Raw genomic sequence first — 207,538 nt, 5'->3', positions numbered from 1 at the left:
CAGACCTTCTGCATAACATATTTTTTGTTACAAAGAAGAAGATTGTGTTTGCAACAGAATGAGTAAAATATTTTTCATTCATTTAATGCAGTCCAAAACCGATCGAGTGGCTGACACACATTTCTCCACATTTATACACGAACATAATGTTCGACCTCATGCGGACAAACTGTTTACCTCGTTGATGCCTCTGACGTCATGACACACCCCTCGCGCGCGTGAGTGTATGTATGTGTGTGTGTGTGTGTGCGCGCGCAGTCTGTGCCTGTGAATGCAGTGGGGTTTTTGCGTGTGAGTGAGTGTGTTTTGCTTGTGGAATGTGGGAGTTGTCCCCACGCGCTTTACGAACAACCGACCTGTCCAAACAGTGCGCGCGTGGCAGAGGATGTCACACCAACCAAAACAGCGGACGAACGCTCACAGCACAGTCTTTGGAGGAAAATCCGCCGTACAGGGTAGAGTCGGGGCGGGGCGTAATTACACGGAGTCCCATCTATTTAGGGTCAAGTACAACATTTTTACAGTCCTAACCAGCGTGGGTTCAAAGTTTATTTTGTGCCTGGAAACTGCGAATCACCCACAGGGCGCGGAGACAGTACTTTAAGATTCGAAGGTTTTTTATTTATTTATTTGTCTTTAGTTAATCCATAGACTCGCGAGATGGGATGGATTGCAACTCTGCAATAGCCAGCGTAATTCGTTAGCATCTCATCGACTAGCTCCTCCAGAGGCTCAATCTCGAAAACGGGGCTGCGGTGCGACTGGACGCGGAGAGAGGCGACCCTCTGCGGGCTGCGCTGCCGAGGCGGTGGGCGTGTTTTCTCGGCGTGCTAGCATGTGAGCTGGCGCCAAGTTCTCGGTGTGAGAAAAAAAAAACAAAAAACAAGATTTACAAGTTACGGGCTAGAGTGAAGCACCAAAAGTCACAGCACGCTTGATCGGAAAAGTTGCACGCAGGTAACGTTACGAAGCGAGGTAACACACACTATTATCAAAGTGAACCTTGTGCTCACACTAATGCAATTCACAACAAAAGCTGCTAGTCTGCTAATGTTAGGTAACCTACTCAAGTGACTGTTTTTTAACATGGCACATGAGCTCTAGATAGAGCGAGAGAGAGTTTATCTGGGTAGTTGCTGAGCTAAAACACGTTTGTAACTATAATACCTGTTTGTTTATTTATTTAATCGTCATGTCTTCGATGCATCTTTCTCGTTGCACTGATTGAATGCAATTTAAACACCGATCTTGGCAAGTTATACAACGTGGAAAACTTTGCACATGCCTCCGAGAACAGATCGTTCTGAAGAATGACTTAAAGCAGAAAATCCCTGCTTATGAAAATTAATTCTATTCTAAGCAATACAACAAGCGTGTATTGACTTTAATTGTATAGCTGCGTATTAGCTCATCTGTTGCAGTAACGTAATTTGTAACTGCGACATCATACAACCACAGCGACAATATCGCTGGCTTCTATAGCTTTACCAGCACCTTTAAAGTTTCTGCTTTGGAGATTTAGCTCACTTTTCTAACCACATATAGTAACGTCAGTTCATAACACAAATGCAGGTTCTGGTGTACTGATTCACATCGGATAAATGTTTTTTTTTTTGATAGAGCGTGTTTGCGGTATCATTTTATAGTAACTTGCTTTGATAATATTTCCATACATTAATGCATTTATTAATGCTTTGTAGTTGATATCCATTAGAATGGTCACAGTATAATTACATTTTCATTCATATGCTTTCACATTTGGGCATATTTAAATGTACATCAAGACATGATATATGCACTTGCCCATTTGTATAATGTTTAATTTTAAGTGAAAATAATTCTTCCAATTGAATTTTTTTTTCAATTCTGCTTTCTTGTACTTTTGTCAGTTTTCTGCTTTCTTAATAATATACCTTTATTATCCTTTTTCACAATATTATTAGAAAAAAGTGCATAGCAATTTCCTGATGGAGGCCTATATGTTTTATAAGACCTTATACTAAAAGTGAAACACAAAATGTTTTATTAAAACCCTGCTATATAAATCATAATAACCTCAGCAGTATTGTTAAACATAATGCCCTTGTGGAGAGAGAGCGTGTGACTCACATGAAAGCACATTGTGCTGTTGGTATGTTGAGAATCTGTTGTAGTCCGCATAGTTTGTTTAACATGTCTGTTGAACTGGGCTTGGACCTTTTCAGCGTTGCTACATTGTAAAGAAATAAAATCGTAAAATGTACTGGTAATTTTTCTGCCAGGAACTTAAGCATTCATTTTATGGAAATTTCCGCTATCCTTAAAATACAATGCAATGCATAATTTAAAATGCAGGTAAAACACCTGTAAAAAAGAAATACGTAACATTTATATTTAAATAATTCAGATTTAATTCAGAGTACATTGTGCCCTATTTTTACAGACATTTTGATAGAGTAATGGACAACTAGGGCATGGTAAAAAGAAAATACCTGGCCATATGAATTCCTATATTTCATTTCTTTTGGTTTATGTCAGGTGGTAGACTTTCAAAATCAAAGTAATGGTTAACCTTGTCCCGTGCTTGGTTGGCTATTTGGACTACTTGTATCAGATAATGTGTTTGTGTTTTGTGTGGCTAGAATGCATTTGGTAAAAGTGGTTGCTTTTGTGAATGATGCTCCAATTGTGCTGCTATTTTCTAATTTGAGTGGAAATAGTTAGAAATATCCAACAATGTAACAAGATTAGACGTGATACCCTGGGAAGATTTCAAAACCCTCTTTCCGGTTCATTCAGTACCACTGTCTTTCGTACACCACCTTTTTAAAAATTAGGGGTCAGTAATTTTTTTTCAAAAGAAATTAATACTTTTTCAGCAGGAATACATAAATATTAAGCTGCACAACTGTTTTTATCATCAATGCTAAAAAATAAATATTTCTTGAGCACCAAATATGCCATTAGAATGATTTCTGAAGGATCATGTGACACTGAAGACTAAAGTAATGATGCTGCTGAAAATTCAGCTTTCCCATCACAGGAATAAATTACATTTTAAAATATAGTAATTTTGAATTGTAATAATATTTCATGTAATTTCTGTTTTTACTGCTTTTTTGGTCCAATTTTTTTGGTGAACATTTCTACTTTCTTGGTGAGAGAAAACCATAAAACTTTTGATCTGTAATGTATACACAAACTACATTTTTTAGTAGATTACCAGTGCAGGATAAGTTACTAAAAATACATGGATTTGTTTTGTGATGAGCTCCAGAGTGTACCGCAGTAGCAAAATCAAAATCTATACGAGTCTTTACAGGACGTTTACATGTTCAGCATGCTCCTGAGTTCCCATGCACCTGTGTATTATGTCCACAATCACGATAGCGTCTGAGCCTGTGCCGTTCTGGACTTTCATTTGTACATGTCTTGCTCAGTGTAGGTTGCAATGATGATATGTTTCTTTTGTTTAAAGGAACTGGATTGTGATGTTTAGGTTGTTATTGTGGTGGTGCTCATTTCAGAGGCTGGAATGTGTGGGCCTGTGTGTAGTTTCTGTAACTCTAGGCAGAAGCTGTGAGGCCTTGACTGTAGCCCTGTAGAGAGGCCCATTGAAGGGGAAGTTGGCTCTGTATGTGTGTGTGTGTGTGTGTATGCGTGTGTGTGCATGCAGACCACTGGGATTGGACACAGGGTAGAAAGACCCCCTGTACGGAAGGAGGGAAAAGGGAGGAAAGAGGAAGGAGGAGTCAGTTACACTTTTCTGGTCATGTGTGTGTTCTTGCCCCGTGTTTTGCCTGAGCAGAGTGAGTGGTCGCGTTATGGAAAGGGTAACCAAAGACGAATACGTGAAGAGACTATTCACAGCTGAGAAAGATTTCTCATTAGTAAACAGCCTAATTTCGACTTCAGGCCATTTAGTAATGGAACCTGAACAGTGTTGGCCTGATGCTTGTTTGTTGACTGTGGCTAATGTTTTACAGTGCTATCTTTGTCTTTACATTTTTGTATAAATAATATTTGTTTGCTTATGGTGAATTTAACAGTTCAGAAATAATTGATGTTCAGTGTGTGGAGGTTTTTCAGCATGATGGAATGATAAATAATTAATGTATGTCTTTGCGCAGCATATCTTCAGCTACTGTGCATTGGTACTATTTGCTCAGATGCTTGACATGGCTATATATGGCTTCACTAAACCTACATGGCTTGAGAATCAAATGGAATGAAATAACACCGATGTATGATAATCTTTTTAAATTTCTTTCCCTTGCATTGTTTTTTTTTTTGTGTGAGATCCTATTATTTTGCAGGCTCTATGTAAGGCTTAATATACACAGTCAGTCATTATCATGAAGCGGAGGGATTTTGTATCACCCTAATTATATATTTACCAAATAAATACATAAATTATAATTATAAAGTGTAGTGGTCATTACACAAAAATAAGGCCACAATCAGAAGTTGATGTTGAGGTTCTTCTTCACAATGTCTTGTTAAAGTTGTTTTCTCACTTGGTTTGAACTGCGATATGTCTACTTCATCATCATTTCGAGGTGCACATTTGCCCCTTATTTTAAGTTTTCTGATAAAGTAATGCAAACAACAAAATATATAAAATAAATCCTGATGTTAATCTAAAATAAAAGTGGAAATAAAAAGTGCTGCATTCTTCAATGTATTAAAGGTTGTTCCCCCCCTTGGTCATAATTTACTCTCCATGTTGATCCAAACCTGTGTGACTTTCGCTTATTCAGTGGAACGTAAAATATGACATTTTGAAGAACAGAACTGATTGTTTTGAGAAAAGGAAAAAACTCAAAAGAGCCAGACCGATATATCGGCAGGCCGATTTTATCGGCCGACATTAGGCATTTTCCAAACTATCGGTATCGGCAGTTATAATGGCCGATAAATGAATATTTCAAAAATAAAATAAAAAAACGGACGAAACACTCTTGAACCATGCTTGAGTGTTGGAGTTGTATAGTTTGTCCACCAGAGGGCACTCTACACCGTTCCTGTTGGCAACACTTGTTGAGTTCGTCACGAGACATACATTGCTTGAATAACAATTAAAAGAACATCCCCATCATTTCTCTTAACTCAAATAAGCATGACAAAATTTGGGACTATCATGTCCAGTTTTGCTGCTGTTAAATAAGCCGAGAGTGAAGCGGAATTGGATAGTAATAGTTACGTTACGTTGTTGCAGTGTAGTTGACTGACTGTCCTTTTAACTTTTGACAATGTGACTGAAGTATTTCTTTAATAGCGCGTGACAGTTATAGCAATGAGACGTATCATCTCTCCTTGGCCTGTTATATTGAAAATGTATGTTTTACAATTTGCAGTATGACGATCCATTGCTAAATGGGCTTTATGCCCAGCTGCACTACTTCCTGAACTTCAGCCAGCTCCTTGTTTCCTGTCTGCCATTATTGGCCAAATTGATTAAGTCAGGTGTGTCTGATTATTGTTGCCATGACTACTGAGGTCAGGTACACCTGAATTAATCAATTTGACCAATAATGGCAGACAGGAAACAAGGAGCTGGCTGAAGTTCAGGAAGTAGTGCAGCTGGGCATAAAGCCCATTATGGCTCATCGTAGACTAGCTAACCATAAAGCTAACTAATGCCACTATCATCAGTCTGTTCTGTTGTGACAATAAAAGAAACAAGTTTCTTTTTAAAATGCATTATCGTATTATTTTAGTTAAAGCTCATAAATAACTACAAATAACTAATATGTTTTTTGCGCGTTTCTGTAATAAAAAAAAATAAATAAAAAAATATCGGCCAATATATCGGATTTTAAAACCCAAAAATATTTGTATCGGTATCGGCCTTCAAAATCCTTTATCGGTCGGGCTCTAAAATATTTCCATTTATGATGACAGAATTTATATTTTTTTGGGGGGTGAACTATCCCTTTAAATTGTGTTTAAATGTTTGTCCTTTGAGGAAGTGATGTTTGCCTATATCAGGGTTCCTCAAAACCAGCCCTGGAGAGCCACTGACCTGCAGAGTTTAGCTCAAACCAAATTTAAACTCTCTTTCCTGCAATTTTCTAGTAACTCTGAAGACCTTGACTAGCTTGTTCAAGGCGTGTTTGATTAGGGTTGGAATAAACTCTGCCAGGCAGTGGCCCTCGAGGACCGGATTTTAGGAACCCTGGCCTACATGGATTGAATTTTTGTTTCTCCTCAAGTTTACCACATTTCATGAAGTGAAATCTAAACCAGCTTTCATTTCAAGGAATATATCGGCTGTTCCGGCTCCTGAGCGGTATGTTAATGTAAATGCTGTCTGTGGTTAAGCATCTACTTTAAACAATTACTTATGTTCACATAATGTGTATGTTTTTAGCTTAAGCAAATGGAAATTTCTGAAAGAATCTGACAGAAAAATTACTTTACCATGTCCTCATAGAGTGTTGCTTGGCACGAGACTAAGTTTGTATTTGTGTGGTGTGGTGTACTTGTGGAATTTTGTGTGTTGTGTATGTGAGAGAAAGACTTTGTGTGTGAGTGTGTGGCAGTGTTATAATCTGGCAGTGTGTTTCCAGTCAGGTTCGTTTGAGGACAACAGCAGTTTCTGTGTGTTCTGGACCCGAACTGACCCAACAGGCTCTGCGCATTACACATACGCACACATTTCCTTTGCGCGCACACGCGGAGGAAATGTGTAGGACAGTTTGTCTCAAAGTCTCTGTCTGTTATGAGTTTGCTGATCGTCCTTGCATTATGGCTGTCAGCGCCAGTTTGCGGGGTTGCTCCAAGTGTGAAAACATTTCTACGAAGCTGTAGTATATGTGCAGTTGCATGTGTTTCTGGGTTTTCCACATGGTCTCTATGCCAGGCCTGGCATTCCTGCCGTGTGAGTCTGTCTCTGTCTGTTGTCATAGCTAATGAAGGTTTATGAAACCCTGACAGCATCTCTGTCCTGTCCTGCATACAGGCGCCCCTCGACCTCTGCTTTAAGGGCTATAGCGCTTTTCTCTGTTTACTTAAATTTATGACCTAACTATGTCTAAATGTTGCACTCGTTACAAAGTCGAACCACATTATGCAGTTACAAGAAGTATTTATTGCGAAGGAACCATAGTTACGCATCACCCTAGTTACATATAGAGTTATAGAGTTACTGTACCATGAACACTGTATGTTACACAATTACCACTAGCAATACGTTATTTGAATATGGAATATGCTAATCTGTGTTTGTCCTCAATGACTTGGCTCTCTTTTTTTGTGTTGAGAAGTCAATTTTTAGTCAAAGCTTGTTTTCAATTTTGATTAAAAGATAATGGTCATGCATTTTATTTGATGCTGATCTTCTCTGGTGTACATCATGTTCTTTTATATAATAAACAGGCCATTAAACTCACAACCAGGTCATCCTTCTGAAGAGGGACAGTCTTTCTCGTACACCTTGGCCTACATACTTGTTAGTGCTATGTGATGCTTCAGTCCATTCAATCATTAACTCTGCACTACCTTAAAGGGCATCACGGTCATGCATATAGTGAGGCCACAGTCAAAGTGTCAGTCATGCCGTCTTCACATGTCCAGACCTAAAATATCCTAGGTGTTCCCGGAGTTCCTACGACGCTATGTGGCATAAGATGGAACATTAACCTGACTGCCCAGTTGAGACACATTTAACATTTTCTGAAAGTCTCTTATCTCCTTCATGCTATGTGTGGGTTGATAACAAGAGCCATATACTGAAGTGCGAATAGTGGAGATGTGGCATGTGCGTTGTGCACAGTCCAGAATCTCAAACAAACACCGTGCACACACACACACACACACACACACACACACACACACACACACACAGTTAATGATTTTGGAGACTTGGATTAGCATCCTTTTTTGAAAGGAAATTCTGTGAGACTTTCAGCATTATATTCTTGGATTGGGGGTTCTGTCACTTGCACTCTAGACTACATTTCCCAGCATCCCTCCTGGTTCTCACCTGCACTCATTCAGCCATCGTCCGCTCCTGACACCAGTCACTAGCCGTCTAGAGCACTATAAGAGTGCATACTTCATATTCAATGATGGTCTGGTTTACAACAAGGACTGCAGTAAAACAACACAGTAAAGACTGCTCTTATTATCCAGTTATTCTCCCCAAACTGCTATTTTCCTGTTTACTTACCTGTGTGCTCGCATCCTAATGTTGTTTTCACTGTCTATCTGCCTTTGAGTCTGGTAATTCCCTGACAGTAGACCTGTACTTCAAAGTTCACAAACTGTATTAATACAATTATTTATTTATTTATTTATTATTTATTCATTTTAATTTAATTTATTATTATATGATTTACTTCTATCCACCTTTTTGAAGACGTCTAAATATTGACAACCTAAAACAATCATTATCATTACTTGAAAAGTCAAGAAAAAACACACATTCATCTCCAGGTTACCTTCAAAAATATGCACATAAGTAGTGCCATGTTTATGGCTGACTGCCAACTAATCTTCAAAAACTGGGATTGCAAATGTTTCACACATTTTCAAAAGATGAATAAATGAACAGCCCAATTTAGATAAATGCATCATTATGTGCTGAAGTGTTTTGAAATGGTTTTATTAGTGTGAGTTTTCGGTGTGCATCAGAGTAATTTGAGAACTTTCTCTTGAAGAGGTCACGTCATGTGTGTGCGCGTGTGTATACTAGATCAGAACTGGTATTTCTGTCATGGAACTTGCACTACATGTAGCTTTCAGCCTATTTACCAGTTAAAAGATTTTATGTTTATACAGAAGAACTCACGAAAAGGAGGGGAAAAAGGGAAACTGTGACATCACTCTCTATCCAACTAAGTTGTGCTTATTCGGTTTGTACACAGAATCATGATGTCCCTGCGACCTTTTCACGTAGATCTCATCTTCATTGCTTGTTTCGTTTTCTGTTACAGTGAATGGGTTATTCACTTGCTGTTATCATGTACACATTTATTGTGACAATAGTCTTATCACCTGGTGCTTTTTAACCTGTTTGAGTTGGCGTGTCACTGTGACCTGGCTCATTTCAGCACGGCTGCTCTTTCTCATGGGTCGTTCCATCAAGTTACAATGATTTTATCATGTTTATGTGTTTGCTGACCTTGTTCTTTTTCTTTTTTGAAAAAAGCTTCCTATGGAGATCTTGAAGCTGACATCTGTTTGTTTTCATTTGCGTGGTCTCTTACAACCACTCCAATCCTCTGAGCGGTCCAACCCTTTCTCAGTGGTGTAGCACTGATAGCTAATTAATATTCCCCTCTATCTCGTACGCTGTTTAACAATGCGCATACGTTACTGATTCTTATATAAAGAACTCTGTCCCCCCCAACCCCCCCATTCAGTTTGTTATACTGGTCTCATGGCTTTGTGATAGATTGTTCTATTAAATGATTGTTAATTATTCAACACTTGCTAAAGAATGTCAGTTATGATTTGTGGTTTTGTTATGCTGTCGGTCAGTGCTGAAGAAATAGAGAATTTCTTTTTTTTCTACCGTACATACACTACCAGTCAAAACTTTGGAATAAGTAAGATTTCTAAATGGTTTTGAAAGACATGCCTACCAATGCTGTAAAAACAGTAATTTTGTGAAATCTTATTACAAGTTTATATATTTTAAAATGTAATTTATTTATCTGATGGCGAAGATGAATATTCAGCGATCAATACTCCAGCCTTCAGTGTCACATGATCCTTCAGAAATCATTCTAATATGCTGATTTGGTGCTCAGTGTTTATCAATTATCTTTCGCTGGCCCCTCCCCCAAAACGGACATTGTCCAATCACACAACATAACAACCGTTACTATGTGAGCACATGTGTCAAACTCCAAGAAAGATGGTAAATTGGTCACTAGGTACCCCGAGAAATTGTCTGGAGGAGTTGTGTTCTTTCCGTTTCCAAAGTCGAAAACACAACTTGAGCGGTGTCTACAACGGGTAAAACCGTATGGACGGCCCCCTCACAGTAATATGTTTTTTTTCTCACGCCGATGCCGATACCAATCTTTTGAAATCCGGGTCGGCCGATTAATGCTGCCGATTTATTTTGTCCGATATTTTCTCGGTTTTTAACCTCTATTTGAAAGATAAAATGTAAAAGAAATGATAAATACTCAACATAGACAAACTTTCTAAAAAAAAAAACATTTTATCCTCTCAAAAAATGTCCTGAAACATGTATTTTTGTTTTGTTTGTTGACAGACAAAGACAAATGGACAACCTAATTATCACAAAAAAGGAGAAAAAAAAACTTTAAATGATTAAATTTTTTATATATAAGATTTATTATATTTTATTTAATTTAACTTCTAACAATACCGTATTTCACTAGTAAATTGCTGTTGAACGACAAAAACAACCACCACATGGGAAAATGGGAATACAAACCATAGGCTGCCCACAGATGCGCCTGCTTGATATACTTGGATATTGGCCGATGCCGATTATGTTAAAAAATGCCAAAAATCGGCCGATTAATCGGCCGACCGATCGGTCTACCCCTAGTTAAATGTGTCGAACATGGTTAACTTGCGTGCAGCGTAAGTGCGTGAGACACTGATTAAGTTAGTCAAAGAAACATGGAGAAAGCAAGAGGGTCCACAAAGGAATTACGTTTTCTAAAGGGTTGTTGTTAAAGGAGACATATGTAATAAATTGATTTCAAATAATCATAAAATGGCGCTGATATGTCACTAGATATTAAGAAATCATGTTCATTTCAAATACTTATATCACTGACATTAGTAGTCCCTCAACTGATGTTAATGTTGTCATGTTGTGTTTTGGTCTGATGCTCCACCCTCCACCCATCTACCAATCACGAAGTCAGTAGTGTTGCAGCATCCGGGGGACATGAAATTTATGTTCTTTTAAATTGGAATAATTTTTTTTTACAATATAACTGTTTTACTATATCTTTGATAAATATCTTTGTTCTTAAATAAATGCAGCCTTGGTGAGTTGAAGAGACTTTAATAAAAACCTTAACTTTTGACCAGTAGTGTACATTACACAGTCAGTGTTCTTCTTCCCATCATGGGTCTGACTGTCTCTCCTCCTCCTTCGTCTCCTACAGTGATGGAGTCAGCCGTTAGTACATCCACTCAAGTGCCAGATGAGTTTGACCGTAATGTTCCACGGATCTGTGGTGTGTGTGGAGACAAAGCCACTGGCTTTCACTTCAATGCGATGACCTGCGAGGGATGCAAAGGCTTCTTCAGGTACACACGCACACAATTTCTCTCATCCAATTTGGTATTCGCACATTTACACCGGTGTTCATTTAGAAACACATTAACATGTATTATCTGGAACCAATGTGATACTGCCAGACTATTTATAGTTTATGTGTGTGTTCATTAGGCGCAGTATGAAGCGGAAGGCCAGTTTTACCTGTCCTTTTAATGGAAGCTGCACCATCACTAAAGATAACCGTCGCCACTGCCAGGCCTGCAGACTCAAGCGTTGCCTGGATATTGGCATGATGAAAGAGTGTGAGTTACTAGCCAACATGACACATCTTGGAACAGTGATCACGGGGAGCCAAGTCACTTTGTTAGATCGTGTTTTAATTATAGTTTCCATTTTATTTCACCTTGCGAGTCCCAACATGTCCCAACTGTCATTTTTACAGTTTTGAAGGGCTCTGCTGGAAGGGACAGTTATTGATAAGGTTTTTCCACACCGAAGCGAGTAAGGTGGTTCATTGATGAAAGGTCCCTTACACAAGGCTGTTAGCAAAGTGATACTTCATATAAGGAAGTAGTTTTGCCATTTGTGAGCACATGATCCTGAGTGGCAGTTCTTTGCAAATCATTTTGTAAGTGAAAGGTACTTCAGGGATTTCAAAATGCTCAATTGCTCTTGTGCTTTGAAGAACCAGTGGAAAGTGTAGCTTATATTTTGCCACTTTTTTTTAAACAAACACCACACACAGAACGATAAGATAAATTTGAAATAGACAAGTCATAAAGCAGCAATATTTGACGAAAAAATTTTATTGACCCAAACAAGCATAATAGCTATAAACCTGAATATTGCTCAAGGTCACAGTTTGACCCAAAATAAACTGGTAATAATGCATGTTTTCATATAGGACATCGCCCCATGGTTTCAAATTGTGTGATGCTCCAGAGTATATCAGGGAAGGCACAGAGAATAATGTTAAAGGGGTAGTTCACTTTAAAAAAAAAACTTTTGCTGATAATTTACACACCCCCATGTCATCTAAGATGTCCACGTCTTTCTTTCTTCAGTCGAAAAGAAATTAAGGTTTTTGATGAAAACATTCCAGGATTTTCTCCATATAATGGACTTCAATGGGAACCAAACAGTTCAAGGTCCAAATGAGAGTTTCAGTGCAGCGTCAAAGGGCTTTAAACGACACCAGACGATGAATAAGGGTCTTATCTAGGACCCTTTGAGTCATGACTCGAAAAAAGATTTGTTTATTTCGATGAACGAGTTCGAACAGGAGAATCACGAACGCGCATCACAGAACAGAGCATGGCAAGCATTTGTGCTTATAAAACTTAAACTTTTTTATTTTATTTTTTAAATGACAGATCGTTTTGCTAGATAAGACCCTTATTCATCGTCTGGTGTCGTTTAAAGCCCTTTGAAGCTGCACTGAAACTCTTATTTGGACCTTGAACCATTTGGTTCCAATTGAAGTCCATTATATGGAGAAAATCCTGGAATGTTTTCATCAAAAACCTTAATTTCTTTTCGACTGAAGAAAGAAAGACGTTGACATCTTGGATGACATGGGTGTGAGTAAATTATCAGCAAACGTTTTTTTAAAAGTGAACTAATCCTTTAAATTCAGTTAAACTTAAAAAAAAAAATTTTATTCAGAGAGATTGAAAATTAATAATAATAATTATTCTCAGCTTAGTGTAGAAAATAGAGAAAAATATGCAGAAGGGTGGGGCTCTTTCATGATATTGTGGTTCAGTTCTTTTTTTCTCTCATACATTTTTACAAATATGGAATTGTTCTCCCCCTCAATAGTGTCTGTGAGACTGAATTTAAAGCTATTGATTATCATCAGCAAACAACTAAATTATGATGCATAATGCATTATGCTCATAATAGAACACTGGGGAACAACATACAATATTTGATTTTAGTTTCTCATTTATTTTTTAGATGTATGTTACCTGTAATAAAACAATAGTACATGGGTATAGTGATGATACTCGTCTGTCGTTTCCTTCAGTTATCCTGACGGATGAAGAGGTTCAAAGGAAAAAGGATCTGATCCAGAGGAGAAAGGATGAGGAGGCACAGAGGGAGGCGCAGAAGCCCCGGCTCTCAGATGAACAGCGCAACATCATTGACACGCTGGTGGAAGCGCATCACAAAACCTATGACGATTCCTACTCTGACTTCTCACGTTTCAGAGTAAATCTTTTATGCTCTTTTCCTTTGCATATCTTTTTCTTTTATTTTTAACCAGTTTTAATATCTTCTTTTACGGTGGCCCCAATGTGTTTTTGTACTCTTGAGTGGCCTAAAAAAACAAATAATAGTAATACATATCAAATCAAGTGCCTTCTGCAAACAAATGATTGTTAAATAAATTCAGAACAAACTTTTCTCAACCAACTGGTGTTGAAGTGATTTTAAGTAAAATATTATAATTTTCAGCAGTCTTTCACACAATCCTCGGGAAATAATTCTGTGCTGATTTGCTGCTCAAGAAAATTTTCTGTTAAACAGTTTTGCTGCATAATATTTTTGTGCAAACTCTGCTACTTTTTTGTTAGGATTCTTTGATGAATAGTAGTTTTGTAACAATTTAAAAAGTCTTAAAGTCACTTTTGACTGTGTCCTTGCTGAATAAAAGTATTGATTTATTTCAAAAAACAAAAAAACAAACATCTTACTAACCCCAAACTGTGGTGTATATATGATACCACAGTTTAGTACGTTAACATTTTCCACTTTACATTTGACAACCTAGAAAGTGTCCAGATAAGTTTTCGAACATAAATTTCAAACAATATTTGTTATTTGAAACCTAACAAACCTTTTCTTTTTTTTCTGACCAAATGTTTATGTGTCAAATAAATGTAATAGGTTTGATATTTTGTTATATAATCTAGAGACATTCATACTTTTAAGTGTTCAAATACTTTTATGGTCCACCTTTGTGTTGATTAGGCATTCATACATTGCTAATGTTCAATGCTGTCATATGTGTATGTGTGTGTTGTGTGTTGCAGCCTCCAGTTAGAGAGGGTCCAGTTACACGTAGTGCCAGCCGAGCCGCGTCTCTTCATTCACTATCAGACGCCTCCTCAGACTCCTTCAGCCACTCTCCAGGTAACACACACACACACACACAAATGCGTATACATGCTACACAAATATATACACACAGTCGTTGGTGCATAAATCACCTGTAAAGTTCATTCTGAGAAATGTTTTTCAGCCCAGTGTGAGGCGCAGGCAGGCATGAGTGTTTGTGTGTTAGAGGTTTGTGTTTCTTATATGCACAGCAGGCTCCGTCCTTCTCACCATGCCTTACGTCACAGAAGAGCCACTCTAATGACAACCAGTCTATTCACATGTGCGCGCACACACACACACACATTTTCCAGGTTTTATGGGGACTTTTCATAGACATAATGATTTTTATACTATATAAACTGTATATTATATTCCTTAACCCTAAACCTTTCGGCATTTTAACATAAAAAAGCATAATTTATTATGATTTATGCTGATTTACTCATCGGGACATTAAGAATGACCCCACAAGTTCAAAAATACTCTGTGGGGACATTTTAGTCCCCATAACATAGGGTTTAACACACATACACGGCCTTTCCTGGATGCAGCAAGTTGTTTTTTAACATTTAAATAGGACTTTTGATTTGATATACAATTCACATTAATTTGTGCATGCTGCTGCTTTAATTCGTTGTGAAAAGTATCAATGACAGCATTACAATTATATCTATTTGTGTTGTATCAAAACGTTGTTTTTCAGCTGTTCGGATATATGTTGATATTGTTTGCTGACTGTATAGGGAAAATGTAAGAAAGAGATGTTATTTGGCTGTGTTGCCTGTTGACAGCTTTGTTTATTGTCATGAAGGCGTTTGCAAGAGTGCAGAACAGTACGCTGACAGTCAGTGAGCTTGTGTTGAGCTGCAGGCTCAACCAGTCACGTGTATCTCTGGAAACATGCAGGAAAGATGTCTTTAATGATTTTATTGCAAGCTTTGCATCATTTATTACGAATCTGAATAACAAAGAAATCCAAATTAATAAACAGTTACAATATCAAGGGTAAAAAGCAACATAATCGTGCAGTCATTATACATAATGGAATTTAATGACAGCAAATGAAATGTGCACAAATTTGCTGTAATGTTGATTTTTTTTTTTTCACATTATTTCCATACAATTGACTAAACATTTGCAACAGAAGTTGTTTGTTATCCGACTGTATTATATAAGGTGATGGCAGATTTTGGAACAGACACAAGGGGGAGATAACGCTTCTGTTATTCAGCAAAGTAGACATTGAAATAGTGTGCCTGTCCATTTGTTAGTTTTTTTCCTTGGGTCATTGATTCATATTTTTACATGCCCTAACAACATTTTCAATGTCACACCACAAGAATAATTAATAAAAAAATGAATCATTAATTTTATTTCATGCAAATTAACGTTAGACTGCAGTCAGTCTACCTATTGCATGAATTGTTGAAGGTTGCTGAGATGAAGCAAAGCATGAATTATTTTTTCTTCTCCCTCCCCCCATCTCTTTCTCCACATCTGTAGAGTCAGGAGATCATAAGATGAATCTGAGTAATCTGTTGATGAGGTATCATGAGCAGGGTTTGAGCTCCAGCCCGGACTCAAAGGAGGATGAGGGCTCCGGTCTTTCCATGCTTCCTCACCTGGCTGACCTGGTTTCCTACAGCATTCAAAAAGTCATCGGCTTTGCTAAGATGATTCCTGGATTCAGGTAAAGGAAATTCATGAGTTTGTTTTAAATTGAAATGGCTGGAGGAATTACTGAATTGCCATTTGAAGGAATTTATTAAATTATGTATTATTTGATTTATAATCTATACATAATTATGTTATTATATATTATTAAAAACTACATTGAAAGCTGCTATATTTCTTTAATTACATTCCACTCATTTAATTCTTATTTAAATTTGAATTGTTTGAATTCAGAATTGAATTGTCTTGCTCAATTCAACTGAATGGTGAACAGCCCTAATAACCCTTGGCTTATGGCAAGGGCTGTTTCTTAATTTCACAGGGCCTGGAACTAAAATCTTTTGTGGACCCTGAGCGAGGGTGTTCTATATTCATTTCATCCATTTAGTGGTGCTCGTTTGTGGAAAGTTCCAGCGTTTTCGCAACAGGTTATTGTTGACATGACTGTCGTCTCTTTGATTTCCTCAGGAACATAAAAATAGGTTTGACCTTCTAAACCGTCACTCTCAGTACATGTTTCTTGCCGCCTTCTGTGCACGTCCATGTACTGTATTTCCATGCTTCCTAAGAATGTGCGTACATACATATGCATTACAGAGCGCAGGTTGCTGTGGTAACCATAGGAGTGTCATGTTATCTGAACTGGATGGATTCACCCACTCCCTCTACATCTGCCATTCACAGAATCGAGCATGAGCCAACATTTGACGTGTATGTGTTTGTGTGTGTTCTTGTGTGTCTCAGAGAGCTGACAGCTGAAGATCAGATTGCTTTGCTGAAGTCCAGTGCTATAGAAGTGATCATGCTAAGGTCTAACCAGTCTTTCAGTCTAGAGGACATGAGTTGGAGCTGTGGAGGACCAGATTTTAAATACTGCGTCAATGATGTGACTAAAGGTACAAACTCAAGCTCACAGGGATAGACAGTTGCGTTGACATGCAACGGTTGCAGTGTTGTTATCGTTAAATGAAATAAAGTATATTGATGAAACAAAATATATTGATAATACATGGATAACTTAAACTTTAAAAATTGAAACGAAAATTAGAAATGTTGCCTTGGCAACTAACTAAAATAAAATAAATTTAAGTTGATGTAGTAAAATTGAAATGAAAAGAAGTAGAAATATAAATGTTAAAAATTATAATAAAAAATGAAAAGACCACATAACAAAATTACTAAAATGAAAACTGAAAAAAGTGCATACACACACACACACACACACACATATATATATATAGATTTTGAAGGGGAAGTTTTATTGTATTTTATTTCTCATTAGCAGTTGATCTTATGCATTGCAGGTTAAAGGTGAAATGTTTTATTTTTTTTTTAAATCAGTTTTATGCATGGAGAAAATTACACTGACTGCAAAAACTTACACCACATTTGAAAATGTATGCAAATCTTTGTATTGATGATTAATACCAAAATATGTCAATCTTTAAAAAAAAAGAAAGAAATATGGCATGTACACTTCACAAAAAGAAGTTTGAGTTTCTTTTACAATTCATTACCATTAGGTACCATGAACTAGCAATAAATTATTTTTTACAACGTTTTTTTTCTTTAATCTAGGTTTGTTAATTTATAAACATATTATTGAAAATGAATTCATATCAGTTCATAATACATTGCCTTGAAATGTATATGTACAAATTAAAGGGTTAGTTCACCCAAAAATGCAAATTCTGTCAGTATTTACTCAGATATTTGGAAGAATGTTTTAATCAAACAGATCTCATTCCCCATTGACTACCATTGTAGGAAAAAATACATACTGTGGTAGTCAATGGGGAATGAGATCTGTTTGATTAAAACATTCTTCCAAATATCTTCCTTTGTGTTCAGCAGAACAAATAAACACATAGAGGTTTGGAACAACATGAGGGTGAGTAAATACTGACAGAAGTTTTTGGGTGAACTAACCCTTTAATATTAGATTTTAGCATAAATGTTACCAATATATGCAATGAAACTATAAAAGTATTGTTTGTTTTATTTATGACATACTTAGGTTTTAAATTATTGATTCATATTAATACTCATTGTTATTATACTAATTATGGAATTAGAAATGATCATTAATGCTATGAAAGTATTGTTTATTGTATATTTGGATTCTCAAAAATAAGAATTATATTTTAACGGGTGCTGTTCATCACAAACTAAGGACATCTTTAAAAATATAATTATCATTTTTGAGAAACATATTTAAAACTTTTGGGTTAAGGGTTATGCCTTATGAAATCATCCTGATTTTGTGTATGTTTGGGGGCGCAGCTGGACACACTCTGGAGCTGTTGGAGCCTCTGGTGAAGTTTCAGGTGGGCTTAAAAAAGCTCAACCTACATGAGGAGGAACATGTGCTGCTGATGGGTATATGTCTGCTGTCTCCAGGTCAGAGTGTATTCCCAATACACTAAACATTGTACAGACTGAGACTTTTTTAAAAACAGGAATCTCATTTGCCTGTGTTTGTGTGCTCGTAGACCGTCCCGGGGTGAAGGACCACGTGCGAGTGGAAGCGTTGCAGGACAGGTTATCCGAGGTCCTGCAGGCGTACATCCTCGCGCATCACCCTGGGGGCCGTCTGCTCTATGCTAAGATGATCCAGAAGCTGGCGGACCTCCGTAGCCTGAACGAAGAGCACTCCAAGCAGTACCGCTCCCTTTCTTTCCAGCCCGAACACAGCATGCAGCTGACCCCTCTGGTGTTGGAAGTGTTCGGTGGACAGGTCACCTAGTTACTTTGCCCGAGTCCGATCCAAGATGTGCGGGTTGAACGGCGTGACCCGAAGAGGTGTGGAGCGAATGTACGGACAATCACCTTAAAATGCATACAGAGTTTCCAGGACGAAGTTTGTGAGTGATGTATGTGTTTGTGTGTGTGTATCCCATTTTCAGATCGGCTAAGGGAGTGCCATAGATGTTTCCTCTTGTTTGTTGTATGTAAGGAGTACATTCTTACAAGAATGTAATATGGTCATGGTGTTTTTCACTGTGGCAACTCAATACAGTAATATTTTACTGTATTACCAATAGCCAACAGTATTACACTGCATGTGTAGGATGAGTGCGTAGGTGTGCGGTCCTGTTCTAAACCTCTGCATGGTCCCCAAAGCGCTGTCCACTACTGCTGATGTCCTGTCTCTTTACCTCCTGCCTTTAAATGCACAGGGTTAAAAATACTAATGCAAGCACACAGCTCACCCAACTCACTCCTCGCCTAGCCACTTAACCAATTAAACGGCGGTGCCGCCCCCTTTCTCTGCCTCTAAAGCTCTGATAGGTTGCTACACAATGGCTGTCTTCTCTAATGTTTGCCTCTGCTGTGATTGGCCTATTATCTGACGCCTCTGCAAAGTGGTTAGGGCAGCATTAGCGCTTGCCACACAGCTAACCTGTAAATAGGACTTGGTATCTATATTCGTACCTTTTTTGATTAGTGTAAATAGAGTTTAATATAAGCGCTTCATGTGGCTTATGGTAGAATCTAGCAGAGAGAGACCCTGCAGCCCTGGCTGGCTATAATCAATATGTAAAGACTGCAATCTAACTGTGCGTTTATGCAAACACACAGGAATTGGAACCATGAATTATGTTTTTTTTTTTTTCAACTGAGAGCTTTACTTCTGTTCTTTACATCGTTGTGATAGGTTACTTATTTCTCAGCTCTTGCATTCCATCATTAATTTTTTCTTTTATTTTTTTTTCTCAGATTAATCCAACTAGTTGCATTTTTCCCTAACAAAGCTTTAACCTTCTTCATTAGTCAACACATTTGTTTTTCCACATGAAATCCTCAATATCCTGAATGCTTTTTATCATGATCCCACCCCCCCCACCCCTCCTTTTTAATTGATAGTACATTTCACAAGTTACAAAGCTATAATAAAAAAGTTCTAGGTTCTCATATTTCAAGCCAAAAGAAAAAAGTTCCCCCAAATGTAATTTGAAATACTGTAATATGAAAATTAATATATATATATATATATATATATATATATATACAATTATCTATACATGCTTAATATTTTAAATAATATTTCTTTTTTTTCTTTGTATTCTATTAATAACTTTTTTTCTCACATTACAGTGATGAAATATTATCAGAAAAAAAGTTAAAATAAATATAATTAATTGGAAATGTATTCACAATATTGCAAAAATATATATATGAAGAGTTCAGATGCAAAAGCCTCTAAATGCCATTTGAAATTTTCTTCTAAAATGACCATTTTTATCAAGCTTGTATATTTAAGTTCAGTAATTTCACTTAAATGACAATTAATAGGTAATCTTCATTGCCATTTAAGTGAAATTACTGAACTTAAATATACAAGCTTGATAAAAATGATCATTCTAGAAGAAAATTTCAAATGGCATTTAGAGGCTTTTGCATCTGAACTCTTCATATATTACTTTTTTATTTTGGGTTGAAATATGACACGGGTATCTTCTTGACAGATTTTTTTTTTGGTTTTGTGCATCAAACACACTAGGAATGACTTTACTGAGAAATAAGACTTGTTTGGTTCTCACTTTTTTAAGGGTAACTCTAATAGGAGCATGCTGGATAATTTATCAGTAACTCGGGTTGTACGCGCTACCTGGGTGTTTTTGATATTTGTTTGCACAGGCAGGTTCTTCAAAGCATAATCTAATTACAGCATAACTCAGCACATTCTTTTCTTATGCTTGGTTGGTATTATCTAAACAGTAATTACAGACACCTAATACCATGTCGGCCATGGTATAGACGTTTTTGCATGTGTTTGTGCGTCGTGTTAATATCTCTCTAGCCACTGCCTGCATTGTGTCCTCTAAACCAAACACAGCTGCCTTAGCTTGGCCTTAGTGGTTCACAGTTATTCATTTTAAATACGCTTTTTAAGTTCGTAAGAGTCCTTTTCTCCACTATGTATAATAGCTGAATGTGATATTTGCGAGACCGTAGACTCCCTGAGTCGCAATAGAGGGCTGATACTTACAGAGCACTATCTCTGTTGCTTTATATATCTTGTTCTCTCCACTTTCTCCACAATCTCTTTTTTAATCAAGTCTGATTTGTATGAATCTTCTACTTTTCTGTCAGGGCTCAGGGTCATTAGGAAAACCTTTTCTGTGGTATGAGAGTTAATCATCGTTAATGAAGATTGTCTGTAGGTGTGAGTTTGGTGTCGGAACTGGGTCGACGATTTAATGATCATGTAAGCTGAATTTAACTACCTGGAAACTGCGGTTCCTCGGCGAGCGCAGTGCGCGTGTGTGTCTGTGGAAGCGCGTGTTTTTTGAAGCGAGGGCAATGTATAGCATTTACCTATACGCCAAGTATACTCATATTTGATTGAGTGTCACATATTCGGCCCAGGATAGATGGGTAATTTGTGTGTGAGTGAAAAGGTTATTGTTTCCTTAGTAAATTACTAATAAATAACTTAGTCATGGCACTTAAGATTTAATGATATGGAAGGTTTGCTATATATATATATATATATATCTATATCCATGAGTATTACTTTGCAAATGTAAAAGATTAAAATATTTTCTTGTAGACTAGTTTTGATATTCTGTTATCTGTACAGGTGGAGGCACAGGGCAGATGGTTGTGTGTGGGTATGTGTGGGTATGTATGCAAATATAGGAACGTACGATTGCATGCTAACCTCCTGCCCAGTGCTGGTGAATATATATATATATATATATATATTCCCTATCTTACTGCTCTCTTTCGACAGTCTATTTTCTCGTCTTCATGCCTTCTCTCAATACTAAGCTGCTCAGTACTTTTTTTGTGGGATGAGGGTGTACACTCGATTTTAAACTGGAAAACAATCTTCCAGTTTTGAGCGATTTTGTAATCATTCACTTATTTGTTCTGATTTTGTGATGAACGAGTGAGAATATCCGTGCAGCACTTACCATAAAATAATATCAGACAAACCAGGACATGTCATGTTTAAACCATTGCAAGATATACATTATGCATGATGGTGATGATTGCGAGACATGAGAAAGACGGATATGAAATTGATGTTGGTCTCTTTTCCTAGTCCAAAATGTAACCATAACAAACTACCTCTCTGGGGAACAGACACATTTGATTTGTATTTTTTTTTTTTTTATGATTCATATTTGTATTTATTGCTGTGCAGTGGCTCACATGGACAACCCAGTACCTCATGTATGAATATCACTAAACAAAGACGCCTTAACAGCTGTTTTATCAGATTTTTTAAACTATTATTATCTGTGTGTACAGTATTTGTATCCGTAGCTTTCTCCAACACGTTCACAAACACGGACTGACAGACAACAAACGTACATGTTCACGAGAAAGCTGAGAGCTGTTAAGATGTGGTCACTTCCAAGATTGACAGTGTTCAGTTGCTGCTGGGATTGGTTGGCCATCCTCAGGCCCCTCCCCCTCTTTATTCTGACTGCTCAGTTGGATTTTGCTGCTCCGCAAAAACATATTCCACAAAACATGACAGAGCATGGCCTTCTCTCTTTTTCTCTTTTTAAACGGTGATCTGTCAAGTGGACATCATCTACCATGCCAATCACACATGGTCAAACATTACCTCGCATATATACGCCCTATGGTCAATACCTCATGCCAGGTCAATCCTAAAATGGAGTAGAAGATGGATTCGAATTGATGACAGAGTCAACTGACAAAGAGTTTATTGAAGAGAGACATGCTCTCTACCTCTCTTCTGTCTGGGCACCATAGGACAGGAGATCAATAGAAAGTTTGTGGCACTAAATGGCTCATAAGTGCTGAAGCACTTCTGTCTCTGAGTGAATGGGTACTATAAAGAAACTGTAATGCAAATGCTAGCTGTTTACAGGCTAACAAGTAGTATGCCTGCTCACCAGGACAAAACCAGTTGAATATGACCATTCATGAAACGGTTAAAAACGCCTGTTTTTTTTCTCTCTTCTTTTTCATCATAAAGTATTGTAAATTCATGTTCCTGATTTCATGTAATATTGGTCAAATGTTTTACAAATCAATAAAAGAATATAATAATAAACACTAGTTTCTTTGATCATTTTGACATATAGAGGAGGGTGGGGTATGCTTATTCTAACAAAATGATCTATTTTTGTTTTTAGAAAGGACTCATTTAAAATTCTCAAACCGGTTTTGACAAAGCAAATTTGCCCATGTAATATACATTACATATAACGTTTAAAGTTGTCCATTAGGTATGTTATGTTAAGGCCATATGAATTTATTTTTTGGGCACTAGATGGAGACAGTACACACACACTGAGGCAATATCGGCCTGTGGAACAGATTATGCTAATATGCTAACTGCTAAGCTGTCACTTTTACTTGTCACAACACTGAAACATTGAATGTTTCACAACATTACAGTTTTTTTACAATCACTTTGTTTTCTATTTTCAGAACATTGATGTAATTTTTCACAACTCTAGACACACAACTCACAACCAATGATAAAATGTACATTTTTCAAAACTTCAACCCATTTCTCAATTGCTTGGATACAATACACAACTTAGATCATTTGTTCGTTCAACATAAATCACCAGTTCAATGTGACACAACTTAACATTAAAGTACTACTATTTCAAAAGACAATTCACACATTGCATTTCAAATGAGTGTCTATTCATTTCCTTGCAAAGATCTAACTATAAATTGATACAACTGCTCAAAATGATAAGTAACTGTTGCAGTCCTCTTAATGCATAGTTGTATGGAAACAGACGCACAATCTTCCATGATTACAGTAAATCATGAAAGTTTCAAGATAAGAGATTCATTGTCACCAATTACCGTGGAGCATGAACCAATTCGACTACAATATCCATGGATGTAGCATAATATTGTATGTTTTTGCTTTGATTCCATTAAACCTCTGTTGTGATTGTACTGTAGTGTTTTGCATCAATATATCACACACTTTGTTCAATGATTCCACTATGTCTGTATTCTCTCTTCTACTGCAGTACTTTTACAGAGATGTATATTTACTGTAAATGTAGTACCATAATGAAACTTGTATCACCTATTTTGTTCTACAATATTTAATGATTGTACGAACAATGACACAGTGAAACTACCAGTTGCTTGCGTGTGGGTGATCTATAGTTATGTTTCAATGGTATTTCACAATAAATTTGTTTTTTGAACCAATGATTGTGCAAGTGCAAGATTTCTTTAAAGATGTGAATGCACAATGCGATGTTTTGAACATTAGACAGCCTGTGTTACAAGTGGTAACCGTTTTGAGTTTTGTGTCTATTTTGAAAAATGACATCAAGGTTCTGTAAATAGTAGTAGCAAGTGATTGTAAAAACTGTAAAACTATAACATCGACAGCAGCATTAACTCTGGCCCTGGTCGCCAATCTTAACACAGTGCTGCCAGTAAAGTTCTGCAGATCTTTTTGAATGGCAACAGAGAGGATCGAGGCCTCAGTACAATGTGCCTTATTAACCCAAATAATAAATTGATTGGCTGTGTGATAGTCTTCTAAATGTTTCCTTTTTTTTCTTTCTTTTTATTTGGAGAACTTTATTTGAGGTTTGCTAGAGATTTTTTTAAAACGTTAGTTCGCCCAAAAAATAAAAATTCTGTCATCATTTACTTGCCCTTGAGTTATTCCAAACCTGTATGGTTATAGGCCTATAGGAGTTTCATTCTTCTGTTGAACTAAAAAGAAGTTATTTTGAAGGATGTTGGTAGAAACTTATGCTGGGTTAGAAAAACATAGGGGTGAGTAAATGACAGAACTTGTATTTTTGGGTGAACTATCCCTTTAAGTCAAGACTAAGAGAAGTCATTAACATTTTGCAATAAGTAGGATTCTTTTACGGCGTTTTTTCAGGAAGGGAAGGAACGCCACACGAAGGTTAATTTGAAGCTAAGATTATGGGTTTGAATATACTGAGCAAATTATACAATGCACGATGTTTATATATGCTCTAATTTAGAAACAGTTTAAACAAATAGCTATGTGATGTGATTAAATATTTTTTGTGTTACTTTCTCTAATTCGTTGCTTTTATGAACTCTAGTTTTAATTACCTTAGTCACTAGCATTCTTTTTAATTTTGAGTTGTATGTTATCTGGAATAGGCCCTATGCCGAATTTATGGCAAACCAAACCTTATGAAAATCGTTTGGAAGAGACTCAATTTACTTTTCTGTGTTTAACGTAGGTGGCTTGTGACCTTTCCAGCATGGCAGACCTATATCATCAATATAATGTTATAACATCATCTGAATATGCATGCTACTCCAATATCGTAGGCAAACAAGGTAAGTGAAAGGTTTGTAGTATGTCAGAATTAACAGTATCTATAAAACAGTAGGAAAAAAGTACCCAGATGACCTGTTGCTTCTGAAGTGAGCATCCACTGAACACTTTACTATCCCATCAGGCCAAAGTGGAGGATCTGTGAATGGCAGTGAAATGAACATACTCTTTTAATGGTCACAAAGTAATTAATATACAAAAGAATTACCCCAGAGAGGGATTTTGGATGCAGCTTGTCATCCTGAAGACCAATTAGTTCAGGTTGCGGACTTGCGGTCCTTTTATAGGATTTTTTTTCCATCTACAGTTAATGATTTAAACACAATCGCTCTGTCTGAATATGCCTATTTTCTCCCCTGTCATCATGGCATAGTAAAGTGTCCTTCGAATGTGCACCAGCACCACCAAAAACTTGACAGAAGTAGTAGGTGATCCAGGTACTTTTTACCCACCTCAACTATTAATATCAATTTGTACACTACTGTTTTTGCCTACCATTTTCGAATTATATATATGGAAGTATTCATGCAAGAAGCATGCATGCCTACCCGGAAGTGCGAAAAGCTGCAATACATCTAAAATCTGCTAGAGAGAGGTCCCAAAAGGGAGCAAATATCCATAGATCCCATGTTAAAATGTCTGTTTTCACTGCATATGCTTTTACAGGTTGGCCCCATGGACTTTTATTGTATTTTTCGTTATGTTCCGAGTGCCTGACAACTGTGAGGGGGGTGATTTTTTTTTCTAACTCGTTAGTTTAGATCGTATTTAGATATATAATGTATGACAAATATGGGCGGTTAACTTTGATTAACAATTAACTTTGATTTGATTGATAACGGGCTGCACCGAGTGGAATTTGACGTCTCAGGCATGATCTGACACAACACATGATACCACCTCTTTATCCTTTCTGAACATTTGTATTTTGTATTTCTCAAGATATATTTCTAATATGGCGCTGCCCATACCCCCCCATAAAGAGCCTCAAAACTGTTCTTCAGAAAGTCTATGGGTGACATCACAGACGCTTTGGCCATATTTTTTACAGTCTATGGTTCAGACGCAGCGCAAGTCTTCTAGTTGCTTTCATTTTGAGGAAATGAGATCTATGAGAGCAGCTACTCAACCAATATTGGCTGGATTGGCACGTTTTTTGTGACTGTGAGTGGTAGATTTCATCTTTTGAGCATCTCTCATATATCTTATTCAAAGCAGACATGTTTTTTTTCCATCTGCCTGAGTACCTTCAACTCATTGTGGTGAGTATGGGTGTGGGTGTGAGAGAGAATAAGGAGAGAATAGAGTTTATCAGGGCGCACAGTCACAAGACGATAGTTAGCGGAACGTAGGTTGATTTTCGTTTCCATGCGGGGAACAGGAGATAAGAGGTGCCCATTTGTGCTCAGAGTAGATGGTCGGTCGTTACCCCGATCCCAGGAGGAGAAGGGAGGGAGGGAGTCTGAACCAATGTAGCTAAGTGATGAGTAGTGGATTTCAAACCGTCTCCAAAATTAGAGGAAGGCCTTTTCTATACACTCACCTAAAGGATTATTAGGGACACCGTACTAAATTAATACTTTGTTTGACCCCCTTTCGCCTTCAGAACTGCCTTAATTCTACGTGGCATTGATTCAACAAGATGCTAAAGCATTCTTTAGAATATTGATAGGATAGCATCTTGCAGTTGATGGAGATTTGTGGGATGCACATCCAGGGCACGAAGCTCCCATTCCACCACATCCCAAAGATGCTCTGTTGGGTTGAGATCTGGTGACTGTGGGGGCCATTTTAGTACAGTGAACTCATTGTCATGTTCAAGAAACCAATTTGAAATGATTCGAGCTTTGTGACATGGTGCATTATCCTGCTGGAAGTAGCCATCAGAGGATGGGTAAATGGTGGCCATAAAGGGATGGACCTGGTCAGAAACAATGCTCAGGTAGGCCGTAGCATTTAAACGATGCCCAATTGGCACTAAGGGGCCTAAAGTGGGCCAGGAAAACATCCCCCACACCATTACACCACCACTACCAGCCTGCACAGTGGTAACAAGGCATGATGGATCCATGTTCTCACTCTACCATCTGAATGTCTCAACAGAAATCGAGACTCATCAGACCAGGCAACGTTTTTCCAGGCTTCAACTGTCCAATTTTGGTAAGCTCTTGCCAATTGTAGTCTCTTTTTTCTATTTGCAGTAGAGATGAGTGGTACCTGGTGGGGTCTTCTGCTGTTGTAGCCCATCCGCCTCAAGGTTGTGCGTGTTGTGGCTTCACAAGTGCTTTGCTGCTTTGCTTATTTCAGTCAAAGTTGCTCTTCTATCAGCTTGAATCAGTCGGCCCATTCTCCTCTGACCTCTTGCATCAACAAGCCATGTTCGCCCACAGGACTGCCGCATACTGGATGTTTTTCCCTTTTCAAACCATTCTTTGTAAACCGTAGAAATTGTTGTGTATGAAAATCGCGGTAACTGAGCAGATTGTCAAATACTCAGACCGGCCTGTCTGGCACCAACAACCATGCCACGCTCAAAATTGCTTAAATCACCTTTCTTTCCCATTCTAACATTCAGTTTGGAGTTTAGGAGATTGTCTTGACCAGGGCCACACCCCTAAATGCATTGAAGCAACTGCCATGTGATTGGTTGATTAGATAATTGCATTAATGAGAAATTGAACAGGTGTACCTAATAATCTTTTAGTTGAGTGCGTCTCTCCAGGCCTTTCTTTAGTCCTTCACATGGGAGGCTTGAATCATCATCTGTTACATAGTCTGACAAAGCTGCTCCACCACAGCTCCCGGTCAGACCCTCACAAGGAATTTAGAAAGTAAACCACAGGTTTAGAAAGTAGAGCTCATGGTCGTCATGGTAAGTGTCATATCCTACTCCTGCTCTGAAACAAGAAAAACCCTCAGGTCAGGAGATATAATTAAAGGGAGGTTTTATTTAAACATAAAATGACTAGGAGACCAACAAAAAGCTTCAGGAGTGGGAAAAGCCAAAACAAAAATAAAAGTAGCCAGCTAAATAGTTTAACCTCTTACTTGCCCATTGAAAAGAAACAGGACAAAATAATCAACATAATCTTACCTCCCTGCGGCTAACCACAAAACAGGAGAAAAATAAATTGTGGGGAAAGTGTTTATACTTATAATGCATAACACCCAACACTGCGTCTCTGCTGAAATTCACAGAATGCAATGCTCTTTGGGCATGCTGACCTAAAAGAGTAGTGTGTGTGCGTGTGTCTGTTTAAGTGTGCAAACATGGGTCTAAATCAGGGTGTGGTGCTGTACGCCTTTTAGATAAAGTTCAGTAAAACCTGAAAATGAATGGCTGTCTCATCAACTTCTGTCCCCTCTCTATTTCTGTCTGGGTATTAATACTGTGGTTTCCTTGGAAGTGTGCCCTAGCTGATATGAGTTTCCTGGTGAACAAGATCAACTGCCTACTGAGAATTTGGTTAGCTTTACTGTAAGTGTTACAAACCAGGTGTTTGCCTAAAACACAGTCTACATTCTATTCACATCATTACATTTGGGACAGTGTTTTTGAACCAACTTAGTCTGTCTAGATCTGAAATATAATTCTGTCTAATATAATCATTTTAAAGTGTCATAAATCATAAATACTTTGGTAACACTTTACAATAAGGTTCATTAGTTAACATTAGTAAATGTATTAACTAACATGAACTAGCGATCAGCAATGCATTAGTTACAGTGTTTATTAATCTTTGTTAATGTTAGTTAATACAAATACAGCTGTTCATTGTGCGTTCATGTTAGTTCACAGTCCATTAACTAATGTTAACTAATACAACCTTTGATTTTAATAACGTATTAGTAAATGTTGGAATTAATATTAACTAAGATTAATAAATGCTGAAGAAGTATTGTTCACATATTGTACAATACATGTTAACTAATGTAGTTAACGAATGTTAACTAATGAACCTTATTGTAAAGCGTTACCAATACTTTTTATGCTACAAACTAGTGATGGGGGCGAGACCGACTATGCCGAGTCCGAGTAAAGAAGTGTCTTTGAGTCCGAGTCGAGACCTAGTCCATTGGTTTTCAAATACAGTCGAGTCTGAGTCAAGACCGAGTCTTTGAAGGGTCGAATCCGAGTCAAGGCCGAATCTTTGAGGAAGCAAGTCCGTGTCGAGATTTTGTCAAATCAGTTTTGATATTATCACCCCAGTTAATAATTAACAGTTAGGCCTACAGACTAAGCTAAGGAGTTGTTTAGAGCTGTCGTCTTAACGTCTTAAAGGGATAGTTCACTTTGAAATAAATTTTTGGTATGTTTTGGCTTACCTTTGTTTCCACAGTATTTTCAATTTTGATATTTTTAGGTCAAACCGTTCTTGTCTGTCAGTCATATAATGCAGGTGTATTGTCACCAACGTTTTGTGGTTCTGAAAGGCGAATTTGATGATGGCAGACTTGTTGCTGGTCTTTGCATTGCATTTTCAAATAATGCCCGTCAACATTGCATTTTATTATTATTGTTGTTATGTGTTGTGTGTTTTTTGTTTATATGAACAGAAAAAAAAAAATGCGCTGGAAAAAAAATCTTGAGGACTCGGTCTGAAAATTAGTCCTTCTCCTCCTGCATATGACTGACAGACAACAACGGTTTGACCAAAAAATGTCAAAATTGAAAATGCTGTGAAAACTAAGACACCTACATCTTGGATGCCCTTGAGGTAAACTAAAACATATCAAAAACTAATTTCAAAGTTAACTATCCCTTTAAACTCAATAGTCCCATTCATCATGTCGAAAACCCCCATTGGTTCGTGTCTCCTCAGTTTAGCTCATGCTCAGAATGTCAAAGAGTCAGTGAAATGTCATTCACACACAAACACAGACACGGATGCACAGATCTGGGCAAATGGAAAGGAATGTGGTGAGGTCAGCACAGGTATTTACTGAAACAACATACAAAATAGTTCAGTGTTTTTTACTTTCAAAACATGGAGGACACCCATGGGCTCGGCTCATTTTGAAACTGAGATTGGGGATGCATTTGCAGGTGGTTGTGCAAGTGGCCTGGGGTTGTTCTTATATGGGGCAGCCTTTTCGTGTATGTTTCTGAGTAAAACCACATTGTCCTCTCTGCTGTCTCAGCAAAGAGCCCAGGTATCTACATAGACAAACCTGGATAGAGCGCACAAACAGAAAGAATGAGAATGTCTCAGTGAAGGGGGGTGAGGTCAAAGCTTCCTGTAAAGCGGTAGAGCAGTGCAAAACCAAACACAGACACATACATTGACACTCACAGAAACACTATATGCAAGTTGAGCTCCGATGTACAAATTGGAGGGCCATTAAATATCGTCATGCAAAGTTGGTCACAAATAGTTTGATCAATTGGCACTAAGGGGCCTAAAGTGTGCCAAGAAAACATCCCCCACACCATTACACCACCACCACCAGCCTGCACAGTGGTAACAAGGCATGATGGATCCATGTTCTCATTCTGTTTACGCCAAATTCTGACTCTACCATCTGAATGTCTCAACAGAAATTGAGAAATTGATTTTTCCAGTCTTCAACTGTCCAATTTTGGTGAAGAATATGAAGCAAATCATTAATTTGATGCTTGTGCAAAAAGGTGACAATTGATCAAAAAGCCACAGAACCACAAACTTCTTCTAAATTACTTGCAATATTTAACTAGCCCAGAGAAAAAGTCAGTGATTAAAAATGTGAGAAAAATCAAGGATGAAATAAATAAAGAATTCTTCCTTTCTTGCATACAGAAAACCAAATTGGGGTTTCGTTTTTAAATATTAATTTTCCCACTATTTGTTTGCAGTATAAAGAATATTGTTTAGTAGAATTTAGTAGAATATAGCTTACATATCTCAGTATCTCTATTGAACACATTTTGCAATGTGTTTGATTTTAGCGGAGTCTTCGTTTCTCAAACGCATCATGAGCATCAGGAGCCAATGCTTCTACAATCTACTTAGGCTTATGATGCTTTTGAGAAATGCAGCCCAGAATGGTTGTAGAACTTTTTGTCTAATTGCAATTTGCAAATAATAATAACTGAAAATAAGTTTTGCCCTAAAATCTTTCAAATTTTGGGCAAATTTTGGAGTTCCAGATTTTTGAAAATGTCTTCATAAATAATATAAAACAAGACGTTTTGAGGACATTTTAAGTATTCCTCGTTATATGGGAAGTTCCTAAATTAGCCAAATCATGTTTTGCATTATATCAACAGGTTTGTGTGGGTTTGGGCTTGGCAAATATCAGCATTTTTATTACAGTATAGACACCATTGCGTCTATGAGATGTCCTCATTAATATATTAGAACCAACATGTTTGTGTTGATGCTTGACATGTAAACATGTTATGGTGTGTGATCTGAAATGCTAAATATATCGCTGGTCTCTCCTGTTCATTTACCGGATTCTATATATTTAGTGATTTGGTAAAACATGTATTCAAATGCATGCATTTGTATGTATTGTATGCATCGCTTTTATTTTTCTCACTTGAATGTCTTTTGACTTTCCATCCCAAAATAACCCTTTACCGTACATTAGTTGGTAAGGGTGGCACCAGATAATAGCGTGTGTCCTGCCTTCCTTATCTTTCAAATACAGTGTCTTCCTTTACGTGACTCTGGCAGCAAACCATTTTGCAAGCTAAATTGCAAGCTAAATCATTCGCATGCACAACTTGGATGCCAAATGAAATCATTGATAGATTTGTTCGTGGAGAGAATCAACCAACAGTTGATGTTGTGAGAAGAGAGGAAGCTCAACAGGAGGGGCTTCAGAGTTGACAGCGTGAACATAAATGTAGCTAGATGTCACTCAACAAAATCACACCTTTGGAGCTATCTGTTGTCTGCAGGTGGTTTGAATTTAGATTTCTGTAGTTCTGCTTTTCTTTTTTTGAAGTGGCCAGCCAGAAAGTGCAAATGCATGTTATGTGTCATTTTTAGATGAACACTTGGTGCCTGGAAACGTGTTAGAGGTGGAAAAGCTATGCTGATGTGACAGGTAAGAGACCTGCATGTGTTTAAACTTTATTTGCTATGTTCAGTTACCATATACACAACTGATATATCTGCCATCGCAGGCTTCATGTAATATTATTGTAACTTAACAGGTCAAGTATAATAAAATATATTCTATCAAAGGTGGAAGTGTAATATTTCATTTTCGATGAACTATTGGTCAGACTTTCGATTATTTGGTTTAATTAGTTTAGTATTGACATATATAGGCCTATATAAGCATGTCAATCACCTATTTGCTATGTGTGTGTATACCCTTAAAGTGTGAGATTTGCACTTTTTAGTCTTTCAGCTGCTTTTATTTATTCTTAAATCTTAAAGTTTAATAAATAAATAATTAAATAAAAATAAAAAGCTTTTAAGCTACAAAAAATGACCCTGAACTTTTGGAAGTTAGACTTGTTCTGCATTGCGATGATTTTGATTGAATTTTCATGATCTTGAATTGATTTTGATGATCTTGACTGAAACGTTTCCCAAGAGCCATTTAAGTCAAATATAGGTCAGGCAAATTCTAGTATGAGAATAGCATACCATACTTGCATAAATCCCCGCCTAAATCAGACAAACAATTCTAATTTTGGCTTCAGGAAGTGGATGGGTTTCTTCAATGTGCGTTTTAATAGAGCACTTCCTTGTCAGCTGGAGTGTTACCATAGTGATCCAGCCCAGATTGAGTGCAGCATGGTTTCTGTGGTAGCATACAACGAAATGGTGATGATGTTTTGGTATGTTGAGTTCATAAAAAAAAAAAAAAAACCAGATACGGGCACTACAGAAACTGAAAATCCATTTAATGTCTTCTCGCTCTAGGGGAACTGTTGTTGAGGGGGTAAAGTAAGTCCAGTTGCTGAACCTATTGGACTAAGGCCCTTTGGCTTAAAGGATAGCACACCCAACCCTCCCACATAGTGCCTTACATAGACCCTCACTGTTAAAACCCCTGGTTAGCATGCATACTGCAGTTTCATTTTGAAACAAGCCTGCTCTGGAACCATTGATATTCAATATTCCAGTTTCAGAACTGATATTCTGTCTCATCCTCATTATTCAGATGTCTCAACATCCGCACAGGAAGCTGGAGAGAGGAAGGGAGAGCGCACAAGTGGGAAAACAGCCATTTAATCACCCTTTGAATAAAAAGAAGAGTGAACAGAGTATACGCATGTTTTTCTTTTTTTTTTTCCACAAATATAAATTTTTGTATTGTATACTGGTGTCAGAAAGTGTTTTTTTTTTTGTTAAGGGTGGATATTTGGACCATTGGATGGATTTTTTAGGGGCAAATATTTGTTTCTGTATGTAAAAGAATGGCTTGTCCATTTATTTCTAAAACGAATTAAATCGCAACAAGAATGCTTGCAGTGTCCGAACCCATACAGGCCTCGAGTAGATTATTATGACATTTTTAAAATGTTAGATAAACATTTCTTTTGTGCTCTGACATTTTTCATCTGCATTTTTCTGACCCTGTTGTATACTGTAATTCCGTATGGTGTTTCTAAACATAATTTGTCTGTTGTGGTGTGATTTGATGATTGTTGTGATTGGCAGGTGCCGTTGCCAGTGACCAGGTGAAACGAATACTAAATCAACATATTCGCAAGAAGCTGATCAGGTTACAAACAATAAAAACCTGTCTCCTTACTCCTTACTGAGGTCAGAAATATTGATCCCCTTGGTAAAAGAATAAGAGCAAAGCAAGCTATGAAAATAAATCTGCATAGTTTATCCTTTTGATCTTATTTTTTTGAATCATAAAAATCGAACTTTTCATTGACAAAACATCTACTATTCCCTTTCTTCCTTGTAGGCATGAGACGAGAATTCAAGAGAATCTTCTACTTCTTGTTCAGTTCTCGCTCATGCGTTGTGGAAAGTCTCATCTCAGGCCTTCCAGGAAGAAAAGGAATAGTCGAATAAAGTCGTTATTTTTGTTTTATTTCCACACAAAAAGTATTCTCGTCACTTGATAAACTTATAGTTGAGCCACTAGGCACATGGAATATTTAAACATTTTCTTCAATGACTTTCTGGGCCGTCAAGTTTCAATCCAGGCAGCCTATGTAGCAGTGATCCACCTCTCAAATTGAATCAAAAATATCTTCATTTGTGTTCCGAAGACAAAGGAAGGTCTTACGGGGTTGGTACAGAATGGGGGTCAGTAATTAATTACTTAATTTTCATTTTTGGGTGAACTATCCCTTTAAGATTGCTTTTGTGGTCCAGGGTTACATTTAGGATATATACTCCTGTGAAACAGAAAGTCATGGCTGGACAAAGTTTCATGTTCCTAGTAAAAAAAAAGTAATATGCATGGGAATATACTTAAGAGATAATTTACTCATTAGAATTTCTAGGGGTTCTACTAACTCAGCCTAACATGTATTCGTAAAAACATCATAATGTAGTTTTCTCCCACTTTCAAATGTTTTGCCTCAATGACAGGTTCAATTTTTGGGATTTTTTTTTTTTTAAATGTAGGATCAAAAGGATAAACAATTCAGATTTATTTTCACAGCTGTATTTGGCCATATTTGCCATGGGGGGGCCAATACTTATAACCTCAACTGTGTACTACACATGTAGGTTGCATTTTAATTGTGAAATTGAGTTTTTTTTTTTTCTTCTTCTTTCTCAGGAAATCTGAAAGCCAGGATCCACAACAGCTGCGTGCATCCAACACACCCGACTCTTATTTTGAGGAGGACAATCCATTAAGAAGAACAGGTGACACATGTACACATTCAAATTAACATGTGAGCTTGAAATGAGCAAACATTGAAGAGCTTATTTAACAAATATAGTCTTCATGTATTTATACTGTAAAACATATGTGTGTGTGTGTGTGTGTTTGTGAGAAGTCTCAGAGCCTATTCTAAAGCTGCGACCAAAAAGAAGTGTAAACTCGAGAAAGAATCCACTGCAGTGTAAAACCAGTGCGCCCCCTGCTGTCAGATCATCTGAATTTTTGGGTGTGTGTCATATTTTTCATCTCTATCATAAAGAAAAAAAGCAAAGATCCTGTAGTGACCTGCTGTTTGCATTTTTGGCCAGATAAAAGGATGAGCCATCAAGAGCCACATACCTATCCTGCATCATCATACAAGGTCCGTTATTGCTTTTAAAATAATTAATATTTAATTGATGTAAAGCGTCATAACATTGTTTTTAAATTGAGAAAAAACTTTTATACAATTTTGTCAAATTTGCTCACCGATGCTTCAAATACAGTAATAATGTAATTTTATTACAAAATAAAATAACCTTTTCCTGTTTTAGTATGTTTTCAAATGTAATTCATTCCTGTGATGGCAAAGTTACATTTTCAGCATCAATACTCAATCTCGCATCACATGATCCTTCAGAAATTATTTTAATGTGCTGATTTGTTGATCATGAAACGTTTCTTATTATTGTCACAGTTGAAAACTGTGATATTTGTTTATTATTATTATCAATGTCCGAAAACGTTTATCATTTATTTGAAATAGAAATATTTTGTGACATTATAAATGTGTTTACTGTCATAAAGCAACCCTGCTAAAAAAAAGTATTAATTACTTACTTAAAAATAGAAAAAAAAATCATACTGACCCAATCTTTTGAATGGTAAGTTTAGTTGGTAATGCTATGATAAGCCTGCACTTTGCTCATTGCTGATTGCTGCTACTTTTCCCCAGGATGAATCTCCTCTACACATTGGCGTTCAGAACCCCATCCTCTTGTCTCCCGCTCATTTACAGCCACTGCGTCCACCGGTCTTTAACATTTATTCACATAATTTGCTTACAGGTAACACACACATTCACTGATCTTGAGAGTAAAAAACAAATCAGTGTAAAAAAATAATAATAATATAATTTGCACTTTCTCTCTCACAGTCCCACTCCCAGAACATTGTGTAGTGATGTCTCATAGGCCTTTGTGCAAAACCCACTCAGAACCTTCTTTTATTCAGCATTGTACGCACATACACACTCAGACTCTTATGGTTCCACACCCCATGTACCATCAGCGGTGGCCACAGGATAGGCCTACATTCCAACAACACGCTCCAAAAAAGGTAAGGCAAATGCAATTGTCTTTGCACGCAAACACACAGAGTTTTTTTTCCACAAGATTTATCTCTTTATAAGGTACCTGTTCGCCCATCGTGGCCTGTGTCTACTGGAAAGCTGGAAAGGGACAGCGAGAGAGCAAGAGAAGCAAGCGTTCCATCTCAAGTCACGCGTGATAACTGTTGCAGTAATACCCCTAGAGAACTGCACAGTAAAGATTATTGGGATTGGCAAAACAAAAAATACCACCGGAAAGTTGAACGTGTGCAATCCTCTCCAGACACCTTTGAAAGAAATCTGCCTTCACATCTAACCTCACCTCTTGTCCGGAATGTAAGGAGCAAACCAAAATACATCACAGGTAGGAGGAAAGAGGGTGTCACTATACTACAAAACATCCATTAAAATGACCTGTGGAAAATAGTGTGGGGTGTTTAAAAAATAACACTAAGAGATATTTAAATGTTTTTGTATCATTTATAATAAGTCACTAATTAAATGTGGAAATTGTACAAATAGGACAAAAACTTGAGATCAAGCATGTCGGTAGTTTATGTAAATGAACAAAGTTTAATCTTTATTTGTGTTACCTGGACCGAGAAAATACTGTTTATTTGACAGCTCCAGGTCTTTTGTGAAAACTACAGATTATATTTTTCATTTTTGCATCCCTGCCCACAGAGGGTTAACAAAACAGATATTGTGAGAGTAGGTTTATTATTGAAAATTGTATCGAACTTGTATCAAACCTAATCAAAGGGTTGCCCAATGGCCAATTAAAAACAGCCCAAAGACCATATCCCAAATTTCAAAACTCAAAATATGCCATTCCCATACGTAAAATACATTTTTCACAGTCATCCCAGCCAACAATTTTACGTTCTGGGAACGTTAGTTTTTTGGTTCCCATAACGTTCCCAAGAACGTTCCCTATTGGTGATCCAGGAAAGTATTCTTAACATAATAGAGCATTCCCTCAAGGTTAGGGGAACGTTCTGGAAACTTTATGGGAACGTTCCCTTTAGGTTATAAAAATAGAACCTATAAATAACCAACAGGGAACATTCCCAGAATACAACAGTTTAAATGTTGCCCAATTCACTGGGAAAACCCTAAACTTGGCAACCCGTTCTATCCAATAGGAGCAGATTAGGAGTGGCCTAGTGCCCAGTGCATTATGGGTGTAGAAGTTTTCCTACCTATTTGGCAAAAGGGTAGACAACAGCTCTTTTTTTCTAGTCAGGTAGCACTGGAAAGAAGGAAGAGAGAAGGAAAACAGGGTAATTGACAAAGAAATGTAAAATAGATTAGATAGAAAAGAAAAGTAATTTGTATCACTAAATGACAGACTGATTATCTGTCCGAAACACACAAACACGGATAAGCGGAGTGATAGGAAGATTGTAGTCCCAGTGTCGTTGGACTGAATGTCAGCACTCTTGTAAATATTGTATAAAATGCATGTATACTGTATGTATATAGTATGTATGTGTGTGTGTAGGTTTGGTGTATGACTCACATATGCTGAATAGCGTGCGTCACTGTGGAGATATCAGCTTTCACCGTGAACATGGTGACAGAATTAGACGTATCTGGTCAAGATTGCAGCAGTGTGGCCTCAGGGATCAGTGTGAGGTAAACAATGCTGAACAAATCACAGAGCTGTAACTATTATTGCAGTGGTGAGAAGTTGCATCCATGTGTGTGTGCTTGTGTTTTAGTGGGTTAAAGGCAGGCTGGCCACTTTTGAGGAACTACAGTCAGTTCATTCAGAGCAACATAGTTTTCTTTATTCTGGGCTCTTAAAAAACGAATCAAATAGTTCCTGCAGTACAGCAGCACTGAACATGGCATTCGGCAGTGTGATCGAGCTGGCTCTGCATGTGGCTAGAGGAGAGCTAAGGGTGAGATTCCTTTTGTCCACAATTCTTTCTCCTATAACCGCAAATATTCTCACTTCTTCTTTTTCTGACTCATCCTTAGAATGGATTTGCTTTGGTCACCCCTTCAGGACACCATGCATCACATTCTAAAACAAAGTGAGTTGCACTTTACAACATCAACATGAAATGGTGTTCACAGCCACTTTCACGTAAAGTAAAATGGGTAAAGTTAAAAACTGGGTAAAAAAAAAAACGTGTAGAATATTATTTATTAGCATTTTTGATAGAAACTTCAGTAGCAGTACTAACATACACTAGAACACATACACATTCAGAAATTTGGATTTAGTTCGACTTTTCAAGCTTCTAAGCTTCTAGAAGCTTCTTTTTAAACTTATATTCAGGAAGGAAACTAGCCTAGAAATCAAAAAATTAAAAAATTCTACAAATTATTTCGCAGTCAGTGTGGTCTAGCAACTCTCCATAGACGTTTTAGCTGTAAAAACCAAACTCTGGTCAGGCCAATCACATTGTGTATAGAGTCGGCGGACGGGCTTAACATAATGACGACAGAGTTGCGATGGTTCACTGCTACTTGAAAACAAAGAATGGCTTCTGCTGGCGAACAGCTGTCTTTCGATTCGGCGCTGACCGTGACTCTGGATGATTTGAACTTAAGCTTTTCTTTGAAACCAGAACAAAGAACGGCACTTGAGTCATTTAAAAAAAAAAAAAAGATGTGTTCAGAGTTTTGCCGACTGGATATGGTAAAAGTTTAATATATCAACTTGCTCCGCTGGTGGGAAAACGCATGGGACTCAGCCGTCACCTTCTTCGTTGCTCTGATTGGTTGTAGCGCTATCCAATTTCGTGCAGAGAGAATCCGAAAGACAACCGTTTATCCCGCCCCTCTGATTGAGCCCTGTCAATGATGAGTTCCCAGACCTAACATCTTGATTTAGGTCTGGCAGGCCAGGCTACAAGGACACATTAAAATAATCAAAATTAAATTTAAAGTGACTTTTACATTGTTGCCTTTGCCTTCACATGAGAAAATTACATTTTAAAATATATTAAAATAGAAAATGTATTATATATTATACTATATTACTGTTTTCCTGTATTTTCGATTAAATAAAAGCAGCCAAATGTGCAAAAGAGACTCCTTTCTTTTACCCAACCCCAAACCTTTGAACGGTAGCTTATGTACGTAAATATTGCTGTATATTACTGTTTTTTTTTTCTTTTTCTTTTTTTGATAATGTGCATCTCTGAAACTTTTATATGGAAGTTTCCACCACAGAATGAAAAAAAAAGGTAATTTCAACTTTTTATCTCACAATTCAGACTTTATTTCTCAGAATTGTGAGATGTAGAAGTCAGAATTGTGAGATATAAAGTCAGAATTGCGAGATGTAAAGTCAGAATTGCGTGATATAAAGTCAGAATTGCGTGATATAAAGTCAGAATTGCGTGATATAAAGTCAGAATTGCACGATATAAAGTCAGAATTGCGCGATGTAAAGTCAGAATTGCGAGATGTATAGTCAGAATTGCGAGATGTAAAGTCAGAATTGGTTGATATAAAGTCAGAATTATGACATATGAAGTCAGAATTGCATGATATAAAGTCGCAATTGCGTGTTATAAAGTAAGAATTGCGAGATATAAAGTAAGAATTGCTAGATATAAAGTCGCAATTGCGTGATATAAAGTCAGAATTACGATAAGACCAGGAGGGGTTTTTTTCACACTGACTGTAAGTTGCACTATAAAATACTGATTTCTCTCATTGTGTCTGTTACAGTGGCCCCTGTATGTTTAATTCTGTGGCCATAGCGGCTAAACAGCTTCAGGATCGAATAAAGGTTAAAAAGATCCTTATAGTCGACTGGGTAAGACACACAAAACAGTATTTGCCTTTGTGGATTTATTTCCCTTTCCCTTTTATTGCCTTTGTGGATTTACATATTTCCACTTACTGATAAAGGGTATTTGACCATGAGATTTTTCAACCCCATTTCCTGAAAAGTTGGGACATTTTGTAAAATGCAATAAATTTCACAATATGTGAATCTCTTGAACCTTTTTTTAACTGACAAAAGTACAAAGAAACATTTTCCAATGTTTTCACTGAACAACATAAATATTTTTCACTGAACAACAAATTTTGATATTGATGGCTGCAACACACTACAAGAAAATTGGGACAGAGGAAAATTAAAAGTGAATAAGATTATCCAAGTTATATTATTTAAATCTTTTGAAACAATCCACAATGAATGGGTGTTGGATTTGGGTGTAAAAGAGCTTTTTGGCTCACCACTTTGTGCCAAATGTCTTGAGAGAATTGTCAAACAATTAAATAATCACATTTCTCAATGCAAGATTGCAAAGAATTGTTGTCTTTCACCATCTCCCATTTATGATATTGTGAAAAGATGTAGATTTAGATACAGTAGATAGTGTACATTGTACTGTGCCTAGTCAGGATTTCTTAAGTTTAAACTTCACCTTATTTCTTATCTCCTTCTTGACTTCAACAATTTGCCAATTCTTGAGGTACAAAGGTTACACACTTCACCTTTATTGTGTATGAATCAATGAGGTTTCCAAAAGGTTTGTGTTTTTATTAATCATTGCTCTCCCCTGTGTTTTTCTCAGGGTCTTCGTCATGATAATGGAACTGAGAAGATATTCTACTCCGATCCTAATGTCCTCTGTATTTCCCTCCATCACTATGACAAAGGTTGTTCATTCTATGGTACTGGAGAACCATCCATGGTTTGTTTTGTGTATATTCATCTATGAAACTATAAATATCTTAAATGTTTGTAAATCTGTGCTTTCTTTAAGTGTCATACTGCTATGTCTGCATGTAAATGAGTAACAGAATGTATTGCAGATAGGATCTGCTGATGGGAAAGGCTATAATGTAAATGTGGCGTGGTCAGGAGGGCTGAGTCTTCCAATGGGAGATGCAGAATATCTAGCTGCATTCAGGTAATATTCTCCAGTCATTTTAGTGTGTTTAGTGTCATTCTAGTCTTATGTTAAAGAGATAGTTTGGCCAAAAATGGAAATTCTGTTATAATTTACTCAACCTTATGTTGTTCCAAACCTGCATGATTTTAAGTGCCACTATTAAGTCTACATGTACCAATTAATCAAATATTGTGTCTCTCTTTATAGAACCGTAGTTATGCCTATTGCTCATGAGTTTTCCCCAAATGTGGTGCTGGTTTCAGCTGGTTTTGAAGCTGCAAAGGGTCTCTCAGGATACATGGTCTCAGCAAGATGTATGTATTAAAAATAATACAAACTTTTGGAGAGAGTTTGTGCCTTTAATTTCCAAATGATAGTGATTTATATATATATATATATATATATATATATATATATATATATATATATATGAAGAGTTCAGATGCAAAAGCCTCTAAGTGCCATTTGAAATTTTCTTCTTGAAATTACTGAACTTAAATATACAAGTTTGATAAAAATCATCATTAAAGAAGAAAATTTCAAATGGCATTTAGAGGCTTTTGCATCTGAACTCTTCATATATATATATATACTTTGTATATATATAAACAGTATGTGTCACATGTGTATATATATATAAACAATATATATATATATATATATAAACATTATATGTTATGTTTAATTATATATTAAACATAATATGTAATGTTTTAATGTAATTAACATTAAACTTTATATATATATATATATATATATATATATATATATATACAGTATATCAAGTTTAATGTTAATTACATTATGAAATATTACTCCGTTTTATTCCTATTTAGTTTACTGTTAAGATGTTTACATAGTTCTGTAATAAGCATGAAGATACCTAGCACATAAATACTGGGTAAAATTATTATTTTATATTACCTTGCTGTATTTAATTTTTTTTTAAATAATTTAAATAGTTTTTATTGATAATTTTGCGTACTGAATAAAATATGTTTTTTTGCCTTATTAGCTCACTAGGTTTTGCAAGAGCATTGTATTATCTGAGCTTGAGAGTGTTTGTGCTTGTCTGCATTTTCTTGCTCTGTAGGATTTCCCCTAAGAATAAAAATAAGAATCCTTCAGATGGGAAGCAGAAGAACTTATAATGACTATGCATTTTTGTTAGGACTCAAAAGTTTTTGGCTAAAGCATGACTAATATGCCCATGTCAGCTCGTGAATGTGTCAAGTCATTAAGGCTCTCATATGACACATTAAGGCTCTCATGTGACCCATACTGTTATATCAAGAGATGTTTTTGTAACTAATGTCTAATGTGACTGATAGCTTTAGGGTGTGACATTTACCACTGACCGAATATGGTTTGGGGTTTTTATGTGATATGTTTCAGGTTTCGGGTTCTTGACACGAAAATTAATGGAGTTGGCTGAAGGTCGAGTGGTGTTGGTGTTAGAGGGAGGTTATGACCTCATATCCGTCTGCGATGCATCTCAAGCCTGTGTCAGTGCTCTCGTGGGAAATGAGGTGTGTGTGTTGCTAACAGATGCCAACATGAACATGTTTAACACCGTGGGTAGACAGAGACTATTTATATAGAGACATGCCACTTCCTCAATCCTCAATAGAAATGTATAAAAACCCGTAACACCAAAGATGGCGGTTGTATGCAAATGCCCCGCCCCTCCCGCTGGACAGCCAATCGTCTGCTTTTAACGGTCAAGCTGGGAAACATTTAAATAGTTACTGTTTGAAAAGGCGGCAGATTTGATATGCTGTGTATGTGTGCGTTGTGTAAATATCAGACATCCCAAGTCTCTCAGAAGTTCCGTGAGTCTCCCGCAGATTGATAGAGGCTCGCTGATGCCCGCAAATTAGTTCAAATCTCCCGGAATCTAAAGCGAGTGAGCAAGAGCGTGCACATACTACATATTCAAATTATATATATAATTTGGGATATTCAAATTAAATGACCCATCATACCATTGATCAGCTCTACCAAACTTCATTGTCTTTTTTTTCCCCATGAATAAACAAATACTGTTAAGTTGTCTTGATTGATACTGTGAAGCAGCTTTGATGCAATCTATATTGTGAAAAGCGCTATATAAATATATTTGACTTGACTTGACTTTACATACTGTGTTTCAAGCTGTGCAGCGCACTCGTGACAGAGAGCGAGAGAACCCTTGCGCATGCGCAGTAGAAGTGTAATCTGTGGGAAAACTGCGTTTTTTTAACCCTTATTTTGGGGCAAAGTCATTAAACTTTTTCAGCGATTTTTATTATATTTTACAGCTGTTTCTATGTATGCAGTTTTTATGTCCCCGGTGACCAGTGAAAGTGCAGTTCTGAGTCTCTGCCCATTCATTTAGATAGAGCCTGGTCTTGTTAAGTCCGAAATAGCTGCCCGGAGGCATTGCCAAGATGGCGGCCGAGTGGCATGACTTGCCTAAAAGGACTTTGGTATAGACCTTATGCACCAGAGAAATGTGTGCGCCGTCATCTTTAGAATATTGTCTTTGAACTTCTGGTTTCGCAGTCGCTCTGTATATTTCTATGGCATCGCTGTCGAGGAGTAATTAGCTGGTGAAGTGGATTTACTTATTGTAGAGTTAACAAAAGTTATCCTGAGCATTGCAATGTTTATCATTGTAATTGCAAGCATTGTAAAGCAGATGTCTTAACAAATGTCGACCGGGAAATTTTTTCATACCTATCATTATAGGTCATTCATACCTATGCAAGATCACTGTCAAAATACAGACCAGGAAGTCAAAAGACAACGAGCGCAGTACTGAAAAGGGGCGGGGCTACATAAGGTCTATAGAGCTGTTAAGTCCCGCCCATCCGTAAAACTCCAAGTGGACCTCTAGGTTGAAAAAGTGTCAATGCAAGTGAATGAGAGAAAATAATTATTTTATGATGCCGTTTGAATTGTGCCATGAATGTAACATATGTTGTCTGTGAATTTTTTATATAATTTCTCATGTAACAAGTTTGACAGTATATTGTATGATTCTTTGGCTAGCAGTTTTGGAATAGACATAACGAGAAAGACTACACGTCACATATGTGGCGTCGCCGCATAACACAGCGGGATCCGTGTGCTAGTGGGGGTGATGTATATCAAACACGTCGAAAGAGTTGTAATCCACAAAGTGCTCTCACACAAAGTCTAACCGTATGAAAATTCTACCCGCTAAATTGTAGCATTCTTTACATGAAACATTATATAAAAAATTCCCAGACAACATATGTTCGCATTCATTGCAATATTCAAACGGGATTAGAAAATAATTATTTTCTCTCATTCACTTAAATTAACGATTTTTCCACCTAGAGGTCCAGCGGGGTTAGCTGAAGGGGCGGGACTTACCAGCTCTATAGAGAGCCTAAGTCCCTCCCCTTCCGGTCGACCACGATGGGACCTTATTTCGGAAAAATATTGTATGGTAGTCAATGGCGAGAGACAACAAATATTTTGATCTCGTTTGAATTGTGCCCTGAATTACACATATGATGTTTGTCAATTTAAAAGATACATTTTAAAGTAAAGAAAGTCACCGTTTGATGTGAAACCATTGAGGTATAAGACTGTGAAAATGCATAATTACAAAGACTACAAACCCCAAAGGCGCACATTTTCTCTCAATGAATGAAGCTAACTTTACAGAGGCTACTGTCTATCATTGTTTCTATAGTCTTACGTTATAATCGTAACGTTACGCAGTCATGCCTGAGTGAGTTACTAGACTGCAGACAGCGGATCTCGCTCGTTGTTTCGCTTCCCGGGAGATGTAGTTCATTGAGCGATTTTCACATAAAACTAAAACTCTTACTCTTCTGTTTTATGACAAACTGCGACGTTTTTGACTTTCTTTTATCTTTTAAATTGACAATCATCATATGTGTAATTCAGGGCACCGTTCAGACGGAATAAAAAGATAAGTTATCTCTCGCCATGGACTACCACACATATTTTTTCCGAAATAAGGTCCCATGAGCCGGAAGCAGAGGGGCGGGACTTAAATAAAGGCTGACCCTTTACAGCCCACGTGATCAAATAGTTGCGCGCGCATTTTGGCAACGGAAGTGGTGTTGTTTCCCACTGGCTCTAAACGTGTTAGCAACTCCAAAAGTTTATTAAAACGGTTTCCCAGCTTCAAAATGTCTGGTTGTTGCGTTTACGGTTGCACTAACCAATATTCCACCAAGGGGCTTAAGTTTTATAGGATTTCGACAGAATCATGGCCATTTAAGAAGTACCGGCGGCGCCTGTGGCTGCAGGCGATTAAACGTGTTGATTGGAGCGAGGACATAATAAAAATCCGCTCGCGTAGCTTGACCGAGCTTGACACGCTGCTGATTCTCGCCATACTTCCGTTGCCAATCATTGTGTACAAAATACAAAAGGGTCTATTGCATGAAGTGAGTATTTTTTTTGTTTCTGCAGCCTGAGCCTTTAGCTGAGGAGGAATTACAGAGGATTCCCTGTGCCAACGCGATCGAATCTCTGGAGACAGTACTGCAGGCTCAGAGTGAGAATCGCTCAGTGCTGTTTATTTTCTGTGGTCTTGATCTTTTCTTTTCATACTTCCCTCTGTCTCTTTCTCAGGCAAGTACTGGCGTTCAGCGAGCTCCATGTTGGAAACTGTGTCTCTGTCTTATGTAAAAGGAGAGAGGACATACTCGGCAGGCACTGAAGCTGCTTCAGTCTTGGGTGCCAGAAGCCGGTAAGACAACAGTTAGAGTGCAACATTCAGGTTCCCTGTGTAAATGCCATTATGCCATTATAAATATCTCAGCTCTGGAAGGGTCTAGAGCCTCCATTTTTGCACTCAGATCTAAGTCTCTTGGCCCTCTATCGGAATCCTGAGTTTCAAGAAGATCAGAGAAACTCAAAATTTCGACCCCCTAAAAAAACGACAGACCCTGTCGTTTTTTTTTTCGGTGTGAAAAAATAAGTTTCTCCAATCTTCTCAAAACTCCGGATTCTGATAGAGGGCCATTAGACTTAGACCTGAGTGCAACAATGGAGGCTCTAGACCCTTCCAGAGCTGAGACATTGAGATCTCACGTAGCATTTATGCCACTATAAAAATCTCAATATCTCAGTTCTGGAAGGGTCTAGAGACTCAATTTTTGCACTCAGGTCTAAGTCTCTTGGCCCTATATCAGAATCCAGAGTTTCAAGAAGATCAGAGAAACTCAAAATTTCGACCCCCCCCCCCCAAAAAAAACCCCCCGACAGTGGTACCCCTGTCGTTTTTTTTTTTTCGGTGCGCAAAAATAAGTTTCTCCAATCTTCTCAAAACTCTGGATTCTGATAGAGGGCCATGAGACTTAGACCTGAGTGCAAAAATGGAGGCTCTAGACCCTTCCAAAGCTGAGATATTGAAACTCAAAATTTCGACCAGAAAAAAAAAACGACAGTGTTACCCCTTACATTTTTTTGGGGGGAAAAATTAAGTTTCCCCAATCTTCTCAAAACTCTGGATTCTGATAGAGGGCAATGAGACTTAGACCTGAGTGCAACAATGGAGGCTCTAGACCTTTCCAGAGCTGAGATATCGGAAATCAAAATTTCGACCAGAAAAAAAAAACGACAGTGTTGCCCCTTACGTTTTTTTTTTTTTGGGCGAAAAATTAAGTTTCCCCAATCTTCTCAAAACTCTGGATTCTGATAGAGGGCCATGAGACTTAGACCTGAGTGCAACAATGAAGGCTCTAGACCCTTCCAGAGCTGAGATATCGAAACTCAAAATTTCGACCAGAAAAAAAAACGACAGTGGTACCCCTTACGTTTTTTTGGGGGGGCGAAAAATTAAGTTTCCCCAATCTTCTCAAAACTCTGGATTCTGATAGAGGGCAATGAGACTTAGACCTGAGTGCAACAATGGAGGCTCTAGACCATTCCAGAGCTGAGATATCGGAAATCAAAATTTCGACCAGAAAAAAAAACCGACAGTGTTGCCCCTTACGTTTTTTTTTTTTTGGGCGAATAATTAAGTTTCCCCAATCTTCTCAAAACTCTGGATTCTGATAGAGGGCCATGAGACTTAGACCTGAGTGCAACAATGAAGGCTCTAGACCCTTCCAGAGCTGAGATATCGAAACTCAAAATTTCGACCAGAAAAAAAAACGACAGTGGTACCCCTTACGTTTTTTTGGGGGGGCGAAAAATTAAGTTTCCCCAATCTTCTCAAAACTCTGGATTCTGATAGAGACCCATGAGACTTAGACCTGAGTGCAACAATGGAGGCTCTAGACCCTTCCAGAGCTGAGATATCGAAAATCTAAATTTCGACCAGAAAAAAAAAACGACAGTGTTACCCCCTTACGGTTTTTTTTGGGGGCGAAAAATTAAGTTTCCCCAATCTTCTCAAAACTCTGGATTCTGATAGAGGGCAATGAGACTTAGACCTGAGTGCAACAATGGAGGCTCTAGACCTTTCCAGAGCTGAGATATCGGAAGTAAAAATTTTGACCAGAAAAAAAAAAACGACAGTGTTACCCCCTTACGGTTTTTTTTTGGGGTGAAAAATTAAGTTTCCCCAATCTTCTCAAAACTCTGGATTCTGATAGAGGGCCATGAGACTTAGACCTGAGTGCAAAAATGGAGGCTCTAGCCCCTTCCAGAGCTGAGATATCGAAACTCAAAAATTCGGCCCGAAAAAAAACACGACAGTGGTACCCCTTACGTTTTTTTTTTGGGCGAAAAATTAAGTTTCTCCAATCTTCCCAAAACTCTGGATTCTGATAGAGGGCCATGAGACTTAGACCTGAGTGCAAAAATGGAGGCTCCAGCCCCTTCCAGAGCTGAGATATCGAAACTCAAAAATTCGGCCCGAAAAAAAAAGACAGTGGTACCCCTTACCTTTTTTTTTTTGGGCGAAAAATTAAGTTTCTCCAATCTTCACAAAACTCTGGATTCTGATAGAGGGCCATGAGACTTAGACCTGAGTGCAAAAATGGAGGCTCTAGCCCCTTCCAGAGCTGAGATATCGAAACTCAAAAATTCGGCCCGAAAAAAAAAACGACAGTGGTACCCCTTACGTTTTTTTTTTTTGGGCGAAAAATTAAATTTCTCCAATCTTCCCAAAACTCTGGATTCTGATAGAGGGCCATGAGACTTAGACCTGAGTGCAAAAATAGAGGCTCTAGCCCCTTCCAGAGCTGAGATATCGAAACTCAAAAATTCGGCCCGAAAAAAAAACGACAGTGGTACCCCTTACGGTTTTTTTTTTGGGCGAAAAATTAAGTTTCTCCAATCTTCACAAAACTCTGGATTCTGATAGAGGGCCATGAGACTTAGACCTGAGTGCAAAAATGGAGGCTCTAGCCCCTTCCAGAGCTGAGATATCGAAACTCAAAAATTCGTCCCGAAAAAAAAAACGACAGTGGTACCCCTTACGTTTTTTTTTTGGGGCGAAAAATAAAGTTTCTCCAATCTTCCCAAAACTCTGGATTCTGATAGAGGGCCATGAGACTTAGACCTGAGTGCAAAAATGGAGGCTCTAGCCCCTTCCAGAGCTGAGATATCGAAACTCAAAAATTCGGCCCGAAAAAAAAAAAACGACAGTGGTACCCCTTACGGTTTTTTTTTTTTTGGGCGAAAAATTAAGTTTCTCCAATCTTCCCAAAACTCTGGATTCTGATAGAGGGCCATGAGACTTAGACCTGAGTGCAAAAATGGAGGGTCTAGCCCCTTCCAGAGCTGAGATATCGAAACTCAAAAATTCGTCCCGAAAAAAAAAAACGACAGTGGTACCCCTTACGTTTTTTTTTTTTGGGCGAAAAATTAAGTTTCTCCAATCTTCCCAAAACTCTGGATTCTGATAGAGGGCCATGAGACTTAGACCTGAGTGCAAAAATGGAGGCTCTAGCCCCTTCCAGAGCTGAGATATCGAAACTCAAAAATTCGGCCCGAAAAAAAAAAACGACAGTGGTACCCCTTACGTTTTTTTTTTTGGGCGAAAAATTAAGTTTCTCCAATCTTCCCAAAACTCTGGATTCTGATAGAGGGCCATGAGACTTAGACCTGAGTGCAAAAATGGAGGCTCTAGCCCCTTCCAGAGCTGAGATATCGAAACTCAAAAATTCGGCCCGAAAAAAAAAAACGACAGTGGTACCCCTTACGTTTTTTTTTTGGGCGAAAAATTAAGTTTCTCCAATCTTCCCAAAACTCTGGATTCTGATAGAGGGCCATGAGACTTAGACCTGAGTGCAAAAATGGAGGCTCTAGCCCCTTCCAGAGCTGAGATATCGAAACTCAAAAATTCGGCCCGAAAAAAAAAACGACAGTGGTACCCCTTACGTTTTTTTTTTGGGCGAAAAATTAAGCTTCTCCAATCTTCCCAAAACTCTGGATTCTGATAGAGGGCCATGAGACTTAGACCTGAGTGCAAAAATGGAGGCTCTAGCCCCTTCCAGAGCTGAGATATCGAAACTCAAAAATTCGGCCCGAAAAAAAAACGACAGTGGTACCCCTTATGTTTTTTTTTTGGGCGAAAAATTAAGTTTCTCCAATCTTCACAAAACTCTGGATTCTGATAGAGGGCCATGAGACTTAGACCTGAGTGCAAAAATGGAGGCTCTAGCCCCTTCCAGAGCTGAGATATCGAAACTCAAAAATTCGGCCCGAAAAAAAAACGACAGTGGTACCCCTTACGTTTTTTTTTTTTGGGCGAAAAATTAAGTTTCTCCAATCTTCCCAAAACTCTGGATTCTGATAGAGGGCCATGAGACTTAGACCTGAGTGCAAAAATGGAGGCTCTAGCCCCTTCCAGAGCTGAGATATCGAAACTCAAAAATTCGGCCCGAAAAAAAAACGACAGTGGTACCCCTTACGTTTTTTTTTTTTTGGGTGAAAAATTAAGTTTCTCCAATCTTCACAAAACTCTGGATTCTGATAGAGGGCCATGAGACTTAGACCTGAGTGCAAAAATGGAGGCTCTAGCCCCTTCCAGAGCTGAGATATCGAAACTCAAAAATTCGGCCCGAAAAAAAAAACGACAGTGGTACCCCTTACGTTTTTTTTTTGGGCGAAAAATTAAGTTTCTTCAATCTTCCCAAAACTCTGGATTCTGATAGAGGGCCATGAGACTTAGACCTGAGTGCAAAAATGGAGGCTCTAGCCCCTTCCAGAGCTGAGATATCGAAACTCAAAAATTCGTCCCGAAAAAAAACCGACAGTGGTACCCCTTACGTTTTTTTTTTTTTTTTGGGCGAAAAATTAAGTTTCTCCAATCTTCACAAAACTCTGGATTCTGATAGAGGGCCATGAGACTTAGACCTGAGTGCAAAAATGGAGGGTCTAGCCCCTTCCAGAGCTGAGATATCGAAACTCAAAAATTCGTCCCGAAAAAAAAAACGACAGTGGTACCCCTTACGTTTTTTTTTTTTGGGCGAAAAATTAAGTTTCTCCAATCTTCCCAAAACTCTGGATTCTGATAGAGGGCCATGAGACTTAGACCTGAGTGCAAAAATGGAGGCTCTAGCCCCTTCCAGAGCTGAGATATCGAAACTCAAAAATTCGGCCCGAAAAAAAAAACGACAGTGGTACCCCTTACGTTTTTTTTTTGGGCGAAAAATTAAGTTTCTCCAATCTTCCCAAAACTCTGGATTCTGATAGAGGGCCATGAGACTTAGACCTGAGTGCAAAAATGGAGGCTCTAGCCCCTTCCAGAGCTGAGATATCGAAACTCAAAAATTCGGCCCGAAAAAAAAAAACGACAGTGGTACCCCTTACGTTTTTTTTTTGGGCGAAAAATTAAGTTTCTCCAATCTTCCCAAAACTCTGGATTCTGATAGAGGGCCATGAGACTTAGACCTGAGTGCAAAAATGGAGGCTCTAGCCCCTTCCAGAGCTGAGATATCGAAACTCAAAAATTCGGCCCGAAAAAAAAACGACAGTGGTACCCCTTACGTTTTTTTTTTGGGCGAAAAATTAAGCTTCTCCAATCTTCCCAAAACTCTGGATTCTGATAGAGGGCCATGAGACTTAGACCTGAGTGCAAAAATGGAGGCTCTAGCCCCTTCCAGAGCTGAGATATCGAAACTCAAAAATTCGGCCCCGAAAAAAAAACGACAGTGGTACCCCTTACGTTTTTTTTTTGGGCGAAAAATTAAGTTTCTCCAATCTTCCCAAAACTCTGGATTCTGATAGAGGGCCATGAGACTTAGACCTGAGTGCAAAAATGGAGGCTCTAGCCCCTTCCAGAGCTGAGATACCGAAACTCAAAAATTCGGCCCGAAAAAAAAACGACAGTGGTACCCCTTACGTTTTTTTTTTTTGGGTGAAAAATTAAGTTTCTCCAATCTTCCCAAAACTCTGGATTCTGATAGAGGGCCACGAGACTTAGACCTGAGTGCAAAAATGGAGGCTCTAGCCCCTTCCAGAGCTGAGATATCGAAACTCAAAAATTCGTCCCGAAAAAAAAACGACAGTGGTACCCCTTACGTTTTTTTTTTTTGGGCGAAAAATTAAGTTTCTCCAATCTTCCCAAAACTCTGTATTCTGATAGAGGGCCATGAGACTTAGACCTGAGTGCAAAAATGGAGGCTCTAGCCCCTTCCAGAGCTGAGATATCGAAACTCAAAAATTCGGCCCGAAAAAAAAAACGACAGTGGTACCCCTTACGTTTTTTTTTTTTGGGCGAAAAATTAAGTTTCTACAATCTTCCCAAAACTCTGGATTCTGATAGAGGGCCATGAGACTTAGACCTGAGTGCAAAAATGGAGGCTCTAGCCCCTTCCAGAGCTGAGATATCGAAACTCAAAAATTGGGCCCGAAAAAAAAACGACAGTGGTACCCCTTACGTTTTTTTTTTTTGGGCGAAAAATTAAGTTTCTCCAATCTTCCCAAAACTCTGGATTCTGATAGAGGGCCATGAGACTTAGACCTGAGTGCAAAAATGGAGGCTCTAGCCCCTTCCAGAGCTGAGATATCGAAACTCAAAAATTCGGCCCGAAAAAAAAACGACAGTGGTACCCCTTACGGTTTTTTTTTTTTTGGGCGAAAAATTAAGTTTCTCCAATCTTCACAAAACTCTGGATTCTGATAGAGGGCCATGAGACTTAGACCTGAGTGCAAAAATGGAGGCTCTAGCCCCTTCCAGAGCTGAGATATCGAAACTCAAAAATTCGGCCCGAAAAAAAAACGACAGTGGTACCCCTTACGTTTTTTTTTTGGGCGAAAAATTAAGTTTCTTCAATCTTCCCAAAACTCTGGATTCTGATAGAGGGCCATGAGACTTAGACCTGAGTGCAAAAATGGAGGCTCTAGCCCCTTCCAGAGCTGAGATATCGAAACTCAAAAATTCGTCCCGAAAAAAAAACGACAGTGGTACCCCTTACGGTTTTTTTTTTTTGGGCGAAAAATTAAGTTTCTCCAATCTTCACAAAACTCTGGATTCTGATAGAGGGCCATGAGACTTAGACCTGAGTGCAAAAATGGAGGCTCTAGCCCTTTCCAGAGCTGAGATATCGAAACTCAAAAATTCGTCCCGAAAAAAAAAACGACAGTGGTACCCCTTACGTTTATTTTTTTTGGGCGAAAAATTAAGTTTCTCCAATCTTCCCAAAACTCTGGATTCTGATAGAGGGCCATGATACTTAGACCTGAGTGCAAAAATGGAGGCTCTAGCCCCTTCCAGAGCTGAGATATCGAAACTCAAAAATTCGGCCCGAAAAAAAAACGACAGTGGTACCCCTTACGTTTTTTTTTTTGGGGCGAAAAATTAAGTTTCTCCAATCTTCACAAAACTCTGGATTCTGATAGAGGGCCATGAGACTTAGACCTGAGTGCAAAAATGGAGGCTCTAGCCCCTTCCAGAGCTGAGATATCGAAACTCAAAAATTCGGCCCGAAAAAAAAACGACAGTGGTACCCCTTACGTTTTTTTTTTGGGCGAAAAATTAAGTTTCTTCAATCTTCCCAAAACTCTGGATTCTGATAGAGGGCCATGAGACTTAGACCTGAGTGCAAAAATGGAGGCTCTAGCCCCTTCCAGAGCTGAGATATCGAAACTCAAAAATTCGTCCCGAAAAAAAAACGACAGTGGTACCCCTTACGGTTTTTTTTTTTTGGGCGAAAAATTAAGTTTCTCCAATCTTCACAAAACTCTGGATTCTGATAGAGGGCCATGAGACTTAGACCTGAGTGCAAAAATGGAGGCTCTAGCCCCTTCCAGAGCTGAGATACCGAAACTCAAAAATTCGGCCCAAAAAAAAAAAACGACAGTGGTACCCCTTACGTTTTTTTTTTTGGGCGAAAAATTAAGTTTCTCCAATCTTCCCAAAACTCTGGATTCTGATAGAGGGCCATGAGACTTAGACCTGAGTGCAAAAATGGAGGCTCTAGCCCCTTCCAGAGCTGAGATATCGAAACTCAAAAATTCGGCCCGAAAAAAAAACGACAGTGGTACCCCTTACGTTTTTTTTTTGGGCGAAAAATTAAGTTTCTCCAATCTTCCAAAAAATCTGGATTCTGATAGAGGGCCACGAGACTTAGACCTGAGTGCAAAAATGGAGGCTCTAGCCCCTTCCAGAGCTGAGATATCGAAACTCAAAAATTGGGCCCGAAAAAAAACGACAGTGGTACCCCTTACGTTTTTTTTTATCGGGCGAAAAATTAAGTTTCTCCAATCTTCACAAAACTCTGGATTCTGATAGAGGGCCATGAAACTTAGACCTGAGTGCAAAAATGGAGGCTCTAGCCCCTTCCAGAGCTGAGATATCGAAACTCAAAAATTGGGCCCGAAAAAAAAACGACAGTGGTACCCCTTACATTTTTTTTTTCGGGCGAAAAATTAAGTTTCTCCAATCTTCACAAAACTCTGGATTCTGATAGAGGGCCATGAGACTTAGACCTGAGTGCAAAAATGGAGCCTCTAGCCCCTTCCAGAGCTGAGATATGGAAACTCAAAAATTCGGCCCGAAAAAAAAAACGACAGTGGTACCCCTTACGTTTTTTTTTTTTGGGCGAAAAATTAAGTTTCTCCAATCTTCCCAAAACTCTGGATTCTGATAGAGGGCCATGAGACTTAGACCTGAGTGCAAAAATGGAGGCTCTAGCCCCTTCCAGAGCTGAGATATCGAAACTCAAAAATTCGTCCCGAAAAAAAAACGACAGTGGTACCCCTTACGTTTTTTTTTTTTGGGCGAAAAATTAAGTTTCTCCAATCTTCCCAAAACTCTGGATTCTGATAGAGGGTCATGAGACTTAGACCTGAGTGCAAAAATGGAGGCTCTAGCCCCTTCCAGAGCTGAGATATCGAAACTCAAAAATTCGGCCCGAAAAAAAAACGACAGTGGTACCCCTTACGTTTTTTTTTTTTTGGGCGAAAAATTAAGTTTCTCCAATCTTCCCAAAACTCTGGATTCTGATAGAGGGTCATGAGACTTAGACCTGAATTTAAAAATGGAGGCTCTAGCCCCTTCCAGAGCTGAGATATCGAAACTCAAAAATTCGGCCCGAAAAAAAAAACGACAGTGGTACCCCTTACGTTTTTTTTTTTGGGCGAAAAATTAAGTTTCTCCAATCTTCCCAAAACTCTGGATTCTGATAGAGGGCCATGAGACTTAGACCTGAGTGCAAAAATGGAGGCTCTAGCCCCTTCCAGAGCTGAGATATCGAAACTCAAAAATTCGTCCCGAAAAAAAAAAACGACAGTGGTACCCCTTACGTTTTTTTTTTTTGGGCGAAAAATTAAGTTTCTCCAATCTTCCCAAAACTCTGGATTCTGATAGAGGGCCATGAGACTTAGACCTGAGTGCAAAAATGGAGGCTCTAGCCCCTTCCAGAGCTGAGATATCGAAACTCAAAAATTCGTCCCGAAAAAAAAAACGACAGTGGTACCCCTTATGTTTTTTTTTTTTGGGCGAAAAATTAAGTTTCTCCAATCTTCCCAAAACTCTGGATTCTGATAGAGGGCCATGAGACTTAGACCTGAGTGCAAAAATCGAGGCTCTAGCCCCTTCCAGAGCTGAGATATCGAAACTCAAAAATTGGGCCCGAAAAAAAAAATGACAGTGGTACCCCTTACGTTTTTTTTTTTGGGCGAAAAATTAAGTTTCTCCAATCTTCCCAAAACTCTGGATTCTGATAGAGGGCCATGAGACTTAGACCTGAGTGCAAAAATGGAGGCTCTAGCCCCTTCCAGAGCTGAGATACCGAAACTCAAAAATTCGGCCCGAAAAAAAAACGACAGTGGTACCCCTTACGTTTTTTTTTTTGGGCGAAAAATTACGTTTCTCCAATCTTCCCAAAACTCTGGATTCTGATAGAGGGCCATGAGACTTAGACCTGAGTGCAAAAATGGAGGCTCTAGCCCCTTCCAGAGCTGAGATATCGAAACTCAAAAATTCGTCCCGAAAAAAAAACGACAGTGGTACCCCTTACGTTTTTTTTTTTGGGCGAAAAATTAAGTTTCTCCAATCTTCCCAAAACTCTGGATTCTGATAGAGGGCTATGAGACTTAGACCTGAGTGCAAAAATGGAGGCTCTAGCCCCTTCCAGAGCTGAGATATCGAAACTCAAAAATTGGGCCCGAAAAAAAAACGACAGTGGTACCCCTTACGTTTTTTTTTATCGGGCGAAAAATTAAGTTTCTCCAATCTTCACAAAACTCTGGATTCTGATAGAGGGCCATGAAACTTAGACCTGAGTGCAAAAATGGAGCCTCTAGCCCCTTCCAGAGCTGAGATATCGAAACTCAAAAATTGGGCCCGAAAAAAAAACGACAGTGGTACCCCTTACGTTTTTTTTTATCGGGCGAAAAATTAAGTTTCTCCAATCTTCCCAAAACTCTGGATTCTGATAGAGGGTCATGAGACTTAGACCTGAATTTAAAAATGGAGGCTCTAGCCCCTTCCAGAGCTGAGATATCGAAACTCAAAAATTCGGCCCGAAAAAAAAAACGACAGTGGTACCCCTTACGTTTTTTTTAGGGCGAAAAATTAAGTTTCTCCAATCTTCCCAAAACTCTGGATTCTGATAGAGGGCCATGAGACTTAGACCTGAGTGCAAAAATGGAGGCTCTAGCCCCTTCCAGAGCTGAGATATCGAAACTCAAAAATTCAGCCCGAAAAAAAAAAACGACAGTGGTACCCCTTACGTTTTTTTTTTGGGCGAAAAATTAAGTTTCTCCAATCTTCCCAAAACTCTGGATTCTGATAGAGGGCCATGAGACTTAGACCTGAGTGCAAAAATGGAGGCTCTAGCCCCTTCCAGAGCTGAGATATCGAAACTCAAAAATTCGTCCCGAAAAAAAAAAACGACAGTGGTACCCCTTATGTTTTTTTTTTTTTGGGCGAAAAATTAAGTTTCTCCAATCTTCCCAAAACTCTGGATTCTGATAGAGGGCCATGAGACTTAGACCTGAGTGCAAAAATCGAGGCTCTAGCCCCTTCCAGAGCTGAGATATCGAAACTCAAAAATTGGGCCCGAAAAAAAAAACGACAGTGGTACCCCTTACGTTTTTTTTTTTTGGGCGAAAAATTAAGTTTCTCCAATCTTCACAAAACTCTGGATTCTGATAGAGGGCCATGAGACTTAGACCTGAGTGCAAAAATGGAGGCTCTAGCCCCTTCCAGAGCTGAGATATCGAAACTCAAAAATTCGGCCCGAAAAAAAAAAACGACAGTGGTACCCCTTACGGTTTTTTTTTTGGGCGAAAAACTAAGTTTCTCCAATCTTCCCAAAACTCTGGATTCTGATAGAGGGCCATGAGACTTAGACCTGAGTGCAAAAATGGAGGCTCTAGCCCCTTCCAGAGCTGAGATATCGAAACTCAAAAATTCGGCCCGAAAAAAAAACGACAGTGGTACCCCTTACGTTTTTTTTTTTTTTGGGCGAAAAAATTAAGTTTCTCCAATCTTCCCAAAAGTCTGGATTCTGATAGAGGGCCATGAGACTTAGACCTGAGTGCAAAAATGGAGGCTCTAGCCCCTTCCAGAGCTGAGATATCGAAACTCAAAAATTCGTCCCGAAAAAAAAAACGACAGTGGTACCCCTTACTTTTTTTTTTTGGGCGAAAAAATTAAGTTTCTCCAATCTTCCCAAAAGGCTGGATTCTGATAGAGGGCCATGAGACTTAGACCTGAGTGCAGAAATGGAGGCTCTAGCCCCTTCCAGAGCTGAGATATCGAAACTCAAAAATTCGGCCCGAAAAAAAAAGGACAGTGGTACCCCTTACGTTATTTTTTTTGGGCGAAAAATTAAGTTTCTCCAATCTTCCCAAAACTCTGGATTCTGATAGAGGGCCATGAGACTTAGACCTGAGTGCAAAAATGGAGGCTCTAGCCCCTTCCAGAGCTGAGATATCGAAACTCAAAAATTCGGCCCGAAAAAAAAACGACAGTGGTACCCCTTACGTTTTTTTTTTTTGGGCGAAAAATTAAGTTTCTCCAATCTTCCCAAAACTCTGGATTCTGATAGAGGGCCATGAGACTTAGACCTGAGTGCAAAAATGGAGGCTCTAGCCCCTTCCAGAGCTGAGATATCGAAACTCAAAAATTCGGCCCGAAAAAAAAACGACAGTGGTACCCCTTACGTTTTTTTTTGGGGGCAAAAAATTAAGTTTCTCCAATCTTCCCAAAACTCTGGATTCTGATAGAGGGCCATGAGACTTAGACCTGAGTGCAAAAATCGAGGCTCTAGCCCCTTCCAGAGCTGAGATATGGAAACTCAAAAATTCGTCACGAAAAAAAAACAACAGTGGTACCCCTTACGTGTTTTTTTTTTGGGGAAAAATTAAGTTTCTCCAATCTTCCCAAAACTCTGGATTCTGATAGAGGGCCATGAGACTTAGACCTGAGTGCAAAAATCGAGGCTCTAGCCCCTTCCAGAGCTGAGATATCGAAACTCAAAAATTGGGCCCGAAAAAAAAAACGACAGTGGTACCCCTTACGTTTTTTTTTTTTGGGCGAAAAATTAAGTTTCTCCAATCTTCCCAAAACTCTGGATTCTGATAGAGGGCCATGAGACTTAGACCTGAGTGCAAAAATGGAGGCTCTAGCCCCTTCCAGAGCTGAGATACCGAAACTCAAAAATTCGGCCCGAAAAAAAAACGACAGTGGTACCCCTTACGTTTTTTTTTTTGGGCGAAAAATTACGTTTCTCCAATCTTCCCAAAACTCTGGATTCTGATAGAGGGCCATGAGACTTAGACCTGAGTGCAAAAATGGAGGCTCTAGCCCCTTCCAGAGCTGAGATATCGAAACTCAAAAATTCGGCCCGAAAAAAAAACGACAGTGGTACCCCTTACGTTTTTTTTTTTGGGCGAAAAATTAAGTTTCTCCAATCTTCCCAAAACTCTGGATTCTGATAGAGGGCCATGAGACTTAGACCTGAGTGCAAAAATGGAGGCTCTAGCCCCTTCCAGAGCTGAGATATCGAAACTCAAAAATTGGGCCCGAAAAAAAAACGACAGTGGTACCCCTTACGTTTTTTTTTATCGGGCGAAAAATTAAGTTTCTCCAATCTTCACAAAACTCTGGATTCTGATAGAGGGCCATGAAACTTAGACCTGAGTGCAAAAATGGAGCCTCTAGCCCCTTCCAGAGCTGAGATATAGAAACTCAAAAATTCGGCCCGAAAAAAAAAACGACAGTGGTACCCCTTACGTTTTTTTTTTTTGGGCGAAAAATTAAATTTCTCCAATCTTCCCAAAACTCTGGATTCTGATAGAGGGCCATGAGACTTAGACCTGAGTGCAAAAATGGAGGCTCTAGCCCCTTCCAGAGCTGAGATATCGAAACTCAAAAATTCGGCCCGAAAAAAAAAGGACAGTGGTACCCCTTACGTTTTTTTTTTTTTGGGCGAAAAATTAAGTTTCTCCAATCTTCCCAAAACTCTGGATTCTGATAGATGGCCATGAGACTTAGACCTGAGTGCAAAAATGGAGGCTCTAGCCCCTTCCAGAGCTGAGATATCGAAACTCAAAAATTCGGCCCGAAAAAAAAAACGACAGTGGTACCCCTTACGTTTTTTTTTTTGGGCGAAAAATTAAGTTTCTCCAATCTTCACAAAACTCTGGATTCTGATAGAGGGCCATGAGACTTAGACCTGAGTGCAAAAATGGAGGCTCTAGCCCCTTCCAGAGCTGAGATATCGAAACTCAAAAATTCGGCCCGAAAAAAAAAAACGACAGTGGTACCCCTTACGTTTTTTTTTTGGGCGAAAAACTAAGTTTCTCCAATCTTCCCAAAACTCTGGATTCTGATAGAGGGCCATGAGACTTAGACCTGAGTGCAAAAATGGAGGCTCTAGCCCCTTCCAGAGCTGAGATATCGAAACTCAAAAATTAGGCCCGAAAAAAAAAAGGACAGTGGTACCCCTTACGTTTTTTTTGGGGCGAAAAATTAAATTTCTCCAATCTTCCCAAAACTCTGGATTCTGATAGAGGGCCATGAGACTTAGACCTGAGTGCAAAAATGGAGGCTCTAGCCCCTTCCAGAGCTGAGATATCGAAACTCAAAAATTCGGCCCGAAAAAAAACCGACAGTGGTACCCCTTACGTTTTTTTTGGGGGGCGAAAAATTAAGTTTCTCCAATCTTCCCAAAACTCTGGATTCTGATAGAGTGCCATGAGACTTAGACCTGAGTGCAAAAATGGAGGCTCTAGCCCCTTCCAGAGCTGAGATATCGAAACTCAAAAATTCGGCCCGAAAAAAAACGACAGTGGTACCCCTTACGTTTTTTTTTTTGGGCGAAAAATTAAGTTTCTCCAATCTTCCCAAAACTCTGGATTCTGATAGAGGGCCATGAGACTTAGACCTGAGTGCAAAAATGGAGGCTCTAGCCCCTTCCAGAGCTGAGATATCGAAACTCAAAAATTCGGCCCGAAAAAAAAAACGACAGTGGTACCCCTTACGTTTTTTTTTTTTTTGGGCGAAAAAATTAAGTTTCTCCAATCTTCCCAAAAGTCTGGATTCTGATAGAGGGCCATGAGACTTAGACCTGAGTGCAAAAATGGAGGCGCTAGCCCCTTCCAGAGCTGAGATATCGAAACTCAAAAATTCGTCCCGAAAAAAAAAACGACAGTGGTACCCCTTACTTTTTTTTTTTGGGCGAAAAAATTAAGTTTCTCCAATCTTCCCAAAAGGCTGGATTCTGATAGAGGGCCATGAGACTTAGACCTGAGTGCAGAAATGGAGGCTCTAGCCCCTTCCAGAGCTGAGATATCGAAACTCAAAAATTCGGCCCGAAAAAAAAAGGACAGTGGTACCCCTTACGTTTTTTTTTGGGGGCAAAAAATTAAGTTTCTCCAATCTTCCCAAAACTCTGGATTCTGATAGAGGGCCATGAGACTTAGACCTGAGTGCAAAAATGGAGGCTCTAGCCCCTTCCAGAGCTGAGATATCGAAACTCAAAAATTAGGCCCGAAAAAAAAAGGACAGTGGTACCCCTTACGTTTTTTTTGGGGCGAAAAATTAAATTTCTCCAATCTTCCCAAAACTCTGGATTCTGATAGAGGGCCATGAGACTTAGACCTGAGTGCAAAAATGGAGGCTCTAGCCCCTTCCAGAGCTGAGATATCGAAACTCAAAAATTCGGCCCGAAAAAAAACCGACAGTGGTACCCCTTACGTTTTTTTTGGGGGGCGAAAAATTAAGTTTCTCCAATCTTCCCAAAACTCTGGATTCTGATAGAGTGCCATGAGACTTAGACCTGAGTGCAAAAATGGAGGCTCTAGCCCCTTCCAGAGCTGAGATATCGAAACTCAAAAATTCGGCCCGAAAAAAAACGACAGTGGTACCCCTTACGTTTTTTTTTTTGGGCGAAAAATTAAGTTTCTCCAATCTTCCCAAAACTCTGGATTCTGATAGAGGGCCATGAGACTTAGACCTGAGTGCAAAAATGGAGGCTCTAGCCCCTTCCAGAGCTGAGATATCGAAACTCAAAAATTCGGCCCGAAAAAAAAACGACAGTGGTACCCCTTACGTTTTTTTTTTTTTTGGGCGAAAAAATTAAGTTTCTCCAATCTTCCCAAAAGTCTGGATTCTGATAGAGGGCCATGAGACTTAGACCTGAGTGCAAAAATGGAGGCGCTAGCCCCTTCCAGAGCTGAGATATCGAAACTCAAAAATTCGTCCCGAAAAAAAAAACGACAGTGGTACCCCTTACTTTTTTTTTTTGGGCGAAAAAATTAAGTTTCTCCAATCTTCCCAAAAGGCTGGATTCTGATAGAGGGCCATGAGACTTAGACCTGAGTGCAGAAATGGAGGCTCTAGCCCCTTCCAGAGCTGAGATATCGAAACTCAAAAATTCGGCCCGAAAAAAAAAGGACAGTGGTACCCCTTACGTTATTTTTTTTGGGCGAAAAATTAAGTTTCTCCAATCTTCCCAAAACTCTGGATTCTGATAGAGGCCCATGAGACTTAGACCTGAGTGCAAAAATGGAGGCTCTAGCCCCTTCCAGAGCTGAGATATCGAAACTCAAAAATTCGGCCCGAAAAAAAAACGACAGTGGTACCCCTTACGTTTTTTTTTTTTGGGCGAAAAATTAAGTTTCTCCAATCTTCCCAAAACTCTGGATTCTGATAGAGGGCCATGAGACTTAGACCTGAGTGCAAAAATGGAGGCTCTAGCCCCTTCCAGAGCTGAGATATCGAAACTCAAAAATTCGGCCCGAAAAAAAAACGACAGTGGTACCCCTTACGTTTTTTTTTGGGGGCAAAAAATTAAGTTTCTCCAATCTTCCCAAAACTCTGGATTCTGATAGAGGGCCATGAGACTTAGACCTGAGTGCAAAAATGGAGGCTCTAGCCCCTTCCAGAGCTGAGATATGGAAACTCAAAAATTCGTCACGAAAAAAAAACAACAGTGGTACCCCTTACGTGTTTTTTTTTTGGGGAAAAATTAAGTTTCTCCAATCTTCCCAAAACTCTGGATTCTGATAGAGGGCCATGAGACTTAGACCTGAGTGCAAAAATAGAGGCTCTAGCCCCTTCCAGAGCTGAGATATCGAAACTCAAAAATTCGGCCCGAAAAAAAAACGACAGTGGTACCCCTTACGTTTTTTTTTTTTGGGCGAAAAATTAAGTTTCTCCAATCTTCACAGAACTCTGGATTCTGATAGAGGGCCATGAGACTTAGACCTGAGTGCAAAAATGGAGGCTCTAGCCCCTTCCAGAGCTGAGATATCGAAACTCAAAAATTCGTCCCGAAAAAAAAACGACAGTGGTACCCCTTACGTTTTTTTTTTGGGCGAAAAACTAAGTTTCTCCAATCTTCCCAAAAGTCTGGATTCTGATAGAGGGCCATGAGACTTAGACCTGAGTGCAAAAATGGAGGCTCTAGCCCCTTCCAGAGCTGAGATATCGAAACTCAAAAATTCGTCCCGAAAAAAAAAACGACAGTGGTACCCCTTACTTTTTTTTTTTGGGCGAAAAAATTAAGTTTCTCCAATCTTCCCAAAAGGCTGGATTCTGATAGAGGGCCATGAGACTTAGACCTGAGTGCAAAAATGGAGGCTCTAGCCCCTTCCAGAGCTGAGATATCGAAACTCAAAAATTCGGCCCGAAAAAAAACGACAGTGGTACCCCTTACGTTTTTTTTTTTGGGCGAAAAATTAAGTTTCTCCAATCTTCCCAAAACTCTGGATTCTGATAGAGGGCCATGAGACTTAGACCTGAGTGCAAAAATGGAGGCTCTAGCCCCTTCCAGAGCTGAGATATCGAAACTCAAAAATTCGTCCCGAAAAAAAAAACGACAGTGGTACCCCTTACTTTTTTTTTTTGGGCGAAAAAATTAAGTTTCTCCAATCTTCCCAAAAGGCTAGATTCTGATAGAGGGCCATGAGACTTAGACCTGAGTGCAGAAATGGAGGCTCTAGCCCCTTCCAGAGCTGAGATATCGAAACTCAAAAATTCGGCCCGAAAAAAAAAGGACAGTGGTACCCCTTACGTTTTTTTTTGGGGGCAAAAAATTAAGTTTCTCCAATCTTCCCAAAACTCTGGATTCTGATAGAGGGCCATGAGACTTAGACCTGAGTGCAAAAATGGAGGCTCTAGCCCCTTCCAGAGCTGAGATATCGAAACTCAAAAATTAGGCCCGAAAAAAAAAGGACAGTGGTACCCCTTACGTTTTTTTTGGGGCGAAAAATTAAATTTCTCCAATCTTCCCAAAACTCTGGATTCTGATAGAGGGCCATGAGACTTAGACCTGAGTGCAAAAATGGAGGCTCTAGCCCCTTCCAGAGCTGAGATATCGAAACTCAAAAATTCGGCCCGAAAAAAAACCGACAGTGGTACCCCTTACGTTTTTTTTGGGGGGCGAAAAATTAAGTTTCTTCAATCTTCCCAAAACTCTGGATTCTGATAGAGTGCCATGAGACTTAGACCTGAGTGCAAAAATGGAGGCTCTAGCCCCTTCCAGAGCTGAGATATCGAAACTCAAAAATTCGGCCCGAAAAAAAACGACAGTGGTACCCCTTACGTTTTTTTTTTTGGGCGAAAAATTAAGTTTCTCCAATCTTCCCAAAACTCTGGATTCTGATAGAGGGCCATGAGACTTAGACCTGAGTGCAAAAATGGAGGCTCTAGCCCCTTCCAGAGCTGAGATATCGAAACTCAAAAATTCGGCCCGAAAAAAAAACGACAGTGGTACCCCTTACGTTTTTTTTTTTTTTGGGCGAAAAAATTAAGTTTCTCCAATCTTCCCAAAAGTCTGGATTCTGATAGAGGGCCATGAGACTTAGACCTGAGTGCAAAAATGGAGGCGCTAGCCCCTTCCAGAGCTGAGATATCGAAACTCAAAAATTCGTCCCGAAAAAAAAAACGACAGTGGTACCCCTTACTTTTTTTTTTTGGGCGAAAAAATTAAGTTTCTCCAATCTTCCCAAAAGGCTGGATTCTGATAGAGGGCCATGAGACTTAGACCTGAGTGCAGAAATGGAGGCTCTAGCCCCTTCCAGAGCTGAGATATCGAAACTCAAAAATTCGGCCCGAAAAAAAAAGGACAGTGGTACCCCTTACGTTATTTTTTTTGGGCGAAAAATTAAGTTTCTCCAATCTTCCCAAAACTCTGGATTCTGATAGAGGCCCATGAGACTTAGACCTGAGTGCAAAAATGGAGGCTCTAGCCCCTTCCAGAGCTGAGATATCGAAACTCAAAAATTCGGCCCGAAAAAAAAACGACAGTGGTACCCCTTACGTTTTTTTTTTTTGGGCGAAAAATTAAGTTTCTCCAATCTTCCCAAAACTCTGGATTCTGATAGAGGGCCATGAGACTTAGACCTGAGTGCAAAAATGGAGGCTCTAGCCCCTTCCAGAGCTGAGATATCGAAACTCAAAAATTCGGCCCGAAAAAAAAACGACAGTGGTACCCCTTACGTTTTTTTTTGGGGGCAAAAAATTAAGTTTCTCCAATCTTCCCAAAACTCTGGATTCTGATAGAGGGCCATGAGACTTAGACCTGAGTGCAAAAATGGAGGCTCTAGCCCCTTCCAGAGCTGAGATATGGAAACTCAAAAATTCGTCACGAAAAAAAAACAACAGTGGTACCCCTTACGTGTTTTTTTTTTGGGGAAAAATTAAGTTTCTCCAATCTTCCCAAAACTCTGGATTCTGATAGAGGGCCATGAGACTTAGACCTGAGTGCAAAAATAGAGGCTCTAGCCCCTTCCAGAGCTGAGATATCGAAACTCAAAAATTCGGCCCGAAAAAAAAACGACAGTGGTACCCCTTACGTTTTTTTTTTTTGGGCGAAAAATTAAGTTTCTCCAATCTTCACAGAACTCTGGATTCTGATAGAGGGCCATGAGACTTAGACCTGAGTGCAAAAATGGAGGCTCTAGCCCCTTCCAGAGCTGAGATATCGAAACTCAAAAATTCGTCCCGAAAAAAAAACGACAGTGGTACCCCTTACGTTTTTTTTTTTGGGCGAAAAATTAAGTTTCTCCAATCTTCCCAAAACTCTGGATTCTAATAGAGGGTCATGAGACTTAGACCTGAGTGCAAAAATGGAGGCTCTAGCCTCTTCCAGAGCTGAGATATCGAAACTCAAAAATTCGTCCCGAAAAAAAAAACGACAGTGGTACCCCTTACGTTTTTTTTTTTGGGCGAAAAATTAAGTTTCTCCAAATCTTCCCAAAACTCTGGATTCTGATAGAGGGCCATGAGACTTAGACCTGAGTGCAAAAATGGAGGTTCTAGCCCCTTCCAGAGCTGAGATATCGAAACTCAAAAATTCGGCCCGAAAAAAAAACGACAGTGGTACCCCTTACGTTTTTTTTGGGGGGCGAAAAATTAAGTTTCTCCAATCTTCCCAAAACTCTGGATTCTGATAGAGTGCCATGAGACTTAGACCTGAGTGCAAAAATGGAGGCTCTAGCCCCTTCCAGAGCTGAGATATCGAAACTCAAAAATTCTGCCCGAAAAAAAACGACAGTGGTACCCCTTACGTTTTTTTTTTTGGGCGAAAAATTAAGTTTCTCCAATCTTCCCAAAACTCTGGATTCTGATAGAGGGCCATGAGACTTAGACCTGAGTGCAAAAATGGAGGCTCTAGCCCCTTCCAGAGCTGAGATATCGAAACTCAAAAATTCGGCCCGAAAAAAAAACGACAGTGGTACCCCTTACGTTTTTTTTTTTTTTGGGCGAAAAAATTAAGTTTCTCCAATCTTCCCAAAAGTCTGGATTCTGATAGAGGGCCATGAGACTTAGACCTGAGTGCAAAAATGGAGGCTCTAGCCCCTTCCAGAGCTGAGATATCGAAACTCAAAAATTCGTCCCGAAAAAAAAAACGACAGTGGTACCCCTTACTTTTTTTTTTTGGGCGAAAAAATTAAGTTTCTCCAATCTTCCCAAAAGGCTGGATTCTGATAGAGGGCCATGAGACTTAGACCTGAGTGCAAAAATGGAGGCTCTAGCCCCTTCCAGAGCTGAGATATCGAAACTCAAAAATTCGGCCCGAAAAAAAACGACAGTGGTACCCCTTACGTTTTTTTTTTTTGGCGAAAAATTAAGTTTCTCCAATCTTCCCAAAACTCTGGATTCTGATAGAGGGCCATGAGACTTAGACCTGAGTGCAAAAATGGAGGCTCTAGCCCCTTCCAGAGCTGAGATATCGAAACTCAAAAATTCGGCCCGAAAAAAAAACGACAGTGGTACCCCTTACGTTTTTTTTTTTTTGGGCGAAAAAATTAAGTTTCTCCAATCTTCCCAAAAGTCTGGATTCTGATAGAGGGCCATGAGACTTAGACCTGAGTGCAAAAATGGAGGCTCTAGCCCCTTCCAGAGCTGAGATATCGAAACTCAAAAATTCGTCCCGAAAAAAAAAACGACAGTGGTACCCCTTACTTTTTTTTTTTGGGCGAAAAAATTAAGTTTCTCCAATCTTCCCAAAACTCTGGATTCTGATAGAGGGCCATGAGACTTAGACCTGAGTGCAAAAATGGAGGCTCTAGCCCCTTCCAGAGCTGAGATATCGAAACTCAAAAATTCGTCCCGAAAAAACAACGACAGTGGTACCCCTTACGTTTTTTTTTTTTGGGCGAAAAATTAAGTTTCTCCAATCTTCCCAAAACTCTGGATTCTGATAGAGGGTCATGAGACTTAGACCTGAGTGCAAAAATGGAGGCTCTAGCCCCTTCCAGAGCTGAGATATCGAAACTCAAAAATTCGTCCCGAAAAAAAAACGACAGTGGTACCCCTTACGTTTTTTTTTTTTTGGGCGAAAAATTAAGTTTCTCCAATCTTCCCAAAACTCTGGATTCTGATAGAGGGCCATGAGACTTAGACCTGAGTGCAAAAATGGAGGTTCTAGCCCCTTCCAGAGCTGAAATATCGAAACTCAAAAATTCGGCCCGAAAAAAAAACGACAGTGGTACCCCTTACGTTTTTTTTTTTTGGGCGAAAAATTAAGTTTCTCCAATCTTCCCAAAACTCTGGATTCTGATAGAGGGCCATGAGACTTAGACCTGAGTGCAAAAATGGAGGCTCTAGCCCCTTCCAGAGCTGAGATATCGAAACTCAAAAATTCGGCCCGAAAAAAAAACGACAGTGGTACCCCTTACGTTTTTTTTTTTTGGGCGAAAAAATTAAGTTTCTCCAATCTTCCCAAAAGTCTGGATTCTGATAGAGGGCCATGAGACTTAGACCTGAGTGCAAAAATGGAGGCTCTAGCCCCTTCCAGAGCTGAGATATCGAAACTCAAAAATTCGGCCCGAAAAAAAAACGACAGTGGTACCCCTTACGTTTTTTTTTTTGGGCGAAAAATTAAGTTTCTCCAATCTTCCCAAAACTCTGGATTCTGATAGAGGGCCATGAGACTTAGACCTGAGTGCAAAAATGGAGGCTCTAGCCCCTTCCAGAGCTGAAATATCGAAACTCAAAAATTCGGCCCGAAAAAAAAACGACAGTGGTACCCCTTACGTTTTTTTTTTTTGGGCGAAAAATTAAGTTTCTCCAATCTTCACAAAACTCTGGATTCTGATAGAGGGCCATGAGACTTAGACCTGAGTGCAAAAATGGAGGCTCTAGCCCCTTCCAGAGCTGAGATATCGAAACTCAAAAATTCGGGCCGAAAAAAAAACGACAGTGGTACCCCTTACGTTTTTTTTTTTGGGCGAAAAATTAAGTTTCTCCAATCTTCCCAAAACTCTGGATTCTGATAGAGGGCCATGAGACTTAGACCTGAGTGCAAAAATGGAGGCTCTAGCCTCTTCCAGAGCTGAGATATCGAAACTCAAAAATTCGGCCCGAAAAAAAAAACGACAGTGGTACCCCTTACGTTTTTTTTTTGGGCGAAAAAATTAAGTTTCTCCAATCTTCCCAAAAGGCTGGATTCTGATAGAGGGCCATGAGACTTAGACCTGAGTGCAAAAATGGAGGCTCTAGCCCCTTCCAGAGCTGAGATATCGAAACTCAAAAATTCGTCCCGAAAAAAAAAACGACAGTGGTACCCCTTACGTTTTTTTTTTTTGGGCGAAAAATTAAGTTTCTCCAATCTTCCCAAAACTCTGGATTCTGATAGAGGGCCATGAGACTTAGACCTGAGTGCAAAAATGGAGGTTCTAGCCCCTTCCAGAGCTGAAATATCGAAACTCAAAAATTCGGCCCGAAAAAAAAACGACAGTGGTACCCCTTACGTTTTTTTTTTTGAGCGAAAAATAAAGTTTCTCCAATCTTCCCAAAACTCTGGATTCTGATAGAGGGCCATGAGACTTAGACCTGAGTGCAAAAATGGAGGCTCTAGCCCCTTCCAGAGCTGAGATATCGAAACTCAAAAATTCGGCCCGAAAAAAAAACGACAGTGGTACCCCTTACGTTTTTTTTTTTGGGCGAAAAATTAAGTTTCTCCAATCTTCCCAAAACTCTGGATTCTGATAGAGGGCCATGAGACTTAGACCTGAGTGCAAAAATGGAGGCTCTAGCCCCTTCCAGAGCTGAGATATCGAAACTCAAAAATTCGGCCCGAAAAAAAAACGACAGTGGTACCCCTTACGTTTTTTTTTTTTGGGCGAAAAATTAAGTTTCTCCAATCTTCACAAAACTCTGGATTCTGATAGAGGGCCATGAGACTTAGACCTGAGTGCAAAAATGGAGGCTCTAGCCCCTTCCAGAGCTGAGATATCGAAACTCAAAAATTCGGGCCGAAAAAAAAACGACAGTGGTACCCTTTACGTTTTTTTTTTTGGGCGAAAAATTTAGTTTCTCCAATCTTCCCAAAACTCTGGATTCTGATAGAGGGCAATGAGACTTAGACCTGAGTGCAAAAATGGAGGCTCTAGCCCCTTCCAGAGCTGAGATATCGAAACTCAAAAATTAGGCCCGAAAAAAAAAGGACAGTGGTACCCCTTACGTTTTTTTTTTTTGGGCGAAAAATTAAATTTCTCCAATCTTCCCAAAACTCTGGATTCTGATAGAGGGCCATGAGACTTAGACCTGAGTGCAAAAATGGAGGCTCTAGCCCCTTCCAGAGCTGAGATATCGAAACTCAAAAATTCGGCCCGAAAAAAAAACGACAGTGGTACCCCTTACGTTTTTTTTGGGGGGCGAAAAATTAAGTTTCTCCAATCTTCCCAAAACTCTGGATTCTGATAGAGGGCCATGAGACTTAGACCTGAGTGCAAAAATGGAGGCTCTAGCCCCTTCCAGAGCTGAGATATCGAAACTCAAAAATTCGGCCCGAAAAAAAAACGACAGTGGTACCCCTTACGTTTTTTTTTGGGCGAAAAAATTAAGTTTCTCCAATCTTCCCAAAAGGCTGGATTCTGATAGAGGGCCATGAGACTTAGACCTGAGTGCAAAAATGGAGGCTCTAGCCCCTTCCAGAGCTGAGATATCGAAACTCACAAATTCGTCCCGAAAAAAAAACGACAGTGGTACCCCTTACGTTTTTTTTTTGGGCGAAAAATTAAGTTTCTCCAATCTTCCCAAAACTCTGGATTCTGATAGAGGGCCATGAGACTTAGACCTGAGTGCAAAAATGGAGGTTCTAGCCCCTTCCAGAGCTGAGATATCGAAACTCAAAAATTCGGCCCGAAAAAAAACCGACAGTGGTACCCCTTACGTTTTTTTTTTTGGGGCGAAAAATTAAGTTTATCCAATCTTCCCAAAACTCTGGATTCTGATAGAGGGCCATGAGACTTAGACCTGAGTGCAAAAATGGAGGCTCTAGCCCCTTCCAGAGCTGAGATATCGAAACTCAAAAATTCGGCCCGAAAAAAAAAACGACAGTGGTACCCCTTACGTTTTTTTTTTGGGCGAAAAAATTAAGTTTCTCCAATCTTCCCAAAACTCTGGATTCTGATAGAGGGCCATAAGACTTAGACCTGAGTGCAAAAATGGAGGCTCTAGCCCCTTCCAGAGCTGAGATATCGAAACTCAAAAATTCGTCCCGAAAAAACAACGACAGTGGTACCCCTTACGTTTTTTTTTTTTGGGCGAAAAATTAAGTTTCTCCAATCTTCCCAAAACTCTGGATTCTGATAGAGGGTCATGAGACTTAGACCTGAGTGCAAAAATGGAGGCTCTAGCCCCTTCCAGAGCTGAGATATCGAAACTCAAAAATTCGTCCCGAAAAAAAAACGACAGTGGTACCCCTTACGTTTTTTTTTTTTGGGCGAAAAATTAAGTTTCTCCAATCTTCCCAAAACTCTGGATTCTGATAGAGGGCCATGAGACTTAGACCTGAGTGCAAAAATGGAGGTTCTAGCCCCTTCCAGAGCTGAAATATCGAAACTCAAAAATTCGGCCCGAAAAAAAAACGACAGTGGTACCCCTTACGTTTTTTTTTTTGGGCGAAAAATTAAGTTTCTCCAATCTTCCCAAAACTCTGGATTCTGATAGAGGGCCATGAGACTTAGACCTGAGTGCAAAAATGGAGGCTCTAGCCCCTTCCAGAGCTGAGATATCGAAACTCAAAAATTCGGCCCGAAAAAAAACGACAGTGGTACCCCTTACGTTTTTTTTTTTTGGGCGAAAAAATTAAGTTTCTCCAATCTTCCCAAAAGTCTGGATTCTGATAGAGGGCCATGAGACTTAGACCTGAGTGCAAAAATGGAGGCTCTAGCCCCTTCCAGAGCTGAGATATCGAAACTCAAAAATTCGTCCCGAAAAAAAAACGACAGTGGTACCCCTTACGTTTTTTTTTTGGGCGAAAAAATTAAGTTTCTCCAATCTTCCCAAAAGGCTGGATTCTGATAGAGGGCCATGAGACTTAGACCTGAGTGCAAAAATGGAGGCTCTAGCCCCTTCCAGAGCTGAGATATCGAAACTCAAAAATTCGGCCCGAAAAAAAAACGACAGTGGTACCCCTTACGTTTTTTTTTTTTGGGCGAAAAATTAAGTTTCTCCAATCTTCCCAAAACTCTGGATTCTGATAGAGGGCCATGAGACTTAGACCTGAGTGCAAAAATGGAGGCTCTAGCCCCTTCCAGAGCTGAGATATCGAAACTCAAAAATTCGGCCCGAAAAAAAAACGACAGTGGTACCCCTTACGTTTTTTTTTTTTGGGCGAAAAATTAAGTTTCTCCAATCTTCCCAAAACTCTGGATTCTGATAGAGGGCCATGAGACTTAGACCTGAGTGCAAAAATGGAGGCTCTAGCCCCTTCCAGAGCTGAGATATCGAAACTCAAAAATTCGTCCCGAAAAAAAAAACGACAGTGGTACCCCTTGCGTTTTTTTTTTTGGGCGAAAAATTAAGTTTCTCCAATCTTCCCAAAACTCTGGATTCTAATAGAGGGTCATGAGACTTAGACCTGAGTGCAAAAATGGAGGCTCTAGCCTCTTCCAGAGCTGAGATATCGAAACTCAAAAATTCGTCCCGAAAAAAAAACGACACTGGTACCCCTTACGTTTTTTTTTTTGGGGCGAAAAATTAAGTTTCTCCAATCTTCCCAAAACTCTAGATTCTGATAGAGGGCCATGAGACTTAGACCTGAGTGCAAAAATGGAGGTTCTAGCCCCTTCCAGAGCTGAGATATCGAAACTCAAAAATTCGGCCCGAAAAAAAAAACGACAGTGGTACCCCTTACGTTTTTTTTTTTTTGGGCGAAAAATTAAGTTTCTCCAATCTTCCCAAAACTCTGGATTCTGATAGAGGGCCATGAGACTTAGACCTGAGTGCAAAAATGGAGGCTCTAGCCCCTTCCAGAGCTGAGATATCGAAACTCAAAAATTCGGCCCGAAAAAAAAACGACAGTGGTACCCCTTACGTTTTTTTTTTTTTGGGCGAAAAAATTAAGTTTCTCCAATCTTCCCAAAAGTCTGGATTCTGATAGAGGGCCATGAGACTTAGACCTGAGTGCAAAAATGGAGGCTCTAGCCCCTTCCAGAGCTGAGATATCGAAACTCAAAAATTCGGCCCGAAAAAAAAACGACAGTGGTACCCCTTACGTTTTTTTTTTGGGCGAAAAATTAAGTTTCTCCAATCTTCCCAAAACTCTGGATTCTGATAGAGGGCCATGAGACTTAGACCTGAGTGCAAAAATGGAGGCTCTAGCCCCTTCCAGAGCTGAGATATCGAAACTCAAAAATTCGGCCCGAAAAAAAAACGACAGTGGTACCCCTTACGTTTTTTTTTTTGGGCGAAAAATTACGTTTCTCCAATCTTCCCAAAACTCTGGATTCTGATAGAGGGCCATGAGACTTAGACCTGAGTGCAAAAATGGAGGCTCTAGCCCCTTCCAGAGCTGAGATATCGAAACTCAAAAATTCGGCCCGAAAAAAAAACGACAGTGGTACCCCTTACGGTTTTTTTTGGGGGCAAAAAATTAAGTTTCTCCAATCTTCCCAAAACTCTGGATTCTGATAGAGGGCCATGAGACTTAGACCTGAGTGCAAAAATGGAGGCTCTAGCCCCTTCCAGAGCTGAGATATGGAAACTCAAAAATTCGTCCCGAAAAAAAAACAACAGTGGTACCCCTTACGTGTTTTTTTTGGGGGGAAAAATTAAGTTTCTCCAATCTTCCCAAAACTCTGGATTCTGATAGAGGGCCATGAGACTTAGACCTGAGTGCAAAAATAGAGGCTCTAGCCCCTTCCAGAGCTGAGATATCGAAACTCAAAAATTCGGCCCGAAAAAAAAACGACAGTGGTACCCCTTACGTTTTTTTTTTTTGGGCGAAAAATTAAGTTTCTCCAATCTTCACAAAACTCTGGATTCTGATAGAGGGCCATGAGACTTAGACCTGAGTGCAAAAATGGAGGTTCTAGCCCCTTCCAGAGCTGAGATATCGAAACTCAAAAATTCGGCCCGAAAAAAAAACGACAGTGGTACCCCTTACGTTTTTTTTTTTTGGGCGAAAAATTAAGTTTCTCCAATCTTCCCAAAACTCTGGATTCTGATAGAGGGCCATGAGACTTAGACCTGAGTGCAAAAATGGAGGCTCTAGCCCCTTCCAGAGCTGAGATATCGAAACTCAAAAATTCGGCCCGAAAAAAAAACGACAGTGGTACCCCTTACGTTTTTTTTTTTGGGCGAAAAATTAAGTTTCTCCAATCTTCCCAAAACTCTGGATTCTGATAGAGGGCCATAAAACTTAGACCTGAGTGCAAAAATGGAGGCTCTAGCCCCTTCCAGAGCTGAGATATCGAAACACAAAAATTCGTCCCGAAAAAAAAACGACAGTGGTACCCCTTACGTTTTTTTTTTTTTGGACGAAAAATTAAGTTTCTCCAATCTTCCCAAAACTCTGGATTCTGATAGAGGGCCATGAGACTTAGACCTGAGTGCAAAAATGGAGGCTCTAGCCCCTTCCAGAGCTGAGATATCGAAACTCAAAAATTCGGCCCGAAAAAAAAACGACAGTGGTACCCCTTACGTTTTTTTTTTTGGGCGAAAAATTAAGTTTCTCCAATCTTCCCAAAACTCTGGATTCTGATAGAGGGCCATGAGACTTAGACCTGAGTGCAAAAATGGAGGCTCTAGCCCCTTCCAGAGCTGAGATATCGAAACTCAAAAATTCGGCCCGAAAAAAAAACGACAGTGGTACCCCTTACGTTTTTTTTTTTGGGCGAAAAAATTAAGTTTCTCCAATCTTCCCAAAAGTCTGGATTCTGATAGAGGGCCATGAGACTTAGACCTGAGTGCAAAAATGGAGGCTCTAGCCCCTTCCAGAGCTGAGATATCGAAACTCAAAAATTCGGCCCGAAAAAAAAACGACAGTGGTACCCCTTACGTTTTTTTTTTGGGGCGAAAAATTAAGTTTCTCCAATCTTCCCAAAACTCTGGATTCTGATAGAGGGTCATGAGACTTAGACCTGAGTGCAAAAATGGAGGCTCTAGCCCCTTCCAGAGCTGAGATATCGAAACTCAAAAATTCGGCCCTAAAAAAAAACGACAGTGGTACCCCTTACGTTTTTTTTTTTTGGGCGAAAAATTAAGTTTCTCCAATCTTCCCAAAACTCTGGATTCTGATAGAGGGCCATGAGACTAAGACCTGAGTGCAAAAATGGAGGCTCTAGCCCCTTCCAGAGCTGAGATATCGAAACTCAAAAATTCGGCCCGAAAAAAAAACGACAGTGGTACCCCTTACGTTTTTTTTTTTGGGCGAAAAATTAAGTTTCTCCAATCTTCCCAAAACTCTGGATTCTGATAGAGGGCCATGAGACTTAGACCTGAGTGCAAAAATGGAGGCTCTAGCCCCTTCCAGAGCTGAGATATCGAAACTCAAAAATTCGGCCCGAAAAAAAAACGACAGTGGTACCCCTTACGTTTTTTTTTTTGGGCGAAAAATTAAGTTTCTCCAATCTTCCCAAAACTCTGGATTCTGATAGAGGGCCATGAGACTTAGACCTGAGTGCAAAAATGGAGGCTCTAGCCCCTTCCAGAGCTGAGATATCGAAACTCAAAAATTCGGCCCGAAAAAAAAACGACAGTGGTACCCCTTACGTTTTTTTTGGGGGGCGAAAAATTAAGTTTCTCCAATCTTCCCAAAACTCTGGATTCTGATAGAGTGCCATGAGACTTAGACCTGAGTGCAAAAATGGAGGCTCTAGCCCCTTCCAGAGCTGAGATATCGAAACTCAAAAATTCGGCCCGAAAAAAAAACGACAGTGGTACCCCTTACGTTTTTTTTTTTTGGACGAAAAATTAAGTTTCTCCAATCTTCCCAAAACTCTGGATTCTGATAGAGGGCCATGAGACTTAGACCTGAGTGCAAAAATGGAGGCTCTAGCCCCTTCCAGAGCTGAGATATCGAAACTCAAAAATTCGGCCCGAAAAAAAAACGACAGTGGTACCCCTTACGTTTTTTTTTTTGGGCGAAAAATTAAGTTTCTCCAATCTTCCAAAAACTCTGGATTCTGATAGAGGGCCATGAGACTTAGACCTGAGTGCAAAAATGGAGGCTCTAGCCCCTTCCAGAGCTGAGATATCGAAACTCAAAAATTCGGCCCGAAAAAAAAACGACAGTGGTACCCCTTACGTTTTTTTTTTTTTGGGCGAAAAAATTAAGTTTCTCCAATCTTCCCAAAAGTCTGGATTCTGATAGAGGGCCATGAGACTTAGACCTGAGTGCAAAAATGGAGGCTCTAGCCCCTTCCAGAGCTGAGATATCGAAACTCAAAAATTCGGCCCGAAAAAAAAACGACAGTGGTACCCCTTACGTTTTTTTTTTGGGGCGAAAAATTAAGTTTCTCCAATCTTCCCAAAACTCTGGATTCTGATAGAGGGTCATGAGACTTGGACCTGAGTGCAAAAATGGAGGCTCTAGCCCCTTCCAGAGCTGAGATATCGAAACTCAAAAATTCGGCCCGAAAAAAAAACGACAGTGGTACCCCTTACGTTTTTTTTTTTGGGCGAAAAATTAAGTTTCTCCAATCTTCCCAAAACTCTGGATTCTGATAGAGGGTCATGAGACTTAGACATGAGTGCAAAAATGGAGGCTCTAGCCCCTTCCAGAGCTGAGATATCGAAACTCAAAAATTCGTCCCGAAAAAAAAACGACAGTGGTACCCCTTACGTTTTTTTTTTTTGGGCGAAAAAATAAGTTTCTCCAATCTTCCCAAAACTCTGGATTCTGATAGAGGGCCATGAGACTTAGACCTGAGTGCAAAAATGGAGGTTCTAGCCCCTTCCAGAGCTGAAATATCGAAACTCAAAAATTCGGCCCGAAAAAAAAACGACAGTGGTACCCCTTACGTTTTTTTTTTTGGGCGAAAAATTAAGTTTCTCCAATCTTCACAAAACTCTGGATTCTGATAGAGGGCCATGAGACTTAGACCTGAGTGCAAAAATGGAGGCTCTAGCCCCTTCCAGAGCTGAGATATCGAAACTCAAAAATTCGGCCCGAAAAAAAAAACGACAGTGGTACCCCTTACGTTTTTTTTTTTTGGGCGAAAAATTAAGTTTCTCCAATCTTCCCAAAACTCTGGATTCTGATAGAGGGCCATGAGACTTAGACCTGAGTGCAAAAATGGAGGCTCTAGCCCCTTCCAGAGCTGAGATATCGAAACTCAAAAATTCGGCCCGAAAAAAAAACGACAGTGGTACCCCTTACGTTTTTTTTTTTTGGACGAAAAATTAAGTTTCTCCAATCTTCCCAAAACTCTGGATTCTGATAGAGGGCCATGAGACTTAGACCTGAGTGCAAAAATGGAGGCTCTAGCCCCTTCCAGAGCTGAGATATCGAAACTCAAAAATTCGGCCCGAAAAAAAAACGACAGTGGTACCCCTTACGTTTTTTTTTTTGGGCGAAAAATTAAGTTTCTCCAATCTTCCAAAAACTCTGGATTCTGATAGAGGGCCATGAGACTTAGACCTGAGTGCAAAAATGGAGGCTCTAGCCCCTTCCAGAGCTGAGATATCGAAACTCAAAAATTCGGCCCGAAAAAAAAACGACAGTGGTACCCCTTACGTTTTTTTTTTTTGGGCGAAAAAATTAAGTTTCTCCAATCTTCCCAAAACTCTGGATTCTGATAGAGGGCCATGAGACTTAGACCTGAGTGCAAAAATGGAGGCTCTAGCCCCTTCCAGAGCTGAGATATCGAAACTCAAAAATTCGGCCCGAAAAAAAAACGACAGTGGTACCCCTTACGTTTTTTTTTTTTGGGCGAAAAATTAAGTTTCTCCAATCTTCCCAAAACTCTGGATTCTGATAGAGGGTCATGAGACTTAGACCTGAGTGCAAAAATGGAGGCTCTAGCCCCTTCCAGAGCTGAGATATCGAAACTCAAAAATTCGGCCCGAAAAAAAAACGACAGTGGTACCCCTTACGTTTTTTTTTTGGGCGAAAAATTAAGTTTCTCCAATCTTCCCAAAACTCTGGATTCTGATAGAGGGCCATGAGACTTAGACCTGAGTGCAAAAATGGAGGCTCTAGCCCCTTCCAGAGCTGAGATATCGAAACTCAAAAATTCGGCCCGAAAAAAAAACCACAGTGGTACCCCTTACGTTTTTTTTTTTGGGCGAAAAATTAAGTTTCTCCAATCTTCACAAAACTCTGGATTCTGATAGAGGGCCATGAGACTTAGACCTGAGTGCAAAAATGGAGGCTCTAGCCCCTTCCAGAGCTGAGATATCGAAACTCAAAAATTCGGCCCGAAAAAAAAAACGACAGTGGTACCCCTTACGTTTTTTTTTTGGGGCGAAAAATAAAGTTTCTCCAATCTTCCCAAAACTCTGGATTCTGATAGAGGGCCATGAGACTTAGACCTGAGTGCAAAAATGGAGGCTCTAGCCCCTTCCAGAGCTGAGATATCGAAACTCAAAAATTCGTCCCGAAAAAAAAAACGACAGTGGTACCCCTTACGTTTTTTTTTTTTTGGGCGAAAAATTAAGTTTCTCCAATCTTCCCAAAACTCTGGATTCTGATAGAGGGCCATGAGACTTAGACCTGAGTGCAAAAATGGAGGTTCTAGCCCCTTCCAGAGCTGAAATATCGAAACTCAAAAATTCGGCCCGAAAAAAAAACGACAGTGGTACCCCTTACGTTTTTTTTTTTTGGGCGAAAAATAAAGTTTCTCCAATCTTCCCAAAACTCTGGATTCTGATAGAGGGCCATGAGACTTAGACCTGAGTGCAAAAATGGAGGCTCTAGCCCCTTCCAGAGCTGAGATATCGAAACTCAAAAATTCGGCCCGAAAAAAAACGACAGTGGTACCCCTTACGTTTTTTTTTTTTGGGCGAAAAATTAAGTTTTTCCAATCTTCCCAAAACTCTGGATTCTGATAGAGGGCCACGAGACTTAGACCTGAGTGCAAAAATGGAGGCTCTAGCCCCTTCCAGAGCTGAGATATCGAAACTCAAAAATTCGGCCCGAAAAAAAAACGACAGTGGTACCCCTTACGTTTTTTTTTTTGGGCGAAAAATTAAGTTTCTCCAATCTTCCCAAAACTCTGGATTCTGATAGAGGGTCATGAGACTTAGACATGAGTGCAAAAATGGAGGCTCTAGCCCCTTCCAGAGCTGAGATATCGAAACTCAAAAATTCGTCCCGAAAAAAAAACGACAGTGGTACCCCTTACGTTTTTTTTTTTTGGGCGAAAAATTAAGTTTCTCCAATCTTCCCAAAACTCTGGATTCTGATAGAGGGCCATGAGACTTAGACCTGAGTGCAAAAATGGAGGTTCTAGCCCCTTCCAGAGCTGAAATATCGAAACTCAAAAATTCGGCCCGAAAAAAAAACGACAGTGGTACCCCTTACGTTTTTTTTTTTTGGACGAAAAATTAAGTTTCTCCAATCTTCCCAAAACTCTGGATTCTGATAGAGGGTCATGAGACTTAGACCTGAGTGCAAAAATGGAGGCTCTAGCCCCTTCCAGAGCTGAGATATCGAAACTCAAAAATTAGTCCCGAAAAAAAACACGACAGTGGTACCCCTTACGTTTTTTTTTTTGGGCGAAAAATTAAGTTTCTCCAATCTTCCCAAAAACTCTGGATTCTGATAGAGGGCCATGAGACTTAGACCTGAGTGCAAAAATGGAGGTTCTAGCCCCTTCCAGAGCTGAAATATCGAAACTCAAAAATTCGGTCCGAAAAAAAAACGACAGTGGTACCCCTTACGTTTTTTTTTTTTGGGCGAAAAAATTAAGTTTCTCCAATCTTCCCAAAAGTCTGGATTCTGATAGAGGGCCATGAGACTTAGACCTGAGTGCAAAAATGGAGGCTCTAGCCCCTTCCAGAGCTGAGATATCGAAACTCAAAAATTCGGCACGAAAAAAAAACGACAGTGGTACCCCTTACGTTTTTTTTTTTGGGCGAAAAATTAAGTTTCTCCAATCTTCCCAAAACTCTGGATTCTGATAGAGGGTCATGAGACTTAGACCTGAGTGCAAAAATGGAGGCTCTAGCCCCTTCCAGAGCTGAGATATTGAAACTCAAAAATTCGGCCCGAAAAAAAAACGACAGTGGTACCCCTTACGTTTTTTTTTTTGGGCGAAAAATTAAGTTTCTCCAATCTTCCCAAAACTCTGGATTCTGATAGAGGGCCATGAGACTTAGACCTGAGTGCAAAAATGGAGGCTCTAGCCCCTTCCAGAGCTGAGATATGGAAACTCAAAAATTCGGCCCGAAAAAAAAACGACAGTGGTACCCCTTACGTTTTTTTTTTTGGGCGAAAAATTAAGTTTCTCCAATCTTCCCAAAACTCTGGATTCTGATAGAGGGCCATGAGACTTAGACCTGAGTGCAAAAATGGAGGCTCTAGCCCCTTCCAGAGCTGAGATATCGAAACTCAAAAATTCGGCCCGAAAAAAAAACCACAGTGGTACCCCTTACGTTTTTTTTTTTGGGCGAAAAATTAAGTTTCTCCAATCTTCACAAAACTCTGGATTCTGATAGAGGGCCATGAGACTTAGACCTGAGTGCAAAAATGGAGGCTCTAGCCCCTTCCAGAGCTGAGATATCGAAACTCAAAAATTCGGCCCGAAAAAAAAAACGACAGTGGTACCCCTTACGTTTTTTTTTTGGGGCGAAAAATAAAGTTTCTCCAATCTTCCCAAAACTCTGGATTCTGATAGAGGGCCATGAGACTTAGACCTGAGTGCAAAAATGGAGGCTCTAGCCCCTTCCAGAGCTGAGATATCGAAACTCAAAAATTCGTCCCGAAAAAAAAAACGACAGTGGTACCCCTTACGTTTTTTTTTTTTTGGGCGAAAAATTAAGTTTCTCCAATCTTCCCAAAACTCTGGATTCTGATAGAGGGCCATGAGACTTAGACCTGAGTGCAAAAATGGAGGTTCTAGCCCCTTCCAGAGCTGAAATATCGAAACTCAAAAATTCGGCCCGAAAAAAAAACGACAGTGGTACCCCTTACGTTTTTTTTTTTTGGGCGAAAAATAAAGTTTCTCCAATCTTCCCAAAACTCTGGATTCTGATAGAGGGCCATGAGACTTAGACCTGAGTGCAAAAATGGAGGCTCTAGCCCCTTCCAGAGCTGAGATATCGAAACTCAAAAATTCGGCCCGAAAAAAAAACGACAGTGGTACCCCTTACGTTTTTTTTTTTTGGGCGAAAAATTAAGTTTCTCCAATCTTCCCAAAACTCTGGATTCTGATAGAGGGCCACGAGACTTAGACCTGAGTGCAAAAATGGAGGCTCTAGCCCCTTCCAGAGCTGAGATATCGAAACTCAAAAATTCGGCCCGAAAAAAAAACGACAGTGGTACCCCTTACGTTTTTTTTTTTGGGCGAAAAATTAAGTTTCTCCAATCTTCCCAAAACTCTGGATTCTGATAGAGGGTCATGAGACTTAGACATGAGTGCAAAAATGGAGGCTCTAGCCCCTTCCAGAGCTGAGATATCGAAACTCAAAAATTCGTCCCGAAAAAAAAACGACAGTGGTACCCCTTACGTTTTTTTTTTTTGGGCGAAAAATTAAGTTTCTCCAATCTTCCCAAAACTCTGGATTCTGATAGAGGGCCATGAGACTTAGACCTGAGTGCAAAAATGGAGGTTCTAGCCCCTTCCAGAGCTGAAATATCGAAACTCAAAAATTCGGCCCGAAAAAAAAACGACAGTGGTACCCCTTACGTTTTTTTTTTTTGGACGAAAAATTAAATTTCTCCAATCTTCCCAAAACTCTGGATTCTGATAGAGGGTCATGAGACTTAGACCTGAGTGCAAAAATGGAGGCTCTAGCCCCTTCCAGAGCTGAGATATCGAAACTCAAAAATTAGTCCCGAAAAAAAACACGACAGTGGTACCCCTTACGTTTTTTTTTTTTGGGCGAAAAATTAAGTTTCTCCAATCTTCCCAAAAACTCTGGATTCTGATAGAGGGCCATGAGACTTAGACCTGAGTGCAAAAATGGAGGTTCTAGCCCCTTCCAGAGCTGAAATATCGAAACTCAAAAATTCGGTCCGAAAAAAAAACGACAGTGGTACCCCTTACGTTTTTTTTTTTTGGGCGAAAAAATTAAGTTTCTCCAATCTTCCCAAAAGTCTGGATTCTGATAGAGGGCCATGAGACTTAGACCTGAGTGCAAAAATGGAGGCTCTAGCCCCTTCCAGAGCTGAGATATCGAAACTCAAAAATTCGGCCCGAAAAAAAAACGACAGTGGTACCCCTTACGTTTTTTTTTTTGGGCGAAAAATTAAGTTTCTCCAATCTTCCCAAAACTCTGGATTCTGATAGAGGGTCATGAGACTTAGACCTGAGTGCAAAAATGGAGGCTCTAGCCCCTTCCAGAGCTGAGATATTGAAACTCAAAAATTCGGCCCGAAAAAAAAACGACAGTGGTACCCCTTACGTTTTTTTTTTTGGGCGAAAAATTAAGTTTCTCCAATCTTCCCAAAACTCTGGATTCTGATAGAGGGCCATGAGACTTAGACCTGAGTGCAAAAATGGAGGCTCTAGCCCCTTCCAGAGCTGAGATATGGAAACTCAAAAATTCGGCCCGAAAAAAAAACAACAGTGGTACCCCTTACGTGTTTTTTTTGGGGGGAAAAATTAAGTTTCTCCAATCTTCCCAAAACTCTGGATTCTGATAGAGGGCCATGAGACTTAGACCTGAGTGCAAAAATGGAGGCTCTAGCCCCTTCCAGAGCTGAGATATCGAAACTCAAAAATTCGGCCCGAAAAAAAAACGACAGTGGTACCCCTTACGTTTTTTTTTTTTGGGCGAAAAATTAAGTTTCTCCAATCTTCCCAAAACTCTGGATTCTAATAGAGGGTCATGAGACTTAGACCTGAGTGCAAAAATGGAGGCTCTAGCCTCTTCCAGAGCTGAGATATCGAAACTCAAAAATTCGTCCCGAAAAAAAAACGACAGTGGTACCCCTTACGTTTTTTTTTTTTGGGCGAAAAATTAAGTTTCTCCAATCTTCCCAAAACTCTGGATTCTGATAGAGGGCCATGAGACTTAGACCTGAGTGCAAAAATGGAGGTTCTAGCCCCTTCCAGAGCTGAGATATCGAAACTCAAAAATTCGGCCCGAAAAAAAAAACGACAGTGGTACCCCTTACGTTTTTTTTTTTGGGCGAAAAATTAAGTTTCTCCAATCTTCCCAAAACTCTGGATTCTGATAGAGGGCCATGAGACTTAGACCTTAGTGCAAAAATGGAGGTTCTAGCCCCTTCCAGAGCTGAAATATCGAAACTCAAAAATTCGGCCCCGAAAAAAAAACGACAGTGGTACCCCTTACGTTTTTTTTTTTTGGGCGAAAAATAAAGTTTCTCCAATCTTCCCAAAACTCTGGATTCTGATAGAGGGCCATGAGACTTAGACCTGAGTGCAAAAATGGAGGCTCTAGCCCCTTCCAGAGCTGAGATATCGAAACTCAAAAATTCGGCCCGAAAAAAAAAACGACAGTGGTACCCCTTACGTTTTTTTTTTTTGGGCGAAAAATTAAGTTTCTCCAATCTTCCCAAAACTCTAGATTCTGATAGAGGGCCATGAGACTTAGACCTGAGTGCAAAAATGGAGGCTCTAGCCCCTTCCAGAGCTGAGATATCGAAACTCAAAAATTCGGCCCGAAAAAAAAACGACAGTGGTACCCCTTACGTTTTTTTTTTTGGGCGAAAAATTAAGTTTCTCCAATCTTCCCAAAACTCTGGATTCTGATAGAGGGTCATGAGACTTAGACATGAGTGCAAAAATGGAGGCTCTAGCCCCTTCCAGAGCTGAGATATCGAAACTCAAAAATTCGTCCCGAAAAAAAAACGACAGTGGTACCCCTTACGTTTTTTTTTTTTGGGCGAAAAATTAAGTTTCTCCAATCTTCCCAAAACTCTGGATTCTGATAGAGGGCCATGAGACTTAGACCTGAGTGCAAAAATGGAGGTTCTAGCCCCTTCCAGAGCTGAAATATCGAAACTCAAAAATTCGGCCCGAAAAAAAAACGACAGTGGTACCCCTTACGTTTTTTTTTTTTGGGCGAAAAATAAAGTTTCTCTAATCTTCCCAAAACTCTGGATTCTGATAGAGGGCCATGAGACTTAGACCTGAGTGCAAAAATGGAGGTTCTAGCCCCTTCCAGAGCTGAGATATCGAAACTCAAAAATTCGGCCCGAAAAAAAAACGACAGTGGTACCCCTTACGTTTTTTTTTTTTGGGCGAAAAATTAAGTTTCTCCAATCTTCCCAAAACTCTGGATTCTGATAGAGGGCCATGAGACTTAGACCTGAGTGCAAAAATGGAGGCTCTAGCCCCTTCCAGAGCTGAGATATCGAAACTCAAAAATTCGGCCCGAAAAAAAAACGACAGTGGTACCCCTTACGTTTTTTTTTTTTGGGGCGAAAAATAAAGTTTCTCCAATCTTCCCAAAACTCTGGATTCTGATAGAGGGCCATGAGACTTAGACCTGAGTGCAAAAATGGAGGCTCTAGCCCCTTCCAGAGCTGAGATATCGAAACTCAAAAATTCGGCCCGAAAAAAAAACGACAGTGGTACCCCTTACGTTTTTTTTTTTGGGCGAAAAATTAAGTTTCTCCAATCTTCCCAAAACTCTAGATTCTGATAGAGGGCCATGAGACTTAGACCTGAGTGCAAAAATGGAGGCTCTAGCCCCTTCCAGAGCTGAGATATCGAAACTCAAAAATTCGGCCCGAAAAAAAAACGACAGTGGTACCCCTTACGTTTTTTTTTTTGGGCGAAAAATTAAGTTTCTCCAATCTTCCCAAAACTCTGGATTCTGATAGAGGGTCATGAGACTTAGACATGAGTGCAAAAATGGAGGCTCTAGCCCCTTCCAGAGCTGAGATATCGAAACTCAAAAATTCGTCCCGAAAAAAAAACGACAGTGGTACCCCTTACGTTTTTTTTTTTTGGGCGAAAAATTAAGTTTCTCCAATCTTCCCAAAACTCTGGATTCTGATAGAGGGCCATGAGACTTAGACCTGAGTGCAAAAATGGAGGTTCTAGCCCCTTCCAGAGCTGAAATATCGAAACTCAAAAATTCGGCCCGAAAAAAAAACGACAGTGGTACCCCTTACGTTTTTTTTTTTGGGCGAAAAATTAAGTTTCTCCAATCTTCACAAAACTCTGGATTCTGATAGAGGGCCATGAGACTTAGACCTGAGTGCAAAAATGGAGGCTCTAGCCCCTTCCAGAGCTGAGATATCGAAACTCAAAAATTCGGCCCGAAAAAAAAACGACAGTGGTACCCCTTACGTTTTTTTTTTTTGGGCGAAAAATTAAGTTTCTCCAATCTTCCCAAAACTCTGGATTCTGATAGAGGGCCATGAGACTTAGACCTGAGTGCAAAAATGGAGGCTCTAGCCCCTTCCAGAGCTGAGATATCGAAACTCAAAAATTCGGCCCGAAAAAAAAACGACAGTGGTACCCCTTACGTTTTTTTTTTTTGGACGAAAAATTAAGTTTCTCCAATCTTCCCAAAACTCTGGATTCTGATAGAGGGCCATGAGACTTAGACCTGAGTGCAAAAATGGAGGCTCTAGCCCCTTCCAGAGCTGAGATATCGAAACTCAAAAATTCGGCCCGAAAAAAAAACGACAGTGGTACCCCTTACGTTTTTTTTTTTGGGCGAAAAATTAAGTTTCTCCAATCTTCCAAAAACTCTGGATTCTGATAGAGGGCCATGAGACTTAGACCTGAGTGCAAAAATGGAGGCTCTAGCCCCTTCCAGAGCTGAGATATCGAAACTCAAAAATTCGGCCCGAAAAAAAAACGACAGTGGTACCCCTTACGTTTTTTTTTTTTTGGGCGAAAAAATTAAGTTTCTCCAATCTTCCCAAAAGTCTGGATTCTGATAGAGGGCCATGAGACTTAGACCTGAGTGCAAAAATGGAGGCTCTAGCCCCTTCCAGAGCTGAGATATCGAAACTCAAAAATTCGGCCCGAAAAAAAAACGACAGTGGTACCCCTTACGTTTTTTTTTTTGGGGCGAAAAATTAAGTTTCTCCAATCTTCCCAAAACTCTGGATTCTGATAGAGGGTCATGAGACTTGGACCTGAGTGCAAAAATGGAGGCTCTAGCCCCTTCCAGAGCTGAGATATCGAAACTCAAAAATTCGGCCCGAAAAAAAAACGACAGTGGTACCCCTTACGTTTTTTTTTTTGGGCGAAAAATTAAGTTTCTCCAATCTTCCCAAAACTCTGGATTCTGATAGAGGGTCATGAGACTTAGACATGAGTGCAAAAATGGAGGCTCTAGCCCCTTCCAGAGCTGAGATATCGAAACTCAAAAATTCGTCCCGAAAAAAAAACGACAGTGGTACCCCTTACGTTTTTTTTTTTTGGGCGAAAAAATAAGTTTCTCCAATCTTCCCAAAACTCTGGATTCTGATAGAGGGCCATGAGACTTAGACCTGAGTGCAAAAATGGAGGTTCTAGCCCCTTCCAGAGCTGAAATATCGAAACTCAAAAATTCGGCCCGAAAAAAAAAACGACAGTGGTACCCCTTACGGTTTTTTTTTTGGGCGAAAAATTAAGTTTCTCCAATCTTCACAAAACTCTGGATTCTGATAGAGGGCCATGAGACTTAGACCTGAGTGCAAAAATGGAGGCTCTAGCCCCTTCCAGAGCTGAGATATCGAAACTCAAAAATTCGGCCCGAAAAAAAAACGACAGTGGTACCCCTTACGTTTTTTTTTTTTGGGCGAAAAATTAAGTTTCTCCAATCTTCCCAAAACTCTGGATTCTGATAGAGGGCCATGAGACTTAGACCTGAGTGCAAAAATGGAGGCTCTAGCCCCTTCCAGAGCTGAGATATCGAAACTCAAAAATTCGGCCCGAAAAAAAAACGACAGTGGTACCCCTTACGTTTTTTTTTTTTGGACGAAAAATTAAGTTTCTCCAATCTTCCCAAAACTCTGGATTCTGATAGAGGGCCATGAGACTTAGACCTGAGTGCAAAAATGGAGGCTCTAGCCCCTTCCAGAGCTGAGATATCGAAACTCAAAAATTCGGCCCGAAAAAAAAACGACAGTGGTACCCCTTACGTTTTTTTTTTTGGGCGAAAAATTAAGTTTCTCCAATCTTCCAAAAACTCTGGATTCTGATAGAGGGCCATGAGACTTAGACCTGAGTGCAAAAATGGAGGCTCTAGCCCCTTCCAGAGCTGAGATATCGAAACTCAAAAATTCGGCCCGAAAAAAAAACGACAGTGGTACCCCTTACGTTTTTTTTTTTTGGGCGAAAAATTAAGTTTCTCCAATCTTCCCAAAACTCTGGATTCTGATAGAGGGTCATGAGACTTAGACCTGAGTGCAAAAATGGAGGCTCTAGCCCCTTCCAGAGCTGAGATATCGAAACTCAAAAATTCGGCCCGAAAAAAAAACGACAGTGGTACCCCTTACGTTTTTTTTTTTGGGCGAAAAATTAAGTTTCTCCAATCTTCCCAAAACTCTGGATTCTGATAGAGGGCCATGAGACTTAGACCTGAGTGCAAAAATGGAGGCTCTAGCCCCTTCCAGAGCTGAGATATCGAAACTCAAAAATTCGGCCCGAAAAAAAAAACGACAGTGGTACCCCTTACGTTTTTTTTTTTGGGCGAAAAATAAAGTTTCTCCAATCTTCCCAAAACTCTGGATTCTGATAGAGGGCCATGAGACTTAGACCTGAGTGCAAAAATGGAGGCTCTAGCCCCTTCCAGAGCTGAGATATCGAAACTCAAAAATTCGTCCCGAAAAAAAAAACGACAGTGGTACCCCTTACGTTTTTTTTTTTTGGGCGAAAAATTAAGTTTCTCCAATCTTCCCAAAACTCTGGATTCTGATAGAGGGCCATGAGACTTAGACCTGAGTGCAAAAATGGAGGTTCTAGCCCCTTCCAGAGCTGAAATATCGAAACTCAAAAATTCGGCCCGAAAAAAAAACGACAGTGGTACCCCTTACGTTTTTTTTTTTTGGGCGAAAAATAAAGTTTCTCCAATCTTCCCAAAACTCTGGATTCTGATAGAGGGCCATGAGACTTAGACCTGAGTGCAAAAATGGAGGCTCTAGCCCCTTCCAGAGCTGAGATATCGAAACTCAAAAATTCGGCCCGAAAAAAAAACGACAGTGGTACCCCTTACGTTTTTTTTTTTTGGGCGAAAAATTAAGTTTCTCCAATCTTCCCAAAACTCTGGATTCTGATAGAGGGCCACGAGACTTAGACCTGAGTGCAAAAATGGAGGCTCTAGCCCCTTCCAGAGCTGAGATATCGAAACTCAAAAATTCGGCCCGAAAAAAAAACGACAGTGGTACCCCTTACGTTTTTTTTTTTGGGCGAAAAATTAAGTTTCTCCAATCTTCCCAAAACTCTGGATTCTGATAGAGGGTCATGAGACTTAGACATGAGTGCAAAAATGGAGGCTCTAGCCCCTTCCAGAGCTGAGATATCGAAACTCAAAAATTCGTCCCGAAAAAAAAACGACAGTGGTACCCCTTACGTTTTTTTTTTTTGGGCGAAAAATTAAGTTTCTCCAATCTTCCCAAAACTCTGGATTCTGATAGAGGGCCATGAGACTTAGACCTGAGTGCAAAAATGGAGGCTCTAGCCCCTTCCAGAGCTGAGATATCGAAACTCAAAAATTCGGCCCGAAAAAAAAACGACAGTGGTACCCCTTACGTTTTTTTTTTTTGGACGAAAAATTAAGTTTCTCCAATCTTCCCAAAACTCTGGATTCTGATAGAGGGCCATGAGACTTAGACCTGAGTGCAAAAATGGAGGCTCTAGCCCCTTCCAGAGCTGAGATATCGAAACTCAAAAATTCGTCCCGAAAAAAAAAACGACAGTGGTACCCCTTACGTTTTTTTTTTGGGCGTAAAATTAAGTTTCTCCAATCTTCCCAAAACTCTGGATTCTGATAGAGGGTCATGAGACTTAGACCTGAGTGCAAAAATGGAGGCTCTAGCCCCTTCCAGAGCTGAGATATCGAAACTCAAAAATTCGTCCCGAAAAAAAACACGACAGTGGTACCCCTTACGTTTTTTTTTTTTGGGCGAAAAATTAAGTTTCTCCAATCTTCCCAAAACTCTGGATTCTGATAGAGGGCCATGAGACTTAGACCTGAGTGCAAAAATGGAGGTTCTAGCCCCTTCCAGAGCTGAAATATCGAAACTCAAAAATTCGGTCCGAAAAAAAAACGACAGCGGTACCCCTTACGTTTTTTTTTTTTGGGCGAAAAAATTAAGTTTCTCCAATCTTCCCAAAAGTCTGGATTCTGATAGAGGGCCATGAGACTTAGACCTGAGTGCAAAAATGGAGGCTCTAGCCCCTTCCAGAGCTGAGATATCGAAACTCAAAAATTCGGCCCGAAAAAAAAACGACAGTGGTACCCCTTACGTTTTTTTTTTTGGGCGAAAAATTAAGTTTCTCCAATCTTCCCAAAACTCTGGATTCTGATAGAGGGTCATGAGACTTAGACCTGAGTGCAAAAATGGAGGCTCTAGCCCCTTCCAGAGCTGAGATATTGAAACTCAAAAATTCGGCCCGAAAAAAAAACGACAGTGGTACCCCTTACGTTTTTTTTTTTGGGCGAAAAATTAAGTTTCTCCAATCTTCCCAAAACTCTGGATTCTGATAGAGGGCCATGAGACTTAGACCTGAGTGCAAAAATGGAGGCTCTAGCCCCTTCCAGAGCTGAGATATGGAAACTCAAAAATTCGGCCCGAAAAAAAAACGACAGTGGTACCCCTTACGTTTTTTTTTTTGGGCGAAAAATTAAGTTTCTCCAATCTTCCCAAAACTCTGGATTCTGATAGAGGGCCATGAGACTTAGACCTGAGTGCAAAAATGGAGGCTCTAGCCCCTTCCAGAGCTGAGATATGGAAACTCAAAAATTCGGCCCGAAAAAACAACAACAGTGGTACCCCTTACGTGTTTTTTTTGGGGGGAAAAATTAAGTTTCTCCAATCTTCCCAAAACTCTGGATTCTGATAGAGGGCCATGAGACTTAGACCTGAGTGCAAAAATGGAGGCTCTAGCCCCTTCCAGAGCTGAGATATCGAAACTCAAAAATTCGGCCCGAAAAAAAAACGACAGTGGTACCCCTTACGTTTTTTTTTTTTGGGCGAAAAATTAAGTTTCTCCAATCTTCCCAAAACTCTGGATTCTAATAGAGGGTCATGAGACTTAGACCTGAGTGCAAAAATGGAGGCTCTAGCCTCTTCCAGAGCTGAGATATCGAAACTCAAAAATTCGTCCCGAAAAAAAAAACGACAGTGGTACCCCTTACGTTTTTTTTTTTTGGGCGAAAAATTAAGTTTCTCCAATCTTCCCAAAACTCTGGATTCTGATAGAGGGCCATGAGACTTAGACCTGAGTGCAAAAATGGAGGTTCTAGCCCCTTCCAGAGCTGAGATATCGAAACTCAAAAATTCGGCCCGAAAAAAAAAACGACAGTGGTACCCCTTACGTTTTTTTTTTTGGGCGAAAAATTAAGTTTCTCCAATCTTCCCAAAACTCTGGATTCTGATAGAGGGCCATGAGACTTAGACCTGAGTGCAAAAATGGAGGCTCTAGCCCCTTCCAGAGCTGAAATATCGAAACTCAAAAATTCGGCCCGAAAAAAAAACGACAGTGGTACCCCTTACGTTTTTTTTTTTGGGCGAAAAATTAAGTTTCTCCAATCTTCCCAAAACTCTGGATTCTGATAGAGGGCCATGAGACTTAGACCTGAGTGCAAAAATGGAGGCTCTAGCCCCTTCCAGAGCTGAGATATCGAAACTCAAAAATTCGTCCCGAAAAAAAAAACGACAGTGGTACCCCTTACGTTTTTTTTTTTGGGCGAAAAATTAAGTTTCTCCAATCTTCCCAAAACTCTGGATTCTGATAGAGGGCCATGAGACTTAGACCTGAGTGCAAAAATGGAGGCTCTAGCCCCTTCCAGAGCTGAAATATCGAAACTCAAAAATTCGGCCCGAAAAAAAAACGACAGTGGTACCCCTTACGTTTTTTTTTTTTGGGCGAAAAATTAAGTTTCTCCAATCTTCCCAAAACTCTGGATTCTGATAGAGGGCCATAAGACTTAGACCTGAGTGCAAAAATGGAGGCTCTAGCCCCTTCCAGAGCTGAGATATCGAAACTCAAAATTCGTCCCGAAAAAAAAACGACAGTGGTACCCCTTACGTTTTTTTTTTTGGGCGAAAAATTAAGTTTCTCCAATCTTCCCAAAACTCTGGATTCTGATAGAGGGTCATGAGACTTAGACCTGAGTGCAAAAATGGAGGCTCTAGCCCCTTCCAGAGCTGAGATATCGAAACTCAAAAATTCGTCCCGAAAAAAAAACGACAGTGGTACCCCTTACGTTTTTTTTTTTTTGGGCGAAAAATTAAGTTTCTCCAATCTTCCCAAAACTCTGGATTCTGATAGAGGGCCATGAGACTTAGACCTGAGTGCAAAAATGGAGGTTCTAGCCCCTTCCAGAGCTGAAATATCGAAACTCAAAAATTCGGCCCGAAAAAAAAACGACAGTGGTACCCCTTACGTTTTTTTTTTTTTGGGCGAAAAATAAAGTTTCTCCAATCTTCCCAAAACTCTGGATTCTGATAGAGGGCCATGAGACTTAGACCTGAGTGCAAAAATGGAGGCTCTAGCCCCTTCCAGAGCTGAGATATCGAAACTCAAAAATTCGTCCCGAAAAAAAAAACGACAGTGGTACCCCTTACGTTTTTTTTTTGGGCGAAAAAATTAAGTTTCTCCAATCTTCCCAAAAGGCTGGATTCTGATAGAGGGCCATGAGACTTAGACCTGAGTGCAAAAATGGAGGCTCTAGCCCCTTCCAGAGCTGAGATATCGAAACTCAAAAATTTGGCCCGAAAAAAAAAACGACAGTGGTACCCCTTACGTTTTTTTTTTTGGGCGAAAAATTAAGTTTCTCCAATCTTCCCAAAACTCTGGATTCTGATAGAGGGCCATGAGACTTAGACCTGAGTGCAAAAATGGAGGTTCTAGCCCCTTCCAGAGCTGAGATATCGAAACTCAAAAATTCGGCCCGAAAAAAAAAACGACAGTGGTACCCCTTACGTTTTTTTTTTTTGGGCGAAAAATTAAGTTTCTCCAATCTTCCCAAAACTCTGGATTCTGATAGAGGGCCATGAGACTTAGACCTGAGTGCAAAAATGGAGGCTCTAGCCCCTTCCAGAGCTGAGATATCGAAACTCAAAAATTCGGCCCGAAAAAAAAACGACAGTGGTACCCCTTACGTTTTTTTTTTTGGGCGAAAAATTAAGTTTCTCCAATCTTCCCAAAACTCTGGATTCTGATAGAGGGCCATAAGACTTAGACCTGAGTGCAAAAATGGAGGCTCTAGCCCCTTCCAGAGCTGAGATATCGAAACTCAAAAATTCGTCCCGAAAAAAAAACGACAGTGGTACCCCTTACGTTTTTTTTTTTTGGGCGAAAAATTAAGTTTCTCCAATCTTCCCAAAACTCTGGATTCTGATAGAGGGTCATGAGACTTAGACCTGAGTGCAAAAATGGAGGCTCTAGCCCCTTCCAGAGCTGAGATATCGAAACTCAAAAATTCGTCCCGAAAAAAAAACGACAGTGGTACCCCTTACGTTTTTTTTTTTTGGGCGAAAAATTAAGTTTCTCCAATCTTCCCAAAACTCTGGATTCTGATAGAGGGCCATGAGACTTAGACCTGAGTGCAAAAATGGAGGTTCTAGCCCCTTCCAGAGCTGAAATATCGAAACTCAAAAATTCGGCCCGAAAAAAAAACGACAGTGGTACCCCTTACGTTTTTTTTTTTTGGGCGAAAAATAAAGTTTCTCCAATCTTCCCAAAACTCTGGATTCTGATAGAGGGCCATGAGACTTAGACCTGAGTGCAAAAATGGAGGCTCTAGCCCCTTCCAGAGCTGAGATATCGAAACTCAAAAATTCGGCCCGAAAAAAAAACGACAGTGGTACCCCTTACGTTTTTTTTTTTGGGCGAAAAATTAAGTTTCTCCAATCTTCCCAAAAGTCTGGATTCTGATAGAGGGCCATGAGACTTAGACCTGAGTGCAAAAATGGAGGCTCTAGCCCCTTCCAGAGCTGAGATATCGAAACTCAAAAATTCGGCCCGAAAAAAAAACGACAGTGGTACCCCTTACGTTTTTTTTTTTGGGCGAAAAATTAAGTTTCTCCAATCTTCCCAAAACTCTGGATTCTGATAGAGGGTCATGAGACTTAGACCTGAGTGCAAAAATGGAGGCTCTAGCCCCTTCCAGAGCTGAGATATTGAAACTCAAAAATTCGGCCCGAAAAAAAAACGACAGTGGTACCCCTTACGTTTTTTTTTTTGGGCGAAAAATTAAGTTTCTCCAATCTTCCCAAAACTCTGGATTCTGATAGAGGGCCATGAGACTTAGACCTGAGTGCAAAAATGGAGGCTCTAGCCCCTTCCAGAGCTGAGATATGGAAACTCAAAAATTCGGCCCGAAAAAAAAACGACAGTGGTACCCCTTACGTTTTTTTTTTTGGGCGAAAAATTAAGTTTCTCCAATCTTCCCAAAACTCTGGATTCTGATAGAGGGCCATGAGACTTAGACCTGAGTGCAAAAATGGAGGCTCTAGCCCCTTCCAGAGCTGAGATATGGAAACTCAAAAATTCGGCCCGAAAAAACAACAACAGTGGTACCCCTTACGTGTTTTTTTTGGGGGGAAAAATTAAGTTTCTCCAATCTTCCCAAAACTCTGGATTCTGATAGAGGGCCATGAGACTTAGACCTGAGTGCAAAAATGGAGGCTCTAGCCCCTTCCAGAGCTGAGATATCGAAACTCAAAAATTCGGCCCGAAAAAAAAACGACAGTGGTACCCCTTACGTTTTTTTTTTTTGGGCGAAAAATTAAGTTTCTCCAATCTTCCCAAAACTCTGGATTCTAATAGAGGGTCATGAGACTTAGACCTGAGTGCAAAAATGGAGGCTCTAGCCTCTTCCAGAGCTGAGATATCGAAACTCAAAAATTCGTCCCGAAAAAAAAAACGACAGTGGTACCCCTTACGTTTTTTTTTTTTGGGCGAAAAATTAAGTTTCTCCAATCTTCCCAAAACTCTGGATTCTGATAGAGGGCCATGAGACTTAGACCTGAGTGCAAAAATGGAGGTTCTAGCCCCTTCCAGAGCTGAGATATCGAAACTCAAAAATTCGGCCCGAAAAAAAAAACGACAGTGGTACCCCTTACGTTTTTTTTTTTGGGCGAAAAATTAAGTTTCTCCAATCTTCCCAAAACTCTGGATTCTGATAGAGGGCCATGAGACTTAGACCTGAGTGCAAAAATGGAGGCTCTAGCCCCTTCCAGAGCTGAAATATCGAAACTCAAAAATTCGGCCCGAAAAAAAAACGACAGTGGTACCCCTTACGTTTTTTTTTTTGGGCGAAAAATTAAGTTTCTCCAATCTTCCCAAAACTCTGGATTCTGATAGAGGGCCATGAGACTTAGACCTGAGTGCAAAAATGGAGGCTCTAGCCCCTTCCAGAGCTGAGATATCGAAACTCAAAAATTCGTCCCGAAAAAAAAAACGACAGTGGTACCCCTTACGTTTTTTTTTTTGGGCGAAAAATTAAGTTTCTCCAATCTTCCCAAAACTCTGGATTCTGATAGAGGGCCATGAGACTTAGACCTGAGTGCAAAAATGGAGGCTCTAGCCCCTTCCAGAGCTGAAATATCGAAACTCAAAAATTCGGCCCGAAAAAAAAACGACAGTGGTACCCCTTACGTTTTTTTTTTTTGGGCGAAAAATTAAGTTTCTCCAATCTTCCCAAAACTCTGGATTCTGATAGAGGGCCATAAGACTTAGACCTGAGTGCAAAAATGGAGGCTCTAGCCCCTTCCAGAGCTGAGATATCGAAACTCAAAATTCGTCCCGAAAAAAAAACGACAGTGGTACCCCTTACGTTTTTTTTTTTGGGCGAAAAATTAAGTTTCTCCAATCTTCCCAAAACTCTGGATTCTGATAGAGGGTCATGAGACTTAGACCTGAGTGCAAAAATGGAGGCTCTAGCCCCTTCCAGAGCTGAGATATCGAAACTCAAAAATTCGTCCCGAAAAAAAAACGACAGTGGTACCCCTTACGTTTTTTTTTTTTGGGCGAAAAATTAAGTTTCTCCAATCTTCCCAAAACTCTGGATTCTGATAGAGGGCCATGAGACTTAGACCTGAGTGCAAAAATGGAGGTTCTAGCCCCTTCCAGAGCTGAAATATCGAAACTCAAAAATTCGGCCCGAAAAAAAAACGACAGTGGTACCCCTTACGTTTTTTTTTTTTTTGGGCGAAAAATAAAGTTTCTCCAATCTTCCCAAAACTCTGGATTCTGATAGAGGGCCATGAGACTTAGACCTGAGTGCAAAAATGGAGGCTCTAGCCCCTTCCAGAGCTGAGATATCGAAACTCAAAAATTCGTCCCGAAAAAAAAAACGACAGTGGTACCCCTTACGTTTTTTTTTTGGGCGAAAAAATTAAGTTTCTCCAATCTTCCCAAAAGGCTGGATTCTGATAGAGGGCCATGAGACTTAGACCTGAGTGCAAAAATGGAGGCTCTAGCCCCTTCCAGAGCTGAGATATCGAAACTCAAAAATTTGGCCCGAAAAAAAAAACGACAGTGGTACCCCTTACGTTTTTTTTTTTGGGCGAAAAATTAAGTTTCTCCAATCTTCCCAAAACTCTGGATTCTGATAGAGGGCCATGAGACTTAGACCTGAGTGCAAAAATGGAGGTTCTAGCCCCTTCCAGAGCTGAGATATCGAAACTCAAAAATTCGGCCCGAAAAAAAAAACGACAGTGGTACCCCTTACGTTTTTTTTTTTTGGGCGAAAAATTAAGTTTCTCCAATCTTCCCAAAACTCTGGATTCTGATAGAGGGCCATGAGACTTAGACCTGAGTGCAAAAATGGAGGCTCTAGCCCCTTCCAGAGCTGAGATATCGAAACTCAAAAATTCGGCCCGAAAAAAAAACGACAGTGGTACCCCTTACGTTTTTTTTTTTGGGCGAAAAATTAAGTTTCTCCAATCTTCCCAAAACTCTGGATTCTGATAGAGGGCCATAAGACTTAGACCTGAGTGCAAAAATGGAGGCTCTAGCCCCTTCCAGAGCTGAGATATCGAAACTCAAAAATTCGTCCCGAAAAAAAAACGACAGTGGTACCCCTTACGTTTTTTTTTTTTGGGCGAAAAATTAAGTTTCTCCAATCTTCCCAAAACTCTGGATTCTGATAGAGGGTCATGAGACTTAGACCTGAGTGCAAAAATGGAGGCTCTAGCCCCTTCCAGAGCTGAGATATCGAAACTCAAAAATTCGTCCCGAAAAAAAAACGACAGTGGTACCCCTTACGTTTTTTTTTTTTGGGCGAAAAATTAAGTTTCTCCAATCTTCCCAAAACTCTGGATTCTGATAGAGGGCCATGAGACTTAGACCTGAGTGCAAAAATGGAGGTTCTAGCCCCTTCCAGAGCTGAAATATCGAAACTCAAAAATTCGGCCCGAAAAAAAAACGACAGTGGTACCCCTTACGTTTTTTTTTTTGGGCGAAAAATAAAGTTTCTCCAATCTTCCCAAAACTCTGGATTCTGATAGAGGGCCATGAGACTTAGACCTGAGTGCAAAAATGGAGGCTCTAGCCCCTTCCAGAGCTGAGATATCGAAACTCAAAAATTCGGCCCGAAAAAAAAACGACAGTGGTACCCCTTACGTTTTTTTTTTTGGGCGAAAAATTAAGTTTCTCCAATCTTCCCAAAACTCTGGATTCTGATAGAGGGCCATAAGACTTAGACCTGAGTGCAAAAATGGAGGCTCTAGCCCCTTCCAGAGCTGAGATATCGAAACTCAAAAATTCGTCCCGAAAAAAAAACGACAGTGGTACCCCTTACGTTTTTTTTTTTTTGGGCGAAAAATTAAGTTTCTCCAATCTTCCCAAAACTCTGGATTCTGATAGAGGGCCATGAGACTTAGACCTGAGTGCAAAAATGGAGGTTCTAGCCCCTTCCAGAGCTGAAATATCGAAACTCAAAAATTCGGCCCGAAAAAAAAACGACAGTGGTACCCCTTACGTTTTTTTTTTTTGGGCGAAAAATAAAGTTTCTCCAATCTTCCCAAAACTCTGGATTCTGATAGAGGGCCATGAGACTTAGACCTGAGTGCAAAAATGGAGGCTCTAGCCCCTTCCAGAGCTGAGATATCGAAACTCAAAAATTCGTCCCGAAAAAAAAAACGACAGTGGTACCCCTTACGTTTTTTTTTTGGGCGAAAAAATTAAGTTTCTCCAATCTTCCCAAAAGGCTGGATTCTGATAGAGGGCCATGAGACTTAGACCTGAGTGCAAAAATGGAGGCTCTAGCCCCTTCCAGAGCTGAGATATCGAAACTCAAAAATTTGGCCCGAAAAAAAAAACGACAGTGGTACCCCTTACGTTTTTTTTTTTGGGCGAAAAATTAAGTTTCTCCAATCTTCCCAAAACTCTGGATTCTGATAGAGGGCCATGAGACTTAGACCTGAGTGCAAAAATGGAGGTTCTAGCCCCTTCCAGAGCTGAGATATCGAAACTCAAAAATTCGGCCCGAAAAAAAAAACGACAGTGGTACCCCTTACGTTTTTTTTTTTGGGCGAAAAATTAAGTTTCTCCAATCTTCCCAAAACTCTGGATTCTGATAGAGGGCCATGAGACTTAGACCTGAGTGCAAAAATGGAGGCTCTAGCCCCTTCCAGAGCTGAGATATCGAAACTCAAAAATTCGGCCCGAAAAAAAAACGACAGTGGTACCCCTTACGTTTTTTTTTTTGGGCGAAAAATTAAGTTTCTCCAATCTTCCCAAAACTCTGGATTCTGATAGAGGGCCATAAGACTTAGACCTGAGTGCAAAAATGGAGGCTCTAGCCCCTTCCAGAGCTGAGATATCGAAACTCAAAAATTCGTCCCGAAAAAAAAACGACAGTGGTACCCCTTACGTTTTTTTTTTTTGGGCGAAAAATTAAGTTTCTCCAATCTTCCCAAAACTCTGGATTCTGATAGAGGGTCATGAGACTTAGACCTGAGTGCAAAAATGGAGGCTCTAGCCCCTTCCAGAGCTGAGATATCGAAACTCAAAAATTCGTCCCGAAAAAAAAACGACAGTGGTACCCCTTACGTTTTTTTTTTTTGGGCGAAAAATTAAGTTTCTCCAATCTTCCCAAAACTCTGGATTCTGATAGAGGGCCATGAGACTTAGACCTGAGTGCAAAAATGGAGGTTCTAGCCCCTTCCAGAGCTGAAATATCGAAACTCAAAAATTCGGCCCGAAAAAAAAACGACAGTGGTACCCCTTACGTTTTTTTTTTTTGGGCGAAAAATAAAGTTTCTCCAATCTTCCCAAAACTCTGGATTCTGATAGAGGGCCATGAGACTTAGACCTGAGTGCAAAAATGGAGGCTCTAGCCCCTTCCAGAGCTGAGATATCGAAACTCAAAAATTCGGCCCGAAAAAAAAACGACAGTGGTACCCCTTACGTTTTTTTTTTTTGGGCGAAAAATTAAGTTTCTCCAATCTTCCCAAAACTCTGGATTCTGATAGAGGGCCATGAGACTTAGACCTGAGTGCAAAAATGGAGGCTCTAGCCCCTTCCAGAGCTGAGATATCGAAACTCAAAAATTCGGCCCGAAAAAAAAACGACAGTGGTACCCCTTACGTTTTTTTTTTTTGGGCGAAAAATTAAGTTTCTCCAATCTTCCCAAAACTCTGGATTCTGATAGAGGGCCATGAGACTTAGACCTGAGTGCAAAAATGGAGGCTCTAGCCCCTTCCAGAGCTGAGATATCGAAACTCAAAAATTCGGCCCGAAAAAAAAACGACAGTGGTACCCCTTACGTTTTTTTTTTTTGGGCGAAAAATTAAGTTTCTCCAATCTTCCCAAAACTCTGGATTCTGATAGAGGGCCATGAGACTTAGACCTGAGTGCAAAAATGGAGGCTCTAGCCCCTTCCAGAGCTGAGATATCGAAACTCAAAAATTCGGCCCGAAAAAAAAAACCACAGTGGTACCCCTTACGTTTTTTTTTTTGGGGCGAAAAAATTAAGTTTCTCCAATCTTCCCAAAAGTCTGGATTCTGATAGAGGGCCATGAGACTTAGACCTGAGTGCAAAAATGGAGGCTCTAGCCCCTTCCAGAGCTGAGATATCGAATCTCAAAAATTCGTCCCGAAAAAAAAACGACAGTGGTACCCCTTACGTTTTTTTTTTTGGGCGAAAAATTAAGTTTCTCCAATCTTCCCAAAACTCTGGATTCTGATAGAGGGTCATGAGACTTAGACCTGAGTGCAAAAATGGAGGCTCTAGCCCCTTCCAGAGCTGAGATATCGAAACTCAAAAATTCGTCCCGAAAAAAAAAACGACAGTGGTACCCCTTACGGTTTTTTTTTTGGGCGAAAAATTAAGTTTCTCCAATCTTCCCAAAACTCTGGATTCTGATAGAGGGCCATGAGACTTAGACCTGAGTGCAAAAATGGAGGCTCTAGCCCCTTCCAGAGCTGAGATATCGAAACTCAAAAATTCGTCCCGAAAAAAAAACGACAGTGGTACCCCTTACGTTTTTTTTTTTTTTTGGACGAAAAATAAAGTTTCTCCAATCTTCCCAAAACTCTGGATTCTGATAGAGGGCCATGAGACTTAGAGCTGAGTGCAAAAATGGAGGCTCTAGCCCCTTCCAGAGCTGAGATATCGAAACTCAAAAATTCGTCCCGAAAAAAAAACGACAGTGGTACCCCTTACGTTTTTTTTTTGGGCGAAAAAATTAAGTTTCTCCAATCTTCCCAAAAGGCTGGATTCTGATAGAGGGCCATGAGACTTAGACCTGAGTGCAAAAATGGAGGCTCTAGCCCCTTCCAGAGCTGAGATATCGAAACTCAAAAATTCGTCCCGAAAAAAAAACGACAGTGGTACCCCTTACGTTTTTTTTTTTTGGGCGAAAAATTAAGTTTCTCCAATCTTCCCAAAACTCTGGATTCTGATAGAGGGCCATGAGACTTAGACCTGAGTGCAAAAATGGAGGCTCTAGCCCCTTCCAGAGCTGAGATATCGAAACTCAAAAATTCGGCCCGAAAAAAAAACGACAGTGGTACCCCTTACGTTTTTTTTTTGGGCGAAAAAATTAAGTTTCTCCAATCTTCCCAAAAGGCTGGATTCTGATAGAGGGCCATGAGACTTAGACCTGAGTGCAAAAATGGAGGCTCTAGCCCCTTCCAGAGCTGAGATATCGAAACTCAAAAATTCGGCCCGAAAAAAAAACGACAGTGGTACCCCTTACGTTTTTTTTTTTTGGGCGAAAAATAAAGTTTCTCCAATCTTCCCAAAACTCTGGATTCTGATAGAGGGCCATGAGACTTAGACCTGAGTGCAAAAATGGAGGCTCTAGCCCCTTCCAGAGCTGAGATATCGAAACTCAAAAATTCGGCCCGAAAAAAAAACGACAGTGGTACCCCTTACGTTTTTTTTTTGGGCGAAAAAATTAAGTTTCTCCAATCTTCCCAAAAGGCTGGATTCTGATAGAGGGCCATGAGACTTAGACCTGAGTGCAAAAATGGAGGCTCTAGCCCCTTCCAGAGCTGAGATATCGAAACTCAAAAATTCGGCCCGAAAAAAAAACGACAGTGGTACCCCTTACGTTTTTTTTTTTGGGCGAAAAATTAAGTTTCTCCAATCTTCACAAAACTCTGGATTCTGATAGAGGGCCATGAGACTTAGACCTGAGTGCAAAAATGGAGGCTCTAGCCCCTTCCAGAGCTGAGATATCGAAACTCAAAAATTCGGCCCGAAAAAAAAACGACAGTGGTACCCCTTACGTTTTTTTTTTTGGGCGAAAAATTACGTTTCTCCAATCTTCCCAAAACTCTGGATTCTGATAGAGGGCCATGAGACTTAGACCTGAGTGCAAAAATGGAGGCTCTAGCCCCTTCCAGAGCTGAGATATCGAAACTCAAAAATTAGGCCCGAAAAAAAAAGGACAGTGGTACCCCTTACGTTTTTTTTTTTGGGCGAAAAATTAAATTTCTCCAATCTTCCCAAAACTCTGGATTCTGATAGAGGGCCATGAGACTTAGACCTGAGTGCAAAAATGGAGGCTCTAGCCCCTTCCAGAGCTGAGATATCGAAACTCAAAAATTCGGCCCGAAAAAAAAACGACAGTGGTACCCCTTACGTTTTTTTTGGGGGGCGAAAAATTAAGTTTCTCCAATCTTCCCAAAACTCTGGATTCTGATAGAGGGCCATGAGACTTAGACCTGAGTGCAAAAATGGAGGCTCTAGCCCTTTCCAGAGCTGAGATATCGAAACTCAAAAATTCGGCCCGAAAAAAAAACGACAGTGGTACCCCTTACGGTTTTTTTTTGGGGCAAAAAATTAAGTTTCTCCAATCTTCCCAAAACTCTGGATTCTGATAGAGGGCCATGAGACTTAGACCTGAGTGCAAAAATGGAGGCTCTAGCCCCTTCCAGAGCTGAGATATGGAAACTCAAAAATTCTGCCCGAAAAAAAAACGACAGTGGTACCCCTTACGTTTTTTTTTTGGGGCGAAAAATTAAGTTTCTCCAATCTTCCCAAAACTCTGGATTCTGATAGAGTTTCATGAGACTTAGACCTGAGTGCAAAAATAGAGGCTCTAGCCCCTTCCAGAGCTGAGATATCGAAACTCAAAAATTCGGCCCGAAAAAAAAACGACAGTGGTACCCCTTACGTTTTTTTTTTTGGGGCGAAAAATTAAGTTTCTCCAATCTTCCCAAAACTCTGGATTCTGATAGAGGGCCATGAGACTTAGATCTGAGTGCAAAAATGGAGGCTCTAGCCCCTTCCAGAGCTGAGATATCGAAACTCAAAAATTCGGCCCGAATAAAAAACGACAGTGGTACCCCTTACGTTTTTTTTTTTTTGGCGAAAAATTAAGTTTCTCCAATCTTCCCAAAACTCTGGATTCTGATAGAGGGCCATGAGACTTAGACCTGAGTGCAAAAATGGAGGCTCTAGCCCCTTCCAGAGCTGAGATATCGAAACTCAAAAATTCGGCCCGAAAAAAAAACGACAGTGGTACCCCTTACGTTTTTTTTTTTGGGCGAAAAAATTAAGTTTCTCCAATCTTCCCAAAACTCTGGATTCTGATAGAGGGCCATGAGACTTAGACCTGAGTGCAAAAATGGAGGCTCTAGCCCCTTCCAGAGCTGAGATATCGAAACTCAAAAATTCGTCCCGAAAAAAAACCGACAGTGGTACCCCTTACGTTTTTTTTTTTTGGGCGAAAAATTAAGTTTCTCCAATCTTCCCAAAACTCTGGATTCTGATAGAGGGTCATGAGACTTAGACCTGAGTGCAAAAATGGAGGCTCTAGCCCCTCCAGAGCTGAGATATCGAAACTCAAAAATTCGTCCCGAAAAAAAAACGACAGTGGTACCCCTTACGTTTTTTTTTTTTGGGCGAAAAATTAAGTTTCTCCAATCTTCCCAAAACTCTGGATTCTGATAGAGGGCCATGAGACTTAGACCTGAGTGCAAAAATGGAGGTTCTAGCCCCTTCCAGAGCTGAAATATCGAAACTCAAAAATTCGGCCCGAAAAAAAAACGACAGTGGTACCCCTTACGTTTTTTTTTTTGGGCGAAAAATTAAGTTTCTCCAATCTTCCCAAAACTCTGGATTCTGATAGAGGGCCATGAGACTTAGACCTGAGTGCAAAAATGGAGGCTCTAGCCCCTTCCAGAGCTGAGATATCGAAACTCAAAAATTCGGCCCGAAAAAAAAACGACAGTGGTACCCCTTACGTTTTTTTTTTGGGCGAAAAATTAAGTTTCTCCAATCTTCACAAAACTCTGGATTCTGATAGAGGGCCATGAGACTTAGACCTGAGTGCAAAAATGGAGGCTCTAGCCCCTTCCAGAGCTGAGATATCGAAACTCAAAAATTCGGCCCGAAAAAAAAAACGACAGTGGTACCCCTTACGTTTTTTTTTTTGGGCGAAAAATTAAGTTTCTCCAATCTTCCCAAAACTCTGGATTCTGATAGAGGGCCATGAGACTTAGACCTGAGTGCAAAAATGGAGGCTCTAGCCCCTTCCAGAGCTGAGATATCGAAACTCAAAAATTCGGCCCGAAAAAAAACCCACAGTGGTACCCCTTACGTTTTTTTTTTTTGGGCGAAAAATTAAGTTTCTCCAATCTTCCCAAAACTCTGGATTCTGATAGAGGGTCATGAGACTTAGACCTGAGTGCAAAAATGGAGGCTCTAGCCCCTTCCAGAGCTGAGATATCGAAACTCAAAAATTCGGCCCGAAAAAAAAACGACAGTGGTACCCCTTACGTTTTTTTTTTTTGGGCGAAAAATTAAGTTTCTCCAATCTTCCCAAAACTCTGGATTCTGATAGAGGGCAATGAGACTTAGACCTGAGTGCAAAAATGGAGGCTCTAGCCCCTTCCAGAGCTGAGATATCGAAACTCAAAAATTGGGCCCGAAAAAAAAACGACAGTGGTACCCCTTACGTTTTTTTTTTTGGGCGAAAAATTAAGTTTCTCCAATCTTCCCAAAACTCTGGATTCTGATAGAGGGCAATGAGACTTAGACCTGAGTGCAAAAATGGAGGCTCTAGCCCCTTCCAGAGCTGAGATATCGAAACTCAAAAATTGGGCCCGAAAAAAAAACGACAGTGGTACCCCTTACGGTTTTTTTTTTCGGGCGAAAAATTAAGTTTCTCCAATCTTCACAAAACTCTGGATTCTGATAGAGGGCCATGAAACTTAGACCTGAGTGCAAAAATGGAGGCTCTAGCCCCTTCCAGAGCTGAGATATCGAAACTCAAAAATTGGGCCCGAAAAAAAAACGACAGTGGTACCCCTTACGTTTTTTTTTTTCGGGCGAAAAATTAAGTTTCTCCAATCTTCACAAAACTCTGGATTCTGATAGAGGGCCATGAGACTTAGACCTGAGTGCAAAAATGGAGCCTCTAGCCCCTTCCAGAGCTGAGATATGGAAACTCAAAAATTCGGCCCGAAAAAAAAACCGACAGTGGTACCCCTTACGTTTTTTTTTTTGGGCGAAAAATTAAATTTCTCCAATCTTCCCAAAACTCTGGATTCTGATAGAGGGCCGTGAGACTTAGACCTGAGTGCAAAAATGGAGGCTCTAGCCCCTTCCAGAGCTGAGATATCGAAACTCAAAAATTCGGCCCGGAAAAAAAAGGACAGTGGTACCCCTTACGGTTTTTTTTTTTTGGGCGAAAAATTAAGTTTCTCCAATCTTCCCAAAACTCTGGATTCTGATAGATGGCCATGAGACTTAGACCTGAGTGCAAAAATGGAGGCTCTAGCCCCTTCCAGAGCTGAGATATCGAAACTCAAAAATTCGGCCCGAAAAAAAAAAACGACAGTGGTACCCCTTACGTTTTTTTTTTTGGGCGAAAAATTAAGTTTCTCCAATCTTCCCAAAACTCTGGATTCTGATAGAGGGCCATGAGACTTAGACCTGAGTGCAAAAATGGAGGCTCTAGCCCCTTCCAGAGCTGAGATATCGAAACTCAAAAATTCGGCCCGAAAAAAAAAACGACAGTGGTACCCCTTACGTTTTTTTTTTTTGGGCGAAAAATTAAGTTTCTCCAATCTTCCCAAAACTCTGGATTCTGATAGAGGGCCATGAGACTTAGACCTGAGTGCAAAAATGGAGGCTCTAGCCCCTTCCCGAGCTGAGATAGCGAAACTCAAAATTTCGGCCCGAAAAATTAAGTTTCCCCAATCTTCTCAAAACTCTGGATTCTGATAGAGAGCCATGAGACTTAGACCTGAGTGCAAAAATGGAGTCTCTAGATATATCAGGTCTTAAATTTAATTTAGAAGTGTTAATAAAAAGTCTTAAATTTAAATTGTTTATACCTGTAGCCACCCTGATATAATACACAACTGCAAATGAATATATTTATATTTTTCTAGTCAGCTAAATGAATAAATGTAAATATTTCTCTATTGTTTTTAATTTGATTGTCATTCACAATGCTTCATAGGATTGTAGTTTTTCTCAAATCCAAGTACACAGTTGTTGTTGTTTTTTTAAAATCATTTTTGTATGTAAGTTTGTTATGTGACTGGTTGGTTTTGTTCACATGGCTCATAGCACTTTGACCAAATTTATTTATTATTATTATTTTTTAATTGAACGGGAAAATACTTCCGTAACCAATCCTGCTGATCAACAGTTGTGCACTGTTGCACTCTATGAGCTTTCAGTATTAGCATCTTGGACTAATGTGGCTAGAGATGAAACTAACAAAACTATTGAATATATTGCTCTTGCTTTGTATCTGCTTTGTAGTTTCCCAAATGAGCCAATGGAGCATGATGAAGATGATTCAATGTAGAAGTCTACTCCTTTTCTGGGGGACTTCATTCCTCTCCAAGCAGAAGCTGGACATCCTGTGCTTTAACTGACTAAAGCTACTGTAATATTACTGTGTGAGACAGGAGACAATCCTTAGGAACTAAGATCAACAAAAGAACTTAACTGTCATAATCACATCTAGTGTGTGATTTATTCAAATGCTGACTCTGTCCTTGGTGGATTTGAAGGACTTTGACCATTTATTTCTAAGCTTTTATTAATTGCACTTTATATTCATCCATTTAAAAAAAAAATCCTGAGACATTATACATTGTTTGTTTTATTATTATTCATATTGATTTCTCTTCAATGAACATGTAAGGCAGCTTATCCTTGAATGTAAACTACGTATATAGCAAACACAAAGAAAAGGGAACAAAGTGCTTTTTGCTATATCGTTTGCAAGACCATTTGGGCTGATACTAATTTCTGAGGATATTAATTTTCTTTTTTATCACCAAATTGCTTTACAATTAAATTGAAAGTTTTTTTGTGTGAAATGCCATTACACAATTTGCCTGGATTTGTATGTTTTGTAGGCTTTTCAGTTTTCTTCAACATGTTTTGGTATTCTCAGAATTAAATAAAGCTGTATTTTTTAAAACATTTTGCAAATCAAGAAGCATGTGTCTGGTTGCCATAACAGGTTATTTTATTAATGGCCCGCTCACACATAAAGTTATTAATTTCATAACATTACAGTATAATGGATACGTTCACAAAAGTGTCTGAAATGTTAGGCAAACGCCAACATCACATTCAAACAGTGTAACACAATGGTTCTGTGTAAATATAAAAAGAAATCTCAACATAATATAAGATATGCATGCAGTATTGTCTGAGTGAATGAATTTATACAAAACAACTCTCAGATGACAGACGTGATGGTAATACTGAAAATCACTAACCCTGTAGGTCTACAAATATCATTGATTGAATCATTCATATAATCCAAATGTGTGCTAGATGTTGCTTTGGGGTCATAAAAATATAAACAAGAAAAGAAAAACAAAAAGCCTTTCCAAACGACGTTTCCCTCGTCAATAAAGCCTCAAGATTCCCACACAAGGTTTTCGATTGTTTAAACCACATTGTCAAGACAATAAAGTGCTTATTTAACAATCAACAGCCAGCTACCTAAATGCAAAGAGGCAGAAGGAGAAATTGTTTTTTAGGGACAGATCAGCTTAATAAAAACCTGTCACTTATCAATATCCCATAATGAAACTGCAGAAAAAACATTCAGGACAACAAGAAAAGAGCAGCAAGGAGAAAGACAAAAGACTCCTCCTAATATCCATTAACCATACATACTCAAAGTGAAAATATTCACATTGATCAGAGCTATTAAAAAGGCAAAAAATGTAAATGACAGATGACGTCCTTCAACATACTCTTGCGTCTAACAAGATCTACAACAGACAACAGTAGATAGAGAGGGAAGTGATACACTAATGTCGTATATTGATATAATAAAAAAAACACGAAAGCTTTCTGACTCTCCACGTTGAGTGTTCCTTGTCCATTTCAAATGGTAACAGCCAAGCATGTCTCCATTCTCTGTGGGCACGAGTGCATCACTGTGTGTGTATTTAAAAGTCACTGAGGATGGAGATGTCGGCAAATTCTTTGTGATACCGATGAGAATAGAGGGCCAGCAGGAACGCCCACTTCAAACTCATGAAGCTCCACACACATGACAGGTACAGACTGGCAGGATCTGTGAGGGCTGTAGACACACACACACACACACACACATTAAAAAGTAAGTGAAACAGTTGAAAAGAGTTAAAACAACCGTCCTCCTGAGTTTAATGTCCTGAAGACCACTTTCTCTTCATGTTACAAATACAATTTCAAAGCAAACATTCATGACTTCAGTGCTTCAGTATGGACCTCTACTCACATTCTTTGTGGGAGATGGCCACACCGAGGAAGGAGATGAACGCTACGATGGAAACCATGGAGAAAGTGACGCCTGTGACCAAGAAAAACTTCAGGCCCTTTAACCATGTTCTCCAAAAGTCCTGAAGGTACATTATGTGTGTGACCAGAGTCCATAATGCCAAAACACCTGGAGAAATACATGTATAAACACACAATGAGCCTTATGAAGTTCAAAGCACATACTAGTTTTGCATGTGACTAAATCTATGACTCTGCAATTTATTATTGCTTTGTCATATTCTGTGTTCCTGTTTGATTCTTTTGACAGCACTTGTTTGCTCTCAGTTCTGCATGTGATGTTAGATTTACAGAAGAGCATTTTGTGACACAACAAACCATAATCTCCCTGACCAACACAAACATATTTTCATTTTTTTAAACAGTGGTGTATGTGGGTAGGATGTTTACTAATCAACAGTTTTACTTGCCCTCATAAAAAACCCACATACTATAAATAATAGGTTAGTTCATGTGAAATATCAAGAAGTGACTGCAGTGTGACATGCTTTAGAATTCCTGTATAATTATTAGACATACTCTTGTGCATCCATTTAAAAAAGTTACTCTGAGGTCCTGTCAAAAACCTGTCATAAAAACCATGTAGGAGCACAGTTCAAGACATTTTGACGCAGAGAGTTTTTCTTTTTCCCGAAAATGCAAGTTAAAGGTGCTATATGTAATTTTTAGCGGCCTCTATCAGTGATGTTTCAGATTGCAACTGATTTTTACAACAGTGCTCGTGCGCTTGCACGTGCTCCAACACAAGAGCGATCACTCATGGAACGCGGCCACACTTTTTTCCACTCAGGTCAAAGTCTCATGGCCCTCCATCAGAATCCAAAGTTTCAAGAAGATCAGAGAAACTCAAAATTTCGACCCCCCAAAAAAACGACAGCGGTACCCCTTTCGTTTTTTTTTTTTTCCGGTGCGAAAAAATAAGTTTCTCCGGTCTTCTCCAAACTCTGGATTCTGATAGAGGGCAATGAGACTTAGACCTGAGTGCAAAAATGGAAGATCAGAGAAACTCAAAATTTCGACCCCCCCCCCAAAAAAAAAGACAGTGGTACCCCTTTCGGTTTTTTTTTCAGTGCGAAAAAATAAGTTTCTCCAATCTTTTCAAAACTCTGGATTCTGATAGAATCCAGAGTTTGGAGAAGATTGGAGAAACTAATTTTTTTCGCACCAAAAAAAAAAAAACGAAAGGGGTACCACTGTCGTTTTTTTGGAGGGGGTCGAAATTTTGAGTTTCTCTGATCTTCTTGAAACTCTGGATTCTGATAGAGGGCCATGAGACTTAGACCTGAGTGCAAAAATGGAGTCTCTAGGCCCTTCCAGAGTTGAGAGATTGAGATCCCACGTAGCATTTATGCCATTATAAAAATCTCAATATCTCAGCTCTGGAAGGGTCTAGAGCCTCAATTTTTGCACTCAGGTCTAAGTCTCATGGCCTTCTATCAGAATCCAGAGTTTCAAGAAGATCAGAGAACTCAAAATTTCGACCCCCCCAAAAAAAACGACAGTGGTACTTTCGTTTTTTTTTTTTTTCGGTGCGAAAAAATAAGTTTCTCCAATCTTCTCAAAACTCTGGATTCTGATAGAGGGCCATGAGAGTTAGACCTGAGTGCAAAAATTGAGTCTCTAGACCCTTCCAGAGCTGAGATATTGAGATCCCACGTAGCATTTATGCCATTATAAAAATATCAATATCTTAGCTCTGGAAAGGTCTAGAGCCTCAATTTTTGCACTCAGGTCTAAGTCTCATGGCCTTCTATCAGAATCCAGAGTTTCAAGAAGATCAGAGAACTCAAAATTTCGACCCCCCAAAAAAAACGACAGTGGTACCCCTTTCGTTTTTTTTTCGGTGCGAAAAAATAAGTTTCTCCAATCTTCTCAAAACTCTGGATTCTGATAGAGGACCATGAGACTTAGACCTGAGTGCAAAAATGGAGTCTCTAGGCCCTTCCAGAGCTGAGATATTGAGATCCCACGTAACATGTATGCCATTATAAAAATCTCAATATCTTAGCTCTGGAAGGGTCTAGAGCCTCAATTTTTGCACTCAGGTCTAAGTCTCATGGCCTCTATCAGAATCCAGAGTTTCAAGAAGATCAGAGAAACTCAAAATTTCGACCCCCCAAACAAAACGACAGTGGTACCCCTTTCGTTTTTTTTCGGTGCGAAAAAATACGTTTCTCCAATCTTCTCAAAACTCTGGATTCTGATAGAGGGCCATGAGAGTTAGACCTGAGTGCAAAAATTGAGTCTCTAGACCCTTCCAGAGCTGAGATATTGAGATCCCACGTAGCATTTATGCCATTATAAAAATATCAATATCTTAGCTCTGGAAGGGTCTAGAGCCTCAATTTTTGCACTCAGGTCTAAGTCTCATGGCCTTCTATCAGAATCCAGAGTTTCAAGAAGATCAGAGAACTCAAAATTTCGACCCCCCCAAAAAAACGACAGTGGTACCCCTTTCGGTTTTTTTTTCGGTGCGAAAAAATACGTTTCTCCAATCTTCTCAAAACTCTGGATTCTGATAGAGGGCCATGAGAGTTAGACCTGAGTGCAAAAATTGAGTCTCTAGACCCTTCCAGAGCTGAGATATTGAGATCCCACGTAACATTTATGCCATTATAAAAATATCAATATCTTAGCTCTGGAAGGGTCTAGAGCCTCAATTTTTGCACTCAGGTCTAAGTCTCATGGCCCTCTATCAGAATCCAGAGTTTTGAAAAGATTGGAGAAACTTATTTTTTTCACACTGAAAAAAAAAAAAAACGAAAGGGGTACCACTGTCGTTTTTTTGGAGGGGGGTCGAAATTTTGAGTTTCTCTGATCTTCTTAAAACTCTGGATTCTGATAGAGGGCCATGAGACTTAGACCTGAGTGCAAAAATGGAGTCTCTAGGCCCTTCCAGAGTTGAGAGATTGAGATCCCACGTAGCATTTATGCCATTATAAAAATCTCAATATCTCAGCTCTGGAAGGGTCTAGAGTAGGGCTGAAACGATTCCTCAAGTTATTCGAGTTACTCGATTACAAAAATTCCTCGAGGCAAAAAATCTGCCTCGAAGCCTCGTTAAATTCCTATGACGCGCACGCAGGGATCTGATTGTTTCACACGGACCGTTATTCAGGAAGCACACCATAGCGCATGATACATTTGACTTCATAAATGGCAGAGAATGTCTAAAGTTTGGGATCATTATATGTTTATAAAGGGAGACAACAAGATGCAATGTGTCTGCAAAGTGTACCTGGCAGGGCTGCCAACTCTCACGCATTCAGCGTGAGACTCGCGCAATTCGATTTCTCACGCTGAAGTGTCAATCCCTTCGGTCAAATGCCTGAAAGATGAGTTCGTCTATCTACCTGTTGAGCCATCGTGATCGACTAGTTTTACCGCCGCATATTAATTCGCAAGTTAAAATATGCTGTAATCTAGTGCGAGCGCGCATGCGAGACGTTGAGCTCCTAACCGCGGCTCGCGCAAGACGGCAGAGAGGTAAGCGAGCGCGTGCACCCATGTCTCTCTCACACGCCAGTCAGACCAATTGCGGCAATTCGTCATATGCTTAAACTTTTATGTAGCCACGCAACAAAAATTTCAGCATACATTCACCGGGACGTGATGCAGGAACAAATATTGTGAGACACACGGACACACACTCTGATGTTTGTCTTTGAGATTACAGTTGAAAAAGTCTGATTCTTATTTATAATTGTTTTATTTCCATTTATTTATTTATTTATAATTTGTACACATTTGTGTACCTGTTTGGGTTGATATTTTATATTAATTTATTTTTGCTTACAGGTGGGTAATTTGCAGAAGGTGCAATCCTTTTTTTGTAAAGTTGTATTAAGAAGACAAAACTAAGGCCAAATGGGCTTTACTATTTAAGTTTGTATTAAAAGTTTTACATGTTATGGGCTACATGTAACATGTTTTACAGTAAATTGTTTTAACTGTATTGTTATATAATTGTTGGCACTGGCACTTATAAACACTAAATGGGTAAAAATTGCAATAATTAGTTGTGGGGCCAAATGTTGCAGTTGAAATAAATACCTCTATTTTTTTTAAAGGAATAAAAGCCAAACACCTTATCATTTTCGTAATACATTATTTGTTTTGGTTGCTTAAAAATACACATAAACAAATTATCCGATTACTCGATCGATTAAGTGCTAGATTAATCGATTACAAAAAGAATCGATAGCTGCAGCCCTAGTCTAGAGCCTCAATTTTTGCACTCAGGTCTAAGTCTCATGGCCTTCTATCAGATACCAGAGTTTCAAGAAGATCAGAGAAACTCAAAATTTCGACCCCCCAAAAAAACGACAGTGGTACCCCTTTCGTTTTTTTTCGGTGCGAAAAAATAAGTTTCTCCAATCTTCTCAAAACTGTGGATTCTGATAGAGGACCATGAGACTTAGACCTGAGTGAAAAAAATGGAGTCTCTAGACCCTTCCAGAGCTGAGATATTGAGATCCCACGTAGCATTTATGCCATTATAAAAATCTCAATATCTTAGCTCTGGAAGGGTCTAGAGCCTCAATTTTTGCACTCAGGTCTAAGTCTCATGGCCTTCTATCAGAATCCAGAGTTTCAAGAAGATCAGAGAAACTCAAAATTTCGACCCCCCAAAAAAAACGACAGTGGTACCCCTTTCGTTTTTTTTCGGTGCGAAAAAATAAGTTTCTCCAATCTTCTCAAAACTCTGGATTCTGATAGAGGGCCATGAGACTTAGACCTGAGTGCAAAAATGGAGTCTCTAGACCCTTCCCGAGCTGAGATATTGAGATCCCACGTAGCATTTATGCCATTATAAAAATCTCAATATCTTAGCTCTGGAAGGGTCTAGAGCCTCAATTTTTGCACTCAGGTCTAAGTCTCATGGCCCTCTATCAGAAACCAGAGTTTCAAGAAGATCAGAGAAACTCAAAATTTCGACCCCCCAAAAAAACGACAGTGGTACCCCTTTCGTTTTTTTTCGGTGCGAAAAAATAAGTTTCTCCAATCTTCTCAAAACTCTGGATTCTGATAGAGGACCATGAGACTTAGACCTGAGTGCAAAAATGGAGTCTCTAGACCCTTCCAGAGCTGAGATATTGAGATCCCACGTAACATGTATGCCATTATAAAAATCTCAATATCTTAGCTCTGGAAGGGTCTAGAGCCTCAATTTTTGCACTCAGGTCTAAGTCTCATGGCCTCTATCAGAATCCAGAGTTTCAAGAAGATCAGAGAAACTCAAAATTTCGACCCCCCAAAAAAAACGACAGTGGTACCCCTTTCGTTTTTTTTCGGTGCGAAAAAATAAGTTTCTCCAATCTTCTCAAAACTCTGGATTCTGATAGAGGGCCATGAGAGTTAGACCTGAGTGCAAAAATTGAGTCTCTAGACCCTTCCAGAGCTGAGATATTGAGATCCCACGTAGCATTTATGCCATTATAAAAATATCAATATCTTAGCTCTGGAAGGGTCTAGAGCCTCAATTTTTGCACTCAGGTCTAAGTCGCATGGCCTTCTATCAGAATCCAGAGTTTCAAGAAGATCAGAGAACTCAAAATTTCGACCCCCCCAAAAAAACGACAGTGGTACCCCTTTCGGTTTTTTTTTCGGTGCGAAAAAATAAGTTTCTCCAATCTTCTCAAAACTCTGGATTCTGATAGAGGGCCATGAGAGTTAGACCTGAGTGCAAAAATTGAGTCTCTAGACCCTTCCAGAGCTGAGATATTGAGATCCCACGTAACATTTATGCCATTATAAAAATATCAATATCTTAGCTCTGGAAGGGTCTAGAGCCTCAATTTTTGCACTCAGGTCTAAGTCTCATGGCCCTCTATCAGAATCCAGAGTTTTGAAAAGATTGGAGAAACTTATTTTTTTCGCACTGAAAAAAAAAAAAACGAAAGGGGTACCACTGTCGTTTTTTTGGAGGGGGGTCGAAATTTTGAGTTTCTCTGATCTTCTTAAAACTCTGGATTCTGATAGAGGGCCATGAGACTTAGACCTGAGTGCAAAAATGGAGTCTCTAGGCCCTTCCAGAGTTGAGAGATTGAGATCCCACGTAGCATTTATGCCATTATAAAAATCTCAATATCTCAGCTCTGGAAGGGTCTAGAGTAGGGCTGAAACGATTCCTCAAGTTATTCGAGTTACTCGATTACAAAAATTCCTCGAGGCAAAAAATCTGCCTCGAAGCCTCGTTAAATTCCTATGACGCGCACGCAGGGATCTGATTGTTTCACACGGACCGTTATTCAGGAAGCACACCATAGCGCATGATACATTTGACTTCATAAATGGCAGAGAATGTCTAAAGTTTGGGATCATTATATGTTTATAAAGGGAGACAACAAGATGCAATGTGTCTGCAAAGTGTACCTGGCAGGGCTGCCAACTCTCACGCATTCAGCGTGAGACTCGCGCAATTCGATTTCTCACGCTGAAGTGTCAATCCCTTCGGTCAAATGCCTGAAAGATGAGTTCGTCTATCTACCTGTTGAGCCATCGTGATCGACTAGTTTTACCGCCGCATATTAATTCGCAAGTTAAAATATGCTGTAATCTAGTGCGAGCGCGCATGCGAGACGTTGAGCTCCTAACCGCGGCTCGCGCAAGACGGCAGAGAGGTAAGCGAGCGCGTGCACCCATGTCTCTCTCACACGCCAGTCAGACCAATTGCGGCAATTCGTCATATGCTTAAACTTTTATGTAGCCACGCAACAAAAATTTCAGCATACATTCACCGGGACGTGATGCAGGAACAAATATTGTGAGACACACGGACACACACTCTGATGTTTGTCTTTGAGATTACAGTTGAAAAAGTCTGATTCTTATTTATAATTGTTTTATTTCCATTTATTTATTTATTTATAATTTGTACACATTTGTGTACCTGTTTGGGTTGATATTTTATATTAATTTATTTTTGCTTACAGGTGGGTAATTTGCAGAAGGTGCAATCCTTTTTTTGTAAAGTTGTATTAAGAAGACAAAACTAAGGCCAAATGGGCTTTACTATTTAAGTTTGTATTAAAAGTTTTACATGTTATGGGCTACATGTAACATGTTTTACAGTAAATTGTTTTAACTGTATTGTTATATAATTGTTGGCACTGGCACTTATAAACACTAAATGGGTAAAAATTGCAATAATTAGTTGTGGGGCCAAATGTTGCAGTTGAAATAAATACCTCTATTTTTTTTAAAGGAATAAAAGCCAAACACCTTATCATTTTCGTAATACATTATTTGTTTTGGTTGCTTAAAAATACACATAAACAAATTATCCGATTACTCGATTAATCGATCGATTAAGTGCTAGATTAATCGATTACAAAAAGAATCGATAGCTGCAGCCCTAGTCTAGAGCCTCAATTTTTGCACTCAGGTCTAAGTCTCATGGCCTTCTATCAGATACCAGAGTTTCAAGAAGATCAGAGAAACTCAAAATTTCTACCCCCCAAAAAAACGACAGTGGTATCCCTTTCGTTTTTTTTCGGTGCGAAAAAATAAGTTTCTCCAATCTTCTCAAAACTGTGGATTCTGATAGAGGACCATGAGACTTAGACCTGAGTGAAAAAAATGGAGTCTCTAGACCCTTCCAGAGCTGAGATATTGAGATCCCACGTAGCATTTATGCCATTATAAAAATCTCAATATCTTAGCTCTGGAAGGGTCTAGAGCCTCAATTTTTGCACTCAGGTCTAAGTCTCATGGCCTTCTATCAGAATCCAGAGTTTCAAGAAGATCAGAGAAACTCAAAATTTCGACCCCCCAAAAAAAACGACAGTGGTACCCCTTTCGTTTTTTTTCGGTGCGAAAAAATAAGTTTCTCCAATCTTCTCAAAACTCTGGATTCTGATAGAGGGCCATGAGACTTAGACCTGAGTGCAAAAATGGAGTCTCTAGACCCTTCCCGAGCTGAGATATTGAGATCCCACGTAGCATTTATGCCATTATAAAAATCTCAATATCTTAGCTCTGGAAGGGTCTAGAGCCTCAATTTTTGCACTCAGGTCTAAGTCTCATGGCCCTCTATCAGAAACCAGAGTTTCAAGAAGATCAGAGAAACTCAAAATTTCGACCCCCCAAAAAAACGACAGTGGTACCCCTTTCGTTTTTTTTCGGTGCGAAAAAATAAGTTTCTCCAATCTTCTCAAAACTCTGGATTCTGATAGAGGACCATGAGACTTAGACCTGAGTGCAAAAATGGAGTCTCTAGACCCTTCCAGAGCTGAGATATTGAGATCCCACGTAACATGTATGCCATTATAAAAATCTCAATATCTTAGCTCTGGAAGGGTCTAGAGCCTCAATTTTTGCACTCAGGTCTAAGTCTCATGGCCTCTATCAGAATCCAGAGTTTCAAGAAGATCAGAGAAACTCAAAATTTCGACCCCCCAAAAAAAACGACAGTGGTACCCCTTTCGTTTTTTTTCGGTGCGAAAAAATAAGTTTCTCCAATCTTCTCAAAACTCTGGATTCTGATAGAGGCCATGAGACTTAGACCTGAGTGCAAAAATGGAGGCTCTAGACCCTTCCCGAGCTGAGATATTGAGATCCGACGTAGCATTTATGCTAGTGCTGTGAATCTTTGGGTAGACAGCGAATCGATTCGATTCCCGATTCATAGGTTTTCGATTCGATTCAAGAACGATTTTTGCAAATTCAGAACGATTCAATTCGATTCGATTCACATCCAAATTCGATGCGATTCGATTAATTCGATTCGATTCTTAATTTTTTATATGCATTATAGTATTATTTTAATGCTTCACCCAATGGGTCTTTGTCTGGGTTTGAATTAGCCTATACAGCGGCCTTCAGGGGTCAGATAGTGGGGATTTTGTCCATTGTTAATGTTAGTTCACGTTTGTTTTTAATTTTAATGAATATATTATTATAAGGCGAGGCAAGTTTATTTATATAGCACATTTCATACACAGTGGCAATTCAAAGTGCTTTACATGGAAGAAATTAAAATACTCAAAAGAAATCAGAATAATTAAAACGGTTTAGAATAAAAAAAATCATAATAATAAAAATAAAATACAGTAAATAATTAAAACAATTTAGAATAAAAAATAAAATGAAGTACAGTAATAGTCGGAAGAACAGTGGCACATACACTCACCGGCCACTTTATTAGGTACACCTGTCCAACTGCTCGTTAACACTTAATTTCTAAGCAGCCAATCACATGGCGGCAACTCAGTGCATTTAGGCATGTAGACATGGTCAAGACAATCTCCTGCAGTTCAAACCGAGCATATGGGGAAGAAAGGTGATTTCAGTGACTTTGAACGTGGCATGATTGTTGGTGCCAGAAGGGCTGGTCTGAGTATTTCAGAAACTGCTAATCTACTGGGATTTTCACGCACAACCATCTCTAGGGTTTACAGAGAATGGTCCGAAAAAGAAAAAACATCCAGTGAGCGGCAGTTCTGTGGGCGGAAATGCCTTGTTGATGCCAGAGGTCAGAGGAGAATGGCCAGACTGGTTCGAGCTGATAGAAGGGCAACAGTGACTCAAATAACCACCCGTTACAACCAAGGTGGGCAGAAGAGCATCTCTGAACGCACAGTACGTCGAACTTTGAGGCAGATGGGCTACAGCAGCAGAAGACCACACCGGGTGCCACTTCTTTCAGCTAAGAACAGGAAACTGAGGCTACAATTTGCACAAGCTCATCGAAATTGGACAATAGAAGATTGGAAAAACGTTGCCTGGTCTGATGAGTCTCGATTTCTGCTGCGACATTCGGATGGTAGGGTCAGAATTTGGCGTCTACAACATGAAAGCATGGATCCATCCTGCCTTGTATCAACGGTTCAGGCTGGTGGTGGTGGTGTCATGGTGTGGGGAATATTTTCTTGGCACTCTTTGGGCCCCTTGGTACCAATTGAGCATCGTTGCAACGCCACAGCCTACCTGAGTATTGTTGCTGACCATGTCCATCCCTTTATGACCACAATGTACCCAACTTCTGATGGCTACTTTCAGCAGGATAATGCGCCATGTCATAAAGCTGGAATCATCTCAGACTGGTTTCTTGAACATGACAATGAGTTCGCTGTACTCAAATGGCCTCCACAGTCACCAGATATCAATCCAATAGAGCATCTTTGGGATGTGGTGGAACGGGAGATTCGCATCATGGATGTGCAGCCAACAAATCTGCGGCAACTGTGTGATGCCATCATGTCAATATGGACCAAACTCCCTGAGGAATGCTTCCAGCACCTTGTTGAATCTATGCCACGAAGAATTGAAGCAGTTCTGAAGGCAAAAGGGGGTCCAACCCGTTACTAGCATGGGGTACCTAATAAAGTGGCCGGTGAGTGTATATAAAACAGTGGCACATTTATAAAAAAAATTCAATGGCCTACAAATTAGCATTTGTAGAAACCTACCTAAGTAGCCAATATTTAAAAAAAGGCTTTTAAAGTATTGCATTAAATGACTACATGCACAAATTAATGGAGACGTTTTCATTAGTTTCATTTTGCGTCCTCTCAGTGCACTCGTTAACATCTTTTCACTGGATTTTGCTTTGACCGACCGGGCTTCAGCGTGAGAAATCAGGGGTGTGTGAGCGCGTAAAACCAATCAAATGCGGATGTCTTATGACGGCCAATGCGTGAGGCAGCTTGTACCAGGAACACTTTAAGGTTGTGTTTATATATTTTAAACCACTGAATCGCTATAAAATCACGATTAATTCGATTCTTAGCCTTTTAAATCGATTATTCACGTAAATAAACGATTCACGATTCAAAATACATGTTTCAGGATCGATGCATATGCATCGTCAGAATTTATAATCGATGCATTGAGAAAACGAGTGAATCGTTACACCCCTAATTTATGCCATTATAAAAATCTCAATATCTCAGCTCTGGAAGGGTCTAGAGCCTCCATTTTTTGCACTCAGGTCAAAGTCTCATGGCCCTCTATCAGAATCCAGAGTTTCAAGAAGATCAGAGAAACTCAAAATTTCTACCCCCAAAAAAAAACGACAGTGGTACCCCTTTCGTTTTTTTTCGGTGCGAAAAAATAAGTTTCTCCAGTCTTCTCAAAACTCTGGATTCTGATAGAGGGCCATGAGACTTAGACCTGAGTGCAAAAATTGAGTCTCTAGACCCTTCCAGAGCTGAGATTTTGAGATCCCACGTAGCATTTATGCCATTATAGAAATCTCAATATCTCAGCTCTGGAAGGGTCTAGAGCCTCAATTTTTGCACTCAGGTCTAACTCTCATGGCCTTCTATCAGAATCCAGAGTTTCAAGAAGATCAGAGACACTCAAAATTTTGACCCCCCAAAAAAACGACAGTGGTACCCCTTTCGTTTTTTTTCGGTGCGAAAAAATAAGTTTCTCCAATCTTCTTGAAACTCTGGATTCTGATAGAGAGCCATGAGACTTAGACCTGAGTGCAAAAATGGAGTCTCTAGAAGACCCTTCCAGAGGTGAGATATTGAGATCCCACGTAGCATTTATGCCATTATAAAAATCTCAATATCTTAGCTCTGGAAGGGTCTAGAGCCTCCATCTTTGCACTCAGGTCTAAGTCTCATGGCCTTCTATCAGAATCCAGAGTTTTGAGAAGATTGGAGAAACTTTTTTTTTCGCACCGAAAAAAAAAATGAAAGGGGTACCACTGTCGTTTTTTTGGGGGGTCGAAATTTTGAGTTTCTCTGATCTTCTTGAAACTCTGGATTCTGATAGAGGGCCATGGGACTTAGACCTGAGTGCAAAAATTGAGGCTCTAGACCCTTCCAGAGCTAAGAATATCAGCGCGCGTTATTCGTCAGCGTTTTTCAACGCGTTTTTTGTGTTCACACCCAAGCGTTTTTCGCTGACGATGAGCCGAATGAACATGCAAATTCATTCCCTGACATTAGATGGCGTTTAATGTAAAACAGAAATGATAATAGAATACTATACTAGGGTGATCATATTCATGTCTCAATGTTTTATGACAGATAAAAAAACGAATGAAATAATGATAGAAATAATCTGTATTAGAAAAATAAATATCTAAATAACAAATAACTAAAAGAAATGCCCCCAAATGTAACAAAAAATAGCTCTCACAAACTTACAAAAACAAACTAACAAAATCTATTTATATCTTTAGTTTTCATTCTCTTTATCTTGTTTTAATTTCTTCCTCGTCCACCTTGTTTGCCCATCTATATTTTGCTGTAGAACTGATCTTTCCCAGCAGTTTTTTTTTTGAAAACCAGGACATTTTCATCACTTAAAAACAGCCAGGACAGGACGTGGAAACAGGACATGTGTAACGCAAAGTTGAGATGTTGCCCAGAGATAAAAACATAGCTGTTGTCGGATGAACAGGTGCACGAGAGACGAGAGTTGTCGTATTTCCCCGAGTTTAATAAAACCACTCAAACGTTACACTCGTAATCATACATGGGGATGGAGCGTGAAAAAAAAAACACAAACAATAGAAAAATAAAATAAAAGAAAGAATACAAAGAGTCGGCAGAGCGGTTATCTCCTCTCTTCACTTGTCAAAATCTAACTGACACTACGCACACTATATGCGCAGTTCTCATCTCAACTCAGATTTCTATAAAGCACAAAGTGACCGTTTTACACATGTCCCGGGAAAACAGGACTGTTGGTCACCCTATACTATACTATTATTACAGAAATACTAATATAAATGTTATCATATAGCTCTTTATGCTCAGAGACCAGCAGCTCAACATTCATCTTGCCCATAGGTAACTTATCTTATCTCTTCTACGCCGTATGTGTGTTCGGCAAGACCGTTTTGTGTTTGAGCGCCCCCAAGTTGTGTTTTACTGTAACTTCAGAAGTACCAGACACGGGAGCAAACCCGCCAATCTTGTTAGTCGGATAGGTTTTGACGCGGTGCGTCAAACCAAAAAAATGAACCCGAGGCGTTTTTTTAAAAATGACGCTTTTAAGCGTGGCGTTTTTCGCGTCGGTGTGAACACTCACATTGGCGCCCATTGTTTAGTCACGAGGCGTTAAACATCGACGAAGTTTCTCCAATCTTCTCCAAACTCTGGATTCTGATAGAGGGCCATGAGACTTAGACCTGAGTGCAAAAATGGAGGCTCTAGACCCTTCCAGAGCTAAGATATTGAGATTTTTATAATGGCATAAATGCTACTTGGGATCTCAATATCTCAGCTCTGAAAGGGCCTAGAGACTCCATTTTTGCACTCAGGTCTAACTCTCATGGCCCTCTATCAGAATCCAGAGTTTCACTAAGATCAGAGAAACTCAAAATTTCGACCCCCAAAAAAACAACAGTGGTACCCCTTTCGTTTTTTTTTTCGGTACGAAAAAATAAGTTTCTTCTCCAAACTCTGGATTCTGATAGAGGGCCATGAGACTTAGACCTGAGTGCAAAAATTGAGGCTCTAGACCCTTCCAGAGCTAAGATATTTAGATTTTTATAATGGCATAAATGCTACTTGGGATCTCAATATCTCAGCTCGGGAAGGGTCTAAAGACTCCATTTTTGCACTCAGGTCTAAGTCTCATGGCCCTCTATCAGAATCCAGAGTTTTGAGAAGATTGGAGAAACTTTTTTTTTCGCACCGAAAAAAAAAAATGAAAGGGGTACCACTGTCGTTTTTTTGGGGGGTCGAAATTTTGAGTTTCTCTGATCTTCTTGAAACTCTGGATTCTGATAGAGGGCCATGGGACTTAGACCTGAGTGCAAAAATTGAGGCTCTAGACCCTTCCAGAGCTAAGATATTGAGATTTTTATAATGGCATAAATGCTACGTGGGATCTCAATATCTCAGCTCGGGAAGGGCCTAGAGACTCCATTTTTTCACTCAGGTCTAACTCTCATGGCCCTCTATCAGAATCCAGAGTTTTGAGAAGATTGGAGAATCGTATTTTTTCCCACCGAAAAAAAAAAGTCGTTTTTTTTGGGTCGAAATTTTGAGTTTCTCTGATCTTCTTGAAACTCTGGATTCTGATAGAGGGCCATGAGACTTAGACCTGAGTGCAAAATGGATGCTCTAGACCCTTCCAGAGCTGAGATATTGAGATTTTTTTAATGGCATAAATGCTCCGTGCGATCTCAATATCTCAGCTCTGGAAGGGCCTAGAGACTCCATTTTTGCACTCAGGTCTAAGTCTTATGGCCCTCTATCAGAATCCAGAGTTTTGAGAAGATTGGAGAAACGTATTTTTTCGCACCAAAAACAAAAAAAACAAAAAACGACAGAAGCGTCGTGTGGGCGTTAGTGAAGCGCGGGTTTCGGCGCCGAGACTGTTGTTGTTGCGCTCAATTAAAGTGAAAGCACACTTTTGATGAACAAAATAAATATGATTTCATCCAAAAAGTGTCCAAAATGCACAGAATTTGGCTAGGCTATGTCAGAAAAGAAAATGAAGACTCAAAAATATTTATAGAAAATGTACCCATTTAAACTTGTTTTTATTATTTCCCAATCGTGTCCTTGCACATGGTCCACTTGTCCTGTTTAGCCTGGCTGAACTGTTGTGTGTGAGAGAGAAATATCTATATACTGCAAGCAAGGCTATATTTAAGTTTATTTTTATTTGTTATGTATATATTATTTTATTGCCATTACCTGTTTTCATAAAAAAGTTTAGTGTGCTAAATATATAAAAATTTTTTTAGTTGGTTATTGTATGTGAAAAGGAAATGGTTCTTCCATAACACTGCACTTTAGATGTGTGTGAATTTCCCACACCATGAGTAATTTATATAGTTCCATTTTATAGTGATTATCTGTTCAAAAATGTTCTATGCAAAATGTTCTATTAAAGAGAAGATAGAAAATAAATATTTGTGTGTGCTGTAAATGGTTTGAAAAAATGAAATCGGAATCGGCTAAAATCGGTATCGGCAGGTCAAACTCAAGGAAAATCGGCCTGGAAAACTGTAATTGGTGCATCTCTGACATTCCATATGACATTCTACTCTCAGAAGAAAACAATCAGAGTTATATTAAACAATGTCCTGGCCCTTCCAAGCTTTATATTGGCTGTAAATGGTTGTTTCTGTTTTGAAAGTCAATAAAAGTGCATCTATCCATGATACAAGTGCATCTATCCATCATAAAAGTGCATCTATCCATCATAAAAGTGCATCTATCCATAAAAAAAATTTATATAAAATATTTAAAATATTCATATTTAAGTTGCGCTTTAGATTTAAGTCAAATCCATATGTTCTTTTGGCCGGAAGCTATTTTACTTTATAAAGTTTTAAATATGGATATTTTTCTTACATCTCCATCTTCCTCATTACTCCACATAAAGTCAACATCTGAGATATTTTCATCAGCTATATGTTCAAGCACTTCAGAACTGTATATTCTGTTTCAAAAGTTTAAAAAATGTATCGGTACTGTGATATATATATTTTTTTTTATAAAAGAAATTTCAATCAGCATCACTGAAAATGTGACTTCAATAACAGGCTTTCAAACCTACTGTCCATTCTAATGGACAGACACATTTAAAAAAATCCTGATTTAAACCATGCAATTCTCCAGTCGATTTTTAACTTTAATTAGTTTAGTTAATTAATTATTTAGTTCACTTTAATTAACTTTAATTAATTAGTCCAATCTTTCTATTTTACAAACAAACTATGAAATACTGGCAAAAATATATACAAAATGTAAATACACCAAAGAAAATGTTGCTTGCTTCTGTGTTTGGAGTGAAGTGCTGCCATGCTTCTCTTCAATGTAGAGGTTTTTTTATATATATATAATTACTACATGCAGAGCTTTACTGGCATTTGATTGGATGACAAACGTCCAATCTCATGGACTGTATGCTTTAAACTAGGTGAAATGCTCCAGAAGTTAAAAAAGGGGGCTGACATGTGATGTCCATTGTAATGGACACAGGGTCTGAATGGGTTAAAAATCCATTACAAAACATACCAAAAACTATTTGAACACTGTCCTAGGCTAAACTAAACCTTATTATTTGCCAACCTAAACAACATTTTTTGGCATCCCAGGTGCGTTCAGCAACAGTTCATGATGCCCAATAATGCTATCTAGGTAGGCGGTTCACCTGCATTTGAGACACAGCCAAAGAAAATAGAATGTACCTGATAATCCACCCATCGCGGCTGTCCACGGCTGTTTATAGGCGATGTTCCACACTAGAAACGCCGAAAATCCCACCAACATCCCAACACAAGAGTAGCCCACGCTTACATACTTCTTATTGAATGCCATTCCTGTCGTCAAATATACATGAATAAGGAAAACATTATTGAAAAATCCCCCAAACAACAAAGAACTATCCAGTTACTAAAAATAGTTGTTCAGGAGCATCCGCTCTTCTGACCTGGAGACAGCGCTGATCCAGCTGCAGTAACAGCTAATGTTACTAGTACAGAATTGACATTGACCGGAGTTTTATGAACGACAGTAAGACCGCCTCAAACGACCAATCGACGTTCACTGTCATTTATTGCTCCATAACCCGCGCTGACTGCGTGTTATTGTTGTTGCTCTTCTCCGATGTACAGTGAAATCATGTGTCGCCGTCGATCTAGCAGAAAACAGCGACACCAACGGGTATGGATGAAAATGACACGTCTTTTAGACACTGACTTGACTGAAACTTTTATTTTGGAAAAAGTGTATATTTTCTTAAATGCGGTAGCTGTACTATTAAAAGTAGAAGTAATGGTGATATTAATATAACTAATAACATCTAGGACTAAGTAATCCCAGCTGTACTAGTTGTTGCTGCTGGTGGTAATATCTTGTATGTAGTTGCACTTTTATTCCATATAAACTTCCTGCCATCTTGAGCAGATACTAGGCTCGATAATATCACCTCTATGGTAATTTACAAGCGAGTTAGATTTACTCGGTAAGTATTATATACAAAAATAGTTGTATAAACTATGTTGTTTCTCTACACTATGGCAAATGTGCAGTAAAACGTTACAATATACAGTGTATGGGTAGCCTACATTTTATGACGCATGGAAATGCATATTTTTAGTCGCATCATCATTTCTCTGTTGTATGAGAGTGTTCCTGTGACAGAGAGCAAATGTTAACACGCAAATGATTGTGCAAAACTGTGGAAATTCCACTAATGTCCACTAGATGTCACAAAACCATAGCAAGTGCTTCACGTGTGATTGTTACCCCAACAAGTTTGTTAACTTACCCCAACCATTTTTAAATGATTTTTTTTTAATCTAAAATATAAAATAAAAGAATTAAAATAAAATATTACTATTTTTTTTTAGAAATTTGTTGTCACACACCATTTCTCATATTAATTCAATATAGAGGAATACTTACAGCCAGTAACCTGGTAGCTTACCTGTCAAGGGCTTTAACAAACTTTACAGGAGAGACAAAACAAAATTTTGACCACACTTCAATCACCTGTATTATTAACCTTAAACCACAAACACTGCAACCACAGGCATACATACATGAATGAGTATTTAAGTAAAAAATGTATGGCATATTAACACAATAAAAATGTTCTAAAACGTTTTCAAAAAAAAAAAAAAAAAAAAAAGTAAAATATGTCAGATACGTCTTTTTGCTGCTTTATATCTCAGATAGGTATTTTGGCACCATTGTATAGAGCTCATGGAGACCTTTATTTTGATATATATATAAAAAAAAACTCATATTCACCCAAAATGCCACTTACGCCCCTCTGGCTCCAAGCCCTCGCTGTGTCACCTAGTATATTTTCTACATAAAGATCAGTATTTAATGATTGTTGATACTGAGAGAAGCAAAAATAAATTATGCAAATAAAAATGACACTTGCATTTTTTCCCCACTCTGAGCACTGGTCATACAATAATTCAATACAGAACTTTTTTCAGCAGTCAACTTTATTATAGTAAAAACAATAGATTTCTCTGTTCATTTAAGAAAACGGTTTCCATGTAATACTCACATAAACACATTTTTTGGTCCTGTAAACATTGTAAAAAGCTTGGTAGTCAATCTTTAACACTGAGTTTATAAGAGAAACAAACATCATTGACAATTACATTACACACATAGAGCAGAGATCACAGCTAGTTCAACAAAACACCAGAAAGTGCAGTATGTTTTGAAATATTTCTGCATAATACGCAACAATTTTTTTTTCTGATACAAAATATTTGGCTTCATTCATGCAAATGAAACTGAAGAAATGCATGAAGGCTTGAGGCTGCGACAGAAACTTGTAAAGACACCATACACTAAAGAAGTCAGACTGTATTTTGTGCCTAGAGTGGAAAGGGCAGACAAAGTTCACATTACGACATCCAGTCAGGGACTCAAGGCACCTCGCGTTCACATCCATCACATGTCATCTTAATCAGAGGTGATGCGCTTGATCATGGTCTCCTTGACAATGCCAGAGAGTAGTGTTAGATCCTTGTACTGGATCCAGTCCTGCTCTCTCACACCCCATACTGTGCCCTCCGGCTGCAATATAAGATTTTCACAACATTACAAGAATGCTGAAAAGTACTAATAAATTTCAGACTGATTCATTAGAATGAACAAATCATTTATCAAAGCTAATAATAAAAAATAATAAATAAAAATAACATTTACAAAAAGCATTATTTTAGTCCATACAAACTATTCACTGATAAACATCCTAAAATTCTTTTCGACATTTGTATTCTATTCGAAAGTCGCTGCATTTTGATGCTGATGCCAAATACAACTGTTTTTTTTACGCATGAGCATGACACGGCGAATGTGAACATACAAAAGCATGAATGAGATTTGAAAGTCATGATGGGGGCAAGTTATTCAGGTATTAATAACTGAAATTTGGAAAGGAAAAAAAAAACTTCTGTTCAAAAGTTTTGGGTTAGTAAGATTTTCTAATATTTTAAAAAGCCAATGCTGCATTTATTTGAAAACAAATAAATACATTTTGATATTGATTTAAAATAATGTTTTTTATTATAATAGGTTTTAAAATTAAATGTATTCCTGTGATAGCAATCTGAATGTTCAGCATCATTACGTCAGCCTGTCACATTATCCTTCAGAAATCATTCTAATGCTGATTTGCTGCTCAAGAAATTATTATTATAATTATCATTGTTGAAAACAGCAGAAATTTGTGTGTAAATCATGACTTATTTTTCAGGAATCTTGAAAAAGTTCAAAATAACAGCATTTATTGGAAAAAGAAATAGTCTGAAACATCATAAATGCCTTTACTGTTACTTTTGTGCAATGTAATTCATCCTTGCTGAATAAAAATCAAACAAACAAGAATCTTACTGTCCCCCAATATGCTTATGGACACAACAGTTCCCTTAACAGTGATGGAACCAACAACCTCCCAATTCCAAACCCAGTTCCCAGATGCAAGTACAAACTCTTATGACATACAACAAACATATATAAACCTCACCTTTTCTTCTTCATCGACATATATAAGGATCACATCTCCCTTTTCAAACAGCAGAAGCACACCTTCATCTGAGTCCTGATTCTCCAGAGCAACAGCCTATGGAAAAGAATAAAACTAAAGCAATGATTACCCACACAAATACAAATCAACGACTTTCCTTGTTTTAACACTTCCAAAGACACTGTACCTTATCGAGGAAGCCAGGAGGATTTTCATACTCTGTCTTTTGGGCTTTAACGTCTTCCTTTGCTCCCTCCATCGTTCTGCATCCCGTTGTATTTTGATCCATCTCTCCTTCATTTTTCTTGGAGAAGCTGGGTGTTCGAGGACTTGGGACAGGTGCTGTTTTGTCTTTGTCGCCCGATAAGGGCTTAGCCTCATTGTCTCCATCTGCAGATGCATGATGGGTGTCTTCTGATGATGCTTCTGATTTACCGTCCTCCTCTTCACAGTGCTCAGTGGCCACTGATCCTTGATGTTCCTGGCCGTTTGCTTGCACAGACTCATCAGTGGTACTTTCCGACAGGTTTTCGGCGGCTCCCACAGATCGAACCCCTTCACCCTCCGAACACAAAGACTGTCGTTTGGGTGTGTTGGGCTCACTGTCAAAAGAGTTCGACTCCGAGTCTGATATTTCAGATGCTGTGCTTCCTGTGCTTTTGGAGGAAGTGTGTGAACGCATGTCCGTGAGGGTGTCGGGCATGCTGAGCTTGCTCATGCCCGGATGATCCGAAGGGAAGGCGGTGTTACAGGGGATGGGTGCAGAGATCGTGACAGACTTTCTCTTCTTGGATTTAGAACTAAACAAACGAGGAAGAAAACAAGGGATATAAAAAGACAATACAGCACAAAAAGGCTTTGATTTCTATGAAAAGCTTCTATCACAGAACAAAAAATAAAAGTGGAAGTTTTTCAGAATTACGAGGAATTAAGTCAGAATTGAAAGTTATAAAATCGAGTTATAAATTTCTTGCAATTCCCAGTTTGTATCTCACAATTCTAACTTTATTTCTCACAATTCTCAGAATTACAAGACATAAACAGAATTTTGAGGAAAAAAAAGATAAAAACTCAATTAAATTATTTCACAAATCTGAGTTTCTATCACATTTCCTACTTTTTTTCTCTTAATTGGTACAACGACGTCCTACTTTTAAAGACGCGCAATATTCAAAGGCCACAAAAAGTATATGAGCACTTAATCCACACTTACGTAAACAGATCATTCAAGGTCTTTACCTATAATTAACTTACACTCTCCTTTGCTATGCCATCTAACCAACTTTTGTAAGAAGTACACTATAGTTCACAAGTTTTAAATAATTATTTTAGAATATTTTATGAAATATTACAATTTAAAATAAATCCTTTCCATTTGAATGATTTATTTATGTGATGGAAAAGGTGAACTTTCAATCTAATATGCTCATTGGATGCTCAAGAAATATTTATTATCGATGACAGAAAACAGTCGCTGGGAAATGTGATAATTTTTTTTTTTTGTCATGATTCTTTGATGAATTGAAAAGTGAAAGCATTAATTTAAGTTTTGAAAGTTTTGGAACCATATAAATGTATTTATGGTTACTTTTCTTTAATTTAATGCATCCTTTAACTCTTCAAATTCGTACAGGTGTCCTATCAGGGTAACCAAAAGTAAGATGTTCATCATGTTCCATTAAGTTGACAGCCACAAAGTTTTATGAAAGGTTTTCCTGGAAAAGTGCTTGTTTTATTTTTCTTATTATTATTTTATGGAATTATTCATGCATTTTGAATATGGATCAGTAGTCTAAACTTTGGGGCCACAGTAGATCTTCATAGAAATGAATTATTTCCAAATAGAAATATTACCTGTTCAGGCCTTTGATGATGAAGGGTTTGGTGGAGTGCTGATCCTCAAGCTTCTTCATCATATTATAAATATTGTGATTTAACTGAAACATGAAATTAAATTAAGTCATTCAGCAACATTGACCTCTTTAACTTTTGAATTAAGATTTGAACATTAAACATTGTTACTGAAAAAGAAATGTTGCGAGTCATAATGAGGTGTATTTTCCAAGTTAAATAAGTAAACGTAATTAATAAAACCCAGGCAGTTCAATGACAGAAGAAGAGGATAATATGCATGTCCATCCCAGAAGTACTCTGTGCTTAATGTGTGCTGTTGCACAAAACAGATTTTCTGTTATGTGAAAAAAGGAGCATCAAAGAGTAGGATTACAAATGTATTTAAATGTTTAATTTAGGTTCCATTACAGTAGTATAAAAACTGAGAAAGATTCCTGTCCTGTTCTGTTTCTCTCTATACAGCCGCAAGACCTGTTTCTCTCTATTGTAAGTTAAATGAAACAGATTATTGAAAATATTGGGGACTCTCGTGAGCTTTTGTCTCAGCAAGAGAGAGTCCTGGCATTCTTGTTCTTGAGTCTCGGTGTTATCACTCTCAGTTTCAATACAGTTTTCCTAAACCTGTATACGAGTTTGCTCCACCTCCATGTAAATCCCTCCCCCTAAATGTATAAATTGCAATGTAAACGTTCTACAGCGACGCAATAAAGAACTTCTGCTTGAAAGATACCTCAATGTCTCCTGGTCCGAGCTTCTGACTGTTCTACACTTAAGAAGAAAATAGTTCACAACAAAAGTTAAATAAAATGCAAATGTTGCATTCTTACCACACTCATTTCCTTGTAAAAGACGTCCCGCAGGTTTGAGATGTTCTGGAACATGGTGACGTAGCAGCTTATACGGCTGAAAACAGGAAGACAATGTAGCCAAATTAAATTACATTATTATTATTAGACACCTCAGTGACAATAAGTAATTGGCTGAATGCATTTATCTACTTTATGGGTATGTTCACCAAAAAAGACAAAACTATACATTTAGTTCTGGTTCGCTTCGCGTTCACACTTATTAATCCAAAGATAAAAAAACTAGGGCTGTCAAACAATTAATCACATCCAAAATAAAAGTTTGTGTTTACATAATATATGTGGGTGCAATGTATATAATGTGTATAATTGTTTTGTATATACAGTATAAATACACACACATGCTTGTATATATTTAAGAAATATTTTCATGTATATACTGTAGATAGATTTATATATAATTTATATTATATATAAATATTTTATATATAATATAAAATAATAAATAATATTTTAAATAATATAAGTAATATTTTTTTCTAAAAATCTAAATATACATGCATGTGTGTCTATCTAAATATACATGCATGTGTGTCTATTTATATATATATATATATATATATATAAAAAATAATTATACACAGTGTACCCACACATATTATGTAAGAGAGCCCGACCGATAAAGGATTTTGAAAGCCGATACCGATACAAATATTTGTTGGTTTTAAAATCCGATATTCTGATATATCGGCCGATATTTTTAAAAAAAAATTTTCCCAGATAAGGAACTCCCGCACACTATCGTTACTTGCACTTATTAATGAAGTTTATTCACACACAAAGTTTCGGTCACACGACCGAATTATTTTTTTCCCCAGAAATGCGCAACAAAACATTAACAGATTTCCCTTTTTAGAACTTGTTTCTTTTATTGTCACAATAGAACAGAGTAACATCAAAATATATTAAAGTTCTGATAAATAAAATAATAATTAGTCCCTACATTGCCTTATAAGCTACCTGGAACCTGGATCAGCAGGATGTGTGGCGCGTTATACACGAGTTTCCCCAACAGGGACTGTGTAGAGTGCCCTCTGGTGGACAAACTATACAACTCCAGCACTCATGACATGGTTCAAGCGTGTTTCGTCCGTTTTTATTTTTGAAATATTCATTTATCTGCCATTATAACTGCTGATACCGATAGTTTGGAAAATGCCTAATATCGGCCGATAATATCGGCCTGCCGATAAATCGGTCTGGCTCTATTATGTAAACACAAACTTTTATTTTGGATGCGATTAATCGAGTCAAAACAGCAGCAGGATTCCCTTCATCACACACACAAACTAAGATCTGCTGCGAGGAGACGCCATCCTAATGCCTGTACCGAATTGTGATGGGCAACATCACGACTATGACAAGAAAAGACAGGTCTTTATTAGGCTCGCATCTAGTGACATAATGTCCTGGTTTTGGTTTGTTTACAATACATGTCTTTGTTCAATGTTACGTTCATATTTTTACTCGTTCACACTTATTCAAATGAACCGTGCTAACAGAGCAGTCGCACCAGGGTTGGTTTCAATCGAACCAAACATTCAAAGTGTAATCACACCCCAAGTTAAATTTTTGTGAATAAAGCTGTACCAACCTTTGATAGAGGACAGGCAGTTCATCTCTTAACTCCTTGTTAATTTCTTCAAACACCTCTTGGGCTTTACTGAACTCCTCCTCGGCCTGAGAGGAATCAGCACCAATGGTCATACAATTAGTGATGAGCTATAACAAACTAGCAATATGAACCATTTCTAAAATGGGATATTTAAATGATCAAATGTTAGCTGACCTTGCCTGTTTTGGCCTCATCTCTCTTCTTAGAGTTTTGTAGCGCCTCCAGATGATGACGAGCTGAATCATAATCAACCAACTTCCTTCCTCGCTTAGCCACTCTTTCCTTTCAGTATTAGAGAATTTAAAGCTACAGTAAACTTGAGAATGATTTTAAAGAACCATGTAAATACTATGAGAATTTAATAACCATTCAATGCTTTGGTATGTATAAAGATACCATGATATCACTCTAAACTAAAGCTGTGACAAAGTTATAACTCCCCCAAGGACTTTTTGTTTTGTTAAACAGTATCAAAAAGTCTAAGAAAACTTTAGATAACAGCAAAAATGTCAAGGCTAAAAACAGACATTCAACACCAAGCCTGACAACCTTTAAAAACACACTGAACAGACCTAGGCTATAGATAGTGAACACAATTTATTACGTTCAGGATTGTAATTTGGCAGTTATACAAACTTTGACATCTTGAAACTGTCCCGTGTAATTCTCCATTGTTCGAACGACTTGATCACTCAGCTTCTCCTCATAGTCATTCCACAGGAGATCCTCGCTCTGTAATATCAAACCAGAGAGACGATGAAGGCAAGGAAGGTAGAGATTTAAACTATTAAATGCCACAAAAAAGACCTGGTCTACCTCAATAATGACAGTCAGATCTTCGACACCATGCCAGTCCGGTTCATAGATATCTTTAAGAGTCTGGGACAGGCGCTTGGATGATTCATGCATCACTGAGAAACAGGGAATGTACAAAACGTGAGGTCACATGAGGACTTCTTTTAAAACTGTTACACAATTTGGCAGTAGTACTAAAACTCTTTCTATTCCCAACAAGTCACTGCAAGTAACAAAGCTGTGACTGTATTAAGAAATTATAAAATCAACCAATGAGCATTCTTATGTATCTTATCGTAGTCATCAAGCATTGCAAAACATACAGTACTTGATGGAAATTTTGTTAGTAATGACATTCAATGTAATATACCAGCTTATTCAGTGGTATATTACATAATAAAGAGATACTTCACCTCTGGAAAGATAAAAGTGTATTTAAAATGGGTCAATAATATAGAAGAAATGTGAAATTAATTTTTAATTTAGAGCTTTCTAGACTGAGAAAAGACAGAAAATGTTTTTTTGGCTTATGTGGATGAAAGACAACAACTCCCAGAATGCACTTGGTTCACTGCCCAAAGAGGCCACGCCTACTGGTAACAGAGCACAGTTAAACAACAAGTCTAGGCTACTAGTGAGTGTCCGTGATGAGTCTGCCTGTGTTTTGCTCTTGCCCAAAATGTCCGGGATTCGGCTTTTGCGTTCTACAGTCGTCATTCATTATGTTTACCGTGGCGAGCAGGACGAGGAGAACGGCGCGAGGCCGGTGGCATGATTACAGATGAGCAACACCTGTGAAACTCGTATCGTCTCGTATCTCCCACAGAGGAGCGGGAATTTTCTTAGCAATGTTAAAACGCACATCGACCGATCACTTGTTTAGCGTTCATGTAAACACTACATTCAGATTCACCAATCAGAATGAATTAGATTGAAACAAAAGCTGTACATGTAAACTATGAATGGCGACTGGAGAAACATTGACGGCCGGTCATGTCCGGGAAAAAGAGGATGATAACTCCTACTACTCAGCTTTCTCCACAGAACAAGAGCCTGCTAGCTTAGCTTCTAAAAAAAGATGGCTGACACTATTGTGTATATTCTGTGAGTGAGATCGCACCCTCTATGGGCGGGTTTGAAAACATGCAGAACAGCCCCAACTACTGACTGTAGTCTTTAGCCTCTGGCCGAACAAATCCTACGATGACGCAAAATTACGATTTTTGCGTCATCGGAGGATTTTTTTCAGACAAAAAACAAAAACAAAAATCTCTCCTCTATGGGGGATATGAGGGTGGAAAGCATGGTAATTCGAAAATACTACAGGTTTCCTACAAATACAAAGCTTAATGCTAAATCCTGAAGTATCTAATAATGAATGCATTTCTCTAATAGAGTAGTTACATAAACCGTTTTAGATTCAGCCACATTCAGAGATTTGGCACAGATAGGCCTACTAATTCATCCGTTTAGAACATCTGTGAGATGGGGCTAAAAACACATGCGGTGACTTTGGTTTCCATCAAAAGTGCGCAGATGGTTTGCGTAACGAGACCACGAACACCTTGCGTCTTCCTCAAACTCAATAACCCCTTCATAGTTTCAGAAAGTTCTGCAAACATACATCTGGGCAGTACGCCCACAATTCAATTGGGAAGGTCACCTATTCTTGTAGACATTTACACAATAAGCATTTTCAGTTCCATTATTGACAGACATTCACTTCCCCAAATGCTGAATCGGGAAAACCGAACCAAGATCATCTCATCTCACTTTCACTCTCCCAGCAACCTATAGCACAGTTCTAAAATCGAAAATCTGAATCAATTAAAACAAAGTATTATGAAATGCAAAGTTCTGTAGAGCGCCAAAATTCATTCTTCAATTGATTCAAAAGATTCAATCAGTAGATTTCCATACAAAAAATATCTGTATTTCAATTGAGTAAGATGGTACCTTTAACAGCATTGTAGTACGCTTTAACATCCTTATAGAGTCTGACGCCATCAGTCTGGAAAGAGAAAAAAAAACAATCACATGTTGTCTGAAGGCTAAAGGTTTATTAAAGGGATAGTTCACCCAAGAAGAAGAAGAAAGAAACTTTTTTTTATTTCAGTCATCATTTACACCCTCAAGCTGTTCCAAACCTGTATGAGTTTCTTTCTTCTTTTGAACTATAAAACATATTTTAAAGAATGTTGGTAATGAAACAGTTGACGGCATCCACTGATTTTGGAAGACAATGGGTGCCCTTCAAATGTTTCATTACCAACATTCTTTAAAATATATATATATATTTTGTGTTCAACAGAAAAAAAGAAACTCATACAGGTTTGGAACAACTTGATGGTGAGCAAATGATGACAGAATTTTCATTTTTGGGTGAAATATCCTATTTCAAAAATGTTTGGTTACTTTTATAGTAAAGTGCATTTTGAAATTTTTCCCCTTACGACCTTTAACAGGCTGGGAATTGAAATTGTCTGGATAAAAATAGAAGATGTGTAGGTGGTAAGGAAATTAGTTCAATGGATTTTACTATTTGGTTCTTGAAGCTACTGTTTGTGGTAAGTGGATTCAAATAAAACAACTTACCGGTACATTTATGTAATATGTAAATGTACATTTTATTTATGGTTGAAAGTAGCAGCCTCTTGACTTGGTTGCAAGTACACTCTACAGAGTGTAAACCTATGATTATTAAACAAGTATAATATATTCTCAGTGCACCAAGGATGTGAAGTTCCTAAGTGAGAAACTACGTCAACACAAGTGTACTATAATAAAAGTTTGTTGGTGTTTTTAATGAAAAGCATTAGCAATCAAGTATATCATTTTATAGGGGGTTCCTGGTTGGTTGAGGAAATAAATGGGATAAAAATAGGCCAGAAAAGGTCAACCCTTGATACTGTTTTAAAAAAAAGAGAGCTGCATCGCAGTCGCTTATTAACATTTTCTAAAGGTGGAGTTTCCTGTGCTACTTTCAATAATCATTCTGCCTGTTCATACAACACAACACAACACAACTCACCCAGCCAAGTTCCTTTAAATAACAATGTGCTAATGTTGAGCGGTGACCCCATTTAATGCAGACTGTCAATTGTTTGAGGTTACAAAATTGGCATGTTTTTCTTTCCCTCACATACATCATACCTGTTGCTTGTTCAAGTTGGAAGAGCACTCCTCAAACTGCTCATCTTTCGTCTCCATGGTCTTGCCCAGCTTCTGCTTGACCTACAACCAAGTTGATCACACTGCAGTCAGACATGATGGCAGGCAGAAGATCAAGAGTTGTCACTGTATGGCCACTGAAATATGACTCGCCAGGCAGTTCCATGTTTATTCTCAAATATCAATTGCAGCAATTGTTCCTTGTGATGAGGAAAGATCAGAAATGCTCTAGCAAACACTACATTTCCCAAATTTAAACAAATTTTTAAACAGTGTTTTTAATAAGAAACGCCACTGTGTGCAATCTGCAAAAGAGTGAAATTTAGAAGAGGAGGTGAGCTTAGGGAGGAAGTGATTGAGGGCAGGAAGTGGCAGTCCTTGTGTTCACAAAAGTGAATAATAATAAAAAAAAAAACAGCTCCACAACTCACAATATTTTCATACCCTGTGTACATTTGTATCATTTTTCTTCAGGACTTCTAAATACGTACAAGTAGAACATGTTGGATAATCACACAAAATACACATCCAGAGCAACATGACCTGAGAGCCAAGGTCCTGAACTAAATAAAAAACCCCACCTACCTTCTCTTGTGCTCGGTTCATTGATTTCTGAAAGCGTTTGGCCAGGATGCCAGCTCCCGCGCCAATGTTACCCCCAATGTTGTTGGCACCTTGTTTTCCCTCTGCCATCTTCACTTCTGATTAGCTGGCACTCAAAGCGATCCTGAGTCAGATGTCTCAGCGCTTCCTTCTATAAACTGACGGTTCCTGGGCGGAGTGAGCAGAGAGAGTGGGTGTGAAAGCATTCGTCGTGGTGTAGTTTCAAAGACTCAAATTTGAGGGACCCCACGTCACACGAACCGATTGTGCAACATTCCACTGTCGTGTCCAAACGCGTTTGGTATATTGTCATCGACGTGCGACTGCACCATCAAGAAGTTTACTAGTCATCAGTGTTTCCTGTGGGTTTAACACTAGCAAAAGTGACAGCTATATTTTTAAATAGTCATGTCAAACTTAAAACTTCTTGCGCTATAATATGCTGCGGCACTTCAGACTGAACGGATTTATGTTTGCTGGACAAATGTAACGTTTTAATGGCATAACCCGCTCGAAACTGTAACATTATCAAAACTAATCATGATTTTAAGCAACCTGACGGACGTGATTTTTGGAAAACAACGTATAAAACCCTCCGTACAACCAGACTATAACAGAAAAGGTCCGATAGAGAACATTTATCTGTGTAAAAATGTGACCGCGGCCCGCACATGTTTAACAATCTGAATAAGTTACTTACTTACAGACGGCTCTCTGAAAATGCCGCTATTTAAGGCGGACTTGTGCAAAATGAGACAGGCTGAATTCGACATATCATATTATAACCTACCACTCATACTACTTAAAAAAAAAAAAAAAAATATATATATATATATATATATATATATATATATATATATATATATTATTTTTTTATTTTATTTCAGGTTTTTTTTTTTTCAAGACAGAATTTTTTTTTCCCTCACTCATACTACTTTTAATGGTAAAAGTAGGCTAGTAGTATGTAGTAGCCTATGCATTTTCGAATTAAGCCAGGGATCGGCTGGTTAGTTTTTTTCGGTCTAACATTAATACATCTTTAGGATTAGCCCATTAAGCCCAATAATCGAAAATACTAACATGTATTACGTTTTTATTTGGCCTAAAAAAATTCCTCCCAGTCCTTTTATTTTTGTTGTAGGCTATGTGATGAAACTCAAACTCTTATTAATCTCTACTAATCACTCCATCCACAAAACAAGACAAAACTGAGATGAGAGGATAGACATCAAACAATTTGTTCTACAAGAAGTAGCCTAGATAGAATTTCAGATTTGCAGGCAAAACAAAGAACAGTTAGTTCTCTGTTTAACTTAGCTAGAACATGATACCTGCATACAACGATATTAGTTATGACAAAGGTGTGGAAACATTTGCATTGTAAATCATTTGGTGTCACACTATACTGTTTTCTCCTTCATTGTAGGCTACACTGCTTTGAATTTAATTATATATATGTTTTACATCAATCTTTGTGTTAAAATATAATAGCAATGTAGATAAAAAAAAACAACTCCATCAAATCAATATTAAACATAGTTCCCAATTGTACCATATCAAATAGATATTTATTTATTTGGGAGAGGCTATTAATAGTCTGTTGAGTTCTGCTTGTGTCTGAAATACATAAGCAGCATTATAAGCTTTAAGCATCAGCTCCCTGCCCTTTATTTAAACTGCTCAGGACTTATATCTTAAATCCAATATGACATAGCAGCTCATTTACTTACAGGGCTAAAAGTCATCATGACATCAAAATGGTTCATTCTTAATTATAGACTATGGCATATTTATTATAAATGATTTATCTGTGCACAGTGCACATTATTATTATTTTAGTGTCCTTAAAATCTTGAATCAAAATAAATTCCCAATCTGAAATCTTGGCTGTGTCTGATTCCGAAATCACATACTCTCTTGACTTGAGTATGGGGTTAAAACTGTGCCAAAAATTAATTGACTGTTTTGTGCTTTGTAGGACATTTATTTGTCCTTGACAACAGTCAGTGCCTTGTTCAGGAAAATTAGTATGTTTATGTGTATGTTCTCTGTTTATGTCAGGTTGTTCTGTCATCTTGCTTTGTTGTCCTTACAGTTGTTCTGTTTTATCGTCCTTACTGTTATCTTGTCATAATTACTGTCATCCTAACTGTTATCTTGCTCTGTTGTCATTACTGTCATCTTGTTCTGTCGTCCAAACTGTTAACTATAAAAGGGTATTTTGAATAAGTTGGCTAATTATTTTAAAACCACTAAAAACATATGTTCTATAGCCTATATGTAAACTGGGCATGTTGTCATTATCATTTATCACTTACCAACGTCAGTTACGTCGCTTCACTGCCCTTCTCGTCCTTGGCCTCATGGGATAGTAAAGTGTCCAATGTTCACACTTCAAAATCCCTCCGGAAGAGGTCTGGGTACTTTTTGCCTACTCTTTTATACCATGAATTTGAACATAGGCCTACTTATTTTGTCACTTACTGTTTTTCACCTATATAGGCCTATAGTAGGGAAGTATGCGACTGTGAGGAAAAACTGTCACTCACACGATCAAATCAATTCCCAATGGACAAAATCAAGTCCCGCCCAACGTTTTTTTCTTGTTCGAGAACCCGTCTCAGTCACAAAATATCATCTTTAAAAAGACTACCTGAACAACAGCAAAACAAAAACAGCATTAGTAGGCTACTGCTCCAACATCACCACAAGGGGGCAGTGATGATCATCTTTAATCGAATTGTATTTATTTACTGTGAAAGCAATGTGATTTTTTTTTTTTTTTGCATGATCTATAAAAAATTTATTGAAAAATCACACATTTAGCCCACTGTAAAAACATTGTTACTCTCACGCGCTCTCTAGGCTAACATTGACTGCATGTTTGGTTGTAGCCTATTTAACATTCGATTCAACAGTACAGTGTTACATAATCAACAGTTTCTATTTGCTAATTAGATGATAGTCTCATATTGCAAAAGCTTTTAAAGATGTGAGACAGAGAATGATGAGTCAGCACGGTGAATCAGATATTTCACTTGGCACAGCTGCTTTCACCACCATTTTATGTTTCCTTGAGGCTCAAGCTCATAAATGCCAAGTTTGCCAACCATAAATCATTCTCTGCCTGAAGCTTTAAATCAAAGTTTCCTACTCACATCCCCTTCTAACCTGAGAAGAGTTGATGCTGTCATTTAGACATCTTAAATTAGTAAGTAGTCTGACACAAGAGTTACATTTACAACTTATTGAAATTTTGCATATCTATTTTGATCATAAAGCTCATGCATTTTGCTGACAGTTAGCAGTTTCATGATGTACACACATCTAGAATCTTTTTTCTGTGATTGCATGTAGACAATCAAAACTCACCACCAACCCATAATAATTCAGAGAATTATCGTGACAGTGTGCGTCACTGATGTCACTCTGACTATGCTCCATTTAAAGTGACCTAAATCCAGTAAAGCTTTATTCATGATGCTGCATTCTAAGGCAAGCTTCCAGAAACTCATACCAGTGACTCCTTTTCCATGGTACCTGAAATGCATATATGATTCCTAAAATCCTTCACGGAAAAAGTAGAACCCTTAAACATATAAGCAGTCAGTTTAGTAATGCTTAATGGCATCTCTGTGAGCCATTAGAATAGATTAGATTCTAACTAATCCAGCCCTATTTAAACACAACCGTCTTCTACTCATCAATCCAGAAAACAGAATAAAATTACTTATGAACATATGATGTGCCTGCACGTATATTGTATATTATATTGTCTCAAGTCTCAGTTTGACCATTCTAAATGGTTGTGATGTCTTGGTCTGTGTTTTAGGTTTGTTATATTCTGAAATAACCTTCGTAAATGAGTTCAATAAACCTACCTTACATAACTAGATGTACATATCACTGATATCACTCAATTATTCAACAAATTGTATACTGTCAAAAATCTAGACTATTTTAGGACGTTTCATGGTTTAATATGACACTAATCAAACAGGCACAATTTATATATTACATGTTTGGAACATTCAAAAACTCTTTTCAAAATTGATAATAATTGAGCACCAAATCAGCATATTAGAATGATTTCTGAAGGATCACACACTGTAAAAAATGAATATGCTTAATCTAATCAATAGAATTGTGGCAACAGATTACAAGCAATATTAAATTTAACAAATTAGAATTGAGTAATAATTAATTATTAAAAATTATTCCCTAAAGGTTAACCATTTAAAATAAGTCAAGTTTACACCAAAAAAATGTAACAAAAATATCTCACTAACAGACAGACGATTAATTAAGAACTCTTTATTTTATATTGCCAACATTGAAGACAGCTGATGTTAACAAGCAGAATCACTGAAGGAGAAAACCGTCATTTTAAAACAAACACCGATCACCATAATGGTGACTTAAATTTATGTTTTTTTTTGGTTGTTGTTGTAAGTTTTATTAATTTTAAATGGTTAACTTTTAAGGAATTCATTTGATTAATTATCAATTCTAATTTTGTTAAATTGAATTAATAATTTTTTTTAGATTAGATATAGCGTACTCATTTTTACAGTGTAACACTGAAGACTAAGAAAATAAAGCTTGGCCATCCCAACAATACATCACAGTTTAAAATAGAAAAGTTATTTTGAATTGTAATATAATTTCACACTATATTACTGATTTTACTTTATTTTGGATCAAACACATGCAAAGGCTTATTTACAAAACGTGAATTATTCCAAAATTCATCAATGATTATGAGTAGCCTACAGATTAGTGCATTATGGACACTACCACCACAACTGCTTTATTTAAACCAATTAAATATGTTAGATATGGTAAAAGAAAAGAAAATAATATATTAATGTGCCATACAACACTTCTATTTAATATGATTCAAACAGACGTTCAATATAAATGGGCATGAAAGTGATGCTTTTTACATATATAAAATGTTTTAATAAGACATTTAAAAGGGTGTTTAGTTGAGAAGCAAGCAACAAAGCATCACAAGACACGCATTATGGTTATAAAGATGTTTTCCCTCTATCATCGGGGTCATTGAGTGCACAGACTCCCGTCATATTAACACACAAACAGAAGACCCTTCCCCCAGTGCATACCATGACCATAGACTGTACATTCCCACCCCCGCCTTGGCTTGCGCTCTTCAAGACTCTTTCTTTCTCTCAATATTAAGCTTAAATATGCAGCAAACATATTTACCTCATTTGGTGGAGCCAATACTTAGCATTTTTTTTTCACAAACATAGTAATAGTTTAGGCCCAAATTTGTCAGAACAGATAGTGTCAGTCTAGCAGGCAGGTGTTTGGGTGTTAGTGTATGGGAACAAAATGTCCTCTCATGCATGACTGCCAAATGCAATGGATAACAGCAGTCTATGGAAGGTGACTTTGTTTTAAGAGGGGATTTATCTTGTCTGAACTGATTAGTATAATGTGGCTGTTTGTGGTATCAGGCGACAAAAATCAGACAAGTATTTAGTAGCCGGACCGTGGAAATCAGACCGGTCACATCACCATGACTCTGGACTAAAGGATTACATTAGGATTTGTTTTGTCAGCACATATTCTGTTGGTCCTCCGCATGCAGCCAAAAAAAAAAAAAAGAGCCTATACCAGCCGAAGCATGCTCTACAAGACCGCGGAAGGTGTTCTGTGGTTTCTGGCACCAAGACGTTGGCAGCAGGTCCTTCATGTCCTGTAGGTTGCGAGATAGAGCCTCTGAATCTAACATTTTGATCCCACAGATGCTCAATTGAATTGAGATCTGGGGAATTTTGAGGCTAGCGCAACACCTTGATAACCATGTTCCTCAAACCATTCCTGAACAATGGGTGCACTGCAGAAGGGTGTCTTCCATTCCGGACACGCAGACTCAAACCGACTCAGACACCTTGTCGACGTATGTGATGTGAGCAACCCGTCTGTCTTCTAGTGGCTGTGGCATGAGAAATCTGAATCATTCCCTTCCGAAACTTGCATAGGCGGAGAGTGTGAATAGGAGCTGTCCATAAGCTAGGAGCAGGAGAAACTTTTGCTATAGATATTCTGATTCATTATTTTTTCATTTTGCCTCCATGTTTCCCCGATTGCCACAAGCTTCTCCTCCTGTTCATACGGTAATCTCGCTACTGTGCGACAGAGTCGCATGGTTATGATGCAATCGTTAGCCTACTTTTACAAAAAACTGCTTCTATGGGGCCATAACACAAGCATTTTATACATTGTTGTGTTTCTTTAGAAATAAATAATGGACAAATGGAGTCTTCAAACGCCTCAGATGTAAAGTTATTCGCTGTCAAAGTGACGCCAAAAGGACTGAGAGTCAATGGAAATGCTAACGCAAGTGAAGTTTAGCAGAACAAGATGGCAGCTCCCGCGAGGCTTCAACTTCCGGTCGATGGATTACCCCATTGGATCTCACTCACAGATTGTACACAAAAACGTGGGCGCCGTCATCTTTAGAATATTGTCTTTGAACTTCCGGTTTCGCTGTATATTTCTATGGCATCGCTATCGAGGAGTAATTAGCTGGTGAAGTGGATTTACTTTTTGTAGAGTTAACAAAAGTTATCATGAGCATTGTAATGTTTCTCTCACAAAAACTAATCCAGAAGCTTCACTCGTGTATTTTTTACGTATATTTCAAATTAAATCTTCTAGTTACAACATTATTTTTCTATACATTGACTCCTTGGGTCTAACCTGCAATTTGCCCATTAAAAACATTGAAACAAAACAAATTATGATTTTACATGGTTTATTGATCAAAAACATCAAAACAATAAGAGATGCCACCCAAAAGAGTGAAGCGTACAACACAGCTCTAATGTGCTTTACACAAAGGAAAGTCCATTAAAAAAAAAAGTCAGACTTTGACACAAAAAAGCACAAAGTGCTTCACAAAAAGAGCACAAAAGAGTAACAAAAACGTCAAGGTCTGAAGAGGCCAGTTAAGCAGAGCAGCATCACAGTGTCAGAGAAGGAAAGGTTGCATAGACGAGTGCGTTGTACAGTCAAAATTGGACCACAAGGAATACAAAGAAAAACATAATTTGAGCAAAAGAGAGGACACAACAGGAAGTGAGCTTCTATTATGCTTGGTTCACTCTCCTCAGTGCAAGTGCAGTCTAATACTGTGGTTCGTCTGACTGCTATGACAAAATTCTGTTTCTGCCCTCTGAAACATCCAAACTGAAAAGAGTAAAAGTGAACAATAAAGAAAATGTAATAACCATTTTACCAACTTTTAACTGACCCTAAAAAAAAAAAAATGAACTGACCCTCATTAAAAATACAATCGTTTAAAATGCCGTTCGGGAAAATAAATCTGGCTTAAAAAAAAACAAACGAAAAAAAAAAAACGAAATAATGCTCCCATTAAAAACAAAAAGCCTTTCCTTATATAGAATGAAAAATGTAAGCGAATGTATAAAAAGAAACAGAACCCTTTTGTTCCCAAGTGAAGAACCATTCGGCCCAGAATATTGCAACTCAAAACACCTTAAACCTGAGGTGGGCGATTCAAAAAAAATCTTGATCTAACAAGCCTCAAGTTTCTTCTAAAGCAGACAGCAATAAGCAGTAAAAGAAAAGGGAATAAAGTAACTAAAAGCTTGACATTATAGATTTATTATTCAAAAAAATAAATAAATAAACCATCTGGAAAACATGAACCACTATTTTCTCCAAAAAACAGAAAGCACTGCTAGTTTATTTAGTGAAGTAGTTACTAAAACACAAGAGTGCTGAGGTAGAACTATAGCGCGCACAAACTGTCAAGCAAAATCACACTCGGAAACAGTCAAACACGCACAGACACACCAACTTGTTCTATATGAAGCATTTTGGATGCGGATGAAAAGAATCCAATGGTACCACTATGAGGATCCCATCCTGTTTTTGAGAACTATTCCAAGTAATCAACTAACAAAAAGGAAATATGCATAATCAGTCCATAACCTTCTCTTCCAAGTCCGAAAACAAATAATCTGTGAAACTGTATGAGTGTGTCTGTGCAGTAGTGATGTTGACATGGTTTTACATAGTTGACAGGTGAATTTTAATTGTAAACCAGAATCAGTCAATCTTTTTGGGCAAAAAAATAAAATAAAAAAATCAATCTCACACAATGTAAAACTGGCACCAAAATGGTTAAACTACATGCCTAATATGTAAAGTGTTTAAATGTTAAAATCTTGGAGAATGTACTGCATGTTAAAAGATAAAGCTGTAAAACAAAACAACAAACTAAAAGAAAATCTCAATATCACTTAGACTTCAAGGCACCAGAATAAATCTGAAATCTGCAAACCTAAATCTCAATACTGGGCTTAGGGTGAGCATTTTAGATTTAGCTATTTAAAATCAAGTTTTGAAAGTTAGTCTTTATCATAATTTCAGCCATTGCGATGCGACATGGCAAAGTCCATTGGAGTTTAATTGAACTTAAGTAAGACCAACTGGTTGGACAAGTGTAAGACTATGAAGCTTGTTTGGTGATGTGATGTAGACGCTTGAGCTCAAAAAGTAGTCAAGTATCTATGCGTATAATCTTTTATTAAATAAAAATTTTAAAAGTCTTGAAAAAAATAACTGAAATACTTCCGTTGATTTATTTATGGCAAAAGATTGTTATGAGAATATGAGCAACTAGGGAAGCTCCATGAACAATTTTAGAGACCTAGTCCTTCAGTAAGACTAATAAAGAGCTTGCTTGTTTAAGCTTGATTGTACTCACTGTATCACAACATTGTTTTTAGCTTTATTTCACTTTTAGTGACGTAACTGATGATGAGTTAGGCTGAACACTTCTGGGATTGCTGAATAATTCGTTTAAATCACTACTGTAAACAAAAAAACTGAAAGGTCATTGGAAAATCTATTTGTATTAATGTTCAAGTTGAGCACTTTGTACTCTTCACATTAAATCAGCAATGGAAGATTCACAGTTGTCCAAGCAATGTGGCCCCTTCTGGGCTGATGTGGAAAGGGAAAACCTAAAAAGAACGAAAAGAAAAACAAACAAAATCAAGTCATTAGAATTGGTACTTTAAATAGTCACACATTGATTACAGATAACAGATGAAGAAAAAAAACATGTTTTGATCAATTCATTTTCATGATTACTACTGCATAAGAGTGCCCCCTAATAGTCGACTTGGTCGTCCAACATTTCATTACATGGTTAGTCGCATGCAGGAAAAAAAAAAATTCTCCATAGGAAGTGGCAAAAATCACACCAGTCTGTGATGGGGCGTAAAAAAAAAAATTGTTTGTTTCCGGTTTCCGACCGACCCTGTCAATTTATGTGCGACCCAAAATTATTTTATGAGCTTGGGGAAGAAATAATAAAAATTAAATAAATACACAAATACAATTTTTTTCCATCTTCTGCTGTCTATCACTTCTTTCGCCATGTATTTGTTCGTTTCTTTCATTATTTTATGCAATCCAAAACACTCTAACCTGCCGCGGTTCGTATCTCTAGACCCCGTCTAACTTGTCCGCTTTTCCGGGACAAATGGATTTTTGAAGGACAAGTAAAAGAGAATTTTACTCGCCCCAACGGACAAGTAGCCTGATTAGAACATCAATAACAAACAAAAAAATAACTAGGGAATCACTAAACCGAGAGAATGATTCTGATTTTATTAAATTTATTGCAAGTTGCGATCGATTGTGGATAATAAATGTAGCAGGCAGCAGCTACTGTATTACTGATGGTAAATTTGCGCTGTTGACGCTCGCGCAGAGAAATCTACACACATGAGCGGAGCACACACACACACACACAGTTAACAACATACTCTGCCTATAAAAAATCTAAATGTGGAGTTTTTATATTTTAACATATGTTAAGCACTAAGCAGCCTCAATTATTTTTCCTGAATACCATCACGATTGAAAGTGACATTGATTTCCTACAACAGTTCAATAAACAGTTAAGATTAAGTCACTTACTGTTTATAAGCAATATTGGGTGTTTTTGTTCCATTTCAGCAGCGAAAATAGTTCCAAAGAAAAGTCACAGCAGAACAACGACGCATCTCACAGGAACGAATCCTGTTTTCATTACTGAATGATTCAGCATTTTGAACGAATCGGTTGAGTCAAAGATTCAATGACCAATTCATAAACATCAACAGCTGTCTCATTCTTGAATGAATCAACCGTTTGAACGAATCGTTTGAATTAATGAATCAATAACTCACTCGTTAATACGGCCGCCTGCCGCCACCTATTGGCAGTTTAGTGTTATGTTTATAAGTAGCCTAGTATAATTCTTTCCAATATTTCTTATTTGCACATTTAAATCAATTTCATAACATTATTTTATGAAATTGTAATTTTTCATTGTAAATGATTTAATTTGATCAGCCCTACCTAGGGTAACAGTATGCTTCATCTTTCATTTTAAATTCCTAAATTTGATCAATAAATTCAATTATTTAGAATAATAAGACACTATAGGGCATTTAATAATATTGGTGGAGGAGATGCTCTTAAAGGTGCAGATATTACAATATGCCTTTTTAAATATCAAAGCTGATTGAACACTGATGAGAATATTGCTTCAGAATAAAAAATAAATAAATTTAAAAAATCCGGACAAGCAACTTTTTACTCAGACAAGTGATTGACAGATTTACTTACTTGTCTGGAGGACAAGCACGTGAAAAGGCTTGAGGGGATAGTTCACTTTGATATTTTTAGTTTTGACCAAAAAATATCAAAATTGAAAATACTGCAGAAACAAAAACACCTACATATCCCTTGAGGTAAGCTAAAACATATAAAAAATAATTTTGTGAACTATCCCTTGAATTTCCTACCCATCCCTTGCTGCCACTGAAAAAAAAAAAAAAAAAAAAAAAAAAAAAAAAATTCCCTACCGACCCATGACCTCAACTGACAACCAACCGGAACCAAACTTTTTTTTTTTTTAGGCCTGGACCGCTTGTTAACGGCAGGATATCCAAAATGCATACCATTCATCAACCTCAAATATGGGTTATCATGTTCGCACAAATGTAAGATAAATATAAATAAATAAATATCCTAGAAAAGAGTAATGCAAACTGTAAAGGGTCTACCTTTATGTCTGTAAACTCACAATAACAAAAAAAGGTTGTGCTTTTGCAAAATAATGAAAACAAGCAGGATGCGCTTTCTGTCATCTCTGTCTCTGTGAACTTGAGCACGTCACAAAAATGAACGGAAACTTGGTGTATACTTGCCTCAGACATGACAAATATATCTATAGAAAGCTTGAAATATTCACTTTTAAATAAACCAATTCAAGAGGAAATCCGTGTGAAACGTGCATATATGCGCGTCCACTACTGCAGAGATGACGAGTCAGCATCGTCGACTTAATCTCGGCAGCCAGAAACACAAATGTTATATAGCTATAGGCAATAAAAGGCTCATTATTATGATTTATGGCTTTTTAATGTAAACATGTAATTAGTCGACGAAATCGCTTAAATGAACGATATATACACTACCGGTCAAAAGTTTTAGATCAGTAAGATTTTTTATGTTTCTTCATTTATGTTTATGTTTTAAGTCTCTTCTGCTCACCAAGGCTGCTTTATTTGATGAAAAAAAATGACAAACAGTAATATTGTGAAATATTATGACATTTTAAAATGACTGTTTTTTTATTTTAATATATTTAAAATGTAATTTGAAAGCTGAATTTTCAACATCATTACTGTTGCTGTTTACACATCAGTTTTCAGTGTCACATGATCCTTCAGAAATCATTCTAATATGCTGATTTTATGCTCAAAAAACATTTTGAGTCATGTACCATTTCCCCCCCTAAAATTCTATGATGAAAAGAAAGTTCAAAAGAACAGCATTTATTTAAAATATAATTTTTTCTAACATTATAAATGTCTTTACTGTAACTTTTGATCAATTTAACTCATCCTTGATGAAAAAAAGTATTTTCTAATTTCTTTCCCCCAAAAATAAAAAATAAATTCTTACGGACACCAAACTTTTGAATGGTAAATGGTCATTAAACTTTTGATTAATGTTACAAAAGCGTTCCGTTTCAGATCAATTCTGTTCTTTTTGAACTTTCTATTCATCACAGAATCCTGAAATAAAAATATAAAAAAACTGTTTTCAACATGGATAATGATCATAAATGTTTCTTGAGCATCATATTATAATAATTTCTGTAGGATCATGTGACACTGAAGACTGGAGTAATGATGCTGTAAATTCAGCTTTGATCACAGGAATAAATTACACTTCACTATATATATTCACATAAAAAAAACCAAACCGCTGTTTTAAATTGTAATACTATTTCACAATATTACTGTTTTTTGTATTTTTTATCAAATAATTGCAGCCTTGGTGAGCAGAAAAGAGTTCTTTTAAAAACATAAAAATCTAAAACTTGTGTATATATAAAAAGGTCAAATATTTCACACAAAAAAAGAACATGATTTCCTGATATATCCAGGGTTTCCACTAACCATAGGAACCAAGATGAGAAAAAAAGTGAACACTTTTCACAAAAAGAGAAAAAGAAAAGAGTGGCGATGCATTTTCTATATTTTGAGTGACAGGCTAAAAAACAAACACAGGAGTGGTGATGTCATGATGGAGTTGCATAACACCTTAAATGGGTCAGAATCTCAGATTGCTTGTTGGGTAACCAGATTTACAAGCATTTCAAACACAACACAAATACTAAAAGTCTTTGCTGGCTATCTGTCAATAATCAGCTCGAGTGCAGCTTGATCTTCTCAGCTGCATACAGTGTAAAGACCTCACCCCTCCTCCTCATATCCTGCAGCTCAAACTATGTGCTGAGTCAGGAATAGCTATTAAAGCCCCGCTGCAGTCACTCGAACTACAAACCACACAATGTTTCGGGGGGCAAACCCACCCCCTCTCACGTCCCACACATACACACACCACTGTCTGAAAGCAAATTATCCAGCTTTGAACGTTGCAACGGTAGGAGAAGGAGAGGGGGATGGTCAACAATAGACGACTGGAGGGAGAAGCAGACAGCTGTAATGTCCTCATAATAGCTGGGGATCTCATGAACCCTCCTGCCTTTCATATTCATGAACACACAATCATATTTAAGTGACTGATTTTCAACTAAAATACATCATTTTAAATGATATGTTGAATCAATCCAACTTAAAAACAAAACAATTCACAGTTTTACTATGAAAATAAATTACTGATGTGAAGATATTAAAAGGGAGGTCAATATCAATACACTGTTTAATTATTAGTTACCACTAAAAGATCGATATTTAAATCAAATACAACATATTGTGCATCCCTCATGTCTAAATTCTGATCTCTGCAAGGAACTGTCAGTTGTGCGTGGCATGTCAAAACAAAAATCTTTCCATCTTTGAACTAGGAACAACTCCCAGTCTCTTGGTCTGCCTGATGAGCACTGTTCCCCGGGGCAAAGTGTATGGAAAAGAGAGAGAGAGAGAGAAGAAGGGATGGGGAGTGTTAGGGAAGGGGTAGTGGTGAATGGGTGTGGTTGTATAACAGCTATTCCAGCATAGACTTTTAAAAACAAGAGGCTATTATAGCACTCCAACAGGAGCTCTCTGAACGTCTGAGAAAGAATCACATCATGATAGAGTCCTGTCAAATACATAACACTAGTAATCAGTAAAAAAAAAACCCAGAAACTTTTACTTGGATTCAAAACCTAGAATATCACGTCATATTTTTTTTCCACCCCAAAATAATCACACCCCTGGGACAGCCGTGTGGAAATAAAGATGATGTTGTTATGGATGCATTAATATTACAATTCAGGCTGATTATAACCATTATATGCCATGCCAAATGTTATAAACCTAGACTAAATTGTTAAACAACTTTACAAAGCCATAAAAATCGTTACATGTGCACACAGCTGCACAAACACACCCGAACACTCCAAAATGCCCTCTTTCATAGCAAAGTGCTCAAGAAATAAAGCTTCAATAGTATTGTTATTAGCTGCTATTACTGGAAACAAGATTCTTGACACAACATAAAAGCCAAAAACAACCATATCGGTACATTTATGGAAACGTCACTGGCAAAGACATACCTGTGTGTGCATTCAGGTCAAAGTTCAGATTTTACGCTGCACATGTGACCTTTCCCATTCTGCTGTGTAGCTCTAATGCGTCTGGTCGGTCCTGAGGATTGACGGCCAGCATGTCCTGCAAAAGTTTCCGGAGCGCCTCGGACATGTGTGAGCGCCTGCGCTGGGGAATGCTCAACACCATCTTTGGGTTCTCCAGAAGCGCCTCTCCAACCGGGACAATGTCAGAACCCTGCCGCACATACGTTCCGAGCAGTTCCCTCTTCGATTCAGCGTCAATGAACGTGATTCTCTCGATCATGGCCCAGATGATAATGCCCAGAGCAAAAATGTCTGCTTTGGCTGTGTAATGCCCTTCCCACACCTCCGGCGCCATGTAAAAGTCCGAGCCGCATGCCGACGAGAGCCAGAACTTGTTGATGTTAACACCATTCTTGTTTTTGTCCGGTCCCTCCTCTGGGTCCCGTACTCCGGCACCGAGACCAGCACAAACTTTGCTCAGTCCAAAATCAGCCACTTTCAACACGGGTGTGCCAGAACGCTGTGAAATGAGGATATTGTCTGGTTTAAGGTCTCTGTGAACAATGTTGTTTTGATGCAGGAATGCCACAGCGCAGCTCAGCTGCATCATGAAGCTGGCATTGGTGCAGGGGTCGGGCTGGCGGGACAGGATGAACTGATTTAGATCCCCTCCCTCGCAGAACTCCATTACAAACCAGAGGTAGCAGGGCTCATCAGGACATGACAATACACGCTCACCTGAAAGTACACACACACACACACACACACAAAAAACATATAATTGAATATAATTAAATTTTCATAAAACAATGGGAATTCAACAACAATGATCATTTTCAATTTAAATTACTTAAACGGATACTCCACTTTTTTTGGAAATAGGCTCATTTTACCATTCCCCCAGAGTTAAACAATTGACTGTTTTCGAATCCATTCAGCCGATTTTCTGATTTTTAGAAGAATATCAGTAACCAGACAGTTTCTGGTCTACTACAGTCTATATTTTTTCCTACAATGGAAGTCAATGAGACCAGAAACTGTCTGGTTACTGATATTCTTCTAAATATCGGAAAATCATCTGAATACATTCGAAAACAGTAAAACTCAAGAGTTTAACTCTGGGGGAGTTGTAAAATGTGGCTATTTCCAAAAAAAGTGGAGTATCACTTTAAATTTCTAAATTTAAACTAGATATAGTTGGTTGAGGACTTTGTGACTTTTAGTGCATGATTTTAGTTGTGTTTTTTTTGTCACTGATGTTAAGGCACTCCTAAATGTTGCATTAAACACACAAAAAATATTGATGAAATACTCTATTAAATGAGAATGTTCCTTTAAGCACATGCCTCTGCAGGCATTAAATTGTGGCTGTAATTTGTAACATAAACTGGAGACTATATAAGGCAGAGAAGGTCCACTCATTAACGAATGGGAGATATTGTAATGCTCAATATGGCAGCTGTAGTTTCGGCTTACAGTTCAAAGAGCCAATCTTCTTTTTCTTTGTATTCTCTAGAATGCACATTGGCACAATTTAGGACACAATTGTTGTCAAATTGCTGATTTGAAATGTGTAAAATGCTACTTCAAAATATGACAAATTATTACATAGATAGGTTTTAATCTTTTCTCATTCAAGTAGTGTGAGCTGTAAATGCATGCCTGGAAATAACTGCCCAGGGTGTTATGAATATGGCCGTCAAGTAAACCGATTTGTCTTAAAGGAAAGCTCCACCGTTTTTTTTTTTCAAATTGGGGTTATTCACTGTCTCCCCTACATTTAGATAGTTGGGCAAATGCATTTTTGTCTCAGTGCATGGATTGTCTCAGTCTGGCAGCACCGCCGCTAACTTAGCTTAGCATAATGAATGGAATCTAAATGTGAATTAGAAATTGGACAAAAATCAGTGCATGCCTGACTTAAACAGTGGTTCCTAAGTTAACCCTGGTCCTGGAGAACCCCCAACTCTGCACAATTTAAAAGTCTCCCTAATCAAACACATATTTCAGCTCATCAGCTGGTTAGTAGTAGTGACTTCATATAGGCCTATGTTAAGTAGTGTACAACATTAGCATGAAGGTGGAATGTCTCAACATTATGTTGTATTATGTACTCAAGATTTCATTTAGTGTTTTATTGTCGAGTGGGGGTTCAATCTTCAACTGGCTGGCAGGAGTTCAATCTTCAACTGGCTGGCAAGACAACATTTAAGTCATGTTGTCTTAAATATAGCAAAGTGATTATATAAATGGAGGTCAAGTGTTGAACAGTTTTTGTTAAAATTATTGTATATGTCGGCAAATGGCTACGTGAAAATAAAGTCCCACTCCCAACTCTTCAACCAGTCAAGTTGTTTTGTTACAGATGCAGTCAGTATTTTTTGTTTGTTGATACCCATCAGAGACTACCCTTTTGAAGCACTTAAAATCATTTATTCATTCACAGCCATAGCAAAGCTAAACATCTCTTCCTACTTTTACTTCCTTGTACTCTAAATATAGACTAGACCAACAGCTTCCAAGCAAATGCCTCTGTAAACACCACCAATCTACAGTACAAAAACCTACATCATGATTCAGATCTTACACGTGAAAGCAGCCACACAAAGAAGACAGCCCAACAAATGAGATCGAATTGGCCTCGAATTATCGGACTATAAACCACCACTGTCTCTTTTTCATTTATAAGATAATTTACACAGTTGTCATGTAACGTTAATGAATCAAACTACCTTCATTGTTCTAACCCGGGATAGTAGAAGGTTTGACCACAAACACCAGCACCTCCCCCACTTCCAAACTCAAGAGTTTCATAACCGAGAGGAGGGTGGGGGAGGGCAAATCTGACCGACATTTACCACATTCTTAAATAAAATGCAAACAATCTTAATGTAGAACAAAGACATTATCAGAAACGTCCGTTGTCATCGGCCGAACGTCATATGACTGACATTCTCACTGCCAAACAATGGATTCAAACCGGTTTAGTTTCAAATTACAATGACTCAACATTTACATGATTCAGATTCTGAAAGGCCAAAATGTCAATTCTACCAAATGAGTGAACTGTCACAAACAAAAGCTACTGTTAGCTCGTGACAAACCATTCTTCAACCCCAGACCTCCTAAAACAAACATCTTACCTTTCAACGAGGTCTCCACCAACCTCAAATACTGCTTTGAACGCTTATTGCCATGGCTCATTTTCTGGGCCATCCCGTTCCTCTGGAGCACACACTCCTCCAGCTGCACCACATTCTCGTGGCGTTTCTCCAGGCTAGTCAAAGCCCAAAACTCCGCCAGCGCCAACTCCACATTCTCAGGCGCGTCACAGCGCAGCTTCTTCACCGCCACTCTCGCACCTGATTTACGGGCAATGGCTTCGTACACAACGCCATAACTGCCCCTGCCAACTTCACGAAGCAAGCTGTACCGCGGAGCAAAAAGTCGCCGTTCAAGACCACACTGTTTACCCCGGTCCAACTCGTCTCCCATTGTCTCATTGTTGTCTATGTTGTCGACGCTGAGCGAGCGCAGGACACTGGCGCTTTCGGTTCTGTTGCAAGCGTTCCGTGTCCGTTGCCGCTCTCTGTTCTTTCCATCCATCACGCCTCCTCACGTTTTCTGCGCGCGTTTGGAAATATCTTCCGCGTTCATAGTTCTAGATCTTGAGTAAGTTCAGCAGCTCTTTAAAAATACTGACATTTGCATTTTTATCACACAGTAACAGTGGGGTATCGTGATTCAATCACAGTCAAGCTTCTAGTCTGAACTGAATGAACCTTGAATGAAGTGAGAACTTGACTGGATCATCCCACTTTCCTGTACAGGGGGGATTCCTGGCCCATGAGAACACAAGTGCAATGCAATGCAATGTTAACGCCTATGTTGGTGATCCAAATATTGTATTATTTTTATTTATTTATGTTAGTTTCGTGCATTTGAAAATGAATTAGCGTCGCTTATACTATTTACACAGGCTAGGCAACATAAAATGAAACGTTTTCAAGCATTTTAAAGGTATTATTTATTGCAATCTTTTTTAATATATATTATTTTTTATTCAATAAATTGGAAGTTATGTTACTCAATTTGACCTGAACACCAACAGGCATGTTTAACACCTGTTTAATACACCACACCTTTATATATTAATTTATACGTAGACTGTTGTCACCCTTGTTGTGGACTCTATTTGGTTTAGTCCTTCCAGCATGTGCTCTACCACAGCTCAGCGCACACACGTGGTCAGACACGATGGGGAGCATTACAAGGGTTCATTCCCATTAGTCGAACATAGGCCTATATGAGAAATATTGTCACTTTTTATTTTTCATTCTGCTATCCGTTTGATTCATACACATTCAAATATTTGTAGTAAAATCAATGTATAATCATTAAATTAAAAAAAGTCACAAATTTGTGAACACTGCAGTGTCTTCTGGACAGCACCTTTATAATTGTATATTAAACTTTATAAAGTTTATAATTTTGTTGAATTTAAATTTATATTTAATAGAAATATTTGTAGGTTATTACAAGTCAATAAGCTTTGCAGATAAAGTATATCAACGTTCGGAGGATTTGGATTACATAAGATGACAACATTATGAGGTGGCAGATGCTGTTGCTCATTCTCCTTTCAGAATAAACAAACATCGTCTTTGTTACTATTTTTTATGTTGTTAACTATTTATGTGCTTCTGCATAATAGCAGTGATTTCATCTACATCAAATGTCATCACTCATCCACATTCACATACAGGCGTGAGGGCATGTCTGACAACACTGCCAACATCAATGGCCCACTGCTTACATGGGTCAATGTTTTGTTTGTCAGTGAGGACATCTGATGCACTTTATATAGCTTAGATAAACAAAAGTTTTTTTATTAAACATTTTAAAAGGTGTGAGTGTTCTTTTAACACACACACACACACGATGGGTTTTTTTATGTTTTATGAGCACATTCTATAGAAATAATTTACTTTGTAAAAACTGCAGCTATATTCTATTCCCTAAACCTATAACAGAACACTTTCTGCATTTTTAGATTTTCCATCACCACTTGTCTCTGTGGGATACATTTTGTCCCAATAACCACACACACACACACACACACACACACACACACACACACACACACACACACACACACACACACACACACACACACACACACACACACACACACACACACACACACACACACACACACACACACACACACACACACACACACACACACACAATGGTGTAAGGTGAGAGACAGTTCTGTAACATCAACCGGTCCACTATATTTTAGTTGAAAATAGCATTCACAATAACAATCCATTTTACTTTCATAATAGGAAGATTTAATTGTATCCATTTGTAAAAAAAAAAAAAAAAAGAAAAAGAAAAGAAAAAAGAAAACACGAAAGAAATGCATTGTGGAAAATCTCCCAAAGTTATGGGGGTAAGTCACTGGGAAACACTTAGTCTCTTGCTCCACCTACTGGTTATAAATGATATCATTAAATATTCAGTTGCATCTAACATCAATGCGTTTTACTCCAGATTTACTAAACAGGGTAAATTAGCGTGATTCCGCAAACCTATAAAAGTGCTGGGTGTGGACAGTTCTGCGGGTAATGAGTAGTTTTTATACAGTATCCAAACATGTAAAATTGGAAAAACCTGACAATATAGTTAAAAAATGTTAAACGACCGGCAGTAATTTAGTGATTTAAACTACTCAACTTTTTGTCAAAATTTGCCATTTTGAATTTAAAAATATGCGTTCGAAATTTTGTTTCTTTAGGGAAGTCCTCCAATGCCTCTGGGGCCACTTGTTTAATCTTTTTTGCCCTCAGGCAGATACAGATCCTCAAGAACAAGGACCACAAGAGTAAAGGACAGCTTCTTTCCAGTGGCAATCCGGACACAAAACTCAAAAATGCACTAAAGGCAAAGGTCTGGGACTCTGGGTTAAAATATTATTCCAGTCACGTTATTTATACATTAATTATTTTTATTCCAATCTCCCTCCTGTATACTGCTGTCTTACAATGTGCAGTATGTCAACGATAAGCAATAATGATAAGCAATATCACCACTTGAACACTTTAATTATTAGGACTTAAAAGAAATGCACCAATAAAGAGGTTAGTGTGAATACTAAGTCTGTTGCTGTTTTGTATAGTCTAGACTAGAATTTATTTCTTGGCTTTATGGCTGTCAGGATATAAGGTTATATGTATGTATTTCAAACATCATTCAAGGAGCGCTCCTAATTTCATTGTACGCAAATACAATGACAAGAAATGCTTTCAATTAAATTCAATAGACAAGTAGTTCCGGCTACAATGTTCTTCCGCAAGACACATGCAGTTCTGTTTAATGTCCACTAGAGCACCTAAAGTTACAGACTGCACTGCAGCTTTAAAATAGAAAGAGAGTGAGGTAAGATCATGTAAGGAAACATTTAATACAGCTTTTACTATATCAAACCACCAACAGAAACATCCAGTGATGCAAACTACTCAACTTTTTTCTCAAATACGGCCATTTTCAATAAAAAGGTTCGTGATTCATGTAAGTCCTAAATGAGCGGGACGAGACAAACGAAAAAACATTTTACTTTTTGACATATTAGGTATGACAAATAAAACTAAATGTACAAGATTATTTCCTAACTAAAAATAGACCTAGAATTTCCTTCACAGTTCTATTTTTTATGCTTTCTAAAAAAAATCCGTTCCCCAATTTATTCAAGACATGGTTACGGGGTTGCAGGAGCAACTAAATGCAGTAGCATTTCAGCATACAAAAAGACCCTTTGTGCTTGGAAAATATTTTTCTTTACTAATAAAGGATGCATGGTATATGTAATTATGCAAAATAATGCAAGTAAAACAGCTCTAAATTGGGGCAACCTCAATGCTTTGCATCTACAGGAAACAAAAAACACGTTTGTGTCACATTATGTGACATGAAAAGACATTGAAAATTGAATTGAATTTGGCTCCTGCAAGTGTAGCCTTGAAGGAAGACACCACGAGAACAAGTGGCGTAGGGAATGAATACAATAGGCTGGTGTGTGCAGCTCTGAAGTGGGCAATAGTGTGCCACACTCCTTGGTTTTGTGTGGCTGCCATGGCAACTTAACAATTACAAAGGCCAGTTACATTTATGCATGTTTTATGTTTGGTTGTTGTTTTTTTAAATACTAACCCCCTGAGCAATAAAATAAAGTAAAAACAAAATTGTCTAATGACATAATAATGGCAAAATAATATTAATAAATATTCCCTCCTAAATAATTAATTTGAATACTTTAGAATTATTATAGAACCAATAGGGCTTACCTTCATTGTTTGGCGGTGTAAATCAGTAAAATCTTTAAGTAGCTTCCATTAGAAAGAAAAAACATTTTTATTTGTATGAAGAACATTTTAATAATCTAAAGAACTTTTTTCTACTAAAAAGAACATTTTATGGAATGGAAAGATTGCATGGATGTTAAAGTTTCTTCAAGGAACCATAGATGCCAATAAAGAACCTTTATGGCTATAGCGTGCTGTAACTGTAGGTCAGAAAAAGGGTCAAGAATTTTTGCATTCTTTGTTTGAAATTTCTGTGATAATGGAAAGATGTGATGTTGTGCGTATGTTAAGGGATCTGACATTGCTTTTGCCTCTGTCCACCACTTCAATTTGAGAGGTTGTTGAAAAACACAATTACTGCGGGAGTAATCAGGACACAAGGAGAAGAGCAAGGCTTGATGCTGATGGAGGATTAGGCTTACACACACACACCTCCACACACACATTTCACTTCACTGCAATTACTCTCTCCTTGAATTTAAAATGCAGAGTGATTGGCATGATTACAATAATCTCTTCATTGTTTTTTCCTATATCATTACCAGAGGGGGTTGGGGGATACTTGTTGGCCTCAAAAAGAGTCAAAAACCACTTTGCAACATGATTTATACAGATATCTTTATATGTCTTGTGGGATCTGAGTATATTGTGTAGTTTGAGTGTACATACAAAAAGTAGAAAAAGTGTTTTATTTATTTTTTGCTATATAATGCCATATTTCAATGCTATATTTATTAGACAAGCACACATGTTATGAGATTTGTTTCATCTAATAAGTTACAATTCATCATGCGAAGGTCTCCTAAATCTCATTTTAATTGAAATATTAATAATGTTTTGAAATTCAATATATTTTCAAAGCCTTCTAATCAGCCTGGATAAAATGAATTCCTGTAATGGGTTCATGTTTTCTGCTGTGAGAAGGTTGAGGCAAGTGAGTGTGTAAGCATTATGGTTGCCATAGCAACCTCTCATCACCCTAAGAACACTATTGTCATAATTAGCATGTCTGTCAAAAGAGGGATATCTGTCACATGGTCTGATTCTTACATAAATTCTGAAACACACAGATGTCCCATGCACTAAAACAAAAACTGATCTCCTAATTCAAAGAAAGATTCAGAGATAAATAACCATGCTTAAAGGAGTTGTTCACTTTAAAAAAAAACTTTTGCTGATAATGTACTCACCCCCATGTCATCCAAGATGTCCATGTCATTCTTTCTTCAGTCGAAAAGAAATTGAGGTTTTTGATGAAAACATTCCAGTATTTTTCTCCATATAATGGACTTCAATGGGAACCAAACGGTCCAAGGTCCAAAAGGCAGTTTCAGTGCAAACTGCAAAACTGTTCAAAGGGCTTTAAATGATTCCAGAGGATGAATAAGGGTCTTATCAAGCAAAACGATAGCTCATTTAAAAAAAAAAATAACAATAAGCTCATTTATAAGCTCAATTGCTTGCCTTGCTCTGTTCTGTGATGTGTGTTCGTGACTCTCCTGTTCGAATTTGTTCGCTTGATAAGACCCTTATTCATCGTCTGGAATCGTTTAAAGCCCTTTGAACAGTTTTCATTGAAACTGTCTTTTGGACTTGAACCATTTGGTTCCCATTGAAGTCCATTGTATGGAGAAAAATCCTGGAATGTTTTCATCAAAAACCTGTATTTCTTTTTGACTGAAGAAAGAAAGACATTGACATCTTGGATGACATGGGGGTGAGTAAATTACCATCAAAAGTTTTTTTTTTTTTTTTAAAGTGAACTACTCCTTTAAGTTTAACTATTGTTTTTGTTGTTGTTAACTTTAATTATTAGTACTATATTGGGCACACTTTAAGTCTCATGAGGATTTTAATAACTGCTTAACTGATACATGCTGATATTAGAATTTGGTGATACTTATGCCTAATGTAAGGAAATTTTATGCAAATGTGAGCCAATACATTTTCAAGAACAAGATTCACTGTAATAAAAAAGTATACAATTAAATCATAAATACATTACTTATTTGAAATAAATGCAAACTGTGAGCAACTCAATCATTTCCACCAGCAAACAACATGCAATATTATAATCTTTTTGCCAATTAATAAAGAATAATACATTTTCGGAATAATAAAGGTAACTAGAATATAGATGTTAATTGGAAAAGAATGTGCGAGTCGATAAAAATAGAGAGCGGTGTTCTTAGTTAGAAACTGGAGGATCATTTAACAGGTTGTTGTTGAGCTGATTCTGTAAGAGATGTAGAGCAGAAAGGGATAACAGCTTTTAATGCTCCGGGTCAAAGCTCTTATAAAGCAACAGCAAAACTGCGCTGTAAAAATCCATCCATCCAGCCGCGTTATTCCCGCTCATTTGCAGCCCATTCTCACCCCCAAGGCGTCACTTAACTGACGCCTTGGGAAGCATTTGGACATGCTTCAATATCTGACGCTTTAGGCGCCCTTTAGCGTCAGTAAGATGACGCCCTAGGATCGCGTCATGTAAGTGACGCTAAAGGGCGCCTAAAACGTCAAATATTGAAGCATGGTCAAAGGTGACGCCTTGGGGTGAGAATGTGTTGCAGTCATTTGCAGGGTACGTCCGCTTTAGCCTACACGCATTTGATTTGGCACAGGTTTTTTTACACTGGATGCCTTGGGACAGATAAACATTACATATGGGTTGTTTTATGGGACTAAACGTACAACTCCTACAAGCAAGAACAATTTATATACATGTACTTTGTGAAAGACTGACTTTCTAATTAAACATGTAGTATTCCGAAATGTACTACGGTATTCAGTGCGGAGCTGTTTAATTGTTCTATTTTTTTTATCAGTTCTGCTTGCAAGAGAATGAGATAAAAAACAAAACAAAAGAGAGCAAATGAAATGAATACTTATATCGGGTCAGTCAGTGACCTCCTGCTTTCAATGGTGAATGCGAGAGAGAGAGAGAGAGAGAGAGAGAGAGAGAGAGAGAGAGAGAGAGAGAGAGAGAAAGAGAGAGAGAGAGAGAGAGAGAGAGAGAGAGAGAGAGAGAGAGAGAGTGTGTATAGGCGTCTGTGTTGAGAGATAGTGATTACCTTTACCTTGCTGCTTGAGCTAAGAGGATTTTAATTGATCTGAATGTTTCTGAACGTGATTCCAAACAAACATAGTGAGACACTCTGTGTTAGTTTTATCATGATAACTGAATACTCAATTATTACCTTCATTTTCATTCAGTAATATATTTTTAAGTTAATGACCAATGATCTGTTCATTTAATCCACAGTATCAATAGACATAAGGTGCATTTTTGATCAGTTTAACACAAGAGTTAATCAATATGTCCCAACACGAATAGGTGCCTTAATCTGAGTGAAAATTGAGGCCGCATTAGCATAGCACATTAGCAATAACAATGCTAGTCAGATGTGGCTGCACTGGGCATCACCAATGACTCCAGTATGGATCTATATGAAAAAACCTAGACAACTACTCGGATAATTATGGAACCTGTGTGAAAAGCAAATCTGGATTAGCCCATACTCAGCATACGCAGCAACATCATCAGTCTACTCTAGTCACTAAAGAAAAATATTTCTTCCTCTGTCACTCTGTGTCTTCTTTGTGACACTTCAGTTTCCTCTGAGATGAAAGAGGACTGCTGATAAGGGCAACACTGCAGTAAATCAGATTGGTGGAATATAAGAGAAACATTTGGCTGAAAATGGACTTGTTTCTGATCAGATTCTGTTGATGTCATCCTTTTCCACTCTAAGAAAAAAGGTTCAAATGCTGTCACTGGGGCGGTACCCGTCCCTTACCTTTGTACCTAAAGAATGCATATTTTGTTTTTCAGATTAGCACATATTGGTACCAAAAGTGCACATATTAGTTCCTAAATGGTACATATTGGAACCTTTTGAAAGGATACAACCAAAGGGACAGCTTTTGTACCTTTTATTCTGAGAGTGTATCCATTGAGGGACGTGTAAAAAATAAAGTATTCTACTGTTTACTTTGAACAATGAGTGTTTCATCTGCATTAAAATATAGCTAAACAATGAATGAATGAATAAATAAAAAGGGAAAATAAGAACATAATCATTCAGTGTTCATCTCAGGAAAATATCTTCCTTTTCCATCAGGTTTTAACAAAGGCTGATATCCATTCTATTTATATTCAGATATTATAAATTACAAGGCTCTATAGTGCTACTTCGGATATACCAAAATATACGTTTTTAGTGACATTTTTAATCAAGCTAGTACAAACCAGGCAAATCAAACTTGTAAACATGTGAGGCTCACAATCACATAGACATATCTTAGCCATCAAAAAAGTAGGGTATTTTTTTTTTTTTTTTAGTAAAATAAACTTAAGATAAACCTTTAGCTTCAATTCAGATATTGTATTCTGCCCTGAGATCTGTGACAGATGGCAGATGTTTAAGGGCGGCTTAGTCCTTATTAGGGGAATTTGAATTATTTTTTTTACTTGCAGGTGACGTGCTATTAAAAGTTATGTCTTTACAAATATTTTAATATATTATATTTTCATTTAACTCACTCACTCACTCATTCACTCACTCGTGTGCTATAAGGTCAACTCAGTTTAAATGATGCTCACTATTTCAAGGGTTGAGGCCAAGAAAGAGTATTAGGTGGCTCAGATAGGCACTCAGGCCTAATCTGGGATTAACAGTACAGCTCCGCAGATTGCCTTAAGGATTTCTGAGGTCTCATTAGCATGGCTGGGATGACCATGTTGATGGCAGAGCTGGTGATATTGGTATAGTGCCACACATGCCAGCCACTTTTCTTCAGTCGATCACTTTCAAGTGCTGGTTCATCAGGACAAAAACACTGCCTGGCAGCATAACATTTTTTTTTTGTCTGACAATGCAATTATACAAACATAAATTAAGATAAAAAGCAACACATTTTAATATTATCTTCTGAAAAAATAAATCATAAAAAGGGGAAAGAAGTCAAGAAAAAAAAATAACAGAAGAATTACAAACGTTAACGTTTGTTGTAAAAAAGAGAAAAAAGAAAGAAAAAAGGCATTGCTAATGAATATTAATTAGAAGACGAGCCCTACTCTCCGCCCACGAGCACATCGAACGGTCATCGGAGAGCTGAAGACTCAAGACTCATGAGCGCATCCTTTAGCTGTCTATTCAAAATGTGGACATTTAGGAGACACACATTAGAAAAAGTGGGGGGAAACTGATGTCCAAAAATGCAAACTCGAATTAGTTCTTTAAAAATGGGATTTTACGTAACATTAAGCAGGGTCACCAACTGCTTCAACCAAAGAGCAACTTGAACAGGATTTCTGGCTGAATCTGTTGCCCTAAATCTGTTGGACTGCTAAATATTGTTGCTTCACAGGTAAGGTTAATCGATTACATGTTTACTAGACTGGTGTAAATGTTAAAAATTGGCTTTAAATGTGTTGTAAATGTCCCATACTTTGTTGTCTTTGTTGTTTGTGTTTCCGACAGCATTTTCATTGAAGAGTCGATAAATAACTCGACAAGTCACTAAAATATTGCATATCATGTAACAACAAGGCTAGCAACAAATGCAAATGAGTTGGATTCCTTTAAGTGCGTTTTTGCGCATGTGCAGCAGTGCTTTCCAACTAAACCTTAGTGACAATAAACCAGTCCAGGTTTTCACTTGTCGATTGGGGAAAGAATCATAGGCAATAGTATTACATTACATTGTCAATGTTACCTATACTGTAAAATCAGACACCTTTACCATAAGGTTAAATTATATCCTATGTAATTCTACTGTAATATATGAAAACATTTGTGTAGAAGGAAAATACTGAATTATCTTATAATTTACATGTAATATAAATTTTAAATATAAAATATAATATAAAATTTACTAACATACAAAGTTAGGAACTGTAAATATACAGTCACCCTGCTTGTAATGATCGTCAATGTCATTTTACAGTGAAATTCTAGCAACCTCAAATTTTGGTAGGCTACTGTAAATTTAACAATAAATACCTCAATACTACAGTATATTGTATTTACTCTGTTTAATGTATTGTGTGAGTTTAAGATTTAACATTATCACTGACTAAGCATTTAAAACAAAAGAATCTAAGAAAGCTGGTTTTCCCTTTTAAATGTATGATGGCAGTACAACGCATGGAAAGAAAGACCACCCTGGGCTTGTCAAAGTTTTGATGTATATTGTTTAGGGTGGGAGAGGGGACTTCAGATGCTCAGATGACAAGAACCCTGGTGGATGGAAATCAGGACTGCTGACTAGAAGTTGCTGCGTGTCCTATGCATTAGCATAATTCTGGATTTGGAATAGATTACACGAATAGCATTGGTGGTGTTAGTCTAATTAGACTAATCTTCCCAGAACGATACAATAAACTAAACGTCATTAGAAGGAGAAAGCCCAGTATCGTTCTTCTGGTCAAAGACCCTGAAACCACAAAGCAATATTTTGGTGAAAAACCAATTTAGGAAATTTACTGTAATTTTTGTTAGATATGAAAAAGATGCTGTTTTTAATATATTCATCACTCAGTTTAGCCAAAAATCTATTTCCAACTAATTTTTGCTATATGTAGTCACACTTTCTAAAACATCTATATACATGTTGGCTTATTATCAAGTGGCTTTAAAGTACATCTGGGTCATGATCTACCATAGAGATGGGCCGCTGATCTTGTTTAGTGTTTAAGCAGTAAGTATTTTTAGGTGATGTGTGTTTAGATGGCATTGCTGTCAGAGTAAAAATGGGTTTGCAGAGATCAAGTCAATAATAGGTTCTTGTAATCTCTTTAGATTTTAATTCCACTCAATTTTGGGCTGACCCAATACGACGTTACTATCTGCAATGATTTCATTAATGACAGCCCATTCAAAGCCTTACTGCATTATACTTTTGAGCATAATTTGTTTTCTAAGATCAAAAACATGCTTTAAATGTTTAATAATTCATGCTTTTTTTGTTATGGTGTTTTCCTTTGTTTGTCCTTATTATCAAGCACTGGATGCCTAGAAAAGGCAAAGAAAAAAATGGCGAAGATTTGCACAGAGCAATCGTTCCCATCGGGACACAAGCCCTCGGTCCGAGCCTGTAAAGATGACCTGGATCAGACTGAAAATGGCATAAACAGGTTAGAATAACACGATATGACCTTAAAGGGTTAGTTCAGCCAAAAAAAAATAATTCTGTCATTAATTACTCACTCCAAAACCCTAAGACTTTCATTCGTCTTTGGAACAAAAATGTAGCCTAGAAATCTAGACGAAAAACCAAACTCTGGTCAGGCCAATCACATCGAGTATAGAGTTGGCGGGCGGGCTTAACATGACGACAGAGTTGCGAGTCGGTTCACTACTTGAAAACAAAGAATGGCTTCTGCTGGCGAACAGCTGTCTTTCAATTCGGCTTTGACCGCGACTCTGGATGATTTGAACTTAAGCTTTTCTTTGAAACCAGAATAAAGAACGGCACTTGAGTCATTAAAAAAAAAAAAAGATGTGTTCAGAGTTTTGCCGGTAAAAGTTATATATTAACTTGCTCCTCTGGTGGGAAAACGCATGGGACTCAGCCATCACCTTCTTCGTTGCTCTGATTAGTTGTAGTGCTATACAATTGCGTGCAGAGTGAATTTGAAAGACAACTGTTTATCCCGCCCCTCGGATTGAGGCCTGTCAATGATGAGTTCCCAGACCTAACATCTTGATGTAGCTAACAAAAATGATCTTTTTGATGCAATCTGAGAACTTTCTGTCCCTCCATTGACAGCCTACGCAACTACAACTTTCAGGCCCCAGAAAGGTTGTGAATACATCTTTAAAGTATTCCATGTGACTCCAGTGGTTTAACCTCAATTTTTTTAATCGAAAAAAATTATTGTGTGCAACCCGCCCCAACACAATTTACCACTTTATTTACAAAATATTAATCTCCAACACGCATTGTCCTATTAACGTCTGCTCTCGTCAACATAACATGCATGCGTCATGGTGCTCTTGTGAACGTGTGTTTGTGATGAATATTTTGTAAATATAGTGGTAAAATATGTTTTTATGAGCAAAAAAATCTCTCGCATCGCTTAAAATGGAGTCACATTGAATGTTTTAAATCTGTCTTTACTACCGTTCTGGGGCCTGGAAGAGGTAGTTGTGTAGGCTTTCAATGGAGGAACAGAAAGATTTACATTTTTGGCTGCAAAGATGAATGAAGGGATGTTTGGGTTTGGAATGAGATGAGGGTAATTAATCACAGAATTTTCATTTTGGGGTGAACTATCCCTTTAAAAAGGTCATATAGTACATTTAAATCCTTTTTGTGCATCATTTACAACGTAAATGTTTTTGCGCCAAAAAGAGTTTTAAATGGACAGTGAAATGGATTGAGTGAATTTTCCGACTTTAATTTTGGACCGTTTTAGTAAACTCATTTTTTTTTTAAGTATTGACCTCTTCGCATATGAAACACGAAGCTCTTAACCGAAGGATGCAGGTTTGTTTTAGGCCAAATGTAATGAGAATGCGCATGACGTCACATTTTGTGTATTTTCAACTGTGGTGGACAGTCAAGGTGTCATTCTTTCTATTACATTATGATTGGCTCATAAATGTACAAATGAAGACTCTATCTTAAAGATTTTTTTTAAAGTAAAAACCTACACATTGCCCCTTTAATAACAGCTTTTTTTTTAAATCTTTGATCTTGACGAAAAAGTCGCTCTATCAGAACATTTGGATTCTTCAGGATACAATATCATTCAAAAGTTTGGGGTCAGTAAGATTTTATTTTTGAAAAAAGTGAATGCTTTTATTCAGCAAGGATGCATTAAATTGATCAGAAGAGACAGTAAAGATATTTACAGTGTTACAGACGATTTGTATTTCATTTCATTTTGAACTTTAATTAATTAATTTGAAATTTAATTTGTTTCTTAAACAGCAAAGCAGGATATTAGAATGATGTTTGAAGTATCCTGTGACACTGAAGACTGGAGTAATGATGCTGAAAATTCAGATTTGCATCACAGGAATAAATTTTATTTTAAAATATATTAAAATATAAAACAGCTATTTTAAACTGAAGTAATATTTCACAAAAGTAGCCTACTGTTTTTGCTGTAAAAAAACAGCCTTGTTCAGCTTAGAAGACTTCTTTCAAAAACATCAAAACTCTTACAGACCCCAAACCTTTGTGCTACACTTTTTTCAATCAGATTATTAATCAGCTATTTTTGCTGCTTAGTTAAAATTTGGAACATTATTTGAGTTCTGAAACATAAATCCCCCCACAACTTTTCTCAGGGCACATTCTCTATGTGAGGACACCTCCTCTGATATGCAGGGGATCATTTCTACTGGAACCAGCCAGCTACAGGAGTCCAGGAGAAGCTCTTTCACAGGGGCTGGGGCTATGGCAAGGTAACATCCCCAACTAAAGCTTGAACCTAGCTCACCATGTGAACCCTGATTACCACTAAACCAAGTCAAATGCACACTGAGCAGTAGATCTGTAATAGTGAAATCTGATTTTAAAATGGAAAGACGTGAACCTCTCATCAACCAAGCCAACAAAATTTGAATGTGTTAAGTGTGCATTTGAAATGGGTGGAACAACAGAAAGCTACATACTGTATATAAAGAGCTTGGAAGTGTTTCTGTTTGACATCTTACGGTCTCCCAGGCTAACCCAATTTCTGGTAATGCTGAGGAACTGGGCTTCACACAGGCTTCACAGAGAGGTTGAGCGTCCCGACTCCTTCTTGGAGCGATTCCGTGGACCTGACCTCAAAGACTTATCTAGCCGAGGAAGTAATGCCCGATCCTCTATAGGCCTACCTGACAAGCCTCATAAGAGGAAGTAAGTCAAGATTTTCTGTACAGTTTCTTTGTACAGACAAAGATGCCTTTGATATAACGTGGAGTCCTTGAAAATGAAAGATACGTGCAGAGAATCATGCTGGATCTGTGTGGAAAAATACCAGTATTGTGTGCCGATGTTTCATAAAACGGATCACAGAGCTGAGGATTCATTACTTGTTGGACCAGAGGTTATAAAAGGAAAACAGTATGTAGATTTCTATGTAGAAATGTCCTTTAGGTAAAACCGAATGGCAATAAATTGTAGAATAGAAACAGACCGTAGATATAGATACTAAATCAGCGGTAGTGATGGTCTGAATCAGATCCCTCAGAATTGAATCCACAATTATAACACCAAAATGAATGACTTTTGCTCCTTAAGAAAATCCAGTCATTGGCCTCTGGCAGTTTACAATATGAACAACTGCAACAACACAGATGAGTAAGTACCTGTAGGAACAGCTCCACAAGATATAAACCCCTATTTAATACACTAAAATATTTTGTATTGTAGATACTAGATTGTAGAAACCTTAATAATGAAATAATGCTAATAGTGTTGTATCTCAAATATGCAATTAATAACAACAGATGATAGTCTGTCATGTTTTGTATGAAGTTAGCACATTGCCTTCCCAGTGCTGCCCTCTGCAGGTTAGGATGAGAGATTACTAGTGGTAGTTCACAGTAGTGACCCGTAGATTAAAGACTAGTTGATAATTCAAATAAAAACAACCCAAAATGTTACCTTCAGCAAAAAGGAGGACAAAAAGGAAGAACTAAAAAAAGATGAGAAAAAGGATGAAGACAAAAAGGAAGAGAAAAAAGATGAGAAGGAAGAGAAAAAAGATGAGAAAGATGAGAAAAAAGATGAAAAAAAGGATGAGAAAAAGGACGAAAAGAAGGATGATAAGAAAGATGATAAAAAGAAAGATGCTCCTCCTCCACTGTGAGTATCCCACAAATGACATTTTAGTTTTAGTGACTGATATTGACAGTCACGTCTAACAGTAGTATCTTAAGATGAATGCTGTGATTGATACGTGTTTGTCTTTGAAAGTGGCCGGACGATAATCTAATATGTGTTTTAGGAAAGAAGTGTGGATCATGGACCCAGCCTCAGACAAGTATTACAGATGGCTTACAGTCATTGCAGGCCCAGTGTTTTACAACCTGATGATGCTGGTGACAAGGTCTGTTCATGCAGGGTCTCTCATCATGTCATCAATACATTTAGATGTGCGGAGAGATGTGGCATTTGCTTGATTTTTCATCTTTCTTCAGGGCCTGTTTTAACGAGCTTCAGAACTCTTTCACAATGCTTTGGATCGTCCTGGACTATACGTCAGATGTAATCTACTACATGGACACATTTGTCAGAGCAAGAACAGGTATGGTGGTTACTCATTGAAAGAATAATATTGATGGAACATCTATTAAATAATTAAATATTAAAACAAACTACCATTCAATAGTTTGGGGTTAGTTAGTTTATTTATTATAGTGACATTGGTACAGAAAAATCTGATAAATGCTGTTCTTTTGAAAGAATCCTAAAAAAAAAAAAAATCCAGAAAAAAATATTAAAGGGGTCATGAACTGCATTTTTTAAATATTCTTTATGAGGTGCACTTATTATGTTAGTATGATTTTGAAATGGAAAAATTATTATAATTTAGAAATAAAATTATTTGAACACTCTGTTGGAAGGGGCGTGTCAATGTAAACACTCACTGCTATGATTGGCTAAAATATTTGCATATGAAATAAGTGTTACACGTGGAGCTCTCTCAAAATCTTATACCATGTTTTTACTATCACTGCTGTTGAAATGAACTAATTGTAAAAAGTGTTGATTATAGCATTCTATTTAGATCTACTCTAGCTGATGACAGACATGTCTGTTGAGTGCATGGATGCAGTGATCTCATTGATTTCTGGACCTTCATGAATGTTTTCATCATAACTAACAGTGTAAACACGATGTAATTAAGAGATTCAATGAGCCGTGTAGACGGCATTATTGATTATAATGGGGAGTTTTGGCAAGAGGCATGGATAAGCGATTGTAAAGGCTCGTTGATAAGATCATTTTCATACTAATAGAAACAGTGAAGTTGACCATTTAGTCACTGGCTTTATTTACTGACGCATAAAACCGCAGTGAAATGATCTTGAAGAATGTCTGACTGTACATGAATCATTACATATCAGAAATCACTGATTTTAGAATTAAACACGGTTACTAATGTACTGTAGCATTACCGTCAAGGTCCATATCTTACAGTAAAAGTCCAAAGCACCAAAATTGCAGCTGATTTATCAAAGAATAAACAAATAATTTGTACAATATTACTGTTCAACTGTATTTGTAAACAAATACTGTCAAAAACATTATGAAATCTTACCCATCTTAAAAACCTTACTAACTTTTGAATTAATGTGTATATTTGATATTAACAAGCATTACAACTAGATAATAGTACGCAAAGCTTGTTCAGACTGATCTCATGAAGTAGCGTGTGTATGACACGCCAATTCGTATTTCCATTTTTGGCGTGCTATCAAGACGCATAATCGCCTTTCAGCGTGTTTATGAACGCCGTTGACTTAACGTTATATAAATATATGACTTACCTCAACCCCGTCCCTAAACCTAACCGTCACAGGGGTTAATGGCATTTATGACTGTTCCCTTACCATCCAAGGTAAAAAAAAGATATGACTTACCTCAACCCCATCCCTAAACTTAACCGTCACTGGGGTTAATGGCATTTATGACTGTTCCCTTACCATCCTAGGTAAAAAAAAGATATGACTTACCTCAACCCCATCCCTAAACTTAACCGTCACTGGGGTTAATGGCATTTATGAATGGAGATTTGACTGTGTATACAGACACGCGGAATGACGCGGACGTTAATGGCGTAGACATACACGCATACAGCTCAAAATGCGTAGAGATAACACGCCACCTGACTCGAAACTGGCGTATATGTTTACGCAAAAGTCATGATGTCATGTTGGCTTGTTACATTTTTATTCTTTTTATTTTAACATTTTTATTGTCATTTTAGGGTTCCTGGAGCAGGGTCTTCTTGTCAAAGATGGCAAGAAGTTGATGGATCATTACAAGACAATCCCACAGTTCAAATACGACATGATCTCAATGATCCCGACAGATTTGTTTATGCTGAAAGTGGGATTCAACAACCCTGAACTTCGCTTCAACCGCCTCTTCAAAATGGCACGTCTCTTCGAGTTCTTTGACCGCACAGAAACAAGAACGAACTTTCCGAACATTTTCCGTATCAGCAACCTCGTACTTTACATCTTGATTATTATTCACTGGAACGCTTGCATTTTCTTCGCCATTTCAAAAACGATAGGTTTTGGAACCGACACGTGGGTATATCCTAACATCAGTCACCCTGAATACGGGCGATTGGCCAGAAAATACATCTACTGTCTGTACTGGTCCACTCTCACTCTCACCACCATTGGAGAAACGCCACCTCCCGTTAAAGACATTGAATACTTGTTTGTCGTTATGGACTTCCTCATTGGAGTGTTGATTTTCGCTACCATCGTCGGTAACGTCGGCGCCATGATCTCCAACATGAACGCTTCTCGTGCTGAATTTCAGGCTAAGATCGACTCCATCAAGCAGTACATGCAGTTCCGTAAGGTCAGCAAAGACCTGGAGGCCAGGGTCATCAAATGGTTCGACTACCTTTGGACGGAGAAGAAAACTTGCGATGAGAAGGAAGTCTTAAAGAATCTCCCAGACAAGCTAAAAGCTGAGATAGCCATCAATGTCCATTTAGACACGCTGAAGAAGGTGCGAATCTTCCAGGATTGTGAAGCGGGACTTCTTATAGAGTTGGTGTTGAAGCTGCAACCTCAGGTGTTCAGTCCTGGAGATTACATATGTAAGAAAGGCGACATCGGCCGAGAAATGTACATCATCAAAGAAGGAAAGCTTGCCGTAGTGGCCGATGATGGGGTCACGCAGTTTGTGGTGCTCAGTGACGGCGCTTACTTCGGAGAAATTAGCATCCTCGGAATCAAAGGCAGTAAAGCCGGTAACAGAAGAACGGCAAACATTCGTAGCGTCGGATATTCTGATCTCTTCGCCCTGTCTAAAGATGATCTCGTGGAAGCGCTTACCGAGTACCCAGATGCCAAAAAAGCCCTGGAGGAGAAAGGAAAGGCTATTTTAAGAAAAGACAACCTTCTTGATGAGGCGGTGGCAAGCGCAGGTGCAGATCCCAAAGATCTGGGCGAGAAGATTGAACGCCTAGAGGGCAACCTTGAAATCATGACTGGCAAATTTGCCAAGCTCATGGCAGAGTACACGTCCTACCAGGGAAAGATCAAACAGAGGATAACCAACATGGAGAGCAAAGTGAAAACACTACGAGTCGAAGATCTCTCTGAGGTTGTCGAGGACAAAAAAGAAGAAGAGAAGAAGACTAAATAGTCAACAGCATAGACATTGGGGTTAAAGGGGTTTCCTTTCTATGTACATATTTCTTAACATAGTACATTACGGTTTAAACTGTTTATACTTATCTATTTATACATTTTACACTTGACAACATTGTACTAATGGAACACTTGTTCAATATATGCAGTATGGAACCACGCCGATGGCATACAATGCAGGATTTTTGTTTGTATGCCCATAGGAGAGATACACTATCGTTCAAAAGTTTAGGGTTGGCAAGATTTATTTGTTGCGATTTTTTTTTAAAGAAGTCTCTTATGCTCACCCAGGCTGAATTTGTTTGACTTTCAAACATACAGTAGTATTGTTACAATTTAAAACATGCTGATTTGGTGCTCAAGAAACATTTCTTATGATCAATGTTGAAAAAAGGTGTGCCGTTTAATATTTTCCTGGAATCCTTTGATGAATAGAAAGGTCAAAAGAACCCAGATTTGAAATAGATTTTTTTTTTTGTAACATTATACATGTTTACTGTCAATTTCATGCTTAATTAAAGTATTCATTTATTAAAAAAACTACCCCAAACTTTTGAATGATAGCATATTTTTATGGCGCATCCCAAAAAAGTAAAAAGGGTACTTCACACTGTATCAGGGGTACACTTGCAGACAAGGCATTCATACTCTAATTGTTATTTTGGCAGAAGCATGAGAATATATAATTTATTACTTTGATGATGTTCTGATAAAGCTCATTAAACATTATTATTTCAATAATAAGAGTTACATTATTTCAATACTAAGAGTTGCTCAAAAAGAACTCATGGACCATGATAAAAACATCCCATAATGTTTTAGAGGTCTAACTAAAGTACATAAATGTGTTCTTCAATAAATGTTCTAACAAATGTTGTTTGTTTGATAAAAGCATTTCGTTTAAAAGTAATGTAAATCAGAAGATGAACTTCTCAACAGACGACGTATATAAAGTAGTGTGTTCGTTTAGTTCATGAACAGGATCAGAAACTGCACTTGGAGAGATAACCTGGTATAGAAAAGGACAAGGTGACATGACGCGTCACACACACACATATACATACGGTATATATATATATATATATATATATATATATAGACTAGGGCTTTGCAAAAATTAATTGCGATCGCATCCAAAATAAAAGTTTGTGTTTACATAATAAAGGTGTGTGTGCTGTGTATAGTTATTTTTTATATATAAATACATATGCATGCATGCATATATTTAAGAATTATTTGCACGTAAATACTGTATATAAATACATAATCTATCTATCAATATATATATGAAGAGTTCAGTTGCAAAAGCCTCTAAATGCCATTTGAAATTTTCTTCTTTAATGATGATTTTTATCAAACTTGTATATTTAAGTTCAGTAATTTCACTTAAATAACAATTAATAGGTAATTATCATTGCCATTTAAGTGAAATCACTGAACTTAAATATACAAGCTTGATAAAAATTATCATTCTAAAAGAAAATTTCAAATGGCTTTTGCATCTGAACTCTTCATATATATATATATATATATATATATATATATATATATATATATATATATTATATATATGAATAACACATTTCCTTAAATATATACATGCATGTGTGTGTATTTATGTATACAAAACTATACACAGCACACACATGTATATAATGTAATGTGAATACAAACTTCTATTTTGGATGCGATTAATCGCAATTAATCTTTGCACAGCCCCAGTAAAGATATGTCTACATTTACCTTATTTAAATTATTTATCTAAATTAAATAGATTTGTATCAAAGTAGTAGAAGTATCAAAAAAAATCCTGAATTCTAAAATGACTAAAATCTTAGTATACTAAAAACTATGCCGTATTTTGACTTTGATATTGTGTTGAATATGTTAAAACAGACTTTTAATTGGTGTATTTTTCCACTATATACCAGGAACACATCAAATCAAAAGCTGAATCTCATCATTACATTTCCACACTTGGTTTGTTTTTTCAGTTTTGAATTTATTTAAGAATAACTTGAAACAATCAAATGTTGTCATTCTCAATATCAAGTTCTGTTGTTTCCCCCTTTTATGTTAGCGCCATCAGCAGTGGAACAAACCACAGTCACATTTAATATGCAAGAGGGAAAATGGAAAAAAACAAAAAAAATGTAGAGGGCATTGCTAAAAGTGGGTTTCCAGCTATGCATGTACAAACCGGAGCGGCAATTCTCAGCATAAATGTTTGGCACGACAAGACAGTGGTACAATTTGTGCCAATTTCCCCTCATTTTCATCCAACAGTATAGGACCAGACACCGTGCAGAGCAAGAAAAAAAAAAAGCAACGAAAACAGAAACGGTTTCTTCACGGGGCACTGTCAATTAGCATTCACCGACTAAAAGTCTGTGAGTTTTGAATTAAAACAAGATGGATAACAAAACAAAACACTTGTAGAAAACCATTGAGTGAGTTTTATGGGAAGGTTGGATCTCTCTTTCGACACTTAACACTACGTGTTCATGTCAGGAGTGCACCGTGAGCGTAGATTAATTTTAGCAAACAGATCAATTCTATGCGAAAGAAGCGAAATGCAGAACACTGGCCATAAAAGAGCAGCACAGCTTGTTCAAGCGGCATTACGAACAACGCACTTCCTCAATAAATACAGATTCCTTGAAACGAAATTGAGACTAGAGTTGCTCTGTACCTTTGAAAGCATTGCTGCAAATATGAATGGACTAGGGAAGACCTATGAAACAAAAAAAAACTAAGAGACATTCTGAATATTAAGTGCACTTTCACAGTTCAACCATAATACATCAATAAAGTTCCACTTCCTCCCTTTGATCTTGCAGTTTTATTAAGTTTAGATGGTGATCAGTCTTGCAGGTGTTGAAAACTAACCGTCCCTCCTTTTTTTATGACTACGAAAGCAAAAAGTGAGTGGATTTCCTGGCAGACATGACAGAAGAGATTTCATCCCTTAAAATAAATAACGCAATATCTCAGTGCATACAAAAAGGGAACCTTAACACTTACATAAGAGGGAGAGAGAGCCAGGAGTCCAGTGTGGTTTAATCAACTATTTAGGCACAGGCACACGGCCACCATAACTTCCCCATTTTAATCCATTTCACGTTGCCTTACATTTTAACTTGATATTTACTTTTAGTTGTCGCTGTAGATGAATTCTCCTTCGACGCACAAATGAAACCTCTGAGGGCGAGCGAGTCCTTTTGCAGATCCTGGAGCCTCAGAGCATGCCGAAGCCTTTGGCGTAAGTGATGGCTTTTAGGAGTCTCTCTCTAAGTTTCTCTATGGTGGAGTATTCGGGGAGAAGCAGCACGTTGAAGCAAGTATGAGAGGTGGGTAACCTGATCATAAGAAGAGGAGAAGTGTCTATTACTTTATTTAATACTTCTACTGCATGTTTATTACTGTGGAAAGAAATGTGTACATTAACGCCATTTAAAAAAAAACCTGGCGAGGATGTAATGCATAATTTGTTTAGCATTACTAGTGTTATTCCAGCGTTCGTGTTCGATCACGCATAACATGCAAGCAACTCTGGAGTGGTAAAGGTGTGAGGAAAAAAAATGCTGATGCATTATGGTTCTTTCTTCGGCGATTCTGAATCGCTTCAGCTGTATGGTGGCACTTGTGTGCGCACGAGAGCCATATTCTGCCTAAACTCCCCCCCCTGAGGTGAAAATCCAGCTTTTGTTGTTGTTTTTATGTCTATGTGGTGTTTTTAAAATGCTTGGTCCCACTTTATATTAAGTGGCTCTAAGTACTATGGAATTACATCGAAAAATAAGTACAACGTGTTATTGTGTTCCTGTTGTATTGTAAAACACTTTTGCTGCTATTGAGGTGTGATAGGGGTAAGGTAAGGGACAGGTGAGGTGGTATGGGTCAGTTTAAGGGTGGGTTAAGGTGCAAGGGTAGGGTCAACATTGTAATTACAAATGTAATTACATAAATTAATTACAGCTGTAATTACATGCAGGTATTTTTAAAATGTAAGTACAATGTAAAAACATGTATACACAATAAGTCCATTGTATCAAATTATTATTTTCAATGTAAGTACATAGTACTTAAAGCCACTTAATATAAAGTGGGACCAAATGCTTTAAGACAAACCATGTGTAAATTCATAAGGCCCCTCCCCTACCAATAGAGCACATTCGCATCAGTTCGCCCCAGCGTTTGAGAGCGGAGAATACTGCTCATTTTTTCAACATTTTGATAGCTTATTTTATGTACTTGCCGACAGGGTTCCAGGCTGCGACCAAATTGGTCGGATATGCGACCGTTTTTTGAGAATGTGCGAGTTAAAATTTTATGTCGTCGCATTTGTGCGAGTGGATATAAAAATGAAAATGTCTCACGAAAGGAAGAAAACGGAAAAGGAAATTATTAAAAAATGCAGAGGGTAAGGAGTGTGAGATTTCTGATTTTTGTTACAACTATAAACTTTGATAACGAAAAATCAGTATTAGCTTATTATAATACTCTAATCTTTTAAAAATTTAATGCATGTATTTGAAAGATAATACTGATAGATAGATACAGGATAGGATACAGTAGATTATGATTCAAATGTAAATAGATAGATTGTATATAATTCAAATGTAAAATGCTTAAAATTAAAGATTAAAATTACGGTCCAAAAATCCATGAAAATCCTGAAATTTGGCAATGATAATTAATATATTACAGGTGTTTATGCTGCAAACCAGAAAGCCTTTGCTAGCTTTGGTCCATTAAAACCACTATTCATCAGCATGCATTGATTAATCCCATAGCATGTAGCATAAAAAAAAAGAAAAAAAGAAAAGGCGACCAAATCAAATGCTGGTGCGACCAACTGAGAAATTTGGTAGCACCAGTTCAACCACTGGAAAAGTTAGTCTGGAGCCCTGCTTGTTTATCATTCTAATTTGGCTGGGTGGCTAATAACACATTTTCTGTGGTGTGATGAACTCAGAACACATACTTAATTTTAAAACTTTAAAGGGATAAAATTATTGACTACAGGGGGACTTTCAAGATTCAACTGATCTGATACATGATGATCATACAACTATTTGAATACAATATGGTGTCAAAAACTGAACTCCTTATTGTCTGAAAGTGTAGAGAGGCAGTATTTGAGTTTACCTGTCTGAGTCAGGGCCATTTTTGGCAATAATCATCTTGAGTTTTCCTAAACCTCCAACTGGAGCTCTATCTGTGCCAGTGGTGAACTGAAGAAATAGCCTCTTCTGCTCTTGTCCAAATGAGTGCACCGTCTCCCAGAAATCCCTGAGGAGAGACAAAAATATCATTTTTCATCATTTTTATAACACATAGGAAGTAGTTTTTAAAATTAGCGATCCACTAATATCATTCTTGTAAATTCTGTTACCATTATCTAGGCCTAATGCCCATATTTAATTGACAGCACCTAGATGAAAGTTAAAATTGCAAACACAAAAATTAATCATTCACTTAATACTCATCTTGCACAATATTTAATCAAAATTAATTAAAAGTAGCTGAAAATAAAGTTTTTATTATCCATTTACAAGGTTGCCAGTAGGTTTATTAACTGTAGAAACTGCCAATCACCTCAAATGATCAAATACACTATATCTACATAACTATGAAGTTAGTTAACAATTTTTGTAAAAAAATATATATTAAATGCATAGATAATATACTAAAGTAGTTAATTATACATATTTATATCAATTAAGAATTTATAAAATAAACTAATATTATTAAATTATTATTATTAATAATAATATTGTTTGTATGTACGTGTTTTATATAATTTTATTAAGCATCCACATACTTAATAATGCGACAGTCTTTGTTGTATCCTCCATCATATTCTGTACTCTCTTCAAGTGCTTGGAAGTCTAGATTCTGCAAGAGAAAGAATCAAATGGGTTCATATGTACGAATGTGGCACTTGTGAGAACATCCTGGAGGTAGTTAACAATCTGTAGCTAACTTACCCTGCTGCCACATATAAGCAGCTCAATTTCCTCTGATCGAAACAGATACTTCAGTGGAGACTCATTAGTGACCATGTGGAATCCTCTTCTGAAGGCCTTGAACTGTTTCTCCACACTTTTGTTCAGCATGTACTCTGCATAGAGTGCCACAAAATCCTGCAGAGACCCACTTCATGTTATGCGTATACTTGCAGATATGAACATGTCTGTTGTTTTAAAAGTTGAATGAAGGAATGTAATGCTTGTAAAAGTGAATTAACCTTTCTGTTCTCATTGGTAACTGGGATTTTATCACCGCTTTCCTTTAAATCATACATTAGTGGGTTTCCAAACAGGTCTGTTTGTGAGATCTGGAAGGTAATCATCATGTCTTCTTCCACATTACCTTCATATTCCAGCAGGTCCGTCAGACTCTGATAAAGAACCTGCAGAAACGCACAATCAGGACCATTTTGACAGAACATATATAATCAATCTCTCTGCACTGATACTACAAGCCTTTTTTTTTGCTAATCCAGTCCATTAAATAATTGCTATGTGACAGAGCAGGAATCAGCTTGCCCCAAATATTTTGATGAGCAGTCACTGTGTACTAAAGTCATAATGACTGAAACGCTGATGTACCTGCTCAAATCACCTCTCAGCATGCCATTAAAAAGACTGAGGACAGGACATGCACACCCACTTGAAATAAAGCTGAAATATTACTCTTTGTAACCTCAATGTCAAATTACAACATTAAGGAAGCAAAAAATCCGAGGCCATATTTACATTATTATTATTATTAGTTTGTATAGACATTTCATACGGTCTAGTTGGATTTTGCAAGATTTTAATCTACATTTAAGTCTGCCTGCGAAAAAAGTAAAAAAAAGTAGTTTAAATTTATTTACATGTAAACTTCAAAAATGCACACAACTGTTCAATAACATAAAATCTTACTGACTCCAAACTTTCTGTTATGTGAATTAGTGTTTTCAAAAAGTAAATGCTTGACTAGGATTGCTGAAGAACAAAAGAAATATAAACCAGGAAAGTATTACCGGATGCGAGTCTGCAAGGTCTCGAAACGTTCCTTTCTTTCCCATTAATTTTCTGTAAACCACCATAGGGAAGTGCACATCGAGAATGCAATTATTGTAGATAGCTAGGCCCAGGACGATGCCTATCAAGGTGAATTGGCCTTCATTTTCAAACGATGAAGGGTTGAACCAGAAAAGCTTTGTGCTTTCATCATAGGTAAACATGCCTGTGGATAAAACAGAAAGAGCCTTAATGAATCAAGATGACAACGAGACAGATCTGAATCGACAGTGTGAGTGGAACGTTAGGGCCTGGTCTCTCAAACGGAGCTTAGATTAAACCAGGATTAGGCCTTAGTTCAATTAGGATATTTAAGAAACTTTTATAAACATGCCTTAGAGAAAACATTACTAATGTGCATCTTGAGACAAAACAATGGCATTGACATTTTAAGATATCTCAGTGCTTTCAGTTAAAACATGCATTTTAGTCTGGGATTAGTTCAAGCGAATCGTAGAGATCATGACCTTATGTCCTTGTAATAAAATACACCAATGACAGCCTGCAAGATGCTGACTGGCCAAATTATATCATATGACCCTATCATGCATGTTGACACATAAAAAAACCAAAAAAACTATTTAACAGCAGTAGGGCTGTGCAATGAATCAAATTTTAGTTTCCGTTTCAATTTTGGCTTCCAAGATTGTAAAAACATGTCAATTATTGTGCCGCATACCGTTCCTTTCCTTAAAAGCGGTGTGCTTTCGCCCCTCCTTAAAAGCCTAAACTTACTGTCCAAAATCAGTCAAATCATGTAACGTGACTGTCGTAAAATATAGTCTACTGCGGCTCATTGCTTTATTTTAAAAAGCGTTATTAAAAGCGCATTGAACTGTGAAAGAGACTGATCACCATGTGCTTTCTGTATTTGTGCATAAATGGTCATTATATACACAAAAATAGGTAAAAAAAAGTCTGTTTTGGAGAGAATTTACATGATGACAATGTATGTAAATAAACAGTTGTGAAAAAAACAGGATGCGTGTCATTATATTAGATCTATGTATTCGGTCTTAAAGCCTAATGCAAATATCTGCAGCTGTCATTAATGTTAAACAAAACATAAAGACAAAATCACTCACTGCTCTTGACTAAATAAAAATCAACGTATATTTAATTCATACAGTGAAGAGTATGCAGTGTTTTTAAGTTTAACTCAGGGATTAATGACAATTCTAGTCCATTGTCTTGTCTTCTCAATAGCACATCCCAAAATGGAGAAGGTCGTGATTCAGATCGTGGATCATGATTGTTTGTTATAAGATCAGGATATAAAATATTGAGAATATCGCCCACCCCTAGTAGGAATTATTAATGATAATTACCTATGTCTGGGTTAAAGATCTCCTCTACGACCAGTTGAAAGAACTCTTTGGATACTCCTCCTTCATCCACTCCTTGCTCACCCTCAAACTCCACATACAGCTGCTTCTTCAGGTCTGCTGGGTTTTCCATGGCAATCATCTCCAACTAAAAATCAATCACAGATTCATTTTACATCCACAAATCATCTTCAACAACAAACCAATCAGATATCTTTGGGACCTCACTGGGACCTACCCTGACAAGAGCATCATCAATGACGTGGTCTCTGCGCACTTTGAGGCGCAGATAGGGGTTCAGCTGTTGTCCCTGCACCAAACTGTAGAGGGCAGTAATCCTGCGCTCGCTGTACATGCGGATCCGGTTGTCATAGTAGAGGCCAAGGTTCTTAGTCACAGGGTTAAGAATGAACGGGCAGGTCATAAAGGAGAACTTGCTCTCGGTCTCCACTTTGAAGAAAGTGTAGTCTTTGTCCATTTCCAGCACATCATTGAGTGGTTCATTGATGAACTCCTCGAAGGGGATGAGGGGTTTTCGACAGTCCGAGGCACGAATGCCTAGTTCAGTCTCCAGCGGATCCACCCGAGGGCCTTTTTTATTGCGTCGCTCCTCGCCCAGCAGCTCCTGCAGAGTCAACTCACTCGACTCCGGGATCGGCTCGTCGTCCTCCTCCTCGTTGTGACCCGTGTCTAGGTCGCCTCCCAACACGTTTGCATAGTATACGATTTTCAAGCACTTGGTGGCTGCCACCACTCCATCATCCTCGTTGACAAGGTTTTCACTGCTGAACTCGTTGCTGATGACTGTGTAGGTAATAAGCTGCTGGAAAGTCTCGACAAGACGTCGGATCTGGTCTGTGCCGTACTGCGACCACAACCACGCAAGCTTAGCCAGAGCCGGAAGAGGTAGCTTGCTCATTGCCTTGCAGAATTGCGGCAATGCTATTTCTAAGTATTCTGGACTGTGGAGGTTACTGTTCTCCATGACGATTATGAAGACGTTCAGATAATTAGGGTCGGTGGCGTACACGTTGTGATAGGTGAGGTCACACTCTACGTTGGGCGACAGGTAGACTAACGCGTTGAGGAATGCTGCTTCAATCTTCTCGTTCGATAATAGTCTGTCGTACACTCTTCTAACTGCATCAATGTCTACAGAAACTTCTACAGGATCAAATTTTTGGACGTTGTTCTCCCCGTGAGACGGTCCGTCTCCACTTGACGCTGAGGCTTCGGGTTCCACCTCCATCGCTGTGGACGAACCAGAGGCCGTTTCTTTCTCATCTTCATCTTTGTCCTCATCCTTGGCCTGAAGGGACTTGAGCTCTTCCTTGGTATGTTGCTTCGCCTTGCGGAAACTCTGGACCAGACTCTCCGCGCTTGAGAAAACCCTGCCGATGACACGAATTAGAGGAGAATAGTCCTCAGTCTCACCGCAGAGGCTCAGGATTTCATACACCTTCTCCTCCGTCAGGAAATTCAGATCTGCCAAAGAACAGAGTAATGCACATTGAAACATTTGCAAAGTTTCCATTATTGAAAATGTCAATACTATTGGTATCGATAGAAATTCTGCCATCATGACAACGTTATTCACCTCTAAAGTCCTCCCTTGCGGGTTGTAGGTCCTTGTGGTTCATCTTCCCGTTGCTGCAAGCAGAGAAGTTGAGGGCTCCTTTGGCACTGTTCTCCGGGAAGGCTGAACTGGCTCCTTTCTTCGAGGGATGAGGATCACACAGTTTGGCATTATTCTTATATAACTCCAGGGCCTTGATGGCCGCTGCATTGTTATCCATGCGCTGGAAACCCGGAGAAGAGCCACAAGCCTCATTCGTGCAGGCCTCATTTCCACAGCCCTCTGTTAACTGGTGGTAGTAGCGCTCAATTAAATGCTTTGCAGCCGCTCGCTTCCTGCATCAGACATTCAAACAGGACAGCAGGGGGGATTAGTATGATTCAATCCCGAAAAAAGTGCAGAATAGTGCAAACACTTCTCTACTAGGGATGCACCGATCCGATACTCGGTATCGGCTCCGATATTGCCATTTTTGCCGGATCGGGTATTGGTAAGACGAAGCCGATCCAAATCTGACATTGTTCGTACTATTCTGTGTTATTGTTAAGCCCCACAAAAGGCACAAAAACATTAAACATTAGCACCATACAGTTCTTATAAGTGTTCTGAAGCCATTATATAGTATAATGTGAGATGTAAATTAATATTTAACTCATTCAATTCAAGATCATGTAAACTTTTCCCTCCACTGCGGCTGTCAGTCATTCTCCATTCAGCATTCAAACAGCGCGTCGCGTTCGGGTACGAACTAAGACAATGGTCTCAAACTCGCGGCCTTGTGGCCCCCTACTTGACATTAAAGTTTAACTTTAGTACGGCCCGTCGTTGCGTGTGCCGCATTTTTTTTTATCCCTTATGGCTACCATAGATAGTCTCGTGACATCTTACGGTGATGTCAATAGTTGTCATAGACAACCACGAAGTACAAACATACTGCGCCTGGAAAAAATGAGCACGCCGCTTCAATTATCATCAGAGCACTTTCCGCGCGCCTACATTTGAAATAACGAACTTGAGCACGCAAAATATGCGAGTACAATATGTCAACAGGCCCCTTGGAGAGCTACCACCAATCAGGCCATGAGCTATTGGCAGCTCGTGAGCAATGTGTTGGAGACCTCTACTCTAAAACAATGTGAGAATAATCATTTTGAGCTTGTAATGTGTCCAACAGGTTTTTTTGACTTTGTTTTGATTTGTGCAAAGTCAGTAATTTGCCTGAGACATGTGTAGAAAGAATTCAATAAGACGGGCAGACATGACTGCAAATATTTGTATTTCAAAAGCAATAATTGTTTTTCTAAGTATAATAAAAGGTAATGTGCCTTCCAAAAAACATTCAATATCATATTAATGTGTTGTATAAAGAAAATAAAAAGGACATGAGCAAATATACCCATCACAAAGTGTGATAAGGAAAAGACAAAGAAAGTTTGTAAAATGAACTTCAACTGTCAGAAGGACAGCTCATGAAGAATCAATCATGTACAGAAAGGAATTTTCAAACTCCGAACAGTTCAGAAGAAACGTTACTAATAAAGTTTGAGAAGATTGGATCAGTTGTGCTCCTTTTTTGGAATACTTGAATACTATTTTTTGTGGAATACTTGATGTGTATGCATGATGTGTTTACTATTATTATACTTGATCTGCAGATAATGTCTATGGTTTCGCATAAAACAACTTTATATTGATGGACTTTACTACTGTAACTAAATCATGTTATTTTCTACCGGGTGTCTGTTAGATCACATTCACAACACTAGAGTAGAGTCAGAGTACTATAATTGTTCTTCACGCGGACAGAAACGAAACTTAAAACTGTTAAAAGAAAAGGCTCAATAAACTATTGCAGTGATAGATACTGTATAATTCACTACGCATAAATGTGTATTTCCTTTGTGCTTTGAACTTTTCAATGCGGACCCGACGCGTTGCGCGCTGTGACTCCATGTGGTTTCAAGCGTCTCATTCTGCGCTCGAATGCGCATAAGCACTTTGTGTCGCACTGTATTGGAGTGAAAGATTATTAATAGCTTTTCTTGTTCTGTCCTATCTATCATATGTTGCTAAAAACTACACTAGTATCGGATTGGTATCGGCCGATACTCGATACTTTTGAAAACCGATACTGATACTTATGGTATCAGATCGGTTTTGAAAAAGCGGTATTGTTGCATCCCTATTCTCTACTAAATCAAACTCAAAGAAAACCATCCATTTAAATTCTTTAACAGTCATAAAACATTGTTGCACGTGCACATGACTGGCCTACTCTTAAAATGAAGGAAAAAGAAAGCATTATACTTTAAATTCTTTAAGAGAATTATTAATCTGAAACAGAATGATAAGAGTCAAAATCTGTTTTGGGGTGATATGTAAAAAAAAAAAAAACAATCAAGTAAAAATGTATCTTCTTTTATAGGAAAATTGAACAACATTTTATTAAACTTTGATAATTGCCTCAATCTTTTAAACAAACTGAGAAGATGGTGATCAAACTACATTTGATAAAAATCATCTGCAAAGTTCCTGAATCTTACATCAGCATGAGTCTCAAATTGGAGGACCAGGAACACAACTCAAGGTCACTCATTTAACAGTTCGTCTATTGCCAAAATTCAGTTAAGAATAAGAAATTATTTTAAATATTCAAATCAGAAATGTCAGAATCAGAATGAGTAGTTTGTGCGTTAAAAAATGTCCTTCAAAATACACTAAAATACACAGCCAAAAAAAGCTGCTGTTTGGATGGGCAAAAACTTAAAGATTGGATCATTATTATAATGATTATTATGTTTTTTTTTTTCATGTAATATGTTTGGCAACAGTTCTTCTAACCCTAATTGATGGAGTGTGTAGCTTTTCATTTATTAAACAACCATGTAGGAAGACACATCATGGCCATATTCCAGGATGACAATGTCAAGATTAAATTCATCAGACTCAAATTGTGAAAGAATGGTTGAGATTTGGGAGGGATCATGAACAATATTTTTTTTCACTCATGAATTAGCACAGACATTAAAATAATCCAGCCCTTAAATTCATTAAAAGTTTTTGGGATGTGCTGGTGTAGATTTTACCGAGCTGGACTCTTACATTGTCAAAACAAGACCAAAATTGTATGCACCTCAGTCTTGATAGAAATAAATGTTTGATGTTATTGTGATGTTTTTGCAGATTTTGACTCATATCTATAATGCTGCTACACATGCAAAATGGTTTTTGCACTGACACCAAAATATCATGCATTGATCAGTCACAATGTGTTAAAAAAACAATTAATTGACATTTAATTGACATTTGTCTTCATATCATCATTCATTTGACGCCAAAGTTTTGGGTTAAACAAGTTGCTCTATTGACAGCATTTGTGGCTTAATACTGAATTAACTAAAAAATAATTGATTCGTCCCTCAGTATACAAAAAATAAAATAAAATAATAAGCAAATAAAAATCAGCAACAGTAACAATTTACAATGGAAGAAAATGGAGGTGAACTTCCTGGGGGTTTAAAAGCATACATGCAGCTTGTATTTTTATTACAGTTTAAAAAAAAAAAAACTTAATCAGAAGTTTATTCACTTAGAAAGGTGTCATTCCAGAAGGCATTATTTAGGGCATTACATATCAAATAATTATGTGGCATCAGCCTAATTCATGCCAATATAATTTTGAGGTTTTATGGCTTATACTTTTAAAACACTGCAATAATGCAATAATGTTTATTATTGCCCCGGCCTTGTTCACCTCCAAGTGTATTACTGTAAAAATTACTTTTTTAATCAAGCCACTAGTCTGGCTTTTTCAACCAACCCAACAAGGTGCGGACACATTTGTAAAATTTCTGAAAAAATAACATGGGCAAAAAAGCTGTCGATAAAGTAGTGACACAGACAGAAGCCACTTACTTTAAAACCAAGCAGCTTTCTGTTGGTCAACATGGTGAATTCACATGAGCAAAATAGTTCCCTAAATCTGTGTAGGGAACTTTTTTGGCCACTCATGAAAAACACTTAATCATGCAGATTCCTGTTGAACAACAGTTTCGCCCAGAAATTGTAAATGTGACCGCACCTATAGTATAATGAAGAATTGGCTTATTCTTAACACAAAGTGTAAAATAGAGTCAGTAATTTGGAAACTGGCTATGTTGATTAAAAAAAGGTATAAACAAAGACACTTACATTAGACTTGCTTAAAGTTTCCAATATCACACTCTTCTTCAGCTCTGAACTCAAAGAGACCAAAAGGTGGTCAGGTAGCAATCCTGCAGATTAACAGAGAGAACAGGCATTTACATCAGTAACTTTACTACCACATTGCAGACAATATCCACAAATGAATGGGATTATACAGTTCATTTAATGCTGTCTGGTGAAAGGGATTACATCAACAACTGATAAAGACTACTCAGGGTGATTGAGAAAGAGTTTATTGTTGGTAAACACGAACTAACATGGATCACGGGGCAGAATGTCACCATAGATAGTGTCTTAAAACCGAAACTACGAAGTTACAGACAGTATTTGGGACCCTATGATGTACAAACATACTAACTAGGTACGTTAGTCAGCTCGCCAGTTTTTGACACGCACCCAATGCATCTGCAAGAACAGCAGCAACATAAACCTAAAAAGAGGCCAGAACTAAAAAACACACCGAGTGCTTTCGCCATAGTATCATCCCGTCTACCGGTAAACAGTCGTTTACACCGAGCAGGAGGAGGAGAGGCCGCAGAGGGGCAGGCAGGGGGTATGACAGTGCACAAACAACTTCAACCTTGCACAGACACGGTCAGTCTGTTACAGATCATCATAAAACAAACGAACACACACCCAATAGTCACGAATAAAGTGTGTTGATGATGACCGTGGCGCTTAAGGCAGAGTGAAAGCAGCAGATATTGTAACAGTAACTGGCATGGGGTAACGTTAGTTATGGCAGGAAAGAGCTGAGTAACTAGTTAGCCTAGCTGCAGCTAACGTTCACCACAGTCTTGACAGTTAACGTTAGACGCAACGTGTGGGTTTTACTTAACGGTTATTATTGCATAATCAAAAACGAAGGAGCAGTAAGGATGTGCACCAAACAGATTTCGCTTGTTTATCAGCAACTCGCTCCGTCCCTACCTGGAGCGGGTTAGCAGCGCGGCTAACTGGCCTAACAGCGCTTATTACGACTTCGATCGAGCGCGATCGGGATGGGAAAAGGGGTATTAATGTTTTGACAGCTTACTTCTGAAGATGTTCTGATGCAGACGAAAGAATCTGGTCTTTCAACATCACAATCGCTCGGGTGCGGCGTGTATTCAACTCCAACCCCTCCACAAAATATTCACGGCCATCTTGATCAACTGTGGCAAACACGGAGAGCGATCCCACAATGCACCGAGGCACGAAGACAACCATCAGTGTAAAACACGGCACAGACCTCTGGCAGTCAGTCAAGATCTGACTGAGATGTGTGGGATACTTTGGAAAGGTTTAATAGGGTATACGTGTGCTTACAGTACAAACTAACTTTTAAAACATAACTCAAGAGTCTTTTTAAAATGTCATTATACATATCAAAACCGAAACCATTGTAATATTAAGATTCATCAGCAGATGGCAGAATCCGAAAGGAAAACGGCAAAAACTATATTTGCATTTGCTGATGGAAATACCAGCAGCCGACCTATAGCCTACCTGCTGCACTCGTAGGCTACTAGTCGTGGGATTTTGATTTATCTTACTGATTCGAATCTTTTTTTTTTGAGTCGGTTTACCAAATATATAATATCATTCATCGATGCTTTTTACAGAGCAATATCATTGGAATCACTTTCAAAATATTTTGTGCATCAACATAATCATGATATTTACTAAATGCAATTTACATAAAATGGGGCGGGAGAAATTGTTTGTGAAAAAAATAGACTTCAGTGCAAAAAACCCCCACTAAAATTTGTTTCAAAATTAATTTCATAATAAATCAACTGAAAAGATGTGTGTTGATGTGTGTACGTCGTTGCCGTAAAGCATGTTGTGATTCTCATGAGATTTGTCGGGGGCGCTCCTCTTAAACTTGCATTGGTTTTCCAGCAACATCCCCCCAAGCTTTACTACCAGGATGATTCGCCCTATGACTTTGAATCTGTTTTATTAAGGTACAATTCTTGCATAGTGTGCCTTTAAAAAAACACATTCGCACATTCACAAGAGAAATAAGTCTTTGTGTATCTAAACTACTAAGAAACTTTAGGTTTTCAATAATGGGCCAACCACAGTTCAGTAAATACTATTATGATATTGTTGCATTTGAATGTTGAATATTATGTCAGTGTAAAGGCCCATTCACACCAAAAAGATTTTTATTATGATATAACTAGCACCCACAGCATCGAAAAATAATGCTGTTTACTATAAGAGCGTATATGGCAAGCCATTTTAGCTTAAATTGTACCCAGCCTTACTCGTCGTAATTAAAATTTTACTAGTAAGAATCATATTAGACAGCTCTCTAATCGTAATTGCTACTAGTAGTCCTACGAATTGAATTGTAAAGCTCTCTAACTGAATGCTAACTAGTAAAAATGAAATTACGATGAGTAAGGCTGGGTTCAATTTGCTTGTTGGTAATAAACATTTAAACTGTTATCCATTGTATTTTATCACAAAACGGAATATAATACGAAAAAGTAGGTACTATCTAACAGCGGTTTGCAACGATTCTCCTTTCCCCCACAATGCATTGCATAACGTCACCTTGGGGAGAGAATTTCCAAAGCCCTCCTTGTTGAGAGCGATGAATAGTAGACGAGAGTATTCAGATAGCACATATTATAGATAAATAAATAAATATATATATATAGACAGACTAGATATAGACAATTATAGAGAGATAAGTAGACAGCATTACATTAGCAGATATATAGCTAACATTAGCAGCTATAGAAATATATAGTAGATTGTAGATTGACAATGTCGAACTACTATGTTTGTGCTGGGTGTAAAACACACACACACACACACACACACACACACACACACACACACACACACACACACACACACACACACACACACACACACACACACACACACACACACACACACACACACACACACACACACACACACACACACACAATAGGAGTATGTATAATTCCACCCCTAATAGCTAGCATGATGCTTTCTATTTCTAGATGACAAAGACAAATTTTACCAGTACTAAGACACTATGACAAAGGTTACCGGTACTCATCTGAACTAACGTCATGATCATGTACTGCCACTAGATATAAAGAAAACATTGATTTTTCACTCTGTGCTATTCAATGACCGTAAAAAAAATACATGTGTCGTTATTGTGCACTGCTGCTCGTAAGTTAAAACGGCTTGCCATAGCTCGTAGACTAGCTCCAGTGCTCATTGCTGCGTTGCTAAATGATAGCAACTCACCAGGACACTTCACCAACTCTCCACTCATTCTCCTCAGACCATGCATTTAATTGGCTTTGACGGCCACCAGTTCTTCATTTGCCCTCTCACGTCTAGCCGGTTCAAAATTATACGGCCGCGGGCCATCATGCATGTTGGCTCTTCTTGCCAACTCTTCCTCATCCCAGTCAGTCGCCATAGTTCTAATACTTGGCTGAGGCGCCCTTTCCTCCGCTTCTCCCCAACGTGACGTCATCACTGAATTACGTAAAAAAAACAAACCGTTAATACCAGAAACGTGTAAAACTGGTCTTTAAGACCATTTTTGAGACATTTTAAAAATGATATACCTTGAGTGATTTATGTACCCATTAATCAACCGTGGTGGTTAATCTGCAACATGGCCTTTAAGTTAAAACGGCTTGCCATAGCGTGTTTAGTGGTTTAGAAAAAACCCATCCAGAATGTTAAAGAATGAAAAGCGTTCCCTTGCAAGCACTGTAATAAAATAGCTGTGAAAAATGGAGTTTGATTAAAGGAAACGAATCGGTTACCTAACGTAACCTCGGTTCTCTCTAGATGAGGGAACGAGTATTGCGTAAGCTAGCTTACGCTACGGGAAAGATTCATCTTTGCTGAGAAGTTGAAGCCAAAAAATTATTCCATAATTTTGTAATCATTGTCAACGCAGTCTCTTCTGAGGCAGACCATGAGCGGGCTAGCTAGCGGCTCATTGGTTCGCTCAGAGAGAATGCACGAACCTATGGGAGAGCGGCGCTGAGTCCGCGGCCAATGAGCGGACGGCGCTCGCTTACTGCGTCACAGCCCGCCAAAAGGGGCGTGGCTACAGTGTATAAAGGTCGCTCTCCCAGCTCGTTCGTTGATTCTGTAGCATGAAGCGAAACGCTGGTGGCGCAAGCACGGCCGGGAACGCAATACTCGTTCCCTCATCTAGAGAGAACCGAGGTTACGTTAGGTAACCGATTCGTTCTCTTACGAGAGGTTCTCTCGTATTGCGTAAGCTAGCTTACGCTACGGGAACACCTGGTCAACGCCGTGCGCGCTAAGTAACCACTAAGCATCCCAGGGGAACACCGGGGGAATCTATAAGTGGATGAAGATAATACGGCGGCCAGATAGCGGCCGTTACTATCTAGTGCAAAAACGCCCAAGGCGGCCGGCGAAGGCGGGCCGTGATGTGAAGGCTAATGCATAAGCACATAGGGGAACACAAGGGGTGAAACGGTTGTGATGGAACTCCCGATAGTGCGGCTTCTATAGGAGGGCTGTGAGTACTAGACCGCCAGAATTTTAGCCTGTAAGGCTGGAACTTCCAAGTTGTAAAATCTGACAAAGGTGGAGGGGGAAGCCCATCCCGCAGCCACACAAATGTCGTGGATGGAAATCCCGCAGGACCATGCCCACGATGAGGCCATGCCTCTGGTGGAATGAGCCCTGATGCCCAGAGGGCAAGGCAGGTCTTTAGCGGTATAAGCAGAGGCAATCGCGTCTACTAACCACCTGGATAGGGTCTGTTTCGAGGCGGCTAGTCCCTTGGTGCGGCCACCGAACGACACAAACAGCTGCTCCGAGCGTCTGAACGCGGCAACGCGTGTAGTGTACACTCTGATAGCCCGAACCGGGCAGAGGCGGTGAGCGTCACGTTCGCTATCGGATGCCGGCAGCGCCGATAGAGAGATCACTTGCGCCCTGAAAGGGGTACCAATCGCTTTTGGAACATAACCGTGTCTAGGCTTTAGAATGACTATGGAGTCACTCGGTCCAAACTCTAGGCACGCGGCGCTCGAAGACAGCGCGTGAATGTCCCCCACACGTTTTACTGAGGCGAGAGCCGTCAGAAGAACGGTTTTTAACGAGAGGTATTTTAGCTCCACGGACTCCAGTGGTTCAAACGGTGGGGCTTTCAGAGCTTCTAGAACTATAGAAAGATCCCAGACCGGCACCGTAGGGGGGCGAGGGGGGTTCATCCTTCTGGCTCCCCTGAGGAAGCGGATGATAAGCTCGTCTTTGCCCAGAGACTGGGCGCGCCGGGGTTCAGCGAACGCCGCGACGGCTGCCACGTAAACCTTAAGAGTGGATGGGGACCTGCCCTTATCCAGCATCTCCTGAAGGAACACTAGCAAAGACGAAACCTCGCACGTCCGTGGGTCCAAATTCTTGTCGGTGCACCATTTGGAGAACACAGACCATTTTGCAGCATAGAGCTTTCTGGTAGAATCCGCTCTGGCGTGTTTGATCGTGTTCAAAACCCCTTCTGGCAATTCGACGCGTAGTCGTTGGTCACCCATGCATGAAGCGCCCAGCGCTGTGGATGGGGATGCCAGATCGAGCCGCGGGCTTGAGTGAGGAGATCTGCTCTGATTGGAATGGGCCACGGGGCTGTCTGTGACAGCCGCGTTAGCTCCGGGAACCAAATCTGATTCTCCCAGCGCGGGGCTATGAGGAGCACCGAGTGGCGTGAGTCCCTGATTCTCTGAATGACCTGCGGTAGCAGAGAAATCGGGGGAAAAGCATAGAGCGGGCGGCGGGGCCAATCCTGGGCTAGCGCGTCCTTGCTCTTTGAAAAGAATATTGGGCAGTGAGCGTTCTCTTCTGACGCGAAAAGATCTATCTCCGCTCTGCCGAATAGGCGCCACAGTGTTTGGACTGTTTGAGTGTGCAGGGACCATTCTCCGGGGGAGACCAGGTTCCTGGACAGCCTGTCTGGACCGTCGTTCAGATGGCCCGGCACGTGCGTCGCTCTGAGCGAAAGCAGGTGACTCTGGGACCACAATAGGATGCGGCGTGTCAGATGAAAGAGATTCTTGGATCTGACGCCGCCCTGACGGTTGATGTATGATACCACGGCCATATTGTCGGAGCGAATCAGGACGTGGTGACCGTTTATGCGCGGGAGGAAGCACAGCAGCGCGTTCTCGACCGCGATCATTTCCAGACAGTTTATGTGTAAGGAACTCTCGTGGCTCGACCACTGGCCGGCGGCCGGTGAGCCCTCGCAAACCGCTCCCCAACCCGAGTTGGATGCGTCTGTCGAGATGACTTTCCGGCGAGAGAATGTTCCCATGGTAACGCCCCTCTGAAACCACTCGCTTGCTGCCCATGGCTGCAGTGCAGTGATACAAGTCTGAGTAATCCTGATCATCTGGCGGCCCGTCATCCACTCGTGGTGGGATACGCGGCTCTTTAACCAGAATTGAAGGGGGCGCATGTGCAGGAGACCCAGCTGTAGCGCAGCGGAGGCTGAAGCCATATGACCCAGCATCCTCTGAAGCGATTTCAGGGATGTAAGGGTACCCATCTGAAACGAGGCGGCTAGGCGCTGAACACGGCGCGCGCGCTGTGTGGATAAGCGAGCCGTCATCGTGATAGAGTTCAAATCTATTCCGAGGAACGAAATAGTTTGACTGGGCTGGAGAGAGCTCTTTGTCCAGTTGACAGAGAGTCCCAGCGCTTCCAGATGGTTGAGGAGAACTGTGCGGTGCGACAGCAGCTCCGTCTGGGAATCTGCTAGAATCAGCCAGTCGTCCAGATAATTCAGTATGCGCAGCCCCTGACTTCGCAGGGGGGCGAGCGCTGTATCCATGCACTTCGTGAACGTACGGGGTGCTAAGGATAGGCCGAACGGGAGAACGGCATACTGGTAAACTTGGCCCTCGAAGGCGAAACGTAGGAATGGCCTGTGATGAGGGTTTATCTGGATCTGAAAATAGGCGTCTTTCAGGTCTAGAGAGATGAACCAGTCCCCCTGGCGGACGTGCGCGAGGAGTTTCCTGACTGTGAGCATTTTGAACGGTCTCTTCATGAGCGCTTTGTTCAAAGCCCTGAGATCTAAGATCGGCCTGAGGCCGCCGTCTTTCTTGGGGACCAGAAAATAACGGCCGTAAAACCCCGACTCGGTCATAGATGGCGGGACTCTCTCTATAGCGCCCTTCTGCAGTAGCTTGGCTATTTCTAAGCGAAGCGTGTTCATAGCAGCCGGGCTGACAGTGGATTCGAGCCGCACGCGCGAGCGTGGCGGGCGGCGACGAAACTGTAATCGATAACCATTCTTTATTATGCTAAAAACCCACGGGGAGATGCCGGGGATGGCTTCCCACGCTTTGTAGCATACGGCTAGTGGTTGAATGGCGATTTCGCCCTGATTGCTGCACATTGCGGGCTGGACACTGGGTGTGGGCTCGCTTATAATGTGGAAGGCAACGGGACTTACACTCAGAGAGGAGTTTAAGGGCCTTGAGACAGAGCGGGCAGAGGGGGGACACGCGCACGGGCTCGTGGGCGTGCTTATGTTCTCTGCTGCTGGAGCGGAAAGTGCACGCTCCGTGAGAATGGGCTCTGCGAGAGACCCTGGGCATAAAGTGCTTGTGTGTGTACGTGAGCACATGGTTGTGGGCACATTTTTTACACTTGAGGCTTTTATGCTCTTTTTGTGAACTCTCTGGGTAGCCGTGAAAACGGCTTTTAGTCGCTCGCAAGCGGGCAGGGAGACCGGCTTGTTTGTGGCGGTAAACACTACTGTAGTCAGCGGTGAGACGGGGACTAACAGTGGGCGAAGCTTTGACGGCGGTCCGGCCGCAGCGGGAGAAAACCGTCTTTTTCTCAGCTGTGCTAGGCAGACTTCTGTTGATCAGGCTTCAGCGTGATCTTGGGTCGAGGCCCCCGGGGCGGAGGCTGTCTGCGGCGGCTGTCTGAGCGAGAGCGAGGGCGGCCGCCCTGTCTACGCTGGGGCTGCTGAGCTTGCTGAGGCGGGCGCTGCTGTGTGGTTCTGGCAGGCGGCTCGTGAGAACGGCCCGTCGAAGAACTCGAGCGGCGGGGCAGGAACAAGTTCATGGCCTGAGTCGCTTTTTGAACTTCGGAGAAGCGGTCAACGATGCCCGTGACGGCGGATCCGAAGAGCCCGGTGGGGGAAATAGGCGCGTTGAGGAACGCGGCACGTTCTGACTCTCCCATGTCGGTCAGCGTGAGCCATAAGTGTCTCTCGGCGACACAGAGGGCGGCCATGCATCTCCCTAGAGCTTGTGCGGCGGCTTTAGTGGCGCGAAGGGAAAGATCCGTAGCGCTTCTCAGATCCGAAAGGACGAGCGGTTGCCTCCCGCTGCTCGCCATTTCACACAAGATGTCGCTCTGGAGCACCTGGAGGACAGACATCGAATGCAGCGCTGAAGCGGCCTGACCGGCGGCGGAATAGGCGCGGGCATGAAAGTTGGAGGTCGCTCTGCACGCTTTTGAGGGAAGCGTATGAGCAGACCGCCATCTAGCAGAGGGCGGGCAGAGATGAGCGGCGACCGAGTCCTTGACGGGCGGCATGGCAGTATAACCCTTCTCGGCAGCTCCGTCCACTGAGCGCAGCGAAGCGGACACATCAGAGCGATTACGAGCCGAGAGAGGAGCATTCCAGGACTTCGTGAGCTCGCTGTGAAGCTCAGGCAGGAAGGGTGCAGCCCGGCTGCAAGCGGGGGCCGGGCGCCGGTGCAGGAACTTTCCATCCATGCGGTTCGGTGGTTGCTCAGGGGGAGGAGACCACTCGAGACCCAGGCGGCTAACGGCCTGAGAAAGGAGGCGCGTTAGTTCCTCCTCGATGCCGGCGCGGGTCCCCGCAGACTCTCTAGTCGATGAGCCGATCGACGACCAATCCTCGCTGTCCGAAGCGTGCAGCGAACAAGAGTCCTTCTCATCCGCGGTGTCCTCGGAGGCGACAGAGCGGCCACTCGGCGGCAACTGTAAGTCCGGCAGGGGCGGAGAGGGAGAGCGGTCGGTGGGCGGCGGCGGCGGCCCACATGGATCCGCAGAGGGCTCCGGCGGCCTCTGGGAGCGGCGTTTCTTCTTCCGCGGCGAAGTTAGAGGCGGCGCTGGAGCGGTTTTGACCGCCTGTAGTCGAGCCCGCAGGGTTGACAGCGGCAGGTCCTCGCAGTGGTCGCATCCTCCGTTGGCGAGGGCGAGTTCTGCGTGTTCCACTCCGAGGCAGAGAGCGCAGATGGGGTGGCGGTCTCCATCCTCGAGCGGAGAGCGGCAAGAGCCGCAGGAATTACGAGGCATCTTTAAAAAGACGCTCGTGCTCTTTTAGCAGGAATAATAAAGAAAGGATACGCGTCGGATGGCGCTAGCTTGCTGGGCGGCTGAAGGTGGCAGACGGCCGGCTTCCTCAGACTCCGGAGCTCGCTAGACGGTGCCTTCTCAACGACGGCGGCTTCTTCCCAGAACAGCGGATGCGTGTAGCTCGCTGAATGAACAAGAATCAACGAACGAGCTGGGAGAGCGACCTTTATACACTGTAGCCACGCCCCTTTTGGCGGGCTGTGACGCAGTAAGCGAGCGCCGTCCGCTCATTGGCCGCGGACTCAGCGCCGCTCTCCCATAGGTTCGTGCATTCTCTCTGAGCGAACCAATGAGCCGCTAGCTAGCCCGCTCATGGTCTGCCTCAGAAGAGACTGCGTTGACAATGATTACAAAATTATGGAATAATTTTTTGGCTTCAACTTCTCAGCAAAGATGAATCTTTCCCGTAGCGTAAGCTAGCTTACGCAATACGAGAGAACCTCTCGTAAGAGAACACAAACTGAATGGCTTCCTGTTTACTGGTTTCCATAAGACTTAGTCTGTTCCTGTATTGACAACCTATCACGTCACCAGACCCTGTTCACATCTCACTATAGCCTTTTACAGCTGCAAGCAGCAGCAGTTGTGAAAGACTTCATTACCATTTATTGAGCTGAACTTTTGTTCTTTATCTAACAGTGTAACACTGATTTATCAATTTGCTCAGACGTTTCTTAACAAAAATCTTAACGCAGATCTGTTTATCACAATGGCATGATGGTACGATTGCAGTAACTAGGAATATTTTAGAGTCAACACAGTGCTACATGGAGAAATTGTTAGATATTTGAACATCTAACTCTTATCCCAAGCTATTCATCACTGTAAAATGCATGATAATCACCCGTTAGATTACACATGCATCCCACTGTGTGTTTTGCTTAACAAGAAAACCCCCCCTTGAAAGACACAAGAGGCATTCTGTAAATTCGGAGGAAGCTCTTGTAGGCTTGAATAATGGAAAAGGTGACTTTATGATGATGCAGCTGTGGAGAATGAGGATCTCATGAATATAGACAGCTGTTTAGCCCGGAGTCAACATGATTTGAGATCCCACCCCACTCATACAAATGTGCTCAAGCATTATGAGATGGAAAGACTGAACTAATCTAAAGAGTGCAGTTGTTGTGCTGCATTTCTATGGTAGATAAGAGGAGAAAACTAGGCCTATTTATATTTTTAACAGAGACTCTCTGCATATGTTCATAAAATGTTCATGGATTTAGCCATGCACTAAAAGTAATCCTTTTTTTTTTTTTAATTGATCAATTTAAAAAAAAAAAAAAAAAGGATTACGTTTGGTGTCTGTAAAATACTTCACCTATGAACACAGTAGATTAGTAATACTATTTTAACATTTAAAAGAACCGTTTTGTATTTAAATATGTTTTAAAATCAAAGTTGATCAAAGTTACATTTTCAGCATCATATTTCAGTCTTCAGTGTCACATGATCCTTCAGGAATCAATCCTTGGCACTCAAGAAACATGCTGGAATCCATTTTTGCTGCTTACTGTTTTTGTAGAAACTGCGATACAGTTCAATTTTAGTAAAGTAAGATAAAAAAGTAGTCTCATCCCCAAGGCGTCATATAGCCTGCTGGCGCGACGCACATGGCACCCTTAGCGTCAATATTAAACGCAGGTATATATTGGTCAGAAGGCGCCTCCTAGTGGTCTAACCCTAACACTACCCCACATCCAAACATATCCATAACTGAAGCGTGTTATTTTGACGCTAAAGGGTGCCATGTGCGTCGGATTTAGACGCAATGTCAAAAGCATCAATGTATCACGCCCTTTGATCAAATGTGTCAGGGCTTTTATAATGTTAGAAAATATTAGAATTTTAAATAAACATTGTTCTTTTGACCTTTCCAAGATTCCTGAAAAAAATATATGTTCAATATTGATAGGCTATTATTAGAAATGTTTCTTGAGCAGCAAATAATCATATTATAATGATTTCTGAAGGATCATTGAAGAATGCAGCATTGATGCTGAAAATACAGTTTTGCATCACAGGAATTACTTAGCCTACATTATAAAATTTGATAAAATAGCGAACAGTTATTTTAGTGGTGAGATACATTTTTAAAAACATAAAAAAAACCTTCTCATAAAAAATAAACATAAAAAAAGATTTTAAAGTTATAAACTATATGTATTTCTGAAGTTAGTGACTTTGATGGCTTCGAGGGGACTTTTTGCAACGGGGGAGGCTGTTTTTTCACCACAAGCCCTCGGCCAGGTTGGCCACGTAAAGCGAAAGCCCATGAAGCCCAGAACACTTCAGGCGCTTTTGTGACATTAAAAAGTGCCAATGCTTTAGGAAGGACACTCACTGCAGTACATAAACAAGCTACCAGTGACAGACACTGTCATTATTTGACACACAAATAGTCAATTTCACATGCTATCTAAGGATTTATTTCAGCCAAGAGTTTTCAAATACCAGAGGTCTGCTATGTGTTGAAGAATTTGATTTTTAAAATAATGCATAACAAAATGGAATGTTGGGGGGGGGGGGGGGGGGATATGATGCTGTGGAGAAAAAAGGACACCATACAATTCATTTCAAAGAAAAAAAGACATTATAGTTCCCACAAACCAATAAACAAACAAGTGAATTGTCAATGTCTGAGGGTTCCTTTTCTTTCCCTCTTCATGTGTGCAAAATAGCATCAATCTTCCAAGCTGTCCCCTTGAGCCACATAGCCTACATAAAAAGACTGAGAGCAAACTGGATTTGCAGTAAGTGTGATGGCCGAACAGGAAGCAAACATTGTGGTAACAGGTAACAATTTATAGGGCTATACAATGTTTGCTATCAAATTAAAGACAAAATTGTCTATATAAGCTTAAGATGTTCCCTGTCAAGGGGTAAGTTGAATCATTAGGCAACGTGAAGAATTTACATTTTAAATAATAATAATAATAACATGCAATTTATTAATACCCATACTCTACAGTCTTATTTTGCTGCATATTATTACCATTTTCCTTAATCACCCATAAAAGCCTCAATATTCAGAACATGCAAACATTAGATCACTATTGCCAAAAAAGTCTCAATTTAGCCGTAATTCATTCATTCTTTCTCTTTCTTTCTTTCTTAATTATGATTATTATTTTACCAACAATAATCTGATATGATTGATTTACTACATTAAAGATAGTATTTTAGGCTTTAGTTAAATACAATTGTTATTTTTACTCCTCATGTTGTGATTATTTTATGATTATTTTAATATATAGCACTAATATAAATATATTAAATATAAAGCACTTTGAATTACCATTGAATATGACATGTGCTGTATAAATAAACTTGCTGTTACAAATACTCATTCTTAGTTTCATTGTCATGGACTTAAAGTTTCTTTTCACCAGTTTTTACCAGTCTTCCTTTGTTCAGTTTTTCCGGCACTTTTTAGTAGTCATGGTAACAGATATGATTAGTTTTCAGTTCAATTGTGTGTCATTAATTACCTTCATTTGCTGTGTTTGTATCACTCATTGTTGCCTTCAGTATTGCCTTCTGAGTGCATTATTGAATACGTTATACCCAATCTTCCTCTTCATCGTTTGTTCCTTGCAATTGGTGACACTTTTATTGTGTGATACTGTAAAGGAAAAATTATGCATAGATTCAAAAAGACAACACTGTTTGTCAGTTAAGCAGGAATTTAAAATAAAAGCAATCATACAGGCTATTGGTTGGGCTTCTAATCTGGCCAGTTGTGTAGGACAAGCTGGCATGCGATGAGAGGGAGAGAGGACTATGTTAGATAATTCCGACTGAAAAACAGCCCACTGACCATTCTAGAAAGTTCCCTTGGGGCTCAATCTTTCTCTCCCGCCATGTTTAAAATGCATTAGGAATATGTTCCCGTTGACCTTTGGAAGAGCAAGAGGGTCCAGTTATATTTGTCATATAGCTGTCCCCTCATCGCCTCGCTCCCTGTGACCTTTTCAGCAGGCCTGTTTAACAGGGTGATAAACTACAGCTTTAGGAGTAATGCTAGCTGCTAGCACTGGACTCGGAAATCATTTTGAAATGATAAAGAGCAGATAGAAAGGGTTCTGGAGAATGTTTCTGCATTTTATTCACAGTGTATACTTGTAAAAAGAGAGATACCTATTAACTGGTTTCTACTCAACTGGTAGATCATTTACACACTTCATTACCAACATGCTATTTGGTTTTGTTCACTCATTTGAGGCATTGAAGGACAGCATATATTTTATTTATTATTCAGCAAGCATCCACCCACAACAAGACCTTCTTGTCTTTTTTTGTGTGAGAGCAAAGACATTACTTCAGGTTTAATGTTTTAAAGCAGCCAGTGCTTTTGCTATAATTTAAATGGATTTGGTCTTCCCGAGAATCCATAAATAAGTATTCCTGATTAGGTTGTAATTGCTTCTTCTAAAATGACCTGTAGAAAGCATTCAATTGAGTGATTGCAGCGAAAAGACATTTTATCCAGTCTCAGAACATATATATACGTGTAGGCATTATCATAATTCATTTGGTGGGGTACTAAAAGGTGCTTTATAGTGTTCTCAGAATGGCTTAATTGACATTTGTTACCTGAATACGACAAATTATACATGAACACTTCAAGCAACATTTGTCCTCTCTTCCCCTTCTGAAACCTCAAAACAAAAGCATTTCAAGTTGACATGAAACGGAAGTTAAGCTTGCCTTTACTTCTCTTTTGTGATATAGGTGTTGGACAATGAAACTGAAACGCTGGCCAATATAGACGAATCCGGCGAAACTACCGGAAGTAAGCGGGCGCCATTACTGAGCTGTTGCTGGGTAGCGTTGCGCCATTGCCTCTTATTGTTTTAGTTGCAACTTGCGTCCACTGGAATGAACAGCCCGCGATTTACGACTGTCGCTAACGTTACAACGTTAGCCCTTGTATAATGTCGAGTGGGTAAACAGTTTCCATTATAAATTGTTTCTATGGTGGCAGTAAAATTTCAATTTTGAAGAGAAAACATTGTGAATACCCGGGTCGACTGCCCCTGTCTGGAGCCGGACAGTTTACACAGATTTCCTGGGTGAGTACAAGACGCGGACATTCGCGTATAATAACAATTATTTAATGACATAAGTAAAAAAATATAATAAATATGTGATATAGTGATCAGCAAAATCTCCTCTCTTGCTATTTTTTGTATTCAATTAACATGCTATGGTCATGGCTTTCCTGAGCTGTAACGTTATGTGACATAATTGTTCTCCCGCTGTTATATTGACCTCTTTCCATGGTTTAAAAACACTAATCGGTCGATATTATGTATACTTTCTAGCTGTAACGTTACCTTACCCTTGCCCGTTGCAATGTGAAAATGAGATAAATAATGAACACAAATGAAAAACATGAATTTGTTTATTTGATTTAATTTATTTATTTATTGTTGCCAAATGGACAGATCTTTTTATAGTTTCCTCGTTAGCAAACGTTAGCCTAGCTTGCTTGCCAAGCTATTTTCATAAATAATCTGTAAGATCGTTTGTACCTTAACCTGTGACTGGAGGCCAAGGTCTAACATCATCAACCCAACAAGTCATTCTGCCTGGCTGTAGCTGTCATCGAGGGTGCGTTCGCGTTATCACCGAGGTTTGTTTACATACCGGTGCATATGTCTATGCCGGTGTAACAGCTCAGTAATGGCGTCACCACAAGATGGCAGCCTACACAGAACGCTCGTCAGATTCGTCTATAGTGTTGGAGGTTTCACACCTATGTGTTGGCTTATCTTCACTGAATTTACTATCAGTAAGAATTGAGTGTGAAGGTTAAATTGGCAAGGCACATAGGCTACAGCTGAATGGGAGACATAGAGTTCAAAAGAGGACAAATTTATGGTGCGTGTCTCGCTGGCTCATCTGTGACCAGGACAGCAAGTCTTTATGGTGTATCAAGAGCAATGGTGTCCATAATGTCAGCATATGGTCACAAAACCACATCCAACAGGAGTGAAAGTGAAGTTGAACATCTACCATTGCCTGCACAGACACCAGATCGAAATATTTTTGAGCCACTTTAGGGTATTTTGGAGGAGCAATTCAGAAAACAGTTTCCTCCACCAGCATCACATAGTGACCTGGGGTGCGTTTCCCGAAAGCATCGTTAGCCAACTATGGTGCCAGCAGAGTTCAACGAGTCGGTGTTTCCCGAAACAATCGTTTCAACGAACATTCGCAAAATAACTGACAACAATTTGAAATACTCCTCAGATGACCTGTCTGTAATTTATATTAACAAATCTAGCGTTAATTGGATCTCAAACAGTTTCATTAAAAAGTGGTTATTACTCCACCATGTGCGAAACCAACGTGGTTGAACGATACTTTGCGACACTGGGTTTCGGGAAACAGTCGTGACTAGCTAGTTGATTTCTCCAATGGACTACTTTTAATACCCCAGGGGTGGACTACGCCCCGTACAACGATGCAACTCGCTGGTTTAACTACCAAAGTACGATGCATCTTTAAAGAAATCAACTAGCTAGTCACGACTGTTTCCCGAAACCCACTGTAGCAAAGTATCGTTCAACCACGTTGGTTTCGCAAGTTGTGGAGTAATAACTACTTTTAATGAAACTGTTTGAGATCCAATTAACGCTAGATTTGTTTTATATAAATTATACAGACATGTCATCTGAGGACTATTTCAAATTGTTCTCAATTGTTTTGCTTTATTAACAGACTCAATATAGCTCGTTCTTACATAGTAGAGCACATTCGCACTCTTCAAACACATTACTTCAAACCTTTTGAAAAACTAAAAGACGTAAATTAAATTTGTATGTATTCTAAATAAAAGGCACCGGTTGTACTGAATGTCAGCTTGCTTATTTTGCTCAAGATAAGAATTTATTACCTCCAAATGTGATGCAATATAGAAACAATGCCTCTAACCACAGGTCGAGAGCTTGTCGTTCAAACCACACGACTTTGCGATGCTGTTTGCGAATGTTCGTTGGAACGATGGTTTCGGGAAACACGACTCGTTGAACTATGCTGATAACGACGGAACTTGCGACCATAGCTGGCTAACGATGCTTTCGGGAAACGCACCCCTGTCCTCCATGCAAAAACAGAACGTTCCCCTAACATTCCCAAATGTTCCCATGAGGTTATTTTTTTGGGAACCAAACAAGAGCGTTATAGGAACGTTCCATGTAGGTTATTTAGGTTCCATTTTTATACCGTAAGGAGAATGTTCCGGGAAAGTTCTAGGAATGTTCTGGGAACCAAAAACTAATGTTCCCAGAATGTTTCCAGAACCTAAATTTGTTTGCTGGGCTGTTCTGGAAGAGAAATGGCTCAAAATCCCTCTGGCCAGTGTGGAGGACTTAAATTCCCAAGATAAATTAAGGCTGTTTTGGCTGCAAAAGGAAGCCTCACACCATTCTAATAAATGACTTTGTTCTTAAACCAGGTGTTATTTCATTGTCCAAACCCTGTATTTCCAAGTGAAGCGGCTTCTTAAACAAGAAAATTGTGATTTGCTATTGCAGCACACTTGGGGATTTCATGCGAGTGACAGGTTTTCCCTCCCTCGCGCCAGCAAACACGTCATCATAAATCATTAATAATAAATACCACAATCTTTAATAAAAACAATAAGAATTGTTCATTTTGATTTCATAATGATTCCAATAGACTACGAAGGTTAAAATGTATGTAGAACAGATTGAAGAGTTCTAATCATTGCAGTAATAAGTTAATTCATGGCTATATTGTTCAAGCACAAGCAGCGAGAAACTCTTTAACATGACAGTCTTCAGAATTCACATGAGAGCTCAGCGCTCTGTGCTTTCCTTCTCATCAGCTTTTACAATCTGGTTAAATGGCACTGACGAAGAAACGCTCATCAATCAGCCAGCCCCTGAGCCTTTCTGTCTTAATTCATTTTAATTTTGGATGGAAGCCATCAAAGTCACTCTCTCAAAGGCCTAATGGGCAAACAACTTTGCTAAGATCAGCACAAGATCTTTTTCAAAGACAGAATTATACTGTTGTTGTAATCAACTGAGCAAGAAGACGGAAAAAAAAAAACAAAGCGTTGATTCTTTGTGTCTCTTGTCTGAGTTTATACAGGGGAGAAGGGTAAGCATGCAGTGACACTTTTTACTTAAATTACCCTCTAGGCAAGGAGAAATGAGGTAAAACTAATGCGTTTAATTATATTTCAGGATGCCTGCTATCAAATGTAATGAGAAGAAATCATCTATAACACAGGCCCATAGGGGTAAGCTGTGCCATGTCAAAGAGCAAGATGAATCATTCAATCATTAAAAAAAAAAATATGATCATAAATGAAAGACTATTTACTAATGCACACACCACCTTTTAGAAAATCTTATTTTGCAGCATATTTTCCCCCTTTTCATAAATCAAAATGTCGATTGAGCCACCTGCTGATTTTGGGGAAAATGCTTAATAATAATAATGCATGGCTAATATTTAACCAAATTATTTTACCAACATACATACATAGCTGCATAAATCCATGTGTCAACACAGACATTCACTTTCAAAAACAAACCTAGCCTGAAAAACAATCACTGATGTTCATGAGCTGCACACAAACTGTACCAAAGCTAGATAAATCATATTCATGCGATTTATATCTGAATTTTGTTTATCATCTCATGAAAGAACATACTGACTTGAGTCTGGCTCTTAAAATAGATTTACATTTAAAAAAATAAAAAAATAAATAAAGTATTATTCCTCTAGCTGATGTACGCATTTCACATGCCTTGAGACTGTCATTATTCTGTAATTGTATTGAATTGTAAATGGAGTCACATTGACTGTGCCGTTTGGTTTAGGCAGCTGTCATTGGTATTTGTGGCTGAAAGGCTGTAGACTCTAAATCAAAAGACAGAAATCATAAGATTTGAGTTATATATATTACAGAAGTGGGGACTGCGGAACCCTGACGTGAGCCTCAGCTCATACACATGCTCAAAGACAAATATCCCCATCATAAAAGAAGCAGACTAACAGCATGGTGTATTAAATCACATATAGATGAATTATTGTTGGCCGCTGCTGTGATCTATGACCACAATTGGATTTATGAACAAAATGAATAGATGTATAGAGCAAGTTGAATGCAGTGGGCTTGAAGAGTGAAGTGATGCCTTTGCATATTTCATTAAACTGCAGAACCCTGTTTTTTTTCTGCTATTACTCAGTTGAACACTGGGAGTCTCTGTAATCTCACTTATGCCTTATAATGCCTACATTCCTTCACTCAGTGTCTGCTTGAGAGTTATTGTGCTCCTTTAAAATTTAATTTGTGTTTTTATTTCTGTTAACAAAGAGAGAACAATTAAAATAAATTTGTTGGTATAATTACATCCAGGTGTGCCTGTTTGTTCAGCTTTTATATACACTTTATATGAAGTTGTGACAATTGTTAACTTGGATATTGTGTAGCCTTGATTGATGTAGTATTTGTATAACATGCGACTGTAACGAAAACGAAAAGAAACAATATTTAAAAAAACAATAAAATAAAATTATAAAATAAAATAAAATGCATGATCAAAATGGGCAAATAATTTAGTGTTACAACATAAAACATAATATATATTATCAGTTTTATTATTAACATTATTACTGTGGATTATTAGTTCTTTGAGCCCCTGTAACCGAAATCATGTAGGGTTTTATTGATTTAAATTGTGTCATATAAATGTGATTATATATAGGAGCTGTGTACTTTCATGATTGAAACTGCTTGAAGACAGACACTTGCCATATATACAAAGGACATTTAACTAACCCCTGAGGCCTCATGAGAGGATTCATAAATGATAGGTGTGATTTTTTTTTTATCTCCTAAAACCAAATTTAGAGCAAAAATCCACCTGACAGGCAAAGTGAGAAGATTGATATGACGATATGAGTAGCTTTGTATGAGTCTGAGAGCTGATGCATGTGTGAAACTCATCAACCGGAAATCAGACACCACAAATCTAGAGTGCCGAAGTTACGACATCCCTCTGTAGGCCAAAACGCGGAAGTGGGTTAGCATTTTAGCACTACCGGTTCCCTCGCTCTAAAGCCTATGGGATTTTTGAATGGGTTTTTGCTAAATCACCTGAAATAAGGTCTGTAGTGAACAAAGGCTCTAAATATTTTCACGTTTTGATCTATGACATAGAACACACAGTTATAACCTGCTTGTGTTTTTTTTTAAACTTTATTGTGTCTGATTGTGTTTTTTTAAATCTTTATATAGGCTTCAAAAGGCATAAATTTTGGATTAACTTGTAAAGATTATCTTAACAGACAAAACGTGTAAGTGTCACTATCTTTGTTAAAGCTAGGGTATACGATTTCAAAGATTGTTCATTATTAATATCCTCGTTTAGATGCTGGTTATGGTTATATACTACAATCCTAACAATATGAATAGAAAAAAGAACGAAAAAAATCCATTCACTCTATTGGCTGTACAGCCGCAGAAAAGTTGACCAATGTAAGCTGTGCGGCCGCACAGCTTATATTGGTCAACTGCTCTCATCCAATCACCAGCTCCACTTGAAACTCTGCCTGGCACTCGCGTCTCCAACCCAACCGCACCCGCCCCCCTCCGTGCGTGAGCAAACAGCTGAGCTGACAGACTGTCTATGGTAGCTAGCTAGTAGCGTCAGATCAGCAATGGATAAAGCAATGGCTAAAAATATAAACGACAACAGCAAGCGGCCCCTGCTTGCCTCTACTGTAACAGCCAATTCTCACTCCCAAGGAGTCACCTAACTGACGCCTTGGGAAGCATTTGGACATGCTTCAATATCTGACGCTTTAGGCGCCCTTTAGCGTCAGTTAGATGACGCCCTAGGATCGCGTGTACCCTACCCCCACCCCACACCTAAACCTAACCGCGTCCTCTAACTGACGCTTTCCTTTAGCGTCAGTTAGATGACGCCGTAGGATAGCGTCATGTAAGTGACGCTAAAGGGCGCCTAAAACGTCAAATATTGAAGCATGGTCAAAGGTGACGCCTTGGGGTGAGAATGCGTTGACTGTAAAGTTAGGACACAAGAGAAAGTCTGTGGAGGAAAGATCAGAGATTAAAAAGAAATGTGAAGAACGCCGGACTCTAAGTAGGATAAATATACCGTCCTTCATTGACCATTGGAGAAAGCTTCAGGGAGATCTGGGGCTGAAAACGACGCTGACACGGATGACTTTTTGTTGAGCAGGTAAACATTTATTTATTCTTTTATGGTGTGACGTGTTACGTGGCTTTTTATCAGTTTGACAACTTGCTCATGCTGCCGGTCGGCATTGGAATGTTAGCCGTTTAGCATCGCCGATCGCGGTTCAAAGTAATTATATTTCTTGTTCGAGGTTTCTGTTCGAGCCGATCGGAATTTGAACAAGATGCGCTGCGTGCTGCAATAACAATTACTGAAAACCTTAGCAATACTAGTAGTATTATAATGGTGGTGGGGAGTTTAGAACATTTCATGTGTTGCTAATCTTGCGTTGACGTGAACTCAAACGTGACATACGTCAGGGATCAGGTAGCACAGAGGGGAGGGCCCAGATAGCAAACTGACATTGAATCAACGTGGAAATATGACATCGAAACAACGTTGATCTGACATTGTTTTGCTCATCGAATTAACGTTGAACCAACGTCAGATGCGTCATTCTTTCAAAACTAACGGAAAATCAACTTGAAATCAACGCGTTGTTTCAACGTTATGAAAGCAAACCAATTTTCGATTTCATTTAGCTTTGAAGAATGCCGCGTCTGACGTTGGTTCAACGTTAATTCGATGAGCAAATCAACGTTGTTTCAATGTCATGAGAGACGTCGTTTCCACGTTGATTCAATATGTCAGTTTGCTGTCTGGGGGGGGTGTGTGTGGAGGGGCGGGATGAGTTTTTTAAAACTTCCCTACCGTCTCGACCGATTTTTAACATCGTATACCATAGCTTTAAACACAGATCTTATTTTTTGCGATTTTCCAAAAGTCTATGGGGAAAATGCATTGCTTTTCGACCGAGGGAATCCATGCGCCGCTAACTTCCGGTGGCATTTGTGCCACCACTGACATGTTGCCTGAGCGGACCAAGACGTGGTGATTTTTTATCCGGGGACAAAAACACCTCAGCGTTGTCGACTACCATCATTTCCAGACAGTTTATGTGTAGATGCTTCTCCCATTCTGACCACTGGCCAAAGAATGGTCTGCTCTCGAGCAGCGCTCCCCATCTCGAGGTGGAGCGTCCGTGGACACCAGCCCCAGACGTCATACAACTGACGTCTTGGGACGTCTTTTGACCATACGTCAACATCCGCCTTTTAAGGGTACCCTTAAACGTCGGTTAGATGACGTTATCGGATCCTAACCCTACCCAGACCTAAACCTACCACCTAACCCACGTTAAAGGTAAAGCGTCAGTTGTATGACGGCCCGGGATCGTCATGTAACTGACGTTTAAGGGTACCCTAAAAAGGCGGATGTTGACGTATGGTCAAAAGACGTCCCAAGACGTCAGTTATATGACTTCTTGGGATGAGACTGTGTTAACTTCACACTCGAGGAAGTCCCAGGTTTACACCTGATACCAGTCAATTGCTCTCCAAGGTTACAGAGCCATGACGTATTTCTGATCAGCCTTGAGGCGAAACAGACCGGAGGCCCATGCCCGAGGTAGTAGCGGGTGCATACAAAGCAAAATATCTGCTGTATAGACCCCCTTCGGTCTGAGCTTGAGATAAAGGCTCTATGGCCCCTTTGCTCAATAGTTTCGCTATAGATGAGCCACTTCGGTTTTTACAGTAGTTTTGACCCGCGCCATGTAGCGAATAGCCTCTTTTTATAATATTCAGCACCCATTCTGATACCTCGGGAAGCTTTACGCTCGCATTTTCATGAATAGCTAGGGGTAGACTGAGATCTGGGCTCTGGTCGCAACGAAGTGGCAACCACGAAAATAAGTCGTTTAGTCAAAGGCTTGCCACAATCTTTCTGCACGGATCATACGCTTAAGGCTGTTACTCATACTAGAAGCTCATTTCACAGGCATTGATGAAAGACTGTACTACGCTGATGTACCTTGGCTGATTTATGGAGGTCTTTAGCAAGCCTTGATTTTTAGTTTGCAAGGGCACGCCACAACAGTAAAGGCTAGCACAAACCTTTCAAAATACTTTTCCCATGCATTATTTAATGGGAATGTCCAACACCGATCACACAACCTGATGCGCTGACCTCCCAGATGCAGGATGCACATTAAACACAAAGCCAAATGTCCCTGCATGGTATAATGAATATTCATGTGCCTGCCCATCATGGGGAAGGGAGCAGGGGGGTTGGTGGTAAAATATTAACAGCTCTTCTGATCATTAAGTGAATTTTGGAAAGGTGCCACAGTTACAGTGCAAGTGTGTGTGTGTGT

The 207,538-nt window shown here is 39.1% G+C and overlaps 7 protein-coding genes across 9 annotated transcripts; 3 read left to right on the top strand and 4 right to left on the bottom strand.

The window, feature by feature from the left end:
* The first annotated feature begins 248 nt into the window (after positions 1–248).
* Positions 249–20,167, top strand: vdrb (vitamin D receptor b). 2 transcript variants are annotated; one of them, XM_039689126.2, is made up of 9 exons: positions 249–455; positions 11,085–11,229; positions 11,372–11,502; positions 13,230–13,414; positions 14,239–14,338; positions 15,809–15,995; positions 16,724–16,875; positions 18,263–18,379; positions 18,472–20,167. In XM_039689126.2, exons 1-9 carry the CDS (start codon positions 386–388, stop codon positions 18,723–18,725), a joined length of 1,341 nt encoding a protein of 446 aa, XP_039545060.1. In that variant the 5' UTR covers positions 249–385; the 3' UTR covers positions 18,726–20,167. The 2 variants fall into 2 exon arrangements, with proteins under 2 accessions (XP_039545060.1, XP_088990387.1); XM_089134261.1 differs by having other exon boundaries at positions 257–957.
* Positions 20,168–31,976: 11,809 nt separating this feature from the next.
* hdac7b (histone deacetylase 7b) lies at positions 31,977–104,998 on the top strand. The gene is made up of 21 exons (XM_039689442.2): positions 31,977–32,166; positions 32,258–32,315; positions 33,387–33,489; positions 33,887–33,950; positions 34,974–35,062; positions 35,197–35,307; positions 35,390–35,442; positions 36,016–36,127; positions 36,217–36,398; positions 36,472–36,754; positions 37,895–38,028; positions 38,115–38,297; positions 38,377–38,432; positions 40,084–40,171; positions 40,941–41,060; positions 41,182–41,279; positions 41,469–41,575; positions 42,657–42,790; positions 45,720–45,804; positions 45,882–45,999; positions 104,329–104,998. The coding sequence occupies exons 3-21, from the start codon at positions 33,387–33,389 to the stop codon at positions 104,372–104,374; spliced, it is 2,166 nt and encodes a 721-aa protein (XP_039545376.2). The 5' UTR covers positions 31,977–32,166; positions 32,258–32,315; the 3' UTR covers positions 104,375–104,998.
* A 25-nt stretch (positions 104,999–105,023) lies between these two features.
* slc48a1b (solute carrier family 48 member 1b) lies at positions 105,024–122,932 on the bottom strand. The gene is made up of 4 exons (XM_039689445.2): positions 122,716–122,932; positions 122,474–122,605; positions 106,301–106,468; positions 105,024–106,123 (listed from the first exon to the last, which is right to left on the bottom strand). Exons 2-4 carry the CDS (start codon positions 122,601–122,603, stop codon positions 105,987–105,989), a joined length of 435 nt encoding a protein of 144 aa, XP_039545379.1. The 5' UTR covers positions 122,604–122,605; positions 122,716–122,932; the 3' UTR covers positions 105,024–105,986.
* Positions 122,933–124,240: 1,308 nt separating this feature from the next.
* Positions 124,241–135,070, bottom strand: bin2b (bridging integrator 2b). Its single transcript, XM_089134260.1, has 13 exons — positions 134,950–135,070; positions 134,671–134,856; positions 134,068–134,148; positions 132,871–132,925; positions 130,936–131,030; positions 130,756–130,851; positions 130,294–130,401; positions 130,099–130,184; positions 128,466–128,541; positions 127,639–127,721; positions 125,972–126,584; positions 125,785–125,880; positions 124,241–124,832 (listed from the first exon to the last, which is right to left on the bottom strand). The coding sequence occupies exons 2-13, from the start codon at positions 134,776–134,778 to the stop codon at positions 124,719–124,721; spliced, it is 1,611 nt and encodes a 536-aa protein (XP_088990386.1). The 5' UTR covers positions 134,779–134,856; positions 134,950–135,070; the 3' UTR covers positions 124,241–124,718.
* A 6,388-nt stretch (positions 135,071–141,458) lies between these two features.
* On the bottom strand, positions 141,459–152,642 carry stk35l (serine/threonine kinase 35, like). Its single transcript, XM_039689453.2, has 3 exons — positions 151,981–152,642; positions 148,820–149,575; positions 141,459–143,714 (listed from the first exon to the last, which is right to left on the bottom strand). The coding sequence occupies exons 1-2, from the start codon at positions 152,441–152,443 to the stop codon at positions 148,851–148,853; spliced, it is 1,188 nt and encodes a 395-aa protein (XP_039545387.2). The 5' UTR covers positions 152,444–152,642; the 3' UTR covers positions 141,459–143,714; positions 148,820–148,850.
* Positions 152,643–161,258: 8,616 nt separating this feature from the next.
* On the top strand, positions 161,259–171,558 carry cnga3a (cyclic nucleotide gated channel subunit alpha 3a). 2 transcript variants are annotated; one of them, XM_039688974.2, is made up of 9 exons: positions 161,259–161,574; positions 163,211–163,342; positions 165,507–165,623; positions 165,886–166,062; positions 166,447–166,506; positions 166,819–167,013; positions 167,156–167,257; positions 167,349–167,455; positions 169,142–171,558. In XM_039688974.2, the coding sequence occupies exons 2-9, from the start codon at positions 163,242–163,244 to the stop codon at positions 170,545–170,547; spliced, it is 2,265 nt and encodes a 754-aa protein (XP_039544908.2). In that variant the 5' UTR covers positions 161,259–161,574; positions 163,211–163,241; the 3' UTR covers positions 170,548–171,558. The 2 variants fall into 2 exon arrangements, with proteins under 2 accessions (XP_039544908.2, XP_039544910.2); XM_039688976.2 differs by lacking the exons at positions 166,447–166,506; positions 166,819–167,013 and having other exon boundaries at positions 161,260–161,574.
* A 2,036-nt stretch (positions 171,559–173,594) lies between these two features.
* ube3a (ubiquitin protein ligase E3A) lies at positions 173,595–185,912 on the bottom strand. The gene is made up of 11 exons (XM_039689241.2): positions 185,772–185,912; positions 184,721–184,803; positions 180,551–180,864; positions 179,192–180,438; positions 178,957–179,101; positions 177,589–177,794; positions 176,806–176,970; positions 176,546–176,701; positions 176,380–176,453; positions 175,704–175,847; positions 173,595–173,911 (listed from the first exon to the last, which is right to left on the bottom strand). Coding segments are annotated over exons 2-11 (2,574 nt in total). The 5' UTR covers positions 184,723–184,803; positions 185,772–185,912; the 3' UTR covers positions 173,595–173,790.
* Positions 185,913–207,538: the final 21,626 nt, after the last annotated feature.

Source organism: Pimephales promelas, chromosome 8 (genome assembly GCF_988280905.1).
Source record: "Pimephales promelas chromosome 8, fPimPro1.hap1.1, whole genome shotgun sequence".
In the NCBI taxonomy this organism is placed as follows: Eukaryota; Metazoa; Chordata; class Actinopteri; order Cypriniformes; family Leuciscidae; genus Pimephales; species Pimephales promelas.
This window is presented reverse-complemented; position numbering and strand designations above follow the sequence as displayed.

Coding starts and splice junctions, on each gene's coding strand:
- bin2b (XM_089134260.1), bottom strand. CDS start 134,778: ATGGCAGAGGGAAAACAAGGTGCCAACAACATTGGGGGTAACATTGGC. Junction 127,722..128,465: donor TTTACAAGGAAATGAGTGTG/GTAAGAATGCAA, acceptor TTCATGTTTCAG/TTAAATCACAATATTTATAA. Junction 126,585..127,638: donor ATCATCAAAGGCCTGAACAG/GTAATATTTCTA, acceptor TCGTTTGTTTAG/TTCTAAATCCAAGAAGAGAA.
- cnga3a (XM_039688974.2), top strand. CDS start 163,242: ATGGCGAAGATTTGCACAGAGCAATCGTTCCCATCGGGACACAAGCCC. Junction 166,063..166,446: donor GACAAGCCTCATAAGAGGAA/GTAAGTCAAGAT, acceptor TTGCTCCTTAAG/AAAATCCAGTCATTGGCCTC. Junction 167,014..167,155: donor AAAGATGCTCCTCCTCCACT/GTGAGTATCCCA, acceptor TATGTGTTTTAG/GAAAGAAGTGTGGATCATGG.
- hdac7b (XM_039689442.2), top strand. CDS start 33,387: ATGTCTCAACATCCGCACAGGAAGCTGGAGAGAGGAAGGGAGAGCGCA. Junction 35,063..35,196: donor CAATCCATTAAGAAGAACAG/GTGACACATGTA, acceptor GTTTGTGAGAAG/TCTCAGAGCCTATTCTAAAG. Junction 42,791..45,719: donor GTGCTCTCGTGGGAAATGAG/GTGTGTGTGTTG, acceptor TTGTTTCTGCAG/CCTGAGCCTTTAGCTGAGGA.
- vdrb (XM_039689126.2), top strand. CDS start 386: ATGTCACACCAACCAAAACAGCGGACGAACGCTCACAGCACAGTCTTT. Junction 11,230..11,371: donor GGATGCAAAGGCTTCTTCAG/GTACACACGCAC, acceptor TGTGTTCATTAG/GCGCAGTATGAAGCGGAAGG. Junction 11,503..13,229: donor TATTGGCATGATGAAAGAGT/GTGAGTTACTAG, acceptor CGTTTCCTTCAG/TTATCCTGACGGATGAAGAG.
- slc48a1b (XM_039689445.2), bottom strand. CDS start 122,603: ATGGCATTCAATAAGAAGTATGTAAGCGTGGGCTACTCTTGTGTTGGG. Junction 106,469..122,473: donor CGCGATGGGTGGATTATCAG/GTACATTCTATT, acceptor GTATTTCTCCAG/GTGTTTTGGCATTATGGACT. Junction 106,124..106,300: donor GGCCATCTCCCACAAAGAAT/GTGAGTAGAGGT, acceptor GTGTGTCTACAG/CCCTCACAGATCCTGCCAGT.
- stk35l (XM_039689453.2), bottom strand. CDS start 152,443: ATGGATGGAAAGAACAGAGAGCGGCAACGGACACGGAACGCTTGCAAC. Junction 149,576..151,980: donor GGTGGAGACCTCGTTGAAAG/GTAAGATGTTTG, acceptor GTGTACTTTCAG/GTGAGCGTGTATTGTCATGT.
- ube3a (XM_039689241.2), bottom strand. Junction 180,439..180,550: donor CGCAAGGGAGGACTTTAGAG/GTGAATAACGTT, acceptor GTTCTTTGGCAG/ATCTGAATTTCCTGACGGAG. Junction 173,912..175,703: donor AATGGCCCTGACTCAGACAG/GTAAACTCAAAT, acceptor TCTTATGATCAG/GTTACCCACCTCTCATACTT.